The sequence below is a fragment of the Lissotriton vulgaris genome, chromosome 5 (genome assembly GCF_964263255.1).
Source record: "Lissotriton vulgaris chromosome 5, aLisVul1.2, whole genome shotgun sequence".
NCBI lineage: Eukaryota > Metazoa > Chordata > Amphibia > Caudata > Salamandridae > Lissotriton > Lissotriton vulgaris.
Window position 1 is genome coordinate 79,302,986 of NC_141693.1, and position 288,358 is coordinate 79,591,343.

Genomic DNA, 288,358 nt, shown 5'->3' on the forward strand with positions numbered 1-288,358 from the left:
CATGGACAACCACCTCCCCGGGGCTCCATTAACTAAATAGAAGCGGGCTATTCAGACCTCCCGACCACTGGGACCACCACCTCCCCAGGGCAACATACCTGAAAAAGTTAGGATGGGCCACGCAGACTCCCCCATCGGTCCCCCTGGTGACCACCACCTCTCTGGAGTTACATTAAAGGGGCAGCCACGTGGATCCTCGGGCCCCGGGGTCCACCACCTCCCTGGGGCCAAATAATCATTTTTAATAGGAGGGGGCTATGTGGCCCTCTCCTAAGCCAACCTTGGCCCTGAGGACCCCATCTCCCGGGGTCCAGCCATGTTTTTCTGGGTGCCTTGGAGACTACCGAGGTCACCCAGTGTGTAGTCCGACCACAGGAGGAGCCTCAATGCCCCTGCGGTCCCAGCAGGGTCTTCACTCCTGCAAGAGCAAGCTTTGCTCCAGCAATCAGGGAGATGCTTTAAATAGTTCCCTCCTTGCTGGAGCAATGTTTTCATCTGTTTCCCTGCACTCATATTTACATGCAGGGAAACAGATGAAAACTCTGCTTTCTGCAAGCAGAAGCTGTTTAACAGCTCCCACTTGCAGAAAGCAGAGTCATGCTTGCTTTTGCTTGGTGGGATCTGTCAGCAAGCAAACAGCTACCTCCTGAGGGTGGGCACCTTGGGAGTTAGCAAGAGCCAGCCCTGGGGGGTAAGTGAAGAAAACAGGAGTATAACCCATAGACCTAAATGGGACTGGGTACGTAGGATATATAGAAAAACAATGTCCCACTGGGTATCAATAACAGAGACAATTCAAACTATTGCATACATTACGTATTGCAGAAAAGGAACACCAGGGAGTCTCAGTACATTGTGTGAGAAGGTTATTAATCACCAATTACATTAAACATGGGAAGCACAGTTAAAAAGCAGCACTGTACATGAAAAGCAATCATGGAGCAACCCAAATGACACTTGGTGACAATGTGATGACGCAGTGATAGTGACGACGCAAGTGAAGGTGAAAGACAGCGTGGTCGGCGCAAAGTGATAGAAACAATCAATTAAAGGCTTTCACAATGAATATATAAAAATAAACAAGTTCAATTTGGCATGGTGATAAGCCTATTGGTAGTGCGCCGTGAAATCGCGCTGTTGTTGTCGACGGCGTTTCGATCCTCTATGATTCGGGATCCTCTTCAGGACAGGGTTGACGTTGAATTGGGGTGCTGCATGAGAAAATAATTAATTTTAGGAGATCGGGCATGAAACGGAGACTAAAGAAGGAGCACAATTGTGAGCCGAGTGATCGGGCACTTCACAGTTAACTTGAAGTAAAAGGGGAAAGGATCTATCAGTGTGGGCGGTGATGGGTGGCATGCAGCTCCAATGAGTGCTTAGGGAAGGTTAGGCTAGGGTGGTAGGAAGGGGTAGGGAGGGATCGGTGCTTAGCAAACCTGGAGTTTTGGAGCGCTGACTGAATGTAGGGGTCAGTCGTCCACAAGGTAGTAGGTCCGGGTACTCGTGTGCAATTAAGGAGTACTAGTTCAGGTTTCCTCTCGTAGTGTCGGTGGGGTGCCTAGAAGAGGGGAGGTGAAGACATAGATTGGTGTCTAGTCTTGACAAGCAGTTTGGTGAAGTCCGAGTTGTCTATAATGGCGGCGGTTCGGGGGAGTGTAGGCGGGTTACCTGAATCGTTAGGAACTGAAGGTCACCGGTGGCGAGTCAAAAGATTACTGCTGGGGGGTTAAATCTCCTCTGTTCGTGCCGGATGGGCGCCTAAGAGAAGATAGAAAGAGCGGTTCAGGGCGGGTGTTTATGGGCAGTGTCGGCGTGGTTGGACATTGCCGCGTTGTCGGAGGATCAGGGAGTAGTCAGTTACCTGGATTAGTCTGGCGGGGGGCCGATTGAATCCTTGGCGGTAACGTCCCGCGCAGAGTAGCGGGTTGACTGTAATCCTCGAATGGAACCAGGAAGTAACCGGAGGGGAGGGGGCGGGGCTACGAGGAGTAGGGGCGGGAGGGGGTGGGGAACAGCGGTGGGGCAACGCCCATAGGCTGGGTCTCTCGGTGGAGGGAGGGGAACGTAAAGGAAATGTTAAACTTCTGTACCTTACAATGCTGCATACAAAGTTACATTTGGTTATGCTTCACAATGAAAATGGTACAGGTATACATAGGAATAGATATGTGATCTAACTAAAATGCAAGGTTATAAAAAAACATTTTGAGAACCAAATCACGATGTATACATTTATACAATAAGCGCTCAGGGCGCATGGAAGTATAGACCATGACAATAGTTCTAGTCTGGGTGATCTGTAAAGGTATTAGTAGGACCACATGGGTACGAGTGATAATTTCAGAATGGGGATGGAGAAATTGCAGGGTGAAGTTAATGGGACTGCATGGGGATTCAAGTAGTGACCGTGCTACTCCATTCATCAAGGGTATTCAGGCCCCTATTTACGGAGTCTGTGAGTGAGATCCATTTACATTCAGCTCGGTTTAGGAGTAAGTTTATATTGCCACCTCTGGTAGGAAGTCTAAGATGTTCAATTACTTGCCACCTTATATCAATGTCCCGGTGGCCTTTTTCAATGAAGTGTGAGACAAGAGGGGCTGACAGCACTTGGCAGTTGACTCGGCTCTTGTGTTGGATGATGCGCTGTTTCACCATTTGGGTGGTCTGGCCAATGTAGAGTATATCGCAGGGACAGCGGATCGCATAAATCACGTTAGTGGTTTTGCAATTGGTATGACATGTAAGTTCATATCTTTTCTCGTTGTATAAAAACTCTTTGGTGTTATTGGTGAGTTCGCACACACTACATCCTTGGCACTTAAAATGTCCACGGATTGGGGGCAGGCCCCAGGCAGATGTAATACTGTTTTGGTTTTTGGTTGTTTCTGGCCATGTAATGGCACGTACCAAATGATTCGCAATGTTGTTGCCGCGTTGGTATGAAAACAAAGGTGGATCCCGGAATTGTTCTTCGGATCTTAACACCGTCCAGTTTTTCTTGATAATGGAACTCACTTTGTTGCTGTCTGGTCCAAAGGTAGAGACGAAAGGAATCCTTGTCATTGGTTCCCTGATTTTGGGTATTAGTAAATTTTCACGGTGGAAATACCAGGCACGTTTCTTAGCTCTGGCGACCAATCTACGGGGATATCCTCTATGTATAAGTTTGTTCATCAGGATGTCTGCTTCGCGAAAGTAGTCTTTTCTCCATTTACAGCTACGCCTGATACCTATAAAGTGGCCAAAGGGCAATCCATCTTTAAGTCCTGTTTTGTGATGACTTGAATAGTGTAGCAAGGTGTTCCGTTCTGTGGGCTTCCGGTAAAGGATGGTGCCCAGTGTACCCTCCTCGGCATGTATGATCACATCTAGGAAAGGTAGATCGTTCACTTTAAATTCACTGGTGAAATTCAGATGTTCTTGACTGTTATTGAGCCACTCAATGAAAGGTGTTAAATCATCGGGAGAGCCATGCCAGAGGAGTAGAATGTCGTCAATGTAGCGACGCCAAAGCCCCACATGTTGGAGGTGGGGGTTAGCCGGATTGAGGATTAATGATTTCTCCAGGTTGTGTACATAGAGAATCGCAAAGTTGGGCGCAAAGCAAGCGCCCATTGAGACTCCTTTGATTTGTAAATAATATGTCTCGCGATATAGAAAGTAATTGTTTTGTAGGGCAATTCGGAGTAAGTCCATGATAAATTCCGTTGGAATTCTTGCGGGTAGTGGTCTGGTTACCAGTAGGTCATGAATGACTTGGAGGCCTTCTCTGTGAGGAATGTTGGTATATAGTGATTCTATATCCAGACTGACCATGAGTTGAGAGGTAGTGTCAAAATCCTTGTTCTCTATGGTGGTAATGAGATCCATGGTGTTTCGTATGTAGGTATCAGTTAGAGGGACAAATTCTTTTATGATGGCGTCAATGAATTTGCCCAGGGGTTCGAGGATTGAGCCGCAACCGGAAACAATTGGACGACCCGGAGGGTTGGTTGTATTCTTGTGAATTTTCGGCAGGACGTATAGAACTGGTGTCCTGGGGTGAGGATTGTTTAGGAAGGCATGTTCTTTTTTGGTAATAATGCCAAGTTCTCTAGCAGAGGATGTCGTCCTGAGTATTTTAGATTTGATGTCTTGCAAGGGGTCTTTTGTGAGAGGTCGATAGTGTTCCAAGTTGCAAAGTTGGTGTTTGATTTCAGTGTCATATTGGTCAGTGTCCATTATGACGATTCCTCCGCCCTTATCTGCAGGCTTGATGACAATTTGGTTATTGTTTTTTAGTGATTGAAGGGCGTTTTTTTCGGTCAAGGGTAAGTTATAGGGGGTGAATCTTGAGGTGGTTTTGAGATCCAGAACTTCCTGCATGACCAGTTTCTCAAAGGCCAAGATTTTCGTGACATTTGATTGGTAGGAGGATTGAAGGTTGAAGGAGGTCGGAATATAGATTGATTCTGATAATTAGATTCCGTTTTGTCCGCAAAAAAATGTTTGAGCCGTATTCTTCTGAAGAATTTGAGCAAGTCAGCTTGAAGATCTAGGAAGTTGGTACGTTCTGTGGGGACAAAGGACAGTCCCCTCGAAAGTAAATTTGTTTCATCAGATGTCATGGTGTGCTTAGACAGGTTGAATATAGGGATGGTAAGATCCATGTCCTGGGTTGCACTATCATTATTTATTGTTGTTGACCCCATTGGTAGAACCTGTTCCGAGTCCGTCGTTCTCCTGGGACTTGCGGTTGGTATTGTCGGTTTCTTGTTTGACGGTTTTGAGGAGGGGGTTGTCCGCAGCCGCGGCCTAAAAAACCGGGTGGTAGGAGAGGTTGAGGCCTGTTGCTGGAGGTAGATGCTCCAGGGTCTGATTCTTCTGCTGAGGTGTTGGATGAGTCAGAGAAAGTGACTCTTTGGTTGTTCCGGAATCTACCCCAGTTGCGTGTCCTCGGTGGATTGTATGGGGTATTGAAGAACTCCTCGTTTAGGTAAGGGTATGTATTTTCCACTTTGTAAAATTTAATGTCCTTTTCTATTTTGTTGACTTTTTTGTTGGTTTCAAAGGTGCAGAAGGTTTCAATTGTTTTATTGATTTTATCAAGGAGGTTTTTTGCATCGGCCAGTGAGTCGTCGGCTGCGATGAGTTTCTCCAGTTCGTCAATTTCTTGTAGCTCCAAGAGGCTATGTTCTATGGCGGTGACGATTCCCAGAACCATCCAATGGCGTGAGCATGTGGTGGCAAGGTGGCTGTCCCCAGGACCAACTATGGGTCCTCCATGGGGGCTGTGCGGACTCCCTGCAGTGTTTGTTTTAGCCCCAGGGAGGTGGTGGTCCCTGGGGCCCGAAACGGACCCTCTTCATTATTTAATTGTAGCCCGGGGAGGTGGCGGTCCCTGGGCCACGTGGCAGGGGCAATTTAATGATTCCCCAGGGGAGTTGGCAGTCCTTGGGGCTGTGGGGTGGCCTGCAGCATTTGTTTTTACAGTCATTGCTCTGGGAGGTGGGAGTCAACAGGGCTTTGGGGAGCGTGTTTGCGCCCGCCTCCTTTGATCTTTAGGTCCGGGGAGGTGCCGGTCCCTGGAGCTGCAGGGGAGCTGTATGGCCCCCTCACAACTTTACATTCATTACCCCAGGGAGGAGACAGTCCCCAGGGCTGCAGGGGGGCACGCAACCCCTGCATTACTTTACATTCATTGCCCTGGCACGCCCCCTCAAAATATAACAATTGCCAAGGGGAGGTGGCGGTCGACAGGGCTGAAGGGGACCGTGCAGATAACCATGCATTTATTTGAACAGTGCCCCAGGTAGTGGAGGTCCCCGGAGCGGTGGGGGAGCCACGCCCCATATTACTTTACATTAATTTCCCCGGGAGGTGGCGGTCCCCAGCGCCTGGGCTGGCTGCTCTACTCACCTACAATATAATTATTGCCCCGAGGAGGTGGCAGTCCCAGGGCTGCGGAGGGCCGTGTGGGCCCCCCACATTCTTTGTTCTTTAGCCCTGGAGAGGTGGTGGTCTCCAGGGCTGCGGTGGGGGCCGTGTGGGCCACCCGCATTCATTATGTTTATTTAGCTCTGGGGAGGTAGTGGTCCCTGGGGTTGCAGGAGGGCGTGTGGGCCCCCAGCATTTATTTAAATAGTGCCCCACGATTTGGCGGCCCCCATATTAATTTTCTTTATTTAGCTTCAGGGAGGTGGTGGTTCCCGGGGCGGTAGGGGGGCCACGCGGGCACCCCCACATAATTAAGGAGCAGTGCCCCACAGGAGGTGGTGGTCCCTGGAGCTTATATTAAGCCAAGGAGGGGGCTCCATGAAACCCCTCCTAAATTTATAAACAGCAGTAATGCCCCCGGGGTTTGGCCCACCCAGGGGCTTCCTTAAAAAGAAGGGAAGGAGCCCTTGCATTTTTGTTTTGCAATTATGCCCCAAGATCCATGGATCCACCCACGAATTTGCGGCGAAATGTAAAAAAAATAAGAATATCTTTTTAAAGACTTGCATGGTCTCTGTGTGACCCCTCCCACCATATCTGGGGGGTCAGGTTATTCCTTCCCTGCCTCTTTCCTTTACTTTTTACATTTGTTGTGGGACTCGACTTCAAGCGGAGGCTCAAGATGGCTGCAAACACTTTTTGGTTGACGTGTTGGCAGCCAATCAAATTTCAGCACAGGACTGTGGTTCCTTGGGTCCACTGCAAGGATCTGCATCTCTAGATATCTTTATTTTTTAACCTTGCATATCTCTAAAACTACTGAGCGAATTTACACCAAATCACAAAAAATGCTTTTTCAAGCGAAACAAGGTCGTAACTATAACTACCTACTGGCGACCAGCAGTAGGTAATTACCTGATATCTATATATATATGTCACCAGTAGGTAGTTAGGACCTAATTCCCATAGACAAAGCAATTTTTGTTTTGCTAATAACTTTGGCGCCATTGAGAAATCTTTACAAATTTATCAAAACTGAAAATGGAGGTAGGCAAATAAAAGGTTGCAAAAACAACAATTGATGGACAGAAGTCAGAACAATGTCATACATACACCCCAGTACAGAGCTCTGGGCCTAAATCTATCGTTTATTTGCTCACCATGCTATTCCAGTTTGGACACAGCCATATGCAAATCAGTCTTGACCCTGCGCCCAATGGGAACAGTCCAGCCCGAACTTCCAGGCCAGGTCCTCCCTGGAGTGGAAACAAGCATCCTAGGACCGGTTTTGCCAAGTCTCACTGACCTTATTCTTCCAGCACAAAGGAAGTATTTTGACGTGGCAAAGGCAAGGTGCTCTGAAGTGTTACATTTCAGGATCCTTGCAGCCTCCTAGTAGTGAGATGTGCCCAACAACCTATACTTCGGAACTATCCAGCGCTTCCTTGGGGTTGTGTATCCGGGACAGAAGAACAGGAAGTGATCTTCAGTCTCATCAGTTAGTGGACAGAAGGGACAATCAACAGTCGAGTTCAGAGAACCTTCCCATTTTACTGTAAGGAATTTCAATGGAATGTTGACGGTTCTGAACCTGCTGTACAAAGATATAGCAAGAGTGGGCCTGATCCTGTCTAGGGACGGGTCAAAGCTTGGTGGGCACTTATGAAGTACAAATTTTGCTACCATATCCACGTCCCTCTGTTTGACCCAGAACTTGTGTAACATGCACTGCCAGAAACTCTTTTTTACCCTGGCTGCTGTTGCCCTAGATAGTGCTAATAGAGTGTGTCAGACTTCTTCCATTTACTACAATAAAACTACAAAGCGATGTGAACTTGCTGAGCCATGGTGGCTAGGCCCTTCCATCAAGCTTTATGAACTTCGCTAGAGCATCACGATACGTACCTAGTTGAGAAGTTGGCCTTATATATGCTGTCCACTAATTAAAGTGGGCACCTTGCACCAGTACAAACAACCCTTATGGTGATTTAAGAGGTCCAAGATAACCTTAGAAAGCTATCCAAGTGGTATCTGTGGAGAGCAGGCTTCAGGCTTAGTCTTGAAAGAGTGTAAAGCAGCTTGTTTTACCAGTATACAATCTTATAGTATTGGTTAAATGAAAGAGAACCACACTATGTATGTATAAAAAAGATGTATTTATTATAAGACACTAACTAGCACTTAACAGTATCCCCCCCATGGAGATAACACACGATACATATATATGTAAGAAAGAAATATCAGTAAATAGCACCGTGTTTGGGGGAAGCTCCCGCACCCTGCCGTGAGGCTAGGAACTTGGGCGTGTGGCTCGATAGGGACCTCACCTTTGGCCCACATGTCGGTCGGGTGGTGGGGGTATGTTTCAGTGTTCTGAGAACCCTTAGGAAAGTTTTAGATCTGCTTCCTATTTCAGCGCGTCAGACGCTGGTGCATGCCCTGGTCACCTCCCGACTTGATTACGGGAATCTACTTTATCTGGGGGCCATCGGCAGGGTCATTGGTCGTCTGCAGGTTCTCCAAAACGCGGCAGCACGGCTGGTCCTCAGACTCCCTAGGAGGGCATCTGCCAAGCCAGCCCTGCGAGCGCTCCATTGGCTCCCTATTGAGAGGAGAGTGCAGTTTAAGGCCCTTGCCACCTGCCACCGTATTCTGAATGGCAAGGCACCTCTCCCGCTTCAAAGCCTTATAGCTTACTATGAGCCTACACGCAGCCTTCGGTCCTCACAGATCGGGCTGCTAAAAGTACCTAGAATTTCTAAAGCTCGCATGGGAGGCAGATCCTTCAGATACCTTGCCCCCAAATGTTGGAATAATCTGCCGCTGGAACTTCGGCTTGAATCTTCCGAAACCCAGTTTAGGAAAAAACTTAAAACTTATCTGTTTCAGTAGGTAGCTTGGTTGGGAGGAGGGGGGACAGTTACTCCACTTGCCATAGCGCGGGGACACGCCAGTGGCGTAACCAGGCGCTTAATAAATCTCCAATAATAATAATAATAAATACACAGTTAGCCCCAGGGGGGACCACACCAAATATTAAGGAAGTGGTATAAGAACCATGAGTGCAGTCAAGACTATGGCGAGAAGACGTAGAATCGCTGGGACCCCAAGGAACCACCCAAGGTGAGTAACTAGATGCCCCACAGGGGACATGTGCAGTGTGAGAACACGACTGTGGACTCTGTACAATTCTACAGGCAAGTCGTTGTAGGAATATTGAAGTTTAAGGGCCTTCCCAAAGGACTCTGAAGACACCCTGTGGAAGATAGCAAGTTGGAGAGTCTCCCCAGCCGTGGATTTCTGGATGCCTGTGTTATCTGCCCCAGGGAAGCCGGGTGCACAGGGATGAAGAGGGGTCAGAAACTGCTTTCGAACCCAATAGAGGACCTCAGGAAGGAGCAGCTGCTGGAAGAGGAGTAAAGTCTTCATAGGAACCCACTTGTGGATTCTGGAGAAGAGTACCTGAAAGCAGAGGGAACAGAGTCTGGGTCACACAGGGGTGACCAGGAGAAGGCAAAAGGAATGCCCACCATCGTCTAGCGCTTCAGATAGATGGCAATGGACTTGTCTCTGCAGCTGAACTGTCCAGGCGATGTTGTCAAAGCTTGGGAGCCATCCACGAGCTGTCTCACGCCGGATGTCGAGTCTGGAGGGGGGTCGGTGTCCGTCAGGCGCACCAACAAGACTTGGCAGATACAACACGACGTGAAGAGGCAGTAAGGATGCAAAGTCGGGGCTCACATTGTCCAGGTGACTCACCACAACTTAGGTGAGTCGAAGCAAGCCCCCAGCAACAGGGGTGCCAACAGGAATTTGAAAGGAGACCCTCAGGAGGATCCGGAGATTGAGAAGAAGAGAGTCGTTCAGCCTTAGCAATGGTTAACAGACACGGTACACAAGTCAGTGCAGGACCACCTCGATGATGCCCTTGCAGCACAACCTCGTCAGCTTACGATGTGGTGCCTTCCGAATTAGGGGAGTGACTCCTTCACCCCAAGGGAGATTTCTTCTGTTGCTCTTAGAGTCCCACAGGTCTTTGGAGAACCTGTGCGGGACACGGACACTGGCGCTGCAGACGGACTTGGAAATGCAGAGAGCTGGAGTTGACGGAGTCGGTCCGATGGAGCTTCCTATCTTCAGCAAGAAGTTTGTTGCGATCAGTACGACGCGATCAGTGTGATGCCCTTGTTTCGTCCAAGCGGTTGAAGAAGATGCAGTATTTGGTTTGGAATCGAATTCATGTTGAATCTAGGGTTCCACGCTTGGGTGAACCCTAAAGTGCACTGGGACAGGGTTGGGATGATTCAGGGGTCCTTCCCAAGGGAGGGGTCGGACAGAGGGGAGGCTACTCCCATGTCCTTTGTCTGGTTTCACACCAGAGCGGGAGACAGCAGCTCCTGGGACCGGTTTGAACCGGACTATGCACAGGGACATCAAATGTGCCCCTCATGCAGGCGTTCTGCCGCTGGCAAGTGCTCCCACCCAGCCCCAATACACTAAGTCCTGTCTGGGAGGTGGTCACATCTCCCTGTGACAGGATACCTATTGTTCTGCCTTCCTCTGCTTGAGCGTCGCTCATCAGCGGGAGGGCAGAATCGTGTCTCTGGTGGCGGACAACCAAGTTGTGCGGTCCGGGTCGAGCAGACTGGTACTGTTGTATTTCGCTTAGGTGCCCGATTATAGGTTTTCCTAAATCATGCCCTTATATAGGCACAATTTGCATTTGCCCATATATAGGCATAAGATCCCAGTCCTTATTTAGGCATTAGCCATGCTATCCAAATACAGGCATGGTCACCTACATCCGTCCACCCAGACGTCTCAACGAGTTCTTAGAAATAGACCCTTAAACTCTTGGGATTTTCACTAGCACAGGATTATTGATTTCTACAAGAACTCATGTAATATGCATGAACCGCTATTCCCTAAGGGTTAATCCGTGACGTTTTTCTCTGCCTGACTCTACGCAAATACTAATATTCCAAGGTACCTACCAGGTATAAATATACCTTCCCTTGCCCAAGCAAGTTAGAGGAGGAGACCTCGATTAGAGGAACCCGTATCCCGACCGAATGCACTGAAGAGAAACTCTGTCATCCCTGCTCGCAGAGAATCTAGCTTCCAGTGTTCTGACTCCCTTTGCGAGGTGTTAGAGTTCGAGACCCGCAAAAGAGATTCCCACCTCTCTCATTCTAAGGTATGGAGCTTACTAGAACCTAGAGGGACTCTTGGCATATCTAGGCATACCATATCTTGGCATACCATACTAAACCTCCTATAGAATACAGCACCAACTTCTTACTTTGTACTACACTTAGGTTAGGTAGACTGGGGTAGAACTAGTTAGAGAAGCATCATTGAGTACTCGTATTCTTAGCCTGTGTTATTTATGTATATGAATATGTTTTTATAACTAAGAAAGACAATGCTACAGCAATACTATTTCTTTCTACTGCTTACGCTGTACATAATATACCTTGCATATTGTCTTACGATTGTAACAGCACATATCTCTTACACGAGAAACAAGACTGTTCAATAAATCGTTTTTATTGAAACACCCGTCTTATTACTGTATAACTCTGCAGAAACTAAGCATGCACGATTAGCTGAGTGAAACTGTTATCTGTTGTTTCCACGACCCTGAAGAAAGCGTTCCAATTCTAAAGGGACACAAAGTTGTCATGTTTATGCAGTTGCCAGAAACTACTACCTTCTTGTACTATAAGGAGTTTCTAGTATTACAAGGAGTTTCTAGTGGCCTTTGAGCTAGCTGGTACAAGTAATTACGTTTAATATACTCGATAGGGGCATACCGACCTCAGTCCTATGCCAAACCTATAGTGTATATTATTCCAAAGCGCAGAGCCTATTAGGGAAATAGGAACTACACTACAGTACCGGGGGCACCAATAGCCACATGGGGCCCTTTCCAGTGCCAGGAATCATACTTCCCACACCGGCTATGGTGTGGGGGTATGATTCCAACATGTTTGATACCAAACATGATTGGAATCATATTAGCTACTTTTGAGAAGGTCGCTGCGTTATGACGCGGTTACCACTCTACTGTCTTTCATGGCTGTATTGCTGACAACCCGGGAGAATGGGCTCCGTGGGCTGCAGGGGTGCCCTGCTCATGCACCCTGCCTTTAGGATTGAACGAGGCCTACTATAGGGGTGCATTGCAGTGATCTTTACATATAGGAAATCTATATCTCTGGTAAGGGGTGCAAGCACTGACTTACACAGGCTGCAATGGCAGGCATGTTGTTCCATTTTGCATGGTCTCTCATGGGTGGCATAATACATGCTGCAGCCCATGGGAGAACTCTGGGGTACCTATGCTCTGGGTACATTTACTAGGGACTGACAAGGGTCCCCCAGTATCCAATCTAGAGTGTACCAAGGTACTTACCACAACAGTTTAGGGAGAAAGCAGATAGACTGGGGTCCTGATTAACAGGATCCCAGTCAGACTAGTCAAAAACAGTAGTACATCAAGCAAAAAGTAGGGGAAACCATAAAAAGCAGATCCTACTTTCCTACACTGACCAAACTCATAACCAGTATTTCAGCATCTTTAAGGAGGCAATGGGGTCAATCTTTTGCAGTGCTGTGCGAACGGGGACGATGGAGGAGCGAGTCAACATATTAATAATGATTGATCTGATACATGTATTTTTAGCACAGACAAGAGGAGAGGTGTCAGCACTTCCACAGAGCTCTACTCCATAGATAGCCCCATTTAGAGCTGTGGCCCAGTAAACTTAAAGCACTGGAGAGATCGCACCACATGAAGTGGCCTTGAATCTCTTCAGAGTAACAGATGCTCTATGCTCGAGTGTGTTTTCACTTTTCAAAATCAGCGAACCCCAAGAGCCATTCCGAGTCAATCTGACACCCAAGAAATCAAAACATTTGACCTGCTCTATGCTGGTTCTCTCAATAAGCATCTTTTCTCCTAAAGGAGCGATGGGGATTTTGATTTAGCAGTGTTTATCTCAAGCCCTCTGGCCACACAGAAGGAAGCAAATTGATTGAGAAGGTCCTGCAGCCCCACGAGAGTCCTGGAAAGCAAGAGTGTATCATCTGCAAATATGAGCACTGGAGTGCTAATGCCCGCAGATTTCAGGGCGTCATGACTACAGTTTTCTAGTCAGTCAGCCACATCTTTAATGTATGCACTGAAAAGGGTAGGGGCTAGGACACAGCCCTGTCTTATGCCTCATCTGATGGGAATTCTGGGTGTAAGATCTTCATCATTGTGCCATCTCACCTGGGAGTAGGTATGAGCATGGAGTCTGATCAGATTCTTGAAAGGTCCGCCGGTATCCCGTACTCTCTTAAGACCCTCCACAGACTTTACTTGGGTACGAGGTTGATTGCTGCCCTCAGATCGATAAATGCAACATACAGATGTTCCTGCCCCAGGTCAATGTATTTCCAGTTGATTATCTTGAAATGAAGCACCTGATCCAGGGTGCAAACCTTACTTCTGAACCCTGCCTGAACGTTAGAGAGAATGTGGTGTTCAGACTTGCTAGGACCTGCCTGCAAAAGATCTTTTGGTTTACTGATCGGGTGATAGTTTGCAGGGAGGTACCGCTTGCCCTTTTTAGGTTGAGCATCAGTGCGCACACGCTGTCTGCAAGACCTCTTGTAGTCAACAAAACCACTTTCTTCCTGCCTGCTACTTACCATTGGTTCCCTCCACCATCGCTCTTCTTTATTATAATAATTATTATTTCTAGTTTTATATAGCGCGTAGTTACCCTAGAGCATCCCAGCGCTTATTCCAGAGCAACAAAAAGGAGGCAGTTAAGCTGTCTCTTAAGTAGTTGAAACAACAAAAACATTGGCCAGGTAGATTGATTATCATAACAAAGTCTAATACCACTTACCCAATTAATCTAAATTGGCACACTTGTCATTTAGTATTTTTTTATTCATTTTTTCGTTTTTTAAAAAACATCATTCATATATGGCTGGAGAATGATACCATTTCAGTAGCAAAAAATCACATAAAATTACACTTTTCAAAACATAAATTTTACAATCACTGTGAATGAGACATATTTACATTTACACAATAAATACAAAGACACAGACAAAAAATGCCTATTTTCATTGAATGTTTAAGGCACCAGTCCTGATATACAACCTACAAACAAGCAAGGGACATTTCGATATTTTTGCTAGCCCGCTCGCTTGACTATACTGGAACTTGGCAACTACTGGGTCAAAGATCAGGTAGAATTTATATACAAGTGAAGTCCTGACATGCCCTTCCTGAATCTTGTTCCAGTGTCGTGTGAACGCGTTTCAAACCCACGTGTTATTGAGGGGTTCTCCTCAGGACCTGGACTGGAAACTGTCCTGTACTGTGAAGTGTAATAAAGAAAAACATCGTGTAAGAACCACTGATCCCTTCTGCAATTTACATACGCATTCACTCTATTTAAACTACGAATACCTGAAATGTGGCATTTGCGGAGCAACAGTATTCTTTTTCTCAGGGGGACTGTAATTCCGTATATCTATAGGTATACCAAAGATCGTATTAGGACCGCCTAGGTTAGCTACAGTGTTTTCTTGTGAAAGGCTCGGTAAAAACAACATCACTCTGCATGTTCAGCAATCCTACCTCGAGGCAGAATTTTTTGCAGAAGGGATCAGTGGTTCTTACACAATGTTTTTCTTTATTACACTTCACAGTACATGACAGTTTCCAGTCCAGGTCCTGAGGAGAACCCCTCAATAACACGTGGGTTTGAAACGCGTTGACACAACACTGGAACAAGATTCAGGAAGGGCATGTCAGGATTTCAATTGTAGATAAATTCTACCTGATCTTTGACCCCCAGTAGTTGCCAAGTTCCAGTATAGTCAAGCGAGCGGGCTAGCAAAAATATCGAAATGTCCCTTGCTTGTTTGTAGGTTGTATATCAGGACTGGTGCCTTAATCATTCAATGAAAATAGGCATTTTTTGTCTGTGTCTTTGTATTTATTGTGTAAATGTAAATATGTCTCATTCACAGTGATTGTAAAATTTATGTTTTGAAAAGTGTAATTTTATGTGAATTTTTGATACTGAAATGGTATCATTCTCTAGCCATATATGAATGTTTTTTGAAAAATGAAAAAATGAGTAAAACATACTAAATGACAAGTGTGTCCACTTAGATTAATTGGGTAAGTGGTATTAGACTTTGTTATGATAATCAATCTACCTGGCCAATGTTTTTGTTGTTTCAATTTGAGTGGTCTAGGCCAGATAGTATATAGACCCAAGCCTTCCTTGTTTTCCTTCTTAACACCTTAGCAGCTATGGAACGTCCAGCTCCAGTGCTGGACGTTCCATTGCGCAGGTGCAGTTGGAACGTTCAATGGCCGACGGCAGCACTCCCGAGGTAGTGGTGCCGTCGGCCGCCGAACGTTCGAAGCACTTAAGGGGTTAAGTAGTTGAGGTAGCAAATACATCACTTACGGTCAAGGCTAAGGAGCACCGGCCAAGCACAGTCTCCTTACCCTTAGTTTCTTCCTCTGTTGTTTTCAGAACTTTTTTTTTAAAACATTGCATTAGGTCCGTTGCTGCTTCCACCTTTGGCAGAAACATAGCATTTACCAGCATTTGCAACTTAAACGCCACGCTGCTGGACTCCGGATTTTGATTATTTTCACAAATCTGGTACATGTCCATCTTAGGTATTCCGATTTATTTTTCTGCCCCCTCACTTTTTGTGGCAGACAGCAAGCAAAGCAAGTCCATTTTCTATGTTGGCGGCTAGATGAGCAGTGTTGTGTTTCCGCTGCTCTCCTTCCGGGGTGACTTCTCTGAGTGGCTCCACTCCCCCCGCCCGTAACGCCAGAGGCAGCCCTTCTGACCGCGAGCTGAGGAATGGGATCCCCAAGGAGGAACCCTGATGCTGCTTTACTTGGTCAACAGGAGAGCGAGATTGCAGGTGTTTCAACACGGGCATAGAGTGTGATCTAGTTACACTCCTAAGTGCAAGTGCAAATAGACTGCTTGGGTTTATTGTATAAATAAAAGGTACCTTTAACCCCTTCGCCGTGGATTTTGCCACGGCGCGCGGGAGCTAGGGGGTGAGCGCGGCGCTGCTGTGCTCATGACGGAACCACGCGGACATGAGTCACGGGCGGCGTGTGATCATGATGGAGTGGTTCAGCCACGGCCCCGCCTGTTCATTAATGCGCCTACACAGGAGGAGCTGCAGCCGCATGACGGAACCACAGCGTCATGAGCACACGGCGCCCATGACTCATGACCGTGTGGTTCCATCATAAGCAGGCAACGGGTTAATAAGTTTTCTTTGTGGTAATTTTGAAAAGAGTTAATCTGAAGGGCTGTGGGTCTGTGTTATTTGTACTGTGTAAGTATGCTGGCTGTTGACACTGATGAGCTTTCATACTCGTAGTATATTTTTACTGGATATAGATTAACATAAAAATTCTGATTTCAGACACGACGCCCTCTGAATCCTTCGCTTTGTTTGTTACGTGCAAACGATGAAGGAAATCTCTTGGGGTGTTTTGCAGCTTCCGATAAAGCTGCAGCTGCATATAACTTGCTTTTACAAAATAACAGTGAAAAAGGCTAAACAGTTATCATGGCTTCATCTGTGGTTAACAGTTCCATTTCACGTACAAACATTTTACTGCTTCATTACTCTGTGTATTAAGTGCAGCATTTTCTTTTCTGTAACATTAAAATGTGAATATTAGTCGAATTACAGTAATCCAGCATTGGCATAGCCAATAGGTCTCGCCTATTGGCTACTGGCTTTGCCAATGTGCCAATGTCTTTCAGCTGTGTTGTAGATCAGTGTGGATGTTGTGCAGCATGTTGAAAAGTTATAATAAAAATTGTGTTATAAGCATTTTTTTACCTTATATATAACCAAGAAAACATTATGTACAACTGAACAACCCTATTAAAAAAATAATTAACATCAAAAATATCTTCTAGTTTTTTTGTCCTTGCAATTCTGGCAACTTCTTCTTGCCTGTTCTACTGCTGGTTTGTTATAGTTTTTTTCTCTTTTTGAGGGAGTGGGGGAGGGGACATAAATAACGAGAGGGTGGAGGTTGTGAAATAGTACCTGAATTACAACACTAGCATCGGACAGATACTAGGGGAGAATCAACAGATGCCAGATTCTGAAGGGAGACTGAGGTGGTGATGTGCCGGTGCAGAGGTGATGATAAGTGATACTGAGGAGGTGCGGAGTTATGCTGTGGTGTTGAGTGATGCTGAAGTGGTGCTGCACTGGTGCTGAACTGCTGCTGAGGTGGGGTTACAGTGGTAATGGTGCACTAATGTGGAGGTGGTGCTGCACTGATGCCGAGATGGTGCTTTGCAGATGCGGTGCTGCACTGGTGCTCAGGTGGTGTAGAGCTGGTGCTCAGATGGTGCTGATGCTGCAGTGGTGCTATGTTGTGCTGAGTTGCTGCTGCGCTGGTGCTCAGGTGCTGCTGCGTGGGTGCTCAGGTGGTGCTGATGTTGAAGTGGTGCGGCTTTGTGGGGGATGAGGTGGAGCTGTGCTGGTCCTGAGGTGAGGCTGCACTTGTAGTGGTGTGCTGATGCTGAGGTGGAGGTGTGCTGATGCTGAGGTGGAGGTGTGCTGAAGCTGAGGGGGTGCGCTATGCGGATGCTGAGATGGTGCTGCGCTGATGTTGAGGAGGTGCTGAGATGGTGCTATGCTGGTGCTGCACTAGTGCTGAGGTGGTGCTGCACTGGTGCGGAGGAGGTCCAGTGCTGATGCTAAGATGGTGCTGTGCTGACTGAAGGGGTGCCGAGTAATTCTGAGGCAGTGCTGAGTGATGCTGAGGTGATGCGCTGATGCAGAGGCGGTGCTGCAATGATGCTGAAGTGGGGCTGTGTTGGTGCTGAGGTGGGGCTACGCTGGTGGCGGTGCATGGAGGCGGTGCTGTGCTGATGTTGAGATGGTGCTGTGCTGATGTTGAGATGGTGCTGTGCTGGTGCTGAGGTGGTGCTGCACTAGTGGTTGGGTACTGATGAGTAGGTTGTGCTGTGCTGAGATGGTGCTGGGGTGATGCTGAAATGGTTCTGTGCTGATGTTGAGGTGGTGCTGCACTAGTGGTGGTGTACTGATGAGTAGGTTGTGCTGTGCTGAGATGGTGCTGGGGTGATGCTGAAATGGTTCTGTGCTGATGTTGAGGTGGTGCTGCACTAGTGATACACTGGTGCTGCGCTGGTGCTGAGGTTCTGCTGCAGTGGTGCACTGATGAGGAGGTGGTGCTGTGCTGATGCTGAGATGGTGCTGTGGTGGTGCTGTGTTGATGCTGAAGGTGGAGCCGAGCGATGCTGAGGCAGTGCTGAGATATGCTGAGGTGGTGGTGCAGCGCTATGCTCCGGTGGTGCTGAGTGATGCTTTGGTGGTGCTATTCAGCTGATGCTAAGGGATTCTGAGGTGATGCTGAGTGATACTGAGGTGATACTGAGGTGATGCTGAGGTAGTGCTAAGTCATGCTGGTGGTCAAGCTCCCACCAACACTACTATTTTTACAAAATACGAATAAACAAAAACCCACAACACTTTTCATACTGTACAGAAGATTTTACTTTCAAATCCACTTCCTGAGTACAAAGAGTACATGTGCTGAACAGTTGCAAAACATCAGATATTTTCTCACAATGATGAACCTTGATAATGGTACAAATTAAACCAACCTAAAATTACAATATAAAATAGAGAAACATACAATGAGCTATTAATACTATATCCCACTTGGCCATGTGGCCTGTATCACATGCTGTTCCCAACAAGAGGTCCATCACCTCTTATGAGCTAAACATAAGCAAGAAGCTGCTGAATATAAAGACTTCTTTATTCTAATCTCAATTAAAATAAAAGAGCGTCACGGTCTCCTATTAACCCTGGATCCTTTGCCTCAGTTTCTACAATTGTTAGTCAGTATGGTTAAAACAGGGGAAATATTTGTAGATATCGTGAAAGGACTAAAATACTACTCTATTTAGTTTTGAAAAAATAGTCATTTAACCATTTTTCACCTTAACTCGTGGTGTTGGGCGTTTAGACTAATCTTAATTTTGTCCAAATATTTTTTCTCTAATCACCATAAATGTTGTTTCAAATTGTCACGTACCCCTTGATACGGGTCTAGAATAGGAACAGAGACGCAATAAATATATTTTGTCACCCAAATTCAGTGCTCTAACTAACCATGGGCATAGGACTACGCTACGCTCGAGGAGCATAGCGGGCATTTTTTGCTTGCTCGCAGTCCTCAACGTCAAGTTGGCGACCGCGAACGAGCAAAATCTACATCACAACAAGACTTTCTCCTCGTTCACTATCAGCAACATCAAGTTGCCGATCGCGAGCGTGGAAAATAAACCTTCTGGCGAAATTCTCAACGCAGGGAGGTCAGGTTTCTCATTGCTGGGGGTCGCGTATGCTCGCGACTGCTCGCATTGAGAAACTACCAGTCCGTGTTGAGAAAGCTGCTGCTCGAGTACAAATCTACTCGAGTGGCAGAAAACGACCGCTTGCACTGTGCAAGATGCGGTTTTCAATGATTGCACAGTGCGGACAAACATCCGGCACTGTGCAATCAATGCGAACAGCATTTTCCCTACTGCACTATGCAGTTCGCATAGCTCACGTAGTGCGAAGTGCACTTCGCGTAGGTACACATAGCGCTACTACGTCCAGGGTTAACTCTAACTAGACATTTTATAGCAAAATTAGTTTCCTCGCTCCCCTAGCTATAGTTTATTGTATATTGCATACAATTCCGTATATAACGTCTGAGCATTTATGCATTTTATCAGTTTGTAAAACTCTCAAATAGCCTTCAGTAGCTCACCAAAAATAAAATGATGGTTCTGTGTATTGGCACATCAGGATTCGAACTTACGACCTTCCCCTTGGGTGACACCTCACTCATCTCGTACTGCTAACCCTGTTTCTGTAGCCTGCTGGTTAATTACATGGAGGATTTTCCTGTGTTATCTCCCTATACTAAATCCAAAGTAGCCCCCAGTTTCCCTTATTTCAGCTTAATGGTAAACTACTTAAAGGTTTCACTTCTGTAACCTCCCTTCTGCTCCTTCAAACCGTTATCGCCCTCCACCAGAATCAGTTTAGTGTAAGAAATTTTTTTTACTATTGCATCCCCATAACATAAATGCTCGCTGCCCCCGGTCTACCTGTTACTCCCTTCTACTCCTTCAATTGACAGTTGTCACCCCCATAGCAATAATATTCGGTGTATATCCAGTCCAGGGTTTGTTTCCCCACTGTTTCCCCTTTTCTTTAGAGCTCACTATCATAATTAACATCCTGGGCCTGTAATCCCACCAAGCTATTCCTCACCTTGAAAACGGCTCATCGATCACGTTTGCAGAGCGGGTATGGAAGGAGCCCGCTTTCCCAGTTCCTTAAATACTTGCTGTTTACATAATTTTCTTCTGCAAGGCTTTCGGATAAAGGATTTGAATAACGTACGATTCCAAGCGTAAGAGAAATGCAGCTTTGGCTATATGTCTATGTAAAACTTGTACTTAAAGCTCAGCAGCTGAACCGCTGCCGAATCAAACCTGCGAAGCTTTAGTAGCGAGCGTGTTCGAACAAAAGCTGGTGTGTTCATCACTGCCTTTAGGATACCAGCGGTTTCCACAACACACACACATAATGCTTCAGACCAGTATGGTCGAGCCGCTCTTCCGGGCTGAATGGGCTTTACTGTCATTCTAGAAGCTTGAAGCAGAACAAAACATACCCACATACCAGAGAACAGAGTGCACAAATTGATAAGATGGAACGACTTAAAATTGGAAAGGCGTCTGCATTTATCACCGGACAATGGGAGGGAGGGAGGGAGGGAGGTGGCACGGACAACGGGAGTGGCGGCGGCTGGAGAAGGGGGCTGAAAGGAGTGCTCATAGTACACCTACTACAGTGTAACACTTGTAGTAAAGTAGGGGTGGGCGGAATTCACTTAGTCGCGCTACGCAAAGCTCCGCGAAACGGTAAGAAATGTCCGCGAGCATGCAAAAGTTCCACGGACACGTGGAAGTACTTGTTCCACGTTTTCGCAATGCTTTTTTCCTGTTTTTTTGCATGCTCGGGGAGAAATATCTTGCGAACACGCATTTTGATAGCGTGAACAAGCCAGAAATTCCACGAAGCCGCAGATCCCAGAATTTTTGGCAATTACACATTCTCAGCGAAACGTGAAATTACCCAAATTCCCCGAGCAGAACAGAATTTACCATCCAGGCCTATAGCAAAGGGGCCAGTAGCCATGTGAGGTGACAAAGGACAACATAGGCGTCAAAAGGATGGACTAATAAGCCCCAAAATGAATCAGATGTGTAGTACACTTCGACTGTCAGTCATGCCTGAGTAAGGGGATCTGACAGCCAATCGAGTAATTTCACTGCTCACTAATCCATTTAATTTGGCAGCTTAATTTATCACACACTTACAATTACCATCTTGTAGCTTCCAGGTTACAAAAATGGGTTCTAAAGCGTGCTCAGTAATACCAAGTTTAACTCCCTAAGTACTCTCTTGCCGGGTTAGAAAACAAATGGTATTAAATCTTTGAAATTATCGGCGCCTAAAAAAATGCCTTCTATTGTTCCCCATTTATTCTTTGCAATAAACCTTTGCATTTAGTGTAAGAATGAACGTGCACAAGCCAATATACATGTGCTTCTACTCAAATATTTTTGTCAGTAACCTATAACATTTATTTAATACATTGGTTATCACACTCCTGTTAGGTACTTTGTATTGATGACTCACTATAATAATATAATAAAATTAATCTCAGTTTATTCCCATGAAGGCTGCTACCCTTGTACATAAATCATGGAACATTTCTTGGTAAAACTAATCCCTCCGTGGCATAACTGTTCAGCCTAATTACATTTTCAAACAGCTACTTTCATAAAGGTCTATTTCTGCCACAACCTGCCTCAGTCAATTGAGCACAGTAATATATTCCACGAGTGACTTCTAGCCAAGGCCACTGAATTTAAGCAATTCTGCGGCTGTGTCTTTTTCTGCATGATTATGGATTTGCCGCATTTGTCACATAATCCATCATCTGCTGCATAATTTGCAGTTGAAAAAAAACAGTTTCAAACTCAAATGTTACATAAAGTGCTACAAAAAGTTACAAAAAATGCTGTCAGAGATGTCCGCTGGAAGGTGGCAGGCAGGACCGAACTCAATACCATCTAATTACTATCAACATAATCCCACTGCACACCATGCCACATAATTCCACTAAACAAATCCACTCCAAACCACACAATTTCACAACTAACAGTTCCAATCCATCCCACATAATTCCACTACACACAACATACATACAGCCCATAACACATGGGTAAAAAACATTATCATTTACAATGCCAATAGCTCTAAATTAAAGAAATGTGAGACATATTGCATTTCCAATGCTTGTTGAATATGAGGACAATTATTGCTCCCTGCCATGTGAAAGGGATCTCTTCTCTTCTCCAACTTTCATTACTTAGAATATGTTCAGACAGATACAGGTCCCCGGGGATGCCATTCGGACCAGGGGCTTTCCCCCTTTTCCAGCTGGCATGAAGCCCACTCAGTATCTTCCAGAATGACCTCTGCAGGAGTCATTGATCTGGCCCTGTTAGAGCATCCTACCTGAATGATTGTATGCCCGCTAGCAAGCAACGGAGAATTTGGTGCTCTCTCCTTGTATAGCCTGGTGACGTATAACACCCAGAGGCCAGGCTGAACTACAGCCTCAGGCAGGGCGTCTGGAAAACAGCTCCCATTGGCCAAAACCTTCCAAACGGCCCTTGTGTTCTTCTTACGTAGAGGCAGGTAGATCCTCCCACTGCACATCGTCCCATAATTTCTTACTAGTTTGGAGAATTGTTTTATGTGTTCCCCACGCACGTAATCTCACTCATCTCCCCTGACCTTGGGGCTTTAAGGAGCGCCTCCTTAGCCTCTCTACACTGGGGTAACACTCTTGGTTGGGCGTGGACCCGCTGGCCTCTCTGTCTATCTCTGGTGAGCTCTTTTTTCAGTTGATTAACCAGCTCACAATACAGCCTAATGAACCCAGGGACATTTTTGGCCTTAGATGGAGAGAGCTGAAGAACTGTAAAAAGACCACAGATAGGGAGAAGAAGAATACTTTATTGTTTGATTCATAAAAATCATTACAATAGTGGGCGTGCATCAATGATAAAAAAAAGACATATGTCGAACAATTGGTAAACTATTTACACATAGAACAGTAAACAAGTGTGAAATAAATCCAGTGTTTTTGCTTACATTATTTCCTCTTGCTTTTTTAAAATCCGCCTAAATGCGTCCATTTAATGCAGGGAGAAATTGATGAAAACAAACTGCTGCTGCTCCCTGCGGGTCACCGCAATGCAGGCTGATGGCTGATACACTCTCTGCTGCAGTGGTAGCAAAGTGCTCCAGAAAACGGCTGCCGCACCCGCTCCTGTGCACTGCCCCCGCCCATCCCTCCCACATCTCAAGTAAAATAGATCAATGCCTAAATTCTTTCTGACACTTCCCATCAGCTTGGTTGATAGATTTCCTGCTGATACAGGACTCGCCTGGTTTACGCTCCTCTCCCTCGCCGATGCAGTCCATTGCGCTTCTATGTCCAGCTCACAAGCAATGCCTCAAATCCCTTAAATGGCCCTGTTTCTTGTTACTTGTCACCACTGTCTTGCTCTTTTAAACTAATTTTTGCATTTATTATGTGTGTATGACAAGCTAACATAACAGTGGGTTAATGCGTTTGCTGCAGAGAAGATTTGTGTGCAAACTGAGGGACGTGGGTGCAAGTGCCAGAAGGGCCAACCCAGGATTTCATGTGCCTGAGGTCGATAAAATGAAAGCGTATTGCGCCGTAACAGAGGGTGGTTGCAGGGAGAATTAAATGAAAACAAACTGCTGCTGCTCCCTGCGGGTCACCGTAATGCAGGCTGACGTCTGATACACTCTCTGCTGCAGTGGTAGCAAAGTGCTCTGAGCATAAAATGAAACCTAACAAGAGACCCATATTCGAAGTATATTATGCCGTAACTCAGTGCTCTGCTCATTGGTGTGACTATGTCATCATTGCATCTAGCAGCGTGAGACCAGTTAGCCAATGAATCTAGGTCTAGTCAATGCACCAATCTACAAACACAAAGAGTACAGCGGGCCGAGTCTGCCCGGCACGGCATGCCCAACAGCTAGCGGGACTCTGAGGCAGTGACTGCCCGGAAGAGGAGAGGGAGGCAGAGCAAAGTCAGCAGAGTATGGCAGGGCGCGCCCAGCAGCTGCCCGGGAATGGAGGGGCAACAAGCCAACACCTATAGAAATGCAAGGCGCCACCCTCCTCGGGGAGTGGCGTCGTTAGTGGCAACAAAGGGCCGACCCCACAAGCTTTACTTCCGGGTCGGCCGACCCTGAAGTGAGGAGTAAGTAGGGCCAATAGAATTGGGGGTTATTGACGCCCCGGAAGGAATACCAGGGCGCGAGGCTTAAAAGCCTGCGTCCATCTTAGGACTCCCTCTTTCGTCGCTGGCCGCCCAGGAGTCGGACATCGCGTGGAGAAGGCGTCGCGGGACCATCGCGTAGGAGCAAGCGAGCGACGGTCAATCCGACTTGTGGGTTGCAGGTTAGCGGGCCGAGCAGTGTGTGTTCCGTTGTGTGGGGGGGGGGTCGAGTCCGCCAGTAAACGCCTCGCCCTGTGGCAGGGTTCCGGACAAGAATAACACGGGAACTTCTTGTCCAGTGACAGTTTTTACCTCTGAACAGGTTTTCAAAATTCATCATGGACTCCGGGCTGGCGGGAGAGTTGGGGCTGACCTGCTGGTGGCCTTGGCTTCTCCAGCCCTACCCGGGAAGCCGCTGGTTGCCCAAGTGGTGGCATATTATTCACCTGCGGCTCTGTTGACCGGAAGGGGGTTAACGTAAAGAGAGCAGGCTGTCTGGGTTGTGGCCTGCTGGCGCAGCCCTGAAGTTAAACCAAATGCCCATTGGAGAATGGGCGGTGAAGAGTATATATATGTATATAAATGTGAGTTTTAATGCTGTGATTTGAAAATAATTTGGACTATAATAAAGAAAGGGGGTCAATGAAGTAATTGACCCGTGAACTTATTTAATAAACATACACTCTGCAGAAAATCAAGCAAGACTCCCGAGTTTAATTGTTATGGTTGCAAGGAGGGCCTCTCGTTAACGCATGCATTGGGTGGGGGGGAGAGTGCACTTTGTATTCCATCTATGCAAGGCGCCACCCCCCTCGGGGAGTGGCGTCGTTAGTGGCAACAAAGGGCCGACCCCACAAGCTTTACTTCCGGGTCGGCCGACCCTGAAGTGAGGAGTAAGTAGGGCCAATAGAATCGGGGGTTATTGACGCCCCGGAAGGAATACGAGGGCGCGAGGCTTAAAAGCCTGCGTCCATCTTAGGACTCCCTCTTTCGTCGCTGGCCGCCCAGGAGTCGGACATCGCGTGGAGAAGGCGTCGCGGGACCATCGCGTAGGAGCAAGCGAGCGACGGTCAATCCGACTTGTGGGTTGCAGGTTAGCGGGCCGAGCAGTGTGTGTTCCGTTGTTTGGGGGGGGGGTCGAGTCCGCCAGTAAACGCCTCGCCCTGTGGCGGGGTTCCGGACAAGAATAACACGGGAACTTCTTGTCCAGTGACAGTTTTTACCTCTGAACAGGTTTTCAAAATTCATCATGGACTCCGGGCTGGCGGGAGAGTTGGGGCTGACCTGCTGGTGGCCTTGGCTTCTCCAGCCCTACCCCGGAAGCCGCTGGTTGCCCAAGTGGTGGCATATTATTCACCTGCGGCTCTGTTGACCGGAAGGGGGTTAACGTAAAGAGAGCAGGCTGTCTGGGTTGTGGCCTGCTGGCCCAGCCCTGAAGTTAAACCAAATGCCCATTGGAGAATGGGCGGTGAAGAGTATATATATGTATATAAATGTGAGTTTTAATTCTGTGATTTGAAAATAATTTGGACTATAATAAAGAAAGGGGGTCAATGAAGTAATTGACCCGTGAACTTATTTAATAAACATACACTCTGCAGAAAATCAAGCAAGACTCCCGAGTTTAATTGTTATGGTTGCAAGGAGGGCCTCTCGTTAACGCATGCATTGGGTGGGGGGGAGAGTGCACTTTGTATTCCATCTATGCAAGGCGCCACCCCCCTCGGGGAGTGGCGTCGTTAGTGGCAACAAAGGGCCGACCCCACAAGCTTTACTTCCGGGTCGGCCGACCCTGAAGTGAGGAGTAAGTAGGGCCAATAGAATCGGGGGTTATTGACGCCCCGGAAGGAATACGAGGGCGCGAGGCTTAAAAGCCTGCGTCCATCTTAGGACTCCCTCTTTCGTCGCTGGCCGCCCAGGAGTCGGACATCGCGTGGAGAAGGCGTCGCGGGACCATCGCGTAGGAGCAAGCGAGCGACGGTCAATCCGACTTGTGGGTTGCAGGTTAGCGGGCCGAGCAGTGTGTGTTCCGTTGTTTGGGGGGGGGGGGGTCGAGTCCGCCAGTAAACGCCTCGCCCTGTGGCGGGGTTCCGGACAAGAATAACACGGGAACTTCTTGTCCAGTGACAGTTTTTACCTCTGAACAGGTTTTCAAAATTCATCATGGACTCCGGGCTGGCGGGAGAGTTGGGGCTGACCTGCTGGTGGCCTTGGCTTCTCCAGCCCTACCCCGGAAGCCGCTGGTTGCCCAAGTGGTGGCATATTATTCACCTGCGGCTCTGTTGACCGGAAGGGGGTTAACGTAAAGAGAGCAGGCTGTCTGGGTTGTGGCCTGCTGGCCCAGCCCTGAAGTTAAACCAAATGCCCATTGGAGAATGGGCGGTGAAGAGTATATATATGTATATAAATGTGAGTTTTAATTCTGTGATTTGAAAATAATTTGGACTATAATAAAGAAAGGGGGTCAATGAAGTAATTGACCCGTGAACTTATTTAATAAACATACACTCTGCAGAAAATCAAGCAAGACTCCCGAGTTTAATTGTTATGGTTGCAAGGAGGGCCTCTCGTTAACGCATGCATTGGGTGGGGGGGAGAGTGCACTTTGTATTCCATCTATGCAAGGCGCCACCCCCCTCGGGGAGTGGCGTCGTTAGTGGCAACAAAGGGCCGACCCCACAAGCTTTACTTCCGGGTCGGCCGACCCGGAAGTGAGGAGTAAGTAGGGCCAATAGAATCGGGGGTTATTGACGCCCCGGAAGGAATACCAGGGCGCGAGGCTTAAAAGCCTGCGTCCATCTTAGGACTCCCTCTTTCGTCGCTGGCCGCCCAGGAGTCGGACGTCGCGTGGAGAAGGCACCCACCCACCCATCCCTAAAAATGAGGTCGTCTGGCAGGGCAGTAGCGGGGTTCCGGACAAGAATACCACGGGAACTTCTTGTCCAGTGACAGTTTTTACCTCTGAACAGGTTTTCAAAATTCATCATGGACTCCGGGCTGGCGGGAGAGTTGGGGCTGACCTGCTGGTGGCCTTGGCTTCTCCAGCCCTACCCCGGAAGCCGCTGGTTGCCCAAGTGGTGGCATATTATTCACCTGCGGCTCTGTTGACCGGAAGGGGGTTAACGTAAAGAGAGCAGGCTATCCGGGTTGTGGCCTGCTGGCGCAGCCCTGAAGTTAAACCAAATGCCCATTGGAGAATGGGCGGTGAAGAGTATATATATGTATATAAGTGTGAGTTTTAATGCTGTGATTTGAAAATAATTTGGACTATAATAAAGAAAGGGGGTCAATGAAGTAATTGACCCGTGAACTTATTTAATAAACATACACACTGCAGAAAATCAAGCAAGACTCCCGAGTTTAATTGTTATGGTTGCAAGGAGGGCCTCTCGTTAACGCATGCATTGGGTGGGGGGGAGAGTGCACTTTGTATGCCATCTATTAGTTGTAGCACTCAATAACATAAGCACGTCCCGTGATCACTGCTACCGTGCAGATTAAAATGAAAATGCAAAATAAAAACGGGTTCTTCCTCACGTTTCTTTTTTGCAACGAGTGGTGGCAGAAAGTAACAAGGAAGTAGTCCCTAAATAAAAAAGAAAACAGCCCACCAGCGGAACAAAACTGTAGTTAGTCTGTGCTGCTTCCTGCAAAACAGAAGCAAAACAGAAGTGAGGTATCGGACCAACAGCCAATCAATGAGCGAGATAAGAAGAGCAATGCCACATCTCACCAATGGTAAGCGACAAAACAAATAGAACCGCAGTGGGTGGAGTTTCAGCACTAATACTGATTACTTCATGCCTCGGAGAGAGACCTAAAAACTAATGAGCAATTAACAAGCATATGAGCGGATAAAAAGAAAATTGTTTATGTAAGGTTTGGTGTGAGTTGGTGATGATAAATCATCAAAGGGGGGATTGATAGAGCAGAGGTGTAAAATGTAACCCTAATGCAGGGGTCTTCAAACTGTGGGGCGCGACCCCCAGGGGGGCCGTGGAACGATGCAAAGGAGGTCGCGCCTTCACAGTGTCACTTCTGCCTCCAGGGCTCCAGCCCCCTCCTCCCCCATCCTGTGTCTCAGCCCGAGCTGCTGCAGTGCAGCTCGCGCTCCTGGGGCCTCGGCTTGGCCCGAGTTTTCACAGGTCTTTAAAGACCATTAGCATATTTACATGCCTTTGTTAACTGATTACTAAAGATTCGTTTTTTTATGGTTCCAGTACCTCCTGGGCCCCCACTCTGCCTATTCCTTACATTTGTATTTTTACACTTACTGCTGTTGTGTGAGAATGCATTTATTGAAAAGAAATATAAAGTTGGGTTGCCAAAAGAAACATGCCTGCTATGTGTTGTTTAAAGATCCTGCAGAGGCCTACTCTTGACCCTAAATTGAGTTATAAATAAAAAAGTATGTATTAATTAGGTATGTGACTGTTCTGTCTTTATTCTCTTTAATTATTAGTCACGGATCATTAAATGTAAATGTAAATGTAAATGTAAGGTGTTTTGTAGCGCGCTCAATTACTACCGGAGTATCCTGGCGCGAATGACCGCTGGGGAACCCGTCCTGGCTTTCCCTGTGAGATGGTCCCTTGCTGGGTATCTCCAAGGTGAAGCCAGGCATCCCCGGCGTCTGTGGGGGGCCGTTGTAGAGATGAGGCAAGCTTAATGCCCAGAGTTACCGAGTGTGATCACTGCCCAAAGTGGGCACCGAGGCGAGAATTATCAGTCCGCTGACCCTGGTCCGCGACCCTGCCGCGTCGGGAATCGAACCCTGGTCCCGGGCCGTTCTCAGCCTCTGGGTCTGCCGCCTCTAACCAGTGAGCCACACCTCTAAGGCATCCCTAGAACACAATTAAAAGTGCTTTCTATGTATATGTGCTGTTCTAAGTATTCACAGATACGTGCAAAAAATACAGCTGTAGGTGACTGCTTATTTCTGGGCCATCAAAATAATGAGCTGGTAACCCTAATCATTAGACTGGAAGTTTGTTGCAGGATCAGCACATTATTTATTTCCTCCACCCTCTAACCCTGATTAATGCCATTATAGCAATAATGTAACTTATATCTGAAACCCTACGCTTCAGGTTTCTGGGAATGCACCCTGCTTTCAGACTACTCACTTCTCATTCTCGCCTTCACTTTCACATTCACCCTGCACTCCCAACGATCACAATGCACTCATAGCGATCACCATGCACTCATATCGATCACCATGCACTCATATCGATCACCATGCACTCACACTGATCACAATGCACTCACACTGATCACAATGCACTCACACTGATCACCATGCATTCACACTGATCACCATGCACTCACACCAATCACCATGCACTCACACCGATCACCATGCACTCACACTGATCACCATGCACTCACACTGATCACCATGCACGCACCCTTGCTGCTCCCGGCCATGGCCAGGTGAGCTTCTAATGTGGCAGCGCGTATTCCTGCGGATTGGGAGGCCCTTCACAGAGTTTGACTAGACATCTTTCTGATGTTAATTGCTGTATTTTGGTTATAAACTGGTACTGATGGGGTGAAATCTTTCCTCAGTATTACTGTGTTTAAAACATTCTAAATAATAAAGCAATGCTACCCCAAAATATGCAGCATCACAGAACATTATTTACATTTTCTATCACACAATTTAGTCAAGCCTGTTGCATAATTTGGTCCTCACCTTCCTCATAACCTAGAGGTTTAGAAAATTTTCTCAGGAGGGGGTCCTTACGCTTGAAAATGTTGACAGGGGGGTCTCGGCATCCAAAAGTTTGAAGACCTCTGCCCTAATGAAATCAAGAACCCCTAACAGGCTATTATAACAATTGCAGGCAAAACTAATCAACCCTTGCACACACGCAGTTTGAACACGTGGGAAGCTTTTCTGCATGGCTGAGTTGATTAGAACAGTAACATTTATGTGATGAAAATCGATAATACCTTGTATGTGCATTGTAGAGTATACTAATGCATGTAAGTATTCAGGGGCGTAACAAAAGCCCCTGCAGCCCCTGCGGTGCGGGGGGGGGGGCAGTCCTGAGTAGATGAAGGGGGCCCCCTCAGCTCTTCCGCAGAGAGCTGTGTGTCTCTCTCACTCTCTAAATCAGCTGCAGCAGTCTGCAGCCTGCCCTGAGCACCTGCCACCTGCTGACCTAGGACATTGTTTCTCTTCAGTCAGAGCGCGCCAGGCCCGGAAAAAGAATGGGGGTGGGGGCCCTGGTGCTAATGTGCAGCCCAAGATTTGTCCATTTGTTTGAGAGGAAATATGCAAGACGGGTCTTTCTGACTAAATCACACGAGGACTTCGCCACAGAAAGCATGTTTAATTTTAGGCACTTGCTTCCCACAATCCGTGGTAGACCCTTTGCAAAAGTTGATTGATTACCTTTCAATGTCTTTTTGCTGGCATTGAATGTTACTGATGAGATTAAACATTTTACTGGTTAGTGTTAAATAATTAATACTATCATAAAAGATGCTGCATTACGGCGCATAATTAGTTTTTCCTTGCCGCATACTTTGGTGAACCCTGCCACACAATTTGGTCTTCCTCTGCCGTATAATTCCCCTGGACCTGCATATAATGACTCCAATTTGTTTAATTTTTAAAGCTCAATGATTGCCTGAAGGTGTCCTGAGCTGGACTTTTAATCACAGTTTAATGAAGGGAGGACTGCAGGCCAGAAAAGCTGAGTTTTTTGTGAAATCAAAGAAGATTACTAGTGCACCTGCCTTAAGCGATACCTTAAAGTTGGAAGATAAAAGGATGAGTCAACTCTGCCATGATCTGTATTGCTTACTCACCTGCGCTGCGTGATGATCATGCCTTCACGTTGGTAGAAAAAAGGCTGAGTCAGCACTACCCTACTTTGCATCTGTATTGTCCACTCAGCTGCCTTATTTGATGCCTTAAAGTTTGTAGATGAACAGCCGAGTCAGCCCTGACATAATTTGAATCTGTATCATCCACTCATCTGCCTTACATGAAGCCTTAAAGTTGGCAGATGATAGGCTGAGTCAGCCCCGCCATGATCTGTATTACCTTCTCACCTGTGTTACGTGATGCCTCAAAGTTGGTAGATGAAAGTCCGAGTCAGCCCTGTTATACTTTGGATGTGCATTGCCCTCTCACCTGCCTTACGCGATACCTTAAAGTTGGAAGATAAAAGGCTGAGTCAACCCTGCCATGATCTGTATTGCCTTCGCACCTGCTTTACGTGATGCCCTCATGTTAGTAGATGAACTGCAGAGTCAGCCCTACCATACTTTGCATCTGTATTGTCCACTCAGTTGCCTTACACAATACCTTGAAGTTGGTTGATGAAAGGCCGAGTCAGCCCTGCCATACTTTGAATCTGTGTTGCCCACTCACCTACCTTACGTGATGCCTTAAAGTTGGTAGATAGAAGGCCGAGTCAGCCCTGCCATACTTTGAATCTGTGTTGCCCACTCACCTGCCTCAAATGATGCGTTAAAGTTGGTAAATGATGTCACCTCCAGGAAGATTGGCAAATATCGCCCTGCACTGGTTGATAAATCACCTGCAGTAACTGTGCAGTTACCGTGGAGCCATCATTTGGGGTATAATGTGCCAATAACAAGAGCCCCCTCCTCCTTTGCAGGAAAGGGGTCCAGCTGAAGCGATGTCTCATATATTCCGGCAGCCTCACCTTTCAACATCGCCCCCTGTTAGAGCACTGTGTACACCCCTAGGGCTGCGTTCAGTTTTAGCAGCATCGATCCAGAGTACCGTGTCTAGACTAGGGAAACTGGAATTATGCGGCAGGGCAGGACAAAATTATGCGGAAAGTCCAAGGTCAGGATGGGACTGAAAACACGCGGTGGCACCACAACCGAAAAGCCCCCATTTAAATCTAAAACAGTGCCCCCCGTGTTTGTGGTAATCTCAGGGAAATCACCAGTAAACGTCGCTCCACCACATTATCAAACGGGTCCAGAAACTGCCAAAAACACACACATGCACTGACCTGTGGCCAGAATGCCAGTAAGACCCTGGTAAGCATTGACTCAACTATACAGCAAGAAAAGGTAAATTATGGGGTGTAATGCACCATATTTTGTGAGCATATTACTTTGTTATTTTGTGGTTTTTACCCGTGTTAATACTGTTTTAGCAAATGTTTCGCCTTATTAGTACAACCTTAACCTTTAAATACAGCAATAAGCTACTGAAAAGTGACTGTTAACCTCCCTGAATGGCCTTCGGCTGCCCAACAGCGCACATTGCTTCGTTTATGGTAACTTTCGATCTGGTTGAGCTAGATACATAACATTGTTTTCTTAAAATCTGCAAATTATGCAGCAGATGAAGGGTGATATGGCAAATTCGTAATTACGTGAAAAACAGCAGGGAGGCACAATCGTACAAGACCAGTGGCCAGGCATAGTCATAGAGGCCTTGTCTGAAGTATTGTGCCCAGCACTGTGCACCGCATCCAGAGTATTGTGTCCAATTCTCCCAATTTCATTCTTGAGTATTGTGTCTAGTACCACAGGCTTTGTCTGAAGTATTGTGCTCTGGCAGCATCAATCTGGAGTATTTGGCATTATAAATGACAATACCTTTTATTTATTTTTTAAAAATGTAAACAAAAACAAGCATTGGCATAGCCAATAGGTCTCGCTTTTGGGACCTTATTAAGTATTTAGTTATGCAGCACAATATCCTTGGTGCAACAACATCAACCGTTGCATGGCTAAACACTTATGAGGTCCCAAAGGCGAGGCCTATTGGCTATGCCAATGCTTAGTACATGGTAATACTGTCTGGGCAAAGATTTCACCTCTATAGTATCAATTTGGCAAACACAAAACGAAGCGACTGAAACATGATCATTTAACCTTTGAAAAGGTACTTCCGCTGTGTGCAATCATATCGCTACATTTTTTGTAACTTTTGATCCGTTTGAGCTACAACCTTTAATTTTTCTTAATATCTGCACATTATGCAGCAGATGAAGGATTATGCATCAAATCCATAATTTATGCGGAAAAAAAGCAGCTACCGCAGATCTGCATAATTCCACTGGCATACACAGATTTGACATGGAGCCATTTAGCACCACCTTATGAAATATATTGTAATGTGTAGCTTTAATGGCACACCAAGTACTTTTTCATACATTTCCTCTGCCATTTGGCGGGCTTCACTTCAGCTGGAGGGTGTGGAGGTTGTACCATGCAGGTAGAGTGCAACAGGTCTGCAGACGAGGTCTTGTGCAACAACAAACACTTGAAAGATGAATGAAACCAAGGCACAATGACCTTTGGTAAGACACATTTCAAGGGCCAAGGGTTTATTGATTCTTCGAGTTTACAGCTACTTTGGTTTTCAGATTGATAGTTTTCTGAACTAAATTCACTTATATATAGTTACAAAGTATTCCCTGAAAAAGATGTCAAATGCTTTCGGAAAATTAGCTGCACCTCGGGAGGGCTTCAGCTGCAGCCCCTGGTTGGAGTAGATCCTGTCAACCAAAGCACCTCTCAGTTTCAGAGCTGCAGACAAATGTGATAATGGCCGCGTGAAGGGCGTTTCTACAAATAAAGGGACATGTATGTTCCATTCAAGACCGGACTGGAATCAACCGGCGAGGGCAGCGGCCATCACAGGGCTCGAGTCGGGGTACCACGCGGGTGTGGACGGCGTCCCTCCACTTATTTTACCAGGTTTTTACCTGGTGGACGCCGTCCCACCTCCCAAAAGCTGGACTTCACTCTTTGGCCTCTCTGGGGAGAGATCTGAGCTCACTCAGCACACTGCTCACACGCTGGCTTCTCTGATGCAATCGCTCTAAGGGGTGAGCGAGGGGAGACAATAAGTCTGATGGTGCAAGCCACCTTTCGTGACGTCACTTCCTGTTGTGACGTCTCTTCCGGTGACAGCATCCCCCCACTTTTTTTTTTTAGGACTTGTACCCTGGCTATCACATTTTGAAAAAAAGAGGAGTCAGGCCCAGAGGGATGTGGGTCTATGCAGGTCCATATAACAATCAACAACAAGATTGCCTAAACCACACTTTCTTATTTAAGCTTTTCACTTTTTGCTTAACCTCTTGGGTGCTCATGACGAGGTCAGCTCGTCATGAGCCACGGCACTCTGGTGCTCATGACGAGCTGAGCTCGTCATGACCGCGCCCGTTCCGTGGAACCCTTGCACGCTGGGCAGATTCCCCAGCTGTGCTGAACGTTCCATGGGAACGGATGTGGCCATGACGAGCTCAGCTCGTCATGAGCACCGGAGCACCGTGGCTCATGACGAGCTGACCTCGTCATGAGCACCGGGGCGCTGTACGCGCCCACCCGCCCCCCAGCACAGTGGGGGAATGTGCCCCGCACGGAAGGGGTTAATGGCCAAACACAACTATTTCTGGGTTTGTACCGGTATTTTATTTATACCTTCTGTTTTCAAGATAAAAATTGTTTAACCTTGTTATTTCAATACTTGTACGGACGTTAACCAAAACTACAATCCTAGAATTCATAAGGATCTTAAATGAATGTCTAGGGCTCGGAGGTCCATTTCTTAGTGACGTCAGCTGCAGTCATTGGTAACACCATGAAGGTTTATATAAATACTACAATAGAGTACAACCATGTGAAAGTTGGAGAAGCCCCTGCCAGGGGTTTAACCTGTGACCTCCAGATTATGGGTCTTGCAGATGTGCCTCAACCTACTGAGCTACCTTGTAAATGGATGCCATGACACTAAATCTGAGAGAGAAAACATTCAGCCCAAGTCTTACTCAAGCGACAAGAATTACAACCAATCTCGATGAAGCAGAGACTCGGATATTAAGAAGCAGAAACCCCTAAAGGGATGAAGAGCTGATGAGTGTTACACATCATTCCCGCTCTCACAGAAGCAGCATTTAAAACACATAGCAAAATAATTCTGCTTTGTTTACCCTGGTGTCAAAACCTCACTTCAAGTGACCATCTCCCCAACCCATGACTTTTTGTGTCAGTAGCACTTTGCATTTTGGGACATGTGGTTTGTTGCTTTCTATTAAGTATCTTGTCATCTGAGTCCCAGCATGCACGTGGTGTTGGCTTGAAAAGCAGATTTGCTTCGGAGGGTCACACATCAAACTGGTGTTCCCAAAGTTTCATGACAAAGATAGTTTCTGCTTTTAATACAGGACGGTCTGTATATACACAGTAACATTTGGAAAAAATGTGTAGCCACAAGATAATTCTACCTAATATGTCTGCGCAACATGGAAATATTTGTGGAGTCCCGAAAGCACTGCAGGGGCTGATACTGTGTTGTATTCATGCTGGAATATAACATTATTGTACATTGTTCACAGTTATTGCACCATATTTCAAAATGCCAGAGTCTGCATGTCCTTCCACAGTGGACATTTTGTAAATTACAATAGTGGCTTGTGCAGCAGGGCAAATGTTTCACAAGTAAACAACCTATATAAGGTGACCCAGAATTGTGATATTGTGATGGTTTCTTTGCAGTTTAGGCACTGTAATGTGTTAAAAAAAGTTCTGTACTGTGATGCATTTACAAATAGTTAAGCATTTAGTGGTTAATTTGTACAAAGTAAAATCAGAACACCTGGATTAATCGCAGCTTCACCGATTAACCACATTGTGTGATCCTAGACAAATATTTGACTTCACCGATCAATCCTTTTCCTCACTATCACATATGAAAGCACCATCAAACCCGTGACTTCGGAATACCAATGGTACAAAAAACCTATTGTGTTTCATTTAATGGACTATACTGTTGCTTTATGTATAAGAATCTGGGCAGGGCCGACTTTAGAGTTAGAGGCCCCAGATGTGGCAATCGTTTTCGTGCTCCTCCCCCCATGACCACCTTCTACAAAGACCCCCTACTCCCACCTTCCAACAGTGGCACTCATCTCTGCACATTCTCTCCCTCACATCATTGTTTTATAGCGCTACTCATACTAACCCTAGGGTGTCAGAGCACTTTACACCAAACACACATTATCAGAGGCAATGAATCTTATAGGTGTAAATCAGTCAATAGGAAATGTTATACACACCAGTGAGGCTTACCATTTTGTGATCTGCATGTACACGTTGTTTGCAAAAGGCATATTAACCCTCGGTGCTACTTTATGATGAGTCAAAACTGTGATCTCTCTTCAGCAGAAACATTAATCACCTGCTGGACACACAAGAAACAGCAGGCGCGTTTAAAACCCAAAGTTATTTCTGAGCACAGCGCCTCTCCCAGGTCAGCGCAGGTGCAGCAGCACTGGTCGCACTGTCCTAAAGCCGCCCTGAATCTGGTTTGCATACAGGGTTCACATGACAACTGTCTTGCCTCTGAGGTCACTAATAATAGCACTCTTACTGGGCGGGGGCAGGAATGGTTTCGAAGGTCGTTTAAAACAATCACTTTTATTAAATGCTTCCCAGTACAGTGCTTTAATGTGACGTAATAATGTCACAGCTCCGCATGTCAAAGAAATACACATTTTTAGGTCGAGCCTAGCAGCGCATGCGCTGCTCTGCGAGGCACGCTGTATCTTCTCTAGGGACATTAATTACACGCCTCACTCCCCATTAGCTTCTCTGTCTCAATCCCCTTCCTTTCTGTGGCTAGTTTTTAGGTCTTGCCTAGCGTTGCAGCGCGCATGCGATGTTCGCTCTGCAAGGGCTTCCTGTGATCGATTTCATTTTAGAAGTGGAGTGTAGACTCCGGCCCTTCTTTTGATTGGTTTGCATCATCCTCCATGCTACACGCTGGCTTCCCATTATAAAGGAGGCTTTTTAGTCCCTCCTTGTTACCGCCCTGTCTCCTTTTGGCCCCGCCCGCCCACCCGGACTGGATCTTTTACTTGAGGCGTGATTCTGTCTCCTTGAATTAGTGGGTGAGCACTTTCTTTTTGTTATTCCGGCTATGAAGCACGATGCTCTAAATTGTATGTCTTTTTTCCTTACTTTAATGAGCGAGGCGCCCGCTATGGACACCACGCTTACTTTTATTTATTTTTTCGCTGCGTCCACTTCAGGGACACAGCGCTCTGTTTGTTTGTTTTTTTACTGAGGCCGGGGGGCTTCCTCGCACGATGCAGATTCACCCTTCTTGGGCGCCGCTCATTTACCGAGTTTTTACAACTTTGCATTCAAAGGAGACCGGGGGGGGCTTTCACGCACGCTGCGGATTCACCCTTCTTGGGCGCTGCTCATTTCCCGATTTTTCTAAACTTTGTATTCAAAGGAAGCCTGGGGGGCTTCCTCGCACGGTGTGGATTCACCCTTCTTGCACGCTGCTCATTTCCCAAGTTTTTTTATCTTTAGATTCAAAGGGGCCCGGGGGTTTCTTTGCACAGTACAGATTCACCCTTCTTGGGTGCAGCTCATTTCCTAAGTTTTTAAAACTTTGCATTCAAAGGAGGCCGGGGGGCTTCCTAGCACGCTGCAGATTCACCCTTCTTGGGCGCTGCTCATTTCCCAACCTTTCCCATCCATTGAGGGGAAGGAAGGACTGGAGGGCATGCTGTGTTGGCCCCATATGTCATGGCCCCATGTCTCTGTGTAAACACTCTGATCTATGTTTACAATCCTCCCTGGGAAGCGGTGGAACATGAGCCTCTCTAGATTAACTATTCATCTGCTGATCAATACCAGTGTCCAGCTCTACGGGTAGCCATCAATGGCCTGGGCCTGCTTCTACCACAGACTTTACGGCTTACACTGTATTCATGTGTAAAGGTGGATGAAAATGTCAGAGGCAGCTACAAAGCAACCAGTAAACATGGTTGTTTACCGAGGCCCCCAGGTCAGGGGCAGGGCAGGTAAAGGTGGATTACACAGGCTCCCAGCCGCAAGCACACAAAGATATGTGGAAGCACTGTAAGGTTACAAAAGGCCGTTAACAGTGATATGCTGAATTATTAAAGCGTCACGTTTGTCCATTTTCCTGGTCCAGAGATTGGAACATTGTAATCTTTACCTCCCTAAGTGTACTCCGCCCCAATGTTAAGGCGCTGGAAACCGATGACCAGGACCATATATTTGTAAAGGGTGTCCTGGCCGCGCAGGCGTGCATGCCGAGACTAACCGGGTGGCTCGGGGTGAATTTGAAACGCTTGCTATTTGCTTCTTGCAGAACTCAAGAAGACAGGAAGGCAGTGCAGCTTATATGAAGGTTGCCAGGGGCCCTATTGCAAGCAAGGGAACTGCCCCCACCCTCACAGTTAGGTGTAGGCATGGGAAGATTAAGTGATTTGCCCAGAATGACAGGATGTTGAGCTGATGGCTAGACTCGAAAATATGCAGGCTGGCTCAGTGAGGTAATCACTTATTGTCTAAATATGCGATAATTTGAAGAACATAAGTTCACATTTCAACAAAGCAAACTGCCTTCAATTAAGTTCCATGGCCGGTTATTTAAGCATCTTATATTACTTAACATTGACATCTGTTAGTCACAGTGTTTTGACGCAATAGAGGAGCTGAATGAACTATTTAGCAGAATACAAATGCAGTTAACTAACTAACTCCCCGCCCGTCACCCCCTCTCCCTGTTTTTTGATATTATTAAAGATCGAGAGGCAGGAATGGAATCGTATGATAGTATCACTCCAACATCTGTCTCTGCTGCTGGCTCACTCCCATTATAAGCAGCGCCAGAGAACTCAAACTTGGCTGGTGAAAAGGAAGGGGGCAGGGATGTCTCTGACCTCCTATAAAAAGAAGAGGGAGGTGACCAGGGGGGTTTGCTTTCAAAGGGCTCTAACAACAACCCCAGAAATGAAATTGCAACACTTTTATCAGTGCACACATACACTTTACAAAATACTTAAAAGTAAGCTAAATACAAAAAAATAATTAAAGGTGATTCAGTTCACAGTACATATGTTGTATTATTGTGCCGTGCATTCTCTATCAATGGACTTGTTTTTTTTCTCATCCAGCACTTTAACGCAGTAAATGTTGGCATCTTGTGTCTATACCTTGCCCATTGAACTGAAAGCTGCCCAATCTTCTACAAAATACAAATTCTTCTTTATGTAGAGAAGTTAAACTTAAACAATCTTTATTCGGTATATAAAAATACCATAAAAGTAGCAATTTATCCCCCAAAAAGATTGCAAGTACAAGGTTTAGAGAAAAAAAACCTGTTCAACAATCTAAAATCTACATAATACAATTTCAATATTTAAGTAAAAAATATGCACATCACATATGACCTGTCCCTTGCCAATCTAATTCATCTTCAAACTTGAAAAACATTCATAAAACAATATGAAAGGATGGCAAGCAAGAAATCTATGGGCTTCCGCTACCCCTTGTGTTCCTTAATCAAAATGCAGCCCTTAAAAAGTTAATGATACAAAAAAAGTGTAAAAGCATCTGATGCCTATTTGAAAAATAACAAGGCCACCCGTGCTTGTTTAAAGCTGGCTTTCTTTAAAATGCCATTCAGGAAAATACTTCTAGGGCAGTGGTTCCCAAACTTTTTTGACCCGTGGCTCCCTTGACCTAATTGCCAGTTGGCCGTGGCTCCCCGCCATTTTTTTTTACCGTTGTGGGCGGGTGAGGGGGGTCACCGGGGCGCAGCACACACTTTGGGAACCACTGGTCTATATTATCCCATATATACAAAGGCAACTGCTCTAATGATGGACTGAAGGCTACGTCCCGGCAATCAACTGGCATGCTACTATGTTTATCATGTTTTGAGGTAAGAGCAAACAGATGTTCTAATTGAAGCTTTTTTAATGGGCAGGTCCTGTCTGATACCGGCTACCTGCAATTTTTTTGCTTTAGTAGGGAGATTTCTGGCACTTCTCAGCACCTTTGCAACAATAGCATTTCATGATTTCCATGCACTGGTACATATGAGAAAAGTCAGGAAATCATTTCTGCACATTTTATACAAGAATAAGTGACTATTTGCTTTTATGTTTTAGCACTTCCGTCCTTCTGTGACTCGTTTTACTTTCCAAAATATGTTAGCTTTCGGAACTTTAAATACATCTGCACACCATGCCTGAGCTTCTCTGATATTAAAATATAGACCTAACCAGTGTTCCCTCTAATTATTTTTGCCTCTGTGTGGCAGTGATCTGTTTGTGTGCACACATTTCTTGTTTGTATGCGCAACTGAGTGATATTAGCAAAATTGTCTAACAAGGATTGACAAAGTCTGCACCCTGCACTTAATACAAGTATATCCCTCATCCTGCACTCACAATACAGCTAAAAACTTACCCACAGGCACATACTCACCCTGCACTCACACAGCACACTCCTCATCCTAGCCTTATGAAGACTCATTGCTTACCCCGCACTCACACAGACACATTGCTCACCCTACATTCAGGCACTTTGCTTACCCCATAATCAGATACACTCATAAACGCACATAAATTCTGCATTCAAGCACATTATTCACTGTACACACACTGACATACTGCTTATTTCACGCTTACACAGACACGAGTCACAATACATTCAGACAGACAAACCACTCAGTCTACACTCTGCAAGCAATACTTTCACCTTGATCTCCCTATGCACATCACTCACTCTGCCCTCGCATTACTCACACTGCACTCATTTAGGCAAACAACTCATTGTATAGTCATAAAGCCAAACACTGCACTCACAATACACACTATTCAACCTGCACTCAAAATACACGTTGCTCGCCCTGCACAGAATGAACACTTCCTCCTTCTCACACAGGCACACTGTTGACTCTACATTCACACAATTCACCTTGCACTTATCCAATCACTTCACTATGCACTTCTGATCACTCCTTCCAGCATGTACTATGCCCATTTCTAACCCTGCTCTCACTGTAAATTCACAAAGTTGCATCCCTCACCCTACACTCAAACTGGTATACTGCTCATCTTCCCCTCAACATGCACACTGCTCAGTTGTACCAGATGGGGAATCATACATGTATTTGTGAATTACCCTTTTATCCAAGTGTTTGTTGGTGCTATATTACAAATGCTTATTACCCAATTTAGTGGTACACATAATCTGACTACTTCATTTTCCTTAGGGGGTCTTTTTTTAACTACAGCTTAGATTTACTTTTGCTCCCGTTCACCAATCATGGTATTGCTAATTGTCTTTTCAGAATTTGTTTTATGTGATTTGTTTTCACAAATTGCTTGTAGTAACCTCTGCTGTACGCCTGCCACTCCCATACAGGAATCGTATTATTAAGAGCAATTTTGGAGAAATCACACATGTGAAAAAGAAAGGGAAGCAGCTTTCAAATTTGCACACAGGGAAGAATGTAATATCGAAACATTTTCAACGAAGTTGGTTTATTTAATTTACCGTAAAAATATAAGTAGGGGAATGTGCATCCTAGAGGTGGAGAACGGCATGTCTGAGATGCAGATTATTTTATGGCAGTCATTTTCCACCGGCCTCATTTTTTTTCCAGCTCTGCATTTCTTTACCTCCCTAATTAAAGGTTGAACATGACACTATTTTCTCGGAACGGCTGAGGCTTTTGTAGTAGCAACATCTTTTAAATACAAGCATCAAGTAAAAGCTTATGCTTTTATTATAAAAATGGTAGTACCCGCACAAGAATGCCTGCAAAGTGTTTAGATCTTGTCTGCTATTGCCGTCTCAAAAACAGTTTGTCACTTGATTTTCTTCAGAGAATGGCGATGGTGGGGCAGGGGAGTCGCACCTTCAGGAGGAAAAATATCACACTTACTAATTAGCAGGCCATCGAGAGCGCTTCTCCTGTCAGCAGGAGATTCCTTTGTTTTGTGCACTCCTTAAGGCCCCCTGCCCGGTGATAATAGGCCAAGACGCTCGGGGTGCACTATACGCAACACCTCACAGGGGAAGGGATGGAACATTTCTCAGGCGGCAGTTTCCACTACCCACATCCTGCGCCGCGGCGCCCCTGGCTTCTCATCACGGCGCACCAGGGCGCCGCGGCGCACACTTTGGGAACCACTGTTCTAGGGTATGAATAAAACGGGCATAATAAAACGAAATTAAGGGTGTTCTGTGGAGACCTGTGGACACAGCCACAGGGCCCCTTCCTCTCTACAGACGGTGTGAACCCTGCCGGCTCTGCTAATACATGATGCAAAAGATTTAGCCTAAACTGGATCATTGAAAATCTATGGTGGGCACTACTTAAACAAGACAGGTATGGTTTAATGCCCTCGGTAGACTTGGCTACTAGATGTTCTCTCACCGACAGCTTGGCTAACTCTCTGTCTTCCCGGAGAATCAAAGCACACTTGATTTTGGAAGGATTAATAAATAGATCTGCACATCCCATTTTCTCAAAAGACTCCTTCACATATTTTAGCCAAGGGATTTTTAGCCCATGGTCAAGGGAAAGACAGTCTTCTATGACCTGCCTGCTTAAAGCCGCCTCCTCATTTGCCGAGATCTTTACCCAACAAATTAGGGGTTTGGTTGCCATGCTATCCGTTATATAATGGATGCCCAATTCTTAATGAACAATATGAGCTGGCTTGCTCTAGGGGTTTTTTAACAGGCGCCGGAAATACATGTTCTCTTCAATTTGTAGGTGGTTAGCCTCAATGATTCCCCACACCTTACTTCCATATAGCACTTTAGCACAGCACATGGAGCTATATAATCTCAGAATCTGCTCTGGGGACCAGTGTCCTAGCCTTTGTGCAAAATTCATTATAGACCCCGTGCATCTGGTCATAGCTCGGCATTTCTCTTCTAATAAATATTTAAAATGTAATCAGCCAACTAATAAAATCCCCAGATACAAGAAGGACTGTACCTTTCCGCAGCGATGGGATCCAATTGTGTAATTATAGGATTTACCGGGCTTTTCCCCCACTTCCATAACATAGGATTTTGCGGGATATGGGGATAAGTCCAGATTCTGCATAAATGACACAAAACCGTCTATTAAGAGCTGCAGGCTTTTGGGGGTGCGGGCAAGAAGTACTGCGTCGTCTGCGTAAAGAATAACGGGGATCCCACGGGTAAATATCCTGGGGATGTCTGCCAGTAAAGTGCTTAGTGCATCGTCAAGACCATTTATGTATAGCGTAAACAAAAAGAGAGCTAATATGCAACCCTGTCTGACTCGGCTAGAGCAAGTAAAGGGTTCTGTTATTTTTCCCTCCTGACTGTATCTAACCGCAGCCGTGGTATTCAGATGCAAGGTTTTTAAGATGTTAATAAGCCCCGGGTCCACACCGAGCTCGCGCATAATTTCCCTCGATTGACTCTGTCAAAGGCCGAAGTCAGGTCCTTAAATGCCTTATACATCGTCCCTGAGCTAACTACTGTGTATTTGGCCGAAATAAGGTATAAATTAAGGCATTGCTCGGTGGTAGATTTCCCAAGCCTGAAGCCAAATTGGACGTCAGTTGTAACTTGGTGCTCCTCTGCCCAATCAGTCAAACAACCCCCCCAAATACCTTTGCTGACACATCAATGAGAGAAATCGGGCAGTAACATTGTGGGCTATCCTTGCTACCTTTTTTTAAAATGGGGACGATCGTGGCTGTGGACCAAGATGCTGGCATTACTGTGTCCACCGCTGCGTTTATGACCCTAGTCAGGATTTGCACCCAAAGATCCACATTACTTATAAAAAGGTCGGGTGGGATTCCTTCTGGGCCGGGGGCCTTATTCCTGGTTAAACCTTCAAGTCCTATTCTTACCTTGCCCAGTGAAAATCTTAGTTGGGTATGTCCTGCTACCCATGCTGCTCCTGCACCTGATCCGTGCTTGGATGGTGATTATAAAGCCCTTGAAAGTGCTCATGCCATTGCTCCGGCAGAATGTTATTGCTTAGCCCGGGTTTGTTAGCATTTTGCAAACAGGGATTATTTATAACTCCCCAGAAAGCAGTAGGATCCTTTAATACCACTGCCTCTGTCAAGTCTTCCCAAGCTTGTTTTTGAAGTTGATCTTTACGTCCCTTGACAGCTAACTTGTATTTTTTCCGGCAAAGGATCACCCGGTCCCTATCTCTTGGAGAGGTCTTTAAAGCATCTTTCAGCTCTCTTAGAGCATGTGAGCATTGTGGATCAAACCATCTTGGGTTGTCCATCTTAACCTTATAAGCTGGGGCTTTCAGCAAACTGTCAACTATTTGGGTAACACCCTTAAAAGCCTCAACTAATTCTGCCCCTTCCAGGTAATCACTTATTGCTTAAATATGTGATAATTTGAAGAACATAAGCTCAAATTTCAACAAAGCAAACTGCCTTCAATTTAGTTCCATGGCCGGTTATTGAAGCATCTTATATTACTTAACATTGACATCTGTTAGTCACAGTGTTTTGACGCAATAGAGGAGCTGAATGAACTATTTAGTAGAATAAAACATGCAGTTAACTAACTCACTTCCCCGCCCGTCACCTCCTACCTGTTTCTTGATATTATTAAAGATCGAGAGGCAGGAATGGAATTGTATGATAGTATCACTCCAACATCTGTCTCTGCTGCTGGCTCACTCCCATTATAAGCAGCGCCAGAGAACTCAAACCTGGGTGGGGAAAAGGAAGGGGGAAGGGATGTCTCTGACCTCCTATAAAAAGAAGAGGGAGGTGGCCAGGGGGGTTTGCTTTCAAAGGGCTGTAACAACAACCCCAGAAATGAAATTGCAACACTTTTATCAGTGCACACATACACTTTATCAAAATACTTGGAAGTAAGCTAAATACAAAAAAAATAATTAAAGGTGATTCAGTTCACAGTACATATGTTGTATTATTGTGCCGCGCATTCTCTATCAATGGACTTGGTTTTTTTTTCTCATCCAGCACTTTAACGCAGTAAATGTTGGCATCTTGTGTCTATACCTTGCCCAGTGGACTAAAAGCTGCCCAATCTTAAAAAAAAACACAAATTCTTATTTATGTAGAGAAGTCTTTCCCCCATACCCCTCTGACTACTCTCTCTCATACTCTCTCAAACCACTCTCACTCTCTCACGCAATAATTCAACATTTCCCAACATAAACTAAAGCCTTAAATAGAACCAGGATTTGCAATGCAATAGGTCTCTCATTAGGAACGTTTGAGCTATTGGTATTGTAAATGACAATTTTTTTATTTATGCGTTGGTTTTGAAAATAGCGAAATTAATAGCTTTGTCATTTACAATGCCAATACTTTTAACTTTTGCAAATGTGACACATATAGCATTTGCAATGCAACATGTTTTGTATTTACGTGACTTAGATGTATTTAGATTACAAATAACAATGGCTTTTAATTTTTTTAAATAATTAATACTTAAATTAAAGTTATTGTAATTTATAATGGCAATAGCTTAAACGTTTGTAAATAACTTTTGTGAAGATTATGTTCAGTGTATTTTATTGTACGAAAATCCAAGAACAGAAGTGAAATATTAACATCTTTATGTGACATTTGTAATAAAGCTTGAAACATTGAGAGAACATATTTGAACCAGTTGTTATTGAATGGTTGCACAGATTGATACTGTGGTGGCGCTGAGTGATGTTGTGGTGGCGACAAGTGATGCTGTGGCGTTCAGTGATGCTGTGGTAGCGCATAGTGATGTTGTAGTGGCCCTGAGTGATGCTGTGGTGGTGCGATAGACAGATAGAGGGAAGGCGTTAGATAGAGTGAGGGCGATAGACAGATAGAGTGAGGCCGATAGATAGACAGATAGATAAAGTGAGGGCGATAGATAAAGTGAGGGCGATAGATAGATAGATAGATAGATAGATAGATAGATAGATAGATAGATAGATAGATAGAGTAAGGCCGATAGATAGAGTGAGGGCGATAGATAGAGTGAGGCAGATAGATAGATAGATAGATGGAATGAGGGCGATAGATAGAGTGAGGGGGACAGATAGATAGAGTGCGGGCGATAGATAGATAGATAGATAGATAGATAGATAGATAGAGTGAGGGCAATAGATAGACAGAGTGAGGGCGACAGATAGATGGATAGAGTGAGGGCGACAGATAGAGTGAGGGAAATAGATAGATATAGGGAGGGCGATAGATGTGTGTGGTTGTGTGTGTGTGGTGTGTGTGTGTGTGTGTGTGTGTGGTTGTGTGTGTGTGGTTGTATGTGTGTGTGGTTGGGTGTGTGGTTAGGTGTGTAGTTAGGTGTGTGGTTGGGTGTGTAGTGTAGTTCCTAATTTCCCAATAGGCTCTGCGCATTGGAATAACATAAACAGCAGTGTAGACGTAGGACTGAGGTCATCTAGGTCTCTACTGACTATGTTAAACTTAATTTAGGTTTGCGCCAGCTAGCTCAGAGGTCACTGGAAACTTTCTTGAATGAAGAGGGAGGGATAACCTTCCCCTGGCTCGGACAAGAAGGGATTCAGTTTCCGACAACCGCATAAACATGACAACTTTGCTCCCTCAGAATAAGAGTATATCTCTAGAGTTGTGTGAAAACAATAGACAGATATTTCACTCAGTCAGTAGTGCATACTTAGTTTCACCAGAAGGCAGAGAAATAGAGAGACGGGCGTTTTCAATAAAAAGGTCTTATTTATTGAGCAATCTTCTTTCTCATGCAAGAGAAATGAATTGCCACAATTGAAATACTTAAAGTAAAGTAAAGTGCGTACAGTAAAAGTAGTATTATGAAATAATACTGTAAAAGCATTGATACGTTTTCTTAGCCATATGATACTTTAAAATGGTTCAAATATATACATACATATATACATTGGCTAAAAGGCTCAACTGGTGCTTCTAACTAAGCCTACCCCGGTGTACCTGACCTAAGCCTAATACGTGGGAAGGGACAAGTAAGTAGCAGTGTTAAGTTAAGTTGGTTAAGATAATTTTGCCAAGAATCTGCATCAAGAATTCTCCTAAGGGTTTAATCAGCTCCGTACCTTGGTAATAGAATGTGGGAGGTCTGGTATCTCTTTCCTCAGGACTCGATATCCCAGCAACCTGCAAGGGTAGGCTGGAAACACCGGAGCTGGATTTTCTCGGCTGGAGAAAAAGGCAGCGTCTCTCTCAGTGCGTCAAACGGGAGGGCGGCTTCCGCGGGCACTCGCATCAGCTGGGCTCTCGGGCAAGTAGATGGCCACTCTGCTCCAAACCACCGTGTCTTTGCTTAAGGCAACTGTTGGTATTTTATACCTGAAAGGTGCCGGGTTTGACGTAAGGTTGGACATAAGACATCACCAAGAACAAACAGTTCTTGCAGGACTTCAGGAGTTCTTGTTCAAATCAAAACAAAAGCAGGGGGGGTTTTCCCGGGCTGCTGGAGGCTTGGTTTGTTTAAAGAACGCGTTGTGCTTTCTAGGAGTCGATGGGAGTAGCCATGCTGTGCTTTGGATTGCATTGGCTATTACTGAATATGAATCTGATTCTTATGCCTTTGGCAGGACATTATTGATTATAACCTCACAAGGGCATAAATCGGGAATATCGAATTAGGGTCCTAGATAAGAACACGACACCCACTCCACAAATTGATGTCCATCATTACTAAAACTAAGCAATATTAAACATTCAAAGGTGCATGTGTTTTTTCCGACCCACCCCAAAATACATATTTCACATTTGAAATGGTATACGGTAAATATACGGAAATTAGTATTTGTACTGTACGCTTTTCAAGCAGTGTTATCATTCAGATAAATGCATATATATATCAGCTGAATAAATTGCGAAAATGACACATGAAATGGCTCTAAATACAGAAAAGAAGGTCGAGACCATTTCATCACATATTTATACAAATTGCTGTATATCTGCTAGTGGCTGATGTAAAATATTGTCTCTAGTATCCTAAAATAGAAGCTCTGGTCTCTAAGAATAGTTCTACTTTAAGCAGAGTACCATGTGCCAAAAAAAGGTAAATATTTTGAAAGTATGGGCCGAATAATTCCGTTTTCAGGGGAAAAGTTCCAAATATTTTCTGTAGCTTTGTTTAAAAAAAACTGAAAGCCGAATTCAGAGTTCAGGGAAAGCTGTGTGCTCATTGTTCTTATTTAAGAGTTATTCTCGTTGATTGGAGAGAAAATTATTTCAGACAGACCTGCAAAAAATTGGTCTACAGCTTCAGGTGAAAGTTCGACCAAGTTTGAAAATACTGCCACTGTGCAGTTCTCTGTGTGATTGCTATCATCGATGGTTGGATCAGCAATGCTCACAGAAGGCTGTACCTGTTTGGTGCTGCTTTCCTCTCGTACTTCGCCGCCACCTATTCGTAGTGGGGAAGTCTCAACGAATGCCGTCATCAGAATCGGTAGCCGCTGGGGACAACACGATGCATGAGTCGTTACAGGACCTAGCAAAGTATCGATATCCATTGGTACTGCTGATTTTAGTGTAAGACAGATGTCCAACACGCATTCTTCTCCGCATAGCAGACATCGAAGCACAGGTATGATGCAATTTTGCCAGATCGGTCTGAATGAAAGAAACCAGGTTGTACTCAGATCTCTTAGCCGGGCCAATCCGAGGACCTTAGTGATACGGTCTCGGTATCGTATTGCTAGGATCGTTTCTTCCATCGTTGCTTGAGTCTTGCCTGTGGATTGGCTTGCCATATCGGTGCCGAAGAAGCAAAAATAAAATTCCTGCCACGAGTCCCAAGATTAAGGGTAGGCCGCCAAAGAAAGAATGGACAAAATTGGGAAAGATGCCCAGAACTGTTTCAAATGGTGTTAATAGTCCCCAAAAAATTGTCTTAAATACATGTGCGATGCCACTGGTATCAGACATGTTTAAGATTTGGCTCAACATTTCTACGAAATGTATGGGGCAATTTGTTGATAAAAGGGTATGTATCTCTGCTGTCGTCCTTGCAACTTGCAGTTCATATATTTCTTTTGATGACGTTAGAGGCACAGTTGTTTGTAAAAGAATAGACTTCATTCTGCTTAAAGTACCAATTCGAATAGAAGAGATTTTCGACCGAGGCCATAACGTAGCCCCCATATCTGGATTGCTGTGTGGATACAATACTTGCATACAGCAAATGGCCCTGGAAGTTACAGTTGTCAGATAGGCTTTTCCTGGCAGCATGCCACAACAGGTGTGGTCACTTATTAAAATGTAACTACCATTAGAAAGTGGTCTTAAAATGGCTCTATCTGGTTTGAAGGTGTGCCATGCAGGTGACATGAAAGGTTGTTTGAAGACCCCTCGCTGGCTCCATGCAAATTAATACCTTGACACAGAAGTGTACCGCTTAGTGATTTTTTACAATTTTTACCACTAAGAAATACCTCCTTGTTTCCTTCACTATAACATCTGTGTGTATAAGGTAAATCCCAGGTTGATTTGATGTATTCTTTACCCAACCTTTCATACTGGCCTGCTGGTATATACTCTTGACAGTAATTAAACTGGAAAGTTGTTATCGGAATTGTAATCGTTCCATGTATTATCCATTCAATGACAGGTCTTTCTGACATTGTCAATGGTAATCTCTCGAGTTTTTCAATGCTCAGGATTGTATAATCTGCTCCTTTTTGTGCCAAACTGAGTTGTTTATCAGTAAGGTTAAAGATACTGAATAATGACGTTGTGTTGATTAAACGCCATGTTACGTAGCCTGAACGCAGATTTTGCAACGTCCATCCAAGCTGTACAATAGAACGTAATTGAGACTGACCATGCTGTAGCATTAGTAAGTCCTGCTCTATTATGTCAAAATTAAAGTAGAGGGTGTCTATAAATATAAATTTAGAATTTAAAAAGCACATAACAAGTGACGTTTCGGTCTTCCTTGTTGGCATCTATGAGACCATCATCAGGACTAATGTTTTTTCAAAATAAGAAGAAAAAAGAAGAGGGTGTCTACAAAATCCCTTGTAGACACCCTCTACTTTAATCACATATCTTGCCCAAGCCTACAAGGGTTTATTGGGTTTCCCCAAACATATCTTCACTATTATGTCAAAGGCAGACGATACAATACTGTCCAGTGGATATATTCTGGAAGACAGAGTCGTTAACACATTGTCCACAACAGAGAGTGATTTTTCCAAATTAATACGATGAATTTCTCGTATTTTCTCTGCTGTCTCAATTTGCATTATTTTCCATGCTTCGTTGTATGCAGCGTATATACCGGCCGCTATGAAACGTTTTTGACGCTGTTTGCGTGGTCCCATTATGAAATCACGCAAGTCAGCACCATCTTTAAGTCAAGTCAAGTGTTGCTTAATTTCAGCCAGTGTGGATTTCTGTAACCATTCAAGGCATAGTTTCCCTACACTGTATGTTGTAACTATCTCTGGATGTTGTCTCTGGGAATATCTAGGGTCTGGTCTGGTAATTTTGAACCCCTGTGTTTTGTTCAGGAATCTATCTTGACAGTTATTCGTGTCTATTGGCCAGATCAACCACTTTTTCCAATCAGTATGTGTTCTGTTTTGGTATAAAATATTAGAAACGTCTATCTCCACATCAGAAGTACTGTCACTATCATCATGGGTTTTGGAATAGACGGTGTGTTCATGTCTTATATCTTAGCAAGGCCAAGACAAGTAGTTTGTTGAATTGTGTCATTCAAGAAAATAATTTGTTCTGGGATCATGCAGGCCCTAAAAAGTGCTTCTAGGCCTTGTACTTGCCAATCTTTGGAACCCCATATAGTTTTTGTTTCAATAGTGTTTTTCCAGATTTCGAAACCTAATGTAGACATTTTGTCATAACATTTTTCTGAATAAATCAATTTAGTATTTGTCAACATTGTTTTCATTCCTGTTCTATTTGACATTTTAAATTAAAACGTTCTTGGGTCACTGTTATTAAGTCCTGAGAAGTATTGGAATTTATCAGAAAACTTTTTTGAACTGCCTTTTGGTGGAGTAGGACAGTGTTCCCACTGGTTAAAAGATAAAACATTTCTGGGCTGAGCACTTTTATGCAAATAGTGATCACCATAATGGTTATAGCAGTAAAGCTCTTCATAATTGGATGACCCCTGCAAGTAATCTTGTTCTGTAAATTTGACTGACATTACTAAATCTGACATCATATTACTAATGTTTTCAAAGTCCCAATCATCAGAGAAGGTACTAGGTGTCACAAAATCACTTAATGAAATCTTGAGCTAGTGGGGATACTTTAAAAGCTCGACCGGGCCCAAAATGTCATAATCAGTTCTGTCCCATGCTACCCCACCGGGTATTGGAATGGCTGTGATGTTCACTGATGACAGTTCTCTTTTCTCGATGTGAGAAGATGTGTGTGGCTTTAGGACCAAGTTGATGTTCTGACTTGCTGTGTCCATTGTACTATATTTTCCTTCAATGAATCTTCCCAAACATATAACCATGATGAGCCAAAGCAGGAGGAAAAGTACACCTAACACAATCCAAAATTCAATCCATGGTGAAATTAGGTAAGTCTTTTTCAGTTGGTTGAAAAGATCAATTACTTTGTTTTTCAAACTTTGTGTTGGATGCGTTTCTTCATGTTCGCTTGGGTCTTCAGAGAAATTGTCAAAGTTGATGAAGTAGCCTGATGCAGTTCTGTCAATTGTAGGAATTGCTTCCGGATTTTCATTTGCTTTTGCATTTTTCTTTGTTTCATTAGAATAGTCTGAGGCCACATCATTGTAGATTGGTGTTTCTTGACAAATTGGTACTATTTGGGTTTCAAGAGGCACTAGTTCCATGGCATTATTGCACAGTCCTTTTTTATTCATTACTGATTTCTCCAATTTGATTAGTCTCTCAGCATGAGCCTCTGGGATTGTAGCAAACTTTGGTATTCTGCTATTTCTTGGGAGTCCACTGGGCCTACTATTTTTTATTGGCCACATGATTGTGGTTTTACCAGGTCGATGGATACAATTCGGTTCTCCTTTTTACCAGCAAGGGGCGGTAGTACTACTGATCTTGTTCCGTTGATAGCTAAGACAGGTACTGCTTTTCTGTATGAAGGCCCAAATTCCTTCTTTACCGCGATCTTTTCTATGACCAGATCCCCAATCTTTGGAATCCAGACAGGTCTTGCTGGGACAGGTGGTTTTTCTTCAGTGGATGTCGACTGTTGTTTCAACTTTGTGTTACTCAGGTTTTTTCTTTTTTCATTTAGATCATGTAAAACAGCCAAACGATCTTTGATATCAAAGCTTTTTTCTTCTACCACTGAAGTGTGACTAAGTCCTGAATAAGCATTCTAGTTCCGAACAATAGTTCGCATGGAGTGAGACCTTTTAGAGAGTTTCTTGGCAGGTTAAGACTACGTTGGACACTTGTTAAATGTTTGACCCACCCATCACCTGAACCTAATACCCTCGCCGTTATAGATTGCTTTATATCCCATTTTTTTCTTTCCACAACCGCATTTCCCTCAGGATGGAAGGGAGAAGAATACCGCAATGCGATGCTCATACTGTTCATGGCCTCTTTGTAAGCTCGAGAGCTAAACGCGGGACCCTGATCAGAATGTAGCATGCCAATTGCGTATGTGGCGATAAAGACTCGCAAATCTTTTATAACAGTTCTGGCGTCAGCCGAGCGTGGTGGTCTACATTTTTAAGTGAATTCTGTCTTAATTGTTATGGGGACACATTTCTCCTACTGGATTTCTGCATTAAAGATAGCCTGAAGCTTTCTAGTAAAAGGGTCCTGGCATTACTCCGGTCGGTTCACGACTGCGATCTCTGTTGCAGTCCGGACAATCCTATGCAAATTTGAAACATTGCAGGCTCATCCCTGGCCACCAGTACTCTGATTGTAATTCTTTTAGGGATATTGCTATCTCTTGGTGCCTTGGACCCAGTCCCATGTGTGCGTCTTCAATCAGGAAGACTCTCCTGTTCGTGTTTGGAATTACCCTATCCCCCACTCCAGGGATTCGAGCAAACGGAACGGAGTTTGCATCAATTATGTATGTATTACTGAGTGGATAGTTGAGAGGTAATGCTGAATAGTCGCCTTTTAATGAGGCTGTTACCGCTAGCATGGTTTCCCCATCTATGTGTTTTTCTGAACGCTTTTCAGTGGCTACGGAAGCCGGGCGAGCCGCTTCCGCTATGGCTGTGTTAGCCAATGAATTCCCTGCAACGTGAACGCCATCACGTCGATAATTCAATGAGTGTATCACGTGAGTCTTTCGTAGTTCTTTCTATAAAAGAACTACCTGTTCCCAAAGCCTTTTATGCTTTATTGTGGCACCCGTGTCATCTTTGTAACCATTTTTGATCCATGTCTGCGTGTCACTGTTGTAGGATTTGACGCAGGAATACGAATCGCACACTATTAGTGTGGGGAATTTGCGATCAGCATTTTCAAGCACCATCTTTAAGGTTCTTATTTCAGCTCGCTGAGCTGAACATTTCCTGAGTGATTCCGTTTTGGTAATCATTGGTTTGAATCTACCAGAGCGCCAGCGACCTTTAACAATCGCGCACGCTGCATCATAGGATTTGTTTTCTACATCAAAGTGTTGTGCGAATCTGTCCATATAGATTGCGCACAGCGACGGCTCGTGGAGGGAGTTACGGTGGGGCAGGAGGGCGGGGAGGGGGAGGGGCAGGGCGGAGGTTGCTAAAAACCGGCATATGGATAATTGCAGGTAAGTAAACAATTTAATTAATAAAACGAATTTCGTAGCTCGCACTGCATTGCATTTTGCGATGCAAGGCGCACTACGAAATTCATTTTATTAATTAAATTGTTTACTTACCTGCAATTATCCATATGCCGGTTTTTAGCAACCTCCGCCCTGCCCCTCCCCCTCCCCGCCCTCCTGCCCCACCGTAACTCCCTCCACGAGCCGTCGCTGATTGCGCAGGTATATTTATCCAGAGGCAAAATTTCGGCTGGCAGAGGATATTCTCATTCATATACTAGATCATCTAGTTTTTTCAGTTTTGGGTCAAAATAGTATTTAACATCTTCTGTAGCCAAAGAAGTTTCCCATTCTATCCATTCTGGATCTAATACTCCTTTAACCAGGTTACGTGGACTTGTTAACGCCTCAAAGGCTGATTCTGCTGAAAAAACAGTTATTCTCTTGCCTTGGGCTAGGGTTCTTTCCTTAGCTACAGCAGTTCTAACCACAGTTAGAATTTTCTCTGTGGAGCTGAATTTCATTTCAGCTTCAGTGTACAAATGTGATTTGTAAGCTATAGGTACCGTTTTTCCCTCATTAGAGGTCAGGTATGTGAATCCGCATCTTCCTGGGATGACTCGGATTACAAGATTGCGTGTGTTTTCACGTGTTTGCAATTTTGTTTTAATTAAAATGTCTGTTTGTAGTGATCTCTAAATTTCTGTGTGTTTCTGAGTCCAATTGGTTTGTTTGAAATCTGGTTTTATTAATTCATATAGAGGTTTAACCCTCTCAGCATAATTTAGAATGTATGTTCTTCCGAAATTCAGGAAACCTAGTAGTGATTGTAAATTCTTCAGCGTTTTTGGAGCTTGGAGTATAGCACATTTCTCTAAGAAATTGTCTGCCAGGCTTTTGCCTTCACTTGATAATTCAGAACCTAAAAATAGGACACTTAGATGTGCAATTCGTGACTTTTTAAAGTTGAATTTGTAACCCTCTGAGGCGAGTCCAAGTATTATGGTGTTCACCCTTTTTAAGTGAGTCTCCAGGTCATCATCTGTGAGATAGATGTCATCGACATATGATAATGCTTCATCATCATATATTTGTAGTAACTCTATTATCCTTGCTGAGAATAATCCTGGGCTATTCTTGAATCACTGTGGGAGTCGGCAAAATTGTTTTTGCGATCCAAATATTGAAAAAGCGGTCAAATACCTGCTTTCTGGTGCAATGTTTTGACAGAAGAATCCATTAGAGATGTCTAATGTCGTTTTATATTTTTTGCGCACTATGTTATTCATTAGTGCTGCACTATGTGAGTTTTGTACTGCAAATGTATTACAACAGGAGTTAAGGGTCTGTAGTCCAAAACTAGACGATACGAATCGTCTGGCTTGGAGACAGGAAACAAAGGATTGTTCATTTGAGAGGTGCATGTTTCGATCACCCCTTGGTACTCAAGTTGATCTAAGATTTCCCTGACTTGTTTTTTAGCTTCTTGCTTAACTGGGTACTGCCTTTGTGCAGTGGGCTGATTTTTTAACTGGATTTTGTGATGAGGTGAATCCTCATCCCATCCTACATGATTTTATATAAAGCAGGAGCTTGGGCTACTGCCCATTTTCTTGCATAAGTATATTTTTTATGAATCGGGATATGATTCGAGAAGGCAGGCATAATAATTTCCTCGCCATGAGGGCACTCCCTGACAAACTCTGGTGGCCAGTCTTTCTCAGCTAACAGAATGTCATAGCCTTTTGAAAGTTTTTCCCAAAAGAGACTTTTAATTTTCCTGGTTTTATCTCCCTCTATACGTAATGTTATTTCATATAGCTTTGGGGCACACTAACTCGTGTGTCTGCAGTTTCCACTTGAATGTACTCATTCGTGTCCACTGTCTCCAGAAGATTCATCAGGGTCTTGTGAGCTATGGTCACTTCTGCTCCGCTGTCTAGCATTGTCTGTGCCCACTCTCCATTTTTCAGCTGTGTCCTCAGTATCCTCGGCATGTTTAATCTTAATACTTGCTACCTTCTTTCTGGCAAATTGTAATTTTTTACTTTGATGAGCAGGTTCCTTGTCTTTGGACTTGGCGTGCTCTTCTCTGTGTTCTGACCGTCCTCTTCTTTCCGATTTCTGTGAGGACGATCGAGAAGAATTCAGTGAGAATGATCTAGAGGGACGTATATCAACATCTTGATATCTGTCTGTTTTTCTTATTTTATTCCGATCTCTAAGGTTGTATCTTTTTTCAAAGGGTTCCCTTTGGGGAGACTTGTCTTCTCGGCCTGGAGATCTCTCTCTACGCTCAGGAGACCTTCCTCTGGACTGGAAACGTTTTTCCCTGGGAATAGTTGGCGTATTACCTTCCCAACTCTTTTTTGGAGTTTTTAAATTATTTTTAATAAATGTTTTTTCAGGATTTTCAGTTAGTTGGGGTTTTATCGGTTTCCCACCCAAACTATCTCTTCCTAGCTCTTCATAGGTTTTTTTTATGATTTTGGCAAGTTCCAACGGTTGGGCTGCTACATCTGTTTCCTTCAGTTTCTGGCGGACCGCCACAGATGCTGCTTCACCTTTTATGTTGGCTAATAATATAACTGAGACCAGCTTGAAGTCCTTTAGTAATTTCATACCCAGAGTTAAAGCTGGTTCTGGACCGTATTCATTTTGAATCTGTCTTAATATATCTGGTATGACCGCCATAGACGGGACACCGTGTGTTTTTGTGTAGATGGAAGGAACGACTGTGCCCCAAGTGTCACAGTCCTCCACATGTGGTGCGATCCCCATCGGGAGGCAGATAGTCAGAATTCTGTGTTTCTGAGTAGGAGTAGTATCCGGGAATACTGCCTCTATTTGAGTAATTTTTTGTGCTAACCAGAATGGGATTTGTTCCCGTTTTATGGGTACTTTACCAAGACATGATTGTATGTTCTGTGGTGTGATTTTGTTTATGTTCCCCTGGTGAGGGGTCTGCTGTGGAATGCTAAATGTCGGTTGGACTATTGAAATCCGCATGACATATTGGACTAATTGTCTATGTATTTTAATTAAGAGTTTTAGCTGAGCTAAAAGTTCAGGAACTGACATTTTATCAATGTCTGGATGTGGTGTGTAGCTGGCTAGAACCGGCTATGTTGCTCCTGGTCTACCTAGTGGACCGAGCCTGGTGATGTGATTATTATGTTTTAGGGCGCCTTTAAACCAGAGCAGGTGCTCTTGGTATTTTAGTTGAATTTCAATCTCCTCGAAAGGAGTGTATTCATCTGGAGGTTCCTCTATTTTGTAATATAGGAAGTCTTTTGTCGTAGCGTGTGCTGCTGGAAAGTGTATCCATGAATAGAATACCTCTGTCTGCCGATATTCGTGTGCCTCTATCACGAATATGACTGTACCACCTCGCGTTGTCAGCCCATTCTCTATAAGTTTTAGAGTTATAGTTCTTCTTAGATTAACCGGAATGAGTATAGCATTTGGTTCGGTTTCATGAAGACTTGTGTCTTCATCTAAGAGTTGAGCTGCTATTCTTAATCGCTCCCTTTCTTCGTCGCTTTCTGTCATTTTAACCGACTGAAAGTTTTTGTTGCAGATCGAGTTTCAAGAAAACAAAGATTAGGTGCACAATATTTTGGAACACTGTATCCTTCAACGTTGATCAAAACCAGAAACTAATACATAGGATTCTCATCCTACTAAGTTCCGGCGGATATTAACCTTTCACCCACTCCAGACGTCTATTGGAGTTTTTACGGGAAAAAGGGTTCTGTGTGAAAAAGCACGACTGAGTTACTCTATTGTCTTGCGTTAGATTATCACCTCACCAAACGTTGGGCGCCATGTAGTGTAGTTCCTATTTTCCCAATAGGCTCTGCGCATTGGAATAACAAACATCAGTGTAGACGTAGGACTGAGGTAATCTAGGTCTATACTGACTATGTTAAACTTAATTTAGGTTTGCGCCAGCTAGCTCAGAAGTCACTGGAAACTTTCTTGAATGAAGAGGGAGGGATAACCTTCCCCTGGCTCAGAAAAGAAGGGATTCAGTTTCCGACAACCGCATAAACATGACAACTTTGCTCCCTCAGAATAAGAGTATATCTCTAGAGTCGTGTGAAAACAATAGACAGATATTTCAGTCAGTCAGTAGCGCATACTTAGTTTCACCAGAAGGCAGAGAAATAGAGAGATGGGCGTTTTCAACAAAAAGGTCTTATTTATTGAGCAGTTTTCCTTCTCATGCAAGAGAAATGAATTGCCACCATTGCAATACTTAAAGTAAAGTGCGTACAGTAAAAGTAGTATTATGAAATAATACTGTAAAAGCATTGATACGGTTTCTTAGCCATATGATACTTTAAAATGGTTCAAATATATACATACATATATACATTGGCTAAAAGGCTCAACTGGTGCTTCTAACTAAGCCTACCCCGGTGTACCTGACCTAAGCCTCATACGTGGGAAGGGACAAGTAAGTAGTAGTGTTAAGTTAAGTTGGTTAAGATAATTTTGCCAAGAATCTGCATCAAGAATTCTCCTAAGGGTTTAATCAGCTTCGTACCTTGGTAATAGAATGTGGGAGGTCTGGTATCTCTTTCCTCAGGACTCGATATCCCAGCAACCTGCAAGGGTAGGCTGGAAACACCGGAGCTGGATTTTCTCGGCTGGAGAAAAAGACAGTGTCTCTCTCAGTACGTCAAACGGGAGGGGCGGCTTCCGCGGGCACCCGCTATAGCTGGGCTCTCGGGCAAGTAGATGGCCACTCTGCTCCAAACCACCGTGTGTTTTCTTAAGGCAACTGTTGGTATTTTATACCTGAAAGGTGCCGGGTTTGACGTAAGGTTGGACATAAGACGTCACCAAGAACAAACAGTTCTTGCAGGACTTCAGGAGTTCTTGTTCAAATCAAAACAAAAGCAGGGGGTGTTTTACCGGGCTGCTGTAGGCTTGGTTTGTTTAAAGAACGCGTTGTGCTTTCTAGGAGTCGATGGGAGTAGCCATGCTGTGCTTTGGATTGCATGGGCTATTACTGAATATGAATCTGATTCTTATGCCTTTGCCAGGACATTATTGATTATAATCTCACAAGGGCATAAATTGGGAATATCGAATTAGGGTCCTAGATAAGAACACGACAGGTGTGTGGTTGGGTGTGTGGTTGGGTGTGTGTGATTGGGTGGGTGATTGGGTGTGGTTATGTGTGTGTTTGGGTGTGGTTGTGTGTGGTTGTATGTGTGGCTGTGTGTGTGGCTGTGGTTGTGTGTGTGGTTGGGTGTGGTTGTGTGTGTGGTTGTGTGTGTGGTTGTGTGTGTGGTTGTGGTAGAGTGAGGGCGATAGATAGATAGAGTGAGGGCGATAGATAGATAGAGTGAGGGCGATCAATCAAAGCATTTATATAGCGCACTACTCACCCAGAGGGTCTCAAGGCGCTAGGGGAGGGGGGTCTGCTACTGCTCGAACAGCCAGGTCTTGAGCTGCTTCCTGAAGGCGAGGTGGTCCTGGGTCAGGCGGAGGTGGGTCGGGAGGGAGTTCCATGTCTTGGCGGCGAGGTAGGAGAAGGACCGCCCCCTGTGGTGGCTCTTCGGATTCGGGGGACGGTGGTGAAGGCGTGGCCGGTCGATCGAAGCTGGCGTTTGGGAGCGTAGAAGTTGAGGCGGCTGTTGAGGTATCCTGGTCCTTGGTTGTGTAGGGCTTTGTGAGCGTGGGTGAGGAGACGGAAGGTGATTCTCTTGTTGACCGGGAGCCAGTGCAGGTCTCTCAGGTGTTCGGAGATGTGGCTGTGACGGGGGATGCCCAGGATGAGCCGTGTTGAGGCGTTCTGGATCCGCTGAAGTCTCTTCTGGAGTTTGGCGGTGGTTCCTGCGTAGAGGGAGTTGCCGTAGTCCAGACGGCTGGTGACGAGGGCCTGGGTGACCGACTTCCTGGTCTCGGTGGGGATCCACCGGAAGATCTTACGTAGCATGCGCAGGATGTTGAAACACGATGAGGAGACGGCGTTGACTTGTCTGGTCATGGAGAGGGAGGAGTCCAGGATGAAGCCTAGGTTGCGTGCGTGGTCTGTTGGTTTGGGTGCGCTGCCTAGGGCGGGGGCCCCCAGGTGTCATCCCAGGTGGAGGGTGAGGATCCCAGGATGAGGACTTCCGTCTTGTCCGAGTTCAGTTTCAGGCGACTGTTCTTCATCCATTCGGCTACCTCTTTCATCCCTTCGTGGAGGTTGGCTCTGGCGGTGGCGGGGTCGTTGGTGAGGGAGAGGATCAGCTGGGTGTCGTCGGCGTAGGAGATGATGTTGAGGTTGTGCTGGCGTGCGATGTCAGCGAGGGGGCACATGTAGACGTTGAAGAGGGTTGGACTGAGCGAGGAGCCTTGAGGAACGCCGCAGATGACTTCGGTGGCTTCGGATCTGAACGGGGGGAGGCAAACTCTCTGTGTCCTTCCGGCGAGGAAGGAGATGATCCACTCCAGTGCCTTCTCCTGGATTCCGACGTTGCGGAGTCGCTGCACTAGTGTACGGTGGCAGACAGTGTCGAAGGTCGCGGAGAGGTCTAGGAGGATGAGGGCTGCTGTTTCACCGTTGTCAAGCAGGGCTCGGATGTCATCGGTGGCTGCGATCAGGGGGTCTCGGTGCTGTGGTTGGCCCGGAAGCCAGACTGCGAGAGGTCGAGGGATCCGTTCGTCTTGAGGAAGGCGGCCAGCTGCTTGTTGACGGTCTTCTCGATGACTTTTGCAGGGAACGGGAGCAGCGAGATGGGGCGGTAGTTCTTGAGGTCGGTGGGGTCGGCTGATGGCTTCTTTAGTAGAGCGCTGAGTTCGGCGTGCTTCCAGCTCTCCGGGAAGGTAGCGGTGTCGAAGGAGTTGTTGATGATGTCCCGCAGGTGGGGTGCGATGACAGCATCGGCCTTGTTGAAGACGTGGTGAGGGCAGGGGTCAGTCGGAGATCCGGAGTGGATGGAGTTCATCGTGCGGACGGTGTCTTCGGTGCTGATCTGGGTCTAGGCGCGGAGGGTGGTAGTGGGGGGCGATGGTTCGGTCGTGGCGTGCGTCGGTTGTGTGCTGAAGCTGTTGTGTATGTCCGCAATCTTGTTGTGGAAGTAGGAGGCGAGGGAGTTGCAGAGGTCTTGCGAAGGGGTGATGTCGTTGTTTCCGGCGTTGGGGTTGGAGAGCTCTTTAACGATGTTGAAGAGTTCCTTGCTGTTGTGTGCGTTGTTTCCCAGTCGTACCTTGAATGCGGTTTTCTTGGTTGCGTGGATGAGTTGGTGGTGTTTTCGGGTGGCGAGCTTGAGGGCCGTCATGTTGTCCGGTGTTGGGTCTCTGCGCCAGGTTCTCTCGAGGGCTCGGCAGTTCTTCTTGGAGCTCTTGAGTTCTTTGGTGAACCATGGGGCTTTCTTGCTGCCGGATCTGCTAGGCGGGGTCCTCAGGGGGGCGAGGTCGTCAGCGCAGTCGCTGATCCACTTCGTGAGGTTGGTGGTCGCTTGGCTGGGGTTAGAGTGATAGATAGATAGAGTGAGGGCGATAGATAGATAGAGTGAGGGCGATAGATAGATAGAGTGAGGGCGATAGAGTGAGGGCGATAGATAGATAGAGTGAGGGCGATAGATAGATAGAGTGAGGGCGATAGAGTGAGGGCGATAGATAGATAGAGTGAGGGCGATAGATAGATAGAGTGAGGGCGATATAGTGAGGGCGATAGATAGAGTGAGGGCGATAGAGTGAGGGCGATAGATCGATAGAGTGAGGGCGATAGAGTGAGGGCGATAGATAGAGTGAGGGCGATAGAGTGAGGGCGATAGATAGATAGAGTCAGGGCGATAGAGTGAGGGCGATAGATAGATAGAGGGCGATAGATAGATAGAGGGCGATAGATAGATAGAGGGCGTTAGATAGATAGAGGCCGATAGATAGATAGAGGCCGATAGATAGATAGAGGGCGATAGATAGATAGAGGGCGATAGATAGATAGAGGGCGATAGATAGATAGAGGGCGATAGATAGATAGAGGGCGATAGATAGAGGGCGATAGATAGAGTGAGGGCGATAGATAGAGTGAGGGCGATAGATAGAGTGAGGGCGATAGATAGATGATAGATAGATAGATAGATAGATAGATCGATAGATAGATAGATAGATAGATAGATAGATAGATAGATAGATAGATAGAGTGAGGGCGATAGATAGAGTGAGGGCGACAGATGGATAGAGTGAGGGCGACAGATGGATAGAGTGAGGGCGACAGATGAATAGAGTGAGGGCGACAGATGGATAGAGTGAGGACGACAGATGGATAGAGTGAGGGCGACAGATGGATAGAGTGAGGGCGACAGATGGATAGAGTCAGGGCGATAGATGTGTGTGGTTGTGTGTGTGGTTGTGTGTGGTTGGTTGTGGTTGTATGTGTGTGTGGTTGTCTGAGGTTGTGTGTGTGGTTGGGTGGGTGACTGGGTGTGTGGTTGTGTGTGTGTGGTTGGGTGTGGTTATGTGTGTGGTTGGGTGTGGTTGTGTGTGTGGTTGCATGTGGTTGTATGTGTGGCTGTGTGTGTGGTTGCGGTTGTGTTTGGTTGTGTTTGGTTGTGTGTGTGGTTGGGTGTGTGGTTGTGTGCTTGTGGTAGAGTGAGGGCGATAGATAGATAGAGTGAGGGCAATAGATAGATAGAGTGAGGGCGATAGATAGCTAGAGGGCGATAGATAGCTAGAGGGAGATAGATAGAGTGAGGGCGACAGATGGATAGAGTGAGGGTGACAGATGGATAGAGTGAGGGCGACAGATGGATAGAGTGAGGGCGACAGATGGATAGAGTGAGGGCGACAGATGGATAGAGTGAGGGCGACAGATGGATAGAGTCAGGGCGACAGATGGATAGAGTCAGGGTGATAGATGTGTGTGGTTGTGTGTGTGGTTGTGTGTGGTTGGTTGTGGTTGTATGTGTGTGTGGTTGTCTGAGGTTGTGTGTGTGGTTGGGTGGGTGACTGGGTGTGTGGTTGTGTGTGTGTGGTTGGGTGTGGTTGTGTGTGTGGTTGGGTGTGGTTGTGTGTGTGGTTGCATGTGGTTGTATGTGTGGCTGTGTGTGTGGTTGCGGTTGTGTTTGGTTGTGTTTGGTTGTGTGTGTGGTTGGGTGTGTGGTTGTGTGCTTGTGGTAGAGTGAGGGCGATAGATAGATAGAGTGAGGGCAATAGATAGATAGAGTGAGGGCGATAGATAGCTAGAGGGCGATAGATAGCTAGAGGGAGATAGATAGAGTGAGGGCGACAGATGGATAGAGTGAGGGTGACAGATGGATAGAGTGAGGGCGACAGATGGATAGAGTGAGGGCGACAGATGGATAGAGTGAGGGCGACAGATGGATAGAGTGAGGGCGACAGATGGATAGAGTGAGGGCGACAGATGGATAGAGTGAGGGCCACAGATGGATAGAGTGAGGGCGATAGATGTGTCTGGTTGTGTGTGTGTGGTTGTGTGTGTGCGGTTGTGTGTGGTTGGTTGTGTGTGTGGTTGTGTGTGGTTGTGTGTGGTTGTGTGTGTGGTTGTGTGTGGTTGGGCGTGGTTGTATGTGGTTGTATGTGTGGCTGTGTGTGTGTTTGTGGTTGTGTGTGGTTGGATGTGGTTGTGTGTGTGGTTGTGTGTTTGTGGTAGAGTGAGGGCGATAGATAGAGTGAGGGCGATATATAGATAGAGTGAGGGCGATAGATAGCTAGAGGGCGATAGATAGAGTGAGGGCGATAGATAGAGTGAGGGCTATAGATAGAGTGAGGGCTATAGATAGAGTGAGGGTGATAGATGGATAGATAGATAGATAGATAGATAGATAGATAGATAGATAGATAGATAGATAGATAGATAGATAGATAGATAGATAGATAGAGTGAGGGCAATAGATAGATAGAGTGAGGGCGACAGATAGATAGATAGATAGATAGAGTGAGGGCGATAGATAGAGTGAGGGTGACAGATGGATAGAGTGAGGGCAACAGATGGATAGAGTGAGGGCGACAGATAGAGTGAGGGCGATAGATGTGTGTGTGTGTGGTTGGGTGTGGTTGTATGTGTGTGTGGTTGTGTGTGTGGTTGTGTGTGTGATTGGGTGTGTGGTTGTGTGTGTAGTTGGGGGATGTATGACATTACAACGCATGCTTTTACCACGCATGCCTTTACAACGCAGTTTTTACATCGCAAACCATTACAACGCATAGCGCTTTGGGGTGCTGGATAGTGAAAAGTTTAATTTACTATTCCAACACCAGTCCCCGTGGACACTAGGGAAGGTGTTGGATAGTAAATGAAACTTATTCCCTATCCTAGAGCGCCCCCCAGCGCAATGCGTTGTAATGGTTTGCGTTGTAAATACCATGTTGTAAAGGCAGTGCGTGGTAAAAGTTGCGTTGTAAAGGTTGTTCACCGTGGTTGGGTGTGGTTGTGTGTGGTTGTATGTGTGGCTGTGTGTGTGGTTGGGTGTGGTTGTGTGTGTGGTTGTGTGTTTGTGGTAGAGTGAGGGCGATAGATAGATAGAGTGAGGGCGTTTGTGGTAGAGTGAGGGCGATAGATAGATAGAGTGAGGGCGATAGATAGATAGATAGATAGAAAGATAGAGTGAGGGCGATAGATAGAGTGAGGGCGATAGATAGAGTGAGGGGATAGATAGAGTGAGGGGATAGATAGATAGAGTGAGGCAGATAGATAGATAGATGGAATGAGGGCGATAGATAGATATAGTGAGGGCGATAGATGTGTGTGTGTGTGTGTGTGGTTGGGTGTGGTTGTATCTGTGTGTGGTTGTGTTTGTGGTTGTGTGTGTGGTTGGGTGTGTGGTTGGGTGTGTGGTTGGGTGTGTGGTTGGGTGTGTGGTTGGGTGTGTGATTGGGTGTGTGATTGGGTGTGTGATTGGGTGTGTGGTTGTGTGTGGTTGTGTGTGGTTGTGTGTTTGGCTGTGTGTGTGGCTGTGGTTGTGTGTGGTTGTGTGTTTGGTTGGGTGTGTAGTTGTGTGTTTGTGGTAGAGTGAGGGCGATAGATAAATAGAGTGAGGGCGATAGATAGATAGATAGAGTGAGGGCGATAGATAGAGTGAGGGCGATAGATAGAGTGAGAGCGATAGATAGAGTGAGAGCGATAGATAGCTAGAGGGCGATAGATAGAGTGAGGACTATAGATAGATAGATAGAGTGAGGGCGATAGATAGATAGATAGATAGAGGGCGATAGATAGATAGATAGATAGATAGATAGATAGATAGATAGATAGATAGATAGATAGATAGATAGATAGAGTGAGGGCGATAGAGTGAGGGCGACAGATGGATAGAGTGTGGCCAACAGATGGATAGAGTGAGGGCAACAGATGGATAGAGTGAGGGCGACAGATAGATTGAGTGAGGGCGACAGATAGAGTGAGGGCGATAGATGTGTGTGGTTGTGTTTGTGTGGTTGTGTGTGTGTGTGTGTGTGTGGTGTGTGTGGTGTGTGTGTGTGTGGTGTGTGTGTGTGGTTGTGTGTCTGTGGTTGTGTGTGTGGTTGGATGCGTTTGTATGTGTGTGTGGTTGTGTCTGGTTGTGTGTGTGTGATTGGGTGTGTGATTGGGTGTGTGGTTGGGTGTGTGGTTGGGTGTGGTTGTGTGTGTGGCTGTGTGTGTGGTTGTGGTTGTGTGTGTGATTGTGTGTGTGGTTGGGTGTGTGTTTGTGGTAGAGTGAGGGCGATAGATAGAAAGATAGAGTGAGGGCGATAGAGTGAGGGCGATATATAGATAGATAGATAGATAGATAGATAGATAGATAGATAGATAGATAGATAGATAGATAGATAGATAGAGTGGGAGGGATAGATAGCTAGACGGCGATAGATAGAGTGAGGGCTATAGATAGATAGAGTGAGGGCGATAGATAGATAGATAGATAGATAGATAGATAGATAGATAGATAGATAGATAGATAGATAGATAGATAGATAGATAGATAGAGTGAGGGCAATAGATAGATAGAGTGAGGGCAATAGATAGATAGAGTGAGGGCGACAGATAGATAGATAGATAGAGTGAGGGCGATAGATAGAGTGAGGGTGACCGATGGATAGAGTGAGGGCAACAGATGGATAGAGTGAGGGTGACAGATGGATAAAGTGAGGGTGACAGATGGATAGAGTGAGGGCAACAGATGGATAGAGTGAGGGTGACAGATGGATAGCGTGAGGGCGATAGATAGAGTGAGGGCGATAGAGGTCTGTGGTTGTGTGTGTGTGGTTGGGTGTGGTTGTATGTGTGTGTGGTTGTGTGTGTGGTTGGGTGTGGTTGTGTGTGGCTGTGTGTGTGGTTGTGTGTGTGTTTGTGGTAGAGTGAGGGCGATAGAGTGAGGGCGATAGATAAAGTGAGGGCGATAGGTAAAGTGAGGCCGATAGATAGAGGGCGATAGATAGAGTGAGGGCGATAGATATGTGTAAGATTTCTTTTAAGCCACGCCCTTAATTACATTGACCACGCCACTTTGAGAGCCCCCCCAGTTCATCCCACTTAAAGCCTTGCTGAATGGAGCAACCCAACCTGCAGCAGCCTTTATCGTATAAGCTCTGCAATAAATGTGGAAATATGTGCACGTGAGCTCAAGCAAAGCCTGTGGGTTTACAACCACCTTTATAGTTTCAGAACGACCACAAGACCAGCTCTTTCTGTGTCTTTGTGAGTGCGTGTCTTTGCGAGTGTGTGTCTTTGCGAGTGTGTGTCTTTGCGAGTGCGTGTGTCTTTGCGAGTGCGTGTGTAGCTGGAGCCCGTAATTGATTGAAATGGAGGGGGGAGGAAGAGCGGCGGGTGAAAGCAGAACCAGCGCGCCGCTTTGAAGTCCCCATAAAGTCTTTCAACACGGATGCCATCAGCGCTAAAGGATTGTTTGTTGCCTTTGTAGCTCATGAGCTTAGAATCCTCCAGGAATATGATGGATAAATAAAAATCCATCAGAAGAAACATATTGAAAGTGTCTTTCGGTTACCAGTGTATATTAGTGTTTAATAACGAGCGGGGGAAGTGGGAAATGTACCTCTCGTATCGTCCTGTGGTTTGGCCAGACTCTTTAATTAATGGCCAGTTGTGTCAACATTGCAACAGACGTGGCTTCCATCTGGCGCCAAGGGTCGCAAGCGTTGATTCTTGGGAGAAAAAGGAGGCCTAGTCAATTGCTCCCCTCCACGGCCATCCTTGCTGGGCAAAGGGAGGGGCGGAAGGCTGCAGCCAGAGGCCACCATCCTCGCAAACACACAGTCGTGCAAGAAAGAACCGCTATCCCCACTAAAAGCTGAATGAATGTTGTGCCAAATGAATGTTGTGTAATCGTGCCATAGACGTGCAGTCAAATGCGCTCACCACTCTCTTTGAAAGCGTTTATAGAGGAACACTCTATTAAGTAATGAGCTTTGCAAACTAAATAAAGCTTGAAACATTGAGAGAACATATTTGAACCAGGTGTTGTTGAATGGTTGCACAGATTGATGCTGTGGTGGCGCTGAGTGATGTTGTGATGGCGAACGAATGATGCTGTGGCGTTCAGTGATGCTGTAGTAGCACATAGTGATGTTGTAGTGCCCCCGAGTGATGCTGTGGTGGTGCGGAGTGATGCTGTATGCTATGATATGTTTTGTTTTGCTATCCTATGTTTTGTTTTGTTATGCTATGCTATGCTATGTTTCGCTATCCTATGCTTTGATTTCTTATGCTATGCTATGCTTTGTGTTGTTATGCTATGCTGTTTTGTTATGCTATGCTCTGCTTTGTTATGCTATGCTATGTTTTGTTATGCTATGCTATGTTTTGTTGTGCTTTATTATGCTATGCTATGTTTTGTTGTGTTTTGCTATGTTTTGCTATTCTATGTGTTGTTGTGCTTTGTTATGCTATGTTTTGTTAAGTTATGTTATGCTATGCTATGTTTTGCTATCCTATGCTTTGTTTTGTTATGCTATGCTATGTTTAGTTTTGCTATCCTATGCTTTGTTTTGTTATGCTATGCTGTTTTGATGTGTTGTGTTATGCTATGCTATGTTTTGTTGTGTTTTGCTATGCTATGCTTGTGTTTTATTATGCTATGCTTTGTTTTGTTTTGCTATGTTTTGTTTTGTTTTGCTATGCTTTGTTATGCTATGTTTTGTTATGCTATGCTATGTTGTGTTTTGTTATGCTATGCTGTTTTGTTATGCTATGCTACGTTTTGCTATGCTTTGCAGTGCTATGTTTTGTTATGTATGCTATGTGTTGTGTTTTCCTATGCTATGCTTTGTTGTGTTTTGTTATGCTATACTTTGTTCTGCTATGTGTTGTTGTGTTTTGTTATGCTATGTTTTGTTATGTTATGCTATGTTTTGTTATGCTATGCTTTGCTATGTTTTGTTCTGCTATGTGTTGCTGTGTTTTGTTATGCTATGTTTTGTTATGTTATGCTGTTTTGTTATGCTATGCTATGTTTTGTTTTGCTATCCTATGCTATGTTTTGTTATGCTATGCTATGTTTTGTTGTGTTTTGTTATGCTATGCTATGTTTTGTTGTGTTTTGTTATGCTATGCTATGTTTTGTTGTGTTTTGCTGTTTTGTTTTGCTTTATTTTGCTATGCTATGTTTTGTTATGCTATCTTTTGTTATGCTATGATAAGCTTTGTTTTGTTATGCTCTGCTATGTTGTTTGGCCATGCTATGCTATGTTGTGTTTTGTTATGCTATGCTATGTTTTGTTGTGTTTTGTTATACTATGCTATGTTTTGCTATGCTTTGCAATGCTATGTTTTGTTATGTATGCTATGTTTTGTTGTGTTTTGTTATGCTATGCTATGTTTTGTTGTGTTTTGCTGTTTTGTTCTGCTATGTTTTGTTATGCTATGCTTTGTTTTATGTTATGGTATGCTAGGTTTTGTTATGTTATGCTATGTTTTGTTCTGCTATGTTTTGTTGTGTTATGCTATGCTATGCTATGTTTTCCTATCCTATGCTTTGTTATGTATGCTATGTTTTGTTGTGTTTTGTTATGCTATGCTATGTTTTGTTGTGTTTTGCTATGCTATGCTTTGTTATGTTATGCTTTGTTTTGTTATGCTATGCTATGTTTTGCTATCCTATTTTGTTTGTTATGCTATGCTATGTTTTGTTATGCTATCTTTTGTTATGCTATGATAAGCTTTGTTTTGTTATGCTCTGCTATGTTGTTTGGCCATGCTATGCTATGTTGTGTTTTGTTATGCTATGCTATGTTTTGTTGTGTTTTGTTATACTATGCTATGTTTTGCTATGCTTTGCAATGCTATGTTTTGTTATGTATGCTATGTTTTGTTGTGTTTTGTTATGCTATGCTATGTTTTGTTGTGTTTTGCTGTTTTGTTCTGCTATGTTTTGTTATGCTATGCTTTGTTTTATGTTATGGTATGCTAGGTTTTGTTATGTTATGCTATGTTTTGTTCTGCTATGTTTTGTTGTGTTATGCTATGCTATGCTATGTTTTCCTATCCTATGCTTTGTTATGTATGCTATGTTTTGTTGTGTTTTGTTATGCTATGCTATGTTTTGTTGTGTTTTGCTATGCTATGCTTTGTTATGTTATGCTTTGTTTTGTTATGCTATACTATGTTTTGTTATGCTATGCTGGTGAGGGTGTGTGAGTGTGTGTGAGGGTGAGTGAGGGTGAGGGAAGTGAGGGTGAGGGGGTGTGAGGGTAAGGGTGTGTGAGGGTGATGGTGGGTGAGAGGGTGTGAGGGTGAGGGTGTGTGAGGGTGAGGGGGTGTGAAGAAACCCCCATCTGTATTCCCTGCACTCCCCCTCTCTTTTCTTTACTCCCTGTAGGAGCCACCCCACCATCTGTATTCTCTGCACACCCCCTCCTCTTCTCTCTACTCCCAGAAGGACCCCCCACCATCGGTATTCCCTGCACTACCCCCTCTCTTTTCTCTACTCCTTGAAGGAGCCCCCCCACCATCTGTATTCCCTGCACAACCCCCCCTCTTTACTCTACTCCCTGAAGATGCCCCCCCACCACCTGTATTGCCTGCACTAATCCCCTCCCTTTTCTCTACTCCCTGAAGGAGCCCCCCCACCATCGGTATTCCCTGCACAACCCCTCTCTTTTCTATCCTCCCCGAAAGAGCCCCCCACCATCTGAATTCCCAGCAAAACCCCCCCTCTCTTTTCTCTACTCCCCGAAGAAGCCCCCCACCATCTGAATTCCCTGCACGACTCCTCTCTCTTTTCTCTACTCCCTAAAGGAGCCCCCCCACCATCTGTATTCTCTGCACTTCCCCTCTCTCTATTCTCTCCTGCCTGAAGGAGCCCCCCCACTGTCTGTATGTCCTGCTCTACCCCCTCTCTCTTTTCTCTACTCCCTGAAAGAGCCCCCGCACCATCTGTATTCCCTGCACGATCACTCTCTCTTTTCTCTACTCCCTGATGGAGCCCCCCCACCATCTGTATTCCCTGCACGGCCCCTCTCTCTATTACCTACTCCCTGACAGAGCCCCACCACCATTTCTATTCCCTGCACTACCCCCTCTCTTTTCTTTACTCTCTGAAGGAGCCCCCCATCTGTGTTCCCTGCACTACCCCCTCTCTTTTCTTTACTCCCTGAAGGAGCCCCCGCCATCTGTATTCCCTGCACGGCCCCTCTCTCTATTCTCTACTTCCTGAAGGAGCCCCCCAACTGTCTGTATTCTCTGCACTACCCCCTCTCTTTTCTCTATTCTCTGAAAGAGCCCCCCACCATCTGAATTCCCTGCACAAGCCCCTCTCTTTTCTTTACTCCCTGAAGAAACCCCCCATCTGTGTTCCCTGCACTACCCCCTCTCTCTTTTCTCTACTCACTGTAGGAGCCCCCCCACCATCTGCATTTCCTGCTTACCCCTCTCTTTTTGTTACTCCCTGAAGGATCCCCGATCATCTGTATTCCCTGCACTACCCCCTCTCTTTTCTTTACTCCCTGAAGGAGACCCCCACCATCTGTATTCCCTGCACTACCACCTCTCCTTTCGCTACTCCCTGAAGGAGCCTCAACCATCTGTATTCCCTGCACTCCCCCCTCTCTTTTCTCTCCTGCCTGAAGAAGCCCCCCCACTGTCTGTATGTCCTGCTCTACCCCCTCTCTCTTTTCTCTACTCCCTGAAAGTGCCCCCCTCACCATCTGTATTCCCTGCACAAGCACTCTCTTTTCTCTACTCCCTGACGGAGCCCCCCACCATCTGTATTCCCTGCACGACCCCCTCTCTTTTCTTTACTCCCTGAAGGAGCCCCCACCATCTGTATTCCCTGCACTACCCCCTCTCTCTTTTCACTACTCCCTGACGGAGCCCCCCCACCATCTGTATTCCCTGCACTACCCCCTCTCTCTTTTCTCTACTCTGTGAAGGACCCCCCCCCACCATCTGTATTTCCTGCACGACCCCCCTCTCTTTTCTTTACTCCCTGAAGGAGCCCCCACCATCTGTATTCCCTGCACTACCCCCTCTCTCTTTTCTCTACTCTGTGAAGGAGCCCCCCACCATCTGTATTCCCTGCACTACCCCCTCTCTTTTCTCTACTCCCGGAAGGACACCCCCCCACCATCTGTATTTCCCTGCAATACCTATCTTTTCTCTCCTGCCTGAAGGAGCTCCCCCACTGTCTGTATTCCCTGCCCTACCCCCTCTCTTTTCTTTACTCCCTGGAGCCCCCCACATCTATATTTCCCTGCACCCCCCTTCTCTTTCTCTCCTGCCTGAAGGAGCACCCCTCCATCTGTATTCCCTGCACTACCCCCTCTCTTTTCTCTACTCCCTAAAGGAGCCCCCCACCATATGTATTCCCTGCACCCCTCTTTTCTCTACTCCCTGAAGGAGCCCCCACCATCTGTATTCCCTGCACTACCCCCTCTCTCTTTTCTGTACTCCCTGAAGGAGCCCCGCCACCATCTGTATTCCCTGCACAACCCCTCCATCTTTTCTCTACTCCCGGAAGGAACTCCCCCCACCATCTGTATTTCCTGAACTACCCCCTCTCTTTTCTTTACTCCCTGGAGCCCCCCACATCTGTATTCCCTGCTCTACCCCCTCTCTTTTCTTTACTCCCTGAAGGAGCCCCTACTATCCGTATTCCTTGCACTACCCCCTCTCTTTTCTCTCCTGCCTGAAGGAGCCCCCCCCGCCCCACTGTCTGTATTCACTGCTCTACCGCCTCTCTTTTCTCTATTCCCTGAAAGAGCCCCCACCATCTGAATTCCCTGCACGGCCCCCTCTCTTTTCTTACTCCTTGAAGGAGCCCCCACTATCTGTATTCCCTGCACTACCCCATCTCTCTTTTCTCTACTTCCTGAAGGAGCCCCCCCACCATCTGCATTCCCTGCTCGACCCCTCTCTTTTCTCTAGTCTCTGATGGAGCCCCCCCACCATCTGTATTCCCTGCACTACCACCTCTCTCTTTTCTTTCCTCCCTGAAGGAGCCCCCCACCATCTGTATTCCCTGCTCTACCCCCTCTCTTTTCTCTCCTGCCTGAAGGAGCCCCCCACTGTCTGTATGTCCTGCTCTACCCCCTCTCTCTTTTCTCTACTCCCTGACAGAGCCCCCCCCACCATCTGTATTCCCTGCACGACCCCCTCTCTTTTCCTTACTCCCCGAAGGAGCCCCCCACCATCTGTATTCCCTAAACTACCCCCTCTCTTTTTTCTCTATTCCCTGAAGGAGCCCCCCCTACTATCTGTATTCCCTGCACGACCCATCTCTTTTCTCTACTTCCTGATGGAGCCCCCCACCATCTGTATTCCCTGCACTCCCACTCTCTCTTTTCTATCCTTCCTGAAGGAGCCCCCACCATCCGTATTCCCTGCACTACCCCCTCTCTCTTTTCTCTACTCCCTGTAGGAGCCCCCCCCCACTGTCTGTATGTCCTCCTCTACCCCCTCTCTCTTTTCTCTACTCCCTGAAAGAGCCCCCCCACCATCTGTATTCCCTGCACTCCCCCTCTCTCTTTTCTTTACTCCCCGAAGGAGCCCCCCACCATCTGTATTCCCTGTTCTACACCCTCTCTCTATTCTCTCCTCCCTGAAGGAGCCCCCCTACTATCTGTATTCCCTGAACGACCTCTCTCTTTTCTCTACTCCCTGAAAGAGCCCCCCCACCATCTGTATTCCCTGCACTCCCCCTCTTTTCTCTACTCCCTGTAGGAGCCCCCCACCATCTGTATTCCCTGCACTACCCCCTCTCTTTTCTTTACACCCTGAAGGAGCCCCCGCCATCTGTATTCCCTGCACTACTATCTCTCTTTTCACTACTCCCTAAAGGAGCCCGCCACTATCTGTATTCCCTGTCCTCTCTCTTTCCTCTCCTGCCTGAAGGAGCCCCCACCATCTGTATTCCCTGCACTACCCCCTCTCTTTTCTTTACTCCCTGAAGGAGCTCCTACTATCTGTATACCATGCACTACCCCCCCTCTCTTTTCTCTACTCCCTGTAGGAGCCCCCTCCACCATCTGTATTCCCTGCACGACCCGCTCTCGTTTCTTTACTCCCTGAAGGAGCCCCCCACCATCTGTATTCCCTGAACTACCCCCCCTTCTCGTTTCTTTACTCCCTGATGGAGCCCCCCACCATCTGTATTCCCTGCACTACTGTTAGAATTGGGTTTCTCTGGTTGGCGCAGGTATGTACTTGCGACAAGCAGGGACCCTCTCCTCTAAATCAGGGCGAAGGATTACCCTCTAAAAATAACCCCTGCTTACCCTCTAGGTAGTGTGGCGCAAGCAGTCAAGGCTAATCTCTAGAGCACATAGGGTTAAACATTTGCAGTATCACACACAATAACCATTAACCCACCACACAATGACACCAGACTGTATTCTTTTAAAATATATCTCCCTTATATAGATTTAAAGCAGGCTTGTAAATATGGTCTTTGTACAGTTCCAAATGGTTCCAGTTACTTGTTCAGGTTGTACATATACTCTTCAAGCAGTGCCTTGTAAATACAGTCTTTCAGAGTTCAAAAAGCGGTTCCAGTTACTCTTTAAATAGGTCACAGGTTTCAAAGCAATTGAAGTTCTTATTCAGCATTAAAAATAGTTCTTAATGAGCTCGTTATAATTCTTGGACCAATATCACTGGGTGTAAAATGACCTTTCCCAGCTTAACTTAGACCAACAATGGTCCAGGCACCGTGTGCTGCGTGTGGACCCCTTTCGCTGCCTCTGGTACGCTTCACAGAGCTTTAGTTAGTCTCGTACGGGAAATCCAGCGCGGCCCCTCTAAACCTCACGCATCTCGCATGAGAAGTGTACGGCGCTGTGGAAGGGGGTGCGAGGCGTACTGGGCGCTGGAGCGGTGCGACTCGTACCGAAGCCGGGAGACAGGATGGGGACGTCTCGCAGGTACGGCTGCACAGCGTATGGACTTCAGGGGGCTCGAGGGAGTGCGCGCCTCACGGACTTCGGGTCCTGAGCGCCCGCACTTGGCACAGAGTCACAGTACCTTCTTGTGGGTGGATTTGAAGGGCACAGCAGCGGGGTCAGTTCTGGTCACGTTGCGGTGCTTCTTGGGGGCAATGCGAGCTACGGCTCGTCAGACGTAGGCGCAGGGCTCTTCCAGAACGGGGCGTTGTGGGGGCAAAACAGACGTACCCGCAGTGTACGCTTCGACCCTGGAGGTGGAGAGGCTGCAGGCGGGGCTGATGGGGGTACGATTCGCAGAACAAGACGTACCAGCCAGGCTACGCCCCACAGCACTTCACTTCACAGCTGCGGGGAGCGGGTCTCAGCGCACGGGTCACGGAGGGCACAATTCCAGGCAGAGTCCGTCTTTGCTGGGCAGCCTGCGACACAGGGATCAGCAGGCAGCGATGCTCGGACCGGACAGGTCCTCCTTCACGATGTGAGCTATGGCCCAGAACGGGGGCAGTCACGGTGCTCGTACCAGCGAGGGGCTGGTCTTCACTTTGTAGCTGGCGCACGATCAGGCCACAGTCACGGTGCTCAGGGGACACAGATGCACAAATTGGTAGAGAGCGCAGCGTAGAAGCACGACGCGCTCAGCTCTCCTTCACTCGGCGCTGCAGGGACAGACAGCACACACCAGCAAAAGCTTCCTTCAGGGGGGGTAGCGCCCACTGTTCCTGGGGCGCAGTTCAGGGGGCAAGTTCCACAGCAAGCCCTTGGAGATCTTTGTAGAAGTTTGGCACAAGTTGAAAATAAAGTAAAGTCTCTAGTCTTTGTCCTTCTCTCCTTCTGCAGCAAGGCACCCACCACAGGCCAGTCTCAGGATTAGAGACAGGAGTCCTCCTTGTAGTTTTTCCAGGTCCTTCTCGTCGGGCAGAGTTTCTTCTTTGGCACAAACAGGATCTGATTTACAAGGAGCAGGGTTCCTACTTTTATACAGCATTTTCTTTGTTCTCCCAGGCCACGGGGGCCTCCTCATAACTTCTTTCAGTCTCTGAGCACTTGTTGGGTGTACTCTGGTTGCTGCTTTCAGGGTGAGGGGCAGGCACATCAGACGCTCCACAGGAGGTGGAGCCAGCATTGTGTGGACAGGGGCAGCCAGGAGTACCTTGTTGACAGTGCTTCACCTCTCCAGGGCCAGGTGTCGGGCTGAGTCATCAGTCGCTCCCCAGGGGGCGGAGCCAGCATTGTGGTGGCAGAGCACAGCCCTATCAGAGTCCAGGGGCACTCCCACCTCCCACCAAGGTGTAATCCTGGCATTCACCACCTGTCATCCCCCAGCCCTGTCACTCACATAACCCAGACAGTCAGATACACATCCTAGCAGAGGCGGGCTGAAATGGTTAGGCAAGCAAATGCTAACTTTCTAAAAGTAGCATTTGCAAACACAGGATATTAAAATAAACTTTACTAAAAGAAGTATTTTATTCTGAGTTCAGGCATACTAAACTTGACTTTCTACCATGTTCCCTGAGCCTGCTGGGATTATAGAGTGTAATAATTCCAGCAGCCCATCTTGGCCTAAAACAACAGGTAGCCTTACAATAGTGAAAAACTAATTTGGCTGTAATTCACTATTAGGACATGCCACACACATCAGAGCATGTCCTACCTTACACTTGCAATGCACCCTGCCCTTGGACCTACCATAGGGGTGACTAACATGAAGTTAAGGGAAGGTTTAGGGGCTGGTAAGTGTGCACTTGCCCAGCCAGCTTGACAGTACCAGACTGCACGCAGGTTCAGCAATGGCAGACCTCAGACACATTTTACTAGGCCGCTTCTGTGGGTGGCACAACCAGTGCTGCAAGCCCACTAGCGGCATTTGTATTGACCAGCCCTGGCACTCCTGGTGCACTTGACTAGGGACTGACAGTAAACCAAATAGGCCAAACATGGACACCAATCAATGTAACAATTTACAACAGAGAGAGCATATGCACTTTAGCACTGGTCAGCAGTGGTAAAGTGTCCAGAGTCCTAAACCAACAAAAACAGGTCAGAGGAAATATAGGAGGAAAAAGGCAAAAAGTTTAGGGATGACCCAGCAGGAAGGGCCAAGTCCAATAACTACCCGCTCTCTTTTCTCTACTCCCTGAAGGAGCCCCCCCACCATCTGTATTCCCTGCACGACCCCTCTTTCTTTTCTCTACTCCCTGAAGGAGCTCCCCACCTTCTGTATTCCCTGCACTACCACCTCTCTTGTCTTTACTCCCTGAAGGAGCCCCCTGTTGAAATCAACGATCCATAGAAGAATTTTATTTAAAAAATGTGGTTTTATTGAAGTAGTCCAGCACAGCACAACTTGTCAGGTAACAGGCTCCAGGGATCTGACCTTGGAACACAGAACTCCTAACATAACAAAACAACTCAAGGCAGGCAGAATCTTCTGAACAGAATGGTGAAAAGGTAAAAGCATTTAAAGAGATAACATACAAAAGTAAGGAAGATATAACACATCCTTCCCCTTAACAACTTAAACATATTCCTTCTTCCTATTGGGGGGTCTGATACCTCTATTAAAGTTTTGATTCTGAAAGCAACAGAGTCAGGCTATTTGGAGACTTTGGCTTAGTAAGGGTTGAGGTGTGCAAAAGGGAAACGACACTTAGCAACTCTTCTAACATTCCACACTCTCCCATCTCGTTTTAGAACACTATTGAAGTTAACTTTAACAACTTTATTGGGAGGCCCAAACTTGGAAGTGCCTTTTGTGTTGAACTCTGGTTTGCGTATTCTTACCCAGTCTCCAACCACAAAAGAAGGTTCTTTTACATTCATTTTTGCATCATAAGATTCTTTCATCTTTTCTTGTTTTTGTTGGACCTTAAACAACACTTGTTGCAAGTTCTGTTTTAAATCATCACCCACAAAATCCCTTGATATTTTACTTTTGATCCACCAGGGGCACAGTTTAGAAGCTGGTTCGCTCCCTCTAAGAAGGCGGAATGGGATCTGGTTGGTAATAGAATGAGGGGTAATAAGATACACCCACAGTTTCTCCCTCAGGACAGTTTTCCATTCCTTACCAGACTTCCCGGCTATATCAACTCCATCTTTAAGCACACGGTTGAACCTTTCAACCTGACTATTGCCCTGCGGGTCGTAAAGAGCAGTGGTATGGTGCCTGATGTTCTGCAATCTTAAAAAAACTCTCCATCTCACGAGACTTAAGTTGTACTCAGTTATCGGTCACAAGGACCTCTGGAAAACCTTCCACAGCTAAAATTTCCCTGAAAAACTAAATGATGGCTTGGGTGGTGGCATGATGAACAAACTTGACCTCTGGCCACTTAGAATGATAATCAACGATTACCAATGCAAAACGAGAGTCTTGAGGTAATGAGTGAAATGGCCCAGAAACATCAAAGCAACCTTCTGCCAGGGGCATTTGGGCCACAGCACAGGTTTGAGGGCAGCAGCGAAAGCCTTCAGCATATTATCACTGTTAACACATTAAAAACATTACCTTACTGTTTTGTCTACAATCTTGTCCAAACCCGGCCACCAAAAACTAGACATTATTAATCTCTTCATGGAGGACATCCCAGGATGTCCTTCATGCACAACTTTCAGGATGGCATCTCTCATAGTCTTGGGAGGCACACATTTTTGAAAATCAAATCATTTTCCACTGTAAGTTCAGAAGAAACTTGCGAAAACGACTGGAGCTCAACAGGAGCAGTCTTATCTTCAGGCCATCCATTAAGAATAAAAAATTTTAGCACACTCCAAGTCTGGTCAGAAATTATGCTCCTGCTCCACTCCTCCTCAGAAACCGTAGAAAATTCCTGAGAAACAAGATCAGAGACAGAGGCAATCATCTCAATATCTTGCGAGATTCCTGCTTCTTCTGTCTGAGGACCTGGCAGTCGGGAAAGACAATCTGCAGTGGCATTTCGTCTTCCAGGAACATACTCTACAGAAAAGTTGTACGCCTGCAACCGGGACATAAGTCTGCTAATTCTCGCAGTGGTATACTATGCCCCCCACCAGGGGACAAAATAGAGAAGGGGTTTGTGATCTATCCTGAGTATGAATCTATTCCTCCAGATAAAATTCCGAAAATGTTCAACACCACAAACACACCCCAATAGCTCCCTCTCAATCACGGAATACCTCCTTTTGGTGTCATTGAGGATTCGGAAGGCAAACGCGACACACCATTCATCCTTCCAGCCTTCTGTGAAAGAACTCCCCCCTAACCCATACATGCTGGCATCCACTGTGACAACACAGGTCTTATTGATACAGAACGGTTTTAAGGTGGGAGCCTCAACAATTTCCTTTTTGATCAATTAAAAGGCGTCCAGCAACATTCCACCTTGTGTCTTGCAAGCTCCCTTAGAGATTCCTTCTTGGTGGCAAAGTCTTTGATAAACTTACTGTAGCATTTACAAAGTCCCACAAATGACAACAGTTTCTCTTTATTGTCAGGAGCTGGGGCACTTACAATTGCCTCTACCAGGGATTTCTTTGGAACCGTACCATTCCCAGAAAGCGTATGTCCCAAATACTCAACACTCTCACGGAGCATTTTACAATTATCTTGTTTCAAGGTCAACCCATTAAAGTCCAAATAATTGCACACTTCCTTTATATGTTTGGCATGTTTATCGGGGTTAGGGGAGAACGCCAGGATATCGTCCTGGAAACATCTTACAAAACCATCCAAATCTTAAAAAATGTGATACATCGCTGTATGAAAAACTGACATCGCAGAGGCTAACCAAAAGGGCATCTTTTTATATTGGAATAGCCCTGGGGCATCAAGAAAGCGGTAAATTTTTTTGAATCTTCCATTAGAACAATCTGGTAATAAGCGGAGCGCAAATCAAATGTAGAAAAAAATCTTAGCCCCCTCAAGCATAGAAACCCCCTCATTAATATTGGGCATAGGATGAAAGTCGACAATCAACTTCGCATTGAGGGCTCTCAAGTCGACACAGAGCCTCAAACTCTTATCCGATTTCCTTGCGAGAACGATGGGAGAAACCCATTTGGAGGATTCCACTTCCTTTATAATATCCTCATTGATGAGACCCTGCAAAAGTGCTTTCAGATCTTCTCTGACACATATGGACACAGATCTCAGGTTTTGGTTCACAGAACAAGCCCCATTCTTAAGCTTAATCTTGTGAGAAAAGTTATTAAGTTTTCGTAATTTACTCGAGAAAACTTTGGGGAAAAGTTTGATTATGGAGTCACTCTCATTTTGTCTGTCAATTCGGCCTGACATTCGCTATGTTTTCCCTGCACGACCCCCTCTCTCTTTTCTCTACTACCTGAAAGAGCCCCCCACCATCTGCATTCCCTGCACGACCCCTCTTTTCTTTACTCCCTGAAGGAGCCCCCCACCATCTGTATTCCCTGCACTACCCCCACTTTGTTCTCTACTCCATGAAGGAGCCCCCCACCATATGTATTCCCTGCACTCCCCTCTCTCTTTTCTCTACTTCCTGAAGGAGCCCCCCACCATCTGTATTCCCTGCACTCCTCCTCTCTCTTTTCTCTACTCCCTGAAGAAGCCCCCCACCATCTGTATTACCTGCACTCTCCCCTTTTTTCTTTAATCCCTGAAGGAGCCCCCACCACCTGTATTCCCTGCACGACACCCTCTCTCTTTTCTTTACTCCCTGAAAGAGGCCCCCACCATCTGTATTCCCTGCACTCCCCCCTCTCCTTTCTCTACTCCCTGAAGGAGCCCCCCCCACCATCTGTATTCCCTGCACTCCCCCCTCTCCTTTCTCTACTCCCTGAAGGAGCCCCCCACCATCTGTATTCCCTGCACTCCCCCCTCTAATTTCTCTACTCCCTGAAGGAGCCCCCCAACATATGTATTCTCTGCACGACCCCCTCTCTTTTCTCTCCTCCCTAAAGGAGCCCCCACCATCTGTATTCCCTGTTCTACCCGCTCTCTTTTCTCTCATCCCTGAAGCCCCCCCACCATCTGTATTCCCTGCACTCCCCCCTCTCCTGTCTCTACTCCCTGAAGGAGCCCCCCCCCCCACCATCTGTATTCCCTGCACTCCCCCTCTCCTTTCTCTACTCCCTGAAGGAGCCCCCCTCCATCTGTATTCCCTGCACTCCCCCCTCTCCTGTCTCTACTCCCTGAAGGAGCCCCCCCCCCCCACCATATGTATTCCCTGCACTCCCCCCTCTCCTTTCTCTACTCCCTGAAGGAGCCCCCCATCTGTATTCCCTGCACCCCCCCTCTCTCTTTTCTATCCTCTATGAAGGAGCACCCCCCCCCCCCCCCCCATCTGTATCCCCAGCTCTACTCCCTTTGTTTTCTCTACTCACGCCCCCCTCCCATCTGTATTCCCTCTACAAACCTCCTTTTGGTATTTAAGTAGGCATCAGGAAAACAGATTCTGGGAGATCTATGTAATGTGTCCTTTTCTCTACTCTCCTCAGAAGCCCCCCCTGACCCCCCTCACACTTTACATGGTCGTCAGATGGAAAACCAACAGAGGGCAACTTATGGAATGTTTTCATTTCCGAATATTATTTAATAGACTTCCACTGTGTGTTTATATTTGCAATTCAGGTGCTATTAACATTTATTATTTATTTGCTTTCTCATTAGAAAGCGTTTACCTATTTCCGAAATAACTGACTTTGTCCCAACCGTACTAGTGCTTTCTATTTAAATCATGATCCAATTCCTTTTTGTTTAGATTTATTTTATGTCTGGTGCTCAACCAATAACTATTTAAATACTAAATGTTTTCCATACTAAACATGCACGCCTAAGGCATTTATTTGAATATATGTATTTGGGGACTGTGCTAAGCTCACAGGATCCTGTTACACACAGAGTACCACTTTTCACAAAAGGGCTGTATTAAATGCGCTGTTTACATGTGTGCTTGTACCCGTGCACATTTAATTCTATTGTATTATATTGCATAATTTATATTCTACAAGAGCAAGCGCTCAACCAATGCAAAACAAATGCCCTTTTACAACACACGTGCGTTAATTTGTAATGCTATGCTACTGTTTCCTAGGCGCATACATCACAGTACTTCCCAGGCCTTTTAAATGAGAGATGATTTCAATCTCAAACACATGTTCTTTACTGCAGTGATGCTTATCTGACTTCCTTACAACCTATCACTGGACACAGCCTTTAAACCCTCTACCTTTTCACAGCAGGGTGGCTGTCGCCCTCCTGTCGCAGCTCCATATTTTCCAAAGAGGTGAGAAGGGTTGACAGTCACTGTTTCTAACACACAATTGCTCGTGTTTTCTTTCTTTTTTTCGCATTTGGTTTTTATCAGAATTCATTGTAATTTATATTTTATAGCTTTTGAAACAGAACCCACGGCGGAAGGCATTTACACTTCATTGAAATATGCATTTGTAACTCTGCTTAGCTCTCAGGATCCTGTTGGAGGGACGTATTCATTTAGAAAAAGCTACAAAGCAGATTTACCTGCGCGACCTACACTGTCACAGCCCTTCTAAATTTTACACCTTTAAAAATGCCTGACAAAATGAAGAACACACTTGTTTATTTTGAACTTGCTCTAATATATGTCATAGTGCTGAATACCTGGTTTCGCTACCTCAATTAAATGTTTGGGATCCTTTACAACTAACAATCATTGGAAATGGTCCTGTTTTCTAGTAACTCCTGCTTTCACTAGCCTCGCCGAACCCTACCCGTGAGCCTTTTTTCATTCGGTTTCTAAAAAAAACACAGAAACAGCGTTTGCGGCATTGTGCATTTAATTATTTACTTACAAAGATTATTTAATACACTTCCGCTGTGTGTTTATATTTGCAATTCAGGTGCTATTGATATTTACTATTTATTTGCTTTCTCATTTAAAAGCGTTTACCTATTTTCCAAATAACTGACTTTGTCCCAACCGTGTTAGCTCTTTCTATTTAAAACACAATCCATTTAGTTTTTGTTTAGGTTTGGCGCTCAACCGATACAATATTTAGATACCAAATGGCTTTCCAAACTAAACGTGCTCGCCCAAGGCATTTATACCTTATTTAAAATATATATTTGTGACCATGCTCAGCTCACAGGATCCTGCTACAGGGACTTATTCATTTACAAAAAGCTACAGGTCCACTGTCAGTAATCTGCATATTAAGCAGAAGTACCTGTGTGACCCGCATTGTCCCAGCCCTTCCAGCTTTTACATTTATAGTTATTTTATTATGGTATCCCAGTAGTTGACTTAAATGGTAATGCGGCCAACTGTAATGAGCAGCTCACTTTATGCTAATATTTCAGCTTTATAATTACGAAACCCTGTGCTGACTTTGCCAGTAAATGCCAATAAAGGTATATAAACGTAAGAGCTACGACAGGCCGGTACGTTCGTTGTTTTCAATTGAAAGTTTACTATACGCTGTCAGTAAAGGCTTGCTCATCAACGCCACTCTGCTTTACTCCACTCCGCTTTACTCCACTCAACGCCACTCCACTTTACTCCATTCCACTTTACTCCAGTCCACTTTGCTCTCTCCACTCCGCTTTCCACAATTCCTCTCTGTTTTACTCTACGCCACTCTGCTCAATCCGGCTCTGCTTTACTCCACTCTGTTTCACTCAACTCCGCTACACGCCTCTCTACATTACTCCACTCTACTCTGCTCAATGTCACTCTGCTTTACTCCACTCCACTCTGCTATTCAGCACTCCATTCCACTCTGCTTTACTCCACCACTCGGCTTTACTCAACCACTCGGCTTTACTCCACGCCACCGCACCCCAGCCAACATACTCCACGCCACTCTAAAATATGTATTTGTATATGTGCTTAGCAATGCCACTCTCATTTACTACATTCAATGCCACTCTGTTTTACTCTACTCCACTTTGCTTTACTCCACTCCATGACCCTCTGCTTCACCCCACGCCACTCCCCTTAACCCCAGGTCACCGCACCCCACACAAAAGGTATATAAACGTAAGAGTTACTATCAGGCCGGTAGTTTTGTTGTTTTCAAATGAAAGCTTACTATAATAAACATGTTAGATTGGTCGGTGGGGTGATGTATATTACATGTACCCTTATTGCCCTTTTAATAGTTTGCAGACACGCATTATTAATCTAATTACAAATGGTGATTTTTGGTGTAATGATGCATATACAGGCCACATGCACCGCAGCACACTACCCACATGCATCCCACTAACACACACCTTATAACAAAACACCACTACATTCCACGCCATGCCACTGCCCCCACGTCACTGTACTGGACACCAAGTTTGCAGTACAGAGCACAGCAGCCACACTGCTCTACAACATACCTTAAAAGCATTGCCAAAGCCAATAGCGATGGTTAAACACTTATATGGACCCAAAGGCAACATCTATTGGCTATGCCAATGCTTGTTTAATTTTGCAGAGCCTTTACCATATATTATATGATGTTTGGTGTATGATTCACATGACAAACATTGTCTGCCCTTGTTTTAAAATTGTACAAGGAAAGAGCTACATGGTTTCACGTGAGGCTTTCGGTTGTCATGGCAACATGTGGAAGGGTCACTGTGAAGAAGATTCTCTAGAATGTTGGTGTTTGAAGATTCTCTGGAATGTTGGTGTTTGAAGATTCTCTGGAATGTTGGTGTTTGAAGATTCTCTGAAATGTTGGTGTTTGAAGATTCTCTGGAATGTTGGTGTTTAAACTGTAGATGACAGTTGAGGTGTGGGGTCTGACATCTATACGTTAATAAATCTACATGAAAGAAACCTTTTCCAGTCACTGGAATTACTACCCCCACCCCTCCAAGAGACATCCCCAAAGGGAGCGTTTTAATATTTAAAAGAGCCTCTCCTTGTGCTCCTGGTCACATTGGTATCACTGCAGAGGGGGCGGGGGGAAGGATCAGGGGCTGAAGCTCCCTGCAGCTCTCACTGCAGCCTCAGCTCCGATCCTCCCCTGTAGGGAGAGGGAGGGAAGGATGAGGGTCTGAAGCTCCCTGCGGCTCTCACACCAGCCTCAGCTCCGCTCCCCAGAGATAGAAGTACGGGAAGAGCCTCTCTGTGAAGGAGGCCTGCGGGAAGGAGTAGAGAAGCTCCATGGAGTCAGCATTGTACAGGGACAGCCGCCCCCCCTTGTAGTCCAGATACACCCCCAGCTTCAGGGGCTTCTCACGAGGGGACAGAGGGGTCTGAGGGGAGGTGAGAGCCCTGTACTGACCCTTCCACCCCTGCACAGCCCAGACTCCCCCCTCAGGTGACCATGTGATCTCTCCCTTCCTGTTCACAGACTCTGCTGCGACCCCCACATGCCACCCTCCTCCCTCCCGCAGCGGCTGCACCTCCCAGTAATGTCTGCCGGAGGTGAACCCCTCACTCCCCAGCACACAGGGGTGGAAGTAGCTGAATCTCTTGGGGGTGTCCGGCAGGGTCTGTGCTGTGTCTGTCTGTCTCACTCGTCTCCCCCCTTCAGACAGGAGGAGCAAAGGATGAGCCGTCTCAGGATCCAGAGTCACCAACACTGCAGAGAAGAGATTCACAATTAGAGATTTAATGACACAAAAAAAGGCTGTAATCACTGCTTCTGTTTTACATATGATTCATTTACACCACATCTGGAAAGAGCATGCTGTGCTAGAGAGCGCACAGCACTAGACCGCTCACAACACTAAAGCGCACATTCATCTAGAGCACACACTACACCAAACACCACACTGCACTACAGAGGACAGGACATTCTACTACACACTACACTGCACCATGCAGAATACTACACATTACACTACACCACATTACCATACATGACGCATACTACACTGCACCATATATGAAACTAAATTACACCTCACAGTGCTAGACCACACGAGACGGCACAGAGTGACAGTGCTACTGCAAGGCATTCTGTACTAGTCAGAACTCTATAATACATCGTACAGAGTACGACTGCTACTAACAGTTATACTGCACTAGTCAGTGCACTGCAGTAGATGGCACAGAGTGACTGAGCTACTCCAAGGAAAACAGTACTACTCTGTACACTGTATTAGAAGGTGCAGAGTGAGAGAGCTACTAGAAGGTATGCAGTATTAGTTAGTACACTGCATGAGATGATACAGAGTAACAGAGCTACTCCAAGGTATATAATAGTACGCAGTGAACTGCATTGGATGGCGCAGAGTAGGAGAGCTATTACAAGGTATACAGTACTAGTTAGTACACTGAATTTGGTGGTAATGAGTGGCAGAGCTACTACAAGGTACGCTGTACTGGTCAGTGCCCTGCATTAGATGTCAGAGTGACAGAGCTACTCCACGGTATACAGTACTGCTCAGTACACTGCATTAAATAGGACAAAGTGACCCCTACCCTTTCCTCACGGGCACTGCGCTTGTTGAGTGAGTCGCGAGTGCCAAGGGTGGTAGTGCGGAGCTGCATCACACGTGGCACGGCAGGGTTTGCAGGTCGCGCAAGGCGAGCAGTATAGAACTACCGGTACCCCCGCCATCTGCCCTTTCAGCAGAGCAGAGGTAAGCCGTGGGACCACACCTGACACTCCATGTTGTCTTACAGAAAATGAGAAAAGTATTTATTTCCCCTGTAGGCGGCACTGCGAGGCAACAAGCACAACGTGTTCTTATTTGCAGCTGCTGCGTTTTTTCAGAGAAATCTGTTATGTAATATGATGGCCCATTCACCTCCCTTTCCACTTCCCTTTGTATTCATTTGTAATGCCCTTGAACACTTTTGTATGACTCGGAGTGATAATACTTTTATTTGATTTATAAAAGTGATAAAAGGGTGGGTCTTACCACCATACAAACAGCATGTACATCATAAAATCGGCATAAAAACAGCAATAAAATCACAGAAAAGGGAAAAGAAGCATTATCTTAACAATCTTACACAAGTATACAATCGCAGTGTAAAGTTTTAAGGAAATGGCTAGGGGGATATGACTATCTCATAGGAACTGCAAAACGACTGATGATTGTTCTAAGAAAAAGTGCAAATACTTTGGGGAATAAGTGAGTTCGGTGGGAGATACACATTTTGACTCAGATTAAAGAACACAGCCTGAAAAAGTTAGAATAAGGGGATGTCCATTAAGATGAGAAATGGGGGTCCAGGGGCAGCCATGATAAGGCCGGTTGGTCAAGATTGTTTTTAATTACTTCCATGTTTTTCTGCGGCATGAGCCAGAAATGTTATAGTTTTGCAGGCTAGTTGTATCCGGGACCCGCTGAGGCATTCTATCACAGCCGCCCTGCAAGTTCGCACCTGTGCTTCTCTTAGAAGGGGTAGCAAAAGCGGTTTCCTTTGTTTATGCAGTGCCGGGCATATGCATATTAAGTGCAATAAAGACTCTATGGCGTTGCCACAGAGGCGACAAGTGGAAGTTGACCAGGACCGTTGGCACTTGGGGGTGAGGTCCTTACTCGGGAAGCTTCCCAACCTCAGAAGGCTTAATTTCCTCTTATAGTGGTCCCTGAAACAATCTTGCAGGTATGGCTGAGGTTTCAGATACTTGTAAGTTGGTATGATACAGGTAAGAGCCCGGATTCTTCCAGCTTTAGTGAAACGAGCGCTAAAGCGGGAAGAATCCTGGCTCTTACCTGTATCATACAACGCTTTTAAACATCTTACCAATAAAGCCATCAAAGAAGCATCGCTGCTAATGGACAAAGCCGCAGTGGCAGGAAAATGCCATGCCTGGATCGTGCTGTCAACTTACAAACATCTGAAACCTCAGCCATATTTGCAAGACTGCTTTAGGGACTACTATAAGAGGAAACTAAGCCTTCTGAGGTTGGGAAGCTTCCCGAGTAAGGACCTCACCCCCAAGTGGCAACGATCCTGGTCAACTTCCACCTGTCGCCTCTGTGGCAGCGCCATAGAGTCTTTTGTATGACTCGGCACGTTACAGAACAAGGTCAGTTTTAAAGCAAACAATATTTGCGCTGCGGTGATGTTACAAATACGCCCAGTAAAGTAGTAAAGAAGTAAATGAACGTGATAGGTATGTAAATATTTATAGTCGTACTTCAGTAGGGCACGCAAAAAGAAGAGTACATTAGTAATTAGTAGTCATTAATTAAGCCAAGTAATATAAATATAGTGGTGATGAGTTTTAATGCATATTGATTTAATAAACAAGTGTTCTTTTACTTATCTCTAAATTTCACAAACAGTACCACCATGTGGAACCTCTCATAAGTTCTGTGCCAATGCTAAGCCCCAGAAACTACAGTCTCAAAAGCACTGCAAACCTCTCTTTATTTCTGCTCCCTCAGCCCTTTTATAGCTGACAGAGGGGACGGGAGCATGGGATACCTCACTACCTCCATTTGTGCACATTTTAACTTTGTGCAAAGGCCCAGACATGATTCGAAAACAGAACCGTGACACCCATTGATTTGGCAACCATACCATCATGTGCATGTGTGCTCTACCCCAGTTATTGTGCCAGGTGTGGTGCTGAGGGGTCACAGTGCCCATCCAGGTGCTGGGGCAGTGTTTCCATTAATATCAATGGGGTAACCCAGTAATGCACAGAACCTGGGTGTAATTGCAATAAACAAACAATGGTTCTGCTACAGCGTAAGCTCAAAATACCGGTCCTGTGAGTAATGATTGCGACGGTTACTCTGATTAGTCAGCTGGAGCGACTGAGAACGAATTCATACGCTGGTTGTTCTATGTGCATGGATTAATGGAGAATGCACATTGAGGGATTGCATTTAATGCACTTATTATGGAAGAATATTCGGTCCTTTGAGCTTCATAGCCAGAGGCAGTACCTCCTTGAAAGTGTGGTAGGAACCAGGAACGTTATGGGAGTTTGATATACATCATGTATAGATCTGAATCAGTCTGCAATTTATGATTGAAGGCAGCCATATTTTTCCGAAGATCTTTTAAAACGAGGCTACCATGATTTTCTACGCGGTTTCACACACTTGCTTCTATAGTCCTGATGAAGACCCCATAGCGATGGTTTGATTACTTCACATTAATAGAGGGGGTCGAAACGTTGACGTACTTTGAGATCAAACGTCTTAGTCCCTGCTGGTCACTGAATGTTACAGTAATTGGGCATTTCAAGCATAGGACGACCACTAATGAATTTGACGTTGATATTGTGAACATTCATTTTTTGAAGATATTATTGTCTTTTGTGTTATGTGTCAAAAAGGTTTGTATTGTTTATCACATTTCTGTTATTGATTGTGTTGTATTAATTGTTTTTTGGAATAATACTGTGTGTGTTTATATATGTCATGATTGTAAATTTATACATTTAATTATTTTCATTTCACTATTTTGTCACTGTCTATTGTTAATGTTAATTTGAAAAATTGGGAGGAATACTTTTCAACTTTCATTAATGAATAACCTTTTCACCAGATGGGGGGTTAAATGTTAGTCAATAATTGTCGTCCTTTCGAGCTTAAGCTTAATTCTCAAATTGCGATTAGCAAATTGCGAATTCGCAATTTGATAATTATTGCACTTTCATTCCTATGGGCCTTCTGGCCCATAGGAATGCATTGGAAATTATTCTTTATTTGCGAATTCGCTAAATGCGAATTCGCAAATAAAGAATAATAAGGAATCGCTAAAAAATAGCGATTTTGTACATACATTCCGTTTTGCGAATTCTAAATAGCGATTCGCAAAAAATCGCTATTTAGGATTCGCAAAACGTAATCTTGATACATCTGGCCCTTAGTAAGCAATTACAGATGGCAGGCAGGACTTTCCTCCTTCTATGCATGCCGGAGCCATCCTCAAGACAATTATCCAAGATACTCAGGAGGGTTATGAGCATTTGGTTAGCAAGTTTGCAAAGCAATATGAGGAATCAGGAATCCGGTGCTGGAGATAAGGTGTAGAAGAGTCAGGGTCAACAATGAACATTCTTTTTCTAAAGTAAGGGATCTCTTGTGGAAGGAGTTTCATGAAGTGCTTGACAACACAGGACTCGGTGACAAGTTCTTGCAAGGCACTGTCTTTCTTGTACAAGCATTACAAATACTCCTCTCGGGAGGTCCGCTTCAACCGAGGGCAGCCGCTGATGGCTGAGTTTTGTGATGAATCTCTCGATGTACCAGCCACGGAGATGACGTCAATGAAAAGTGCTGACGTTATTGTGTGCAAAAACAAACCTTCTTGTGCAGCATAGAGCCTTGTGAGAACAGTGATGGCCGTTTCTTGCATCATTACCCATCACCAGTGCCAGTGCTGAAGATCATTTCCAAACTTGCATCACTGACGACTGCTCCACGGTGCAGCAAAACAGAACTTTGCCAGGAACAGTAAAGATTCCAGCCGGTATCTCCCACCCACCCACCCACCTCCCCGGCTTTACATGTTAGCAGGCCTAGAATTGGGGACATGATGCAGGTATGATGTTATGTTACGAGTTAAGTTATCTGCCTTTGTATTTATCACGTGATTTACTTTTCTGTGCAACCAATGTTTACCTTTGGAGGAATGAGCCGATTGAAGCATCAATGGAAGTGGGATCATAGAGGGGCCGGTTCAGTAGATGACTCTTGTGGGTGGTTGATGCAAGGCCGCCAGGAGAACAACAGGCGTTTGTGCTGCTTTCTCGTTCCCAAGACATGTCTGTATTACTGGAGTGGCCCCTCCCATGGTAAGCATGTGCAAGGAAAGTTCCTCATTTGTATGAAAGATGGCCATATGTAAACATGGGAGTAACGTTGTACATGCACATGCCACATATTACATGCAGGCCCTGGCCTGTGGTGGGCTTTTGGGACCACACTATCCCTGCATTACGAAGAAGGTGAGCCACAGTTAACGTGACCCTGAGGGTGTCTTTTGGGAACCAGCACAGAGCTCCAGGGTGCATCACAACTGGTGTTTAACAGAGAGTTATTTATTTATTTATTAATTGTGTGATTTAAAAAACCATTGCAAATACAAAACTTTTAAAAAAAGGTATCCAGATTTCATTTAAAATGTCATAATTCTTAAAAACCAGTAAGGGTAGCAATAACATCATAAAACCAGTAAGGGTAGCAATGACATCATAAAACCAGTAAGGGTAGCAATGACATTCATAAAACCAGTAGGGGTAGCAATAACATCATAAAACCAGTAGGGGTAGCAATAACATCATAAAACCAGTAGGGGTAGCAATAACATCATAAAACCAGTAACGGTAGCATTGACATCATAAAACCAGTAAGGGTAGCAATAACATCATAAAACCAGTAAGGGTAGCAATGACATCATAAAACCAGTAAGGGTAGCAATGACATTCATAAAACCAGTAGGGGTAGCAATAACATCATAAAACCAGTAGGGGTAGCAATAACATCATAAAACCAGTAGGGGTAGCAATAACATCATAAAACCAGTAAGGGTAGCAATGACATCATAAAACCAGTAAGGGTAGCAATGACATTCATAAAACCAGTAAGGGTAGCAATGACATTCATAAAACCAGTAGGGGTAGCAATAACATCATAAAACCAGTAGGGGTAGCAATGACATCATAAAACCAGTAAGGGTAGCAATGACATCATAAAACCAGTAGGGGTAGCAATAACATCATAAAACCAGTAACGGTAGCATTGACATCATAAAACCAGTAGGGGTAGCAATAACATCATACAACCAGTAAGGGTAGCAATGACATCATAAAACCAGTAAGGGTAGCAATGACATTCATAAAACCAGTAGGGGTAGCAATAACATCATAAAACCAGTAGGGGTAGCAATAACATCATAAAACCAGTAAGGGTAGCAATGACATCATAAAACCAGTAAGGGTAGCAATGACATTCATAAAACCAGTAAGGGTAGCAATGACATTCATAAAACCAGTAGGGGTAGCAATAACATCATAAAACCAGTAGGGGTAGCAATAACATCATAAAACCAGTAAGGGTAGCAATGACATCATAAAACCAGTAGGGGTAGCAATAACATCATAAAACCAGTAGGGGTAGCAATAACATCATAAAACCAGTAATGGTAGCATTGACATCATAAAACCAGTAAGGGTAGCAATAACATCATAAAACCAGTAAGGGTAGCAATGACATCATAAAACCAGTAGGGGTAGCAATGACATCATAAAACCAGTAAGGGTAGCAATGACATTCATAAAACCAGTAGGGGTAGCAATAACATCATAAAACCAGTAGGGGTAGCAATGACATCATAAAACCAGTAAGGGTAGCAATGACATTCATAAAACCAGTAAGGGTAGCAATGACATTCATAAAACCAGTAGGGGTAGCAATAACATCATAAAACCAGTAGGGGTAGCAATAACATCATAAAACCAGTAGGGGTAGCAATAACACCAAGTGGATTAAAGAAGGGTTTGTTGAGTGTTTCCAAGTAACAGAACATGCTGCACTTCAATGACTATTAATACTTTGTGAAGCATTGCACGAATTGTGGCTTACCTTTGCCACTTACCTTCCTGGAGGTCCATATTACAGTGTAACCCCCAAGGATGCTGCATGGGTGCACACTTTGTTAGTGTGCAACTGCTACAATACCTTCCACAGCACCCTGAATGTGTTGCAGTCTTACCTGGCACTAAGTCAGAGTGCGAAAGCTTCCCATATCACCCCATCAGTAGGAGTTTGAGGGTCTACTACTTTGCACAAAATTAGGCACAGTATTTAACTACACCCACCCTAATCTGTGCCCCAGCCAAGACCAAAGGGCTGCCAAAATGGCTCTCTGATGGAGACTGGGGCTGTGTGGGTCCACTCTGGATACTGCCCCTAGTTTAAGATTAAGATTTTGGAGAGAGTTGTGAGTAAATCTCTCACAAAATATGCGGAAGAAAATAATCTCCTGGACGAGGTCCAATTTGGGTTTTGACCAGGACATGGTACTGAAACTGCTATAGTGACTGTCCTGGATGACCTGCAAATGCGTGCCGACAATGGACAAACAGCCATTTTAGTGCTGCTGGAAATGTCGGCGGCTTTCGACATGGTCAACCATAAGATATTGATCAAGAGGCTTGAGGAATGTGGCATTGTGGGCAGGGCACTGGACTGGCTGTGATCCTATCTCTCAGGCAGACAGCAGGCAGGGATCCCGAGGCCCTTCCACTTTCAGACTAGGTCAGTAAAACACAGGGTTCCGCAGGGCTCAGCGATCAGCCCAATTCTTTTTAATTTATATCTATGCCCACTGATCCCCCTCATAAAATCTTATGGTATTGAGGTTATAAATTATGCAGATGACACCCAACTTGTCTTCTCCCAGGGCAATGGGCAATGATGCAGTTCCTCTGGAGAAATTCCATAGCTGCATGCGAGAAACAGCGTGCTGGTTCAGGGATAATTCATTGCAATTTAATATGGACAAGACAAATACTTTGCTGTACTGCAAGTAAAATTCCTTGACCCCTGCCAGTAGACTTCTGGCCAGTCCCTGCTAATAACCCTCCAGTGCCTGTTACAATGGTCCGCAATTTAGGAGCACTGCTAGACAGTAATCTGCAATCGGACTCACAAGTAGCTAAAACTGTAAACACCTGTTTTTCTCTGCTCAGAGCCCTTAGAAAAAAACTCAATTTTTTACCTGTCTCAGTTAGACCGCAATTGGTAAGGAGTATTATTTTGAGCAGATTAGACTACTGCAATGCCCTTTTCCTAGGAGCTCCAGCTTCTTTCTAAAAAAACTGCAAAGAATACAGACTATTGCAGCTAAACTAGCATTGTACAGACAACGTAGAGCCTCGTCCTCGCTTGCCCCGAAAGAGCTCCACTGGCTGCCTATGGCACAGCGAGTCCAGTTCAAGGCACTCTGCATCGTCGATAGAGCAGTACATAAAATGGGGCCTAAGACCCTACAGAGAAAATGTCTATGGTATTCTAGAGCACGAAGCCTATGTTCCTCCTCAGCCAGTCTGATATGTGTCCCACATGTCAAGAAAGTTCGACTGGGGGGCAGATCATTTAGCTATGCAGTCTGCCGACTCTGGAACACTCTGCCAATAGAGCTTAGACAAATAGATACATTGTCCCGCTTCAGGAAGGAATTGAAAACTAAACTCTTTCCTAGAGATTAATTCCAGTCCTATGCTCGAGCTCAGTTACATACAATGTTTTTGGTAATCTCAGCGCCAGGATACCCGTTGGGCGGCAGCTGCGATGTAGAAGTACTCCCTTACATTACATTTATTGCTAAACTTGTAAATAAAAAGTTAGGAGGCTCTTGCAGCTTGCACCACAAATTGCCCCTGCCAGCGATGCCAGTACCAACACAACTACTTGCCATCACGCGCCAACAAGTGTAACAATTCAGACTATTCCAGACCGCCAAAGCTATAAGAATGGCTTAGGCAGCAGGTTTTGGTCATTTTTAATATATATTGAATTATAAACAACTGTTGCTGTTCTGTTCTCTAAATTAGAGACCAACACAAACACCACAACCACCACAACAACCACCACCACCATCACCATGTGGCAGACTGACATAAGTGCAGGTGCTGACAGTAAAGATCCAGTGCCAAGCACCGGAAATCACTCGCTCAAATTAAGCACATAACCCAGGTCTGTGGTCATGCCAAAGGGGTGGCCAGGGCATTATAAGGTGCTTAAAAAATGTTCCTGTTCATACAAGCCACTCTCTATCCGGATGAGGACAAAAAAATGTAGGTCTCCTCCTTTTGGTCTGCAACAGAATGGGCTCTGAAGGTATTAGGCTTAATGTTCATGAAACTGGGCGTGAGGGTTCTGTTGGAAAAATGCGCAAGTTGCTTGGGTTTAGTAGTTCACAACTATTTTCCAGTGACCAGAAGTAGTTCTCCCTACACAAAAGGTTGGAGACCCCTGATTTAAACTCTGGAAATGCAGCAGCACATATACAAAGTACAAATCTAGAAAAATCTGGAAAAGACCAAGTTTACAGACGCAAATAAAGTAACTGTACTCTGACGTGAGTGCACATTATCATTAAATACGGGAAACATCCTTTACAACACAACTTTTACAACGCACTGCCATTACGACGCAACTAGTACAACGCAAGGCATTACAACGACTTGCGCTGGAGGGCGCTCTAGGATAGGGATTAGTTTAATTACTATCCAACACCTTCCCTACTATCCACGGGGACTGGAGTTGGAATAGTAAATTAAACTATTCACTATCCAGCGCCCCCCAACGCAAGTCGGTGTAACGACTTGCGTTGTAAAAGTTGCGTCGTAATGGCATACGTTGTAAAAGCATGTGTTGTAATGTCATACATCTATTAAATACCATACCATACCATACCATACTATACTATACCATGATACCACCCCATAGCACACCACACCATCCCATACCATACCATTTTCATGAACATTAACATACAGAGCTAATCGTCACATTGATATTTACCTTTGTAACTCTTCACCACCTCTGGGCACGGAATCTTCACCTTATTACACCTGTAATAACACACACATCATCTTTGTATTAAAGAGCAATGACAGCTACAGGAACAAAGGATGAACATCACATAAGACCGGTATTTGAAATGAGATTCAGTATTAAGATCAGCGCCTGCGGACTAGAGCTCAGTGTGAGTTACTGTTTATACACAACAGTCAAAGCTCTAATGATATCCAAAAGTGAATTTAATATCTTAGCCTCAGCGTGGGTCTTCTAGGAGCTGCGGTTAGCCCAGTGAGATGGCCTGACTAACAGGTTACATCTGCTGCTGGTGGAGTCTTGTGTATATACTTTCTTAACTGAGCTCCACGTACATTCCTGCCAGCACCCACAACACCGATACTTCCAATCCCTGCCGGTGTAAACCTTGTCATCATTCCTCTGCAACCAAGATGTTTGGTAGCCTTAGTGGGATATATAAGGAAGATTTAAACTCAGACGCCATAGTAATGAAAGATTAGTTGCAAAACAAAGACTCCCACGTTTTACAGAGCAGCAGATTTTAGGCGTTAGGGGAAGTATCACAGAGGGAGAGATAAGGGATCAGGTTAGGAGGCTCAGTAATGGGAAAGCAGCAGGCCCATGTGAATACTGTAAAAAATTGTTAAATTCTTAGGTCCCTTTCTTGGTATCTTATTTTAATGAGATCTAGCTGGAAAGCTGTTGCCTCATACCTTCCTGGTATGAGGCAACAGTGGTTATGATCCTTAATCCGGGTAAAGATGCTATGTTAGCAGATTCCTATAGACCTATATTGTTGTCGAACTGTGACTACAAAATGACCACAGGAATCTTGGCTAAGAGGTTGTTAGGTGTCTTTCAAACGTTGATCCATTTCAAACAAAAAGGGTTTGTGCCTGGCAAGCAGCTGAATGAATTATCCCATCGACTTTTCGCTGCAAATGATACAGCAGAGGAATTTAATCTCCTGTTGACAATCGCAAGAATTGATGCTGCTAAAGCATTTGATAGGGTTAACTAGGTCTATCTCAGGGAGGTATTGCGGAATTATGGTTTCAGCAGCAATGTTACTGGAGTTGTATAAATGTTATATAAGGTGCCGGCAACCAAGATTTAGGTTAATGGCGAACTTATAGCTTTGTGTCATATATCCAGGAGAATTAAGTAGGGGTGTCCTTTGTCGCTAATTCTGTTTTGTCTATATATTAAGCACTTTTCCCAGATGGTTCAGCAGGATAAGGCCATTCTTCCCTTTGAAGCTGTAGGGTTACCAACAAAAATAGCACTGCATGCTGATGACATAGTTCTGTATACATTGAACCAAGGGCTCTCTGATCCTAAACTTGAGGTGCATCCCAGAGATTTCGGGAGTCTTTCAGGGTATTTAATCTATAAGGGGAAGACAGAGATTATGACATAGGCTGAAGAGAAGGTAGGACTTAAAACCAGAAACCTGATTGGATATCTAGGGATCATGGTAATTCAGAGCTTGGAGGAAATACTGGTTGTAAATCTAACTAAGGTATGCAATTGTTAATATGTAAAAAAACGATACAGATATGACAAACAATACATTCATTCAAGTGAACAAATTTGCGTCGTTATTAACAAATTCACCCGTTGTGAACTCCACATCAACCCAGACTCTCAAATAAGTAGTTAGGCAAGCACTAAGACCTAGGCCTGAGGTTATAAATGGACAGGCCACAGGTGGGGTGGCACGTAGCCACCAGAGAAATGCACGGACATGAAACCTTAGTCTAGAACTATTCTCCTTGCAGTGCTAGAGGATCTTAGAGTGGCTGTGGAAGTCAACAACACGAGACATGAAGAACTTATTTTTGTTGACATGTTTTTCACTATTAAATTTGAGACACTAGTGGTGCATATATGCACAGGGTCGGATATAACACACTCACTGATATCTGCCAGGCAAAGGATGTATTAAAGGCCCAGAAGTATATAAGTGGCGATCAAAGATGGGGCAAAGGGTAAGCCATTTTGGAAGAGTGTCATATTGTGGAAAATTATTATTTTATTAGAATAATAATGCTTAATGTAGGTATGGTTCAGGTAGCACGACTAGACTGCACCTGGCTGCATTACTTAAAGTGCTTGTTTAATTGTTGTCAATGTGCATTGTTTTCCATTCTCTTCCAGAAAACACTCAAAATTCAGCTTCTACCGCTGTATTCCTCTGTATGTGCAAAGGATCTTTTCCCAAGCTTGCTTGGCCGATGGGACGTGTATTGAAACAAGCTAAACCTTATAAAATACTGTTGATCGTTCCACATTGCCTCAACTTTCTTTATAGTGCCTCGTCATTCCGAACAGGAGTTTGATGCACACTTTATCTATGGCTAAGTGGATGGATGCCACTGGTATAGTTAAGAGCCTTTGATATATCATATGTGTTTCATTCAGAGATGGGAGGACCTTATACCCCCTTTGGCTGCATTGATGGAATAATTTCTGTGACGGCGAACAGAGTTGCGACCATCTGAAGAAGGAGATTACACCCTCAGCCCTATTTAGCATGGACAGGTCTCTGCCAGGAGTATCTGGGGGTGAGGGACTGGGAAAAAAACCAATAATGATCATTAAAACTCCCTGGATGTGGGGTACGTTAGTTCTTTGTTTTTTAGAAACACTGTGAGAAGTTGGCCTGGTATATAATGCTCACTAATTCTAGTGATCACTTTGTACCATGCCAAGCAACCCTTATGATGATGGTTGTAATTCAACCTTGTAGACCAGTTATCCTAGTGGTAACGTGGACAAAGCAGTCTTAGGCTAAACTCTGAAAGGCATGTGAAGCCAGCTGTTATACCATACACAACCCCCTTGAATACCAAATGAAAGGGACACCACACAGATATATATTGAAAATATATATTGATTTATTAACTATTAAAATCCCCTGGACTCTTTATGAGCACAGAAGCACAAGCGTTAAATCACAAGACAGTTTAAAATACACAAAAGTTGCACAATATGGATGAGCCCTAGGGGCCACCTAAACCATATACTAAATAAGTGGTATAAGAGATACCAGGAGGAAAGTGAAGAGGCCTAGGGCCTTGGGAATCGCTGGAGCTATTCGAGACTGGAAATAACTAAGTCGGGAAAGGCCCACGGGACTCGGGTGCAGTGTTCAAAGTGCACGCACTTTTCAATACAAAGTCTATGGTGCGTAAAAAGCACAAAGTTAGAAAGTTAGGAACCTTCCGAGTGACCTACGGAGCTGAAACTTAAAACACAGGCCCTTGGGATGTGTACCAGTGCAGGAGCACCGGCGGAGCTGAGTTACCTCACCCACAGGAAGCGGGTGCACAGGGTCGAAGATGTGTCGGGTTTCGTCACGCTGGTCGATGGTGCTTGGAGCTGAAGATGCTGCAGGCGGCTCGATGAGAAGAGTTCCGGTGGATCCAAGGGTGGATCTGTAGATGTGAAGACCTGAAAGCAGAGGGGACAGTGTTCAAAGTCACTAGCCAGTGACTGCCGTGGAACCAGAGTGGAACCAGGTGATGTCGGGTGCAAACAGGCGTTGTCGGGTAGCTTCTTTCTGCAGCCACGTGGATACCCGGGGTCGAGGACGTCCAGGAGTCGGTCACGAGCTGTCCCACGTAGGCTTCTCGCTGTTGGCGGTGTCGGCGACCTGATCGGAGCAAACAGGCCTTGGCAAATGCAAGCCACGCAGAAGTTGAAAGATGCTGTTCACTCGGACCAGCAAGGTCAGAGCGGGTGCTCCTTTTCACAGGAGCTTGGGTAGGTCTGGAGCAACCAGACCTGCTGTTTAAATCTTCGGGTTCGTCGCCAAGATGGCCGCTGGCCGCGTGGCTAGTGGCCGGGATGGCGCGTCGAGTGGCACAGTGCAAAAGGGCCCCACGCAGATCGTGGAGATGCTGGGGGGCTGATCTTCGGTGCAAGGGCTGCTCGGTGGTGGGGGTTCTCAGTCCCCAAAGCACAACGTCGAGGATGCCTCAGAAGCTGCGCAGTCAGCTTTACGAGTGTCTTCCAAGAGGTCCGGTCCCACGTCACTCGGTGCCTCCACGGGTCCCTTCTTTGCAGGGACTGTGGATCGGGCTCTGAGAGGTCTGGGAATCTGGTTCTTGTCGGGCTCTGGGCTCGGGCTCCGGCGGGAGGCGGCGGCAAAGCAGACGTCGAGTTGCTGGTTGGTGCCTGTGTTCACAGGGTGGTCACTCCTTGGCCACAAGGGAGATTCTTCTTCAGTCTTCTGTGCAGCAGAATGTCGAAGTCCAGTCTTCTTCTTAGTTTTAAGTTGATTTCGGGATGATCTGCTGTGCAATGGCACTGCTCCCCCTCTTATTCCAATCTAGGGGGTGGATCACCTACTAGGTCCCTCCTCTGGGAGGAACCAGGAAGGGGGGCGGTTACACCCCCTTTCCTTTGTCCAGCTCCGCGCCAGGACTGGGGCTGGAAGGCCCCAGAACCGGTTTGGGCTGGCCTATGCACGGGGACACCTTGTGTGCCCCGGGCATGTCTGATTCTATTCAGCCCTGTCCTACCCAATACACAAAATCCTGTCTGGGGTGGTGCTCGCACCTCCCAAGGCAGGAAACCCTTTGTCCAGGCCACCATCTGCCGAGTTTCGGTCAGCAGCAGGAGGCCAGACTTGTGTCTGTGGTGGCAGCGTCCATTTTGTGGAGCTGAGGCTCTGTTTAACTTTAACCGGGGTTAGGGTTACACACATGTCGTATCCCTCTAGAAGGGTGGAATGCTATCCCCGTCGCCAGAATTGGCGAGGGGATAGTATTCCAATTCGTATGACACCTTACTCGACATGTTTTGATAAAGCCAAACCAAAGATAGCATTTAACCGCGAGGATTATAATGCACTTAAGAGTATATGGTATGGCAATATCCCGGAACAGCTTAGGGAGTGGTTCCCGACAGCTGCAGACAGGCTCAGCTCATGCCAGAGCACCATCTCACATATTTCCAAGCACTCTGCCTCCAGGATTGATGAGGCCTTCCATAGGAGTGGCTGATAGGAACATATGTGTCCAGTTTAGGGTTAGGCACAGACATACTGTACCTAAGTAAGAGGTGGTTACACCGACTTACCCCAGCTGAGTGATCAGCCAGTTGTGTCAAATATGGAGGCCAGGCCAGGGGTGGCACAATACGTGCTGCAGCCCCTGGTAGGCCTTGGATACACCTATGCCCTGGGCACCTAGGGTGCACTTATACAGGGGCTCATAAGGTGAACCAGTTCCAATTCGTAATGCACCTAGAGTGCATGGAGTCCATTTTAAGGAGAGAGCAATCAGCCTGGGGCCCTGAATAGCAGGATCCCAGGCCAACTAAGTCAAAAACCAGCTAAACACCAGGCAAAAAGTTTGGGGGTAACCATAGTCAGATATCCACCTTCCTACATAACCCCCCCCCAAACGAAAGGAGATAAGGCTATCCTTGACCAGGTAAGCCTATATTGCCTAAGTGGCCATATAAGGAAGTACCAGCTCTGGCTTGGTAACCCCCTGTCTCATGGTCCACTAAGCAATCCCTCACCCTAAGGGTATCTGAGGGTCTCCACCATAGGGAATCTCTACCTGTGGCGTGTCTTTGCAAAGTCAAAGGCTGGTGTTGGGATGGAGTACTGAAGTGAGTTTCCTCTGTAGGGCTCAGCTTCCTCCAATCACTCTCCACCATGTGTGCCTTTCTTTCTCTGACTGAGTTGCACTGTGCTCTCAGGGTCAACCTCTGGCTACCTAAAGCTGGAGGTTGGGTCCCTCTGTTTGGCTTACTGGAGGGACAGGTCAGGTTTGGGGCCTTTTGGTCCCAGGTTTGGCTGTGCCCAACAATATCCATCTGGGGGAGGTCCCTAACTACTTTTAAGGGGGATCCCTCAGGAGTTTTTAAAGTTTGCACCTCACTAGGGCTACTAGTTTCGGTGCCCCTAATCTGTTGATGGGGGTGCGTTATTTGACAGGGGGCCCTTTGGGTCTCACTGTCCTTCTTGTCCTCTGCAGCCCTGGGCTGAGTAAGGCAAGGTAGAGAGGGGCAGGTTACCTGCTCCAGACTGGGTCCCACCTGAGAAGGGTCCACTGCCATCAGAGGCTCTGTTAGGCCAGGCCTAACAACCTCTGGGACAGTTCCTTCATCAGGGGTAAGATCAGTTCCCTGAGGAGGCTGATCCTTTCCTAAAGTCTGGTGGGAGGGAGATTTCTCTTCCTCCTCAATGCTCTCTGTTTGGGTGGAGTGATCCATCATTTCAGGCTTCACTACCCATGTATCAGTTTGAGTTTGGGCTGTGGCCATCACAGCCCCACCAACCTTTTCAGGAGGAGACTCAGTTTGGGTATGGGCTGTTACTAGTACAGCCCTGCTACTCTTTCCAGGAGGGAAGTTATCTAAAGATGGGGCTGAGGTTTGCTCAGCCCTCCCAACCTTTTCAGGAAGGACATCTTGAATTGGGGCTGTAGCCATTACAGCCCCACTAACCTTTCCATGGAGATTTACCATTCTAGAATGGGTTTGCTGTTCAACCTCAGCCCAGGCTGAGATTTCCAAATCATTACCCAGTAGGCAATCTACAGGCAAGTTTGCTGACACTGCCACTCTCTTTGGGCCAGTGACACCTCCCCAGCTAAGATTGACTACTGCCATGGGATGATTGGTTTCTATGCCATCAATGTTTGTCACCTGATATCTGGCATCAGGTAAAAGTTGCCTTGAGGGGACTAGACATTCAGCCACCATGGTGATGCTAGCCCCTGTGTCTCTGAAGGCCTCCACTTTCAAGCCATTGATGAGGGGCTCCTGTCTATACTTGCTCAAAGTGTTTGGGCAAGCTGTGAAATTGGCAAACCCCATGCCAGTCTCATAGACAAGAGTATCTGAGTTAGGGGACCTGGATAGGCCAGAGTCCACCTGTCCTCCAAAAGTAAACCCACCCAAATTCTTGGGGGTGCTCCCACCACCTGGGGGACCACTGCTAACAGTGACAGGAGGTGTTGGAGCCTTACCTGGAGGTATATTCTCCTTATTGCCATTCTTGGGACAACAGCTATCTGTTTTGTAATGCCCCACCTGTTTACAGGTATGACAATAAGGCTTTTTCTGGGATGTGGAAGTGTCTTGGGACCCACCCCCATTCTTGGAGTTTTGGGGCCCTGGGGAAGTCTTTTCCTTACTTTTATCCCCACCCTTCTCTTGAGGCTTGGTAGTCTCTTTCTTTTGGTCACCACCCTGGTTCTTAGGCCTGATCCTGGTTCTGACCCATTTGTCTGCCCTCCTACCCAATTCTTGTGGGGAGGTCAGATCAGAGTCAACCAGGTGCTGATGTAGAAGCTGATTTTGACAATTACTTAAGATTTGCTCTCTCATAATTAAATTATACAATCCTGTATAGTCAGTAACCTTACTTCCCAGCAACCAGCCCTCCAGAGCCTTAGTGGCACACTCAACAAATTCAGACCAGTCCTGAGTCTGTGTCTTCTGGGTATCTCTGAACATTAACCTGTACTGTTCAGTGGTTAAGCCTAACCCATCAATCAGAGCACTCTTCAGGACCAGGTAGTTTCTAGAATCCCCATCACTAACTGTGAGGAGTCTGTCTCGGCCTCTACCTTCAAAGGAGAGCCACAAGATTGCTGCCCACTGCTCCTGAGGGATCTGCTGTACTCTGCAGGCTCTCTCCATTGCAGTAATCCATTTATGGATGTCATCCCCAGCTTTGTAGGGGGGCACAATCTTACTCAGGTTTCTATTATCAAAAGACCTGTCTTTATCCTTGTGGATATTGCTGCCACCAGTGGGTTCTATTACCCCACTCTCTCTAGGCTGTCTTGCTCTAGCAAGTTTCTCTTGGGCCAGGGCAATCTCTAACTCTTGTCTCTGGACTCTCAATTCAGCCTCTCTAATTTGAGATTCTCTCAATTTGGTCTCATGTTCCCTTCTCTGAGGGCTAGTCATCCTCCTTCTGGAGTGACCATGAGAACCTCTAGAAGCATAGGAGTTGTCAGAGTCACCTGAGTGAATCCTTCTCCTCCTAGGCTCCTGGTTAAGTCCACCTGAGGGTCTGAATGGGTTGTTACCTGATTCATTCCCAAGTTGACTTAAGTTAGCCTGGTTCAGTCTACTGACCAGCACCTGACTATCTCTGTCATCATCTGACTCACTGCTTTCCACCTCCTCCCCCTCTTCTTCTTCCTCTTCCTCTACATCTACTTGAGGAGCTCCAGTGATGGAGGCATCCTCATCTACTAGGATGATAGGGGCAGGGGGGTCTACAGTGTCATCCTCTGAAGGATGGCCTCCTTCAGCATCCCCTGTGGGGTTTGCCTTAGAGGGCTTTAGAGTCTCAGACTGGTCTAAGAGCTCTCTTAGGTGGTCTGTAGTAGGGGAAGGCCCTGTCTTCAGACCCCTTAAGACACAAAGCTGTCTTAATTCCTTAAAGGAAAAAATAGCAAATTTGGATGGTGCCCTTGGAGGGTCACTCTCAACAGAGACATTCCCAGTGGAACCCTCTGCTCCAGACATTGCTCTAGTGTGGGTGGATGTGTTGCAATCTACCTACACTGGTGTTTACCTACTAAACCTATCTAGTAGTTGTAGCTAGGGTGTGCTATTCCCTTTGCTCTACAACAACTAAGTTCAGTAGAACTTAAGTATACTAGTCTTGTTTTATATGTACCTAGCAGGTACCTGTGTGATCTTTCAGATGATAATCTCAAAGATTGTAATGGTAAAACAACAGCAAGCTCAGATCCCAATCCGCTGCTCACCAATGTGAGAAGTTGGCCTGGTATATAATGCTCACTAATTCTAGTGATCACTTTGTACCATGCCAAGCAACCCTTATGATGATGGTTGTAATTCAACCTTGTAGACCAGTTATCCTAGTGGTAACGTGGACAAAGCAGTCTTAGGCTAAACTCTGAAAGGCATGTGAAGCCAGCTGTTATACCATACACAACCCCCTTGAATACCAAATGAAAGGGACACCACACAGATATATATTGAAAATATATATTGATTTATTAACTATTAAAATCCCCTGGACTCTTTATGAGCACAGAAGCACAAGCGTTAAATCACAAGACAGTTTAAAATACACAAAAGTTGCACAATATGGATGAGCCCTAGGGGCCACCTAAACCATATACTAAATAAGTGGTATAAGAGATACCAGGAGGAAAGTGAAGAGGCCTAGGGCCTTGGGAATCGCTGGAGCTATTCGAGACTGGAAATAACTAAGTCGGGAAAGGCCCACGGGACTCGGGTGCAGTGTTCAAAGTGCACGCACTTTTCAATACAAAGTCTATGGTGCGTAAAAAGCACAAAGTTAGAAAGTTAGGAACCTTCCGAGTGACCTACGGAGCTGAAACTTAAAACACAGGCCCTTGGGATGTGTACCAGTGCAGGAGCACCGGCGGAGCTGAGTTACCTCACCCACAGGAAGCGGGTGCACAGGGTCGAAGATGTGTCGGGTTTCGTCACGCTGGTCGATGGTGCTTGGAGCTGAAGATGCTGCAGGCGGCTCGATGAGAAGAGTTCCGGTGGATCCAAGGGTGGATCTGTAGATGTGAAGACCTGAAAGCAGAGGGGACAGTGTTCAAAGTCACTAGCCAGTGACTGCCGTGGAACCAGAGTGGAACCAGGTGATGTCGGGTGCAAACAGGCGTTGTCGGGTAGCTTCTTTCTGCAGCCACGTGGATACCCGGGGTCGAGGACGTCCAGGAGTCGGTCACGAGCTGTCCCACGTAGGCTTCTCGCTGTTGGCGGTGTCGGCGACCTGATCGGAGCAAACAGGCCTTGGCAAATGCAAGCCACGCAGAAGTTGAAAGATGCTGTTCACTCGGACCAGCAAGGTCAGAGCGGGTGCTCCTTTTCACAGGAGCTTGGGTAGGTCTGGAGCAACCAGACCTGCTGTTTAAATCTTCGGGTTCGTCGCCAAGATGGCCGCTGGCCGCGTGGCTAGTGGCCGGGATGGCGCGTCGAGTGGCACAGTGCAAAAGGGCCCCACGCAGATCGTGGAGATGCTGGGGGGCTGATCTTCGGTGCAAGGGCTGCTCGGTGGTGGGGGTTCTCAGTCCCCAAAGCACAACGTCGAGGATGCCTCAGAAGCTGCGCAGTCAGCTTTACGAGTGTCTTCCAAGAGGTCCGGTCCCACGTCACTCGGTGCCTCCACGGGTCCCTTCTTTGCAGGGACTGTGGATCGGGCTCTGAGAGGTCTGGGAATCTGGTTCTTGTCGGGCTCTGGGCTCGGGCTCCGGCGGGAGGCGGCGGCAAAGCAGACGTCGAGTTGCTGGTTGGTGCCTGTGTTCACAGGGTGGTCACTCCTTGGCCACAAGGGAGATTCTTCTTCAGTCTTCTGTGCAGCAGAATGTCGAAGTCCAGTCTTCTTCTTAGTTTTAAGTTGATTTCGGGATGATCTGCTGTGCAATGGCACTGCTCCCCCTCTTATTCCAATCTAGGGGGTGGATCACCTACTAGGTCCCTCCTCTGGGAGGAACCAGGAAGGGGGGCGGTTACACCCCCTTTCCTTTGTCCAGCTCCGCGCCAGGACTGGGGCTGGAAGGCCCCAGAACCGGTTTGGGCTGGCCTATGCACGGGGACACCTTGTGTGCCCCGGGCATGTCTGATTCTATTCAGCCCTGTCCTACCCAATACACAAAATCCTGTCTGGGGTGGTGCTCGCACCTCCCAAGGCAGGAAACCCTTTGTCCAGGCCACCATCTGCCGAGTTTCGGTCAGCAGCAGGAGGCCAGACTTGTGTCTGTGGTGGCAGCGTCCATTTTGTGGAGCTGAGGCTCTGTTTAACTTTAACCGGGGTTAGGGTTACACACATGTCGTATCCCTCTAGAAGGGTGGAATGCTATCCCCGTCGCCAGAATTGGCGAGGGGATAGTATTCCAATTCGTATGACACCTTACTCGACATGTTTTGATAAAGCCAAACCAAAGATAGCATTTAACCGCGAGGATTATAATGCACTTAAGAGTATATGGTATGGCAATATCCCGGAACAGCTTAGGGAGTGGTTCCCGACAGCTGCAGACAGGCTCAGCTCATGCCAGAGCACCATCTCACATATTTCCAAGCACTCTGCCTCCAGGATTGATGAGGCCTTCCATAGGAGTGGCTGATAGGAACATATGTGTCCAGTTTAGGGTTAGGCACAGACATACTGTACCTAAGTAAGAGGTGGTTACACCGACTTACCCCAGCTGAGTGATCAGCCAGTTGTGTCAAATATGGAGGCCAGGCCAGGGGTGGCACAATACGTGCTGCAGCCCCTGGTAGGCCTTGGATACACCTATGCCCTGGGCACCTAGGGTGCACTTATACAGGGGCTCATAAGGTGAACCAGTTCCAATTCGTAATGCACCTAGAGTGCATGGAGTCCATTTTAAGGAGAGAGCAATCAGCCTGGGGCCCTGAATAGCAGGATCCCAGGCCAACTAAGTCAAAAACCAGCTAAACACCAGGCAAAAAGTTTGGGGGTAACCATAGTCAGATATCCACCTTCCTACAAACACTTTGGGAGTTTGTTTCTGAAAAATAAAAACTGCAAGCATCTCACTGAACAGCCCTCAAAACAAACACTGGACTTCCAGCAAAATATTAGTACATTGTACGGGGCCACCTTCAGTATAAGGAGATGACACTGGGCTGTCGGTTATCTCTAACTTTGGTAGACAAAGTACTTTCAGGTTGGTGAAGTTTTTACTGCTAGGGCCGACCATCTGGTCTGGGCCTGCCATAAGGTCCACCAGCCACAGACCAGAGGGCCAGAGGCTTCGCAGTGACTACATACTTCAAGCGCATTTGAGCCACTGACCAGAATGCAGGGGTTCACTGGAGCTGCTGGCCAGAAGGCTCAAGACCCTCGAACCACTGACAGGCTTGACTTTGCCAGTACAAATCCAAACATCTGGTTGGCATGCTAACCTGCAAAAAGATGCTTTGAGTGGCACGTCTTGTCTGTTGAGAAGAGCCAGGTTTTCCTCATGGTCTTGGCTCCTTCCCGTCCAGGCTGCCCGGCCATCCCGGGTAGGCTGCGTCTTGGATACTTGAAACCTCTATGGGTCAAGATGGGATGAGCCCAGGCGGCGGATCCTCTCAGGGGCCCTTCCCTTGGAAGCACTGCATTTCAGTTTTTTCTGGATTGTGGTGGATGCAGTTAGCTCTGTTTTGGGAGGGCTTTCAGTCACTTTAGGCCCTCTTTAGCCCGCAGCCCAGTGGCCGGCATCCCCTCACTGCATACCTTGGCCAGTGGACTGTTCAACTGAGTTCACACCCAGCAGCGACTGGAAGGAGAGCCCCAGGCTGCGCACGACACGGGATGCCAGCAAATCACGCCCAGTTAGCAGGTATCGAAGGCAGCCGAAGACCCAAGCCCTTGGGAACTCTGCCCGTATGAGGTGACCGGGCAATTGCACAGGTAGGTAAACAAAATGAAAAACAGATTTCAAAACCCTCTCTCTCCTTATCCGAAAGAAGGCCAATAGCCTTTCTCATCATAGGTACCGACTAGGTCACACAGGAGGAATTTCGAGTGAAAGTAACTGTTAGAACTGGGATTTCTGGATGGCTAAGGCTGACGCCAAAGCCAGGCAGAAACCACCATTCTAGTCAGGGCAAGGGAGTCACACGCCAAGATAACCCCTGCTCACCCCCTTGGTAGCTTGGCACGAGCAGACAGGCTTATCCCGGAGGCAATGTGTAAAGCATTTGCGCATGCACACAACAGCACAACATCCTAGGCACACCACAAAAGGAACTCCACACAAGGTTAAATAAAAATAACTTTTGTATTGTCAAAACACATCAGATAGTAAACACACAATATACATTGTGCCAACTGGCACGGGCAATATTCACAAGGGATTATCTACAGGACAGGGCCACATGGGCCACTGTCAGAATCAACTCTTTTAGAACTAGAAATACTGTTAGAAATAGCACTTTTGAACATATAACAATCAGAAGTTTCACACATGATGCATAGAACATTCAGAGGTGTAGGAAAGACACATTATGTATAAACATACATTCAGCGGTGTAAGAACAAGGCACATGACGCATCAAAACACATTCAGAGGTGCAGCACAGGAAAACACATGATGCATAAACATACATTCAGAGGTGTAAGAACAAGGAAGACACATGATGCATAAAAACATTCAGAGGTGCCAGACCACAACTCAATAGCGCAAAAACACGTGATGCCTAAAAACATTCAGCGGTGTAAGATCAAGGTCCGTAATCATATGAAATGCATTACATTTCCTAGCACCATATCACATTGCGCAAAACTCACATTAGGCAATTACCATCATAAACATAGCAGGTAACCACATTGCGCAAAATCACCTTAGAGCCTTGCGCCCTATTCACCTATCAGCCCCCAGGCCAACTGGCCATACAATAAAGGGACTAAAGAGCCCTGTGTCCTGAATGTCAGGGCGCGCTGCCAAATACAGCGCCAGTCAGGGGTGCGCCGCCGGCGCACAAACCAGCAATTAGTGGGCAGCTGAAGACAATCCCACGCGCCTAAACGGTGCAGCTGCCCAATAATTGCTGGGCAGCTGGGAAATAACAAAACTGCGGCATGGGCTCTCAGTAGCCTTTCAAGTAAATTGCGCCACATGTTGGAGCCACACAGGCTCTGGTATCAACTAGGCCCCTCAGGAGCCATCTGGCTCTGAAACGAATACTGCGGCCAAATGCTGGAGCCACACAGGCTCTTGAGACAATAATGTCCCTGTGGTCGTGGAAGCCTCGAGGCTCTAAACGCAAATGCCCCCAGGGAGCCTTGTGGGCTCTAGCCAACGTTGGGGCGACCCACTGCCATCTGGGCCGCCCTAAATGCACCACAATTAAATATGCCCCTTTACTGGGCCATCACGGGCCTTCCAGCCCAGGAGACACTTCTCCCCACGTTGGAGCGGCCCACTATCACACGGGGCCGCTCTGATGCCATGCCACGCACCGGCACCACCGCTCTGATGCCGTGCCACGCACCGGCACCACTACAATTTCTCTCCTCCCTCGTGGAACAGAACCAGAACTGCGCCGCGTCCCCCCGGCCCAGCGCTGACTCACCGGGCTTCTCGGGGAAGACGGGTCGTTCTCCCCACGCGAACCCGGCTCTCTCTCTTGGGCGGCGGGGCTCTTCTTCTGACAACTGAGCCCCGCCCGCACCTTCCGCCGCCTCTCTTTTCATTGCTGGGCTCTCCTTTGGCCACGAGGGGCTCTCACGATACCGGAGCCCCGCCGGCGCCTGCACCCGCTCTGCTCCTCGCGCCGAGGCCCCGAGGGCGGGCCTTCCGGGCTTCGGGAGGGGCTTCCGGGTCGTCGCAGGCAGCGCGGCGGCCCGGCGGAGGAAAAATGCAGCAAATGCCGGGTGGGCACCGGCTCTTTCTTTAAAGGAAAATAAATCGAGGTGGGCACTCGAAGCGTAATAAGTCAAATAAAGCGCTCCCAAGTGCTAAAGGCAATTCACAGCTCTCCCCAGCACTGAAGGTCCAGAAAAAGCGCCCTCAAGCGCTAGAAGTAAAACAAACAGGGGACATAATAACAGTGAACTTCAGAGACATTGCAGCAGTAAACTTTATTTGCAATGCACCCCCTAGCACTGCTCACTCACAAATCCACCCTGGACATCTATCATACTTTTACCCTTATGCACCCCAAAGACCTGAGCAGAGAAATAAAATCCCGATGAATAGGTTCTATCAGTTGGAACCCCAATATAGACCGGCCCAGTGGCAAATGCCATATTATGCGACCCCAAATTATGATCCCTTTCTAATGCAGCATGCACATTGGAATAGGTTTAGTGCACTCGAAGAGGTTGATTGACATGCACGGGGACACCCTTTTAATACACCCATAAGATCAAGGGAGGAAGGGCCGAAGATTACAGGAATGGGTACTGAGAATAGTATAGGACTCACGGACAGCAAGGGGGGTGGTAATAGGAGTCTAAAAACTCAAAAAGGACGATGCAAATTGTCTGAACACCGAGATCATAAGATAACTACTGAGCAAAGTAGACCGGCTCGTAACATCAGCCCACAACCCCGTACTAACACACCAACTATTGAAGCAGTCCAGGAAGCGTACCCATTAAGAGGCTTAACAGAACAACCCAGAGTGGATACTCACGAAAATCTTCGAATTGTATCCTGGAATATCGCTGGACTAGCAGCTAAATTTGAATCTCTAGATTGGCATGACTATATAAACAAATTTCAAATTGTATGCCTGCAAGAAACATGGGCGGTTGAGCCAAATGACTATAGTCTAGAGGGATACAAATGTTTTTCTGTCCCGGCCACAAAGGTATCATCGGGGAGAGCTAGTGGGGGACTTACAATTTATGTAAACCTACATATCCAGGGAGTATGGTCAAAATTCAATTGGGACTCATATAACTTACAAGTAGTAAGGTTTCGTTTTAAAAGACTAAACCTCTTTGTACTTAATTGGTACAACGCTGTCAGCTCAATGGCAAAGGGAGCCGCTGTCAATGAACTGGACTCCTGTCTAGAAAAATTGATCTCTCTAAATAAGACACCAAATCCTCCAAGTTTAATACTTTTGGGGGATTTTAACTGTCACCTTTGTGACAAATTAAAACCATTTAATAAAGACTGGTCAAGATGCACCATAATGGAAGGGCCACATTTTGCTCATGTAAGAGAGGGATGGGATCTCGAGAAGTTAGCTAAAAGGCATAACTTGGCCCATACCTTGGATCTTGCTAAGTTGGGCGATAATGGAGACCTCAACCCAACATTTAGAGGCAGAGGTTGCCAGTCCTATATCGACTATATTTTAGTCTCGCCCCTATTAAAAAGAAACATCAATAATATGGCCATAGATGCAAGCATCTTCAGTGACCACAACCCTGTGACACTTACACTAAAAGGGTTTAATTTTAAAATAGCCCCAAAGAGAACAGACGTGATAGAAAAGGCAGTGGATCAAGGAAGGAGAATTAAGTGGGCTAGGACTGACGGGGATAGATTCTATAAAAAACTATTAACAGAGGGTCTAGACGCAATAAACACATGCCTTGATCCTAGGGTGGAATGAGCTCTAGTGGTCAGCGCATTCGAAGAAATTGCATGTCATGTAAACAATCTCCTGACGAACTCTAAATCAAGTACAGTGCCCTCCACCCCTCGTTGGTTCGACTCCCTTTGTACCAAGGCGCATAAAAAACTGAAACTTAGCCTCCACGCCATACCCAGGGATAAGCCTATGATTGCACAGAATAGATCTGAATATAAAAAAGCATTGAATACCCGCAAAAAGAGCTTACAAATTCAAGTCTGGGAGGACTTAAGGGATGCGGCAGAAAAGCGAAATATCTCAGGCTTCTGGAAGGTCATTAATTCCCCATGCTTCCAGGATCAAGGAGCACCAAAAATAATGAACACTATTTTACCCGAACAATGGCAGAATCACTTTCAGAGCCTCTACAATCACACAGGACATTTAACCCAGGGGGAAGAACTAAGACCAACACAGCCCTCAAAACTGGACTTTTCCCTGAAAGAAGTTGAATTGGGAATAGCAGGGCTCAGTAAAAATAAAGCACCCGGCCCGGACGGAATACCACCTGATCTCTACCTGAGCAAAATTGATCTGTGGGCCGCGCTACTAACGAGGGTCCTGAACGAGGCAGTGGTGGCAGGATTGCCTCGTTCCTGGTCAACAGCAACCATAGTTCCAATTTACAAAAAGGGGAACCGTGACGACCCTCAATGCTATCGCCCCATTTCTCTTATAGATGTGACAGCGAAAGTACTGGGGCGAGTTATCTTACATCGTCTGCAGGAATGGGCTGAGGAGCATCAGGTTTTTTCAGACGTCCAATACGGTTTTAGGGAGGGCAGATCCACCACTGATCAATGTCTGAACCTGTACCTTTTGGCAGCAAAATATACCATCGCTGGCAATGGGAATATATTTATGGGATTCATGGATCTCTCTGCGGCCTTTGACTGCGTAAACAGAGGAAAACTTTGGTCTCTATTGACAAATTTAGGAGTGGATCAACCCCTTGTGGACACCCTACAAACCCTACACTGGAACACGTCTGCAAGTGTGAGGTATAACCAAGAGGGAAGTAAGACCAACCCCTTTCTCTGTACCAGCGGAGTGAGGCAGGGCTGCATCTTAGCGCCCTTCCTATTCTCTATATATATCAATCTCCTGGAAAAAGAACTTCTTAAGCTAAAGGTGGATTCGCCCCAAATTGGCCAACGTGCAGTGCCGGTATTACTTTATGCCGATGACGCGGTACTGTTGGCCAGAACTCCCTTAGGTTTACAAAAGTTGATTGACGGTTTTGTCGACTTCATGGCTAAACTCGATCTATCGACAAACCTTGAAAAATCTTATATCACGACAACAGGAGCAAAGAAAAAAGGGAACTTCACTTAAAACATCGGATCACACAAGATTGGCCAGGTCAAGACCTTTTCATACCTGGGTGTACTGTTTGATAACCATTTGAACTTTAAACCCCTGGCGGAGAAACATGCAACTAAACTGGCGGCATCATCAGGAGCCATTATGGGGTATGGTCGAAGATTGGGAAGGTGGTCTCCAGAGCAAATACTAAATTTGTATAGATCAATTTGCTGTGTGAAGGTCACCTACGGTGCGGAAGTATGGGGCTTTATAGACAATAAACTACAACAAATACAGGTGGAAGAAAATAAATTCCTGAGAAGAATTTTGAAACAGCCAAAGAGCGTCCCGGCTTACATTATCCACGAGGAAGTTGGAGAGCCCTTTATCGAAGACCGGATTAAAGTTAAACCCCTTCTGGCCTGGGTCAAAATATGGACCAACCACGAGGCGGTTTTAACGAGACAAATCATAACAGACTGCCTTAAACGTGATAAAGGACACCATATCCCCTGGCTGAAGTATATTAAGGACTCGTTAGAAAAGATTGATTGTACACATTTCTTCACATCCCCAGAATCCCTAACTGTTGAGAGTAAAACGATGGTGAAAAAACTTTTTTTAGAATGGTTACGGACGATTAGGGCAGAGAGTGAAAGACACAAGCCCACTGTTTTATCTTATTGTCAACTCACAGCAAAACAAGGAATGGAACCATATCTGAGGGTCATGCATAATGCCCAGGATCGTTATTACATGACCCGCTTCAGACTCAATATGCTTCACCACATATTAGCGGTGCCTTCCAGGTTCACTCTCATAGTGGAGGTGAAGGGTACCTGCGGCTGCGACTCTAGGTCTCCGCAGGACACCCTTCACTTTGTTTTACTATGTCCTTTTTATTCGGTCCCAAGACGTAAGTTTCTAGTAGGGATTCTGAAAGAATCAAAATTCAGACAAGCAAAATTGGCTTTGAAGTTTTTACAGGAAGCTGAAGACGCCTATACATTATTCTGTACTGTAAATTTTATCCGGGTAGCACTGCGGTTAAGGGACACCAGAGAAAATTGACTTTTATATTACTTAATCCCTTAAAATTAACTCCTTCCCCACTAGTCTATATGAAATATGTTTTTAGCTAAATTTAATTTATATCTTCTTTTAAACCAAAATTTGTATGTAACATTTGTGTGTATATTGTATATGTGCTTCTATGGTGTCTTTTTAAGTACCGAATACAGACTATAAATTGAAATTGAAAACAAAGCGCTTCCAAGCGCTAGAAGGGGGAAATAAAGCGCTCCCAGCGCTATAGGCAACCAAAGGTCACCAGTCCAGCAAAAGTACAAGTAAAGGGCTCCTCAGGCGCTAGTGCCCCAAAAGTCTTCCACAAAGTCCTTCAGGGGTCCAGGGGCTGCAGTAGTCCAGGGGCTGGGCAGGGCCCAGGGAGGTAAGCCTTCCCCCAGGCCCCAGCAGCAGCATGCCCCTGGTAAGATTCAAGTTGGGAACAAGAATATTTTGTAAGGGGACACAGCCCCTTTTTATACCATAGCATCCTTTGTCTAGCAGGGTGCAGGCAGTTTGAGAACCAGCTACAACTGGTTATAGGGAACTCCTTTCACTGGCCAGGCTGGGGACATCAGACGCACCACAGGGGGTGGAGCCAGCATTGTGTGGGGAAAAGCCAGCCCTATTCACTCCCAGGTGCTATCTCCTCCCACCACTCTAGTTGCAGATGCAGTCATTCAACCAAGGGCTGACTCGGACAACCTCCTGGGGGCTCCCCAGCCCCTGTCACCCTCAAACCAGACAGTCAATCCACAAGCAGGCCCAGGCACACTCCTGGAGCCAGGCTCCAGCCAGCTTCAGCCAATCACACGCCAGATACAAATTACACAAATATGCCAACTTCTAGAAGTGGCACTTCCACACTAGACACAATCATGCCGCATATATCATTGCGCAGCATTCAATCTCACGAGTGCGCACATACCAAACTCGACCCTGCACTCCCCACACATCAGGAACTACCATGGGCATACATATTCCCCATTCATTCCTATGGGAGGGCAGGTCACTCTCACCACACATACACAGAGAGCTCACGCACTTTACACGCAGAGGCCTAAAATCACCAACACCAGGTTCCAGACACAGGCCAGGAAAAAGCAAAAAGTTTCGGGGTGAACCTGCCAAAAAGGGCCAGGTCCAACAGTAACCAACCTCCTGAAATCCTGGCTGGGGTTGAAGCTTCAAATGAGTGCCCTTCATGATTTCTACGGTACCTTGGCTGTCTAGTCACTTCATGTTTTCCTATTGCATGGGCGTCTAGATGAATGGAATAAGACTCTGGCCATCTGGTCATTCCATGCCTTTCACGAAGAGATGCTGCCATCTATTCTTCAGGAACAGCGGGCACAGAGGAGAGCGACACAGAAGCAGCAGGACCTTAACCTTGGGGTTGGGCCTGGGTCCAGCACAGGGACTGCCAAATCTCTAACTAGGTTCAAAATCACAGCTTCATACCCTGATGGAGAGAGGGAGCCCACCGGGGGCCTCTGGAACCCCTTCCTGGGCACTTTGGGACACCACACCCGGTAATTGGAGCTCAGGCCCCCTGTCAGAACTCAATGTTTATCAAACTGTAGTAGCTTATCAGTTCTTGCACGGGAACAGAGATGCTGGGTCCCAAATCCCTCTTAGCAATGTCAGTTGGTCTTCTCACAGAACCTTCTGATCATTACCTCGGGGGACGGGGGAATTGGATAAAAAAAAAAATAAACAAAGAAGAGACTGGTCCAGAGTCGGCTTCCTCAACCTGCTACTTGCTGACGTTGTCTGTTCTTTTAGTGGAACCTAGAAATAATACACCATTATATTCAATCCTACTCTACTCTAAAGTTAGACAAACTCTACTGTAAATCTCACCCACCCTTTTTCTTCTGGACTGTTGCTTCTCTTCTGTCTTATTAGTTGAGTTCTATCTTCCTCATCGGTTAGTTGTACTATTAAAAAGATAAGAGTGTTAGTTCCTCTGGTCAGTTTACCACAACTACCTCTTCTAATTTATTAATATGCAAGCGCACTTACTTCACTAACTAGATGATTTCTACTCTAGCTGGGTTCTTTAAGTCTGTTTTCTTCCTATTAACTGACTTCTATTTAAGTGTTGAGGAGTTCTCCTCTAGTTGGGCTCTGTACGTCTGTCTTCCTATTAACTGACTTCTATTTAAGTGTTGTTCTTTTAACCTCTGTTGAATGTCTTTACAGGTTTCTTCAAGAAATTTCGACACCGTTTTACAGTTCCAGGTAAATATTTACATTGAAATTACTATTACCAAAAATACTGTTAACTTTTCCTCATAATATACTAATTCCGTTTTCTGTCTCTCACTTATCTCTAGGAGCCCCTGGGATTCAACTGTTTGCTTGACCTGGTAATTATACCTCTCTAGTACATATTTCTATTTTACTTTCACTTAGCTTCGTTTTCTCGTAGCTCTCCTCTGCTCAGATACGTTGAGTACTCTCACAATACAGCTTGACGTAGGTCAGGGAAAACTCTCCTCTCTTCACTCGCGCTTGACTCGATGCGCCGAGTTTCTTCAAAGAAGCTGTTATCGCTGATCTCCGAATTCTACAGGGACGATAATTTTTTTACGTGACTAAAATTCCTACTGGGCAAGAGCACTACTCCCACACGTCGGCTCCTGGCTAGAACTCAGGTGAAGTGCGCGGTTTCTGTGGCGCTCGCGCTGCACCATAATTCCCCTGCAGCTGTGACGCAGAAACTAGACCACCGACCCGCATTTTGGCTTTGGGGGCCATCTTAAGTCTCCATCGTCGGACCCAACTAGTCCACTTGGTTAGCCCAGAGGGTACCAGAACCGTCTGGGGCAATTCTGTACTGCAGATAATTGAACCCGATATAGGGGTCCTGAAACCCCCACAGCCAGACCTGCTGGAGCTCTGACTCCCCGACACCCCAAAGGAGGGGAGCCCAGGTGCAGCTTACAGAAGCCTTTCCTAGGCACTATGTGAGAGCAGCAGGCATGCAAATTGGATTCCAGGCCCAGAGGGCCGTTTCAGAGCCTGCTGAAGCTCTGGCTGGCAGCCCGTCCAGAACTTTGCACTATGCCTAAGCAGGGGAGCACTACTGAGGCCTGTGCAGCCCTAGACTGGGCCCTCTGTGACATACATATTACCACCTCAGACCAGCAAATGTAGCCCTGGTCCAGGGGCCTGCACTCCCAGAAAACCCAGAGCTCTGAGGATGGAACCGGTCAGAGCGTTCAACCCACGCTGAGTAAGAGAAGCCTCCATGGGCCTATGGAAGTGAAACTTGGGAGGCTTAAAACACTTGCCTTCTGGAATCTGACTGGGACCGGTCACATGTTTCAATCCTCTTCAGGCCTGTGGTTCCCTGACCACGGTATGAAAGGATGCCTCTGGTCAGAAGATGAGCCTGGCAGTCCCCATAGAGCCTTGTCACAGCCTCATGGCTGGATGAAGGACCTGGTTAGTGCACCTGTCATTCGGTCTTTCCTTCAACAATATTACCAGTGGGAAAGGTGACTAGGCTTTGTTGTAATATGCGTGCGGTGCGTAGGGTGACGGGAGTAGGGGATGTTAGGTTCACATTCCAAGGCAACTCAGAATTCTGAACACCGATTCATTCATACCCAGAAATCACGTGATATAGGGGTAGATGTATAAAGCCATTTAGTGGTTACAAAGCCTGCAATTCGCTTAGTCACACGGTCTGCTACTGCCAAATGGCTTTTACAAATGCATAGTCAGAACACAATCCTTTTGGGAGCAAGTATATAATCAGCAACACTCTTAGTCACAAACACCCTTAGGAGTTCTCTTTAAAACTTGGTGGACCCACAATAGAAAGCATGCACTAAGAACCAAAGAATCAAATCAGTGCAAAAATTACCAATAACTATTAGTAATTCTTACAGTTTATTGCAAGCATCAATACATATAAAATTTCATTACAAAATTAAAAATCATACATTTCAAAGGCAAATTTGAAATTCAAATATGTAGCTCAAATTTAAAAACAAATGATCACAGTAATCAATGCAAGATAAAAACACAATGACAAAGTGGGACAAAAACAGCAGCAAAAAAATGTATTTCAAATCAAGAAGACATCACGTTGGCCAGACAAATAAGTGAAATAATAAAGTGGATGGCACTCCTATTTTTTGTAAGAAAAATATTATTTTAGTCCTCCTTCTTTAACACATGCATGCTGCAGAGGTGGCACGTTTGTCCACACTCCGTGCCTACAATACTATCAACCTAACTTGAGTGAATGAACCACTCAACCCCTGCGCACTGTTGCTACTAGTGGAAGAATCCCACTAGATATATCATCATTCTAAATTTTAATCCTGGTTACAACAATTTAAATTTTCACATATACCAATTTCACCATTCTTATTCGGAAATGTGATGTTTAATCATCAATTCGTTTTCAATAAATTTCAACATGTATTGAAAAATCAAAACATTTCAAAACATTTCACTGCATCAACAAAATCTTTCTTGGCTGTGTATAGTTGATGTAGCCCTATGCATTTCGAGTCCTATGTGGACTCTTCCTCAGGGGCCTGTAAATATGAACATCTTGTATCAACAATTTCATAATATTGTCTTCTAGTATCAGATTCAAGTTTCAAAAACATACGGATGTACAAAACAACGAACAATCACTTTACATTTCATCTGGAAGTATAATGACAAAATCATGCTCTGATAAAACTCAAAACTCCACCAACCACACCTCAAAAGTGAATATGTTAACCAGTGCGCTATACTCACAACAGAACCAAGAACTTGGTGTTCCTGCAAACACAAAATGCTTAACTATAAACAACTACTGAGTTCATATACCAATATCCTGAGACCAACAAAACGCCAAACGAAGCATTCTCTTACCTCGATTCTTTTAAATGGAAACCACCGCGTTTCCGTATCTATGCGAGTATACCACCTACAAAAATACAAAACCATCCTTAGCTTCGTCTTACTAGGTAGATGAATTCATAACGCTATCTCTCCAAACCGCCACTCCTTACCGTGAGGCTAATCACCAGCACCTTCATCTACTTCCTGCCGATTACGAAGTAAACACCGGACTTTCCGGGTTAAGAAGCGTCATACTCAGGGTTGAGCTCACAACAGTAAAAACGGACTAAACAAAATCAATGGGTAGCGCCATTTTAAAGCAGTCACTGAACGAAACAGAAATAGACCTCCGGACCGGTAAACCACAACGCTCACAAAATAACGAAAAAGAAATGAAGAGTGAAGATCAAATAATGATCAAGTGCTCAAAATTCTCAAAATAAAAATACATAGGATAGGTTTCAATACAAATTCAATAAATGATAACAGTGCATTATTTCATTTCACTCGACTCTCAGAAACACATGTATGGTGTATTTTTCAGATATACTCGTGCTAAAGAGAGGCTTGCCAAAACCTCTACATGCCTCTAGCCTGGATAACAGTGTACAGATTACAGAAAACATGTATAGTCTATTTTTTCATTTAAACCTTTTGGTTCCTGTGTCCCTAGGAACCTGATCCAAAATATCTCTCTTTGTAGGAGGGATCTGGTGAGATCCACTCCTTCTTGGAATTCGGTCCAAAAACTTGAAGGAGTTGCTGAAGACATCCACAATTAAAAAGAGACAAACACATAAAGGGATGAAAAGATGCATGAACTGTGTGCACTGTCATAATGTGATAGTTGGGACTACTTTACATCACCCCCCGACAGGAAAGACTATTGATCTACACCATGACAGTGATTGTAACTCTAAAAGCGTGATTTACTACATCAAATGCCCATGTGGCAAATTGTACGTGGGGAAGACGGAAAGAAAACTAAAAACAAGAATATCTGAACATAAGAGTACTATCAGGAATGTCAATATCAAAAGCAATTTAGCTAGACACTGGTCAGAAAATAGGCATAACATCTCCCAGCTACAGTTTTCGGTTTTGGAGAAAACCGAATTCCAAGAAGGAGTGGATCTCACCAGATCCCTCCTACAAAGAGAGATATTTTGGATCAGGTTCCTAGGGACACAGGAACCAAAAGGTTTAAATGAAAAAATAGACTATACATGTTTTCTGTAATCTGTACACTGTTAGCCAGGCTAGAGGCATGTAGAGGTTTTGGCAAGCCTCTCTTTAGCACGAGTATATCTGAAAAATACACCATACATGTGTTTCTGAGAGTCGAGTGAAATGAAATAATGCACTGTTATCATTTATTGAATTTGTATTGAAACCTATCCTATGTATTTTTATTTTGAGAATTTTGAGCACTTGATCATTATTTGATCTTCACTCTTCATTTCTTTTTCGTTATTTTGTGAGCGTTGTGGTTTACCGGTCCGGAGGTCTATTTCTGTTTCGTTCAGTGACTGCTTTAAAATGGCGCTACCCATTGATTTTGTTTAGTCCGTTTTTACTGTTGTGAGCTCAACCCTGAGTATGACGCTTCTTAACCCGGAAAGTCCGGTGTTTACTTCGTAATCGGCAGGAAGTAGATGAAGGTGCTGGTGATTAGCCTCACGGTAAGGAGTGGCGGTTTAGAGAGATAGCGTTATGAATTCATCTAACTAGTAAGACGAAGCTAAGGATGGTTTTGTATTTTTGTAGGTGGTATACTCGCATAGATATGGAAACGCGGTGGTTTCCATTTAAAAGAATCGAGGTAAGAGAATGCTTCGTTTGGCGTTTTGTTGGTCTCAGGATATTGGTATATGAACTCAGTAGTTGTTGATAGTTAAGCATTTTGTGTTTGCAGGAACACCAAGTTCTTGGTTCTGTTGTGAGTATAGCGCACTGGTTAACATATTCACTTTTGAGGTGTGGTGGTGGAGTTTTGAGTTTCATCAGAGCATGATTTTGTCATTATACTTCCAGATGAAATGTAAAGTGATTGTTCGTTGTTTTGTACATCCGTATGTTTTTGAAACTTGAATCTGATACTAGAAGACAATATTATGAAATTGTTGATACAAGATGTTCATATTTACAGGCCCCTGAGGAAGAGTCCACATAGGAATCGAAATGCATCGGGCTACATCAACTATACACAGCCAAGAAAGATTTTGTTGATGCAGTGAAATGTTTTGAAATGTTTTGATTTTTCAATACATGTTGAAATTTATTGAAAACGAATTGATGATTAAACATCACATTTCCGAATAAGAATGGTGAAATTGGTATATGTGAAAATTTAAATTGTTGTAACCAGGATTAAAATTTAGAATGATGATATATCTAGTGGGATTCTTCCACTAGTAGCAACAGTGCGCAGGGGTTGAGTGGTTCATTCACTCAAGTTAGGTTGACAGACAAATAAGTGAAAATATATATGCACACAACTTGAACAGAAAAAAATTCCTGTTGGATATCAATAAACAAGTGTTGCATTCGTCATTAATCTGTGATGTATTCCAATAAAAAGCATCGACGCGTTTCGGTGGGTCCAACGTAATATCTCCCCACCTTCTTCAGGAAAATATCAAACAAATATATATTTCAAATAAAAAGTCTATTAATATGAATGTACATATTTGTTTTATATGTGAATATCAATATTGATGAGCCAAACTTCTTTGTGGCCCTGCAGGATTTGATCACTGCAGACTTACTCATCCCTCTATTATGGTTAGGAGACTTTAATTGTGTGCTGGACCCCGAGCGGGACAGATGTTCACCCAGAAGGGGCACTAAGCCGCGTATGACCACGCAGTTACAGAAGCTAATCAGTGACCTGGGCCTACGGGATGTTTGGAGAGAACACCACCTGACTCAGAAAATATTTACCTGTTTTACACCCACTCATAATACACATAGTCGGTTAGACAGGGTCCCAGCGTTCATGGCAGCGGAGATTACTCATTTGGCACGTTTTCTGTCCGATCATGCACCAGTGTGCTGCACAGTATGGGGGCGGCGGGGCAGCTTCCTGCCGATATCCTGGAGGACCAGGTTGGTAGAGAGGCAATCTCGAACGCGTTGACAGAGAACATGTCCCTTAATTGGGGCACTGCAAGCAATAGAGCCAATGAGTGGGACACGATGATGGCGGTGATCGGGGGGGAGGCAATGGGGTTGACGTATGACGTCCGGAAGCAATTGCAGTCTGAGCTGCAGGATAGGGAGAAATCATTGGCTGAGCTCCAGTTGGGGCGGCAGGGGCAAGACGATGCCCAGGAGCGAGAGCGTGCACTGCGTGAGCGGGTAGCGGGTATGTGGGATAGGCTAGATAAGTATACTCTTATGAAGTATCGCCAACGGCTGCATGCAGAGGGAGATAAATCTTGTTTCTTACTGGCCTGGATATTGCGTAAGGAACATGCCCCCCACTGGTTACTAGCCTCCGCAGCCAGTCGGGTTAGCTGGTTTATACTCCGGCAGCTATGCTGGAGGTGTTTTGGCAACACATGCAGACAGTGTACGGGGTTGACCCTCTGGTCAGTGCTGACCTTCATGTCCCTTTTTTGAAGGGTCTCCAGCTGAGGCAGCTGTCTGAAGGAATTGGATGTGCAGATTTCTGAGGAGGAGTTGATGGAGGCGATAGTGGACATTCCTAGGGCCAAGGCCCCGGGGGCGACGGGCTGCCCATTGAGTATTACTAGGCATACTCAGCAACGCTGGTCCAGCCATTGTTGCAAACCTTTAATGAGTCCTTTAACAGTGGAATATTGCCTCTCGAGGACGAAATTCGCATGATCCCAAAGCTGGGTGGGGTCGTTAAGGACAGGCGGCATATCGACTTTTGACAATGATCAACACAGACGTTAAAATCTTATGCAAAGTGTTTGCCAACAGCTGGGACAGCACATGGGCTATTTAGTTCAGAAGGACCAGTGCGATTTTATTCCAGGCCGAAGTGCGGCTATGAACATACGACGGTTGGCCCATATACTGCACGAGACGCAGTCGGCCCTTGAGGAGATGGCGCTGGTGTCTACTTACCTCGAAAAGCATTTCACACGGTGGATTGGGGATATTTCTTGGAAATTCTCTGAAGATTGGGGATTGGTCCACACTTTTGTAGAGGAGTTAAAATATTATATACAAACCCTTCGGTACGTGTGCGGTTAGGTCAAACCAGGTCAGTGCAGTGGTTGCTGGGGCGTGGTACGTGGCAGGGGTGCCCGCCGTCGCTGTTTGCTCTAGTCATTGAGCCCATGGCCGTATGGGCAAGACAGGATCTAAGTCATTAGGGCATACAAATCGGGAATAGTACACACCTTATCTCGTTGTATGCAGACGATGCCCTGTTTTATGTTACGTCCCCGTGTGAGCTATACCGAAATTGCTGTGGTTGACGGACCAATTTGCAGTTTACTCTTGATTGTGCATAAATAGAGGTAAATCCCTGGCGTTCTCCCTGGCAGGACTGAGAGAGAGTGGGACGGAGGAGCTGCCTTGCCTGGGTTTGTGATGGGAGGCGGACCACTTTAGATACCTTGGGGTGTAGGTGGCACATGGGGATGTTAAGCTACTTCAGCTGAATATGACCAGGGTAGTTGAGTCGCTGAGGCGCTCCGTGGATTTTTGAAAGAAGCTGCCACTGTCCCTAATGGGTAGAATAGCTGTGGCAAAGATGGTGATGCTGCTGAGATGTTTGTATGTCCTGCAGACTGCGTTGAGCCGGATTCCTGCGAAGGTGTTTTGACTGTTGAACTCTCTCCTGGTGACTTTGTTTTGGGCAGGGAAGTGCTGTAGAGTTGGGCTACAGGTGCTTTTGAAGCGGTATGAGGAGGGAGGGCTAGGGATGCCCAGGTTTGATCTCTACTATTACGGGTGCACCTTCAACATGCTATGCAATGGTTGGATGAGGGTGATAATTGGGAAAAGTGCTTACTTGGTGGTCAAGTGCAACCAGGGGACCTACATGCGATCTTGATAGAGGGTGCTGGGGTGAGGGTGGAACTACCATATGTGGTTAGGTGAGTGGCCTGCCTGTGGCACAAAGTTGTGGAAAGAGTGTTGGGGCGGGCTCCCTTTCACCCGGAATTGCCCATCTGGCAGTTCGTCCCAGTGCGAGGGATGGTGGAAAATATGTCTTTCCAGGCATGGAGAGAGGGTTGCTGCATGGTTTTGGTAGACCTATATGTAAATGACACTTTCCTTACTTTTGAGCAGGCGTGTGAGGGATTTGATCTGGGGAGGGGGCAATATCTTCAATACGCTGGCCTGATGGAGCTGGCTAAGGTTACATGACCCACTTTTTCAGACATGCCCTGGACTGAGACTTTAGACATATTGTTAACATGTGGCGGTGGGCTAAGATTGGTGTCTTTGTTGTATAAGGCCATGAGGGCGGATTTGGGGTCTCTAGCACTTAGTGCATAGGACACTTAGAATGAGGATTTTCAGGTGCCGTTGCCGGAGAAGGACTGGGTGAGAGCATGTACACTAACCCGTACGGTGTGTTGCAATTACCGGCTGAAGATGCTGCACTATAACTTCTTGCAGCGGGTGTATATGACCCCGGCGAGGTTCCACCATATAGACTGATAATTAATTACCTCATAGACATGCTGCCCTTAGTTATTTCCGAAGACTGCCATCAACAAGCATTTGCAATGCAATAGGTCTCACATTTATGCAAGCTTAAGCTATTGGCATTGTAAATGACAATGTCTTTTATTTAGGTTTTGAAAACGAAAACAAAATAAAAGGCATTGTTATTTGCAATGCCAATAGCTCAATCTCGTGTAAATGCGACACCTATTGCATTGCAAATGCTTGTTCTAACTTCGTGTGCTCCTGAGGGAGTTGCGTCCGGGGTCAGAATTTGGCACGGGCTAGCTAGGCTTTCGGCTGCCACACTTTATAAGGGCCCACAGACCTGTCTGCATGAAGGTCGTGCATGCATCAGTCTACTTCTGAATGGGATGGTTATTCTTCATAATTGCTTTTAATCTGTTTTCTTTTAATATGCTGCACGCACCTTTTAACTCCTGCAATCTTCCTTCCAACCCCTTCTAGCCCCCGTCCCCCACATCCCTCATGTTCACACCCCAATACCGCAATGCCTTCTCACTAGTGTGAACGTAAGATGTGAGGTGGGTTAAGGGAGGTGCAGAAGTGTTGGAGTTCAGAGGCACTTACTGCATGAGGTGGCACTATAAAATGTATCCCCCGTTGCTTCTAGCATTAATGACCAGCAGCAGCCTGCGCGCCAAATGTGTTTGCAGCCTGGGCGCTATGTGATTATATGCCGCCTCTGCTTCTTGGGGTGCTGCGCACCAGCACATAGCGAAGCCAGCAGATGGGGAATGTACATTCACCAGGCCTGCTAAACACTTTAATATCACATCATCGAGGCCTTTTATTTTTACAATTACCAAATTGTTTATGTGTGGGGGTGCATATAAAGAGAAACAATACTCATTTTACTTCAAGTCCAACGTCCTACAAGAACTAGACTGTCCAAATCTGCCAGTTAATGCAACATATTCCATCCCGTTACCGTCCAACACTGCCGATTTGAGAAAGGAAACCAACAGACGTTTCTGCCCAAAAAGATCTCATCCAAATTGAAGCCTGAATTATAGGTTTCCTGTATGTGCAGCTAAATGGATCAACCGCAAGATAGACGTGGGAATATTTCTATTAATTTCCTGGGGGGGGGGCGGTCTACACTTCTTTCTTGCTCACCATATCAACCTTGCGTTATCCCATTTGAAGCATTTTTGTCATACAATGGGAGGGACGCCCTCGCTTCTGGGAAGAGCACCGCCCTCTGGCAGAGTCAGGCGCAATTGTGTACGTGTGAGGGCCCGGGTGGGCTGGCACCGGTCACAGTCTGCGCGTCCCGTGTAGGGATAGATTCCTCCACGGGATCTCGCGCGCTGTGTAACCCCAGCCGAAGGAGATAGGAGATGTGCGTGCGCACAGAGTGCACATCTCCTGTCCGTACGCGTGCACATCTCCTCTCCGCGCGTGCCACCTCCCGTCTCCCTTCGGGAGAGAACCCGGCGACTATAGGTCTCGCCAAGACGAGCACCGCATGCGGTGCATCGCTAGGCGAGACCTAAAAACTTGACAAATGAATAACAACATTTTAATGGCAAACAAATAAACCAGCATTTCTATCAAGACACTACGTGCTTGTCCTAACTGGTGTTCCAACTCTTGCTGAGGGCCAGAGAGAGTCATGGTCAGATCTTTGTAACAAATCTGTAGACTGGCTCCGCAAACATAAAAACTTTGACCCCCGCCTGATGTATGAAATAATTATGGTCAGGAGAGTAGGGTGGGTGGGACAATCAAACAAGTGCATAGACGGCGACTGTATTGTTCTCAATTTTTGTAGACCGCATTTAGTCCGACGTTTATTATCTATTAGAGAACAGTCAATCACCGTCACAACAGATATTAGTTCACTTCCCCTGGGCTATTTCTATAGACCTTTAGCAATACCAATAAGAGGTTCTGAAGCACATGCACCACTAACTAACAGGTTCCATGGACTTTCCAACTTGGATACTCAGGACTGACCATCAACCGTGGCATTTAACACACAAGTCCCTGAAAGGCCAATGTCAGGCATGAACCTTATATCTAATAGAAGTATAAATAGGACAACTATACTGAGCGGTAGCAGTGGGGCTAATTTGAGTATCCTAAATTGGATTGTGGCAGGATTGCAACCCAGGCTCGATAACCAAGATTGGCTAAGTATGATAAGGGAACATGACATTGTCGTGTTCCAGAAAACCTGGGCCACAGAAGATTTGTACATCGAAGGGTTTCACTGTTTTAGAGTGACAGCCTTAACACCTAAGATGGGCAGACAGTCGGGAGGCCTATTTATAGGGATTAATGTGGCTGCTGGCGGGAGTTTTAAGGTAATTCCAACCCGCAGCCTAAACTATCAAGTTGTGCTCTTCAAAAGACGAGTCTGTTTCCATTTGGTGAACTTTTACAATAATGACTTTCATTCTGTCCCAAACGAGAATTTTATTAGGCGTTTTGATTTTATCTCAAATTTGGACACACAGTCCAATAAGGGGGACCCAGTAGGTGTTCTGTTGGGGGGCGATTTTAACACTAAAATTCTTAGTAACGGGTTTGACGGAGGTTCGGCTAATCCGGGCATTCTGCACGCAAAGGTTCAGAAGTTGCCGTGCTTTTAAGATCTTACAATCTGGTTAACGTTATGGATCTGGCGGGTGGACTAAATGTAAACGACCATATGCAACCAACATTTAGGGGTAGGGGCTGTTGCTCCACAATATATTTAGTTTTTATATCCCCCCTTACTCGAAGATCAATTCAGGGCAGCAGAAGTCATTGCATCAGACTATGGAGATCATAACCCTATTAAAATACAGTTGAATTCCACCCCGACCTGTCTTCCAGATTGAATGTGGGGCTACAAACCTGACGCCATCAACTGATAACCTAAGATTGTAGTGTAGTTCCTATTTTCCCAATAGGCTCTGCGCATTGGAATAACATAACCAGCAGTGTAGACGTAGGAGTGAGGTCTTCTAGGTCTCTACTGACTATGTTAGACTTAATTTAGGTTTGTGCCAGCTAGCTCAGAGGTCACTGGAAACTTTTTTTTTTTTTTTTTTTTAAACCTTTATTTTGTTAAACGCACAATACACAGCGTCTGCCTACAACCCCTCGGGGCCGGCCGCTATGACATATCAGAAAAGGATAAAAGAAAAAACCAATAGGGCAGAACGCCGTTAAAGCAATCTCTGAGTGAAAAGTATCGTGTAGAACATAGAACAATAATGACAGGATAAGAAAAGGTTTAATTTTATGATTTTGTCGAGTACGATGTAGTAAACTACGAAAAGAGTCGAAGCTTATCACTGACCAGGAGAGACATAACCGTTCACGGAGCACCCAGAAGGAGGCGTTATAGAGGAAGGCATTTGTAAGGAAACAGGTGGCCACCGTCCAGGAACCAAGAGCAAACGCTATACCACAGAATGATGGAACACGATAAACTCCCTACTAACACTGAACCCCGACCCCAAAGAACAAAGAACATAGAAGAGAAAGAAACCGAAGAAGAGGAGAGAAAGAAAGAGAAAGAGGGCCATAGAGACAAAGAAAAGACATAGAACACATCTCATCCCCCCACCCTGCATACCAGCGGAAGGCCATGGCCCACCCCCCCCCCCAATAGGCATGCCTGTCGCCCCAAAAGAACCCCAAGTGGGAAAGAGAGTCTGGAGAGTGGGAAAGAACATCCCAGTCTCCGACTCCCAGAAAAGGCAGGAGGAGGAAAATTTAACATACTCCCGGTCACCACCAGCCCCGTAAGCATCCCCCACCCTACGAATCATCAGCACAACTGAAGTAGCAAGCAAAGCAGCAGGTGGGGAGACTCAATTCCAAATGTGCGAATAAATCAGATAATTAGCAGTCCCATCCTAGTTCCCGCCCGCCAATACGTACAGCACACTAAAGGAAATCGCCCAGCCCCGGCCCGATCCTAGGTGGCCCCACAGTTCCACCCCCGCAATCAACAATAGCAAATTACACGCATGCGGCACATCAAATACATAGACAAGTATTCTAGTCCGGGTCATGCCAGGCGGTCAGGCAGGATCATCAAGGGAGGCAACATCAGCCCTGGCCAGAACGCTGAAACCTCACCAGGCATGGCCACCGCTGGGGGTGTACCTCAGGCAGAACAAAGGAGCAAGATGGCCGCTCCCGGCATAGAAGACGCAGAGGAAGAGGAAGCGAGAGTTCCCAATCATCGACCACCACCACGTCGAAAGTGACCAACACATTTTTCCCCACAGAACGGCACACACTCCGGCGATGTTGAGGAAGCCGTGGCAACACTTGCAGAGGCAGAGTATCAGCTTTTAGAGTGGAAGGGAACTTTGTATCTGCAACTTTGTCATTAATGGAACACTCGACACTGTAGCCAGGGAGAGGACGTTCCACAGTATCCCCCTGTCGCCACATTGTATCCGCCTCGAAGGGAATGAGAGGCATCGGGGGGTCAGACAACCGCAGTAGTTCCCTGGATGGCATAGCGACATCAATCTTCCGCTCCAGTTCTCGAGTGTTTTGCCACCGTGTCGCCCTCAAGTCTTCCAGGGCTAGAAGGATATCACCATAGGTCAGGTCTGCTCCCCGCTTCAGCATGGCGGCAGTATGCAAAGGCACCACCGGGACACCCTCCAGCTCGACAGTAGGCAGGGCAGCTAGCGTCAGGGATATGGAGGCTTCCGTCTTTTCGGCGAGGTAGACCGGCACCGCCACCATCTCTGCAGTCAGCCCACATCGGAGGGGGGAGGGCGACTCCATAGGGCGGAGGAATAGCATTTAAGGCACGAAGAGATGCTGCTCGCTATACGGGGCTCGCAAGATGTGAAAGCCCTCGGCTGTATAGCAATGCGGGTGGTGGGCGCACTAAAATGGATACCGCTCTGACCGCTGGTAGCATGACAAAGGAAATATCGCCAGCCCGGACCCAATCATATGGGTATTCTCTCCGTCGCTAAGAAGGCTCCGCCAAGCCGCCCACTCCACAGCCGGTAAAATTTCCCCAGGCGCCGGTCCTGCCCCAGGTCGTCTCACCGTACGTGATCAGCGGTGTCCGGTGGCGGTGGTCGGGCCAGAGTGCGTGGGCAAAGTCCATAGTCGGCAAACTCTATGAATCCTCGACCAAAAAAGCCGGCGGGGACATCGGAGGAATGCGGAAAGTGTCAGCGCATTCGTGGTTGCATTTGCTCGCACCGTAGGCAGGAATAAAGATCAGGATGTCATGTAAACAGCAGACGGGCTGCGGAGCCGGGAGCTCAGACGTCCTGTCCGTCCGCCATCTTGGCTCCTCCCCACTGGAAACTTTCTTGAATGAATAGGGAGAGATCAGCTTCCCTGGCTCAGACAAGAAGGGATTCAGCTTCCGAAAAGCGCATAAACATGACAACTTTGCTCCCTCAGAATAAGAGTAAATCTCTAGAGTCGTGTGAACACAATAGATAGCTATTTCACTCAGTCACTTGTGCGTTGAGTTTGAGTTTAAGTTTAAATCATTTATAAAGCGCACGTTCACCTGGCGGTTTCATGGCGCTATAGTTTACTGAACCTCAGAGAATAGGAAGGTCAGGAGGGGATAGAGTGGTTTATAGTTGGAAGGCTTGTAGAAAGAGAAAGGTTTTTAACGCCTTTCGGAAGTGAGAGTATTGAGTGGACGATCTGAGGTGGGCCGGTAGAGAGTTCCAGAAGGTAGGGGCGAGTGTGGAGAATTTTGAGCCCCCCCACTTTTTGCGCCTAAAGTGGGGAACTGTCAGCAGATGTTGGGAAGATGAGCACAGTTCCCGGGCGTGGGCATAGGCTTTAATTTCCAAGGAGATAAAGGGAGGGGCGGATCCGACCCGAGCCTGCAACGTGATACAGCCCATCTTGAACTGGGATGGTTCTCGGATGGGGAGCCAGTGCAAGGACTTGAGGAGCGGGGTGACATGATGGAATTTGGCCAGGTTGTAGACTAGGCGGGCAGCCTGGTTTTGGACCAGCTGTAATCGCCGCATACTGTATGCGGGCATGCTGCAGTATAGGCGTTGCCGTAGTCTAAGCGAGAGATAACCATTGCCAGGACAATGAGTTTTAGGGCGGAGAAAGAAAAGAAGCGGGAGACCCTACGGATGGTGCACAGTGAAAGAAAAGAAGAGGACACCGCTGAACTAACCTGGGAGTGCAGGGTGAGTTGATCGTTCAGCTTGATCCCAAGCGTTTTCACAGAGGAAGAAGGAAAGGGAGGGGGACCTAGGGAGGGAGGCCAAAAAAGGGGGGTCCAGGGACTGGAGCAGCCACCTGTTAAAACCAGTTCGGTTTTGTCTGGATTTAATTTCAGGTGGTTGTAATTCATCCAGTCCCGGATGAAGATCATAATAGATTGGAAGTTGGCCATGGACTCAGGGGATGGTGACAAAGAAAAAATAAGTTGGAGGTCGTCCACATAGTTCTAGACGGAGACCTCCATTTGCTGAAGGGAAAAAATGAGGGGGCTATGTACAGATTAAATAGAAGTGGGGAAAGGGAGGAGCCCTGAGGAACTTCGCATTGCACCTTCCGTGGATCCGCCGAGAAGTCACCCAGGCGCACCGCTTGGGTGCGGTCCCTGAGGAAGGAGGACAGCCAGACCAGGGCTGACCCTCCAACCCCGGCCGCCCTGACACGGGAGAGTAAGATGGAATGATCAACCGTGTCAAAGGCGGCGGAGAGGTCGAGGAGGACCAGGGCCTGGGGAAGGTTGGTGTCCATGCCCTCTCTGAGGTTGTCGAGGACCGATAACACCAAGACTCTGTGGGGTGTGCGGGGCGGAAGCCGGCCTGACGGGGGGCTAACACTCCGCTTTCCTCCACGTAGGCGTTGAGCGCTCTGGTCACATGTCGCTCCAATACTTTCCCTAGAAAGGGTAGTAGAGAGATGGGGCGATAGTTGACAAGAGCGGAAGGGTCAGCGCCAAGTTTTTCGAGGATGGGGATGATGATGGCTGATTTTAGGGATGGAGTAACAATGCCCTGAGACAGAGAGCTGTTAAGAAAAGTAAGAGGGGGTTGCACACAGATCGAGTTGATGTGCCTGAGAATGTGAGCAGGACAAGGGTCTAAATGAGAACCTGATTTGACCAAGGGAAGAAGGGAGAGGAAAGTCTCTTCAGTCAGAAGGGGGAACGAGTCAAGGCGTGCCTCGGCTGATGGACACCGGGGGTCAAGAAAAGAAGGGGAGGGGGGGGGATATTGGCTTTGATCTTTGAAATTATATCCAAGAAATAAGTATTCAGGGAGTCGCATAGAGCCTGTGAAGGGGAGGGTTTGAGGGTAGTTCTATCGGAGTAGGCGAGACTGTGGACAATAGAGAAGATTTCTCTGGGCTGGTTTTCGGCAGCCAAGATTTTTGAGAAGAAATAGGCCGTTTTAGTGGTCAGAATAGCTTTTTTATAATGAGACAGAAGGGTGGTGTACTGAGCTTTAAGGTTGGGGCAATAGTCTCGCCTCCAGGCTCGCTCAGCATGACGGACTGTAAGTTTTAAGGCCTTCAATTCCTCGTTGAACCAGCGGTTGGCATCATTCGCCCGTCTGGAGGACTCTTGCCTGAGGGGGGCGACAAAGTCGCAGCCTGATAGAAGCCAGGAATTGATGGAGTCGGCTTGTGCAGAGGTTGACAGACCGAGTAAACCTGGGCTGAAGGAAGAGAGTGTGGCGGACAGTGAGGCCACATCCACCCGGCTCCAAGAGCGTGCCCAGATGTTTTTGGGAAGAGAGGGCTTGGTGGCTGGGCTACGGTGTAGGGAAAAAGAAATCAAGGAGTGGTCGGACCAGGGACAGGGGTAGATGGACAAGGAGACTATAGGACAGTTGAGGGACCAAATCTGATCAAGGATGTGGCCCTGAATGTGAGTAGGGGAGTGAACGTGAGAGTCAAAGTTGAGGGAACAAAGGGTGTCCGAGAATTCTTTGGAGGTAGAAAATTCTGCGGGATCAGAGGGCCAAAAGTTGAAATCACCTAATACCACGATGGAGGAATTGTTGACCGCTAAGGTGGCCACAAGATCTTGAAACCCGGCGAGAAAGAGTTGGGAGGGTTGGGGTGACGATACATGAGCAAGCAGGTAAGTGGAACTTTAAGGGATAGGGAGCGGACGACTAAAAAATCTGATGAGCCAATGGAGGGGAAGGTTAGAGGCTGAAAGAGGAATTCTCTGCGGGCGATCAGGGCGACACCACCGCCCGATTTGCCGGAAGGTCGGTCGGTGCGCAGCGCGTAATAAGTGGCGGGGAGAGCAGCTAACAAGGAAGGGAGGGAGCTGTCACAGAACCAAGTCTCTGTAAGAAATAAGAGATCTGGTTTGTGCGAGTCCAGTAGGACAAAAAGTTCGTGGCAGTGCTTAACTGCTGACCGGGTGTTAAGATAGTGGATGGAGAGGGTAGTAGGCTCAGGGGGAGCAGGGGGATCGGGAGAAGGGCTAAGGGGGGGAGGAAGAGAGCGGGGCGAGAACGAGAGAGAAGGGGAAGGGCATAAGGCAGTCAATCCCAATCTGTTGATGCGCTCAATCACAGGGTCATCCACAGGCCTTGGAGTTTATACAGGTGCGCAGAGGAGTATTGTACAATCTTGGCATGGTGGGTGGGCCCTAGGCCTGGTTGGTCGCGGACAGGCGCAGACGGGCTTGCCTAAGGCGCGCCTTCGGCGCGCAATCGTCGGGCCTGCTGCGCGTTCGAAAGAAGCACATGATTTATAGAGGGTAAGGTGACGGCGGGGGCGTGGCCTCTGAGAAGGGGCGTGGCCTCGGGGCTCGCCAGAATGGCATCAAGAGGTGGTTTCAGAACTCGAGCCACGGCAGCGTTAAATCCGCTGTGCGGGGAACTCGAGGCAAGTGGTGAGTTTAAAAAGTACAATTTATTCAGGTGACAAACAATTTTTAAAAAGATCAAGTCGCGCTCCCGGCTTCCGCCTCAGGAGGTTCGTGCAATCTGGTGTGGCGCTTGTAGTCAGTGTCTATTTATATGCGGCATCGGGGGCGTGGCCTCTGAGAAGGGGCGTGGCCTCGGGGCTCGCCAGAATGGCGTCAAGAGGTGGTTTCAGAACTCGAGCCGCGGCAGCGTTAAATCAGCTGTGCGGGGAAGTCGAGGCAAGTGGTGAGTTTAAAAAGTACAATTTATTCAGGTGACAAACAATTTTTAAAAAGATCAAGTCGCGCTCCCGGCTTCCGCCTCAGGAGGTTCGTGCGTTCTTAGTTTCACCAGAGTGCAGAGAATAGAGAGACGGGCGTTTTCAATAAAAGGTATTATTTATTGAGCAGTCTTCCTTCTCATGCAAGAGAAATGAATTGCCACAATTGCAATACTTAATATAAAGTAAAGTACGTACAGTAAAAGGAGTATTATGAAATAATGCTGTAAAAGCATTGATATGGTTTCTTAGCCATAAGACACTTTAAAATGGATAAAATATATACATACCTATATACATTGGCTAACGTGCTCAACTGGTGCTTCTAAAATACGCCTACCCCGGTGTACCTGACCTAAGGCTAATACGTGGGAAGGAGTAAGTAAGTAGCAGTTTAAGTTAAGTTGGTTTTTGCCAAGAATCTGACTCAAGAATTCTCTCTAAGGGTTTAGTCAGCACCGTACCTTGGGAATAGAATGTAGGAGGTCTGGTATCTCTCTCTCAGGACTCGATATCCCAGTCACCCGCAAGCGTAGGCTGGAAACGCCGGAGCTGGATTTTCTCGGCAGGAGAAAATACAGCGTCTTTCTCAGCGCGTCAAAGAGGAGGGGCAGCGTCCGTGGGCTTTCCGCATCTGCTGGGCTCTCGGCAAGTAGATAGCTGCTCTGCTCCAAAACCACCACCGTGTGTTTGCTTAAGGCAACGTTGGTATATTTATACCTGAAAGGTGCTGCGTTTGACGTAAGGTTTGGACATAAGAGGTCAATAAAGATGTCACTAAGAACTGGCCGTTCTTACAGTGCTCGCAGGAGTTCTATTACAAATCAAAACAAAGCAAGTGGGGATTTCCCAGGTTGCTGGAGGTTTGGTGTGTCGAAAGAACTCGTTGTGCTTTCTAGGAATCTAAGGAAGTAGCTTTTGCCGTGCCTTGGACTGCAAGGCCGATTTACTGAAATATGGATCTGATTCTTATGCCATTATAGGGATATTATTGATTGTAGCCGTACAAGGGCATAAAATAGTAATATTGATTTAGGTTCCTAGATAAAAACACAATACCCACTCCAGGATCTAATGTCCATCATTACTAAATCTAAGCAATATTAAACATGTAAAGGTGCATGTGTATTCCAACCCACCCCAAAATACATTTTGCATTTGAAATGGTGTATGCGAAATACACGAAAGATTATTGGTACTGTACGTTTTTCAAGCAGTGTAATCATTCAGGAAAAAAAAGGATGCATATATATTTAGCTGAACAATTTGCGAAATTACACATGAAATGTCTCTTCATACAGAAAAGAAGGTCGAGACTATTTCATCACATATAAATGCAATTGCTTGTAAGTGTGCTAGAGGCTGAGGTAATATTTTGTCTCTAGAATTACTAAAAATAGAAGCTCTGTTCTTTATGAATAGTTCTACTTTAAGCAGAGTACATGTGCCAAAAAAAGGTAAATATTTTGGAATTTGGAAAAAAAATAATTTCGTTTTCAGGGGAGAAAAATAGTTCCAAATGTTTTCAGTAGCTTTTGTTTATCAAAGCTGAAGGCCGAATTCAGAGTTCAGGGAACGCTGTGTGCCGATTTGCTTAAAAAGTTATTCTTTCTGTTCAGGGGAGAACATTACTTCAGACAGATGTGCAAAAAAACAGTCTACAGCTTCAGGTGAAAGTTCGACCATGGTTAAAAATGCTGTAACCGGGCAGTCGTGAGAATGATTGCTATCATCGATGTCAGGATCAGCAATGCTCACAGAAGGTCGTACCTGGGTGATGTTGCTCTCATTTCTTGCTTCACTCCCACCTAATCGTAGTGGTGAAGTTTCAACGAATGCCGTCATCAGGATTGGTAACCGCTGGGGACAACATGATGCATGAGCCGTTACAGGACTTAGCAAAGTATCGATATCCATTGGTACTGCTGATTGTAGTGTAAGACAGGTGTCCAACACGCATTCTTCTCCGCATAGCATACATCGAAGCACAGGTAAGATGCAGTTCTGCCATATAGGTCTGATTGAAAGAAACCAGGTCATATTCAGATCTCTTAGCCGGGCTAATCCAAGGACTTTAGCTATGCGGTCCCGATAGCGTACAGCTAGGATCGTTTCTTCCATTGTTGCTCTAGTCTTGTCTGCGTTTTGGCTTGCCATATCGGAGCAGAAGGGTCAAAAATAAAATTCCTGCTACGAGTCCCAAAAGTAGTGGTAGGCCGCCAAAGACCGAATGGACAAAATTGGGAAAGATGCCCAGGACTGCTTCGAAGAATGTTAACAGTCCCGAAAAATTGTCTTAAATACATGTGCGTCGCCACTGGCATCTGACATCTTTAGGATTTGGCTTAGCATTTCTACGAAATGCATGGTGCAATTAGTTGATAAAAGTGTATGTATCTCTGCTGTTGTCCTTGCAACTTGAAGATCATACGTTTCTTTTGATGACGTTATAGGCACTGTTGTCTGTAAAAGAACAGACTTCATTCTGCTTAAAGTATCAATTCGTATAGAAGAGATATTCAAGGAAGGCCAAATCGTCGCCTCTGTATCAGGAGGGCCGTTTGGATACAATACTTGCATACAGCAAATGACCATGGAACTAACGCTTACGCGATATGCTTTCCCTGGCACCATGCCACAACAGCTGTGATCCATTATTAGAACGTAACTCCTGTTAGAAAGTTGTCTAAAGAATGGCTCTATCTGTGTTGCAGGTGTGCCGTGCTGGTGGCATGAAAGGTTATTTGAAGTCCCCTCACAGGCCCCATGTAAATTAATACCTTAGCACAGAAGTATACCGCTTAGTGATCGTTTACAATTATTACCACTAAGAAATACATTCTGGTTTTTGTCACTATAACATGTGTGTGTATAAGGTAATTTCCATGATGACCTAATGTACCCTTTACCCAATCTTTCATACTGGTCTGCTGGTATATACTCTTGGCAATTTTTAAATTGGAAAGTTGTTATCGGAATTGTGATTATTCTGTATATTATCCATTCAGGTCTTTCTGACATTGTCAATGGTAATCTCTCAAGTTTTTCAATGCTCGGAATCGTATAGTCTGCTCCTTTTTGTGCCAAACTGATATGTTTATCAGTAAGGTTAAAGATAGAGAACAATGACGTTGTGTTCATTAAACGCCATGGCACATAGCCTGAATGCAGGTTTTGCAACGTCCAGCCTAGCTGTACAATAGAACGTAATTGTGACTGACCATGTTGTAACATTAGCAAGTCCTGATCTATTATATCGATAGCAGATGATACAATACTGTCCAGTGAATATATTCTGGAGGACAGAGTCATTAACCCACTGTCCACAACAGAAAGTGATTTTTCCAAAATAATACGATCAACTTCTCGTATTTTCTCTGCTGTCTCAATTTGAGTCACTTTCCAAGCTTCATTGTACGCAGCGTGTATACTGGCCGCTATGAAACGTTTTTGACGCTGTTTGCGTGGTCCCATTATGAAATCGCGCAAGTCAGCACCGTCTTTAAGTAAAGTCAAGTGTTGCTTAATTTCTGCCAGTGTGGATGTCTGTAGCCATTCAAGGCATAGTTTCCCTACACTGTATGTTGTTACTATCCCTGGATGTTGTCTCTGGGAGTATCTAGGGTCCGGTCTGGTCATTTTTAACCCCTGTATTTTGTTCAGGAAACTATCTTGACAGTTATTTGCGTCTGTTTGCCAGATTAACCACTTTTTCCAATCAAGATGTGTTCTGTTTTAATGTAAAATTTGGGATACGTCTATCTCAATATCTGTGGTTGTATTATCAGGTATTGGCTTTGGAATAGACGGTTTGTTTAAATCTTTAATCTTAGCTAGGCCAAGACAAGTAGTCTGTTGAATGGTGTCACTCAAGAACATGATTTGTTCTGGGATCATGCAGGCTCGAAATAATGCTTCTAAACCTTGGACCTGCCATTCTTTTGTACCCCAGATGGTTTTTGTTTCAATGTTGTTTTTCCAGAAATCAAAACAAAATGTAATAATTTTTTCATAAAATGTTTCCGAATAAATCAATTTAGTATTTGTCAGTATAGTTTTTGTCCCTGTTTTATCTAACAGTTTGTAATAAAATGTTTCTGCATCACTTGTGTTAAACCCTGAAAAGTATGGAAATTTCTCATAAAATGTTTTCGAACTGCTTTTAGGTGGAGTTGCACAATGTTCCCATTGACTATACTTAAAAACATTTCTAGGTTGAGCAGATTTATGCAACTAGTGATGTGCATAGTGGTTATAGCAGTACATCTGTTCATAGTTCGATGAACCCTGTAAATAATCATGTTCTGTACATTTTGCTGACATTACTAGATCTGACATCATATTATTTATGCTTTCAAAGTCCCAATCATCAGAGAATGTACTTGGTTTTACAAAGTCACTTAATGAAACCTTAAACTAGTGAGGATATTTCAAGAGTTCGACCGGGCCATAGATTTCGTAATCCGTTTTGTCCCAAACTACCCCGCCAGGTATCGTAATGGCTGTGACATTCACTGATGATAGTTCTCTTTTCTCGATGTGAGATGACTTGTGGCAAGTTGATGTTCCGACTTGCTGTGTCCATTGTACTGTATTTTCCCTCAATGAATTTTCCCAAACAAAGTACCATGATGAGCCAAAGCAGGAGGAAAAGTACACCTAACACAATCCAAAATTCAATCCATGGAGAAATCAGGTAGGTTTCTTTGAGTTGATGAAAGAGTTCTGTTACTTTGTCTTTAAAAGTTGTTGTTGCTGGCGTTACTTCAGGGTCGCTTTGATCTTCAGAAAAGTTATCGAAATTGATGAAGTAGCCAGATGCAGTTCTGTCAATTGTTGGAATTGCTTTTTCAATTTTTCTTTCATTACCATAGTCTGGCCTACATCGTTGTAGATTGGTGTTTCTTGACGAACTGTTTCAATTTGGGTTTCAAGAGGCACTAGTTCCATGGCATTGTTGCATAGTCCTTTTTTATTCACTGCAGGTTTATCAAATGTGATTAGTCTCTCAGTTTGAACCTCTTGGATTGTAGCAAATTTTGGTATTCTGCTATTTCTTGGGAGTCCACTGGGCCTACTACTTATTATTGGCCACATGATTGTGGTTTTATCAGGTCAATGGATACAACTCGGTTCTCCTTTTTACCAGCAATGGGCGGTAGTACAACTGATCTTGTTCCGCTGACCGCTAAGACAGGTACTGCTTTTCTGTAAGAAGGCCCAAATTCCTTCTTCACCGCGATCTTCTCTCTGACCAGATCCCCAATCTTTGGAATCCAGACAGGTCTTGATTGATGGTTGTTGGCTGTTGTTTTAACTTTATGTTGCTCAGGGCTTTTCTTGTTTCATTTAAGTCCTGTAAAACAGCCAAACGATCTTTTGATGTCAAAGCATTTTTTCTTATCTTCTACCACTGAAGTTTGACTAAATCCTGAATATACATTCTAGTTCCGAACAATAGTTTGTACGGGCTGAAACCTTTTAGAGAATTTCTTGGCAGATTGTTAAGACTACGTTGGACACTTGTTAAATGCTGGACCCACCCATCACCCGAACCTAATACCTTTGCCGTTATAGATTGCTTTATGTCTCGGTTTTTTCTTTCCACAATCCCGTTTCCCTCAGGATGGAAGGGACAAGAGTATCGCAACTCAATGCCCATGCTGGTCATGGCCTCCTTATAAGCTCGAGAGCTAAAAGCAGGACCCTGGTCAGAATGTAGCATGGCAATTGTGTATGTGCCGATAAAGACTCGCAAATCTTTTATAACAGTTCTGGCATCAGCCGAGCGCTGGGGCCACATTTTTAAGTGAATCTAGTCTTAAAAGGAATTAATGGGACGCTGGATTTTACGTATAGATAGCCTTATGCTAACTACAGAAATGGCCATGGCAATACTCCGGTTGGCTTGTTACTGCGATCTCCGTTGCAGTCTGGACAGCTCTTTGCAAATTTATAATGTTGCAAGCTCATCCCCGGCCACCAGTATTCTGATTGTAATTCTGTCAGAGATTCCTTGATCTGTTTGTGCCTCGGACCTTCACCAATGTGTGCGTCTGCTATTAATAAGACTCTCCTGTTCGTGTTTGGAATTACTCTATCCCCCACTCCAGGGATTTGAGCAAAAGGAACGGAGTTTGCGTCAATTACGTATGTATAATTGAGTGGATAGCTCACGGGTAGTGCTGCACAGTTGCCTTTTGAAGACGTTTTTACCGCCAGCATGGTTTCCCCGTCTATGTATTTTTCTGAACGCTTTTTTGTGGCTACGGAAGCCGGTTGAGTTGCTTCCGCTGTGGCTGTATGAGCCAAGGAATTCCCTGCAACGTGAACGCCATCACGTTGATGACTCAGAGTGTGTATCACCTGAGTCTTCTGCAGTTCTTTCTGTAAAACAACTACTTGTTCCCAAAGCATTTTATGCTTGATTGCGGAACCTGTGTCATCTTTGTAATCGTTTTGAACCCAGTTCTGCAAGTCATTATTGTAAGATTTTACGCAGAAATGCGAATCGCACACTATTAGTGTTGGGAATTCACGATCGGCATTTTCAAGCTCCATCTTTGAAGATCTGATTTCAGCTCGCTGAGCCGAACAGTTTCTCAGTGATTCAGTTTTTGTTATTTTTGGTCTGAATTTACCACAGCGCCAGCGACCTTTAACAATCGCGCATGCTGCATTGTAGAATTTACTATCCATATTGTAATGTTGTACAAATCTGTCCGTATAGATTATACAAGAGTACTGTTGGAGAGGCAGAATTTCGATTGGCAGAGCATATTCTTCTTCATATTTCAAATCATTCAGTTTTTTCATGTTCAGGACAAAATAGTATGTCACGTCTTCTTCAGCAAGAGAATTTTCCCACTGTATCCATTTTGGATCTAGTGCCACCGTTTTTAGATCAACTGGGCTGAATAACGCCTCAAAGGCTGATTCTGCTGTAAAAACAGTTATTCTTTTGCCTTGGGCTTGGGCTCTTTCTTTTGCTATAGCCGTCTGAACCGCCTTTACAGTATTTTCTGTAAGACTGAATGTTTTTTCTGCTTGTGTGTACAAATGTGATTTGTAAGCTATTGGTACCGTTTCTCCCTCATTAGAGGTCAGGTACGTGAATCCGCATCATCCTGGGATGACTCGGATTACAAGGTTGTGTGTATTGTCGCGAGTTTCTAATTTTGTTTTAGCTAACATGTATGTTTGCAGTGATCTCAAAATTTCTGTGTGTTAATGAGTCCAATTGATTGGGTTAAAATCAGGTTTTATTAATTCGTAGAGAGGTTTAACCCTCTCTGCATAATTTAGAATGTAAGTTCTTCCGAAATTCAGGAAGCCTAGTATCGATTGTAGGTTCTTCAGCGTTTTTGGTGCTTGGAGTACAGCGCACTTCTCTAAGAAGTTGTCTGCTAGGCTTTTGCCTTCACTTGATAATTCATATCCTAAAAACAGGACAGTTAGATGGGCAATTCGTGACTTTTTAAAGTTGAATTTGTAACCCTCTGCTGCGAACCCAAGTATTATGGTGTTCACTCTTTTCAAGTGAGTATCCAGGTAGTTATCTGTGAGATAGATGTCATCGACATAAGATAATGCCTCATCATCATACATTTGTAGTAACTCTGTTACTCTTGCTGAGAATAATCCTGGGCTATTCTTGAATCCCTGTGGGAGTCGACAGAAATTTTTCTGTGACCCTATTATTGAGAAAGCGGTTAAATACCTGCTTTCCGGTGCAATATTTTGACAAAAGAATCCATTAGAAATATCTAATGTTGTTTTGTATTTTTTGCGAACTATGTTATTCATTAGTGCCGCACTGTGCGAATTTTGTACCGCAAATGTCTTGCAACATGAGTTAAGGTATCTTTAGTCCAAGACTAGACGATATGAATCGTCTGGTTTGGAGACAGGAAACAAAGGATTATTCATTTGAGAGGTGCATGTTTCAATCACCCCTTGGTATTCAAGTTGATCTAAGATCTCCCTGACCTGTCTTTGTGCAGTTGGTTGACTTTTTAACTGGATTTTGTGAGGAGGAGAGTCCTCATCCCATCCTACATGATTTTTATATAATGCAGGTGCTTGAGCTACTGCCCATTTTCTGGCATATATGTATTTTCTATGTATTGGAATATGATCTGAGAAGGCAGGCATAATCATTTCTTCGCCATGAGGGCACTCCCTGACAAACTCTGGTGACCAGTCTTTCTCAGCTAATAGGATGTCATAGCCTTTTGAGAGGTTATCCCAAAACAGACCCCTTACCTTCATAGTCTTATCTCCCTCTATACGCAATGTTAATTTGTATATTTTATGAGGTTCCCTAACTCTGGTATCTGCAGTTTCCACCTGAATGTATTCATTTGTGTCCACTGTCTCCAGATGATTCATCAGGATCTTGCAACCTATGGTCACTTCTGCTGCACTGTCTAGCATTGTCTGTGCCCACTCTCTGTTTTTCAGCTGTGTCCTCAGTATCCTCGGCATGTTCGATTATTTTAATACTGGCTACCTTCTTTCTTGGAAATTGGAATTTTTTACTTTGAGCAGGTTCCTTGTCTTTGGACTGGACGTGCTCTCGCCTGTGTTCTGACCGTCCTCTTCTTTCTGATTTCTGCGAGGAAGTCTGAAAAGATCGAGAGTGACGTGTATCAATATCTTGATATCTATCAGGCTTTTTCAAATTATCCCTATTTCTAAGGTTGTATCTTTTCTCAGAGGACTCCCTTTGGGGAGACTTGTGTTCTCGGTTCGGAGATCTTTCTCTCCGCCGAGGAGACCTTCCTCTGGACTGGAATCTTTTTTCTTTGGGATTGGATTGTTTATTTCCATCCCAGCTCTTTTTTGGAGTGTTTAGATTATTGTTAATAAATATCTTTTCAGGATTTTCAAGTAGTTGGGGTTTTACCGGTTTCCCACCCAAACTATCTCTACCTAGTTCTTCATGGGATTTTTCCATGATTCTGGCAAGTTCAATTGGTTGGTCTGCTATATCTGTTTCTTTCAATTTTTGTCGGATCGCCACAGATGCTGCTTCTCCTTTTATGTTGGCTAGTAATATAGCCGAGACCTGCTTGAAGCCTTTCAGTAATTTCATACCAAGAAGTAAAGCAGGTTCTGGACCGTATTCATTTTGAACCTGTCTTAGCACATCTGGTATTACCGCCAGAGACAGAACACCATGTGTTTTTGTGTAATTGTAAACAAAGACTGTTCCCCAAGTGTCACAATCCTCCACGTGTGGTGCGACACCCATTGGAAGGCAGATAGTCAGATTTCTGTGTTTCTCACCAGGGGTAGTATTCGGGAATACTGCCTCTATTTGAATTATCTTTTGTGCTAGCCAGAATGGAATTTGTTCCCGTTTTGCGGGTGTTTTACCAAGACATGATTGTATGTTCTGTGGTGTCATTTTGTTTGTGTTTCCCTGATGAGGGGTCAGCTGTGGAATGTTAATAGCTGGTTGGACTGTTGCAGTCCGCATTACATAGTGGACTAATTGTCTATGAATTTTAATAAGTAATTTTAGCTGGGCTAAAAGTTCCTTCTCTGACATTTTTCCGATGTCTGGATGTGGTGTGTACCTGCTCCTGGTCTACCTAGTGGACCCAGCCTGGTGATGTGATCATTATGTTTTAGGGCGCCTTTAAACCAGAGCAGGTGTTCTTGGTAATTTAGTGGAATTTCCACATCCTCGTGTGTATTCTTCCGGAGGTTCCTCTATTTTGTAATAGTGGAATTCGTGTGTTGTAGCATTTGCCGCTGGAAAGTTTATCCATGAATAGAATACCTCTGTCTGCCGATATTCGTGTGCCTCTATCACGAAAATTACTGTACCACCTCGTGATGTCAGTCCATTTTCTACAAGTTTTAGAGTTATAGTTTTTCTTATGTTTGCCGGGATGATAATTGCACCCAGTTCATTTTCATTAAACCCTGTAACATCGAAACCCTGTTGATTCGCATCTACTGCGGCTTCACTGGTTTCGTTGTTGTTGCCGTTATTTGACATTGTTTTAATGAAAGTTTGCAGAGCAGGATTCCAAGGAAACAAAAGATTAGGTGCACAATATTTTGGAACACTGTATCCTTCAACGTTGACTAAACCAAAACTCTACATAGGAATCTCTTCCTACTAAGTTCCGGCGGATTTTAACCTTTCACCCACTCCAGACGTCTATTGGAGTATTTACGGGAAAAAGGGTCTGTGTGAAAAAGCACGACTGAGTTACTCTAACGTCTTGCATTAGTTTTATCGCCTTGCCCTACGTTGGGCGCCATGTAGTGTAGTTCCTATTTTCCCAATAGGCTCTGCGCATTGGAATAACATAACCAGCAGTGTAGACGTAGGACTGAGGTCTTCTAGGTCTCTACTGACTATGTTAGATTTAATTTAGGTTTGCGCCAGCAAGCTCAGAGGTCACTGGAAACTTTCTTGAATGAATAGTTAGAGATCAGCTTCCCTGGCTCAGACAAGAAGGGATTCAGCTTCCGATAACCGCATAAACATGACAACTTTGCTCCCTCAGAATAAGAGTAAATCTCTAGAGTTGTGTGAAAACAATAGACAGCTATTTCACTCAGTCACTTGTGCGTTCTTAGTTTCACCAGAGTGCAGAGAATAGAGAGACGGGCGTTTTCAATAAAAGGTATTATTTATTGAGCAGTCTTCCTTCTCATGCAAGAGAAATGAATTGCCACAATTGCAATACTTAATATAAAGTAAAGTACGTACAGTAAAAGGAGTATTATGAAATAATACTGTAAAAGCATTGATATGGTTTCTTAGCCATAAGACACTTTAAAATGGATAAAATATATACATACATATATACAGTCAAGAATCTTTATTCGATTTAGTTAAAAATCATACAAAGAGATAAAAACATTAAAATACAAACGAAGACTATTTACAATATCATACAAATCAGTGCTACAATGGGGTGCAATTCCATGCTATAAATAAAAAGAGCGAATTCATTTTATACAACATTTAAAAATAGAAAAACTCATTTAGAGGGGCCCATTACTGTGTTGCATTTTTTTTTTAATTCTAACTGCCGCCACCAAGAAATTTGCCATGCAAAATGTAATACGGATCTCGTTCAGTGATTGAAGATAGAGCAGAGCTGGTCTCACCTGCGTGAAGCCAACCTCCTGTAAAACAGGCAACAGATATTTTTTTTTAGGCTCTAAAAAGAAACCACAAAACATAACGAAATGCATGGTGTCTTGAACAGAAAAATTATCACAACAACAGGGAGGGGCTAATTCAGGTTTTTCCCAGGTTTTAAAGTTACCCAAATAAAAATGTAACAAATTAAACCTAAATTTTGTCAGGAGAAACCTATGGAATGGCTTCGTAACAACACCAAGGCAAAGTGGATAGTGCGATTGAATTTACAAGCAGATAGTGTTTCCTCACTGCAGGTTTCTGCAGTTCCCTTTCCTCACGCCCCACTCTTGCCCTACTCATGAACGGCTTCTTAATTATTTCTACATCCTGTTTCTTGATGTCCAAAGAGAATGTGAAGAGTTCCGGGCGACCCAGGTCTGAGAAAGACTTCATCAGGAAGGCCAACCATGGCATACATATATATATTGGCTAACGTGCTCAAATGGTGCTTTCTAAAATATGCCTACCCCGGTGTACCTGACCTAAGCCTAATACGTGCGAAGGAGTAAGTAAGTAGCAGTTTAAGTTAAGTTGGTTTTGCCAAGAATCTGACTCAAGAATTCTCTCTAAGGGTTTAGTCAGCACCGTACCTTGGGAATAGAATGTAGGAGGTTTGGTATCTCTCTCTCAGGACTCGATATCCCAGTCACCCGCAAGGGTAGGCTGGAAACGCCGGAGTTGGATTTTCTCGGCAGGAGAAAAGACAGCGTCTTTCTCAGCGCGTCAAAGAGGAGGGGCAGCGTCCGTGGGCTTTCCGCATCTGCTGGGCTCTCGGCAAGTAGATAGCTGCTCTGCTCCAAAAACCACCACCGTGTGTTTGCTTAAGGCAACGTTGGTATATTTATACCTGAAAGGTGCCGCGTTTGACGTAAGGTTTGGACATAAGACGTCAATAAAGATGTCACTAACAACTGGCCGTTCTTACAGTGCTCGCAGGAGTTCTACTACAAATCAAAACAAAGCAAGTGGGGATATCTTAAGTTGCTGGAGGTTTGGTGAGTCGAAAGAACTTGTTGTGCTTTCTAGGAATCTAAGGAAGTAGCTTTTGCCGTGCCTTGGACTGCAAGGGCGATTTACTGAAATTTGGATCTGATTCTTATACCATTATAGGGATATTATTGATTGTAGCCGTACAAGGGCATAAAATAGTAATCTTGATTTAGGTTCCTAGATAAAAACACAATAAGATTGCACTGGAAGGGGGTTGATAGTTGCAAAGTGTTCAGGGAACTGGTTTAGGATAATATGCATCTTATTGATTCTTGCCTGTCACTGCAATCTTTACATACAGTGATAATCCAGGATTTTACCAATTTATGCCAAGTGATTAAAACCCTTTTATCAAAACCCATATCCCAAGAAGAAAGCACCCACAGATGGTTTAACCATGAATGTACGTTGGCAAATAGGAACCTACGTAGGGCCCTATTAGCCAGCCGAGGTGTGCAACGGATGTTCAACTGGCCAGAAAGGAGTATAATGGGGCAGTTGCAAGTAGAAAGAAGGACCTCTTGACTGAATGTTGGGAAACCCTCTCTGAGGCGACCAGTCTAAAAAAAGGCAATATTTTTGGGGCAGCAGTAAGGGAGCTTCGATCAATGGACCAGTTATCAACCCCGATCAGCTGTAATATCTCTAGTGACGCCTGGGTTAAACACTTCTCAGAAATATATGCCACACCACCATCAGGGGCAGAAACGTATGTTCCTGGTAGTTTCGTCCCTATAGAGATAAGCATCTCAGCAGTAGAAGAAGCCATGCAGCAGAGTCTTGGGAACAAAGCCCCGGGGCCAGACAGGTTTCCAATTGATTTAATCAAGTTGATCCCCGATTTCTGGGCCCCAATGCTACTGAATGTTTTTAATAGTCTGACTCTCGCAAACCTACCAGCAACATGGGCCAAGAGTATTATAATACCGATCTTCAAGAAAGGAGGCAGGTCCCAGCCATGTAATTACAGACTATATCCCTAATAGACAAAACCCTAAACATTTTAGGGAGAGCTCTGTATAATAAAATTTTAACCTGGACGGAAGAAAATTATATTTTAGAACCATGTCAGTTGGTCTTCCGGAGCAAGGTGAGAACAGTTGAACAATGCATTAACCTCAATTTGCTTATTGGGAAATACACCATTGCACGGAGGTCCCCGATTTACATGGCATTCATGGATTTATCCACAGCTTTTGACCTTGTTAATAGGGCAAAGCTGTGGACAATCCTCCTGGAAGTTGGGCTGGATGAGCCGTTGGTACACTTTTTAGCATATTTTCATAAAGATCTCCAGGCTCAAGTGAGGATCGGTATGGGAGGTGAGGTTTCGGGGGCAATTGATGTAGGTAGGGAGGGTCAGACAGGGTTGTCTTCTGGCCCCCCTACTTTTCATTATCTATATCAATGGGTCGAACAGCTTTCTGAAAACAGCCACCTAGGATGTCCCCAAAATTAATGGGAAACCCATCCCTGTGCTCTTATACGCAGATGATGCGGTCCTTATAGGCTGCACTCCAAACTCCCTGCGTATTCTGGTCCAAAATTTTAATAAGTACATGAATGGGTTAGACTTAAGGGTCAATTTTAAGAAATCATTTTTAATGTGCAGTGGACTAAGGAAGCGAGAAATAGGCACTATTACAGTAGACAGTCAAAAATTGACTTGCACACAATCCTTTGTTGGGGTTGGTCTTTGCTGCGAACGGCTCCTGGGGTGAACATTTAGCTCACTCCAGGAGCAAGTTCTCAAAGGCCATCAATTCGATCTTCCCCGTTCTAACACCACTGGGGCTATTTCAGCAGTTCAGAAAATGTACAAACTTCAGTGCATCCCGGTGGCTACATATGGTGCCGAGATTTGGGGCATAGCAAAAAGTTTAGGTATTCAACAGGAAGAAAACAGGTTCTGTAGGAAACTGTTGGGTATCCCAATCTCGACCCCACAATATATATGCCACAAGGAACTTAACATCAATTTTATATCTGATTTTATCCGCGCCCGCCCTGCACTTTTTTGGCTCTCAGTGTGGAAGAACCAAGCCACTTCCCTGTCCCGACAGATTATTATTGCTTGTCTAAAGTGTGACAAAGGGTTGGAGATCCCATGGTTAAGAGGCGTGCAACAAAGCTTGCGCAGTATTAATAGAGAGCACATCTTCTTAGATCCCAGCTCAGCTGAAGTAGTTCCAAAAAAGGAACTGCGGGACGCCTTTTACTCCCTATACAATAAAGAGCGGAATGTTCTAGAATCTGCGAAAATGCGCAATTACATGTTTATTGAACAGCATTGTTACCCGCTGCATATATATGTCGCTTTTGCCAATGAGCCGATGAGAGCGGAGCTTATTATGTCGATTAAGAGCTGGAACAATCAGATTTGCACTCTGTTTCCCTCTTGGTTACCACTGTAAATGTAAATGTAAATGTACAGGAATTTATATAGCGCAAATCACTGAGCGGTTTCTAAGCGCTTGCTTAATGAACCCGTCCTGGTATTCCCCTGTGAGATAACCCCGGCAGGGTATCCACAAGGTGAAAGCCAGGCATCCCGCCGCGAGGGGCCGTTGTGGAGATTAAGCAAGCTATTGCCCAGAGTTGCAGAGTGTGAACCCGTGAATCGAGTAGGCACCGGAGCGAGAATTGTCGAGTCCATGGACATTTTTAGGACTCAAGACCCCGCCGAGCCGGGAATTGAACCCTGGTCCCGGGCTGACCTCTGCTTCCAGGTCTGCCTCCTCTAACCAGTGAGCCACACTTCTCCAAATCAAATCTTAACCAAACGCCATGCCCTTGTGATGGGAGGAGTGTACAATCAATTATACACTTTTTATTTTTCTGTAAGTACTATTTTGAATACTCCAAGCTTTTAAATCCTTATTTTAAAAAGAGACGACCGATCAGTTTGGACGAGGCCTATCAGTGTATAATAACCCTAGATGATGTAGATTTGATTTTTCGCACTTGCACTTATCTTAGAATTGCCATTAGAGCACATAAAGCACGTAGGTCTATGTTGGATCTTTGAGCCTTTTTGATAAGATTGAAAACTTTTTCCCCATTTTATCTATACTAATATAATAAAGAGAGAGCCCAAAACTTTGAGGCGGGTAATCTCAGGAACCACAGCACCAATCACAACACCCAATACAGCTTTGGAAAGGGCAGTTGCTTCAGAAGGACATAGGCTATGCAGACGCCCACCATATAAATTTAAAAGGTAAAAGAACGTGCCAGCAAAGTAGTCCCTTATGGGCGTGTCTGCGTTGTGCTGTGGGTGTGTGATGTGGCGTGACAAACGCTGGGGGCGTGTGGTACGTTCCGCCCTTCATGCCAGGTCTCATATCGTGTGGGCGGGGCGCGGGATTACGGAAAAAAAAGCGAGCGTTGTGCCCAATATTTCATTGTTTTTTCTTCCCAGGTTCTGTACATTCCAGCTCCGGGTGTCCACCCTGCTCCCTTTAAATACCCCTGCACCCCATAATCATAACCCACCCGTACTCCTTAAAATACCCCAACACCCTTAAATACTAACCCATCTTAACCCTATAAATATACCCTGTACCCCAAAACCCAAACCTATCCCTAAACCCTAAAAATAACCCTGTATCCCAAAACCCAAACCTAGCCCTGAACCCTATAAATACCCCTGTACCTCAAAACCCAAACCTCCCCTGAACCCTAAAAATACCCCTGTACCCTAAAACCCAAACCTAGCCCTGAACCCTAAAAATACCCCTGTACCCCAAAACACAAACCTAGCCCTGAACCCTTAAAATACCCCTGTACCCCAAAACCCAAACATACCCCTGAACCCTAAAAATACCCCTGTACCCCAAAACCCAAACCTAGCCCTGAACCATAAAAATAACCCTGTACCCCAAAACCCTAACCTACCCCTGAACCCTAAAATACCCCTGTACCCCAAAACCCAAACCTAGCCCTGAACCCTAAAAATACCCCTGCACCCCAAAACCCAAACCTAGCCCTGAACCCTTAAAATACCCCTGTACCCCAAAACCCAAACCTTCCCCATAACCCTAAAAATACCCCTATACCCCAAAGCCCAAACCTAGCCCTGAACCCTAAAAATACCCCTCTACCCCAAAACCCATACCTATCCCTAAACCCTAAAACTACCCCTGTACATCATGACCCAAAACTATATCTGAACCCTTAAAATACCCAAACACCCCAAAACATATACCTCAGTACCCCAAAACATATACCCCTATACCCATACTTACCTTATCCAAACATTTTAAAAAAAACATGCTTTTACCATTCATGCATTTACAACGAATTTCGTTGTAAATGTATGCGGGGGTAACAACATATAAAATGTAATGTCATGCGTTATAATGGCATTGCGGAGTCATGGTACTTTCGTAATGAAAGTATGCGGAGTGATGGTATGCGGAAAGAAAGTTGCGGAATAATGGGTGTTTACCCTCCCCCGGTAAGAACATTAGTGGCACGGCGGACCACATCTCCAGCAACATACTCATATTTTTTCACCACCGATTTGAAAAATGCACAGGTCTCTCTCATTGATGGCCAGCACCGACATACACTTTTAGACACACCTCCCGCCACAAGTTCTAGAATTCCGAACTTTAGAGCTGGGGAGCTACGTACGAATCTCGGCATCAGCTCAACATCCTGTGATTCCAGGTAAATCGTTTTGTCTCCCTGTGCCTACCACAAATGAACGTGTTCTTCTGTAATGTAAATTGTGCTCATGCCATGTTGATCGAGTTCGCGCTATATAATATTGCAAGGAAAAATAAAGTAGGGAAACTCAAGTTCACACACTACTGAACGCGCACTCTTAAGTGCATCAGCAGTGCACTGTGAATCGGAGCGTTTCACAGGCCTGTCACAGATAAGAAATGCTTTCAAAACGAAATCCTACAAAACAATATACTACTAGCCGGCAGCAATTCATACCCAGACAACGTCGGGACGGGCTGCTAGTTCTTCAATATAATGGATGATTATGTACATTTTTTGGCATTTGAATTTTATTTATGTATGGATTGACTGTGTTTTACTATGAATTAGTGCTTTTATGGGTACCAAGGTATCCGTATAAAGTTAATGAACTGAACTGAACTGACTGGAACCTTAAAGTCAGTTCTCCAATCAGTGTTGAAACCTTGTGCAATTATTTTATGTGGTCCACCGCCATCTTGAATTATTTTGTTAGGTGATCTCGAGGTCATGTATCTGTTAAGGCTTTGAGGAGATTGTATTGTTAGCTTCACAACAGAATACCTATTTGACAAGCAGGATGTCTCATTAAGCGCTGTTAATAATGAGCTAACAAGACTAGCCAGTAAACATGCAGCACATATGTGTATGTCACCTCCATGCCATGAGACCCAGGAAGGCTCCCTCGGGAATTGAGACACTCCGCAGGAAACCGAGATGTGGGGGCAGTCTCTGAACATGAGGGAAGGTGGCTGACAGGGCTGGAGTCAGCCTATCCCCCACCAGCCCCCAGGAACTGAGACAATTGAGATCAGGCACCCTAGCCAGTGGTGTGACCATGATGCAGTAGTTGTAAAGAAATGTCTCTTCATCTTATTTCAGAAATGCCATGCCTCCGAACTACACCCCATGTTTTCATTGATCAACGACAGGACGCTGAGCGAGTAATGTTTGTCTGAATCTGTGTTGCTGACAAAAATGATATATAAAGACCTTGATAAAACAAGCATTTTCAATGCAATAGGTCTCGCATTTGTAAGAGTTTAATCTATTGGTATTGTAAATAACAATGCCTATTTATCTGTTTTGCTAATTAAAACATAAATAAAAGGCATTGTGATTTACAATGCCAATAGCTCAAAAATGTGTAAATGCGAGAACTATTCAAAGAAGCGGCACTGTCCAGGGCAGCTTGGAAAGTTAAAGCGCACATGGCGGCCTGAATGTTGCAGGAAAGCATGCTGATATGGAAGTGTTCGTCATCAGGGATGCCATGTACCAGTCCTGAACGTTCACTTAAACACACAATGCATTCTGGGAGCTGTAACTCTGGCTCACCAGTGTACATGTTGGGCAATTGAATTCTTCACTACTTGGCACTCTTATGTAACCTCTTTTACACAGCTAAAAACAATTTTTGAACAAAAATATATTTTATTTACATTCAGCAAAGGTATCAAAATCAATTTTCTCAGAGCTTAAGTGCCGTTCTGTAACATTGATTGGCACACAAGTGTTTATTTCATTCTGTATTACATATGCCACAAAAATAGCAAGGTGGTATCTAAGTTGATTAGCATACGGGAGAATATAACCCATAATATGATGGTCAACAAAGTAGATTAGATTAAAAATGCTGCATTTACTTACAATTACATTTTCAAATATCATCTTTACAAAGTAAAAAAGAAAACATAAATGCAATAGATAAAACCATGCTGCAGGCAGTTCCCGTAAGTGTGACGAGCCCTTGTGTACAGAAGTTAAAAATGTATGTTTTAATGTACTGGTACCTCCCCCAGCAAGTCCGACTGTGATCGTGAGCTCCCGAAATAGGCGCGCGGACGAGCGAGTATCAACTGCAGCTCCTTTATCAGGATTTGCCCCACCCTGAGCTGTGCTATGAAACCGAGTGACTGAAGTTCACGCTACAAAAGACAACTATTAATACATAAATAAAGCCTACTTCTCGAGACTACGGTTGCTACTATAACAGGGAAATATTTCCTGATTGATAACTATTTTAAGGGTGTTTTGTGATAACAGGGGACACCTTCCAGACACAAGTATAACAAGCAAACAAATCCCCCCGGCCCTCACTTACCACATGTAGTCTACCTCCAGCCCCCAAGCCCGCTGGTACCATGCTGCGGTAAATGGGCCACAGAAACGCTGGAGCACGCACACCGCAAGTCGGCCTGGAGCGCGCCTCGAAAGAGACGCGGGAGGACAGGAGCGTGACGCCGTGAGCGTGCACGTTGGTGTTCCCGCACGTTCACAGACCGGTGTCTGCTCGTGCACAGGTCTGTCTCCAGGTCTGACTCCCTTGGAGGCAAACACGGCAGCTATAAGTCTCGTTGGCGGCAGCGCTTCGCGCTGCAACGCCAGCGAGACCTAAAAAGGACTGCAATTAGGCTTTAGAAGACACAGAAGGAGGCATCTGAGGACTTGAAGAAGGATGTGGTGCTTGGAATGAGTGGTCAGTGACCTGGGCAGAGGTTTGAGGGTTGAAATGAGGCTTCTAAAGACTCAAGGGGATGCTACGGACTGGAGGGAGGTCACTGCCAACTGGATAGACATGTATTAGGACTAGGAGCTAATCTGAGGATTACAATGAGGTTTATGAGAACTGGACGAGACCTCTTCTTATTGGAAGGAATTTACTAATGAATGGGGCCTGAATATGGCTTTAATGACATTTCAGTGATGTTGGGAAGCACTGAAGGGATGTTTTGAACACTGGCATACTAGATAGGACATTTTAAATCAGATTCTGCACAACTCTAAATTGAGGAAAACCTGAGGGAACTTTTCCAAGGCGTTATTGCATTTTGTGTGTGTTCAGAGTACTTTTCTTAGGACTTTAGTTAAGTTTTAAAGATACAAATATGTTTTGTGAGGACAGCAGGTCCTTTATGTTGCAGCTATTTCAAGACTCATAGGAGTGTGCTGAATACTCGCAGAAATTTATGAAAATTTAAGAGTTTCCTGATGACACAAGGGAGTTATCCAAGGACTTATGTTTTTAGTTGGAATCAAAGGTATTTTCTGAGGACTTAAGGTTTATTTTGAGGATGCAAAGTGATTTTCAGAGGATCTGAACTTTTCCAAGCTGTTTGTGTGAGCTCAGTGGTGGTATTTACACACAGCAGCAGCAAGGCCTTCTACTTACACACAGAGGAGTATAATAAACCAGCCGTACCTGCTTAGGGTGCTCCTGACATCCTGCAAAACAGAGAAACAAACACAGAGAAATCAGTTTCCACAGGAGATGTGAAAGTTATGGCAGTATTTTTGGGAGTGAAACACTTAACTATCTATGGTTAAAAAACAGTGACTGGGGTCACATGACAACACATTCTGTGGTATCGCATGACTAAGACAGAATATGATATTCTGAATGAGTTGACATGACATAGCAGGCAATAATATTCTGAATGGTAATGACATAGCACAGTGCCATTCTGAATGGAGTCACAAAACACAACACATTCTGATATTCTGAATGGAGTCATTTGACACATAATATGATGTTCTCAACAGGGTCACATGCATGGGCATTGTTAGAGCTGGGGTTCCCTAGTTGACAATGGTATGCACCTTTGACCAAATAGGGACCCTTGCTTCGAAGTCATTTTTGAACACATACAGTAATACAGTGATAACACTACAGATGGACACAACACAGGCTTTATAAGAATAAGTATTGTTTATATAGACTTATTACAAGACCATAAACAACAAAAATCCACAATACTGTAATCGATAATAATTCTTCAAGTTGGTAGAAATAGTTAAAAAAAAGGTTATTCACTTAAAAGCAGTCTTAAGCAAAAGGTAACCACCAACTGGAGTTATCACGACGCCAAGGTCAAATAAATCCTAAAGTACCGTGCCGACCGTGAGGTGTGCAGCGTCGGGCCCGGAGTCAAAACAGACACACAGAGAACAGTACCTTGAAAAAGCGAAAACAAAGACAGCTCACAGCGTCGGGGAGGTGCGGCGTCTGGTTCTTGCTTCGCGGGAGATGATGCGTCGGGACCTGGATGCTTGTGCAGGCAGTTGAGGCTTCAGTTCCTGACTTTTTACAGCTAATTTTAAAATTGTCTTGGTACTGATTGTATTTTAATAGTGTTGCTTCTGCCTTACCTACACGCTGACTCCCCGGTCCACCGCAGCAATTCATGCTGTTTGCTGTGGAGGGAGGTAAAGCGTCCTCAAATTCCTGATCACTCCACGCAGGGCGGCCATCTTTAGGAGGGTGACGCTCTAGTTTCCACTATCCCTCTCATTACTAAAGGGGCTCAGCGCACTCGCGCACGAATTGTTGAAGAAAGAACATCGTTGTGCTAGCGCTTGGCAGGAAACGCCCATTGCTGCTTACAGCTAATTTTAAAATTGTCTTGGTACTGATTGTATTTTAATAGTGTTGCTTCACCTTACCTACACGCTGACTCCCCGGTCCACCGCAGCAATTCATGCTGTTTGCTGTGGAGGGAGGTAAAGCGTCCTCACTTCCTGATCACTCCACGCAGGGCGTCCATCTTTAGGAGGGTGACGCTCTAGTTTCCACTATCCCTTAATTTACAAAAACTTCGGTCCCGTCGCGCAGCGGTGACGCGCAGCGGGAGCGCCTCAGTAGCGCCGAAGAGGCGCCAAAGAGAAGCCAGTCTGCGCCAGTCCGCGTCCAAACGCGCCTGGCGCTCTGCTTCTACCGACTATCATGGTAGGGCCGCGCATTACATATTGCGCTTCTTCTCTGCTGGCTTTGAGATCGAGTATTAACCCTTTATGTCTACATTCGGTCCTTCCGACCAATCCGATGGCTAACTGTAAAATCTGCAACTGAGATCTGTCTGCCCTGAGCACAGCAACACATCCTCCTATACATGATCGGAAAATGTTCCTTCTGAATTGCAGGTCACTACCTAGACACTGTACCGAACTGGCCATGTTGATAGAGGAGCTCAACCCTGATGCCCTCTTTTTAACGGAGACGTGGCTCCAGTTGGAAATGGATCCTACTGTAGTATGGGCTATTCCCCATGGTTACACCCTAAAACGACTAGATCGTAAGCTGGGTAGAGGTGGAGGGCTGGCCATTATACATAGAGACATCTTCCGTTGCCGCATTTCTATCCCAGCTATGCGAGCTTGCGAAAGTTTGTACTTTACTTTGGAGTTCTCCCCAACATCCACCTTTTCTGGTATTTTAGTTTACCGACCACCGGGCCCCTTGAACAACTTTATTACTGAGTTGACAGATGCGGCCGCTAATCAGATGCTCCTGGCAGCAAATTTTACGCTGCTGGGCGACCTGAATCTACATTTGGATGATTCCCAGGATGCAACAGTTACTGGTCTCCGACTTAGTCTCCAAGCCATTGATTTGTTGCAAAAAGGTTTTCACCCAACGCACATTAAAGGCCACCTCCTGGCCAACATTTTTAGTAATATTGACAGCCTAACAGTGAAAATCCCTATACCTCTGCCTTGGACCGACCACTATCTAGTACCTTTTACGTGGCCTACTAACATCCCCTCTATGTCACAAAATAAGAACAAGCACTGGGGTAGGAAATGGGCTTCGTTGCCCCTTTCTGAATGGAAATTGGCCCTCGACGACCATCCACCTTCCAAATCAATGAACCCCAGTATAGCCACTTCTAACTATGATAATTGGATCACTAATACTTTGGACCAGGTCCTCCTGAAAGAATTTCTACACTCCACAAAGCGATCTAAAGTAGCCCCATGGTACTCCCCTGCCCTCAGAACCATGAAACAGTTGTGTCGTAAATTGGAGAGAGCTTGGAGGCGAGAATATTCGCAATCCAAGAAAACCGAGTATAGAGCTGCTATTAAATCATATAAGAGTGAATTGAAAAATGCACAGATCCAATTTTATGACTCTAAAATTAACTCAGCCGCAAACTCGCCCAAAGAAATATTCAAAAAAGCAAAGTCATTAATCTCCCCCCCCTCCTGAGTGCCTATCCCCTGTTGGTGCGCTCGCTCGATGCAATAATCTGGCAACCTTTTTCTCTCAGAAAATTCAGGCCATCTACTCCTCCTTTCCCACTGATGTAGAGGAGCTGGACACTACTGCTGGCTCTAAAGTGGACGCTCCAGCTCATAGTTCGCTTGATGAGTTCCCTCTTCTTAACTCCATCTCATTGAAGAAAATATTCTCCAAAGTCACCTCAGGATCTCCCAATGATCCTGCTCCTCCTCAGACCCTCCTTAAATCAGCGAGGCCATATGTCCTGTTATCCTAGATGTCTTAAATTCGTCTATCATCTCCAGCTTGGTCCCTGCCCAGTGGAAATGTGCGATGGTAAGGGCCCTTCTTAAAAAGCCCACATTAGATCAGAACAACTTGGCAAATTTTCGCCCTATCTCCCTCCTCCCTTGGATGAGTAAGTTGCTGGAGAGACACATCAATAACATCTTGGTAGACTATTTGGAGTCCAATGGTCTGCTGTGTGCCTCCCAGACTGGATTCCGCCCTCAACATGGTACCGAAACCGCCTTACTCGCGGTAACGGAAGAAACAAGATCTGTGCTGGACCGGGGAGGGAAGGCGGCCATTATACTGTTGGATCTCAGTGCCGCGTTCGACACGGTTAACCATGCCACACTATTACATCGTTTGAGTGGCATGGGTGTGTCGGGCGCGGCCCTGGAATGGCTGACCTCCTTCCTGGATGAGCGCTTCTTCCAGGTGTTCGAGGGCGAGGCAGTATCCTTGAAACATCCACTGAGCTGTGGGGTTCCTCAGGGCTCGGCCCTGAGCCCCACGCTCTTTAATGTCTACACGAGTCCTCTAGCAGGAATTGTTCAGCCCTTCGGTGTGCGTATCATCACCTATGCGGATGATACCCAACTGGTGGTCTCTTTGGATCACACAGAGGGTTCATCCAACACCTTGGGGCCCTGTCTAGAGGCAGTAGCCAAGTGGATGCATTCCTCATGTCTTAGACTCAACGGGGAAAAGACAGAGATCATATTATTGGGCAATCTTGCACCGACCACTCTGGTTTCCATCTGGCCCACATGTCTTGGTTCTCCTCCCTCACCGAAACCGCACATCAAGAGCCTTGGAGCCTGGCTTGATAAAGCATTAGATTTTTCTGTGCAGGCCACCAAAACTGCTTCCATCTGTATTGGACTGTTGAGAATGCTCCGGAAGATCCTCCCATTGCTTCCTTTCCAGGTGCGGAGAATCATGGTTCAGGCCTTGATACTCTCCCGCCTGGATTATGGAAATGCGTTATATCTGAGAGCTCCGGCAGCAGTGACCAACAGACTCCAAGTCACACAAAATTGTGCTGCCCGACTTTTGTTCGGTATCCCCCGCTGGCAATCAGCAAGGAAGGCCCTAAAAGAACTCTACTGGCTCCCAATTGCTGCCAGAACACACTTCAAAGCTATGTGCATTGTGCACAAAGCATTTCACCGAAGAGGTCCAGCTATCCTGCGTTCTTTGGTTGTACCCTACATTCCATCGAGAACCCTTCGTTCCAGCATCTTGCATCTTGCCACCACAACCAAAGTCAATAGGGCTCGTTGGGGAGGCCGGGCTTTCTCACACATGGCGGCAAAGATGTGGAACTCGCTCCCGCCGAACATGCGGGAGATTAGCGACCTGATGGTCTTCAGGAAAACATTAAAAACTTACCTGTTCGCTAAAATGTGCTAAATACCCTGCTATCCTGCTCACCATATTATTCAGCTCAAGCGCTGCGAGGCCTCCCGGTATGTATGCGCTATATAAATATAATTTTTCATTTTATTTCATTTCATTTCATTTCATTTCTGACCGGGGAGGAGGTGGCGTCACGAGGGCGTGAAACCACGGTTCCGTACGATGTCACAATGTCGATGGATTCTTGACCACCCACGTCGACAACTGGCTCTTCGATGATGTCGGCTTCTGAGTTGATGCGGCACAGCCGCAGGTGTCGGGACGGCGTCACAAGTCGGAGCAGTGCTCACGGCTATGGCAGGCTTACCATGTAATTCGCTGGCATTGATGTGGCACGGCGGCCTGCGGCAAGTCTACGTTGCAAGTCGGAGCAACGCTCATGGCTGTGATGTAGATGACGGCGCCGCTAGCCACCATTGGTGTTGCAGAATTTCTTCTGCAGCAGCTAGAACAGCAAGTTTCAGATGCAGGCAAACTGAAGAGGTTAAGTCTGGTATCCCTGAGACTTTGGTCAGGAGGCAAGCTCAAATCAAGCCCATAGAGTAATATTCTGCAGGATGATTAAAGTCCTTTAGACGTTCCACCTCCTCTCCTTGGCACTGAAGACACCACTGTAAGCCAAGCCAGCAAAACAGCACACTGGCAGGGGGCAGTACAACTCCTACAGTTTCCTTGGTTCTTCTCCTTGGCAGAGGTTCGTCTTGTTGTTCCAGAACTGACCTAAAGTCTTGGGGTCTGGGTCCCCATATTTATACTACAAATCCTTTGTCCTCTGAAGGCAGAGGTTCCTGTACCCAGTCCAAACCAGTTCTGTGCAGTCCTGGAGCACTTTGTGGACAAGACTCCTTCTTTCCTTTAACAGTGTGGGCCAGGGACATCAGACACACCACAGGAGGTGGAGCAAGCATTGTGGAAGGCAGGGACAGCTCTATTCAGGTCCCAGGTGCAACTTCTCCCACCCATCTACATGCAGGTGGCTCTATTCAGCACTGTGCTGACTCACCCTGACTCCTGTAATCCCAAAGCCCGTCACACAAACACACAAGGAATACACAACCTAGCAGAGGCAGGCTTGGATAGTTAGGCAAGAAAATACCTACTTTCTAAAAGTGGTATTTTCAAACACAGAATGTTAAAACCAACTTTACTAAAATATGTTTTTTATCATTCAGAGTTCAGGCATACTAAATTTGAATGTCTACCTAGTTCCCCGAGTCAGTTAGGATTATAAAATGTTATACTCATGCTGCCCATTCTGGCCTATGGGTAACAGTTAGCCTTGCAATAGTGAAAAACGAAAATGGCTGTAATTCACTATTAGGACATGCCACACACACCAGGGCATGTCCTACATCATACTTACAATGCGCCCTGCAATTGGGTCTACCTTAGCAGTGTCTGATATGAAGAGAAGAGAATGTTTAGGGACTGGCAAGTGGATGCGCTTACCAAGTCGAATTGGCAGTACTAGACTGCACACAGGCTCTGCAGTGGCAGGCTCGAGACACACTTCTACAACCTGCTTCTGTGGGTCGCACAACCAATGCTGCAAGCCTACCAGCAGAATTTGATTTACAAGCCCTGGGCATACATGGTGCACTGTACTAGAGTTTGACAAGTAAATTAAATAACCCAATCACGGAGTCACTAATCAATACATCAATTTAACAAAGGCATGAATTGCACTGTGGCACTGAATAGCAGTGGCACAGTACCCAAAGCATCTAAAAAGCAAAACAGATCAAAACAGAGGAGGCAATCAATAAGAGATGGAAGGGAGACTCACGCCAATGATACCAGGTCTAACATATGTCCCCTCCAGCTGAAATGTAGGGAGAACTACCCTTCCCCTTGGGAGTTCTCATCACTAAGGCGAAAAAATCTGGACAGACCATCAGAATTGGTGTGTTCTGTACCAGGGCGGTGTTCCACCGTAAGGCCCCTCCCCTGTAGGGAAATGGACCACCTCAAATAACTTTGGTTTCCCACCCCTCATCTGCATCAACCATCTGAGGGGCCTGTGGTCTGGCTGAACCCAGAAGTGAGTCCCAAACATGTATGGTCTCAACGTCTTCATTGCCCAGACCACAGCAAATGCCTCATGCTCAACTGCACTCCACCTCTGTTCCCATGGAAGTAACCTCCTACAGATAAAGGCTACAGGTTGGTCTAGGACCACCTCATTTTTCTGTGATAGAACAGCCCCACGCCATACTTTGAAGCATCTGTTTGGACAAACAATTTCATTGAGAAGTTGGGCGCCTGATGCACGGGTGCTGTGCATATGGCAGGCTTCAGGGCGTCAAAAGCCTTCTGACAGGTGTCAGTCCAGTTCACTTTCTTGGGCTGCTTCCTGGAAGTTAGCTCAGTCAAGGGTACAACATTGTCGCCATACCCCTTGACAAACCACCTGTAGTACCCAGTGAGTCCTAAAAAGGCTCTCACCTGCATCTGAGTCTTTGGGGGTTCCTATGCCAGGATGGTATCAATCTTGGGTTCCTCCCCAGAGTGAAGTCCGGGTCCCCGGCGGATGTCTGTCCGGCACGTATCCTGCAGCAAATTTACTCCTGCTGTTTTGAACCCCCCATCGTCTTCCTTAACAGCTCCTTAGCACAGGGCGTAGTGACCCCTGCGCTAAAGGCAGCCACGATAGTACCCATCTTGAAGAAACCTGGCGCGGACCCTTCCATCTCGGCCAACTATCGCCCCATCTCCCTGCTGCCCTTTTTGGGCAAGGTGATGGAACGCCACGTCACCGCGGTACTGAGCGCCCATATTGAGACCAATGGGGGGCTGGCATCGCGCCAGGCCGGTTTCCGTCCCAGACATTCGACCGAATCGGTTGTGGTCTCAGTCCTAGATAACCTCAGAAAGGGCATGGATGATAACAAACACCAGGCACTGGTCCTCCTTGACCTGTCCGCCGCCTTTGACACGGTGGACCATACCATCTTACTGTCCCGTGTCAGGGCGGCTGGAATAGGGGGATCAGCCCTGGTTTGGCTCTCCTCCTTTCTGAGGGACCGCACCCAGGCAGTGCGGCTAGGCAACTTCTCTTCCACTCCCCTCCCTGTCACTTGCGGTGTCCCCCAGGGATCCTCTCTTTCTCCCCTACTTTTCAATCTCTATATCTTTCCTCTTATCTTCGCGCTCCAGCAGCTGGAGGTCACCGTGTATAACTATGCGGATGATCTCCAGCTCATCTTTGATCTATCCTCTTCTCCCCTCTCTATCTCTAACTTCCAGTCTACTATGACATTCATCAGGGACTGGATGAACCACAACCATCTTAAGTTGAACCCGGATAAAACCGAGTTGGTTCTCACCGGTGGTTCATCCAGCCCCTGGAACTCTCTCTTCTGGCCCCCTTCTCTGGGTCCCGCACCTTCCACGGTCAAAACACTGGGTGTCAAAATGAACCACCAGCTCACTCTCCACTCACAAATCAGCTCCGTGGTTTCCTCTTGTTTTCTCACCCTCCGCACCATCCGCTCTGTTTCCCGCTTTTTCTCCCCTCAGGCACTCAAGATCATTATGGCCGCCCTGGTGATATCAAGGCTGGATTATGCCAACGCCCTCTATCATGGCATTCCAGCTTACAGTCTGCGTAGACTTCAGTCGATCCAGAACCAGGCGGCCCGGCTGGTTTACGGCCTCCCACGCTACCACCATTCCACCCCCCTTCTTAGGGAGCTTCACTGGCTTCCCATAAAAGAACGTTCCCTTTTTAAGATTGGCTGCATGGTCTTTCAGGCCCGTCAGGGCACTGCCCCCGCTTTTATCTCTTCCTTAATAAAACCCTATGTTCCCACAAGAGAGCTCCGGTCTTCCTCTAAGTCCCTTCTTCAGACCCCCCGCTTTACACGTAAAAAGTGGGGTGGGGCAAACTTCTCCACTTTGGCCCCAACATTTTGGAACTCCCTCCCTGACCATCTTCGTTCTGCTACCCAGTACCTCTCCTTTCGTAAAGATCTAAAAACCTTCCTCTTCAATCAGGCTTTCCCCGCTTAGATCCTCATTCCTATCACTCTTGTCTTCTCCCTCAGCTGCCGATCCTGCTCACTAGCGCCAAGAAACCGCATGGTGTACGTTGCGCTTTATAAATGTTTTAAATTAGAAATTAGAAATTAGGGGTGCCACCTGGCCATTCCCCATCTGGTGCCCCAAGTACACCATGGAACCCTGCCCGATCTGGCACTAACTCACCTCGATTGTGAGGCCTGCCTTAAGCACTGCCATCAACACTTCCCAGAGGTGGCGCAGATGTTCTTCCCAACTGGTGCTGAACACTGCAATGTCATCCAGGTAGGCAGCACTGAAATCCTCCAGTCCAGCCAACACCTGGTTGACCAACCTCTGAAAGGTGGCATGGGCATTCTTCATCCCAATGGGCATAACCCGGAATTGGTAGTGCCCATCTGGTTTGGCGAATGCTGACCTCTCTTTAGCCCCATCAGTCAAGGCGATGCACCAGTACCCAGACATCAAATCAAACGTGCTGAGGGACTGTGCAGCCTCAAATCAATCAATTAGCTCATCAGCTCTGGGAGTGGGGTGCGCGTCAGTCCTGGTGACTGAATTGAGTCCTCTGTAGTTCAGACAGAACCGAAGTTTTGGTGTGGCACCAGGCGCGGCAGCGTTTGGGACTAAGACCACTGGGCTGGCCCAAGAACTGTTGGAGGACTCATTCACCCATAAGGCAAAAATCTTGGAGACCTCCTCCTTGATGTAGGCTCTGACCCGGTCAGTCACTCTGTAAGCCTTGTGCTTCAAAGGAAGTCTGTCCCCAGTGTCCACATCATGGACGCACCACTCAGTGACACCAGGAACCAGGGAAAACAAGCCAGAGAATTTCCCCAACAGTTGGCGACAATCTTGCTACTGTTCAGGGGTCAGTGTGGCTGAGAGGCTGACCCCCATCCACTGACCCATCTTGCTCTGTTCTAGACAGGAGATCAGGAAGAGGTTCAGTCTCCTCCTCTATTCAATCATCTGTCGCTAGGAGCATGCCCACTTTGGACCTGTCTAAGTGGGGCTTCAGGCGGTTAACATGCAGAACCCGTAAAGGGTTCCTAGGCGACCGCAAGTTCACCAAATAGGTGACATCACTCTTGCGTTCCACCACCTCAAATCGTCCGGTCCACCTGTACTGGAGTGCGCAAGGCTGTACAGGGGCCATGACCCAAACTTTCTGTCCAGGTTGAAGCTCAATCAGAGTGGCGTTCTGATCGTACCATGCTTCATTTCCTCCTGGCTGACTTCCAGATTCACCTGGACGAGTTGTCTGAATCGCTGAGTCTGGTTCCTTAAGGCCAGCATGCAACTGTATAAAGCCTGGGGAGGTTTCCTGGGAGATTGCTCCCAGCCTTCCTTGACCAGACTCAAAGGTCCTCTTACCAAGTGTCCATACAGCAGTTCAAAGGGCTTAACCCCAGGGACTTCTGTGGCACTTCATGGTAAGCAAAAAGAAGGCATGGCAAGAGGACATCCCACTTATGGCTCATAGGTTTCTCAAGACCCATAATCATGTCTTTAAGGGTCTGGTTGAATCTCTCAACCAGTCCATTACCTTGGGGGGTAAGGAGTGATGAAGTTGTAGGTAACACTGCACTCCTGCCACAGGGACTTCATACAATTAGATATGAAGTTTGTACCACGGTCTGACACCACCTCTCTGGGGAACCCCACAAGGGAGACAATCCCAATCAGTGCACGTCCTACCATGGGGCCGTCACTGTCCTGAGCGGGATGGCTTCTGGGTAGCATGGTCCACCAAGACCAGGATAAACCTGTAGCCCATGGCTGTCTTGGGGTCCAGTGCCCCCACAATGTCATGTCAATGCCCACCCGTTCAAAGGGGGTACGGACTACAGGGAAAGGTTTAAGAGTAGCCGTTTGCTTCCTTCTACTTTTCCCACTTGCCTGGCAAGTTTGAAAGGTCCTACAATGAGTGGCTGAACTCGACTGGATCTGGGGCTTATAAATGTGGGTGACAAGCCTTTCAAAAGTCTTGTCCTGCCCCAGATGTCCAGCTACAGGCACATCATGAGCCAAACCCTGTAGGAAGGATCTGAAACACTGGGGTACCACCAGCACATGGGCCGACCCAGGCTCAGCAACCTTAGGTTCGCTATACAGGCAGGCTTTCGACCGAGGCACTCGACAGAATCAGTCGTGGTATCAGTCCTGGACAACCTCAGGAAGGGTATGGATCACAACAAACACCAGGCGCTGGTACTCCTCGACCTCTCCGCCGCATTTGACACGGTTGACCATACCATCCTATTGTCCCGTGTCAAGGCGGCTGGAATCGAGGGATCCGCCCTGGTGTGGCTTTCCTCCTTCCTGAGGGACCGCACCCAGGCGGTCCGGCTAGGAGACTTCACAACCACCCCACTCCCCGTCACGTGCGGTGTCCCCCAGGGCTCTTCCTTGTCTCCCCTACTATTTAATCTTTACATCTTTCCCCTCATCTTCGCTCTTCAGCAGCTGGAGGTCACCGTGTATAACTACGCGGATGACCTCCAGCTCATCTTTGATCTATCCTCTTCCCCCCTCTCTGTCTCCAGTTTTCAGCACACTATGACATTCATCAGGGACTGGATGAACCACAACCATCTCAAGTTGAACCCGGACAAGACCGAGTTGGTTCTTACCGGTGGTTCTTCCAGTCCCTGGAACTCCCTCTTCTGGCCCCAAACCCTCGGTCCCGCCCCCACCCCTTCAACCACGGTGAAAACACTGGGGGTTAAAATGAATAATCAGCTCACCCTTCACTCTCAAATCAGCTCTGTAGTTTCTTCCTGCTTCCTTACCCTCCGAACTATCCGCACTGTCGCCCGTTTCTTCACCCCCCAGGCACTCAAAATGATCATGGCCGGGCTCGTGATATCACGGCAGGACTATGCCAACGCCGTCTATAATGGCATACCAGCATACAGCGTAAGGAGGCTACAGTTGGTTCAAAACCAAGCTGCCCGGCTGGTTTTTGGTCTCCCACGCTTTCACCACTCCACACCCCTCCTCAGGGAGCTTCATTGGCTACCTGTTAAGGAACGTTCTCTGTTCAAAACCGCCTGTATGGTTTTCCAGGCCCGTCAAGGCACCACCCCTGCCTTCATTTCTTCACTTATAAAAGAATACGTTCCCCCAAGAGAACTTCGATCCTCCACCAAGTCCCTTCTTCAAATCCCACGCTTCAGACGCAAAAAGTGGGGTGGGTCCAATTTTTCCACCTTGGCCCCCACTTTCTGGAACTCCCTCCCTGACCACCTTCGTGCTTCCACCCATTATGTATCCTTCCGCAAGGAATTGAAAACGTTTCTTTTTAAACAGGCTTTCCCTGCGTAACCCTCTCTTCCCGGCTCTATTACCGGTTCTCACTTTTGTCTCTGTAGCCAATACCCTCCACTAGCGCCAAGAAACCGTCAGGTGCACGCCACGCTTTACAAATGTTTTAAATTAGAAATTATACAGGAGCTGTTCTCCCAGTAGATCCAGTGTGATCCAGACAAATCACCTGCTGCCTGGTTTGTGGCCTGTCGCCACAAACCCTAAAGAGAAGACCACTTCCTCTGCTCTGCACAAAAACCCTCGCTGGAGGGTCCTCTTTCTTGCTGCCAATGGGTCAGCTCAGGCAGGTCCCCCAGTTCAGCAACTTGCTCCCCTGTAGGTTCCAGGACATCCCCCTTAACACCGGTCTCCTCCTGGACCGTGGGAACAATGGGAGCTGCATTCCTGTGCCCTCTACCTCTTCTCTTTAAGGCAGGTACCTGGGCCATACTTTTAGGCTCCAGGATCTCTTGCACACCCTTACTGGCTGCCGTAGTCCGAGTGGTCACACACGCCCACTCAGGCAGACCCAACATCTAGAAATGAGCCTACTTCTTCACCTTATCCCAACGGGAACTTTTTAAATCATTGTCGAACAGACAATCAACAGGCATGGCTGACCTCACAGCTACTTGACGGTTACCAGAGACCCCCCTCCCCCCACTCAAAGGGAACCTGAGCCACCTTGCAGTGGCTCTTTGTGTTGTCAGCGACAACAAATGGGAAGAATGCATTGGGGACCACCTGCTCTTCAGACACCAAGTGACACCTGACAGCTGTCACACTGGCTCTGGTGTCTCTAAGAGCCTCCACTCTATGGCCATTGATTGTCACCCACTGCCTGTATTTTTTAGTGTTATCAGGCAGTTGAGCGTTAGGGACCATCTCAAAGTCTTATAAAGAGACCAGGGTCATTTCTGCGGGACCCCACCCACCTCGGACACCCATATCCTCCCCTCCCAGGGCTACACTCACCATCTGACGGGGTGGTGCACGTGGTGGTGCTTTGGAATCCTTCAGGGGAGACTGTGTATCATACCAACGGTGGCCCATTTGACCACACCTAAAGCACTTTTCTAGGGGGCCCTCTGAACAGGTTTACCTGTCGGGCCTCTTGCTTCTTCTCAGGGGGAGGCTGGGAACCCTTCCCTTGGGAATTACTTTGGACCCCTTTCTAGAACTCCCTCGGTTTACTTTTGTCCCCCCCCACTCTTCGGCTGGGGACCCTGCCCACCTTTAGGGGAGTCTCCCACATGACCCTTGGGGACCCTGGTACTGACCCAGCGGTTCGCCTCCTCAGCAAGCTTCCTAGGGTTAGTCAACTTGCTATCAATATGGTGCTGGCGTAGCTCTGGAAAACAGTTAGCAGACAAGTGCTCCCTTGCAACCAAATCATAGAGAGCTTTAAAAGTATCCATTTTGCTACCCTTCACCCAACCATCCATAGCTCTGCAAAAGAAGGACACATATTCAACCCAAGTGCTTCCCTCCAGCTTCTTACAATTCCTGAATCTCTGTCTATAGAGTTCTGGGGTCAAAACATACCTTGTCATCAGGGTTTCCTTCATGTGGGCATAAGACATCCTATTCTCACTGGGTAGGTCTAACAAAGTATCCCTCCCCTTTCTCACAAAGAGGCCCCACAACTCAGCTCCCCAATCCTTCTCAGGGACCCGGTGGGCCAACATTGCTTTCTCATGGACTGCAAACAACTGCCCAATATCCTCAAGCTTGTGGAAATCTTTGATGACATCTTTGGGGATATATACCCTGCCTTCTGAAGGCACAGATGGTGTGCTGCCACCAGAGGAATTGATCTCTAAGCCCTTTGCCTTTATCCTCAACTCCCTAAATATCCTCTCATGCTCAATTCTCATTCTCTCTCTCTCCAAGGACAACCTGTTCTTCTCTATTTCCCTCTGACCATCCATCTTAAGCTTAGCCATCGCCAGCTTGTGTGCCCTATTTCTCTCCCTGTCTTCCAGCTCTCTGGGGAATAGGTCTTTGGGAGTGATGCTACTGCCAGGTGGGAATGGTACCCCTTCCCTAGCTGGGGGAGGCTAGCCAATCCAGTTGCCCATCTGCATCCCCAGCTGGACCCACCACCAGATCAGGGGCATTTCTTGCTTCTACCCCGGCCGTCAACGCCTTTTGGTAGTCATCCTTTTAAGAAATGCCTGGTGTAGCAACTTTCAATTTCTTGCAGAGATGCTTCAGTTTTCCAACCTCTCTTCCTCAAAATCTAGATCCATAGATGCAACTGATGTTGGTTTACTCATGGCAGTAAGAATTGGCAAGTCTCAGGAAAAAATAACAGACCAAGGAAAAAAAATGGCCAAAAAGTATGTGGTAGCTTTTGGTCTGCACTCATTAGTAGTGTACTCCAATCACTGTATATGAGTCACAAATGCAAGTCCAAATCCCACCACTGCCACCAATGTTAGAAGTTGGGGTCTCTCGTTGGCAATGGTATACACCTTTGACCAAATAGGGACCCGTGCCTCTAAGTCAGGGAAAGGGGATTACACTACTGGCTAACCCCAGGCTTATCTCAGAGGCAGTGTGCTAAGCATTTGTGAAGACATACAGTAATACAGTGAAAACACTACAGATGGACATACACAGGTTTTATAAACAAGCATTTGCAATGCAATGGTCTCGGCATCATTAATGGTAGAGCTATTGGCATTGCTCATGACATTTTTTTTTTCTTTAAATCACAAATAAATGGCATTGTCATTAACATTGCCAATACACAGCACTCTGCACTCAACAGCACACAATGCTCTGCACACTCACCCTGCACTCACTCCTCTGCACTCACTCCTCTGCACTCACTACTCTGCACTCACTACTCTGCACTCACTACTCTGCACTCACTACTCACTATTATGCACTCACTACTCTGCACTCACTACTCTGCACTCACTACTCTGCACTCACTACTCTGCACTCACTACTCTGCACTCTGCACTCACTACTCTGCACTCACTACTCTGCACTCAGCACTCACTACTCTGCATTCACTACTCTGCACTCAGCACTCACTACTCACTACTCTGCATTCACTACTCTGCACTCAGCACTCACTACTCACTACTCTGCACTCAGCACTCACTACTCACTACTCTGCATTCACTACTGACAGACAGAGAATGATCAGCCATGAATAGAGAGTATGACAGTAGGTTTGAAATCAGTGTGAGGTTTAATGGGTTGTCCTGATTACATGTGGATGTTGTGCAAGTATTAAGCAGTGAGTGGTTAGAGGACAACTGTAAGTACAGATGAAGCTGATTGCTAATGTACAGTTAATAGTCTCCAACAATGATGACAGAAATGTTGGGTACTATTGATTCAAGGACACTGTCAATGTTTGTAGCACCTGAAGAGAATTAGAGAAGCAGGACATTAGCCATGAACTAGGTGATTATCATTGCTAAATGGTATTTGAAGAAGAAAGATCGATAGGTGCCTCATTAGGAATACCTACACCGGCACCTTTGTTTATCAGCTGTGGGAAGTCAGAAATGTTTGCATTGGTAACATGGAGAGCTGTATGTCAAACAACCTCGGTCGACGAGGGCTGGGCACCGAGCGGATGGTTGAACCCTGCCCGAGCAGAGCCAAGATGGCGTCGGTGGAACCTGCGATGTGTCGGTGACGACACGGAGAGCGGGCCGGTACGGCGGAATTGAAGTGCTGTGGTCCTTCAGAGAGCAGCGGTGCGGATTCCAGAGCGGACCGAACAGAACAGCTAAGGAGGCGATCGCAGGGCGGCGAGTATTGAGAAAGCCGCTTTGCCCCCGGGAACGCCTGGTGACGCCGTGGCTGTAGAGGAAGAGGCAGACAGCAGTGCGGTGGTCGGCGGCGCTTAATGCTGTCGGAGACCTGCTGGGATATAGCTGGAGTCACCCCTGCCTGGAGCCCACGACTGAGAGGCTTACTAAAGGGCTGACCAGAGGCTCTAGCCGCCATCGTGGGAGACGTGCTGAGCAGGGGAGCGGTGGAGACCCCAGCACTCATTCATGCCGGCCCCGGATCGGACGCTCCGCCTCAACAATTCCACAGGTGTCTATGCTGAAGTGGGTGGATTGGGGATGCCAAAGACGCTGGGAGGTGCCTCTGCGAGAGCGGGTCTTGTACTCACGACGGTATTGGATGGCGGAGGTCAGGGCAGCGGTGTAGCCAGTGGGGGTGCTGCAGAGCGGGGAAGGGACCCTCCGACTTCAGAGATTGGATCCGCGGTGTAGGCTGGAGGTATGGCGGGGCATCCTGTTTACTGCCATGGTTGTGCTGCGGCCGGAAGTCAGGCACGGTCGCCTGTGACGGGGGCGGGGCCACGTCCAGACCAGAAAAAGGAGGCAGGCGGAGTCAAATGCGTCTCGCGCCCGGGGCTCCTGTGAGCGGTGTGGAGCCCCGGGCAGGAGGTTGGGCGCCGCGTGCTGAGCAGAGTCCCCGACATTGGCCAGGTAAGTTCCAAAAGGCTGGGGGGGGCTTGGTGCACTTGTGTGTGTGCGTGTATGCTCGTGTGTGTATGTAAGAGTGCGACGGTGACGGCGGGGGGGGGAGGGGGGGCCTCGGTGCACTTGTGTGTGTGCGCGCGTGTGTGTATGTGTCAGGGGTGGTGTCTCTGTATGTATGTATGTGCGTGCGTGCGTGCATGGGCGCTTGTGTGTGTGTGTATGCGCATGCGTGTTGTGCTTGCGCTTCCCAGGAGACAGCGCCTGGCCACAGCGCGCGTTTATTTATTTAAAAAATTTATAAAGCGCAGCATATACCTGTGCGTGTCTTGGCGCTATGACTTAGCTGACGATCTCTGATTGAGCATGTGTCTACCTTAGAAAAGATTGTCCTGAGCAGTTTATTGGTCAAATAACCAGGTTTTTACCAATTTTCTGAATTGGAGTAGCGAGGGTGCCAATTTTAATTCCTTTGGAAGCGTGTTTCAAAGTCTGGCTGCAGAATTGGTGAAACATCTGTCGCCCCATGTAACCGTCCTGGTACATGGCACAACCAGTAGATGTCTGTTCCAGTTACAAATCGCCTGGAAGGATGCGCGCGGCCGGGACTGTCTCCTGGGAAGCATAGTCGCTAACAAAAGATCTCGGCGGAGACGCGCTTCCGCGCGTTGACGCCGAGACCTAAAAAAGCAGCCCTCTCAATCCAACCATAAGGTCAAAGCAAAAAGCCTTGAAGCATGAAGCATGATCCGTGACAATAAAATTAAAGGCAAGTAATTCGAAATTTACTGTACAACGCCAGGCTGTCAAAGTCTAATTATGAACAAGTTATTTAGGATATAGCCAAACAAATCAACCTGTAAACATGCAGTTACTGGAAAAATAGGAGCAATTGCTGCTTACTTCGAAAGAAAAAAAAAATACTATCACTGATAACCCCAGCAGTCTGGACAACTACAACACAATATGATGTGGGTTATTAACAGAAGACCAGAGTTTCAGATTGGAACAGATCACGTCAGAAGTATGTTCTTTTTTATAACGAATCTACAGTGGGCAATGCCGATAAGCATTGGAAAAACTAAAAAGGTTCTAGTTTGTTACCCAGTTAAACACTAGCTGCTGACATCTGTTGTGATCTGCAGGTCTGTGTTGGGCCTGGCAAGCAAATACTACCAAGTACAAATAACTGAGTTAATAGTACATTTGGGGCCCTTTCCGGGTTTCTGCTACAGCACACCTTTAAATAGGTGCTCCATGCACTAACAGGGAAAGTGACCCTATTTTGCAGAAGGTGCTGCCCCCACGGCAGCACATTCAAGTGAAATACTGAGCGGATGAATCAAAGTCTCTCTGGTTTAGTAGGCAAACAGCAACTGCCCCCGCCCCCCCCCCCAGCACTTTTAAGAGGGGTTAGAGATCCCCTTGCATGTGGGTGCAGACTGCATCCACCTGAAAGGTATGTCTGGGGCCTCCGGAGACCCGGTATGGGGTGTGGAGAGAGACTGACAATGCACCTCCCAACAGCTTCTTTGCCTTTGCGTCCACAATACAGAGCAAGCACAGAGGTAAAGAGATTCCTCATTTGCAACTGTCCATGCCCCCTTGCACATGAAAGAACATCCTCTTGAGAGAGTACTGGCACTACATGTGACAGCACTATCTTTGATCATAGATGGGGATGGACAGTCACCTGCAGCCCCTTCTCTAACTAAAAGTGCCCCAGGGCCACATGCTCATTGGACGCCCTGGGAACTTTCTATAATACAACCCCCAGTATTTATAGTGCGGTTATTAGGGCATGCCATGGAATCAGGGCACTGATCAGCTGCTACGTTTTTTTCTAACTTCGTATGCTCCTGATGGAGTTGCCTTCGGGGTCGGATTTTGGCACGGGCGAGCTGGGCCCAGGCTGCCAAACTTTAGAAGGGCCCACCGACCTGTCGGCATGAAGGTTGTGCAAGTAGCAGTTAACCTCTGAATGGGATGGTTATCTTCATAACTGCCTTTAATCGGTTTTCTTTTTATATGCTGCAGGCACCCTGTTTAGCACCTATTAACTCCTGCAATCTTCCTCCCAACCCCCTCTAGCTCTCCCCCCCCACGTTCCCACCCCTTTAGCGCGCCTCCTTCTCACTACTGTGAACGTAAGATGGTGGGGTGGGTTAAGGGACACGCAGAAATGTTTGCGTTCAGAGGCACTCACTGCGAGAGGTGGCACTATAAACTGTATCCCTATTCCCCCGTTGCTTCTCGCATTAATGACCAGCAGCAGCCTGGGCGCCAAATGTGTTACCAGCCTGGGCGCTGTGCGATTAAAGGCCGGCTCTGGCTGCTTCCTGGAGTGCTGCGCAACAGCACGTAGCGACGCCAGCAGATGGGGAATGTGCATTCGCCAGGCCGGCTATACACTTCAATATCACGTCAGAGGCATTTTATTTTAAATTTCACCATTACTACAGTGCGTGTGTGGGTGCATAAAGTGAAACGATACTCACTTTACTTCGAGGCCAACGTACTACAAGAACTAGACTGTCCAAATCAGCCAGTTAATGACGTGGGCATATTTCTATTCATTTCCTGAAGGGGCCGGTCTACACTTCTTTCTTGCTCACCATATCAACCTTGCGTTATCCCTGCCATGGTTGTGCTGCGGCCGGAAGTCAGGCACGGTCGCCTGTGACGGGGGCGGGGCCACGTCCAGACCGGAAGAGGAGGCAGGCGGAGTGAAATGCGTCTCGCGCCCGGGGCTCCTGTGAGCGGTGTGGAGCCCCGGGCTGGAGGTTGGGCGCCGCGTGCTGAGCAGAGTCCCCGACATTGGCCAGGTAAGTTCCAAAAGGCTGGGGGGGGCTTGGTGCACTTGTGTGTGTGCGTGTATGCTCGTGTGTGTATGTAAGAGTGCGACGGTGACGGCAGGGGGGTGGAGGGGGGGCCTCGGTGCACTTGTGTGTGTGCGCGCGTGTGTGTATGTGTCAGGGGTGGTGTCTCTGTATGTATGTATGTGCGTGCGTGCATGGGCGCTTGTGTGTGTGTGTGTGTGTATGCGCATGCGTGTGTGGTGCTTGCGCTTCCCAGGAGACAGCGCCTGGCCACAGCGCGCGTTCCAGTTACAAATCGCCTGGAAGGATGCGCGCGGCCGGGACTGTCTCCTGGGAAGCATAGTCGCTAACAAAAGATCTCGGCGGAGACGCGCTTCCGCGCGTTGACGCCGAGACCTAAAAATAAGTATACTTTACATAGACTTATCACAAGACCATAAATGACAAAAATCCACAATACTGTAATCGTTAAGAATTCTCAAGATGGTAGAACTAGTTCAAAAATAGGTTATTCACTTAAAAGCAGTATTTAGCCACAGGTAACCCCGAACTGGAGTTATCGCGACGTTAGCGTCAAAGAAATCCCAAAGTAGGGTGCAGACCGCGAGGTGCGCGGCATCGGGCCCGGAGTCAAAACAGACCCACAGAGAACAGTACCTTGGAAAAGCAAAAACAAAGAGAGCTCACAGCGTCGGCGAGGTGCGGCGTCGTTGACGCATTGCGGTGTTGGTTCCTTGCTTCGGGGGAGATGATGAGTTGGGACCTGGATGCTTGCGCAGGCAGGGGAGGCGTTGTTTCCTGATCAGGGGGGAGGTGACATCACAATGGTGCCGAAACCACGGTTCCGTACTATGTCACAATGTCGATGGATTCTTGACCACCCACGTCGATGATCGGCTACGCGATAATGTCGCCTTCGGAGTCGATGCGGCACAGCCGCAGACATCAGACCGGCATCGCAAGTCAAAGCAGCGCTCACAGCTATGGCAGGCTTACGATGTCGTTCGCTGGCGTTGATGTGGGAAGGACGGCCAGCGTCGGGTCTACATTACAAGTTGGAGCAGCGCTCACGGCTTTGATGCAGATGATGGTGTCGCTCGCCCGCGTCGGTGTAGCAGAATTTCTTCTGTAGCAGCTAGAACAGCAAGTTCTAGAAGCAGACAAACAGAAGAGGTGAAGTCTGGTATCCCTGAGACTTCAGTCAGGAGGCAAGCTCAAATCAAGACCATAGAGTAATATTCTGCAAGATGATGAAAGTCCTTTAGAAGTTCCTCTTTCTCTCCTTGGCACTGAAGACAACACTGTAGGCCACCCAGCAACACAGCACACTGGCAGGGGGCAGTACAGCTTCTACAGCTTCCTTGGTTCCTCTCCTTGGCAGAGGTTTGTCTTGTTGTTCCAGAACTGATCTAAAGTATTGGGGTCTGGGTCCCCATATTTATACTAGCAAATCCTTTGTCCTCTGAAGGCAGAGGGTCCTGTACCCAGTCCAAACCAGTTTTGTGCAGTCCTGGAGCACTTTGTTGACAAGACTCATTCTTTCCTTTGACAGTGTGGGCCAGGGACATCAGACGCACCATAGGAGGTGGAGCAAGCATTGTGAAAGGCAGGCACAGCTCTATTCAGGACCCAGGTGCAACTCCTCCCACCCACCTACATGCAGGTGGCTCTATTCAGCACTGTGCTGACTTACCCTGTCTCCTGTAATCCCAAAGCCCCTGTCACTGAAACTCCAGACAAGAAATACACAACCTAGCAGAGGCAGGCTTGGATAGTTAGGCAAGAAAATTCCTACTTTCTAAAAGTGGTATTTTCAAACACAGAATGTTAAAACCAACTTTACTAAAATATGTATTTTATCATTCAGAGTTCAGGCATACTAAATTTGAATGCCTACCTCGTTCCTGAGTCAGTTAGGATTATAAAATGTTATACTCAAACTGCCCATTCTGGCTTATGGGGAACAGTTAGCCTTGCATCTCCGCAAGGCCATCAATATCTTCTTCAAGACCACGACCTTCCCGGAGAGCTGGAAGCACGCTGAGATCAACGCCCTACTCTAGAAACCCACGGCGGACCCAAGGGACCTCAAGAACTTCCGGCCCATCTCCCTGCTCTCGTTCCCGGCGAAGGTCATCGATAAAACCGTCAACAGGCAGCTGACATGCTACTTCGAGGAGAACAACATCCTGGACCCGTCCCAGTCCGGGGTCTGCAGCAACCACAGCACCGAAACTGCCCTCATCACCGCTACCGATGACATCAGGGCCTTGATGAACAACAGCAAAACAGCAGCCCTCATCCTCCTGGACCTATCAGCCGCCTTTGACAATGTCTGCCACCACACCCTGCGCACACGCCTCCACAACGCAGGGATCCATAACAAGGCTCTGAAATGGACCACCTCCTTCCTCTTCGGCAGAACCCAGAACGTTCGCCTCCCCCCTTTCCCCTCCACAGCCTCCGCATCATATGCGGCATACCCCAAGGATCATCCCTCAGCCCAACATTGTTCAACGTTTACATGGTACCGCTCGCCCACTTTGCCCGACTGCACGACCTCAACATTATCTGTTACGCCGACGACACCCAGCTGATCCTCTCCCTCACCAAGGACCCCCTCACCGCCAAAACTAACCTCCACGAAGGAATGAAAGCCATCGCTGAGTGAATGAAGAACAGCCGCCTGAAACTGAACTCGGACAAAACGGAGGTCCTCATCCTCGGCCCCACCCCCTCAGCCTGGGACGACTCCTGGTGGCCGACCGCACTTGGAGCAGCACCAGTACCCACCGACCACGCACGCAACCTGGGGTTTATCCTCGACGCAACACTCTCCGTGGCCTAGCAAGTCAACGCCGTCTCATCCTCCTGCTTCAATACCCTCCATATGCTCCGCAAGATCTAGAGGTGGATCCCCACCGAAACAAGAAGAATGGTTACCCAGGCCCTCGTCAGCAGCAGGCTGGACTACGGAAACGCCCTCTATGCAGGAGCCTCAGCCAAACTCCTGAAACATCTACAACACATACAGAACGCCTGTGCACGCCTGATCCTCGACATCCCTCACCACATCCACATCACACCCCACCTGAGAGACCTGCACTGGCTTCCCATCAACAAGAGGATCACCTTCAAGCTCCTCATCCACACACACACGGCGCTCCGCAACACCAGACCAACATACCTCAACAGACGACTCACCTGGGGGCCGCGAATAGGAGGAATTCTGTTTTGAGGGTGTTCAGTTTCAAATGGTTTTTGGTGTACCATATTTGAGTTTTTTGTAGCGTTGAGTTGAGAGATTTGATTACCTCAAGTAAGAGATCTTGATGTATAGTTGGATGTGAAAGTGGACATTGGAGAGACTGAGAAGTTCGGTGAGTGGCTCCATAAATAGGTTGAAAAGTGTGGGTGAGAGGGAACAGCCTTGCGGTACTCCTAACGAGACTTGCACGGGTTGGACAAGGATTGATTGAATGACTGTAATTCACTATTAGGATATGCCACACACACCAGGGCATGTCTTACCTTATACTTACAATGCACCATGCCCCTGGGCCTACCTTAGCGGTGTTTGATATGAAGAGAAGGGAAGGGTTAGGGACTGGCAAGTGGGTGCACTTACCAAGTCGAATTGTCAGAACTAGACTGCACACAGGCTCTGCAGTGGCAGGCCTGAGACACGCTTTTACAAGCTGCTTCTTTGAGTGGCACAACCAGTGCTGCAAGCCCATCAGCAGCTTTTGATTTACAAGCCCTGGGCACACATGGTGCACCATACATGGGTCTGACAAGTAAATCAAATAACCCAATCATGGAGTCACTAATCAAAACATCAATTTAACATAGGAAGCACTTGCACTGTGGCACTGAATGGCAGTGGCACAGTGCCCAAAGCATCTAGCCATCAAAACAGAGGAGGCAATCAGTAAAAAATGGAAGGGAGACTCATGCCAATGATACCAGGTCTAACAGGCATCATTTGGGGATTGCCAGGGCTGCAATTCCTGGCCTGCCCCTTCAGACTCCTGGCCTCAGAGGTAGCAAAATGAGTACCAAGAAGACAGAGGCCCTTAGTCGTGCTCCATCTTTGTTTCCTGCCAATTCTTTATTACACTAGTAGTAAATAATACCTTATTATTCACTATTAGTGTAATAATAAAAATGAGGCACCAGGATCTAGAACGAGAACTTCAGTGGCAGATGTCTTAAGTAAAAACTTGTTTTAAATGTCCTGGTGGATGAGTGTGTCTTTGTGAAAGAGAGTGTGTTTGTGAGCGTATGTCTGTATGTGGGAGCATGAGAGTGTGTGAGTAAAAGTGAGTGTCAGTGAGGGGTAGTGAGTGAGAGCCACTAAAAGGTAGTGAGTGAGAATAAGTGAGATTGAGTGTCAGTGAGTATGAGTGTGTCAGAATTAGCGACAATAGGAGCGAGTGCACCTGATTGAAAAAGCACGAGTGAGTAAGAGAGGGTATGAGTGTGAGTGTGTGTAAATGAAGGAGAGAGAATGAGTGAGTGTGTGGGAGAATGATGAAGTTAGAGCAAGTGAGTATGAGTAAGTGTGTTGGAGCCAGAGTAAGAATGAGTTAGAGTGAGTTAGAATATATATATGAGTGCAAGTGAGATTTGATGATGGAGTGTGAGTGAGAATGAGTGTGAGTGAGAATGTGATGTTATGCTTGCTAGTCTGCCATTGACTAAGGAGAAGTAGAGATAAAATCACAAGGGGAAGCCAGATGAGTGAGCCACAAAAATATACATTTTCTTATTGAGGACTGCCAGCAAGTGGTAAAATGTAAACTTCATCATTTAAGTGTAACCATGCAACCTTGAAGACGATCGAAGAAGGTCAAGCGGCGCTAAAACGGTAATACAGTACGACTTCAGGATTGTAAAATGTTAGAATAATAGGCAAGTGGCCCATGGCCTTATGGTGTTTCACTACAGTAGGACTTCAGGATGGTAATTATTTAAAAATATTAAGCAAGTGTCCAGTGGTTGTATGTTTTTTTTTCCGTTATTTTTTGGGAAAACCTTTATTTGTAAATCAAAGTACACTGCTATTCAGCCGTACATCCCGGAGGCTAGGCAGTATTATCAAAGCAGCATAGAAGTGTACAAAAAACAGTAAAAGGAGCAATCAGGTTTAATTTTATATATTATAAAAGTGAACTTAATAAACAAGATAAGAACCGAAAAGGAACAAGAGTAAAGAAAGGAAAGGGGGGAAAGAGGGGGAGAAAGGGAGAAAGATGGCAAGGCAGAGGAGCATGGAACAGCGGTAAGGCACATATCCAGGGGGAGAGGCGGGAACTTCCGCATCATGAAATAGGCATACCAAAAAGCACACATATGTGAGGGGAGCTAGAAACAGGATTACAGCACGTGAAAACCTGGGTGGAGGGATCAGCTATGGTGAGAGACGAATCTCCGGTTGGACTACCTCCGGGGGCACACAAATGTCACCTCTATACGCATTCCAGGCCCCCCAGACCAGCCCCCACATCTTGGGCTTACCCCGGGCTAAGTAAACGGTCTTCTCCCGGAGCATGCACCAATCCATGTTGGTTTTCCAAAGACTAACAGTGGGGGGGGGGTCGGAGCGCCCCATCTCTGGGCAATGTCCCTCTTGGCCACCATATTCCCCAGTGTGACCCAGCGGGTTTGAGCGTTATTGTAGTCAGTCGGACCCCAGACATTCAGCAAGCAGCGTCTAGCTTCCGCGGGCAAATCCACACCAGTCACAACACGCATAACCGCATGCACTCGTTCCCAATAAGAGGCTATGACATGGCACTCCCAAATAGTGTGCATAAAAGTGGCCAGCACACCACATCCCCTCCTACAAAGGCCGTCCTGGGAGAGCCCCATACGAATCAAACTGGGGCCAGTGAGATACACTCTGTGAAGTACTTTCAGCTGTACCAAGCGCAGTCTGGCCGAAATTGCTACTTCCTTAGGGGAGGATACCGCAGACTGCCAGTCCTCATCATCCATCTCAATCCCATCATTCATCCAGTGGTCCCGTACTTGCACCAGCAGGTCCGTCCAAACATTGATAAGTTTTTTGTAGGTCAGGGAGATGGCGCTGTCCGGCATATGGCCGTCCAGCACCCTGTCCTCCAGCGGGGACGACTCGGGAACTTTTTCTCACACAGGCAGGGTGGACGTAAGGGCATGCCTTAACTGCGCATATCGGAAGTATTCCGTGGCCCCCAGTTGAAATTCAGCCTGTAGAACGGCAAACGATTTAATCTCCCCTCTGGCCATCACATCCGCCACTTTGGAAATACCGAAGAGATCCCACCGATCAAACCCTTTTGAGGGCCACAACCTCCCCAGCAAGTCAGAGTCGTAAAGGGGAGTAACCATGGTGAGCCTACCTTTCCACCCCAGTGCCTTCGTAACCGCCCTCCATAAATGCACCGCGGTCCTGGTGGGACCAGTCAATTTCCGGTCCAGAGATCTAGAATACAGAGCTCTGTAGTACATCCTGTCGTTCATGAGCCAGCGATCCATGGCATACCCCGGATTAATTGCCGGTCCATAGAAGCCATGATTGATAGCCGCCAATTGAGAAGCCCAGTAGTACCGGCGTACATCGGGCAGGGCAATACCTCCGTCGTACCACGGAATGGTCAACTTAACCACGGCAATGCGCGGCCTTCCTTCCCACAAGAGGGTACGCTGCAAGCCTTCAATCTCCCTGAAGTATTTGGAAGGGACTGGGTCCTGCGTGTTTTGGAGCGCATACAGAAATCTCGGCAGGGACATCATTTTGAACAACGCCGCTCGGCCCAACAAGGACAGCGGCAATCTTTTCCAACCCTCCACGTCACGCCGAAGGCGCGCTAGAGGAGGGAGCAAGTTGTTGGCGTACCGTGCCCTGGCATCTGTTGAAATATAGATGCCCAGGTACTTGAAGCCCTGCTGCGAGACCTGTACTGCACAGCCCCTAGGGAGACGTGGAGTGTCTCCGCGGAGCACATAAAGGTAGGACTTGGACCAGTTGATAACCAGGCCCGAGTATCCCCCAAAGGTACCCAGTACATCAAACATCACAATCAAAGACCGACAGGGGGAGGTAAGGTATAGCAGAATGTCGTCCGCATATAGCGAAACGCGATCTTCGAATCCCGGTGACCACTTGATCCCGCTGATGTCAGGGTGGGTGCGGATCCAGGCAGCAAGCGGCTCTAGCGCAAGGGCAAAAAGGAGCGGTGACAACGGGCAGCCCTGTCTGGTACCCCTGCGCAAGGCAAAGGAAGCCGACAGGCGCCCATTGACCGTTACATTGGCCAACGGGGAGGAATAGAGAAGCCGGACCCAACTAATGAAGTCAGGGCCGAACCCAAACTTAGACAGCACCGCCCAGAGGTAGTTCCATTCAAGAGAATCAAACGCCATCGTCGCGTCCAGCGAAGCCAGGACGGTTGGCTAGCAGAGCATGTGCGCCCGCCCCATGACAGCGTGAAGTCTCCTAAGATTAAGGGCAGTGTTGTGGTGAGGTATGAAACCGGACTGGTCTGGATGGACCAAGTCCGCGATTACACCTACAAGCCGATTGGCCAGCAACTTAGCCAGGATTTTGGGCTCGGCATTCAGCAATGAGATAGGGCGATACAACCTACAAAGGTCTCTAGGCTTCCCCTCCTTATGGATGACCACAATGGTGGCCAGGCGTTGATCCAGTGGAAGTTCACCAGCCTCTCGAGCTTCCAAGAACATACTCCTCAGGGGCGCCGCAATAGTATCTGCTTTGATTTTATACAGCTCCACCGGGAGACCATTGGGACCTGGAGCTTTCCCGGAGCGCAAGGACCGTATTGCTAACGCCACCTCGTCCGCCGTAATGCCCCGGTCGATGTCTTCGCACTCGGTATCAGACAGGCAAGGGAGCTCAACCCCCTCTAAAAAGGAAGCCGAGTCCGATTCAGTCAGGGCGGAGACTGACGTATAAACCATCTCAAAATAGTCGGCAAAAGCTGAGGCGATAGCATTGGGGTCAGTAAGAACCAGACCGTCATCGCCCAGAATCTCAGGCACCACACGGGAAGCCAACTCTTTCTTGTCTAACCAAGCAAGGAGTTTGCCCGCCTTGTCTCCGGCATCATAAATCCTCCCTTGCTGTTCCCTGCCCATCGCCTTGGCAGCGTCAGTGGCAGTGGCTCTATATTCCGACTGCTTCAGGGAGAGAGCATGTAACAGTTCGGGTGTCGGTCCCAGCGCCAACTGGGAGTCCAGTCCTGCAATATCCGACTCCAACCGTATCATGTCCTCATCCCTTAGTCTGCGCACCTCGGCTATTAAGGAGAAAGCCTCTCCCCTAAGGACAGTCTTAAAGGCCTCCCAGAGGGAAAGGGCCGACGTTACTGTACCTGTGTTTTCAGTGAAGTACAGATCGATAGCTCTAGCAAGGAGGTCTCGAGTCCTGGGGTTGCGGAAATACCAGGGATTGACCGGCGCCACCCTGGTCGCCGCCGCGATGCCAAAGCAAAGGATACCCAAACTGGAGAGTGATCCGATATACCCCTGGCCATAAGGCGAGCCCCAGAGACGGTCTGTGCCTGAACCGCGGGTGTCAAAATGTAATCAATTCTAGAAAGACTGCCGTGAGCCCCCGAATGGAAAGTGTACTGTCGCTGAGCGGGATGTAAAAGCCGCCAACAATCGATAAGGCCCATAGTGCTCATGAAGTCCGGGAGCCATGCTTGTGCGCTGCGCAGATCTCTGGACGGAAAACGATCCAAGGTGCCCGAAATCACAGAGGTAAAGTCCCCGCCCAGTATCAACAGTCCCTCCGGGAGGCCCAAAATGGCGCTTCCGAGATCTTGAAAGGAAGCCGTTTGCAAACCCGGGGGGACATAAACAGAAACCAAAACCAGGGTACGTCCCTCCCATCTGCTCACCATGGCAACATAGCGGCCCCTATCATCAACCACTGTGGACTCCACCTCCAGGGGAAGAGACACACGCACCATTATCCCCACCGCTCGGGACCCAGATGAGAACCCGGAGTGGGCCACCATTTTGAACCCCTTTCTGTTCAGAGCCCTACAAGTATTGCCAACGAGATGGGTTTCTTGCAGGAGGATAACATCGGGAACACAACGTTTAAACATTTGCAATACAACACCACGTTCAGTGGTTGTATGTTGGCTAATTTTTTATTAAACTACTTTCTAGATTTATGTGGGAGGAAATCCAGAAACATTTAATGTCTCGATTGGCAAAGCTTTTTCTGCGGCTTAATGCAATTGGTGCATGAAGACGGTTGTAAATTGTGTCACTTGTCATAGTGTAGTCTAGGAATAGAGGAGGTTATGCAAAGATTCCATACGGTCCGAAGGCACAAGTGGCACTAGCACCCGATTATAATTGGCTGAGCCATAAAGTATGATAACACCACAAACAGGCCCTTGTTACGAGAGGTGTCTGGGTGAGTGATGTGTCTTTGTAAATGCAAGGTGAGCTGTGTGAGTGCAGGGAAAGCAGTGTTGCTGAGTGAGAGCAGTGAAAGCTTAGCACTTCAGTGAGGGCAGAGAGAGTGTCTGTTTGAGAGTACGGTGAATTTTGGATCTGTGTGTGCTTCGTGTTGAGTTCAGGAGGGTACCATTTGCACCCTTTAAAAAGAAATGTAATACGTTTTCTTAAAACGTATTCGGTAAAATACACTGTTTGAGCTGGAGTGAGGGAACACCTTTTGCACCTACTCTTTCAACTCAGCTTTCTTGTTGCGTTAGCTTGGGTTATAATCAAGTCGAAGTGTTTCGCCCCACCACTTTTGAAAATCCACCAGCCTAAGGTATGTGATGGCATTAGTTGCACATTTCTGACACTTGTATATTGTAGGTAATACGCTGCATAAAGGGGCACACATTGCATATGAGGGGCACTCCTGATAAAATGCAGGCCCTGTCACAATGGAGGTGAATATTGACCTAAGGGGGCATCCATAGCACATGCTGAAAACAATGGGGTGAACTCCTTAAAAGGGTCAGGTTTCATTGGCTTGACACACCTTGAAAATCCTTGAATATAAACAAGTGCCCTTTAAGAAACGCTGGCTTTTAAATACATTAGAAGCTTCCATTTTTAAAAAGGAATTTTGGGTGGGAGAACGCCTGAACAGTGAGTAAGGAGCGGTGCAAGGGACTTGGGTCCTAACCCTGCTGAAGGAGCTGGATAGACCTAGGTGGAAGAGGCCAACTCACTGAGCAGAAGAGAGGCACTGGAAGTGTGCCCAGGAGAAGGAGGTACGAGCAGAAGAGGTATTAGAAGAGTACCTGAAGGTGGAAGCCATCTAGGAAATTAGGTCACAGCTGCCCAGGAAGAACAAAGAACTGTGACCACCTCTTGTGCAGTTATGGACTTTTAAAGAGTCTGCTGTTGTGAAGCTCCCTCCAATTATGGAATTATTTCATCCCAGAATGAGAGTACTGTACCCTTTATCAGTTGCATAACAAAACCTGAGGGGACCCCCCTGCAAAGCACAATGAGGGGGGCCCCCCCAGCAGCGCAGACCACCGTCTACCACTTTGCCCCACCGACAAAAATAAGCAGTCACCTAAAGCTGTATTTTCAGCACTTATCTGTGCATACTTCGAACAGCAAATATAAATAAAATGCACTTTAATTGTGTTCTAGGGCTGCCTGAATGATGAGATCCAGGACTGATAATTAAAGGGAACAAAGACAGAAAAGTCACATTACAAATGAATACATACTTTTTTTATTTATAACCTTATTTAGTGCCAAGACAAGGTCTTTCCAGGCTCTTTAAACACATGGCAGGCATTGTTCTTTTGGCAACCCTACTTTATATTCCTTTTCATGAAATGCATTCTCACACTACAGCAGTAAATGTAAATTTCAAATGCAAGGAATAGGCAGAGTGGGGGCCCAGGGGGTACTGGAACCAGAAAAAACCTAAGCCTCTGTAACCAGTTAACAAAGGTATGTTGACTGTGCACCTCAGATAGAGCATACAGCGGACTGTTGTGGTGCACTGAAGCACCCAACAACACTTTTCAATAATGTACATCACACACAGACATATAATAGCGCTCACTACGTAGAGCTTATATAGCACATAGCTCAGAAATACCATATAGCTGGATGGCACACAGCTCCGAAGAGCATTGTAAGTAGTTTAAAACACACATAAGCATTGAACAGAACGCTCTGGACAGACCTTGCATACACCCCACATAGCGCAGATATACTATACAGCTGGCTGCAATGTGGCCCGAAGAGCACTTTTCAATAGCATGGAACACACACAAACTTCCAACACAACACATTAAATAGAACATTTTGCTTACATCTAAGCACAGACATGGCATTTGGGCCATATTTTCCATAGAATACAATATATAAACATAAATAACTTACCATAACATGTAATTGCTGCCCCTATAGTTGTGTAGCTCTATCTATAACTTGGTCATCAGAATGTACTAAAACAAAGACGATGATGCTGGGCTGGTAAATAGTAGAGAGGCGGGGTATGATATTGATTAGCATAACTGTATCTCCTTCCAGTCATTTTTCAGCCCAAGCTACCTTTTCTAAAGGTAATGCTCATCTCTTGTGTTTCAAGCCTCCTCCTGACATCTCGGCTCCTGAGACGAAAAAGGGTTGATTACTTTGCTCAGTGGAAATGCTTACATACTCGTATAATTCTAAAGATAGTGTTCTCCCTTTCTCATGATCTGAGTCTTCAGACACTTGTACGCTCCTATGCATCAATGCCTTTATTTCAGACCTGTGTGTCCTTTCTCTAAACTGCTGCAGAGCTTGCTCCAACACACATTGCAAGCGAATTCACTGGCTGAATAAATCTGTGGTTCACATACTGTTCATTTTTATTTTGTTAATAACCCCTTTAAGATTTCAATTGCTGTGCGCGTAGGATTTCTTTAACAGCGGCTTAATGGAGGTGGGATGACTGTGCCCAGGCTGAGAGAGCGGACGGCCAGGCACATTGATGAGTGCCTCTGAACACTGCCTGAGTATTTCCTGGGTGAGCAGTCAGAGGCAGGAAGGCTAAGCAGGAGGGAAAGGACACCTGTAGCAAGGGGAGTGATCTGCACCCCTAGGGCACCAGGACTTGTGTGGAAGTTCACCCCAGGATAGGGAAGGACATGAAGACTTCAAGAATTGGACAGGAGGACTCTAGGCCAGTAACAGGTGATATCTTGAGGCGGCTCAGTCTCAGAGCCCTTCTCCATTCCAGACATGGGTAGGTCAGACCACTCCAAGGACCCCGAGATGCACACTTTACATGGGTGTGACATGGAGGTCACCATTTGAGCCTCCAAACCAGTGCTTAGTTTGAGCCGGTGATTTCCAGTGCTCGGTGCCGGCACTTTATAGTCAGCACCGGGCTATGTGACAGTCTGCCACAAGGTGGCGCTGTCTAGCTAATTTAGAGATGACCCCAACTACTGTTAATTATTAACTCAATATACATTAGAATTGAATATTTCCTGCCACCCAAGAAATTCTTAAAGTTTTGGGGCCTGAAACAGTCCGAACTGTCACACTTGTAAGAGTATGAATGTTAGTACTTGTGCTGTCTCTATCATTGGCGGTGCTGGCAGGGGCAATGTGTGGTGTAAGTTGCAGTGTTCTCCTGACGACAGCCCTGGCGCTTATTTTTCTGCAAATTAAGCACTGCTCCAAACCTAGTAGTGGGCAAAGCACTGGGTCAATGCCGTGCCCTTCTCCGGGGTGGTTGCAATAGGCCCCAGGAGCACCGGAACTGGTATCCTAGAAGTAGGCATAACAGGTGGCCCATTGCCTAGATCCGCCATCTTGAAAAGGCACAGAAGGCAGAGCTTCCGTCATCATGATACACATGCTTGCACTGGCTGCCAATGTGAGGATTCTCCGTTCTCCTTGCGGGTAGCCCCCTAGTAGTAAGGACCCCACAGGGACTCGCATACGGAGTGGCCTAGATATCTGGGGAGAGAAACCACCAGGGGAGTTCAGGTTATGGGCTGATCCAACTAATCCGAAGGCAGGGTATTTAGAAGACCTTTTAGGGTTTTGTGGGAGCGTTAGTGTCTCTATGTGATTGAATGTGTGACCCCCAACCATATCCGGAGCTCTGGGTGATCGCCCCAATGTGTTTGTCCCTGTGGGAGCGCACTGTACCTCCCTTAATACATGAGTATTTAGCACTTTTCTTTAGCATCCATAGTGGGGGAGAAGGGGGAGACATGGGCGCAGTGGCAGGGTTCTTCAGTTCCCGGATGGCTAAAACTCCAAGTCCTAGTTTCGGTGTACGGAGGTACTGTACAAGGGAAGACTCGCACTGCACACACCCTTGCTTTGGACTTTTACCCACCTCCTACTCATTCACTACCAAAGTATCTAGTTCCTAGGCATGTGGTGACAGTGCGCTACACCCTGATCTAAGGCCATCATTGTATGAGGTGGGTGTGAGGCTGGCTGCAGACACTACCGAGGGAATGCAGGACTTAAGGGGGTGAATTTGTTTTTTAAGCGGGTGGGCCTACAAAGATAAAGGGTTTAAGGAGAGGGGGTTTAAAGTGGTAGAAAGAATATGCATCCATGGGCTTAGGAGGAAGACGTTGCGGATGGCTTCATTAACACCCCACCCACCCACAGAGACTCCTCGCCCTCACGGACCACTCCTGCCTTTATTATTATTAATAAATTAGATTTATAAGGTGCTCAGCTACCCGGAGGTTTCCCGGCGCCCAAGACACATTGCAAACCGAAAAGACAAAACTTATTGGTTGAATAGCCAGGTCTTAAGGCCTTTGAAGAAGCTTTTGTGGCTTACTTCGTGACGAAGTAAAAAGGGTAAAGAGTTCCACTGCATTGGGGCCAGATATGAGAATGAACGTCCGACCATACGTGAAAGTTTAAATCTGGGAACTAGGAAGTTGGCTTGGGATGAGGAACGAAGTAGATGAGTGGGAAGATATGTCTGGGCTAGGGCGCATAAGTAATGTGGTGCTGTGTCTAGTTTAATCTTATGCGTGCAGAATAAGGCCTTAAATTTCGTTCGATGCTAAATCCTGAGCCGGTGAAGGTCCCGCAAAGTGCCTGAGATGGAGGATGTTTTGGGTACATGATAAAGTAACCTGGCCGCAGAATTCTGTACTACCTGCAACTTCCGTACTAACTCCCTATTCGCTCCTAGGTATAGGATGTTGCCATAATCCAGCCTTGACATGATTAAGGCCTGGATAACGATTCTTTGAGTGGATTCAGGCAGCATCCATAATATCTTACGGAGCCATTTGAGAATAGTGAAGCAAATGGATATGGTCTTAGCTACTTGCTGTTTCATAGTCAGCTGAGCATCAATCACTACGCCCAAATTACGTGTAGTTTGCACAGGTTTAGGAAGTTCACCCATTTCTGGTGGCCAATGGTGCCGGCCCCAGAGATCTTTATCTTTCCCCATGATCAAGACCTCTGTCTTCCCTCTGTTAAGTTTTAGCCAGTTAGTATGCATTCAACTGGCAATTTTATGCAGCCCTACCTCTAGGGATGAAACTCTGGAGTTTTCATTGGCGGATAGTGAAAAGAGAAGCTGGTTGTCGTCCGCATAAGAGAAGATTGACAACCCAGCCTCTTCCGCAATGGTGGCTAACGGGCTGGCATATAGATTAAATAACATAGGACTGAGTATCGAGCCCTGTGGTAATCCATAAGGAGATGCATAGGTCTTGGAGAATGCCGATGGGGAGAAGACCTGAAAAGTCCTGTCAGTAAGAAAGTTTTTGATCCACTCCCGAGCTAAGCCAACAATTCCCAGGGACTGGAGTGCTTTTAAAAGGGTAAGATGAGACACTGTGTCAAAGGCCGCACTTAGATCTAACAGGATGAGTGCCACAGTTACCCCTTTATCCAGATGCTGGCGTATTGTTTCTGTAACTCCTAAGAGAGTAGACTTTGTGGAATATCCGTCTCTAAAGCCTGATTGGGACCCGTGTAAGATGTTATTGGATTCCACAAACCATGGAAGCTGTTGATTCACGTGTTTTTCCTGGATCTTAGATAAAAAAGGTAGTAAGGAAATCGGATGGAAGTTGGATGGCTCAGCTGGATCCGCATTTGGTTTCTTCAAAAGAGGAAGAACCATTGCGTGTTTCCATTCTGCTGGTAAAATGGCTTCCCTCAGTGAGGCATTAAGTAGTTCCATGACAATCTTTAATGAAGAGGAATCTAGTTTTAAAAAAATATTAACTGGAAGAGTGTCTTTAGGGGAGCCAGATTTAAGACTATTTAAAATAGCATTAAAAGACGGAGGGTCTAAGAGTTGCCAGTTTGTTATTTCCATAGTAGCAGCCAAGTCAGAAGGCCCGACTGGGCTGTTACTGTCAAGAATGGGGGATGGATTCATTATGTGCTGTTCCTTATTAATAGTTGCCGTCTCAAGTTCTGCACAGATCTTTTCTACTTTTTTGATAAAGAACTTTGCCACAACTTCGCAGTGTGCTTCATCAAGTATCGGAGGTGTAGGTTGACAAGTTGCCTCGCCTTGGACAGACTCACCTGAGGCCTGGCATGCAGCTTCAGTGGCAGGCGCGAGCGGGCAGCAGAAGAGGGCAAAGACGAGGCTAGCCAGGCAGGGGCTAGTAATTAAATTATGGCCGGGGGCACCGCACGGTGACGGTCTTTTTCTGTAATCTGTCTGGCTCCCGTATGCTTTTCCTCACTCGTCACACGCACTTTTAATTGCGCTTCTGTGCAATGTGCATGACTGTATGGCATTGGTCACCAGCCCCACCCTATGCCCCACCCTAAAGACGCTCAAACGTGGAGACATATGTATAGCTGCCAAGGTGACGGTCTTTCTCAGTAGTCTGTCTGGGTCCCAGGATGCCTCGCCTCACTCGTCACACGTACTTTTAATTGCGCTGCTGTGCAATGCGCATGACTGTATGGCATTGGTCACCAGCTCCACCCTATGCCCCACCCTGAAGACGCTCAAACGTGGAGACATCTGTATAGCTGCCAAGGTTTCAGTTTCCCATGTGTGACATTTTCATAATTTCAGTGTAATTATGAGTGACATTCAACAACTATGAGTGACACTTTCTCGCGAGCAAAATCAAGCAATGAAGGCAAGGAAAACAAATATCAGAGCCCACCCACTCCTATAAAAATAAATTAAATGAGTGGCACAACTTTGCAGACGGACTAGTGACTGCTGAGTGTGGTGTAGGACTCGGAGCACTGCACGCATCAGGTCTCGCCCCGTGTGCAAAAGACCTCAATCTGTCCAGCAATTATTGCACTGTCCCTTTTGGCTGCAGGCCTTACTTTCTATGTATAATAGATTGTAGGCTCATTCTGTGTGTAGCAGTGGGCACCACAGAGTGTGCAGCTGTGTGATGCTGTTTGCGTGCAGGTGGCTTGCATCTGTGTGCAGTGAGTAGCTGTGCACGATGCTACGTGCATGCAGGAGGCTTGCAACTGTGTGCCCAGTGTAGCTGTGCTGTTTGGATGCAGTAGGCTAGCGTATGTGTGCACAGTTTAGCTGTGCATGTTGCTCTGTGCATGCAGGACACTTGCGTCTGTGTGCACATTGAACTGTCTGCTATGTCGTATGAGTGCAGGAGGCTTGCATCTTTGTGTACGATATAATTGGGCGCAGCAGACCTTAGGGAGCATGCCTAAGGCCGCATCTCCCTGACTCTGCCTACATGCGGCTGGATGTCTGTGTGCAGCAAGCTTCAGACTTGTCATCCAGCCCCATGGCTCAGACTCTGTGCGCACAAGACCTCTGTCTTTGACTGTTAGCTCCAGTTTAAGGCTTTTGCTGCTCAGCCAGCCTCTGGATATCTAGTGAAGCAGGCCTCATGTTGCTTAAGTTTAGCATTCTGAGGTTTAGTCTCCAAGTACCTGTTTATTTTACTTTGCCATTTTCTATAGTGCGAACAATACCCTATGGGGTATCAGAGTGCTTTATAATTAAGCCTAGACACACAGTTATTTGAAATTAACATGCAGCTGTATTTCCATACATGAGACGCCAGCAGCCTCAGTACCTTTAATCTGTTCGAAAAGCACCTGGCTGCCAATAAATACAGGTAATATTGTTGCCGCATTCAGTATTGCTGAAATAAAATGTCTTTAAATGTCCACGGTCCGAATCGCATTTCATTCCAACTCAATCCATGAAAGCAAGCAACTTAACACTATATATTCAGCAGGATGAACCCAAAAGACCCACCAACCACCCTTCACTTCGGAACCCAAGAGCATCATCTGCAACGTTCCTCAAGGCAGATCAATCAGCCAAACACTGTTGAACACATATATTGGCTGACATTGTCAGAACCTAAGGCCTCAACAACATATCCTATGCAAACGACACCCAGCTCATCCTCTCACTCAAAGACTCCACCCCCACCAGGACCAACTTCCAAAACTGCATGAAGAGCTGCTGCATAAAGCTCAACACGGACAAGACAGAAGTGCTAACTTTAGGGAACAGCTGCTTCGCGTGGAACCACAACTGATGGCCCTCTGAACTCAGACCCACAACGACAGACCATGTCTGCAACCTCAGGATCATACAGGAGAACTAACTCACCATGAAACGCAAGATCAAAGCAGTCTCCTCTGCCTGATTCCTCACCCTTCACATGCTCTGAAATATCTTCAGATGGCTCCAAGTCAACACCAGGAAAGCCGTCACTCAATCCCTGGTCACCAGCTAGCTGCACTACGGCAACACACTCTAGGCAGGACTCACCTCCCACCTCCTGAAGAGAATCTAGAGGATACAAAACTCAGCTGCCAGACTTATCCTGGACCTCTCCGGAAGGTACAACATCACCCCCGACCTCAGGAACCTCCACTGGTACTCCATACAGAGAAGATGCCAATTCAAGATGTTGGCCGACGCCTACAAGGCAATCCACGACCAAGGTTTAGCATACATCAACCACCACCTGCACTTCCACCAGCCCCCCAGACACCTACCCTTTACCTCCCTCGCCCTCGCTCACACTCTGCATCCACCGAAGCAACAGTGGAGGATGCTCCTTCTTCTACCTCACTGCAAAGTCCTGGAACGACCTCCCCCTGCACCTCCAAGCATCATCCTCTCTCCCTGAATTCAGAAAAGGACTCAAGACTGATCCCAGCAAGAACCCAGCACCTGGATACCCTCAAGGATGATTAGCCGTGCTCTACAAATCCAAGTTGATTGATAGCTCACCTTCAGGAGTTCCCACGCTGGCGCCTCACACTTCTTTTCTATCTCTGTTATCAGGGCGTGGAGAGAGGTGATTTGATTGGACAGTCTGGTGATATTTGCATTTTCTACCATGGTGATTTTCTTCTCCATCTCCTTCAGTCTTCTGTTCAGTGTTTGCTCATTTTCTTTCAGGAGCTGCTGCAGTTTTTCAAACTCAGATTCAATTTTCTTCTTCTCAGTTCTTAACTTGTCCTGTCATAAACAAAAAACAAAAGTTGTTTAGATATTAAAAAGCTTCCTACAAGCCATCCCTGGAGAAGGAGTTCAGGGGGAGGGTGGATGGATTGATAGCTTCTTAAAAATGAGCGTGCTTCTCCCAATTTCTGAACTGCAATCTCTTACTACCTTCCCTTTTACCGTCTTCTGTCCTACTACCACTCCTGCCCTCCCCCTTTCCTCAGGCCCCTCACGAACTGTGGAGAGGTCAGAATTTGAGAAGCTGCAGAGAAGCTTGATCATTGGAGAGAGGGCAAGGAAGAAAATCACCCATAGGCAGAGACAGGCAAAGACCTAGAGACGGGCTGAAGTCAATTGTGAGTTAATGACACAGACATAAGACCTTCCTGGTTTTGGTTAAGGGCACGTTTTTTTGCCTTTTCAGTTATCTTTTTTTGGGTATCCAAGAGAAGGGTTGTGCTCCCCAGTGCAGTGTTTAATTTGTAAATAATATATTGGTCAGGGCACTTGGCTGGAGGCCACTGCAGCTTGCACTACCTGTTGTGTCAGCCAGTTCTGCTAGTGACAACACCAACACACTACTGATCATCGCACTCTTAAAAGTGTGACAATTCCATGCCTGCAAAGCTGTAAACTTATCTGGGTGGTAGGTATTTGTCATTTATTATTGTGAATTGAATTAATAAACCTCTGTTGTCCTTATCTCTAAATTCGACTTACAGTGCCACCATGTGCAGACTGTCATAAGTGCTGGTGGTGCTGAAAATGAAGGGCTGGTGCTGAGCACTGGAAACCACAGGCTCAAATTAAGCACTGAATATGTGTCATTAGTGTGTAGGTAAAGGTTTGTGCAACTGTGGTGTCTCACTAGTAAACACGTAGATGCTTGAACTCCTGTAATGTATCACTAGTATACAGGTATTAAAGGTTTGTGCTCCTGTGGTGGGGTATTAGTATAAATGAAGCAGGTTTTTTCTCCTGTGGTGTGTCACTAGTATAAAGGTCGAGGGTTGTGCTCCTGTTCTGCATTAATAGTATACAGGTAGAGGGTTGTGTCTCACATGTGTCGATAGAATACAGGTTGAGGGTTGTACTCCTGTATGTGTAACTAGTATACAGGTAGAGTTTTGTGCTCGTAGAGGTTTGTGCTCCTGTATGTGCCACTAGTATCCAGTTGTGCTCATGTGCTGTGTCATGCTCCTGTGATGTGTTAATATTATACAGGTAGACGCTTGTGCTACTATGGTGTGTCACTAATATACAGGCAGAAGGTTGTGCTCCTGTGAGGTTTCATTAGAATACAGTTAAAGGGTTGTGCTCCTGTGATGTGCAATTAGGATAGAGGTAGAGGTGTGTGCTCCAGTGTTGTGCAACTAGTATACAGGTGGTGGGTTGTGGTTCTGTCCTGTATCACTAGTAAACAGGTAAAAGGTTGTGTTCTTATGCAGTGTCATGCTCCTGTGATGTGTCAATACTATACAGGTAGAGGGCTTTGCTCCTATGGTATGCCACTAGTATACAAGCAGAGTGTTGTGTTCCTGTATATGTCACTAGTATACAAGTAGAGTGTCATGCTTCATTGATATGTCACTAGCATAGAGAAAGGAAGTTATTTTCTATGCTGTGCCACTAGTATACAGGTTGAGCGTTGTGCTACTGTGATGTGTCACCAGCATACAGGTAGAGGGTTGTGCTCCTGTATATGTCACTAGTATACAGGTGGAGGATTGTGATTCTGTGCTGTGTCACTAGTATAGAGATAGAAGGTTGTTTTCCCTTGCTGTCGCTAGTATATAGGTAGAGGGTTATGCTCCTCTGCTGTGTCACGACTATACGGGTAGAAGAGTGTGCTCCTATGCTGTGTCACTAATCTACAGGTAGAGCATTGCGCTACTGTATGTGTCACTTGTATAAAGGTAGAGGTTTATGCTCCTGTGCTGTGTCAATAATATACAGGCAGAATGTTGTTCTCCTATATGTGTCACTAGTATACAGGTAGTGGTTTGTACTCTGATATGTGTCACTAGTATACAGGTAGAGGTTTATGCTCCTGTGCTCTGTCACTAGTATACAGGAAGAGGGTTGTCCTCTTGTGCTGTGTCACTAATATATAGGTAGAGTGTTGAGCTTGTAGAGGTTTGTGCTTTGTGCTGTGTCACTAGTATACAGGTAGAGGGTTGTGCTCTTGTGCTGCTCCTGTGCTGTGCTTCTAGTATGAAGGTAGACGGTTGTGCTCCTGAGCAGTGTCACTAGTATACAGTTATAGGGGTGTGCTCCTGTGGTGTGCCACTAGTATACAGGTAGAGTGTTGTGCTTCTGTGCTGTCACTAGGATATAGAAAGAGGGTGTACTCTTGTATGTCCCTAGTATACAGGTGGAGCGTTGTGCTGCTGTGCCGTGTCACTAGTAAACTGGTTGAGGGATGTGCTTTTGTACTGTCGCTAGTATATTGATAGAGGGCTGTGTCCTGCATGTGTCACTAGTATACAGGTAGAGGGCTGTGCTCAAGTCAAGTCAGTCAAGTCAAAAGATTTGTATAGCGCGCTACATACCCAGAGGGTCTCAAGGCGCTTGTAGAAGGGTGGGGAGTTACTTGTCGAATATCCACGTTTTGAGTTGCTTTCTGAATGCTAGGTGGTTCTGAGTAAGGCGAAGGTGAGTGGGAAGTGAGTTCCAAGTTTTAGCTGCTAGGTAGGAGAAGGATCTACCTCCCATGGTGGTTTTGTTGATGCGAGGTACATTAGCAAGGGCTTGGTTGGAGGATCGTAGCTGGCGGGAGGGGGTGTAGAAGGATAGTCGTGTGTTGAGGCATTCGGGTCCGATTTCGTAGAGTGCTTTGTGTGCGTGGGTTAAGAGCCGGAAAGTGATCCTCTTATTGACAGGGAGCCAGTGGAGGTTTTTCAGGTGATCAGAGATGTGTTCTTTACGCGGGATGTCTAGTATGAGCCTGGCTGAGGCGTTCTGGATGCGTTGTAGTTTTTTCTGGAGTTTTGCGGTGGTGCCGGCGTAGAGGGTGTTTCCGTAGTCCAGTCGGCTCGTGACCAGAGCGTGGGTGACTGTTTTTCTAGTTTCGGTAGGGATCCAGCGAAATGTTTTTTTGAGCATGCGAAGAATGTTGAAGCAAGATGAAGAAACGGCGTTGACTTGTCTGTTCATCGAGAGTGAGGAATCCAGGATGACGCCCAGATTCCGTGCGTGGTCCGTCGGGATGGGTGCTTTTCCAAGGGCCTCTGGCCACCAAGAGTCGTCCCAGGCGGAGGGGGAGGTGCCTAAGATGAGGACTTCTGTTTTGTCTGAGTTCAGTTTCAGACGGCTGTGCTTCATCCATTCGGCTACTTCTTTCATTCCTTCGTGTAGGTTGGTTTTGGCCGTGTTAGGGTCTCTTGTGAGTGATAGGATCAGTTGAGTGTCGTCGGCGTAGGAGATGATGTTGAGGTTGTGTTGGCGTGCGATGGCCGCGAGGGGGCTCATGTAAACGTTGAAGAGGGTGGGACTGAGTGAGGACCCTTGAGGTACGCCGCAGATGACTTCAGTGGCCTCTGACTTGAATGGTGGGAGGCGGACTCTCTGGGTGCTTCCGGAGAGGAACGAGGTGATCCATTCCAGTGCTTTTCCTTGGATTCCGATGTTTTTGAGGCGCTGTAGAAGGGTGCTATGGCAGACTGTGTCGAAGGCTGCGGAGAGGTCGAGGAGGATGAGAGCGACTGTGTCTCCATTGTCCAGTAGAGTTCGAATGTCGTCTGTTGCTGCGATGAGGGCGGTTTCGGTGCTGTGCTTGGCTCGGAAGCCGGACTGTGAAGAGTCGAGGGATTTGTTGGTTTCGAGGAATGCGGCGAGCTGGTTGTTGACAGCTTTCTCGATGACTTTGGCCGGGAATGGAAGGAGTGAGATAGGGCGATAGTTTTTGAGTTCGGTGGGGTCAGCTGTGGGTTTCTTCAGGAGGGCGCTGAGTTCGGCATGTTTCCAGCTTTCCGGGAAGGTTGCGGAGTTGAGGGAGCAGTTGATGACGTCTCGGAGGTGCGGTGCAATAATGGAGTCTGCTTTGTTAAAGATGTGGTGAGGGCAGGGGTCTGTGGGGGATCCTGAGTGGATAGAGTTCATCAGACGGATGGTGTCCTCAGTGGAAATTGGCTTCCAGTCATTGAGGATGTTCAGGGTGGGTGGGGGACCTGCAGGGGATTGGGAGGCTTGGTCTTCTGGTTGGTTGTCGAAGCTGTTGTGGATGTCTGCAATTCTATGCAATGTGTGACTATTCTACAGGTAGAGGGTTGAGTTCCTGTATGTGTCACTAGTAAAAAGATAGGAGGTTGTGCACTTGTGCAGTGTCCCTAGTACAAAGATAGGGGGCTGTGCACACATGCAGTGTCACTAGTATATAGGTGGATGGTTGATCTCCTGCGCTGTCACTACAATACAGGTAGAGGATTGTTCTTCTGTGATGTGCCACTAGTATACCTGTGAAGGATTGGTCTTCTGTGATGTACCACTAGTATACCTGTGGAGGGTTGTACTCTTGTGCAGGGTCACTGGTTTGAAGGTAGAGGGTTGTGTGCCTTTTCTGTGGCTGTGTAATCCTGCTAATATAACAAGTGCGCAGGATCCTAGGCCTATCCTTGCTAACGCGAGTTTCAGAACATGTTTGGTGACTGGGAGAAGCACGCCAAGCGCGTACTCATAACCGAGAAGATGCTACTTCCAATGTCCTGAGTTAGCCATCTAATGTGGTGGTGGCAGCGTACCAAATATTGTGGATCATTAGTTATGTCAAATCAGAAGGGGTGGAGAAAGAAGGAACTGCGATCCATTCAGCTTCCTTATTTATATAACAGAAATATCAAAAGGGGAATGGATCACTTGTCCCAAGTAACCAGGTTTTTTTTTTAATTTTCGTGTAATATACTGATAAAAAACCCTCATTTAGCTGGGCCGGGTCGTGGCCAAAACGAGATCTGGCGAGAGCCTGGAAAAGCGACCGTGCCCCCCCACTTAGTGCCTGGAAAGCGGGTTTAGACTTTCTTATGGGGCTCAAATTGCCTGTGTTTGAGGCCAGGGGATGCCCCCGGAAACACTACAAGATCTGGAAGCGATGGGCGGACTACAGGGGACTGACCTTGGAGCCCCCAGTTGACTTAGATGATATACAATCAGCTGATGGAGACCTCGGGCCTTGGAGGGTACTGTGCCTTACCTGTATATTGTGGTGGAAAGTGAACACGTGCACTGCGTTAGGGTGGGATTAAGAGTGGGTAGCGGGGAGGGGGGGAGTTTATCTGTTGGGGTAGTTAGCGGGGCATGGGGATGTGGGAAGGGGGCGATTTTAGAGTTTAGGCTGTCTCTACATCCTGCTACATGTATGCCGTTGACATCCTGTGTGAGGAGAATTGTACCTATGCTATGCCTAAACTTTAATAAAAGCAGTTGTGAAAAAAACAAAACCCTCATTCACGTACAAAGGTTGGGGTGGCGGTATATCTTGATTCTCCGCCTAACTCTTAAAAACGTGACAGCATCATCATAGGGTTAGTTCTTATGCTTCCTCCACCCGGTGGTGTACCCCTGGTTAGTGCAGTAGTGATCAGCGATAAAGGGGTTTTCATGCAGTGAATCTCAAAAGAAAAAATTGTGAAAAGACTTGTATAGCCAGATTAGAAATTTTAATAAGTCTGGATTTGAGATGTTCTCAAAATGGTTCAGTGCGTAGGGGGATTTCTTAGGAATCTCCAGCACTTAGTATGTCCGTAAAAAGGGTCGACATGTTTCAGCCCTCGTGTTTGCTGATGCGGGTCAGGTTAGCTTTCTTCAGGACCTAGAGTGAAAAAATAGTGATGAGACCGTGTGTGCCTCTGTGGATTTAGACCGTGTTTTTTGTCAGGGTCTTAGTGAATCAAGGTATATTAATCTGATTCTGATGAGGACAAAAAGTACCTGTGGATATAAAGGAGGAAACAAGACAAACATACATAACAAGCATTTGCAATGCAACAGGTCTCGCATTAGGAACGTTTGAGCTATTGGTCTTGTAAATGACACATTTTTTATTTATATGTTGGTTTTGAAAATAGCGAAATTAATAGCTTTGTCATTTAAAATGCCAATACTTTTATCTTTTGCAAATGTGACACCTATAGCATTTGTAATGCAACATGTTTTGTATTTACGTGACTTAGATGTATTGATATTACAAATATTTAATTTTTAAAAATAATTAATACTTAAATAAAAGTTGTGGTAATTTATAATGGCAATAGCTTAAACTTTTGTAAATAACTTTTGTGAAGATTATGTTCAGTGTATTTTATTGTGCTGAAAATCCAAGAACAGAAGTGAAATAATAACCTCTTTTTGTGACATTTGTAATAAAGCTTGAAACATTGAGAGAAAATATTTGAACCAGTTATTGTTGAATGGTTGCACAGATTGATACTGTGGTGGCGCTGAGTGATGTTGTGGTGGCGACGAGTGATGCTGTAGCGTTCAGTGATGCTGTGGTAGCGCATAGTGATGTTGTGGTGCCCCTGAGTGATGCCGTGGTGGTGCGATAGATAGAGTGAGGGCGAAAGAATGCTAGAGGGAGGGCGAAAGAATGCTAGAGGGAGGGCGAAAGATAGCTAGAGGGAGGGCGAAAGATAGCTAGAGGGAGGGCGATAGATAGATAGAGTGAGGGCGAAAGATAGATAGATAGAGTGAGGGCGAAAGATAGATAGAGTGAGGGCGAAAGATAGATAGATAGAGTGAGGGCGAAAGATAGATAGATAAAGTGAGGGCGAAAGATAGATCGATAAAGTGAGGGCGAAAGATAGATAGATAGAGTGAGGGCGAAAGATAGACAGCGTGAGGGCGAAAGAAAGATAGATAGCGTGAGGGCGATAGATAGATTTGTGTGTGTGTGTGTGTGGTTGTGTGTGTGTGTGGTTGTGTGTGTGTGTGGTTGTGTGTGTATGTGGTTGTGTGTGTATGTGGTTGTGTGTGTGTGTGGTTGTGTGTGTGTGTGGTTGTGTATGTGTGTGGTTGTGTGTGTGTGTGGTTGTGTGTGTGTGGTTGTGTGTGGTTGTGTGTGTGTGGTTGTGTGTGGTTGTGTGTGTGTGTGGTTGTGTGTGTGTGTGGTTGTGTGTGTGTGGTTGTGTGTGTGTGGTTGTGTGTGGTTGTGTATGTGTGTGGTTGTGTATGTGTGTGGTTGTGTATGTGTGTGGTTGTGTGGGTGTGGTTGTGTGGGTGTGGTTGTGTGGGTGTGGTTGTATGTGTGGTTTGTGTGGATGCGTGGGGTGATGCGTGGGGTGATGCGTGGGGTGATGCGTGGGGTGATGCGTGGGGTGATGCGTGGGGTGATGCGTGGGGTGATGCATGTTTGTGTGTGGGGTGATGTTTGTGTGTGTGTGTGTGGTTGTGTGCGTTTGTGTGGTTATGTGTGTGTGGTTGTATGTATGTCTGTGTGCTGTTACAGAAGGATGTATGTGGAAGAGAGCAGCAGATAAGCACAGTAGAAGAGAACAGATGCTGCTTAAAACACGTAATAAAAATGCCTGTGCTTAGTATAGCATGCCACATGACCAGCTTTTTGGTCCCTCTCTGAGCTTACAGCTATTGCATCCAAATGTATGACACAGTAACGGGCATGCACCTAAAACAAACCAGACCTATAAGCCTCCCCAATAGGTCTCTCCTGTTTTGAATATCAGGTAAATGAGAAAAAGTTGATTTCCTAGTGAATAATTCGAATTCTGAGACTATATCGATATATTAAATGAATTACCTTAACGGCGTGTACACTGTTCAGAAATCAAAAAACGTTTTGCCTGTAAATGTAAAGTAACAATAACTTTACAGGCAAAATGTAAAGGAATATAGAGCGGAATAAGGACCAATTTCACGATAATTTTTTTTTTTATCACTGCAGGGTCTGTATCCCTGAGACCCTACCAACCTAAAGCCCTGCTTTTGGAGGAATTTAGTCCAAATATAAATTATAGCATATCGGAAGGTATCAGAGATGATATACACTGCTGACCCGCCAAAGAGGATTCTGTGATCAAATACCCAACACAACTGTTATTTTAATTATGATAGTGCCAAAATTGTTATGGGATATTCATTTTAAATAGGATTGTAGTAAACATTTTTCCTCTTTCACATCTGCTTACTTGATGATGGTCACTACGTTTTCAGTAACATTTTACACAAGGGGAGTTAATTCTCCTGGGACAGGATTTATTTTTCACAGCTCTATTCATATCAAATTCTTTCAGATAGCTACCATTACACCGGTGACACTCACTGTTGTGCCCAATTTATTATATGTAATGGAAACAACCAAATGTACCTTGCAGGTGTCTCAATTTGTGTAATATGCTATTCTCCTGTGTACAATTGATGTATGTCGGATACCTACTGGTAAGGTACGTTGAAAATACCACAAAATGTTTTAAAAAATAATAATAATGCATATGTTGTGGCCCATATTTTGCGTCGGGATTATGCCACTCTCTTGGAACACCCCTGATGCAAAATGTAATTTGTTAAATATCATAATGCGCCCAAATGTACTCATGATCGACCTGATATACATGTGTGAGGTCCTAATATCTGATGTCTTCTTGTGATGTCACTTCCTGTGGGGTGATGGGTTGTGATGCCACTTCCTGTGATGCCACATATGTCATGCTCTGTTATGTCACTTGCAAACCACCTAACTTGGTTAGTCACCCCACTTCTCTTTTTAGCACATATGCCCTAATGGTCTGCTGTGGTGGGGAGGTAGGGTCTGTTTTTGAATTAATTTGGGGGCAGGGGTAGTGTTGCCATGCTGTACAGTAAGGGTAGTGTTAGACGGGGACCCGGAGGGTCGGCCGAGTAAGGGGGAGAGGCCTCCTGGCGAGAGCCCTCTCCTTCAATCGTACGGACGAGCAACTCCCCCCCCCCCCCCCCCCCCCCCCCCCCACAGATAGACACCACACAGAGATGAGTTCTGCACACTTTTATATATATCTTTAGGTAAGGTAGTTGACGGTACAGTGGGAGCAGGATACAAGGATCCCGTCAATTCTAGTCTCTTTGGGGAAAGGGTAGCGGGACAGTCTCAGTGCCGGACGGGTACGGGGTAGCGGGTGTGGAGCTCACAATCCTCGAGCTGGCGGGTTCACAAGTAGGGGCCGCGGCAGCGCCAGCAGGCCTTCGAGATGGTTCACGGAAGGATGAGCCGCGGCAGCGCCAGCAGGCCTTCAAGATGGTTCCTGAAGAGGATGAGCCGCGGCAGCGCCAGCAGGCCTTCAAGATGGTTCACGAAGAGGATGAGTCGCGGCAGCGCCAGCAGGCCTTCAAGATGGTTCACGAAGAGGATGAGCCGCGGCAGCGCCAGCAGGCCTTCAAGATGGTTCACGAAGAGGGGCCGCGGCAGCGCCAGCAGGCCTCCAAGGATGAGTTCGTCTCGGGTCTCTCGACTCCAGGATACAACTCCTTCCTGCTCTGGAGCTACCCCAGTTATAGGTCTGGCGCCCTTTGATGTCCGGACCCTCGCACTTGGAGGTCGGGAGGTCAGGGATGAGGGAGTCCAGACACCCAGCAGGGGGGTGGAGCCAGAATCCAGGGAGGCCGAGGGTGATCGAAACCGGGCGGAGGGGAGCCATCGACACTCCTTCACCCATTGACTTGCCAAGTGGTCTCTTTACCCCCTGGGTGGATGGTGGTGCCTCGATGTCGGGGCCTGGCTGGGCCCGAGGCCGAGGTCGACCCGAGGCCACGAGGCCTGGTCGTGGAGTGTCCAAAATGGCGGCTGGGCCGGAGACCGTGGTTCGGGAAGGGACCCGGGCCAGCCGAGACTGTTGTGTTCATGAGCCAATGTTCCGTCGGGGACGGGCCGTGGGTTGACCCGACGGGTTGCAGGAGTTGTTCTTGCCCGGGAAACAGGGGTAGCAGGGGTCCGCGACCCGCCATGCGGGGAGGGGTCGGGCATGCCACGAGGCCTGTCCAACAGGCGTCCCCCCCAGCTGAAGGCAGGGAGAGTCACCCATCCTCCTAGGTAATCTCCTCGCCGAGGCGGAAGAAGCGGGACAAGCCGTCTGCGTTGGTGTGGTCTTGGCCTGGGCGATGCTCCACAGTGAAGTCCTTCCCTTGCAGGGAGATGGACCAACGTAACAGCTTCGGATTCTCTCCCCGCATCTGCATCAGCCATTGCAGGGGTCGGTGGTCTGTTTGCACCCGGAAGTGGGTACCGAAGAGATAGGGCCTGAGCTTCTTGAGGGCCCACACCACGGCGAAGGCCTCTCGCTCTATGGTGCTCCAGCGCTGTTCTCGGGCCAGCAGGCGTCGGCTGATGAAGGCCACTGGCTGATCAACCCCCTCGGTGTTGAGTTGGGAGAGGACGGCCCCAACGCCATGATCGGAGGCATCCGTCTGTACTATGAATTCCCGGCTGTAGTCGGGGGCTTGGAGCACGGGGCGGTGCACATGGCGGACTTGAGTTTCTCGAAGGCTGCTTGACATTCGGGAGTCCAGTGGACTTTCTGGGGGTTCTTTTTGGACGTGAGTTCTGTGAGGGGCCCCACAATGCTACCATAGTCTTTTACGAAGCGCCGGTAGTACCCGGTGAGCCCCAGGAAGGCTCGGACCTCTGTTTGGGTGACCGGGGGTTCCCACGCATGAATGGCAGCGATCTTGAGTTGGAGGGGGGCCACCAGGCCACTTCCCACCTTGTGCCCCAGGTAGGTCACGGACCCTTGGCCGATCTGACATTTGCTGGCCTTGATGGTTAGCCCGGCCTGCCGGAGGGCGTTCAGGACCTCCCGGAGGTGGTGGAGGTGTTCTGCCCAGTGTCGGCTGTACACGGCAATATCGTCCAGATAGGCGGCGCTGAATTCCTCCAGACCCGTCAAGACTTTGTTCACGAGTCTCTGGAAGGTGGCGGGTGCGTTTTTCATTCCGAAGGGCATCACCTTGAAGTGGTAGTGACCATCCGGGGTGGAGAAGGCGGATCGCTCCTGGGCATCGGGAGTGAGGCCGATCTGCCAATAGCCTGCTGTCAAATCAAAGATGCTCAGGTAGCGGGCAGCCCCCATGCGGTCGACTAGCTCATCTGCCCGGGGAATGGGGTGAGCGTCGGTCCTGGTGACGGCGTTCAGACCCAGATAGTCTACACAGAACCTGAGCTCGGGGGCGACGCCCGGGGCGGCGGCCTTGGGGACCAGTACGACCGGGCTGGCCCAGGGGCTGTCAGAAGGCTCGATCACTCCTAGAGCCAGTATCTTGGAGACTTCCGACTGGATGCAGGCGCGTACTCGATCAGGTACCCTGTACGCCCTGTGTCGGATGGGGGGGCTATCCCCGGTGTCAACATCGTGGAGGCACCAGGGGGTGACCCCCGGGATGAGGGAGAATAGGTCGGCAAATTGTAGAAGCAGGTCTTGGCAGTCTTTGCGTTGGGCGGGGGTCAGGGCCTCGGAGAGGTGAACTCCTTCCACGGAGCCGTCTTTCTCGAGTGTCTTCAGGAGATCGGGGAGGGGCTCGGAGTCCTCTTCAGCCCCACTGTCGGTAGCCATCAGGAGGCTGAGTTCAGAGCGTACAAAGTGGGGCTTAAGTCTGTTGGCGTGGAGGACCCGTAGAGGGTTCCGGGGTGACTCCAGGTCTACCAGGTAGGTGACGGGGCCCTTGCGCTCCACCACTTTGAAGGGTCCCGTCCATTTGTCCTGGAGGGCGCAAGGTTCAACCGGGGACATCACCCAGACCTGTTGTCCAGGCTCGAACTCGATGGACGAGGCATTCTGATCATACCAGCGCTTCATGTCCTCTTGGCTGGCTTCGAGGTTGGCCTTGGCAAGTTCCCTGAACCGCCGGGTCTGGTTCCGGAGGGCCAAGAGGTACTTGTACACATCAGGGGGAGCCTTCTGAGGAGCTACCTCCCACCCTTTTTTGATCAGGCTGAGGGGGCCCCGGACGGGGTGTCCATACAAGAGTTCGAACGGACTGAAGCCCAGGGATTTCTGGGGGACCTCCCTGTAAGCGAACAGGAGGCACGGGAGCAGCACGTCCCATTGGCGACGTAGGGGCTCTTCCAGGCCCATGATCATCCCCTTGAGGGTGCGGTTGAATCGTTCTTCTAGTCCGTTCCCTTGCGGGTGATAAGGGGTCATGAATTTGTAGGTGACCCCGCACTGTTGCCACAGGGACTTCATGTACTTAGAGATGAAGTTCGTGCCCCGGTCACTGATGACTTCTCGGGGGAAGCCCACCCGCAAGAAGATCCCCATCAAGGCTCGGCCCACCACGGGCGCTGTCACGGTCCGGAGCGGTATGGCTTCGGGGTAGCGGGTGGCATGGTCCACCAGGACAAGTATGAACCGGTGACCCTGCACTGTTCGGAGCTCCAGGGGCCCCACAATGTCTATCCCCACCCGCTCAAAGGGAGTGGTGACGATGGGAAAAGGTTGCAGGGGGACTTTAAGTTTTCGGCCGCTCTTCCCGCTGGCCAGGCAGGTGGGGCAGGCCCGGCAGTGGTTCGTTACATCGTTCCGCATCTTCGGCCAGTAGAAGTGGGTCACCAGGCGGCTGTACGTCTTGTCCTGCCCCAGGTGCCCGGCAAGAGGCACATCGTGTGCCAGGTTCAAGAGGAAGTCTCTGAATCGGAGGGGGACCACCAGCACCCGGCTGGCTCCCAGTTCGGCAATCTTTTGCTCACTGTAGAGCAGCCCGTTGTCCCAGTAGATCCAGTGGGCCCCCGAGGCATCCCCTGCGCTCTGGGCTATGGCTTGTTGTCGGAGGCCCTCGAGGGAGGGACACGCGCTTTGTTCCTGGCGGAACTGCTCCTGAGTGGGGCCACCCTCTTGGCGCCACTGGGCCAGCTCGGGGAGGTCTTGGAGTTGGTCCTGTTCTTCGTTGCTGAGCCCCGGAGGACCAGGCTCAGGGGTAGTTTCTTCTGCGACGATCGGCGGAGGAAGTTCGGGACACTCCTGCTCCTCTGGGCTGGAGATGGCGCGGGCGGCCATGGATCGGGTCGTCACACAGACCCATTCCGGGAGACCAAGCATCCCCAGGTGCTCTCTTCGCTCAACGGCTGACCAGGGCGAGCTCTCGAGGTCGTTCCCCAGAAGGCAGTCCACCGGGGCATCGTCGCGGACAGTCACTTTTAGCATGCCAGACACCCTCCCCCCCCACTCGAAGGGGACGCGGGCCATCTGGCACAGGCTTTCGGAGTTGTCTGCCGACCGTACTGGACAAAGTACATTGGGTAGGATTTGGTCGGGGGTCACCAGATGGCAGCGGACTGCGGTCACACTGGCCCCTGTGTCACGGAGGGCTTCAGCCCGGCGTCCATTGATGGTGACCCACTGGCTGCATTTCTGCGTGTTAGCGGGAATGGGCGCCCGCGGGACCATGTCCCTCTCCCCTAGACAGACCAGGGACATGGCGGCTGGCTCCCACTCGGGCTGGTATTGCTCGCACTCTTCGGCTTCTTCGTGGCCTGGCTCTTCTCCCAGGGCGACGGCGGTGATCTGGCGGTTCATGGGACTCTGATTTTTCGGGCAGTTGGGATCATTGGCGTAGTGGCCGGGTCGCTGGCATTTGTGGCAGGTGACGTTGGAGCGGAACCCGGGCCGCGTTGGAGGGCTTCCTCTTCCGGCCGGGGGCGGGGGATTGCTAGTGGGGGGCACCGTGACGGTGTCCCGGCCCGACCCTGGCCTCCTCCTCCTTCTCCTCCTCCTCCTCCTCCTCCTCCTCCTCCTCCTCCTCCTCCTCCTCCTTGGGGCCCCTGGGAGGCTCTGTTCTGTTCGCTGGACCAGTTCCGAGGGACCCGAGTGCTCTCCCATCGGTCTGCTTCGATGGCAAGTTTCCGAGGTTCGGTCAGCTTACTATCGAGGAGGTGCTGCCTCAGTTCTACGAAACAATTATTGGAGAGGTGCTCCCACACAATGAGGTTGAATAATTGCTCGTAGGTGGTGACCTGGCTGCCCTTGATCCATCCCTCGAAGGCTCGGCTAAAAAAGTTTACGTACTCCACCCAGGTGGTACCAGGGATTCTCTTACAGTTTCGAAATCGCTGCCGGTACATCTCGGGCGTGAGCCCATAGCGAGTGAGGAGGGCGGCCTTCATGTGGTCGTAGGATGTCATCTCGTGGTCAGGGAGTTGCAGCAGGGCATCTCTTCCTTCGTTGACGAACTTTCCCCATAACCCGGCTCCCCAGTCGCTCCGCGGAATTCGGTGGGAGGTCATGGCCACCTCGTAGGCCTTAAACTATTGCTGGATATCATCGTTCCGGTAGTATTCCCGGACGACGTCCTTGGGGATGTGGACCTTGGGGTCCGCAGGGGAAGCGGGACTCTGGTTCCCGGGGACGCCGAGGGCTTTGTTTTGCCGTCGAATTTCGAGTTCTTTTAAATTTCGTTCATGCTCGTATGCTAGTCTCTTTTCTTCCAGCTCCCTCTGGCTCTTTTTCTCTTCTCGTTCTTCCCTGAGCTGTAAGTGTTCGAGGGTTATCTTCTGTTCTGCCAGTTTGAGTTCTCCATCTGAGGGGAGTCGAGCCAGCTCCAACTTGTGGAGCCGGCTTTTCTCCCGTTCTTGGGCCTCTTCGGACGAGAGGCCCGCTCTTCTTCCATCCACGGGGGTGGTACTTGTTTCTGCGGTCTCGAGGCTTTGATTTTGGGGTGGGGACGCTTCCGTCTCCACCCAAGATTCCAAGGCATGCTTGAGGTCATCTTTTGTGCTCAGTCCTGTGGTAGCAATGCCCAAGTCGATGCAGAATTGCTTTAGTTCTTTGTGGCTGTATTCTTCCAGCCGTTCCATCTGAAATTTTTCGGTTGTTCCGCTCTCTTTTGTCGTCATGGCTGCTGTGTGTCGTGGGGTTAGTTACTCTCTGTACGATTATGCGTCAGCTCGGATCGCGCCGCTGGCCACCAATGTTAGACGGGGACCGGGAGGGTCGGCCGAGTAAGGGGAAGAGGCCTCCTGGCGAGGGCCCCCTCCTTCAATCGTACGGACGAGCAACTTCCCCCCCCCCACAGATAGACACCACACAGAGATGAGTTCTGCACACTTTTATATATATCTTTAGGTAAGGTAGTTGACGGTACAGTGGGAGCAGGATACAAGGATCCCGTCAATTCTAGTCTCTTTGGGGAAAGGGTAGCGGGACAGTCTCAGTACCGGACGGGTACGGGGGTAGCGGGTGTGGAGCTCACAATCCTCGAGCTGGCGGGTTCGCAAGTAGGGGCCGCGGCAGCGCCAGCAGGCCTTCGAGATGGTTCACGGAAGGATGAGCCGCGACAGCGCCAGCAGGCCTTCAAGATGGTTCACGAAGAGGATGAGCCGCGGCAGCGCCAGCAGGCCTTCAAGATGGTTCACGAAGAGGATGAGCCGCGGCAGCGCCAGCAGGCCTTCAAGATGGTTCACGAAGAGGGGCCGCGGCAGCGCCAGCAAGCCTCCAAGGATGAGTTTGTCTCGGGTCTCTCGACTCCAGGATACAACTCCTTCCTGCTCTGGAGCTACCCCAGTTATAGGTCTGGAGCCCTTTGATGTCCGGACCCTCGCACTTGGAGGTCGGGAGGTCCGGGATGAGGGAGTCCAGACACCCAGCAGGGGGGTGGAGCCAGCGCCCAGGGAGGCCGAGGGTGATCGAAACCGGGCGGAGGGGAGCCATCGACACTCCTTCGCCCATTCACTTGCCAAGTGGTCTCTTTACCCCCTGGGTGGATGGTGGTGCCTCGATGTCGGGGCCTGGCTGGGCCCGAGGCTGAGGTCGACCCAAGGCCACGAGGCCTGGTCGTGGAGTGTCCAAAATGGCTGCTGGGCCGGAGACCGTGGTTCGGGAAATGACCCGGGCCAGCCGAGACTGTTGTGTTCATGAGCCAATGTTCCGTCGGGGACGGGCCGTGGGTTGACCCGACGGGTTGCAGGAGTTGTTCTTGCCCGGGAAACAGGGGTAGCAGGGGTCCGCGACCCGCCATGCGGGGAGGGGTCGGGCATGCCACGAGGCCTGTCCAACAGGTAGCAAGAAAGAAACCCAGCGCCTAAGCTTAACTCTCGTGGAAGTTCCTGTGTCTAAATAATATCACCAGCATCAACAAGTGGGACTTTATTATCAAGAAACGAGACAAGACTATGCTATTTATATGCATTTATGTTACGTCATTGTCCAATGGGTTCCTGTCAGGAAGATCAACACCACACCCAGCAACCGCAGCTCTCTTTTTGCACGCCCGGTCATATCCTCGTATTGTGCTGCAAGAGTAAGCAGCCTTCAAAAGAGTCAAAAGAATTCGAAGTATTTACAGAGGTCAAGCCATCAGATGCCTCGAGCTGACAAGCCGCAGTCTGTGACGTATGAAATGAATGTCTCTTTCAGCCCAGAGACGGAAGCCAATCCCGGGAGCAGGGGAAGACATAGCGGACATTGTACGAGGGGGCGGGGGTGCGCGTCTGTGTTCTATGATGGTTTGCGTCAGAAACAGGGTTAGAAATGTCCTGATTGTGGTCAGAGATGCCAACTTCAACATTTCTTGGGGTGCTTGTGAGTGCCTGTATCTGAACCATATGACATTATTGTAAATGTCATCACCCACAGTGACGTCACCAGAAATGGCAGGGCGTATGTGCCATTGAGAAAGCCACAACATATAGAAAAGCATGGCAGTCAAAAGCAAAACATTTCTCTTTGATGAGTTAAGTGCTTAATTTGTGTGATGCAGTCGGAATGTTGGATACAAGAACTGTATGAACACAATATGTACAAATATATTAACAAGTTATGTCTACTATGGCGGCGATGGCGATTAGAAAGGAAACGTGAAAGATGAAGTCATGTGCACAGGGAAGATGAGCAGCAAAGAGGGCCCTTTGGTATAATTAATTGGCGATGCCAGGGTACAGGCAGCATGACACGTTTCAGAGAAAGTTGAAGCTTCACCGTAGGAGAGGCTGTGATTGCTGAGACGTGTAACTTTAGAACAGATAGTTGAAAGCAATATCCCTTCTTCCCCAACTCACCCTCTTCGGGCAGGCGGGGCATAGTGGGGAAGCTTCCTCTGCCGCACTCGGGCTGTGGAGGCATTGCTGCGGGGCAGGATCTCGCGCTCTGCCCGGGTTCCGCTGTCTCGCGCCGTTGCCCTCACCAGGTGCAGGCTGGCGCGCTCGCTTGCGGTCAGAGCGAGGGAAGGAGGCGGCGGGAGCACGCCATCTCTAGGACGCAACTGCAACTTTCTCTGTAACGGGTCAGGAGTGGAGTCGCGAGTGTGCGCCTGCCGGATGCACTACTGCACAGGTGGGGGGTGGAGCGCGTTCGCTCGAATGCTCAGGGATAGAGGACCCTCTAGTCCGCTTGGATGGATGAGACCCTGTAGCAGGTATGGCCATACCTGGCCACCGAGGAAAGCTAAAATCACCGAAAATGGGTAGAGGCTGTCCAGGGACCAGGAGGCGCGCTGCTCTGTGGGGCTCGCAGGTCGGACCTGGTTGTGGAAGGAGAGTACGGGGAGAGGTGCCAGAGCGAGGACGAGAAGGGCACGGTAAGCGTTAACGGGCGAGGGTGATCTATACTGCTGAGGAGGGGTACTTAGAGGGACATGACGGCTGAATACAAAAAGACAGCGCTTCCCGGGCTTGTAGCGTGCGTGCGCATTACAAAAGTGAAGCTTGCGACGATGAAGGGAGCTGTGCACATGCACGTGTTCACGGGCGCGTCCACAGACCACAATCTGCGTGTGTGTGTGCGCTGTCTGTGTGTGCGGTGTGGGGCTTAGTTGTAGGGGGGAGGGGGTGTGTGTCTCTGTGCGTGTGTGTGTGTGTGTGTGTGTGTGTGTGTGTGTGTGTGTGTGTGTGGGTGTGTGTGGGTGTGTGTGGGTGTGTGTGGGTGTGTGTGGGTGGGTGTGGGTGGGTGTGCGTGGGTGGGTGTGGGTGTGGGTGTGTGTGTGTGGGTGTGGGTGTGTGGGTGTGCACGTGCGCGATTGAAAGGCTGACTGGCTGTGCACAGTTGGAGCAAGAGATGTGCACGGCTCCGGGGGGCTGGGCGTGCGCGTTCACAATGTGCAATCGGCGCTCGTGCACCAGTCGATCTCCCTTGAAAGCCGACTCCATAGCAATAGGTCTCGAGCGAGACCTAAAAATGAGAATGTCAGGTATGCATTCTCCAAGTGGTCATGCTGTCTATATGCAAGGACAGAGAAGTAACTACAAAATGGCAATTCTTTAAATCTAGACAAATTCCCTGTGCAGACCGTTTAGGCATAAGATCTCTCTCTGTTCTCTCTTAGTCTCTAAATTCATATCATTCATTAAAAAAGGGAAATAAAAGGAAAATAGGCGTGATGTCATGCGACTTCTGTTTAACGTGGTTCATTTGGTTATTCATGTAATAGATTTAACTCGAGACTATTCAAAATGTCAGCGTTTGTATGCATGGCAGTATTCAGAGAATTCTATTGCAGCGCTTATCTGTCGCAATATGTATTCATCGTGGTGAAGTCTTATCGAACATGCCGGGATTGAGTCACATGTGGGGTAGATGAAATCATGTGTTGGCAATGATTCTTCGCTATATGTCATTGCACAAAAGATCTCTCTCTGTTCTCTTTTAGGCCCAGATGCATCAAACAAAAATCCGCTCACAAAGGGGCAGATTCTCAGAATCTGCCCCTTTGCGACCGGTATTTTTGGATTTGGGTTGCATCATCCCAAATGCAAAAATCGCAAATTGAGAATTCGCTAAATTGCGATTATTTGCATTTAAGGAATCTCAAATTGAGATTCCTTAAATGCAATGCATGAAAGTTTCAAAAATAGCAAATTCGCTAATAGGGCACGCAAATTACCATGAAGTACAACTTCATGGTAATTTGCAAAAACTTTGAAAAATGCACTAAAGTGCATTTTTCAAAGTTTCATGTTGCGCACACACATGCCCTAAGGGTATGTGTGTGCGCAACATATGTGCACAGGTCAATTTCAGGGGTGCAACAGTGTATCCTTTGGACACCCCTGCACCCTTGAAATCGCAATCTCAATTTGCGAATCGCTAATTGCGATTCGCAAATTGAGATTGCCTTCCCATTCATTCCTTTGGGCCTCTAGGCCCATAGGAATGAATGGGGAGGTATTCCTTAATTGCGACTCGCAATTTGCGAGTCGCAATTAAGGAATTCGAAGAAATCGCTATTTTTTCAGTGATTTCTTGATGCATTACATTTTGCTATTCCTAAATAGCGATTCGGTATTTTTCGCTATTAAGGAATCGCAAAATGGGTTCTTGATGCATCTGGGGGTTAGTCACTAAATTTGCATTACATTCGTATTTATTAGGAAGGGAAAATAAGCGTGATGTCACGCGCCCTCTGTTTTACGTGGTTCACTTGGCTATTCACGTTCCCGCTTTTACGCTAGTCTATTCAAAATATCAGAGTTTGTATGCGTGGCAATATTCTATTGCTGCGCTTATCTGTCGCAATATGTATTCATCGTGGTGAAGTCTTATCGAGCAAGCCGGGATTGAGTCACATGTGAGGTAGATGGAATCATGTGATGGAAATGATTCTTCGCTATGTCTTTGCGCTACTGTATACAAATAAAATATGATAAATACTATTACGTAAGGGCATTATATGTTGCGCTTTTATATTTTGCGATCCGGTGTGGGAATAAAGTATGTTAAAAATTCGTACATTTTGTACGGTGCTTAAACCAACCTCCCAACCTCCCTCGAGCCCTCGTGTCAGCGTACCTTATGTCCTATTGTCTGGACATCAGCGGGCGGCCAGGAGGTTAGTGCCTCCTTTATAACCCCCCGCACGCTTTAAGAAAATGCTTTTGCACATTTTATTTTATTTTTGATCACTGTTCCAACATGGATTGGTAACTTAAAATAACAAGCATTTGCAATGCAATAGGTCTCGCATTATTAAAGTTTGAGCATTATTTAGCAATGCCAATAGCTCAAACTTTAATAATACGAGACCTATTGCATTGCAAATGCTTGTTTCTTTTGAGATTCACTGCACGAAAACCTGTTTATCACTGATCACTACTGCACTAACCAGGGGTACACCTCTGGGCGAAGGAAGAACTAACCCTATGATGATGCTGACACGTTTTAAGAGTTAGGCGGAGAATCAAGCTATTTTCTCAGGTAGGAATACCTGAGAAAATCCCTTCTTCAATTAAGAAGGCAAATGACTGCATGTAATGAAGGATCATGCAATGTAAGGAAATAAGAATAGAGTAAAGGTTTACGTGGTAAAAGGAATCTAGACCACCATAGACCCTATATACATGTGTGAGATTTAAGTTTACCTCATAGCTTTCTGTTTGGGAGACAATACAAGGCCCAAACTATAGACTAGAAAAGTAGAAAAAGGAATCAAAGGTAAAACGAACTTCTATATACACTTGCCAATTGTATATCTCTTTTAGTCAAAATAAGGTCAAAAATAAAACAAAAAATATATGGAACATTAATAATTTTGTGTGTACTTAACTCTGTTTTACAAACAGGTATTATTATGTTTCTTACTTTTGTCCTTAGAATTACCACCATGTGCCAGAACGGCAGACTCCTGAGGGTAAGTGCTGGGATCAGATAAGTGTAGTTTCATGCATAAATTATCATCAATTAAACGCAGAGCGCATTTCGACCAAAGAGCCTAAATAATGCAATCCTTTGAATGTCCTAGTTTGCCTTTCTTGTCTCTGCAGGAAAGTTCAGGAGCTGAGCAGGAGCAGCCACGCAGGATACCATGAAGCAAGGGAGAAAGGCGACTAAAACACAGCTGAAGACGTCGAACATGGTGTGTAGTGACCCAGAAGCAGAATGTAAGTCAACCGACGGCTGCTAGGCGCATGCGTGAACACTAGAATGCCAAGCACAACTTTCTGCCTCGTGAGGCCAGCTTTATTTCTGAAGTGCTCTGTCTCTGATGCATCCGGTATGCGGATCGCGGCAGGTGTGACAATCTCCTTGAGTTCTGATGTGATAAAGCCTCTTCATAAGGTTGTGGTGGGATACGGTGTTGAATGCTGCTGAGAGGTTGAGGAGGATCAGGACTGTTGTTTCTCCCCAGTCGAGGAGGGATCTGATGTCGTTAATGGCAGCGATCAGGGTGATTTCAGTGCTGTGGTTGGTGCGGAATCCAGATTGGAAGGGGTCCAGAAGATTGTTGAACTCCTTCTATGGTGGTTGATGGCCTGTTAGAGGACTTTGGTGGGAAAGGGGAGCAGAGAGATGGGACGGTAGTGCCTGAGTTTGCTGGGGTCGGAAGAAGGTTTCTTGAAAAGGGGCTTGACTTCTTGACATACCAGGGGTCATAGACATTTGAACTCCTACAGAGGGTAAAGGGCACCAGAGGGGGTGCTGCGCTTTTCTGGGGATTGCTATGTAAGAAACAAGGACCCGCTGATATGGATCAAGATCCTGGGACAGGGTAAACAATGTATGCAAAGTAACACTCCCAGGCACACAAATAAGGTACTGGCACAATATAGTTGGCAAACAAACTATAGTCAATAATAATAGATAACTAGTTCAAATTAAGAAATACATTTTAATTCAATACAATAGAGAAAATTGATAAAAATCATTAGTTCATTGATAAGACTCGATAAAATAACATTGTAATTATACATATGTTTTCACATTTAAAAAGAATTATATTCTAAAAAGTGGATGGTTTCCTGTCCCCTTTTCTGGGGATTGTACATTGCAACCCTGCAAATGTACATTTATTGAACTGTGTAGATTCTGTTTTGTTGGGAGCTTAAAGGACTTTCTTTCTTACTAAAAATAAGAGCAGGGCTAGACATAACATTATTGTGTCTATTGGTTGACTGTTGAGTTTTTATCTCTTGCCCCACCCTCTACTTCCGCGAGAAGCCTTTGACTGCTCAATATGACAGAAAGAGATGTTCTTGGCTCAGTTTCGAGCCATAGTCGGACAGACCCCAGGACACCAGAGGCAAACAACCTCAACCTCTCCTACCCATGGTATGACGGGAGCCTCAATGAGGATAGACGGGCCATGTGAATGGCAGAGCGCACTTGGAGGTCAGCCCCCTCTGCACTGCACCTAAAAAGCCTGAAGAAACAGAGAAACGCCTACTTCAGGAAAATTAAACGCTCAAAAAGAGATTTCTTCAGCCTACAGCTCGCCCAAGCAAAAAAACGCCCAAGAAAACTGTTCGAGCTAATCAGAACACAATCCAAAGAACAACCCCAGACACTCAGCGCCATGGGCGCCACACCTTCCTGTGAAGACTTCTCTGCTTTCTTTAACCAAAAAACTGACAACATAAGAAGCGATCTCCTCAATGATGCAATCCTTCACTCCAACCCCCAACACACAGCAGTGCCTGAACCAAAGAACAATGCTACATGGTCATCCTTTGGCACCTACTCCGAAGAAGAAATTGGCAGATTGCTCAGCATTCTGAAACCATCTAATCACCTCATTGACCCCCTTCCTGCTAACGCTGTAAAAGACTTTACCCCCTTGCTCCTCCCACTCTGGACTAAGATTATCAATAGCTCTCTTCAACAAGGATCCATCCCTAATGCCCTCAAAGTCGGGCAAGTCACACCGCTACTAAAAAAAACAACAGCAGACCCCACTGACCTGAACAATTACCGCCCTATTACAAATATTCCCACCCTCGCTAAACTGTTGGAAAAATGCGTACAGCTACAACTGACTAAACACATAGATAAGTTTGATCTCCTCAATGCTCATCAATCAGGCTTCCGAGCAGGGCACAGTACTGAAACTGCCATGACTCACATAGTGGACGACGCCCTCCAAATCCTAGACCAAAACGATACCTGCCTCCTCATCCTTCTGGATCTCTCCTCAGCATTCGATACAGTTAAACATGAGAACTTACTCGATCTGTTAAACACAAGAATGGGCATATCTGGGACTGTTCTCAAGTGGTTCACCTCCTTTCTACACAACCGATCACAAAGATTCTAAAGTAACAACCTGATGTCCTCTCCGGTACCTGTATCGCTAGGCGTCCCTCAAGGATCCTCCCTCTCCCCAACACTGTTCAACCTAGTTATGGAACCTCTCACTACCTTGCTACAGACATCCAATGTTCACTTTCACATGTATGCCAACGACACCCAACTTTATCTCAAAATACAATCTCCCAAGGACATCATGCTTCTGAACACCACGATCAGAAACACCCAATCCTGGCTTGCAGAGAATCACCTCAAACTCAATGCACTGAAGACTGAGTTCCTCCTGATCTCACCTCCCGTAAAAATCTCTATGGCCCAAACATGGCTTAAGCACTTAACGGCTCTAAATGTACAACCTACCGTCGTAGACTCAGCAAAATCTTTAGGCATAACACTTGACGCCAATCTCACCATGCAGCAGCACATCAGCAAGGCAACCAAAGGAGCGAACTTCCAAATCAATACCTTGAGAAAACTTAAACCCTTCCAGCCTGCCAAAGACTTCCAAACTGCAGTACAATCTATAGTCATCCCGCACATAGAATACAGTAGCAACGCCCTCTGCGGACTTCCCCTAACTACAACGGCACCCCTAAGAGCGTCCCTTAACGCTGCAGCAAGACTCATCACTGGTTCAAAAAAACACTCGCATATTTCCCCTGACTTTAAATCCCTGAACTGGCTGCCATTTGAAGCCAGAATACATCTGAAAATCGCCTGCATGACTCACAAGGCTGTACACATGAACTCACCCGCCTACCTCAATCAAAAGCTGACAATCTCGGGTGGCTCTAGAACTACTAGAAGCACAAACAATCTTCTGCTGAAGCCTCGAAGATTTCGGAAGGAAAAAACCTATAAACGCTCCTTTTCAGGAATGGCACCCAGGATCTGGAACTCACTCCCACCTGAAACCAGGCTCATCTCCTCCAACAAACTTTTTAAGAAAGAAGTAAAAGCGATCCTCATGGCTAAATACACATGATCTATTATTCTGTATCCCTCATGAATCTGCTCTGTAAGACCTGCTTGACCCCTTGGACTATTTGTATTACTTGTATTATCGACTTACTTGATTGTGTACGTTCCCTTGTTGTATATTGATTGTATACGCTCCCTCTTTGTATATTTTTATATTGTTGACGCACCTTTCTGACTTTGCAGACTGTATATTATCGGCGCAACTGCTTGAATATGCACCTTGTATCGACACTACCTCACCTAAGACCTACCTCATGTTTTTGACCTACCTATGTATCTACGCACCTTGTACCTAACTACCTCAACTATTACATTGTATTACTCTATCACCCCCGTGTCCTGTAAAGCGCTCTGATATCTGCAAAGATCTTGTTCGCGCTATATAAAACTTTCAAAATAAATAAAATAAATAAATAAATAAAATAAACCAACAGGATCATTAGCCTTGACCGTTCGTGGTCTGGCAGTGCATAAACCCTGAGCCTTGTGCGCAGGGCTCTGATCTAGTGCACAGTGTTTTACAGCAATGAGCGCGTCACTCAGCTGTCAGTACTATCAGGCAGCATAGTGACGAGTGAGGTAACAATCACTCTAGAATAAAGAGCCGGTCCTTTGCGTATCTGGCTCCCCCACTCTGGAACTCCCTACCTATTAATTTACGTCTAGAAAAGCACTATCTCAATTTTTGCAAGGGCGTAAAGACATGGTTGTTTAACCAATAGTATCTTTTTCCTCAACTTGTATCGCTTATCTCATGCGTTCCTAGGCGCCGGGAAACCTTCGGATAGCTGCGCGCCATACAAATTTAAAATAACATAACTTAACATAACAGAGTGTATTTTAGGAAAAACTCTACACAAAAACTGCGGGAGAGTTTATCACTTATCATGAAATGTTCAGGGCAATGAAACCCTTGTTAACTTTATCACTCCAGACACCCTGGTCCAACACTTACATATTGCGAGCAGTGGCAGTGTCAGAGTGGTGATAAATGTGCACTAATGCTGATGGTGCTCCCAAACTATAGGCCTGCCCTTTCTTCCAGCGCGTGGCAGGGTTAAGTACACTAGTTATCCTGGGACATTCCAATCAGATGTGGCCAATCCCTGTAGGAGAACTTGAAGGCATAAAATATGACATTACATTACTAAAAGCTTGGTTTAGGAATGGTCTTACACCGGGCTTGCTCAATGGATCGATAGATAACTCTGGATCCATGCATACACATACGAACAGAGGTGCACAATCATACAGATGAATGTGCCCACTCACATACAAATGCTTGTACACACGACAGAGGGAAATCTTCACTCCATGCATACACAGGCTCACAGAGGCACAGACACACCCATGCATGCCTGTACTTACACGCAGAAGCATTTAAAATCTCATAGGTCTGTAACTACAGATCCATGCAAAACAAACTCACACAGGCATAGACTCATACAAATGCACACACTGATGTGCACACACACACACATATCCATAGACAGTTGTACAAATTCACAGATCAATATTTCCAAACCGTGTATACACAAACCCCGCAAACTCACACTCTCACATAGGCACACCCATGTATACACAGAGATACCTACATCATTTCACTGATGTATAACTCCAGACCTATGAACGCAAGCTCACAGAAGCACACATGCATTTGCACACTCACAAACACCACCAGACTTTGCAATATGCACATTTTTAGACAGGCGATTACAAACCCACAGCCAGTATATGCAAACTAAAGCATACACAACCCTCAAACACACATGTACTCATATATACATGCCTTGAATACTCCATGGATCAAAATATATACATGCATACGCAGACACACAAACACTCGTCCATGCCCACAAAAACACACAAAGATAGAGATGCGAAGACATGCATGCACTACCAACCCCATGATCATTCATACATGAACACAGACTTAGACAAGTACATGTAAGCATGAATATGCATCAACGCACAAATGCGCACGCACATACACACACTAGTACATACTCACAGCCAGATGCCATAGTTGTGCTCACATACACTTCACACACCATGTAAGTTTATATAAGTACTATCTTAAGGTCAGAAAAGTAATTCTTGTTTTTACTTATATTAGGACGAGCCCTTGGATGATTTCAGCCATAATGTCCAAGCCCAGTGACTCCAGTCAGTATATTTATCTGGTGGGGACCATGATCCAGGCTGTAGGGTGACGAATCAGACTCTGTGTGTCCACACAAAGACATGGACACAGAGACAGCACTCACTGCAGCCACTCACCCTCAAGGTTTTATATTGTTCCTCCTCCTTGACTTTAGAGTCCAGAATATATTCCTCCTCTTTCTTCAGAAGACGCAGCCACTCTTGAAGTTTTACCTGCAGGGATAAGAGTGCAAGAAGTAAGTGAAGATCTGTAGAGTGTTGTCTTTCTTACAAAACAGAGTCACTACAGAACCTGCCCCATGTGCGCAGAATGAACGTACCAGTCATACATTAATAGTGTAAGTACCACCCAAACATATCCAGATTGAAAGTACCAGTTGAACATATAAGGATTGCGAGCACCAGCCCCAAGTATCACAGGCAAGAATACAGACAACAGTGTCACTTCTTCAGTTCTGTTATTGCCTAGAAGGACCTGAAATCCTGTTCCACACAAACTAGCTGGATGTACGTTGTTACAACGCATGCTTTTACCACACATGCTTTTACAACGCAGGCTTTTCAACGCAAGTCGTTACAACGACTTGCGTTGGGGGGTGCTGGATAGTGAATAGTTTAATTTACTATTCCAACTCCAGTCCCCGTGGATAGTAGGGAAGGTGTTGGATAGTAAATTAAACTATGGCCTATCCGAGAGCGCCCCCCAGCGCAATTCGTTGTAATGACGCGTTGAAAAGGCACTGCGTGGTAAAAGTTGCGTCGTAAAGGATGTTTCCCAAACTAGCTTCATCACTGGCACTAACGCCTTCTAGATAAAGACACTGGGCTCGATTCACATAGAAAAACTTAGACGTTTGGTCCAAACTTAGACCAAACGTCTACGACCTTGGTAATTCACAAAGGGCTTTTACGAGTACTGTCTTTATGGTCGCGCTTGGGGTCAATGACAGGAGTCAGGCCATTGTCTGCAGAGAGTCTGCAACAGAGCAGTTACAGCCCTTTACGGGATCTGCAACAGAGAAAACAGGCAACACACTCATAAAGGGTCTGTGACGAGAAACTTGCCAGAACGAGACAGAAGACACCAGCCCTTTACAGGGTCTGCAGCAGGGATCAGGCACCAACCTCAAACAGGGCTGCAGCTGGGAACAGGCAGGATTAGTGAGAGAGCAGGCAGCGACCCCAAGCATGGAGTTTGGCAGGAGGGCAGCAGTCAGATTGGGAGCGTAAACAGTAGAGTCAAAGGTTTTGGCGCAGTGTCCATGTGACAAACTGCTTCAGTTTTACTATCCTGGCCCGGGATATCCTCTTGTGTCCAAGTCCCCTGATAAGAGACTTATATCTTACATGTTGCTCTCCAGAAGAGTACGAGGTTGAGGTCCGCCCAGAGAGGTCCTGCTTATACCCGGGTGGATCCCACTCCCATGACCAGTTCATGACACTACTAAAGGCTTGTGTCAGACGAGTACAATAGTGCGGTAGACGTCGCCTCAAACTCAAACTGGAGAGTGACTGATTCTACCTTCTGACTCTGTGTAGTTTGTCATCTCTGGGCTCCACTTGACTGTATGACATGTGCAGCATACATGTTGTGACACAGATATGTATAGCGCTGTATTACCATGAGCAGGGCCTCACAGTGCTGTAAGGCTCAGGTACCTTAACCCCTTACCTGCGGCCGCGATTTTGCGGCAGTGCTGCACTTCCGCAAAAGCGAGGTAGTGCTGCCGTCGGCCAACGGCCAACAGAGAAGGCAAGGGTTTAAGGCCCAGGTCTCTAGGATGCAGTGCTTGTGGACATGTGAGATGAGGTTCACATGTGCAGCGATGGGGGCCTCGGTGTGTATGAAACGCTTTCTGTTGTAGGGTGAATCAGAGTCTTGGTTGTAGTCAGCGCCTACAGTCCCCCCTTCCCTTTGTAGCCTCCCTGCCATCCCCTGCTCCTCACAACCCCCACTGGCCCCGCCCTCCATTAGAATGTTTTTAAGGCCAAGTACAACATTTGTCTTGAATAACTATCCTGATGGAAGGAGGGATTGTGTCTGGTTCACTATCAAGTTCACTGGTTCCCTCCAAATGTCTGGGGCTAATTATGAATCTGGTTGGACAGTTGGATTGGAGCGAACTATCCAAGGACAGGATATAAATGTCCCCTTTTAACTTTAAGAAGCTCTGGACAGCACTAAAGAGAACGCTGAAGACCAGAGGCGGGAATGATGGCCGTCTCCCTTCTACAGGAGGCGCTAGACCCCAGGACCGAGGAAGGACCTCTACTGAAGAGAACGCTGGGGACCAGAGGCGGGAATGATGGACGCCTCCCTTCTACAGGAGGCGCTAGACCCCAGGACCGAGGAAGGACCTCTACTGAAGAGAACGCTGAAGACCTGAGCCGGGAATGATGGCCGTCTCCCTTCTACAGGAAGCGCTGGACCCCCAGAACCGAGGAAGGACCTCGACTGAAGAGAACGCTGAAGACCAGAGACGGGAATGATGGCCGCCTCCCTTCTACAGTAGGCGCTGGAGCCCCGGGACCGAGGAAGGACCTCTACTGAAGAGAGCGCTGAAGACCAGAGACGGGAATGATGGCTGCCTCCCTTCTACAGTAGGCGCTGAAGAGAGCGCTGAAGACCAGAGATGGGAATGATGGCCGCCTCCCTTCTACAGTAGGCGCTGGACCGCCAGGACCGAGGAAGAAGGTCTGTTGCTGCTGAGGAAGGACCCTGGAGGTGGACTTCCTGCGAGGGGGTTGTCCTGATCACCAAGAGCCCAGTCCAGTGCTCAGCACCTTAAAGTGAGGAGGTCGAAGACTCTGAGCCTCTCAAGATCAGGCACCTGTGATCGCAGCCCGGCCCGACGGTCATTCCTCCTGTGAGGGGTTCCCAAAGCCAGCGAGCTTCAAGCAGCCAAAGCTACAGGAAATCTTCACTCTGTGCCCAATGATGATGGAAGTCTAGCGCCTGGACCCTGCTCTCCACTTGGTGACTGATAAACCCTGCACTGCTGGGGAGTCATCTGCACCAAAGCCCTTGTGACCCTGTGTGCTTCACAATGGATTGCTGCAGCTCTTCTGCACCTCTGCTGAGTTTGTGCCCATGTGAACCTGTGTGCTACACCCTGCATTACTGTCTCTCATCTTCTGCATACCATCACCATGTGATCGTGTGTGCCACAACCCAAAATAAACATTCTATCCTCTTAAGGATTTAACATGTACATTGACTAGTGAATCTTGAACACCCACACACATACCATGTGCTCCTCTGCAGCTTCTTCCTCTGCGGAACTCTCACTTGTGAATCGTTAACACCCACACACACTCCTTGCACAGACTTCTCCTTGGGGTCCACGGGTTCAGTATGAGCCATAAGCATCCACACACATACCTAGCTAGAGCTCTTTAGCAGCCTCCTGTATGGACTCTCGAAGTGCCTTGTGATTCCCTGAACACCCAGACATACCCTGTTCTGCAGGCTCCTCTATGGCATAACACAGGTAGGGTGACCAGATGACTCCCTGCCACGGGGACACAACATTTCTGGGCTTTAGATTTAACAGAGCAGGGCATTCTGGGACTCGTAGTCTTGGTACATTTTAATGGACCCTATTGCTTCAACACACCAGATAAAAACGATTTGTAAAAGCTAAATCCAGGAATGGACATGTGTTGTCCCAGTTACATGGAGCCATCTGGCCACCCTACAAAAAGGGTTACTTATGATCTCTGAACACTCTCACACACAGCTTTTGCTCTTCGACTGCCGCTTGGTGCGGCTCACCAAGCGACTCAGCGATCCTTGAACAGCCACAGACGTACCCTGTAGTCTTTACTTGTCGTTCAATTACATCCACACGCACCGTGTGCTCCTCTGCAGGGTCTTCAATGGGGCTTAAAGAGTGACTCTGAGATCCCTTAAGGCCCACAGACGTACCTTGTGCTCCTCTGCAGCCTCCTCTATTGGACTTGCTGAGTGACTTTTATGCTCCTTGGATTCCCGGCAGACCCAGCACATCATGGTCTGATCCTCTGCACAAAACAGCAGCTGTGCCTGGTTATGTTTCTCACACAGATTCTCCTCTGGGGCCAGCTTAATCTGTTTTAACATTTCCACCACGTTCCCCAGCTGCCTGTTGGGTCGGAGGTTTTTCCCAGAAGATATTTCCCTGCACTGTGGACAGGGGAAGTTTCCATCTCTCCCCTCCCAGCTCTGGGTGATGCAGGAGCGGCAGAAGTTGTGACCACAATCTATAATCATCACCGGATCAGTGAAATATTCCAAACAGATGGAACAAGTGGCCTCTTCCTTGAGGTTCCCGAGCTGAGCTGCTGCCGCCATGATGCAGAAATGCAGGAAGTGTAGGTAAGTTTCATTTCTCTCCCTGTGTGCAGTGGGTGTGTCTGTGCGTCTGCCCCGCTCTGTGTGCAGTGGGTGTGTCTGTGCGTCTGTCCCTCTCTGTGTGCAGTGGGTGTGTCTGTGCGTCTGTCCCTCTCTGTGTGCAGTGTCTGTGCGTCTGCCCCTCTCTGTGTGCAGTGGGTGTGCCTGTGCGTCTGTCCCTCTCTGTGTGCAGTGGGTGTGTCTGTGCGTCTGCCCCTCTCTGGCTGCGCTGGGACTTCCGGGTTCCTGTTACAGCCCCAGAGCAGAGAACTGACTCCTCTGCTCTGACTCGAGGTTCCCCTCTTTTCTCAGCTAAAAATACCAGCAATTCGGTTTGTTCTCAGATTCTGTAAGTGTCAGGAGCGGTCACATAAATATGGACTTCTATAAAATCCTCAGAGTTATTTTTAACGGAGCAATTCTGCTCCTGTTTGTTATAATATTTGTTTTAGAACTGTGATGACATCTGGAAAATAATTGTGAAACAATTTCTTACTGCATTTGCTGCTTGAAAGGCTGAAAAATAACAGCTTTTCTCACTTTTTCACATGTAATAAATCATAACAGGGTACACTGGCATTACCTGCAATTGGAAGACCAAATTATAGTGCAGGATTGAATACATTATTCAGTGAGATAAGTATGCGGCTTAACATCAATCTGTGACAGTATTATTTCAATATCGTGCACTTTTATCTCATACAATCATGGTTTGAGCAGAGGCTTCATCTCATTAGTGCAGTTAAACACCCCACTGCAACATTCATCAGAGACCTGGTGACAGTGAAGCCTTGGAAAGGGGCTGCCACTGTGGGCCACACATGGGGCTTGTTAGTCATTGTTCATCTGTTTGAGGTAGATACAGTTTTATGCGGTACATGTGGCATAGCCGTAATTACATGCACAATTCAACGTGTGCAAAATCCATTATCCCCGAGTGTCTGCAAGCCGCGCCGCCCCCTTAGTGGCGCTCCAGTACCGTCGTACTGGGGGTCGAGGGCCGCGCCTGCTTGTGTGCCTGCACCCGCTGACGTCAGGATCCGAAGGCATCCCTGAACGGGCTGAGTCGCACTGCCGTGCACGACTCGTCCCAACCGTGAAGGAATCGAAGCATTCTTGAAATCTACCCGGGTGTTGTATCCTCGTGCTTCCTGCTGAGCTCGCCTCGCCGCATGCTCTGGAATGTGGAATCCTGTGCCTAGGTATTCCAGTGATTCCAGTGCAGCGGTTGGCGTGGGCTCTTCATGTCTCTATCTCGCTTCTTTAATAAATCCTCATTTTCCACTAAATCCTGAGCAGTCTGCCTCTCTCCTTGACGGATACATCACTGGCGACTTGGTGTGAACTAACCTACGCGACTTCAGAGCCTGCAGCCCCGGTATCCCCGGACCAAGATTACCGTTGCCATCATGAGATGCTGAATTCCCTCTTCTGTGTCTGCTGAGCCTTCGCTATCGAATCGATGTCAATTTGGTGAAAATCCCGCTTTCTTCACGTTAAGCGGTGAGATTATTTTCATTTTAATCCTTTTCGCTTTGTTTTCCTCTGCGCGAGTTGACGCGTGCGCTCTATCACGCGCCTGGAAACTTCAGCGCGAGCAAACGCATGCGCTCAACATTCTCTGCATTCCAATCAGCCAGCGTCAGCACAAGCAACCAGGCAGCGTCAGCACAAGCAAGTGCAAGCAACGTCTGTTCTATCTGCTATTGTGACATCACAAAGCCTTTCTTCAAGGAAATTCTTATATTATTCTTCAAGGAATAATTCCTCTCAAGAACTTTTTAACACTGTGTTTATGACATCACAATGCCTAAGTAAGATATTTTCTGCACACTGTTAAAGTTACATTCTTCAGCTTTTCCATTCATTCTCCTGCATCTCAATGGAAAGTTTTAATGCCCCTCCGCCATTTTTGGCGAGTCCCGGTGAACCACCATTAGAGTGGAAACAATGGCGTGAAGGATTTGAAGCCTATCTCGAAGCCATTGGTGGTGAGAACTACACGGACAAACGCAAACTTGCAATACTTAAGCATTCACTTGGCGCAGAAGGAAGACAAATTCTTTCTCATTTACCTCCAATGACATTAGATAATTCATCTGAAGAAGAAGTTGATGTCTATGAAAATGCAATTATGCAGCTCGATAAACAGTTCATAAAAAAAGTCAATGAAGTGGTGGCACGTCACAAGTTTCTTAGCAGAAAACAACTTCCCGTTGAACCAATTGATTCTTTTATCAAAGATTTAAGGATCCTGGCTGCAAAGTGCAACTATCAACAATTCCAGGATCAAATGCTAAGAGACCAACTTGTGCACAACGTCTCTGATGTAAAGCTTCAAGAAAAATTGCTCGATGCAAAAGACTTATCTCTTTCAAAAGCACTTGACATCGCTCACCGATTTGAAGATATGAAGCTTGGCATAAAAGAACTATCTGATAAAAAACCTAAAGAATCTTCTTCCCAAAATTCTAGTGTATCAGTGGTCCAAAATATCAAGAAGAACCCATCTACTTTTTCTTCCAACAAACCCATGTTGACCTCTACTTCACATCAAAATTTCAGAAAGGATGTTGTTTGTTTCAAATGTGGCTTTCCTGGCCATGTTGCAACGGATAAGAGATGTCCCGCTATAGGACAATTTTGCAACTATTGTAAGTCTAGGGGTCATTTCTCCAGGATGTGTAAGAGTCGCAACAGATCGAAGTATTCTAATTCTGACCCTAGACGCCCCAGATTCTCTGAAGTTCAACCTGTGGACATCGATGACAATGAGTACGACGACATCTGCAACGTCTATGAAGTTGGAGAGGAAAAAAAAGATTCACCCTTCTGTATGCTTCAAATTGGGTCCAAATCTATAAAAGTCATGGCAGACTCTGGTGCAAAATACACTTTAATAGGTGATGATGTATTACTGAAAGAATTTCCTGATGTCATATCATTATTTCCCTCTGACATAAAATTAAGGGGGTATGGGAAAAAACCCATTGATGTATTTGGTTACTTTCCCTCCACTTTATCATTTAAGGGCAAGTCAATACATGCTAAGGTTTATGTTGCTAAGGATGGATCATGCTTACTGGGTTGGCCACAACAGAGAGAATTGATGATGAAACTTGATCCCAATCACCCCGATCAGGTTTTAGGTTACTCTGACTTCATCAATTCTGTTGAGGTATCCCCCGACAACAAATGGGAAACTATTTTTCCACAAGTTTTCTCCCCTACTTTGGGTCTACTCAAAAATTTTAAACACAAAATTATTCCCAAACATAATGCTGTTCCCAAAGTACATAAAGTACGCAACATACCCTTAGCCTTACGTGAATCTGTAAAAAAAGAACTTCAGAGGTTATGCGATTTAGACGTAATCGAGGAAATTGAATCCTCCGAGTGGCTCTCGCCAGTAGTTGTAGCCCACAAACCTAATGGGAAAATTCATTTGTGTGTGGATATGCGCGATTTAAATTCAAATGTGTGGGTGGATAGACATCCTTTACCCAATATTGGAGAAATGTTCGCTAAGCTCAAGGATGCATCTATCTTCACCACATTGGATTTATCTAACGCATATCACCAGATAGCACTTCATGATGATAGTAAGCATCTGACTTCGTTTATAACCACTGAGGGTGCATACAGATATAAAAGAATGCCTTTTGGGTTAGTGTCCGCATCCTCAGTGTTTCAGCGTGTAATGCACAACATGTTTAAGAATGTATCTAATGTGTTATATTTTCAGGATGACATTTTAGTTTTTGGTAAGGACGAATGTGAACATTCTGAAGTTTTGTTTAAAGTCCTGTCCATCCTACAAGACAACGGTCTCACCCTCACTAAAGAAAAGTGCAAATTTGGAAAAAATTCAGTGGACTATTCAGGTCATTCCATTAGTAAACAGGGCATTTCTCCCAAATTGAGTTTAGTTAAGGCAATCGAAAATGCACCTGAACCTGTCAACAAAGATCAACTTAGATCCTTTCTCGGCTTAGCCGAGTATTATGCCAAATTCATTCCATCTTTCTCTGATAAAACTTCTCACTTACGCAATTTAATGAAGAACCATCAAGAATTTACTTGGGATGATAACTGCAAATGCCAATTTAATTTTATCAAAAAATGTATCATTTCTGCTCCTGCTTTGTCACCATTTGACACCAATTGTAAATCTTTTATTGTCACAGATGCTAGCAACGTTGGCATTGGTGCGGTTCTGATGCAAAGGCAACACAACGGTTTTGTCACCATTGCTTTTGCATCAAGGCCTTTACGGGGTGCTGAAACAAAATATTCCACTCTTGAAAAAGAAACATTAGCTTGCTGGTGGGGTATTGAATACTTTCGTAGGTATGTATATGGCACAAACTTTGTTGTACGCTCGGACCATCGTCCCCTTGTAGATCTTTTTACGACCAAAGGTTGTGGAAAAGCCACTTCTAGAATTGCAAGGTGGCAGTATAAACTACAAGATTTTCATTTTTCTGTTGAGTACATTCCCGGTGCTAAGAATGTCCTTGCTGACTTCCTTTCCAGACTTCCCATCGAAGACGACAATCATGTTGCACCTGACGATGACCCTGACAAAGTAGTGTCAATTTGTGAAGTGTCCAATGGATGCATTCGTGAAGATGATTGGAATTTGGCCTGTAATAGTGACCGTGACTACTTGGATGTTGTATCCTATGTCAAAAATGGTTGGCCTCCCAAAAATAGTCTTTCCCCTAATGTTTTGCCTTATTTCCATGTGGCTCAAGAACTTTCCATCCAGGGGGAAACTCTCTTGAGAGGTTTACTGTTAGTAGTTCCGGTTAACTTAAGAGACACTGTTTTGGACATGGCTCATGAGGGTCACCCAGGTATGTCCAGTATGAAAAAAAGAATAAGGAGCGAGTTTTGGTGGCCTGGTGTCGACAAATTAATCGAGAAAAAAGTAAGGTTATGTGTCGAATGTTGTGTGAGTGACAAATCACAGAAGCCCGTTAAATATCACCACGATTCTATCTCAAGACCGTCAAAGCCATGGGAGTGCGTTTCTGTAGACATAGCCGGTCCAATGTCCTTTGGTCAGAGTCCAGTGTACGCCATTGTCCTGATAGACCAGTTCTCTAGTTGGCCGGAAGTGAAATTTGTTCCCCATGTATCTTCTAGGGTGGTTATGGATTTCCTCAATTCAATTTTTGAAAAGGAAGGTTTTCCTTCTTCTATTCTTTCCGATAATGGCACACAATTCACCTCTGCTGAGATGAAATCCTTTTGTTGCAATCATGGCATCTCACACAAGCGCTCTTCTGTTTACTATCCTCAAGGCAACGGCATGGTTGAAAGGTGGATTAGGGTACTTAAGGAGGGTCTGCAACTTGCTGTGTGCAACGGTGAGAATTGTTACGAGGCTGTTAGAAAACTTTTATGGAGTTATCGGAATACTCCTAAGGCTTATGGTGAACTGTCTCCTTTTGAAATAATGCGGGGGAGGAAAGGTGTATGTAATTTAAGCCAACCCTGGATGCGAGACCTTGTAGATGGTAAACGTGCTAGTTGTCGTTCTCCTGTGGTGTCTTCCAATTCCAGCAATCCCTGTAAAGTTGGTGATTGGGTACGTGTGAGAAAGTCTGGTTTTCTTAGGTCTGGTGTATCACGTTTTTCTGACCCGTTGTTAGTTGTTAGGGTGGGTAGGCAGGTTGTTGAGCTGTCAGACGGCAATGTGTGGAGTCTCTCTAAGGTTGTCAAAGTTCCACCTTTTCTTAGCAGTTCCTTTGCTCCCAACCATTCAGGAACCTCTCCTTCTAGTTCCAATTCACTTCACCCTCCTGCTTTCCCTCGTTCCCTTCAGCCCGTTCCCGTCCACACCCCTCATTCAAGTTTTTCCCGTCTGAGGAAATCTCCTGTGTGGCATAAAGATTACATTGTTGGTGAATAACCTTTTCTTTCCAAATTGTTCTCAATGTGATGTGACTGCATTCATTACTTTGCTTGTATGCATTTATTGTTAAGATTAATTCTTTTCTTTTCTAGAAAGGAGGATGTGTTGTATCCTCGTGCTTCCTGCTGAGCTCGCCTCGCCGCATGCTCTGGAATGTGGAATCCTGTGCCTAGGTATTCCAGTGATTCCAGTGCAGCGGTTGGCGTGGGCTCTTCATGTCTCTATCTCGCTTCTTTAATAAATCCTCATTTTCCACTAAATCCTGAGCAGTCTGCCTCTCTCCTTGACGGATACATCACCGGGCTAGGGGCCCGCAACATTTTATTTCCCCTTTGCGCTCCAGCCGCTCCGGCAATCGTAAGTACATTGTCTGTTTCAGCCTAGTACGCCTCGCCTCCCAGTTACCCGCCTCCCTACCTGCCGATCTCTGAGGAGGTACGGGTCGACCCGCTGAGAGCCGACCGCGAGGGGTGTACTGCCGTGAGAAGCCCGGCGCGCACCCTGTACGAGTCGCACGCATGCTCACGCTAGATGCGTGAGACGCGGTAGGGTGTCGCCGTTTGAACCGGGGAAACGTACGAGAGCGCTGCCCAGAGCGGGACCACGATCCTAAGGTCCCCACGGAGTGGCAAGGGACATAATCTGCTCAAGAAGTGCTCAGTAGTACAAAGAGAATACGAGAACTGTTTTGGAAGTGAATTGAGAAAGAAATCCTTTTTGAACAGGAAAACCGTACAATGAGGACTGAGCAGAACAGAAAATGCCTAAGGCCAGTGGCTGAAGCTGAGATGTGCTGTGTCATTTCTAGAATTAGAAATGCATATGTCCTGAAGAAGGGAAGGTACAAGTCCCAAAACGTGCTAAGATTAGAGGGCGTTTGGCTTAATGAACTATTTGTGGGTTAACACTCATCTACACAATGTTGGAGTTTCCATGCTCGCTTTAATACTTAGATGAACTCTGTTGGATGTTCTGTGGTTTGATGATATATATACAATACTGTAGCATAATTACATCGCTAAAACCTTTGTTTAGGAAGGAGCTTACACTAGGCTTGCTCAGTCTGATGGATGGATAGATAACTCCAGATCCATACATACACACACCCACAGAGGGACACACTCATAAGGATGCACAGAATAATTTTCAGACTCACACACAGTACAGACTCATAGAAACACACATCCATACATATATATACTTCCACACAGATGCATATAAAATATCACAGATGTATAACATCCAGACTTATGCATACACAAACTTACAGTTGCACTTCTGTATCTGCACACTCACAAATGCCACCAGACCTTGTGTTATACAAACCCATAGCAGGCATTCACATATGTAGGTATAAGCTCACAGCCAATAGATCCAGACTAAAGAATAGACAACCCTCAAACACGCATGCACATAGATACGGACATGTATTTGCATAATCTGTGGCTCAAAATCTATATATGCGAATGCAGACATGCACAAGCAGTAGTCCAAGCCCACAAAATAGACAGATATAGAGATGCGTAGACATGCATGCACTCCCAAAGATAACTCCAGGGCCATCCATACATGAACACATACTTAGACATGTGCACCTAAGCATTAACGTGCACACATGCACATATATGCACACATACACACTGGTACATAATCAAAGCCAGATAGTGCCACAACACTGCACACATACTCTAACACACACCGTGTGAGTATGTAAGTACAACCTTAATGTCTGAAGAGTAATTCTTGATTTTATGTTTTTTTAGGATGACTCCTTGGCTGATTTCAGTCCCAATATCCAGGTGCAGTGACTCCGGTCAGTATGTTTATTTGGTGGGGACCATGACCCCGTCGTGAACTTTAAGAGGCCACACAAAGACATGGGCACAGACATATGCAAACACACAGATACACAGCACTGACTGCAGACACTCACCCTCATGGTTTCATATTGTTCCTCTTCCTTGACTTTAGACTTCAGAATATATTCCTCCTCTTTCTTCAGAAGCCGCAGCCACTCTTGAAGTTTTACCTGCAGGGATGAAAGTGCAAGAAATAAGTGTAGATCTGTAAAGTGTAGTCTTAATTACACAACATAGCCACTACAGTACCTGACACACGTGCCTAGACTGTACCAATCATGCATTATTATTGTAAGTACCACCACGCGAAAAGGGGCAAGATGGCTGCAGCGTGAGTTGCCGGATCGAGGACCTCCCGTAACTCTCTTGAGTCCTGACACCGACACCAATAGCCCACGGGAGCGGAGCTAACCAAATCCATGAGTCTCGCTAGAGAGAGCAGCGAGTGGTAGTAGGACACTTGATGCTTGTCATCCGGCTGGAAATCAGGGAATCTGCCGGTCTGAGAGGGACAGTATGGGAAGGAACCGATGCTGCTCTCCTGGGGCAGTTGCACTGCGTGTGGTCGAAGTCCAGAGAGTGCTGCGCCCTCCGACAGCAGCCGAGGCGGAGGTGGAGTGGCTGTGAAGTATGGTGCTGCACTCCTGCTCTATTGAAAGATTTTAATTAATCATGCAATAAGTAATTACATTTTTTTTAATCCTGCTCGGTGCACCCAAGGCGGTTTGGGACGCCAAAGCCAGAGTAGAGGATGCTCCCCCCCCAGCGAGAAGTCGGCTGCAAGACAGAATGGCGCGGGAGGGAGAGAGACTGGGGCGTGGGGGGGGGGGGGGGGGGGCACCTCAGTAAGCTTGGTAAGCCACAAATCGGCTGTGTCAAAGAAGAAACCAGAACCGCCTGCAGAATTTTTCATAAAGAAAAAAGCAGCAATTACGGTGCAGGCTGAGCATAACCTGCCTACAAAAGGAAACCCGCTGGAAAAAATAGTACACGAAGTGACCAAGGAGCCACTTGGGGTTTCTGAGGCACTAGAGGGCCAACATGGGAACCCAGACTTACTTCAGTCAGAACAATCTGGAGCAGCTGAGGACACCCCGGCCACTGTGAGTATAAAGAGAATGGGAGAGCAGAGGAGGACTGATCAGGGCGGGCTTACAGCACTAGAGAAAGTTGAGGAGAACACCGCTACAACCGCTTGGTCACACCTGGACCTCTCTAAGGGGGGATCTCTATACCGGTTTCCACGCGTGCGCAGAAATCTGTCAACCAGGAATGCAGTAACAGTACTGGGGGACGCTAGGATGCTGATACCGGAGACCTGTTTTTTTTTCACTTTCCGATCACTCTGATGGAAATGTAGAAGATCTTGATCTGCTGGATCATTGAAGTAGAAGAGACTCTCATGAGAGTACCCTTAGTGATAAAAGCGCACCCCCGGAAACCAGTAAAACACAAGGAGAGCCCTGACCATAAGAAGGAAAATACCCCAAGAGCTTCAATGGGATTATTCAGGCACTCCAAACCTAGAAGGGACAAACTCCTCAGGCAGGATATCGGGGGAACCAGGACAGTTGGACACTGCCCCCTGGATATAATATACCAAAGCATCAAGGCACTTCAGGATGAGACGCGCTCAGAGAGCAAGAGAGTCCATCTTGCAAATAGAAAGATACAGGCAGCAATGAGATTGGTGTCGAAGGGAGGACAATCGCTCACAGTTAATTTTCAAAGGCATGGAATAAACTTCCTCCACAACTTCACCAGATTACATCAGAGTCCCTGTTTAGGAAGGCAATAAAAACATGGATTTTTAGTGCACCGGATACTCTTTGCAAAACTCTGATCTGATCTCCAATTTTTACCGTTAGCAGTAAACCAGCTTTGCTGCCATCTTTGGTTTCCGTCTCAGCGCCAAGATGCTCCTCGGAGAGACAGTTGCGCTCTATAAATATACCATTACATTACATTTCATTACAATCAGGAGAGTTAAAAAATCATGTACGGAATTCACGGAACGCATAATAGAAGTGGAAACAAGATTAAGCATCTTGGAGGAGGAAGCACAGAAGGATAAAAAAGTGGGATGTCCGGCCTGACCAGAATCATATATGTAATAATTGCACGTTCTTTGTACGTGTGGACTAATGCCACACTACAGTAAAATGAAGATGGTGACTGAGGAAGAAAATTCAAATCTTCCAAAAGAAGGGAGCTCAAGTCTTCTTACTGAGCCCGGCAACACTGTAGGTGACAATACAAGACAAAACCTATTTCTTCACATCAGAGACCAAGGCTAAAGAATGTCCAGACTCCTTGGAAGGAAGGGGGATGAACAAGAGTAGGGGGTAGAAGCATAACTGGAGCTCGAAGAAGGAGCAGGGGAAACAACAATAACAGGGGTGTTGGGAAGGAGAAAAGGAAATTAAGGGAAGAAAATAAAATGCCCTGGGTACCTGTGGGGTTTACTCTGCATGAATTTTGTAATTCGAAATTTTGTCTTGTGTTTTAGGAATAGAGGGTGGGCACTGATATTGCTGTTCCCTTTGGAGGTGCTGGGAGATTGGGTGGAAGGATGGGGAGGGCCGACGGCTTTCATCAATGATGGACTAGGCTGGTAAGAGGCAGACGGCTCTTACTGGGTGGTGGGAGCGGGGGAGGCAGAGGAAGGGCATGGAGATGGGGAAAGGGTGTGGTGGGGTTGCGGGGGTAGAAGAGGGGCTGTGCATTCAGAATTCAGCAGGCAGGAAACTATACGGCTTAACAATCTGCTATCAGCGATCACTTCTAAAAGGAGAAGAGTTCTGGCAAAGAGAGAAAGTTTGGGGGCTAGCCCAGATGGGAACGGGACAGAGGACAAGGAGAATGCAAGTAAAAATCATTTCAGCAGGAATATAGAATTACCAAATGGGAGATGACAGAGTATCTATAGCTACACTTAATGTGTGTGGGATAAACGATGGAGCCAAAAGGCAGAAAGTGACATCAGTGCTGAAATTTTGGAAGATTGATATTATCTGCCTTCAGGAGACCCACATTCCCTGCAGGAGTCAGGAGCCAATAAAAAGGATTGCGAACAAATCACCAAATGACCTGAATAAATGGAATATACAGACTGATAAGTCTAAGGATATAAAAGGAATGCAGTCCGTAAAAAAAAAACTGAACCCTTTAATGGAAGGACATCCGCAACAAAATACCTTGATGTACTGCGGCGGTCCTGTGACAGGGAACAGTGGCTGTTTTTCATGCGAATGTGATCCTCGGGGGGAGCAGAGCGAAGCGGTCTCCCCCCGCGTATTTTCGCCCGGGTGGTCGGACCCGGAGCAATGACGCATTAGGACAGGGCGCGCGCGTTAGATTACTGCGTAGGAGTTTGAGTTTTAGTCAGGGGAGAGGCGCCATGGGAGTTTACAGGCGTAGGAGGCAGGAGTTTTTAGGTGAGGCGAGGTTTAGGCAAGGAAGGTGCGCCGCGGAGGTGGAGTCGGAGCCTGCGCTACGAGGAGCCGTTTTTCATGACATAAGAGCGAGTTGGTGGTAGGCGGTGAGAGCGCTTCTGCAGCGAGGGCGGTGTGTCGCTAAATATTAATTTAATTGTGGGTTTTTTGTACGGCGCCGACTTTGTCAGGGGAAGTCGGAGTACTTCACAGGGGGAACATTGAATTATTATTTATTTATTGGTGCGATTTTTTGTGGCGCAGACTTGGCTCAGAGGTGTCGGAGCGCTTTGCATTGGGAGCCGGTTGAGAAGTTTGGGGACTTTGGATTGCATGCGTTACGGCCTATTTTTAAATTTTTTGACGCGGACACCAGGCAGATCATAGTCCAAGCTCTGGTGCTGACCAGACTGGACTACGCCAGTTCCCTGTTTCTGGGTGTTAATCAAGCTGAGCTTGCCCGTCTTCAGCGGGTACAAAATTCGGCGGCTAGGATGCTGGTCGGCCTCCCCAAATTTGTTTCTGCTCGCAGCACTATCCGTGACCTTCACTGGCTTCCAGTAGGCCAAAGAATTAAGTTCAAGGCTTTGTGCCTTACTTTTAAAATTCTCAATTTGGCCTCCCCTCCCATTCTCACCCAGACCATCCTCCACTATGTCCCCGCAAGAGCTCTTCGGTCTGCAGGATCTAATTTGGCCATTGTTCCCCGTTTTAAAAAGTCCAGAATGGGTGGACGCTCTTTTTCAGTGATGGCGGCTACTCTATGGAATTCTCTGCCTGCTTCACTTCGTTCCATCCACGATTTGTTTCAGTTCAGGAAACAATTAAAAACCCATTTATTCTCCGCTGTATAGCTATGTGTTTTGGTCATCATTGTTGTGTTGTGTCTTCTATCTCCAAAAGCGCCGGGACGCCTCTTGGCTGCGGCATCTGCGCGCTATACAAAATTTAATAACATAACATAATAACATAACATACAAGATTTAAAAAAAAATAATAATTATTACTGCAGATGTACAGGATGTAGGGTCACATAAGGAGGAGATACACATGGTTATACTCTAAGAGCCTCATGGGCAGGGTGGATTGTACGTGGGTCTGTTGCATATACTAGTGATTAGAGTCAGCTCTATATACATAGAGAAGCATATAGCTGGAGATGTGGGGGAGCATTGCAGCTGACCAACTGGCATAAGCGAGGGTGGCATTGATTGGGGCCGGGGCGGTCGTGATAGAATGGGGTACGGGGGTGGCAAGCAGTGCATTACATGAGGAACAGACAGTCTCATGAGCAGGTTACGAAGCGTACTACGTACAAGTGGAGGTATACTGCTGCAGCAGGTGGGAGGTGCGCAAACATGGGAATGCTCATGACATAGGCAGTGGCGGCAATTGTGCAGGTATCGACAGCAAACAAAAGCAGGAGGCAGACAACGGCGTTACAAGAAGGGCAGTGGTATGTGCAGGTTACCAAAGAGTGCAGAACACAGGTTAAGGGTAGTACTACAATAATGACAGTCTAGCAAACATCAAGGACACACGGGGAAGGCATTTCCATCGTCATTGACTTGCTTCGGACGGGCTCGGTTATGGATGAAGACGGTGGAGCTATGTGGCCACGGAGTGCAGCGTCAAGAGGGAACCCCGTCATCCACCTGCCACCATCAAGTGGACTTTGACTCTGATTCAATGGGGGTGGTTTGTAACAACTGCAGAGACGGAAGGTATCAGCAGGGCTCCTGCGAGGAAGTAAGTATATGGCGGTTTTGACCGGAGCGGTTAAAATTTGGTGGTGGACCTGTTCCTCGGGCAGGTCCTAGTTTTTTTTCTTTATCAACATTTGCGAAGCAGGAGCGGCTTTGCGTAGGTCACAGTATTCACGAGACTTTACTAGTGCGGTGGCCTCTGCTGTTAATCTTCAATGTGGCTGCTCGGGGTGTGGGGTTACACACTCAGACGTGTGAACTGCGGTGATGAAAGGTATTTCGCAGGGTTACTGCGAAGGGTAAGTATATGGCAGTTTCTAAGTGGAGCGGTTAGAAATTGGTGGAGGACTTTGCTCCTAGGGCGGGTCATAAGGTGTACTTTTAACAGTTGCGATGCAAGCTGTGACCTCTGGATGGTGTATGATGGTGATGGTGAATTGCCAAATACTACGATAATATTGACACTTTTCTGGTTGATCAAACGGAGTAAAATTTTGGCTATGAATGGACAGTGGTGTAAATAATATGGGATTTATATTGAAAATGCGGTTCCGGTAGTAGTCACTCCGGAATTGGGGTCGGGGGTCAGGGTAAATTCACGTCTGCCAGTATTTTTTCAGAGATCACGAGCGGATTTCACGACGGATCAGGGTCAGCGAGAGGGACATCGTGGGCGTGATGATACCCAAGATTTTCAGCAGCGGGCTGCGCAGCTAACGTCAGATAGGCAATAGCTATGTGGGCATGACATGTAGCGTGCAAAGGTTTGTCAATATACCACGTTTTGCTGGCAAGTTTTCAAGGATTTCTTTTAAAGGGCAGTGGTTGGGTAGAGAGTTGAAGGGTGTGGTTTTCTTGAAGCGAAGGTTCCAAGTTTCAGTAAGGAGAGGGCTCATTCATTTTGCTTTAGCGGGAGCCAATTTCTTTTGATTGGTTACAACCGCTTCTACGGTACTTGCTTGTTTGCTGTTTTGCTGGGTGGGAGCTTAGTCGTGTTCGGCTGCGTATGATATTGATTCTTTGGGGCATTTCGGTTTTCAGATTTGATGGGCTTAAGGGGTCCATTTGGGCAGGAACTCTACAACTGTATAAGTTCCGGTAGGTAAATTGTGATTTTGGTTGTTACAGTACAAACAGATCAAAGGGGCAGGTGGGTATGTTTTCACTGAGTGGGAGTGGTATTGGGGTTTGTTGTCCACGGCAAGAATGGTAATTTTTTTTAATACCCCCTCATTTCAGACAAGGGAGGGATTTTGCCCTGCACACTGGGACAATATCATCTTTTTCTTGTGCTGATGGTGTTTCTGTAAAGTTGTGGACGTTAGTGGGCCAGAATCCCTTATAGTATGGAACCCATTCTGTTAGAATTGGAGATGTGAGCAGATGCGTCATGGTTGGGATATCAAAAAAAAAAAAAACTCGGTTCTGGAAGTTTGATGGTTGTTCCAGTTCTATTCGCCGGTAGTTTGCATGACATGAATTTCTAAGTGACATTTGGGGCTTGAGTTTGGCCAACAAAACAAATGTGGATCGTGGGACACTCAATTGTGAATTGGGCGGCGTTTTTTGCTGACCACCAAAGCTAGAGAAGGAATTTGGGTATCCTCGGTGCTGGACATGAACGTTACTGGTGCGGTAAAGGGGTAATGTACTGGGAGATTTTGTTCCCTCTATTAGCAAAGATCGGGTATGACAGAGGTGGCCCTGATATGCTAATCCTCCATCGTGGGGAGAATGACCTGGTGGCATTATCGGTTTTAAGTTTAATCAAAGCCATGCAATTAGGTTTAGCTGTGATATCCGAGAATTAGCTAGGGACCAGTCTAGTGTGGAACAAATTTGTGTTTAGACAACAGTGGAGGAATGCAAGGTGCCATTGCGCCATGGCAAAAGCAAGAAAAGTTAAACAAGGCTATGCAGATTTTATGTGTGGGTTTGGGCATCCAGACAATTGCACATGACAGCATCGCTGGGAAGGAAGGCCATTTGTTTAGGGAAGACGGGGTCCTCCTCACACAATTGGGGATGGCGTATTACATAATTGAAATTGGAAACATGTTCTACAAACTTTTGAAAGTGGATTTGTGGGTGTTTTTCAAATAAATAAATAAATAAATAAATAATGAGAAAAGCGGGATGAACTGAGTAACAACAAAATAAGATCAGAATGGTTTTTGTTTTCGGGTGGGGTCAAGAAAAATCCAAGGTTTTTCCTAGGTGGCGGAATAGGGGGAGGTCAAGATCTAGAGCGGACATGACCGTACTTCATGAGAGAGGGTGGTGGGAGGTACAGGATGGGGGAAAAGGAAAGAAAAGATGGAAAAGTGAAAGATTTTGAAACATGGTGGTGAATTCAAGAAAAAGGAAGTTATATTGGTTTTGGAACAATACAGTTATAAACAAACAAGTGCAGAAATAAATGTTATGGTACAATATGCAAATTCAATGGTTCTGAAGATAAGTGTAAAATTACAACTGTTTGAAGATTTACGGATATTTATTAAATTGCCTGATCTATTGAATAAAAGTGCCTTTTATGCTCCCAGTGATGTTTGTCTCATTTCTTTGGGTCTGGATTATTTCGGGCGATGCTCACTCAGAACGAGCGCCAGGCAGATCACTGGTAAATGCTTTCAGCATGCACGTTGCGTGCACGTACGTACGCCGGCTCGGTGCTGGAAAGCCGTAGGCTGTCACGGCCACAGCCGCTCCTGAAGTATGCAAACAGTTTTGATGGAAAACAGACTGCAGGGTACCTGAAGTATGCAGTAATCGTTATGGAAGCAATCCTGTTGTTTTGAGTGCAGGAAGAGACTAGTGGATGCCATCTATTGATCTGAGTGCTGGTTTAATTAATATTGGAACAATTAGCGAGTATATTGCTCTGCCAAAACCGTTCAAATATAGAATTATGTAATATTACTCATAATGTACAAAACAGAACATAAATCAAAACAGATGGTTCTTGAAAAGGAAAACAACACAGTGAATCGCTGAATGTCCATGGATTTACCATAATACTATATATATTATTGCACATGACACAACAAATGATATTATTAACATATATAATGATCAATATAAATAAATATATTATTATACACTATGTACAACAATTATCTGATAAGTGAATCAGAGTGTAACAAATATATATATGGTGGTGGTGGGAGCGGAAGTCCCTTGAGAAGTGCAAAGAAGCAGGTAGAGTACCACGGCAGAGTACCAACAGGGCTTTGCATTCTTATTGCACCATCATTTAAAAAAAACCTAACCCCCTAATGCTTAAAGAATGGGCCACAAATAACCTAGAGGCATCCATGAATATGGTTTCTATACTGATAAAATACGCTGAGATTGACAGATTGGACATTTTAAAAGAAATTGAAACAGTAAATCAGCAATTATATGCATTGGAACAGGAGGAAGCGGTTAAAAAGGGAAGAGAAGAAATCAACAAGCGTCTTGATAAACATGAGGAAGTTATAAAAGCACGGAAAGGATATAAGTTTGCATGTGATAAAAAGTACTATGAGACGGGCAGAGTTTTTACGTTTTCAATGAAATTTGAATCAGTGAAAGGGCAAGCATTAGCTCCAAATGACTCTGCCAGTTTTACACGTAATCAGATTACTGTAGAAGTATCTGACACAGATCTAAGTTCCTTGGCAAGCAGCAGTGATTCTGATGAAGACAGTTCTGCAATACAACAGCTTCCACCAACTTTCACTCCCTCTGAGGAATTGTTTTTTTTAAGAGGATCGTCGCCACACGCCAGACCGAGACCGCCCCAGAAGAAAAACGGCGGAGGAACAACAAACGCCGCAAACAGAGGCGCAAGAGGAGGAGGCAGCAACAGAGGCAAACGAGGGAGGGGAAAACAATGGCCCCAACAGTAAACAATCCAACCTGTACCGCGAACACTGTGGTCAACTTAACAGAGATTGAAGTGAGTACCGCTGAGACACAATTACTGTCATTAGGATTATCTTTTTGCCCAAAAAATGGTTTCAAATATGTGCAATCTCGCATAGATGTATTTAAGTTCATACGCAAATTGAAACTGATCAAGCATTTTAAATTAAGTAAAGTCAATGAAACGGCTGCTACAATCATTCCTGCAAATCAATCAAGCAAAACTCTCCAAACATCAGATATCACCACATTAAGATCTATGTATGCATTGGCTGGGCATACTAAACACACAGAAAGAGCTCCAACAAATGGGTATTGAAAGTGGTAGGGCAGGTAAGAGTCCATTCCGCCCTCCATCCACTTTTAGTCCCCTCATGCCCAAGGATGCAATAGACACCTTCAGTGATTGCGTAATTGAGGATTTGAAGAAGCTCAATCAGAATGTCCTACGCAAGCACAATCAAAGAAGTTATTCAGAGATACAATACTCTAAGTTAATGCGTAAAATCAACGAGAATGGTAACATAATTGTAAATAAAGCGGACAAAGGGGGTAATATAGTGTTGTGGCCTTGGGATGCATATATAAAAGAAGCAGAACGGCATCTGAACGACCCATTGTGCTATAGAAAAGCCTCATTTCAGGAACTTAAATTAATCAAGGATCATGTTTTTAAGGAACTGGCCCAGTGGAAAAGAGAAGGACTGATAAGCAAGAATAAATACAACTTTCTTAGGAATGATCATCCGATTACTCCGACTTTACACTTTATCCCAAAGGTACATAAGCGAGTAACTTCTATGCCTGGAAGACCGATCATTTCCGCTCAAAAAAGCCTTCTTGAAGCTATGTCCAAGTATGTGGACTTTTATCTACATGAATACATAGAAAATCTTCCATCTTTTATTGAAGACACTGGCCATTTCCAAAGCAAACTTAATGAAGTCACCTGGAATGAAGGCTATTACTTCATAGTCATGGATATATGTTACTTGTACAGCAGCATCCACTACAATAATGGATTGAATGCGGTGAAACAGTGTTTCTCTAACAGGAGCATGCAATTCTCTAAGCACAACAATATGTTACTAAGAATGATTGAACTGTGTTTACTGAATAACTTCTTTTTATTTAACAGGCAGGTGCTTAAGCAGCTACGTGGGGTGGCTTAGGGGGCATGTTTCTCCCCAGCTACGCGTGTTTGCACGTCAGCTGGTGGGAGGAACATGTCCTCAAACACACCCAAGGGGAGCAATTCGCCAATCATGTTATAAAATGGTGGCGATTCCTTGACGACGTGTGTATAATCTGGCATGGATCAAAGGAATCAGCACAGGATTTTGTCAATGCCATCAATGTCAACTATCTAACTTTTGAGTTTACTGCCACTGAAAGCAATGAGAGGGTCGAGTTTCTAGATGTTGAGGTTTATATCGATAACAACACCATTCAAACTAAACTTTACAGAAAGTCAACAGCAGGGAACTCGACATTGCATGCTAACAGCTCTCACCCCAGACACCTCATTAAAGGTATCCCGTATGGGGAGTTTTTACGAATCAAAAGAATTTGCAGCCACAACACAGATCTCACATAATGTCTAGCAGAATCAGTACAAAGATTTCAGGCTCGGGGCTATAAAGCTAAGGGCCTGCAAACAGCTCTGACAAAAGTAAATAACATCAATAGAGAAGCAGTCTTGCCCAGTAATACCCATGATTCTGATATTGAGAGAGATAAGAATCCACAGAATGAGGATAGTGCGGTTATATTAATAACTACGTATATCCGCCAAGGGAAACAAGTTAGGAATATTATCCATAAGAATTGGTCTATACTTAAAACTGACATTACTCTTTCCTCAATTCTGAAAGAAAAAACAGCTATTATCTTTAGAAGGGCACCCTCTTTGAGGGATGCACTGGTCAGAACTAGTTCGCAAGTGTGTACTACTAGACATTGGATCTCTAACAGGACAGGGTTTTATAAGTGTAGCTCCTGTAGGGCTTGCAAGTATGGGGCCAACAAACAGGAAAACACCGATGCATTTGCAATCATCCCATCTAAAACCAATGGAATGTTTACCTGCAAAACCAAGTTAGCGGTGTACATACTTGAATGTTCATGTCATCTTCAGTACGTAGGCAGCACTAAGCTGCAAGTATTCAATCGCATCCTGCAACACCTGCGTGCGATTGTAAATTCCGACCCCAGCAATCCGGTTGCTCTGCATTTTAAGCTTGTCAATCAGAATAATCTAAATGACCTGTGCTATTTTGTGATAGATGCAGTACCAAAGTCATTAAGAGGTGGTAACAAGGAAAGGAAGTTACGGCAGTTGGAAATGCAATACATTTTACAACTCAACACCAAGATGCCGAATGGCCTCAATACTGGAGAGGATTTGCATAATTTTTTATAACAATTTTTCATAACATTTGTTTTAAAGTTATGCATATATGATGTGTGTTTAGATCCCTCCATTGCAATACTGCATCTACATCCTTCTGCTGTGTAGAGAATCTGTGGCTTTTAATAGTTTACAACTTTTTAGCTCGATGCATTTTAGCTAGGTTTTAGCCCTATTTTTACCTTGTTTTACCTGTTTTTACTCGTTTTACTCAGTGTTTTGGGGGTTTTATCTGGCGATTTTAAGTCAATGATTTACTTAAATCACTAGCACTTTTTTAAGCACTGCCATTTGTTTTTGCACAGAACCTGCACTTTATTTGATCAACAGATATTTCTGCCATCAGGGTTACATTGGGTTTGGCCCTGTGTGTCACGTTGGATGGATAACTGATACTACCACATTATTGGGCACATGCCCTGTATTTGAAATGCAATTTTTTGTATTCTTATTGTTGGTGGTATTTATATGTAATTATGTCTACTCAAAAATGTTATTATTTATATTTAACTATATATATGTATTTACATGTGTAGGGTTATAATGTTACCATGTAATCCAAGTTATACTGACGTGGCAGATCAGAAGTATTTTGTTTAGCTTCATTGTGCGAGTGGGAGGGACTACTCTCAAGGTGTTTGCTATATAATGATGTCATGGGTCCTGGCATGTCATGTGATCAAGATCCCGAAACGCGTCATGCTGCTGAATTCACAATAAAGCACTGAATAATTGAAGTACTTTGTGGTCCGTACCTGATTTTCCGCAAAAAGAGGATTTTTCATCAGGATTGTGGTTACGTTTTATAAATATATATATAAAATATGTGAGGTATTGTCTAGAGTCTCATGGTGCTAAGCTGAGCTGCGGCCGGACTCCTGGGTTGAAAACGTGAGCCCAAACTGTATGTCATATGCTGTAAAGTCATGTGCTCTGGCCACTGTGCCAAATCTGTCCAGGTAGTGTCAGCATGTAGTTATACCTACTCGGAGGTACTTTTGTTTCAAACATTGTAAATTGTGTATGGTGCTTAGGGTGTGTTATACAGGGAGTGCAAGGGTAAATTTGCGTGTATCAAATTAATTTGGTATTTGTAAAGTGCAAACTACTCACTCCTACGGGTCTGATGGCGCTGGGGGCGTAAGCTGAGCTGCTGACAGACTCGAGGTAAAGCTGCTGAGCTACTGACCCCTACCGATCTGAAAGTGCGGGTACCGAACTTAAGTGAGGTATTGCCTAGAGTGTCATGCTGCTAAATTGAGCTGCTGCTGGACTCGGGGATGAAACCGTGAGCCCAAACTGTACGTCCTATGCTGTGAAATCATGTGCTCTGGGCGCTGTGCCACACCTGTCCAACTTGTATATGGTGCTTAGGTGGTGTTGTACAGGGAGTGCGAAGGTAAATCAATACGGTATTTGTAAAGCACAAACTACTCACCCCTATGGGTGAGTAGAGCCGGTGATCAAAGCGAGAGCTCTGTGCTGCAAAGTCAGATGGTCTGGCGGCTGCGCCACAGCTGTGGGGAGAATGCATTTTGGCCAGGGTCCTGGAGTTGCCATTACCTAGCCCTAAAATAACGGGCCTAAATTGTCAGTGATAAGCTGGCTCTAAAAAGAGCCCTTGTGTTCATTAGTTGGAGCTACATATAAGTGCGGATGCACAGCTTCAAGTTATTCCGAAAAACTCGATTTCCCTGATCTGTGAAGTGTACTCCATCACTTCTGTATATATCAGCCATATCAAAATGTATGTTGTTGTTGTAGATGGACCCCATTCTATGGTCTCTGAGGTATGCAGACACAGCTTTGTTGACATTCTTCCTAGATTTTTCAATCTGAGGACAACATTGTTTTGACCATTTCCACTTCTATCCTTGGCATATATTGGAGTATATAAAGAAGGTTTGAGGCAAAAGTAACAACATTTGTCCAAAGGTGTCCTTCATAAGCATTTCCAAACCAACCCCAGTCAATGAGCCTAGGCCATTTCCACCACAATGCACAATCATGAGGTCAGGGTGTAGAAGATGCAAAGAGGTTTTAACCAAAGGTAGCAATTGGTGCAACTTCCATCCTCTCTGTGCAAACCATTTAATGTTCACATTTTGTATACCTAGGTTTAAATCAATACCTCTCTGTTCTGCATACCTCTTGCACCTGAAAACATAGCTATGTCCTACGATCCACACTTGCATTTTGAAGGTATGGCTGCAAGGTATGGAAAGATGTCTGTAGCTCATTCAGTTCCTTCGTAGAGTTTAAAGATGGGGAAAAATCTTTTTTTTTCAATGAAAACGATAATTGATTTGAAGATAAGAAGTGTTGGGTACTAAAAACTAGGGTGCATGTTAGTTGCGTGAAAAAGCATGTTTGTCATTGGTTAATAAAGAGCAGTCTAAACTTGGAGTACATACAATAGGATAAAATGTGCTCAGCTCAACCACACGTGCTACTTGCATTTGGAAGGTACATTTGTTACTTAAAACAATGGTGAACTTTTAACCCGCAGGTGCTGTTAAATGTTCGAGAATGTGCTGAAAATAAAAATGTTACGTTTTTTAACAAATATGAACTTTTAACCTGCAGGTGTCGTAGAATGTGCCAGAAAGTGTGGTAATAAAATAGGTTGAACTTCGGACCTGTATGTGGCGCGGAATATTAAGTAACTTTGCAATTGGAAAATTCAAAAATAACCAATGGAAATAAGTTTTGGAATTTCATTGAAGGAATGAAGTATTCTGATTTGTTCTTTGCATGTATTTATATGTGGAGCGACCGAGAAATTGTGCCATTACTGGTTCCATTCTTGGTGAAAGCGGTGCATTACGTGTAGTGTGAGACAAAGAAAGAATTGCCTGAGTGTGTGACATTTGCAATCTGCATACCAACTACAAAGGTGAAGTAGAGAGGAACAAGGTGTGTTATGTGTTCTGTAGTAGTGATTAAGTATTTGAGGTGATATTTTTAATTTTGAAAGTATTTTTTATTTCAACAAATATACTGTTAGTAAAGTGTGGTGTTTCATATTTGTTATAAAATATGCATAAAGTTTGACCTGTTGTTAAATGAGTACTTTATATATGTTTACAAATTCTTCAGAAAAAATGAGTGTAGTTTGTCATTTTTAAAGGACTGTATGGTTTTGAAAAGGAGGTACAGCGTTAATTTGGGTTTGCTAATGTATTCATTTGAGATAAACAAAATGTTCCACGTTTGCAAATGAGACTTTTGGTGGAAATAGTGAGGAAGGGGTGGGGGTAGGAGATGTTGTGTTATTAAGTTAAAATCAATAAAACCAAACCCAGAAATGTTATGTGGACTCATTGTTGACACTGAGAGGTACATGTGAATATAAGTCGAGGTAGGTTGTTGTACTGTGAGGCCGTCTACAGTGTTTGGAGATTACATGGAGAGGAGATGGATATAGTAAAAGTGATATGTTCCTTTTATATGTAGGCATAGTTTGAAGCATTTGATCATAGGTTGAGATATAATATGAACATGGTTTCTCGTTTGCCTTTAGCTATAGTTAATAGTTTTAGTAGTTTCTGACTAGTGAATAATAAAAAGGAAGATATGCTAAAATACCTGGTAGTAAACATATTAATGATTGTCTGTTCTTATGAAATAGAAGTGGTTGGGGAGTGTTTGTTTAGAAGAGATGTTTTTATAAATGTGTGAGAGATAAAAAAGAAATTAAAATGTTCTGTATATTTTCTGTAGGACTTTCTTGACATTAGTAAATTACATGTGATTATAAGTGATAGTTATTGTCAGGCTGTGTCCCTGTGCTGAATATACGTAGGTGTTTAAGTGGTCCGGGTTTTACCGCTGCTCAGCTTCACTATCCCTTTTGAGACACTTGTCAATTTTTTCATTCCATTTAATGTCCTTAATACACATAGAGTAAAGGGATGCTATATCAAAAGTTTGGGAATTACAACTTTGATTACTCTCCCCATCCCCTGCTATACACTCTAAAGAGTGTTTAAACGACTTTAGTAACATAACATACAGATATCTAGCTAGTAAAGGTGGTGTAGTGCCACTGGGCCCATGTATAAACCGTGCTATGGGATGGTTTATGTTTTACCCGCCAATTTGCATGTTGGAATACTTTTTGCTGTGTATGGGTATAGTGGTGCTACTAGGAATGGTGGGGGTTTCGGTTTGATTTCGTACGGTTAAGTAAGGGCGAGTGTGGAGGTGGTGTAGTGGTACTGGAACTATTTATAAACCGCCTTATGGTATGGTGTATGTTTTACTTACAAAATTGCAGGTTTTAATACATTTTGCTGATGAGCTTTCCGGCAGACACCTGTTGAAATTAAGTCTATGTATGGCTATAGTAGCGCTAAGGGGAGTGTTGGGGCTCAATGTTTGATTTCGTATGGTTATGGAAGGGCAGGGGTGGGGGTGGGGGAGGTGGGTATGTTGCTGAATATAACACAGACATTTGGTAAGTGGACATTTGTGGCAAGAAAAAGGTGATGTAGTGCCACTGGGCCCATTTATAAACCATGCTATGGGATGGTTCATGTTTTATCCGCCAATTTGCATGCTTGAATACTTTTTGCTGATAAGCGTTCTGGCAGACACCTGTTAAAATGAACTTCGTGTATGGGTATAGTGGCGGTACTAGGAATGGTGGGGGTTTCTGCTTGATTTGGTATGGTTAAGCAAGGGCAGGGGTGGGGGAGGTGGGTATGTTGGTGATTTAAACACAGACTATAGTAACGTACAGATGTCTACCTACTAAAGGTGATGTAGTACCACTGGGACCATTTATAAATCGCCCTATGGCATGGTATGTTTTTTACCCGCAAATTTGCATGTTTTAATACGTTTTGCTGATGAGCGTTCAGGGAGACATCTGTTTAAATTAAGCCTCTGTATGGCTATAGTGGCACTTCCAGGTTTGCTATCAGCCCACAAAAGGGCGGGTGTGGAGGTGGTGTAGTGGTACTGGGACTATTTATAAACCGCCTTATGGTATGGTGTATGTTTTACATGCAAAATTGCAGGTTTTAATACCTTTTGATGATGAGCGTTCCGGCAGACACCTGTTGAAATTAAGTCTATGTATGGCTATAACGGGAGTGCTGAGGTTCGTTGTTTGATTTCGTAAGGTTAAGCAAGGGTAAGAGTGGGGTGGGGGAGGTGGGTATGTGCTGAATATAACACTGACATTTGTAACATGGACATGTGTAGCTAATAAAGGTGATGTAGTGCCACTGGATCCGTTTATAAAGCACTCTATGGCATGGTATATGTTTTATCCGGAAATTTGCATGTTTTAATACCTTTTGTTACTGTGCGTTCCGGCAGGCACTTGTTGAAATTAAGTCCCTGTATTGCTATAGTGGCTCGACCAGGTTTGCTGGGACTCTTTTTCTTTTATTTCGTAAGGTTAAGTAAGGATGGGGATCAGGGTGGTATAGTGACAGTGGACCTATTTATGAACCGCTTTATGGTATGGTATATGTTTTACTCGCAAATCTGCATGTTTTAATACCTTTTGGTGATGAGTGTTCAGCAGACAGCTACGCAAATCACAGAACATTTCTGTAGATAACAAATCTTCGTGCTGATAGACACCCTTGCACTGTGGTAGAAGGCTGTCAGCGTTGATGGCAAATTATGAAACGTGGGGCCATTGTAGATTTAAATGGAAGCTTTGACCATTTCTTTGTTACTATGGCGTAGTCGGGGCTTTAAGTGGGAGAAAAAAAAACTGGGGGAGGTCTAAAAGGTGCGGGCCAAATCTCTTAAAGGAGTGTTGGCTATCCAAGTAGGGGCGTGGTCTAAATCAAGATAACTAGCATTGCGTGCCTAAGAAAATCTCCTCCAATTATCCTACCTTCAGAAAACACACTCTTTAAAGGATTTACCTTCCTCTTACAACGTGGCTCCCCAAGCATGATGTTTCCACTTCTCAGTAGTGAGCAAAATAAGCATGCGTACATCAATGTGGATGCTCTCACTGCAGCCTAATAAAAAAAAACTGACTACCTTTGCGAGGGTCTAAAATAGAGCCCGATAGAGACCCGTTTTGAGGCTCCCTGAAAATAACTGACAGTGCTGAGACCCAGCCCACCTAAAGCCCTGCATCCATTCATCCTAAGCACTGCGCCATCCAATCATTTATCAATTCATCCATACATTCCTACCTACATACATACATCTGCCCTGCACTTATGCTAAGTATCTATCAGCCCACTCACCTATGGTAAGCACTGTGCCATCCATCCAGCCATACGCCCATATATCCATACATACATCTGTTCCAGAACCAATTCTAATAATCTTTCAGCCCACCCGTCTATCCTAAGCACTGGGCCATGCATCCATTCATCCTTCCTCCCATCCATCCATTCATCTAGCTATCCATTCATCCATCTGGCCATCCACCCACGCGTCCTTTACTCAACTATACGTCCCTATTTCCGTGTATCCTCCACCCGATCCTAAATATCGCGTATTATACTCATCCACCCAGCCTCTTAAGGGGCAGAAAAGGCTGGTGATAAGAATTGCCAGGCAGATATTTCTGATAAAGAACAAGAAAGCTTTCAGTTGCTCTTTGTGGACCATAGTTCACCACCCTTCTTTGGTGGTGCTTTGAACAAAGGTTGATCCAGCGAAAGAAATGTAAAGCAGCTTTTCAGTGTAAGACATTAATTTAGAAACATAACGTTTTGTCCATTTCTATATAGAAACACTGCTTTAAACTGGCCATAACTGACAGATACTGAATACCTGTGGGGAGAGTATACCAGACAGATAATTTGGGGTGGTGAGAACCTGCACTTCTATATTTCCATGTGAAGCACAGTATAGGGATATAAAGGTAATTCCAAAGCTACTATCTTCATATTAAAGAGGGGGTTTGAGAACTAAGTGAGCCAGGCAAAGCGTGTGTTTTCTTAGCACTAAAACAAGACCCTGGGAAAGGTCAGAGCAGGTCGTGCTAGAGTTGGCTGCCTGTGGTCATCTCCAGAGGTGCAACCAGAGCGAAATTTAGGGGGAGGCTAATTCTTTCAGCAATAGGCAGAGTGGGGATGTAGGAGCTCTAAAAAGTGGGGGGAAGAACAGAGCCTCATTTACAAGCAAATGGTCTTTTGAAGACCTGTAAAGTACTTGGGTGCGGCTCTGTGTGTGTGCACGGGAAGCTGTCTCAGGGAGTTCGGGGCAAAGGGTGTTGCGCGCCTGGTGGTCTCTCTGCTAATCACCCCACAATGATGTTGCTCCTGCGCTGCAAAAAGAGAAGGTAAACCTGAGAGAAAATGGCTCTCTTTAAAGGATTTCCCTTCTCGTACAACGCAACTCACCTGGCATGATGTCTCCACTTCTCAGTAGTAAGCAATGTGCATGCTCTCATAGTCTCATCGCAGTCCAATAAAAAATTTTTTACTACTTTTGCGAGGCCCAAAAATAGAGCCCCATAGACACCCGTTTCGAGGCCCCCAAAAATAAACTGCAGGTGCTCAGACCCCCACACACCCCCCCATTTAAAGCTTTGGGTGAAGTGTTATGTTTGCAAAGTTGTAGATAAAATTGTTGAGCTGAGAATTGTAATTTTAGTGTGTGCCGTTTGGTTGATAATATCATCCTAAGTACATAGATTACAATTTTTTAAAATACTATCTATAAAGTTGTCTGCGGTGGGTTGCAAGGGGAGTGCTGTGGGGTGGTGGGATGCGGCGGAGAGGTGAAAAGTATGAGGTGGTGCAGTTACATATAAATTGTAAAGGTGTATGTAAATATTTAAATAAATACTTGCTGTATGTTGTATGGCACTACACGTCATCCTACTGCTCCCCTGCCCTGCTCCATCACGTTGCAGCACTGCCTCTGAAAGCCGTAGGTAGAAGTTATGTAATTGTATGTTAATATTTTAACATATTGAACAGATGTAAAAAATAATTTAATCTATTTTTTCTTTTTCAGAAAATTATTTCATTTGGATTAAAATTTGAAAATGCCTACAAAAACTGAAACAAAAGGAAGAGAGAAAAAATATATATTTAAACAAAAGGAAAGATTTTCAATTAGAAAAAAATGAGAGTACTACACAAACAGTTTTTTGCTAGTAAAAACACTAGACAGTTCCTGAAAAAAATATTACAAACATTTAATGAAAATAACATCACACAAAGCAAAAAGAAGACTTTTTCAAGTAAGGACAAGCAGACATCAATTTCAAATACCATGAAAAGAAAACATGATAAAGAAACTGTATGTGTTACCCGGAGACAAAAACAATTTCTAGAAATTCGTCAGAGACTTTTTCGAACTAGAGTGATTCAGAATTTAATGAAAACATGCTGCAAATATAAAAAGAAAGTGCTGCATTTTAAACAGTGGCAGCGTATTGAAATTATAGTGGATACTGCTTTCAATTTAAAACATAAGTTATTCATTGTGATTTTGAAGAGGATCAAAGTGTTGGATAAAATAATGAAAGTGTTAAAAGAGAAAAGTAGAAGAAAAAGACTTGTGAACAGAACCAACTTTTGCTAAATCTTTAGTGGGCATTGGAAACATAATTCTACTAGTGAGCCTTTTTTTTAATGCAGTAAGTTACTTCCAGGAAAATAGTTTACCATTTGTAGTTGATACTGGAGGTCATTGCTACGAAGTTCAGGATGGTTGTCCCCTTCCAAAAGAGGAAATGGTTGGTAAAAGTGCAGATGAGGTAAAAGCTGAAGAAGTGAAAGGGAAACGTACACAAACTCCTGTGTATAAGTGGGGTTGTAGCAGTATTTGTAGTATTCAACAGGAATCTATTGATATAAAGGGAAATTTGCTACAAGAATATACACAGAAAAGTATTAAACAAAATATTACGTTTTTACAAGCTCTAGATCCATGTAATGTAAGAAAATATACTGAGAAGCATGGACATTCTCTGGCTTATCTTTCAAGAAAAGTGTGTAAAAGTGTTTTTCATCACTTTAAGATGTGAGCAGTACATCATTCAGAAATGTAGAAGTTTGTAAGGAAACTGTAAAAAGTCCTGCATTTTGTTTGAGTGAGCTGAATACATGTCTTTTACATGGTTTTTTATCAGATGTTCAAGAAAAGTGTGATGATATTGAAATGCGATATTTTGGTTCAGAAGAGCAGTCCAAAGAAAGTGAAAGTTTGACAATTACAGATGTTGGAGGAGATGGGAAAGTGATTTGCACTGATTAGTTTGACGAAAAAATTGGAAAGTTTAATGTTGTGTGCTCTGAAGTACCAAACTATGTTTGTGTTTGTTGTCGATGTACTCATTGTAAATGTCAAACTAGGAATGTTGATTTGTATTTAAAAAGTGAAAAGGAGAACAATGGTAAGCGGGAAGAATTTGCAACTTACTTGTTGGTGGAAGGTCGATTAACGTATATGTAAATATTGTTACAACAAATTAGAAAAGAACAAAATGCCTGCTAGAGCAGTACATAATAACTTAGAATTAGTAGCTATTCCGGAGGAACTGGCAGAATTGAATACATATGAGTCGGTTCTAATTCAATCTGTTCATCCTTTTCAAACTATAATTCGGATGGAGCCTAAAACAGGTAAACTGCCACCAACAGAGTTGTAAAGAGGGTTGAAAGGAAGAGTGCTGTACTTACCTTTGGATTTTATGAAAACTATTGAAACTATTGCTGGAGAGAAAGAGGAAAATGAGGCAGTAGTCACTCTAGTGAATGGTGTACCAACAAAGAGTCGGAAAATATGGCAAGCATTTGTGGATGTTAATAAAGTTGAAAAGGTTACCTTATATCTTATAGAGAACAATATTTATTACAAAAATGTAAATGTGGATGAAAATGTTATAAGTTTAGAAGATGAATCTGAAATTTCAAGTGGTCAAATAGAGAAAGTGGACAAGTCAAGGACTGAAGAGGTTTATGAACATTATGTCCTTTGCATTCAAAAGAAGTAATATGAAGCAGCATTCAGTAATTTCAAGTGAAAAAAGCACAGGGAACTCTAATGAGTGTATGGGAGAAAAGCTTGGAAGCTCGTTTTCCACAGCTGTTTCCTACTGGAGAAGGTGGACGATATGATGACCGACCTGTATGGATTCCAGCTTCAGAATATCGGTCAACAAGATTATATTCTGAAGATCCTAGATTTCGAGAGTGCATTCCATACATATTTCACCTTTTGTTTCAAAGTGATCTATCCGTTGTATGCAGTGAACCACATACTTAAAACTGGAGTTCATTAATCAATTCTTACTGCAAAAGAATTTGTGGAGAAAGTTCAAGAAACAGATGAAAATTTAGAAGCACAGGTAATCAATTTGATGGCATGTCAATGTGGAACAAATGAGTATTGGTATCGTCGTCATGGAAACTCAAGTGTATGTTACGGAACATAGATACACCAACATGGTTTGTCACACTTAGCTGTGCAGAGTATGCATGGGAAGATTTTCTTGAGTTTCTAAGAGAAGTAAATTCCAATATAAAACATTTTGAAATAAAGACTCCTACTGTGTTCATTGGATCCTGTAAATGTGTGCAGATATTTTATTCATAGGTTTCAAGCTATAATGTCTTTTATCTGCAATAAAAAGAATCCACCTCTTGGAGAAGTTACCGATTTCTTTTGGAGAAAGGAGTATCAAGCAAGAGGTGGATCTCATATACATATGCTACTATGGATCAAGGGTGCACCTAAATTTGGAAATGATTCTGATGAAACAGTATTGTCTTTCATCGAACAGTATGTGACATGTGAGATTCCAAGATTAGAAGGAAATAGAAGCTTGAGACAGCAAGTTTTACGTTTCCAAAGTCACCGTTGTGGAAAGTACTGCAGAAGAAAATACAAGTCTAAAGGAACATTTTACACCAAATGTCAGTTTGGTTTTCCACGTCCAGTCATTTGTAAAGGAAGAGTATTTTTTTTTCTTCTATAAGGCACACAATAACTCAGAAATCTCCAAAGAATACCTACAACTTAAAAAGAGCAGAAGTGTCAAAGTATATCAATGACTACAATCCAGTCATTTTAAAAATGTGGATTGAGAACATGGACATCCAGTATGTTGCAGATAACTCAATTGCTGTTGCACATTATGTTACATCGTACATAACAAAATCAGAAAAAATAGAGGTGAAACAAATGTGGGAAGAAATTGCACAAGAGAAAAGCCTTAGCAAAAAATTGTACAGCTTTACTTTGAAAATGCTTTCCCACTGAGAAATTGGATCCTATGAATGTTCAGACCGCTTGTGCTCTTCAAGTTTATATTCAAAGTCACGAGGAATCCTTTGGGTAAGTTTAGGTCCTGCCTGCAAACGAAAGAGAGTGTTGAAATCGTTTGAAGAAATTGAACAATTAGCAGCAAATGAACCAGACAGCACAGACATTCTTAAGACTAATATGTTGGACACATACTATCCGAAAAGGAGTTGACATCTGGAACAAGAAATGTTAAACAGAATTTAAAAGAAGGAAAATATGCAGTAGTTGGATGTCATGGTTGTTTAGTAAAACATGCAAAGGGTAATCTTATAAACCACAAGGAACTCAGTTGTGAAACTCCAGATAAGCGAGAATTTTACTATTAGCACTTCTCCAACTGTTTAAACCGTGGCATTGCGAAAGTGAATTACTTGGAGACTTTGACGGCTACAAAGATTCTTTTAATGCATGTAAAGATAGCATTGCATGTACAATTTCCCCTACATATTTAAAAATGTTGAATGATGAAGTTGAACAGGAAAAGACTATTACAGCTGAAATAGCTAATGAAAGTTCTCAAGATAGTCAAACTAGTGGTCCATGTAGTCAAGATCCTCTTGGACAACCATTACTGGAAAATGAAGCTGCGATTGCTATGCATGAAGTTGAAATTGCAATGCAACAAGCACACGAGGAGAATATTACATTGGAAAACTTAGAAGAACATGTAAATGTTGAACAGAAAGAAATATATGTACAAGTGAGAGAACAGATAGCACATGGTTTGTTGCATGAAAAAAAGAATGTGTGTGTTCATCTTTTAAACCTCTTCTGATGTACATCAGTGGTCAAGCTGGGACAGGTAAATGTTTTTTAATTAAAGTTTTGACCAGTTATCTTAAAAAACTACTGGTTCACATTTATGTTGTGTGGTAACAGCTCCAAGTGGATTAGCTGCACACAATGTTAAAGGAGTTACTTTGCATAGATTACTGATGTTACCAGTTGAGCATGATAATACATTTGAATATCAGAAGTTGTCTGGAGAAGCTTCTTATGAAGTGTCAAGAGTGCTGAAGAAAATTAAACTTTTAATTATTGATGAGGTGAGCATGGTCTCAAACTTAATGCTTACTTTCTTACCCTTAAGAATGCAACAGGTATTAAAAACAGATTACGACATTCTCTTTGGAGGAAAACATTTAATTGTATTTTGAGATCTGCTAGAGCTAACCCTTGGAGAACCAGTGTTTAAAACTCTTCTACATGAAGACACTAAGAAATCTTTGGGAAGTATTGGAAATGTGAATCTGTGGTTACATTGTGAATATAAAGAACTCACTCAGAATATGCCACAAGCAAGAGATGAAGATTATGCAAATATTCCAAAAGATGTAAGAATTGGTGTTCTAAGCAAACATGGTAAGACGCTTTTCAAAGTCGTCAACTAAAGAACTTGTTTACAAATGAAAACACACCAGCAAAAGTAATGTACAGTAAAATGAAAGAAAAAAAAGTCTATAGTTTGTTTAATGCCTACAGTGGAAGAGTGTTATACATTTAATAGAGTGCTTATGAAATTGGAAAATCGAGAAATAGTTCACGTTAAAGCTATTGATAAAATCGAGCATCAAGGAATAACAATTCTTCTATCAAAAAAACTACAGACTAAATTGGATTCTTTGTAAAAGTCTGTACCAAAAACTGCTGGCTTAGAAAAAAAAATAGATGTATGTTTAAACTGTCGGGTAATTTTGGAGCGTAATCTGAATGTAGAAGAAGGTTTAGTGAATGGAGCAATGGGGAAAGTTGTTGATTTTGTGAAATATCAAAATAGAAATGGAATTGTATTCTTAAAAGTAAAATTTGATCAGATTACAGGGTAAGACAGATTATGCGTTCTGCTGCACGTTTTTTGCTTGTAAAAGACTTGTATGTTCGTAAAAACAGTTTCCCTTCTGTTTAGCATATGCAATAACTATTCAGAAATCTCAAGGTTTAAGTGTAGATAATGCTTTGGTAAATGTAGGAAGAACTGTGTTTAAAGAGGGAATGGTATATTTTGCATTATCTAGAGTTAGAACGATGTCTGGTTGGTATTTAATTTATTTTGATGAGAACAAGGTTAGTGCTGATGTTAATTGTGTAAGAGAATATAATCGTTTGAGAAGGCTTTACGCTCCAAGTTTAGGTGAATATCCTATTTATGAGAACGTGTTGTGTGTTCAAAACGGAAACATGTTGAAGAAACAAATACGGTTGAAAAGCAGAAAGAAAATCAAGAGAAAAGGAAAGATGTAAAGAAGCAGAAAATACAAACAAGTGATGTTGTTGTCGGATACCAATTAGAAAATGCTTCTGGTGTCAACTGCTACGGTTATGTTATTCTAAACATTATATTTTATCTTGAAGATGTTTATAGTGAAATTATGGAAAGTCAGGAAAAAAGATTATGTTCGGTACTTTATATTTTTTTTCCCACCCTTTGTCTATCTGAAAAAATCTCGATTTATATTCAACTAGCAGCCCGTCCCGACGTTGTCCGGGAGCAATCATGGCTCAGGGCCCCCGCCTGCCCTGACGTTGTGTAACCTGCCCACGTCACTGCTCACGTCACTTTTTCCTGCTGTAATGCCCCGTTTGGTACCTGCCCACGTCACTGGCCACGTCACTTTTTCGTCCTGTAATGCCCCGTTTGCTACCCGCTCCACTTTGTACGCTTTTGTCACCTGCACACGTTTCTTTTTCCTCCTGTTAACCTGCCCCCATCACTACCCACGTCACTTTTTCCTCCCTGTAATGCCCCGTTTCACTTTTTCGTCTTGTAATGGTCCGTTTGCTCCCCGCTCCACTTTGTACGCTTTTGTCACCTGCACATTTTTCTTTTTCCGCCTGTTATCCTGCCCACGTTACTTTTTCCTGCACACGTTTGTTTTTCCTCTGGTACCAGTGGCTCGCTCACCGCTCCTGCCCGCCGCCTTTCCTCCCTCACGTTTGCTTTGCTGACTGGTAACTTGGCGCCCTACCTCATCCGCCGCTGACCGCTCCTCCCCGCCGCCGCTCCTCACTATCTGCCCGCCGATCCCCACTGCCTGTCCGCCGGTCATGTCCGATGCATCCCCTGATCTCCGCCGCTCCTCGTCACTGCTCCTCCCGCGCTGATCTCCGCCGCTCCTCCCCACGCTGTTCTCCGTCGCTCCTCGCGTGTACACCGCTCCTGATGTCAGCACGCACGTCGCAGCCGGCGCTACTTTGAAGGGACTACTTTTTTTTTTACTTGTATTTTTTAATAACGTATTTATTTTTAATTTATATAGCCTATGTCCATCTGCACACTCTGAGGATTACAACAATGTATTGGGTGTGTGGATTGGCGCTGTGGTTCCCGAGTTTACCCGTCTCAAAGCCTCAAAGTTCTTCCTTTATAATAGTAGTATAGATATAGATATAGATATAGATTGTGAAAGCAAAGAAAAGTGTAATGATAGTGCAGCTAAGTTTAATGTTTAATTGCAGTGCTGTTTATGCACTTTAATGTTTATGTTGTCCCGTGTTTCTGAATTGGTGATGTATGTTTTGGTAAATGTTTTGCAATTGTAATGAAAGATTTGAATGTGTGAAAGGTATTACTGTGTCTGTTCGCAGTACAGTATTGTGAAAGGGTCTCCTTTCCCAAAAAATGTTTTGTTTTAAACTCGTGCCCCTTTATTACTTCCGTAGTTGTTCTGCCACCATGTGGATGTTTTTTTTGCACAGCCGAGTTAATGGTCCTTAAATGTGTGAATATTTGAGTGAATAAAGGCAAGAGAAGTGTGCGATAGGCAAAGTTTTCTTAATTAGTATACAGTTTATTTGCACAGCCGACTTAAAGGTCCTTAAATGTGTGAATATTTGAGTGGATAAAGGGAAGAGAAGTGTGTGCTAGACAAAGCTTTGTTAATTAGTATACAGCAGCCCTGACTGTGAAAGGTAAATTAGCCTTACTGAAATGGCTATTTGGTTTAGAGGTCACCCCCTATTTGGGAAGTAGTAAACAGTGTCAAACTCTGTTTGAGTTATGGCAGGTATTGTTTTAGTGTTCTCTGGTACTTTAAAAGGGCAATACTGTAGATGAAAGTTCAAGATTGTGTTGATAAAAGAGTGCGATAGCTGAAAGCGGCGTGAATTGGCATACAGCACTGTCTGAGTCAAAGTATAAATAGAGTTAAAGAATGCGTGATGTCTTTTCTTCTAGCAGCCCTGTGTGAATGTTTTATGTATTTCAAAGGCTGAAAGTCCGTTTTATCTTGCGCAGCAATTGTAGACAGTGGCACTGTGAGCAAGCCTTTCTTTGTAATGTTGAAGCAAAGTAATGTTTGAGCCTCCGTTTTGTATTGCCAAGCAATTTTAGAGAGTGGCACTGCGAGCAAGGCTTTGTTTGTAATCGTAAATTAATGCCGGCACTCATTAATTATCGTGTTGTTCTTGAAGTGCTGGTAATGCAAATGCGAGTAGAGTGGCTGATAGATAAAGCATTTTGTTGTATTTCTGAACTAATGGCCGTAGTCGTTATTGTTCGTGTTTTTGGCGAAGTGTTGTCAATGAGAATGAGAGAAGACACTGGCCCTGCGAGTAAGGCATTCTTTGTAATTAGTAGGTAATGTGCGCACTCAGTAAGTAAGTCTAGTGAATGACAATGCGATTAGAGAGTGGCACAGCGCGAAATAAATGCAATGCGAGTGTTTTCCTAGCGTTCGAAGGATGTGTGTCTCGTTTCCCTCTGCTAGCCCCCTATTACGAAGGTGCTCGTTAAACAAATCGGAGAAGGTTTTGCATATTTATTATTGCAAGTACTGTGTGAAATGTGTGCAAAGTAGCGTGATTGGTTTATTTTGTAAGCCGTGCCCCTTTTTTTACATTCACCCCACTGACAAGGAACGCGTAGGGAAGAGGTGTTCCCCGCCCCTTAAGTGTGACCAATGGTTCCGCGCCTGTTTTAGTTGTTGCCGCGCCCTTTGCCACGCCCCTTTCATTATGTCAATTATGGGCCCTGTGGTAATGAATGTATCGGCGAGCGAAATGACAGCGCATGTAAGTGGCATGGCATTTATTGTATTGTGAAAACTCCGAGTGCTCTTTGTGCGTGAAGGCGAAGTGCTTTTAAGTTGCAGCCCTCTTTGAGTTTACATGCCCCTTATGACAGCGTGCATGTGCCGCGCCTCTTGTACTATTTGCCGCGCCCCTTTGTTTATGGCATTCACAGACTCTTTAATAACGCGGCATGAATGTATCCTCGACTTAAGTCACTGTCCATGAAGTGGCATGCCTTTCTTTGTATTGATAAACCGCCGAGTGCTTTTGCGATGTGAGTGCTTTTGCAATCTTTGTGCCTGAAGTCGGATGAATGTATCGTCGACTTAAGTCACTGTCCATGTAAGTGACATGCCTTTTTTGTATTGATAAACCGCAGAGTGCTTAATGTGAGTGCTTTTGCAATGTTTGTGCCTGAAGTCATAGTGCTTTTGTGTGTGCTTGTAGCTGCAGCCCATGAGTTGTTTCTGCAGCCCATGAGTTGTTTCCGCCCACAAGTTTACTTTGACACGCCCAAGCAGAACAACGCCCACAGGGAACTACTTTACCCCTAATGTTGTTTGCACTTTGTAATGTATATGGTGTCCAGATGTATAGCCTATGACCATCTACTGGAACTCCCCTTTCCAACGCTGTATTGGGTGTCGTGATTGGTGGTGTAGTTCTAGAGTTTACCCACCGGAAAGGTTCCCTGTTCTCTCTTTATAATAGTAGTATAGATGTGCAACAGGTGACACTCATTGCGTATCATGTTGAGGGTCTTATTCATAGCCAACACTCTGATCCTGTTACTTAAAACTATGAAAAACAATGCCCAACCCCCTCCCCCACCCACTTTAGCAACCCAATTTTGCCAAAGACAAATCCCATTGTTGTAACCAAAACTAAGAGCAAAACAGTACTGATTTTTTTTTAGTGAGGGGTACACCCACCAGGGGACGTAGCAGCTTCAACCACTCCCTGATATAACGGAAAGGGGCCGCCATTTGAATTACAATGCTCCCAACTGCTAGCCAATTGTATAAAAGGAAAAGCATACACATAGCAAGCAGTATGACAACCAAAGCATAAAGGTCCATGCAGAGTTGCATATGAGGCATACATTACTCTATGCCCATACATATGAGCCAAAATGATCATCCTCTACATGATATCAATCGTACAAATAATCCTGCAGAGAAATCTTTAAAAAATATGTATGGGTAAATGGAGCATATATACATGAGACATTGTGGAGACATGATGGCAGGCCGTTGTTAAATCCAGTCCTTGTATCAAGCAATGGAGAAACGCTAATATTGATTACTCACTAATGATATTTCACCAATTACAACAAAGGATACACATTGACAGAAGAGGATCGATAATCAGTCATCAACATCAGAGGTGCGGGTAGGAGACAACTTTTTACGTCGTAGTGATTTGCCGTGGTCCATGGCCAGCTTCAGATTCACGAATATCTTTGCAGTGCTGTCAGTACCTATACGCAGGTGGGCGGGATATAACATGGCATATGGTACCTGTTCTTTCATGAGTAGTTTTTTGACCCCCTGGAACTCCTTCCTCGCGCTTGAACTGTGGCCGTAAAATCTGGGAAGAAGGAGAGAACATTACCTTGATAATTTATGGTACCTTTTTGTCGAGTGACGCGCAGTACTGTATCCCGGTCTCAAAATTTCAATAATCTTGCGATAATGGGTCAAGGGATAGCGCCAGGCGGCGGGTGCTTCGCCAAGGACCTGTGCTTGCGTTCAATGGCGAACATATTGGAGAGGTTCTCAGCCTCGCAGATATCCTGTATCATAGCTTCGACACAATCTTTCCAGTCACCCTACATTTGTGTACTCCAGTGGGCCCAAAATGCACACATTGTTGTACCTAGAGCACGCTTTGATATCCTCATTTTTAGCCTGTATTACTGCCAGAAGCTGCGTGATGTCTGTGGTCTTGGCGGCAACTTGTTGCAGGCCATGTTCGGCGTCAGAGATGTGTTACTCAGCCTCTCCAATCCGCACTGCCTGTTTATCTAGCTTTGATGACATGTGGTCCATACGGCCATTAAGAGCCTCAAATTTACCATCAATACCATAGATTGCAGACTGGCCTGAATGGCGGACAGGGTTTTCTCTAAGGAGGTTGGAGTCTGGGCGGCAGAGTCCAGTTCTGAGTCTGATGCGGCGTTTTGTGTGGATTTACATCCTTTACGCAATTCGAAAGTGAGTCTCAGTTGATTCCTTTGCCCATGTTGATGAAAGGAAAGAGACACCTCCCTACAAATCAATTGCCAAAGCAAGAGGCTGGAAAGTCGAGGAGTGGTCGAATCCTTGACGCCCAGCAGCCAGTTCTCCATTGATATGTCCTGACCACACTCTTTTGTTCTGCAATGGATCGGCCATTGAGAACGGGTAGGAGTCGCCCAGTTGTATATGAATAGCAGAGGGTAAAATCAAAGCCTGCCAAGTGTTCTCTAAACCAACAATGTAAAGGGTGGTGCTCCCCGTTCGCTTCGCACACGTAAGTGACTTCTGCCCTCCTCAGTGTGCGCAATCTGGTGGGCCCTGTATTCCACCACCCGTAAGTGTCTCAGTCACCCACAGCGCCGGAGTGGAGAATTGACTGCAACGTGCACTAACTCAGTCACATCACACACATTGAAGCAGGAGTAGGCTGCAGAAATCACGCAGTCGACACCCCTAGCGGTATCCCAACCCAAGCCCAGAGTCACTTATCCAGCCGTTTTCATGTAAAACAAGCCGAGGTGGAGAGCACGCTAACCGCGATGGCAGAATAATTCCAGCGTAGCCACCCCCACAGGCCTCAGCAGCTTTCCTTCCCGCAGCTGATCGTTTTAGTTCAATATGGTGCAGGACACAGCTCCAAGCGGGTAAAATGCTCAGCCCATGTTTTCAGGTCCAGCAGCCTCTGTTTCCACCGCTACTTACAGCCTCCGATAGCTCTCGGCTGCAGCAGTCACACCAGTTCAGAAAGTAGCAGCAATGGGCATATTAGGAGCAGGATACATGAAGGATTGTAAAGGGGGCCGGCAGAGCAACACTACTGTGCGGCCATCTTGCTGTGCGCCAAGTAACTCCCCACCCCCTCCCACACTTTATACTTTATTTCAAGAATGGAGAACTGATAGAAGCAAGATCCATTCTGCTTCTGGTATTCGCAAACTGTTGGATACATGTAATGGATCTTTAACGTTCAGCCCTTATATACAAGATGCACAAGAATTTCTGATTGTTATGCTTGGAGTACTAGAAGATGAAGGAAATCAGATTGAGAGTTTATTTGGACTCAGTTACAAATGGGAACATAAAATTGAACAGTGGTCATTAACTTCAAGCACTATAGTTGACAGAGAACGATTTCTATATTTAACAATACCTGACCGCAAATCTGTATTTTCCAAATTAGTAAAAGAATCTGATCACCAGATGATTTGTTCTTGTTGTAAATCAACAATGCTATCTACATTATGCCTACAAAGATATGGAAAATATTTGATTATAGTGCTGCAACGCTGTAGACCAAATAGAATAAAAGTGGAAACCAAAATTAAAAATGTTGTTGCTAGTCAAGTATCTATTTCTGGAAAAACTTTTGCAATAGTTCCTATTGTTTTCCATGCTGGAAGTACTACCACAAGTGGACATTATACAGTTTATTTAAAGTGTAATAATAGTTGGAGTCACTGCAACAATACACACTTGGAAATGAAACCGAGATTACCTTATGAATTACCCAACTCATACTTGATATTTCTGAAACAAAGATTTTAGATACACCATTCGGCCTAGTGGGAAGGTGTACGGATACTTTAAGGAATTCATACTGGATGCTTTTAAAGCAAAATATTTATACATTATTTGGCGTATTGGTAAAATGTGAGGAGAAACTACAAAGTAAATGTAAGATTTGAAGATTGGAAATAGTATTGGATGTGTTATTTGTATTGATTTTGTATTACATTTGCGAGAATTAGGGATTTTTTTTAACAATCTAGTTGAGTGTTTTTTTTCCTGCTGTTTATGATGAAACTACTCTGTCATCACTGTGAATAGTGAAGTTAAGTAGTAGCTGATGACAGCAAAAAAAAGGGAGAAAAATTGTTTACTGAATGTGAAATTATTTTGTATTATTTGAAAACTCACTGTAATTTGTGAAATATATTACATTACATAGCAGTTTTGCAGTTTATTTTATGTAGTTGAAAAGTTAGAAAAAACAGTACTAATGAGAAGTAGCACAATAGTAGTTCGATATTTAAAAAACTTTTCAAATTCACTGAAAAAACCATAGGTCTTACAGACAGTTTAGTTGGAAATTTGCATTTAAAAAAACTTCGAAATTCGCTGAAAAAAACATAGGTTTCAGGAACATTATAGTTAGAAATGAGCATTTAAAAAACCTTAGAAATTCACTGAAAAAAACATAGGTTTCAGAGAAGTTAGAGTTAGTTGGATATTTGACTCATTTCAAACCAGAGAAATTCGCCTTTTATAGTTAGTTGAGCTAACTATAACTCGCGCGCCCGCAATGCACTGCTGATGACGTCACATATTACATCACTCATGACATGGTCAGTAACATCACTCATGACATCACTGATGAAATCTCAAATGACATCACTGATGACATCATCCACGTGAAAGTCTGACACACCTCCTCACACTCTAATATAACCTTTGATACATGCACTCTAAAATACAGACTACCATTTTCGAAACCATAGACGCACCAATACCAGATACTAGATACCCATCCACTGATTCCTACCTATATATTGTGAGCTAGACATACACTGATACAGTCACTCATACATGCTGTCACTCATCATTACATCAGTATTATATCCACTCATACACCTATACATATATTCACACAGTGCTACTGATCCATAGAGTTACTCACACACCTATTCAGTCATGCCAAAAACCAATCACACGCCCATGTACTCACCTATGCAGATATATACACACCACCTGACTTATTTATACGCACACCACTTCCCATATTTATATAGATACTATCACATACTTATTCTCTTACACAATCACTAATACAAGTACACATTCATGTATGTAGACACTCTTGCATTCACTCTCTCTCATGTATAGTCAATTATACACCCCAACACTCACATATACTGTCTAAAAACATATATAGTTACTCACATATATACAACTGAGACATCAATCCACTAATCAACACACCTGTACACACAGTCAGCTACCCATACAGCCCTTCTGAGATGTACTTTTGAATTTATACAACCAGTGAATCAGCCATTCAGACATGTATGCACAGAGTCAGACTCCACCCACCCACATAGACACAAAGACACCCATACAGATACTCATTCAATCAATCAATAACCCATATAGACACTGATGTAGCTAGTCACCAACCCATGCACCTGCTTACACACCAACTGAGAGACTAAGCAACATTCACACAGTTTAGTCTCCATGCATTCAGTAACATACGTTCAATGAGTGACTTAGAGTCCAACCCCAGGCAGGGTCTGTGACAGAGAATTGACAGGCACAGCAAGAGAGCAAAACACACAAATGTTTAGATAGGGTCGGAGGCCAGGTTTATAGAAGACAGACCGGGATATGCGGCCCCAAATGAACATATAAATACAACATATATCCAGTGACTACGGAAAGGGAAGAGAGAACAGAAAGGACTCAAAAAAACTTGATTCCAACAACAAACATATGATTTACATGTATGGATTCCCATCACTCACCACACCTGGTGATTCGCTTCATCATTTGGGTATCCTTTTGTAAAGGTTAACATTCTTACTCCATAGATATCGGAGCTCTTGGATGTCAAAAGGTTTTAATTACCAAGATGAGTGGTGTATTTTTATGGTAGAGTGCATGGGAACTAAATAATAAGTGCAGTGCAAACCTAGTGAAATGAAAACTAAAATTGATGCGTAGACATACTATGAATTTTATTGGTGTATGCTACGATCAATAGTTAAAACCAGTGTTTAGGACCAGTTTTAACAAATAGCTGTCCTCAAAAGAATGGTCAACATGTTTCAGCACTATACGGAAGATGTAACCCGTGTGCTTTCATCAGGACCTCTTCAAATAATCAGGCTACTGCTATAAAACGTGAATAGAACATACATCTTTAAACCAGCAAAGGATACAAAGTGAGACAAAGTTCTCACAGTCCAGAGTTCTCCATAGGTTCACAACAGATCTGAAAAAATAATAAATGGAGTCTTAGAATGTACAGTAGAATCCTAGGGTAGAGTCCTCCCATCCAAACTTTCTGTAAAGTGTGGTGCCCCAAGTCTACCATCACACTTGCGCTCAACAAGAAATGAGCATATAACCCCCATCGTACCTCGTGAATATGGAGGACAAAGCCTCACCCCACCTGGCAAAGGCTCAGGATAAAGGAGGCACCGCTCTAGAAGGAAAAAGTACACCAGACTAAAATTTATGTAGTGTAACTAATAACCTTCAATGTTAAAAACAACCCAAAAAATACCCAGTGTATAAAACCAACAGGTATCAATCTCATAAAACTACACACACTATCATGTTCAACAATACTTTCCTCCATCTTATAATTACTGGGAGGAATGACCTAGAGGAAGATAGAATGAATGACAATGTGAAACTGATTTTTTATGCGATACTACTGGCACGAAGAGAACTTTGTAAGTTGTGGGTCTCTCCCCTTCCTCCAAATATTTTGGACTGGATAAAGTCAATGAGATATACAGCTAAACTAGATATGTTGAATTACACCAGTAAAAAACTAGCATTCTGGGCACCGTGTCTTCTACATTTTGGGTGATTGGTATGTGGGAAATTTTGAATTGTTTATTGAACTAAGTAACATCAATCCTATGATTAAGCCTTACGCCTATCTCGCTAGTATTTGGGTTGATACTCAGGCTCCAGGAATGAGGATTAGTTGAGCACACCGGATGGGTCAAATGGCATCTAGGGCCTGGATAATACGCTGACCGGACTCTGTGGAGGTGAGCCTGATGTCCCTTCCTCGATATACTAGCGTATGAGATATTAAAAAACCCAGCAGGTGGAACAGTTAGTAAACTGGGTGGCGAGTTGGCAAATGAGGATAAAAAAAAAAAAAAAAAGAAAACCAAACAATACTTTCCTTCATTGGATGTCATCTCAATAGTGTATATACATAAAACTTAAACCCATCATGGTAGGCTGTGGTCACAAATCTAAACCTTTCATTTTAGGCTGTGGTCACAAGTATCGTAATAGTGACCATCACAACTCTTTAAAGTATTCAGAGTTTTACACTGTCGCTAGCGGATTCAAAAGAATTAGTAATGTCATGATTGAAGACAGTCATAACAGAATCCCTTATAGTGAAATACGGTGAACAAGCAAGTGACCAGAAACAATTTCGATATTAAACACTGTAACTTGAAAATTCCCAATTGGTCGTTAGTAAGGTTATATCAAATGGTTAACCCCCTTTATGATTGCCCCGTGCTTTTGGGCCGAAAAATAACTTAACTTTCACAAGCACGTCACACACCCGTCATGGATTTGTAGAGGTCCTGATGAAAGCACACGGGTTACATCTTCCGTATAGTGCTGAAACATGTTGACCATTCTTTTGAGGACAGCTATTTGTTAAAACTGGTCCTAAACACTGTTTTTAACTATTGATCGTAGCATACACCAATAAAATTCATAGTATGTCTACGCATCAATTTTAGTTTTCACTTCACTAGGTTTGCACTGCACTTATTATTTAGTTCCCAATCACTCTACCATAAAAATACACCACTCATCTTGGTGATTAAAACCTTTTGACATACAAGAGCTCCGATATCTATGGAGCAAGAATGTCAACCTTTACAAAAGGATACCCAAATGATGAAGTGAATCACCAGGTGTGGTGAGTGATGGGAATCCATACATATAAATCATATGTTTGATGTTGGAATCAAGTTTTTTTTAGTCCTTTCTGTTCTCTCTTCCCTTTCCGTAGACACTGGGATATATGTTGTATTTATACAGCAAGAGAGCAACCTGCCTCATAAAGTGTCTGTGACAGAGAAAACAAACAGCCGAAGTGAGAGAGCTGACATGAGCCCATACATGGTTTTCCACAGTGAACAGTCACATCAAGACAGCAGCTACCAGCCTCATACAGGGTCTGTGAACAGACAGCAGACACCATTGGAGTATAAGACATGAAACAGGAAGAAAGAGAGAGAGTGCAGACATCAAGTGCTTTCATGGATTATGACAGGAGTCAGACTGTTGCAACAGAGCAGGTTCCAGACATTTACAAGGTCTGAAGCAGGAATCAGGCACCAGCCTTACGGATCAGCAACAGAAAACAGGCAACACACTCATAAATGGTCTGTGACAAGAAACCAACCTGGACGAAACAGAAGACACCAGCCCTTTACAGGGTCTGCAGCAGGGATCAGGCACCAACCTCATACAGGGCTGCAGCTGGGAACAGGCAGGATTAGTGAGAGAGCAGGCAACATGCTGATGCAGAGTCTGCAGCCAGGAACAGGCAACTAGAAGAGCCGGCACCGACCCCAAGCAAGGATTATGGCAGCAATCACATTGAGACCGTGAACAGTAGGGTCAAAGGTTTTGGAGCAGTGTCCATGTGACAAACTGCTTCCGTTTTTACTATCCTGGCCCGGGATATCTTCTAGTGCAGGAGACCCGGACAACAAGACCCCTGACAAGTGCCTTACATCTGGTGTGTTTTTCTCCAGCAGGGTACGGGATTGAGGTTCACCCAGAGAGGTTCGGCTTTTAACTTGATTGAGTCCCCCTTCATGACCAGCCATGACACTACTACAGGATTGTGGCAGACGAGTATAGTAGGGGGTAAGATGTTGCCTCAAACTCAGATCAGAGAGTGACTGATTCTACCTTCTGACACAGATCTGTACAGCGCTGTATTACAATTAACAGGACCTCAAAGCGCTGTCACCCGCAGGTACCTTCAGGCCTAGATCCATAGGTTGCAGTGCTTGTGGACATGTGAGGTAAGGTACCCATGTGCAGCGATGGGGGCCTTGGTGTGTGTGAAACGCTTTCTATTGTAGGGTGAATCATAGTTGTAGTCAGTGCCTACAGGCCCCCTTCTCTTTGTAGCCTCCCCACCACTCCCCCCACTGCCCCCACCCTCCATTAGAATGTTTGTAAGGCCAAGTATAACGTTTGCCTTTAATAACTATCCCGATGGAAGGAGGGATTGTGTGTGATTCACTCTCAAGTTCACTGGTTCCCTCCAAAGGTCAGAAGCTAACTATGAATCTTGACAGTTGGATTGGAGTGAACTATCCTAGGACAGGCTGTAAACTGCCCCCTTTGAACTTTACGGAGCTCTGCACAGCTCACACAGGTTCCATGACCATGTGAGCCTGTGTGCCACACCCAGCACTGGCACATCAAGTCTTCTGACACCTACAACTCACACTACAGAGCCACACGGATCTTTTGAGTATAGCGCAAGGTCCCAAACACCCACACATGCGTTCTTCTGCAGCTGCCTCTGTGTATCTTGTGATTCCCTGTACACCCACAGACATACCTTCTTCTCTACTCTCATTGGCACACACGAGTAGGATGACCCGGTGGACTCCGTGCCACCAGGACAAAACATTTCCATTTACAGGCTTTTTGACGACATCTTACTGCATTCTGGGAGTTGTAGTCTTGGTTCACTTTACTGAATCCTATTCCTTCAACACACCAGATAATAAAAATTATATGTAAAAACAAAATCCAGGAAGGGGAAAGTGGTGCCCCAGTGACATGGAGCAATCTGGCCACCTTATAAAAAGGGTGACTTGTGATCTCTGAACACTCTCACACACAGCGTGTGCTGTCCGGCTGCCCCTTGGTGTGACTCACATAGCGAATTTGTGATCCCTGAACACCCACAGACGTACCTTGTGCTCCTCTGCAGCCTCCTCTATAGGACTTGCTGAGTGAGTTTTATGCTCCTTCGACTCCCGGCAGACCCAGCATATCATCCTCTGATCCTCTGCACAGAACAGGAGCTGTGCCTGGTGATGTCTCTCACACAGATTCTCCTCTGGGGGCTTCACGGGGGGCAGATGAAGCTCTTTTGCAATTTCCACCATGTTCCCCAGTTGTCTGTTGGGTCGGAGGTTTTTCCCAGGAGAAACATTTCTGCACTGTGGACAGGGGAAGTTTTCATCTCTTCCCTCCCAGGTCAGAGTGATGCAGGAGCGGCAGAAGTTGTGTCCACAATCAATAATCATCACCGGGTCAATAAAATATTCTAAACAGATGGAACACGTGGCCTCTTCATGGAGACTCCCGAGCTGAGCTGCTGCCGCCATGATGCAGAAATTCAGGAAGGAAGTAAAAGTGCTCTTCAGTTTCCCTCTCTGTGTGCAGTGGGTGTGTCTGTGCGTCTGTCCCTCTGTGTGCAGTGGGTGTGTCTGTGCGACTGTCCCTCTCTGTGTGCAGTGGGTGTGTCCGTGCGTCTGTCCCTCTGTGTGCAGTGGGTGTGTCTGTGCGACTGTCCCTCTCTGTGTGCAGTTGGCGTGTCTGTGCGTCTGTCCCTCTCTGTGTGCAGTGGGTGTGTCTGTTCGTCTGTCCCTCTCTGTGTGCAGTGGGTGTGTCTGTGCGTCTGCCCCTCTCTGTATGCAGTGGGTGACTGTCCCTCTCTGTGTGCAGTGGGTGTGTCTGTTCTTCTGTCCCTCTCTGTGTGCAGTGGGTGTGTCTGTGCGTCTGTCCCTCTGTGTGCAGTGGGTGTGTCTGTGCGTCTGCCCCTCTCTGTATGCAGTGGGTGTGTCTGTGCGTCTGTCTCTCTGTGTGCAGTGGGTGTGTCTGTGCGACTGTCCCTCTCTGTGTGCAGTGGGTGTGTCTGTGCGTCTGTCCCTCTCTGTGTGCAGTGGGTGTGTCTGTTCGCCTGTCCCTCTCTGTGTGCAGTGGGTGTGTCTGTGAGTCTGCCCCTCTCTGTATGCAGTGGGTGTGTCTGTGCGTCTGTCTCTCTGTGTTCAGTGGGTGTGTCTGTGCGACTGTCCCTCTCTGTGTGCAGTGGGTGTGTCTGTGCGTCTGTCCCTCTCTGTGTGCAGTGGGTGTGTCTGTTCGTCTGTCCCTCTCTGTGTGCAGTGGGTGTGTCTGTTCGTCTGTCCCTCTCTGTGTGCAGTGGGTGTGTCTGTGCGTCTGCCCCTCTCTGGCTGCGCTGGGACTTCTGGTTCGTGTTGCAGTGACAAAGCACAGAACTGACTCCTCCTGTAAGTGCCAGGAGCCGTCTCCTAAATATGGATTTGTATAAAATCCTCCGACTTATTATTAACGTGGCAATAATTATATTTGTTTTAGAACTGCACTGACATCTGGAAAATAATTATGAAACAATTTCTTCACGCATTTACTGTTTTACTTGATGTTTGAAAGGATGAAAAATAACTACTTTTCTCAATTCTTCACATGTAATATTTCATAATCAGGGCACTGGCATTACGCGGAATCGGAGGAGAAAGTTATGAAACAAAACAGACTAAATTATATATACACAGCGAGATACGGCAAATAATGCGGCGTAACAACTATCTCTGACATCATTATTTCAATATCGTGCACTTTTATCTCACACAATCATTGTCTGAGCAGAGGTTTCATCTCATTGTTCAGTTAAACTCCTCAGTACAACATTCATCCGATAAACGGTGACCAGTGAAGCATTGGAACGGGGCTGCCACAGTGGGCCACATTGGTGCTTTTTAGTCATTGTTCATCTGTCTGAGGTAGGCAGTTTTATGCGGTACATGTGGCATAGCCGTAATTACATGCATAATTCACCTCGTGCAACATCTATTATTTCCATTGTCTCTGATCATAAAACATTTGTGCAAAACATGCTTTATATTTAGTTCGGAAAAATATTTGTAAAGATTGTCCTGGTTATAACCACCTATTATTTTACTACGAACACCATAGAATGTCACGTGTATTCAGTATTTACACTGCTCATATTAGTTCAGTTCAAACAGGTCTTTATTCGATTTGCATCATAAAAGACAATATACATAAAAATGCAGTTCATACAATTTAGTAAATAAGATAATAAATACTTTACAGTTTAAAACCGAATTAAAAAAAGTATTAAATTTAAACAATGATGTAAAAAGACCCATAATGACCTATAAGCAATACTATGTTACAATTAAAAACACATAAAAGCATGTAACATAGGACCTTAATTTTTCAAAATTGCGACTAAGTAATGACCAGGCCCAGCTCAGGAATTTTGCTACACCAATAACGATATTAGTTACTTTTGTGCTCAAACAGGAGCTGTTCATTGAAGGTCAGAGGTCAGAACCTACCAGTGATTACAATAAAAAGCTGAGTTAGCTTTCTCGTGGTAGACCTACTGGAAAAGTGAATACAACATAAAAGACTCTTTTACTCTCCTCACCTTGCATAGTTAGTGGTCCCTATGAACTATTTCCAAATCCGATGTAAACATATGAAATATATACACTTATGCGAATATTAGGTGTGCACCTTTAATTGTTTGTATGTGTTTATTTAGCAGACGTCTTGGTGCTGTAAGTGTATTGTTTACTCATTTCTTTCTTCGTGGTCTCTCCTGTGTTTGTCGTTTTTTACCGCTTATGACGTTTCAGGCAGATGCTGAAAGAAGAGAGTGGGGCTTCTCCAGGGTTCTGTGCATAGTGTAAGGATGGAAAGTCCTTCAGGGTCAGTGTAAAGCATGAGAATGAACTATCTACACAACATGTCTGTAGCTTGCACCCCTCCTGTGTGTGATTAGAACAATTCACTGTCTGTAACAGGGTTCCCCTGAGAATCTGTCATCATTTACCATATTATGCAGTAACCACAGGTGTTTGTGCGATATCCCAGCGAGTACATACATATCCGGCTGTTCTTATGCCATTTTTAACTTTGCCCAAACAGGCTGCACCAAGAAGGGCCAATCCCTGTGTGTACATTTACTGACACATATGTGAATGATTTAATTATGTAAAAATATGCATGCAGGTTTTTATCCATACATTTCAGTCATTCATTAAAAATATCCTGATGTGAGGTTTCTAGTGTATTGTATTTTTAGGTCTGGCGTCAGCCAAGACATTTTGATTGTACTAAAATATGTCTAATCTACTAACCAGCCACCTCTTTGCAGATGTATAACGTTAGCACGCATACCTTTACAACGCAGTATTTACAACGAATACCGTTACAACGCATAGCGCTTTGAGGTGCTGGATAGTGGTAAGTATAATTTTATATTCTGACTCCAGTCCCCGTGGACACTAGGGAAGGTGTTGGATATAAAATTAAACTTATTCCCTATCCTAGAGCGCCCCCCAGCGCAATGCGTTGTAATGGTATGCGTGGTAATGCCTGCGTTGTAATGGTAGTGCGTGGTAAAAAATGCGTGCTAAACGTTGTATACCCCTCTTTGCATCCATTGGTCTGTTGTTGTGTCACTCACATTTTGTCTCCACCCACTACAGCATGTAGCATGTGGCAGAGGGTCAGCCCTCTAAAGCCACTGGTTAACTTCACTTTGAGTGACTGCATTTGGCTCACATCCACACATACGCCAGTTGCCTTCAGTGCCAGTGTTTTTTGTTTTTACTTTATAATTACTTTAGTCTTGCCTTTGTGTTTGGAGGGTTCTGCTGTGAACACAGGACATATAACATCTTTAGCAGATCCCATCTCTTGCCAATGCTGTTGTAAATTCATTTTGGAATGTTATGCTTTTCTGGTGGCTGCTATTTCACATGATTGGGTCAGTTTGAAACTGTTCTGTATTAATTTATTTTCTTTTTACTTTATTTCTCTTTCTCTTTTTTCTTTCTTTCTTTGTTTCTTTCTTACTTTCTTTCTCCTTTCTTTCACCTTCTTTCCTTCTATCCTTCTCTCTTTCCTTCTCCCTGTTTCTTTCTTTCTCTTTTTTTCTCGTTCTTTCTTTTTTTCTCTTTCTTCTTCTATCCTTCTTTCTTTTACTTTCCATGTTTCATTCTTTCTTTCCTTTTCACCCTTGCTTTCGTTCATCTCTTCTTTCAATACTTCCTTCTGTCTTCCTTTATCTTTCCTTTCCTCTTTTCATTCTCTCTTTTATTCTTTTACTTTCCATCTTTATTTCCTTCTTTCTTTCCTTCTCTTTCTTTCATCCTGTCATTGTCTTCTCTTCCTTCCTATCTTCTTTCTTTCTTTCTTTCTTTCTCTGTTCCTTTTCTTTTTTTCCTTCTCTCATTCTGTCTTTCCTTTTTTTCTTGCCTTTTGTCAGAACCCTTTTTAGAGGGCCACTGGGCATGTAGGGGCTACTGGACTCCACCGTGGTGGTTAAGGCCTTCTACTTCTGGTGTCCCCGGGCCCGGCCTACTATGGATCCTGAGCAACTGGCCAGGTACCCCTTCTGCACTTGACTGCCAGGGGTAGCTGTGGTTGAGCAAACACGGTTCCATTGGGAGATGTAGTTGCAGGTCAGTGAACATGACTCATAACTCAAAGTGCAAACAGTACGATTAATAAATCAATCTCCAGTCCAATACTCATTTCTATAGAAAAACGAAGCATTTTATTTCTGACACTACATATACAAAGGTATATGACATTTGGAAGCAATGATGCAATCTCCCTTCAGCTCTGGGCTCTAGTAGTTGTCTGGCAGATCCCTGTACTCACCCACCTTCTTGTAATTAGTTTGAGGTTATTCCCCATTTACTTTTGGCTGCATCCAGGTAATGCGGACTATTAGGCCACACTCAACAGGTTTCAGTTCCAGTCTTACCCGTTCTGGCGGTATGGCAATGTTCAATGGTGCAGCGAGTGCCCTCGCCTTGGGCTCTCATGAGTCGGGACCGTGTAGGGTGAAAACGTGCTGCTCGCGGCGCACGCAGCAGCACCCAGTGGCCCAGTCTCTCTCTGTCAAGCAGCGCTGCCAGTTCTTTCCAGTTACTGGAGCTGCTCCTGCTCTGCAGATACAAAGCTAAGCTGCTCTTCTTCCTTTATGGAGGGTGGGAGGGGGAGCTGGTGTGGTCCTCTGGCTCCCAACCGTAGCTCCAATGAGGCTATGATGTCCACGGCGGTGTCTTGATGATTCACGGGGAATCCATCAGGTTAGATCTAAGCGTGTGGGCTAGACCCACTGATCACAGCAGTATTGCTTAGGCCTGAACCCTTGGCCGAAATGATACCGGCAGCCCCATGTTACTTGTGATCTTGGTGCAGACTCTCCTTATGCGATCGCCCTCACTACGTCGGCCACTCCTAGAATAAGGAGTTCCTTGATTTCGGAAGTGACAAGTCTGGCACTCCAGGCCATAAATCAGTTCACCTGTGACACCTACTGGAATAAGATGTCTCCGAAGCGGATTGACCTGGTCCACAGTGCTTCCAATACGGCACAGAACAAGGCACCCCTCTCTTGGCATTCTGGCGTTGCACAGGCGATATTGCACACGGACCACTGCCTGATTGGTGCACAGCCTCACACCTCATGTGAGGTGTGAAGCTGTGCACAAATCACATGCAGGGCTCCCCACTGGACCTCGCTCCCTCCAAAGCTCTCCTCACCCTCACACAGCACACTGGTCTTGGCAAGCAGGCAGACAATGGTGCTCCAGGGAAGGTGATCTTGGTGTCCTGGGTGATGTCCCCTCACCCAGCATGGAGACCAGCAGGTCTTTGCACCTAGGCAGAAGTATTGTATAACTTCCCCTTCCCACACAGCTTGTCTGGCTGATTGGCAGATGACCAGTATTTGAGGACTCAAACCTCCCCTTCTTGTAGTCATTTTCCAGACACCAAATGTGATTTAGAGTCTGAGTCTTTGAAGTTTTATTTTGGGGTTTGGCTTCTTTTAAAGTGGACACCTCTTTTTTTTCTTTCCTCACGACACATGTCTGTCACAGCAGGCAAGAATTTGAAGTTGATTGTCCCACAACACCACTCATGGGAGTGACCAGAGTTCACACCGGGATGTCAGCCACAGTGATATGTGCATCTAAAGGTTAATCCCAGACCTCAGTCCTCCTCTTTATGATTCCCTTCCCAGCCCCAACTCTCTTCCTGAGATGTGTCCAGGCCCCTTCCTTCCGATCTCTCACCGAATCAAAGAGCATCTTTTGAAGTGTAAGGGAGTCGCTTCCTTTTTCTTCCAGCGCATGTCTCACCCAACTCACAGGAATGCAGCAATACACAATTTAAAAAAAAATTGTTATCCTATGATTAAGTCTCAAGGAAGCTCTCAGGCAGTGTCTAAGTTTGTGACGACCAGTGACACTAGCCCCCGGTTTAGCCCTGAAGAGAGCACAACCACCCTCCTCTGCAACAATGGGAGGGCAGCAACTAGGATGAAGTGGGTATGTTGCTGGTAGTGCTGAGGGGCAAGGTCGAATTGTTGGGCCTACCTCTCCTTCTGGAGTAATAGCGGCAGCCTATGGATTTCATATTAGTTGTGGTTGGAGGCAAATGAGGAAAGAAAAAAAAGATATATATATATATCTGGGGGATCATTCTCCCAAACAAATACACATGCTGACAGCACACCCACTCACCATCTGCAAGCTGCGCAGCACTTCATGTATTATACTCCAACCAAGCACACATGCAACCAGGGCCAGCTTTCATAGCGCACACACGTGCAGCATTACATCTTTCATGTCATGTATTGCCCAGGGCATTAAAAGTCACAGGAGAAACCCGTAACCCCAGTTGAGACCTAGAGGGGCACAGTATCATACAACAATGTCTCAATGGGAGTCTATGAGGGAATACAATTTGGAAAGTAAATTAATTATACAAAACACCTAGTCCCAATTTTTTGTTTCAACATAATTACATTAACAAAGCACCATAGATTTATACTTTACACGGGCTATGAAGCAGCATCAACCATCCTTATTTAGTTGTGTACTAGGTGCAAGGTGAACACCTTGTGCTCGTGAAAAAGTGTTTGAACGGCGCAAGTAAAGCACGTGAAAAACGTAAACCAGCGTTTTTTGGGAATATTTGAAACTATTATTATGCAAAAACATTAACTTTATAATACAAGCAGTGGAAAATCATGGCATGATTAGCAATCCCAATTAGGCTGATACAAGTCGACGACGTTTCGACCTTCATGACTTGAGGTCATCATCAGGACAAGGGAACACAAGGAAGGTAATCGCTGCTTAATGGGAAACAAGATGAGAGTTACGCCTAATAAAGAATAAACTTAGATCAACACAAATAAATATGGGGTACATGCTTTAAGGTACCTGAAGGGAATCCAAGGCACCTGGGAAGGATGGAAAAAGAGAATAGCATTTGCAATGCAGTCGGTCTGACATTTGAGAAATTTTGAGTTTTTGGCACTGTAACTTATTTTGTTTTCTATTTATGCTTCGTTTTATACAGTGGGGTGGATGTATGTTGTTTGTAGTGGAATTATGTGCTTTGAATTGGAATTGTTAGTTTTGGAATTGTGTGTAGTGTATTTGTGTATTGTAAATATGTGGTATGGTGAATAGCTAGGGGTGAGAGGTGTATAAATTAGATAGACAGTAAGAATGAGAAGGACAGGTAGTTTGTGTATGACGTGATGAACTAACTGAAGACAACATAGTGAGTGAGAAAGAGAGATAGAAGGGGAGAGAATGTTATAGATGTATAAAGAGGCTGTAGTTGTGTATGTAGAAGATAGTGAAAGAAGAGGAGAGAATATTTGATGTTATTATTTGAAAGGGATGGCATTGAAAAGTGTGCAGAAAGATATGAAGTGAATTAATATTATAAATGCTTAATTAGTGTGTGAGAGAATGAGATAGTAGTGTGGGTGACTATGAGTATGGGAGAGGAGAGAGAGAGGAAGCTGTGTGCAATATATGAGTCACATGAACTTTTCTAAAAGCAAAGAAACAAAGAAAATGAGAGATGGAAGGCTAACAATATAGAAAAACAGTGTTTTTGGTTCCAGCTTTCCCACTAGACTGCTGGTCTATTTCTTTAAAAAAAACATATCGGGCGTGGCCAAGATGGCGACCAAGTAGGACGTGCATGCTTGTTGCTCCATCTCACCGACAGGGCCCACTGCCCAAGACTTGTCACACCGGACCAGAGGACTGGTGGTCCGGAGGTCCTGGGGTAATCTCAGGCAACAGAGACGCAGGAGTGGTGACTGCTGAATCGCGATATGTGAAAGGCTTGCGGGGGCCTGCGACCCGGTACTGGGCGCGGCATTGACACAGCTCTAGATCAGCAGACACAGTAGCAGCAGTCGAACGGGGATGCCTGCACTCCCCAGCGATGGAGAGCAATAGCTGGGCATAGCCCCCAAAGCTGTTGGCCTGAGACGCAGATCCTAAGTCCTTGAGGGGGATAGTAAGAGAGATATATATAAAGAAAAAGACACTAAAAAGAGTTTTTGTTTAAATATTCTTTATTTGTTTGCACTTAGTCACTCCTTAGTTGTTGTTAATCTAAGTACTCATTCCAAAACCAGATAGGAGTCTTCGGTTTTGTATCAATTTCCACCTACTAAATACTAATTCCGAGTTTGATACATATCCCATGCTGTGGGTAGACAAGCTAGTAGAGAGAGTGGGAAGAGCAAAGGTTATGTTGACCAGAGACCCAGCAAAAGGATACTGTCAAATACCCCTCAGGCTTACTGCCAGAGAGAAAACTGCTTCATCCACTCACTTGGGTTGATAACACTTTGACCTTCATGGCACTTCCTCCACATTTCAGAGGCCCATGGACATACTACCACGGACACACCCCCAATATGCGGTCATGTATTTAGAGGACATACAGCCAGATTCATGAAGCAAAATTGCGATCGCAAAAGCTGCGAAAAAGCTATTGCGAGCGCAATTGTCTAAAATGGTATTCTTAAAAAAAAAGTGAATTCGCAAACACAGAATAGCGAATTCGCAAAATTATTCGCAGAATCCCGGCAGTAGCCCAATAGCGATTCTGAAATTGCGAGAAACCACGGATTCTGCTAATAAAATTGCGAAATCGCAATAAAATCGCAATTGCTGTTCAAGAAGAATCGCAATTAGCGAAAAGTCGGTAAATCGCATTTTGCGAGGCGCAATTTAAGGACAACCCAAAGCAGGTGGTAACCATCAAAGCAAAGGAAAAAAAATTTGAAAAACCGTTTCCCAATCAGTAACAGGTGCTGGCCTGACCAAACACACTTAAGGAGATACAGCAGCAGCATCAGGAGTCTCACAATGCCAGGACTCTACATGGTGGTCAGGCGGCGAAGGCTACAGCGAGCAGCACGGATCAGACGTAGGATCCAGGAGAGGATATTCCGCCAGCGGGTCACCCTGCTGGGCCAAACCAGAGAGCAAATATACGCAAAGTACCGCCTGAATGGGCCAATGATCATCAAGCTAATTCAGGACCTTGACCCCCTGATGCAGCACCCAACAAGGCGGATCAATGCCGTGCCCACACATGTCCAGGTATTGTGCAGCCTGCACCTTCTGGCCTCCGGGAGCTTCCAGGGGATAGTTGCCGCTGCTGGGGGGATATCCCAGCCCACCATGTCCCGCTGCCTAAGGAGTTTCCTAGATGCAATGCTGACCCAGCTACACCACCACATCAAATTTCCCACCAGCCAACAGGACTTGGATGAGACCAAGCATCAATTCTACAGGATGCATTGACTGTACCCACATCCACATCTGCCCACCAGCACAAACAGAATACATGTACCGCAACCGCAAGTCCTACCAATCCCTCAACATCCAGATGGTGTGCAATGCTAAGACATACATCACGGACATAGTGGCACAGTACCCAGGGAGCACACATGACTCCTTCATATTCCGGCACTGCGGCCTCCACACACGACTGGTCAGGGGAGACTTTGGTGAAGGACACCTACTTGGTAAGTACACTTGGCCCACAATGTTACACTGTGATGAAGTAGCTGCGCTGCACAGGCACTCACCCTCTGCTCCTCTCATTCAGGTGACAGTGGCTACGCCCTCCGTGAATACCTCCTCACCCCATACCTCAACCCTGCTACACCACAGCAACGGCGCTACAATGTAGCTCACATACGCACAAGGAATTGCATTGAGAGGACTTTTGGGCTACTGAAGAGCAGATTCCGCATACTGCACAAGACTGGTGGGGCCATGTACTACAGTCCTGATGTGTGCTGCTGCATTGTGCCTGTGTGTGCAATACTACACAACATTGCTACCAAGCGCCGGATACCTGTAGAGATCTCTGGCAGTGAGTCGGAAGGGGACGACCGGCCACCTGCACATGTGCGTCATACTCGCGGGGAACATCCTGCTGAAGGACACAGATGCCGCAACCACATCACAATGAACTGTTTCTAGAGCACCCACTCCCCTCACCCAACAATTCACAAATGCATGGCAATGGAAATAATGACAGGAGGCCGATGTACGATGGTTGAATAAATATTATTGTTGAAGGCACAATAATAATGACATTTTTAAATTATTAACATGTGAGTAGTATTGCGCCATACTGCTCTAAGTCATAAGCACGACATGCTTCTGTCATCAGCATGTCCCTGCCAATGGATAGTAATGTCAAGTGCGCCGCCGGCTCGCGGCACCCAATCGCCTCTCAGGCTCATCCTCAGGGAGGGCAAGTGAACCCGCAGTGGGCCTGCTGCTGTGGCGTAGGACACTGACCTGTGAGGCAGACAGGCTGCTGACCTCGAGGTCCCCTCACTAGTGTCGTCCCCACCACCATTGGCTGGGCCAGTTGGATGTAGTGCCAGTACAGCACTGGTGACCTGCTCCAGTACACGCGCCACATCCTCGCAGCATTGCACCATCTGCTGCTGCATTGCCAGGGACCGACGTGACAGCTGGGAGGTGGCATTACCAATCACGTAGTTCAAACGCGTGTAGGCAGATAGGCGCGTGAGTAGCTGGCGGTGGCGGCGGCGGGCGATATTGCGCGGATGATGGCCGCAGTGTTAGCCTCCATGGCAGTTGTCATCCGCTCTATCCTATCCGACACATTTGCTACATTTCTGCCAATGTTGTGGAGCTGGAGTTGGATTGCCCCTTGGCGTCGTGCCTGCAATTGATGGATGCGTAGCATGCGGCGCTCTATGCTGAGCCCTGGCACACGCACAGCCATCCCCCTCCTGCCGCTGCGTGCTGTTCTGTCCTGCCGCTCCCTGCCATGCCTGCTGTGCTGGCTGGCCACAGTGGGTGTGCGCAGTGTCGCCGGTCTAGCAGCACCAGATGTTGAGTGTGCCGCTGGTGGTGGTGTTGCGGTTGCCAATGGTGCAGCGCCTGAAGGAGCTGGCGCTGATGGTGGTGGTCGAGCAGCTGCCAATGGAGCAGCGCCTGATGGAGCTGGCGCTGATGGTGTTGGTCGAGTAGCTGCCAATGAAGCAGCGCCTGATGGAGCTGGCGCAGATGGTGGTGGTCTAGCAGCAGGCGATGGAGCAGTGCCTGATGGAGCTGGTTGTGTGGCTGTTATCACTCACCTCCTCTGCATCCTCTGCTGCCTCGTCTATCAGCAGCCTATCGCTGTCGCTGCTGTTGTTGTCTGCGCCACCTGTGATGGAAAGTGGACATAGATTAATTGCATGTATCTTTCACATGTGCAGTTGCTACATGCATGCTGGCTGACATTCCCTGACTGGCTGTGGCATTGCGTAACTTGGGACATGTCTGGCTGCATTGGAGTTTTTGTACATTGTGGGCAGACTACATGTCCCACAATACATTTGGGCATATCCTAATGTGCATGGGTTGCATGACTGGGGTTGATTATGGGAGGCTAGAGGGTCATGGCCCATTGTTAGGGGACAGGGTCGCAGTCGCATGCCACTTACCTTGGCTGTCTTGGGTGGGTCTGGACGAGTCCAGACGGATGACCCTTATACATGCCTCAGGCTGCAGAGTGTCCTCCACACGATCCTCCATGGAGGTGTTGGGAGGGACTGTTGGTTCTCCACCTCCAGTTGCCTGGCTCTCGCCCAGCCTCTCTGCCACCCTCTCCTTGGCACGACCTCGGAGGTCGTACCACCTCTTTTTTAGGTCGTCTATGGACCTCTGTGTCACCCCCACAGCGTTGACTCTGGCGCAGATCCCCAGCCACAGTCGCCTTTTCTCCGCCTCTGGCACCCTCCTGGAGTCCTTGCCGAATAGTTTTGTGTGGTTTTGGCACACTCCATCTATTAGGTGCTCCAGCTCCTGCTCGGAAAATTTCAGCTTGCGCTTGCGCCTGGTGTCACTGGGCCCTGCTGCTGCATCCTCTGCCATTGCTGCAGTCTCAAATGTGCAAGATTCCCAACACTGGAGGTGTTCTGAGAGGTGCTCTGTGTGATGCAGCTTCGATCTGTCTTTTTGAAGCATTATTAATCCAGGGGTATTCAAACTGGGGGGCCTCATGTGATCTCGGGGGGGGGGCTTCAGGCGCTGGCTAAAAGAAGCATTATGCTCTGTAATGGTTTAAAGACCACTGCCTTAATCCCTTCTCATCCCATCTTCTACCGGTAGGGGCAGGATGGGTGCCGTAAAACCTGGTGCAATCAAGCCCCACCCACTTCGTTCGTGGTCAAATAAAATACAGCCATAGTTATGCAGAATTAAATAGAGCGGGCATTACAAACGGATTACAGCTGTTTCAGTGAGCCTGGTACCACTGCATCTGCTGCGGTACTGCTAACACCCCGCCTCCTTTGATCTCTTCCTTTACGTATGCTCTTCCGTTTCCCTTCCCTGTGATGCACTGTTTTCCTACCTGCATCCGAAACTCTCTCCCGCTGCAACCGAGGCTAACTGACCTTCTCTCACCGCCCACTCGCCCGCCTGACCTTGTTAGGCCCCCCAGCATCCCCCTCCTTGTCTCCTGCTATTTGCACACAAGAGAATGAGGACTCGTCATTGTGAGCAAACAGCACGCTGCTGCTCCTCTCACAGTGCATGAGATCATCTTCCAGAGAAGAAATAAAAGGCACAGCCGCCTTCCTGCGCAGTTCACTGGAACTGCTCCTCTTCCAAGAAATTCACATAAGAAGTGGGCGGGCCAGGACGCTGTCACTTGACGTCCAACCAATCAGCAGGAGAGCTAGTTAATCCGCAGTGGCAGCCGTAGATGGTGTCACGCTGTGCCCGCATAAATAAGACACTGGAGTCGGAGCTGTACTGGTTCACGTCTTACTTTATTCCCTACCAGCACGTTACTGGCTTACAGACCTTTTCCTGTTCCTGTTTCCTGTTTCCTGTATGGCTGCCTGTCCTGTCTGAACACAGGGTCAGGCGTTACGACATTACATCTCCCCCTTTTGTACAGAGTCTTGTCGTACCTCAGATTTCTTCAACCAGACGTCTGGGTCTTCTTATCTGACGCTTTGGACGGTTCTCTCGTTCTGGTATTCGGATGTGAATGTTATCTCTGTCATTGACAATCCGCGGAGGGCTATACCTGTCCTGATCAGCGTTGTCACTGTGACTCGCCGAGTCACTTGAGGTCTGACTCGAGGAGACCCTTTGATGGTCGCGTGAGTGATACTTTTTGAAGTATGACACGTTCCTCGTTATTTGCTTGTTGTCAGCTTTTGCGGTGATCATTGTTCCTTTCTTTTTGCTGACCTGTAAAGGGGTGTCGTGATATCGACTGTCTGCCTTCGTTCGACGGTCCTTTCGAACTATCACCCAGTCTCCTTCTTGTATGTGAGAGTCCTTGGCATGCCTGCGCCGATCGGCATACGTCTTCATTTTAAGCTTCCTCTCTTGGTCTATGTTGACCAGTGTGTCATAGTCGACAGTGATGGTCCGAGATTGTGAGGCAGTAGTCGCCATGGGTAGGCGAGTGCGAGGTGCTCTCCCTAGCATGAGGGTAGCTGGGCACTGATTTGTGGTATTGTGTGGTGTGGTCCGGTATGCCCTCAATACCTCATTCAGGGTCTGTTGGATGTCTCGATGCATTAGTTCGGCTTGTTGAATGGCCTTTTTGAGAGTTCCCATAAATCGCTCCACCATGCCATTGGCCTGGGGCCATAACGGTGTGATCTTTTGGTGCTTGAAATTGAGGTGTGTTGCAAATTCTGTGAAGTCATGACTGTTGAATGGGGGTCCATTATCCGATTTTACTCGGAGGGGAATGCCCCATGCTGCAAAGATTTCATCCAGGATTGGGATAACTGCTGCGGCCCTGGTTGACGATATCAGGTGTGCAAATGGGAATCGCGAGTATTCATCCATGACAACTATGATGTATTGTTCTGACTGTAGTGGTCCAAAGAAGTCGACTGCGACTTGTTGCCATACCCCGTCAGGTAGTTCAGACATTTGAAGAGGGCCTGGCGGTTCGTCTCGACTGACAAGTTGGCATGTTGTGCAGTCTCTTAGTGTTGCCTCTACCATTTGGTCCAAGGTGGGGAACCAGACACGTTCTCTCAAAGCCTTCTTGGTGGCATTTATCCCTCTGTGGCCTTCGTGTGCCAAGTTGATGACTCCTTGCTGTAGCTTGTGTGGGATGACAATCCTCCCCCCTCTCAGAAGGAGACCCGAGTCACTGATGGACAGTTCCTCATGAACCCGTTGGAATGCGGTCAAGTCTCGAAGAAGTTGGTCTGACTCCTGTGATGTGCTTTTCATGTGGCGCCAGGAGTTCGAGCGGACACGGGTTATGGCAGCTTGTATCAGAGGGTCACTAGCAGATGCGTCTTGTATGGCTTCCAGAGGAACGGTGGGGGGACACGCCGCGTCAATGACGAAATGAATGTAGTCGTCAGCCAGAGAGTGAGCAGGTCTCGTGGTGTCTAGGGAGTGGCGAGACATATAATCGGCCGGGTTTTCAGCCTTTCCAGGTTTGTGAATGATCGTATATACATAGTCTTGGAGACGCAGTCCCCATCTCTCAATGTGAGGAGGCATCTTGGCTTTGGGATTGCCGAAGATCGTAAGGAGTGCCTGGTGGTCGGTGATGATCGTGAAATGTTTGCCATACACAAACAGATGGAAATGTTCACATGCCCAAACCACAGCCAGGCTTTCTTTCTCCGGCTGGGAGTAGGCCTTTTCAGTGTCCGTGAGGCTACGACTCGCATAGGCGATGATGTGGCGTTGATCTGAGTTTTCACGATACTGTGCGAGAATGGCTCCCAGGCCTACAGGACTGGCGTCAACGGTGATTTCAGTCTTTTTGTTCGTGTCGAAGTAGGCAAGGTTTATGGCAGAGCTAACAGCTCGTTTGATGATGGTGAATGCCTGTTCGCAGGCGTCTGTCCAGTTGAAAGGCTGACCCTGGCGTGTGTGCTCCCGTAGTGGATAGCTGATTGTGGCGTAGTCGCGGATATAACGCGCGCAATAGCTTGCAATGCCGAGAAAGGAGCGAAGATCGCTGACATCTCGGGGGGTTGGTGTGTCAACAAGTGCGACTACCTTTTCAGGGTCAGGCTTCATCCCTTCTCTGGAGAATATGTGCCCATAGAACTTCAAGGTGTCTTTGTGGAACTCGCATTTGGCTGCGTTAAGTGTTAGATTTACGTTCAGCAGGGCATGACATACTCTGTCCAAGGCTGTGTCGTGTTCGGTTTGATCTTTTCCAAAGACAAGTAAATCATCACTGTAATTGAAGGCGTTTGGAATGCCTTGTATGACTCTCCGAATGGCTTCTTGAAAGATCTCGGGGGCCGACGAGATGCCAAAGTTTAAGCGCTTATACCGGAAGAGGCCCTGATGTGTAGTGAATGTTGTGATGTACCTGGACTGTTCATGGAGTTCCAATTGATGATAGCCCTTATTAAGGTCAAGTTTGGAAAAGACAGTGGCACCATTGAGTTTTGTAATCATGTCACTTATATGCGGCCCAGGATGGCATTCTCGCTCGATGGCGGTGTTGGGAGCACGCATGTTGACACACATTCTAACTTTGTTATCTTGTCCCTTTTTGGGGACTACTACCACCGGGGAGACCCATGCAGTGGGTCCTGAGGTGCGTTCGATGATGTCAGTTTGTAAGAGTTCTTGTAATTCGTCATCGACAGCCTGCTGTAGGTGAAAAGGCACTTTCCGGTGGTGTTGAGCGATGGGTGTCACTCGTTCATCTATGTGTAATTTTACCTTGAAGTGGTTCAGCTTTCCGAGACCTTTAAAGAGTTTTGGAAATGTTGCCACGATGTCTGGGGCATCTTCGGTCATGTAGAGGAGTTCTACTAATTTCAGCCTTTCCGCTGTAGGTAGACTGAGTAAACAGTTAGCTATGTCCGGTCCTTCCACAACATGAATGTATGCTTGGAATTTTCTGTCCTTGAAAGTCAGAGTGTGTGGAAACGACCGAGACACGTGAGGGGTTTCCGCGCCATCCATGTGAAGATGCGGACGGCCGCTGGCTTCAGTTTAGGACGTTGCTTCATGCTGTTATACTCTAGCACGCATATGTAATTTAGTGACGCCCCTGAAACCAGAACGAACTTTGCTGGGTGTTCTCCTATCATGATGTCCAGTTTTGGATATTGTTTCAGACGGTCTGGATCGGAGACCATGCAGATGAATTCATCACTGTCTTGTGATGCCGGAGTGTGTGATGAGGAATCACTGGACATGTTTCTGTGTGATCTGTAGGAATTCACCGTCTGATGTCGGAAGCGATGAGAGCTTACGGAGCGGCCTCTGAGATGGTATGGGCTCACTGATTGACAACTGGACCTTGAGGAGCTAGAAGATCGGTCTTATCTTCCTCTGACAGCACGTGCATGATGTCGTGTGCTGCGGCGTGCAGGTGATGACTTGCGTGTAGATCGCTTGGCTTGACACGCCACGAAGTGATTATCTCTTCCGCAGCGATGGCATCGCTGGCCAATGGCTGGGCATTGTCCTGAGTGTGGGTAATCTTGTCCACACCGGTAGCATGTGGGTGATATCTTGGTTGACTTGTCCTGCCTCGAGTCTCGTCTGGGCGGAGAGGTGCGAGACGAGTGCTTTGACTTGTGGGATTTGTGCGAGCTCGTTGTATGTCTTGTTGTTTGATGTGCTTGCATACGAAAAGCGTGGTCTTTCCGTTCGGATTTGTGAGTTCCCATTCGTTTGGCATAGTTTTCGGCTTGGTCGTTAATCCTTGTTAGTTCCTCGATTTCTTCCAGGGTGTATGATTTCTTTAAGAGTCTTCGACGCAGAGATTCGGACAAACAGCCATCAATGATACGGAGGCGTAGAGCGTCTTCCGTTTTGAAATTTTCGAATTCGCAATATCGCGCCATTTTCTTGATGCGTATAATAAAGTCACTCATGCATTCGTCCTTCTCCTGAGTTACCTGATTGAAGGTGTATCGTTCATAATCGACATTGCGCTTGTGGAGGAATCGTCTGTCAAGGGCTCCTTTGACCTCTTCATAAGTTGCAGTCGCTGCATTCGGTAGGTCTTTGATGAATTGCGCTATTTCTTGACCTATTAGATTCCTCAGAGCTACTAGCTTTTGTTTAGGGTCTTGTACTGACGAGACAATCTTGTAGTCTTCGAAATCCTCGATCCAATTTTTCCAGGCAGGTCCCATGGTGTTGCCCGGTGTCAGTACCAGAGGTTGCGGTTGTCTCATGAAGGGTGCCCCCAGGGACACGTGAGGCGCCATGGTTGTGCCAGCTTGGGATGCTGGACCTGCTGTCGCGTCTCCGTCCGTCGTGCTGCTAGCAGGGGTGAGAGACATTTTCCGTGCTGTATGTTACTTCTCTTCTTTTGTTGCTGAGATGTTTCTTTGGAGCTTTCCCGCTCTTTTCCACACTCTTCGTTGTGTTCTTGGGGTTTGCCTGGTTTCAAAATGGCCGCTGCTCTTGTAACGCGGGTTAGCCAATGGCCAGTGCCTGACTTTACAATGGCCGCTGTGCGGGACGCTATGTCTTGGGCCTTGGTCGTACCACGTTTCCCATTCACTCTTTGCTTTCATGCGGTCTCCACGGGACTCACCCCGACTTCTTCGCTATCTCGATCGGGTTTTCGGCGTCTCTCGTGGCACTGCCGCTCAGGTATGTTCTCCACCACGTGTGCACACACGTCATATGTTTCCCGTTGCTTTCTCCTGTCGTCTGCTTCGGTGTCGTGCTCTGTATGTTTCGACATGGCTTGTATGTTGGCTCCGGCAGTCTCGGCGTCGGTTTCTGTTTCGCGCCTTTCACACGCTGGTGGACGACGACGACTGCGGACTCGCTGGTCAGGCCTGCTGTATCCGGCTGGGTTGTGTGACTGTGTGGGGATGTAGGTATCCCATCCTCGTCGCCAATGTCACGCTGTGCCCGCATAAATAAGACACTGGAGTCGGAGCTGTACTGGTTCACGTCTTACTTTATTCCCTACCAGCACGTTAATGGCTTACAGACTAAAACCTTTTCCTGTTCCTGTTTCCTGTTTCCTGTATGGCTGCCTGTCCTGTCTGAACACAGGGTCAGGCGTTACGACATTACAGATGGCTTGGCAGGGCACCGGGGAAAGTGGTTTTACAACCAGCTGTTAGACGAAGGGGGAGGGGTGCGATGCCTGACACTTCAGAGGCACCTATATAATGCGAATTCCTTGGGGCTTTCAGCTACATAATTGGCAGCTGATACCACCATCAGCAATTTTGGGTGGTAAGAGAAGGTATTTAGCCTGTAGTACAGCTAGATTCATAAGAAAAGACATACATACATGTTACTGAAAAGCAAATTCAAGAGAGTGCATTCAGGGACAGGCTTTGAGACGCGCGCGCCTGCGCGCGCGTTCTCACACACTCGATTGCTCTTTCTCAATGGCTCTCTCCTTGAAGTTTTTCCCTCTCTCAAATTGCTTCAAATGTATTGGTATTGTAAATGACACATATTTTATTTATATTTTGTTTTTGAAAATAGCTAAATTAATAGCTTTGTCATTTACAATGCCAATAGTTATAACTTTCGCAAATGTGACACCTATAGCATTTGTAATGCAACATGATTTGTATTTACGTGACTTGGATGTCTTGGTATTACAAATAACAATGGCTTTAAAAATGTTTAAATAATTTATACTTAATTAATTTATCTAATTTGTAATGGCAATTGCTTAAACTTTTGTAAATAACTTTTGTGAAGATTATGTTCAGTGTTTTTTATAAGCAAGGGCGGAAAATCCGTTCCGCTCGCGGATTTTGCGGATTTTCGGTAAATTCTCGATCCGCAAACGCTCGCGAATTTACCGAAAATCCGCAAATTCGCACGCAGTGGATTTTTTTTTCTTGGTGATACAATTTTGCGGCGTGGGGCGTAAGTTCGCAATTGCGAACATGTAGGTGCGGCGGGCAGCAACAATCTCGCACTCACGAAATGACAAAATTTGCAATTCTGCACAAGAAATCCACTAGCAAGCAGCATAGACCTTCTGAAAATGATGATTTTTATCAGAATAACTCCTCAGGTTGACATTTTCCTGCCCTTTTATGATTTGAGGCCTTTTGACTTTCTTTGGATCACTTTTGGATTAGAAATCAACTTTCACAAGTAAGTTTGTTTGGGGCATTACATTTGCTGTTCTGCAAAAAACGAGTTTTGCTAAACTGAAAGCACTCAGCAGGTACAAAAGTTCAAATTCATCATTAGTAACCATTCCCTGTAGTGCTTCCTGACAAGGGCCCCTCCAGAGTTCAGTTGCTAGTTGCAACAATTGTATGACCCTGCTCTGACCCTCACAGCCGGATCATAGAATAGCTACAAGTAGGCCACAAAGGTCCTGGAAAAAAAAATTGCACTGCAACAGAAAGCAAATTACAGATAAGGAAGCAGGTGCCAGACTGGAATTTTAAAACAGTGACACATTAATAAATCAACCCCAAATTAATTAATGTCAGTTGAAGCAGGGCAGGTGTGCTTGCTTTTTCCCCACATAATCTACAGTGATGATGATGATCCAGAGGGTGGCATTGATGTACCAGAGGGTGGCATGGGTGAAACAGAGGGTGGCAGTGTTGAAACAGAGGGTGCTGTGAACCTGTGATGATGAACCAGACATAGAAACAACATAGTCGCGACCGTTGCGTGCCGACAAGTAAGTTCGCAATTGCGAACTGGTACAAAATCCTCGCGAACTGGCAGAAACCCTTGCGAACACTATAAAAACAAAAAAATCCACGAATTCGCGAGAATTCGCGGATTTTGCGGATTGCGAGTTCGCAAATACGCAAATTTGCGAACACCAGATTTGCAAAATTCGCCCATGCTTAGTTTTTTATTGTGACGAAAATCCAAGAGCAGAAGTGAAATATTAACATCTTTTTGTGATTTGTAATAAAGCATGAACGCTTGAAAACAGCTTGAAACATTGAAAGAACATATTTGAACCAGTGATGCTGTGGTGGTGCTGAGTGATGCTGTGGTTGCGCTGAGTGATGCTGTGGTTGCGCTGAGTGGTACTGTGGTGATGCTGAGTGGTGCTGTGGTGGTGCTGAGTGATGCTGAGTTGGTGCTGAGTGGTGCTGTGGTGATGCTGAGTGATAATGTGGTGGTGCTGAGTGATAATGTGGTGGTGCTGAGTGATGCTGGGGTAGCGCTGAGTGATGATGGGGTAGCGCTGAGTGATGCTAGGGTAGCGCTGAGTGATGATGGGGTGGCGCTGAGTGATGCTGTGGTGGTGCTGAGTGATGCTGTGGTGGTGCTGAGTGATGATGTGGTGGCGCTGAGTGATGCTGTGGTGGCACTGAGTGGTGCTGTGGTGGTGCTGAGTGATGTGGTGGTTCCCCTGAGTGGTGCCCCTGAGTGGTGCCCCTGAGTGATGTGGTGGTGTCCCTGAGTGATGTGGTGGTGTCCCTGAGTGATGTGGCGGTGTTCCTGAGTGATGTGGTGGTGTCCCTGAGTGATGTGGTGGTGTCCCTGAGTGATGTGGTGGTGCCCCTGAGTGATGTGGTGGTGTCCCTGAGTGATGTGGTGGTGTCCCTGAGTGATGTGGCGGAGTTCCTGAGTGATGTGGTGGTGTCCCTGAGTGATGTGGTGGTGTCCCTGAGTGATGTGGCGGTGTCCCTGAGTGATGTTCCTGAGTGATGTGGTTGTGTCCCTGAGTGATGTGGTGGTTTCCCTGAGTGGTGTCCCTGAGTGATGTGGTGGTGTCCCTGAGTGATGTGGTGATGTCCCTGAGTGATGTGGTGGTGTCCCTGAGTGATGTGGCGGTGTCCCTGAGTGATGTGGCAGTGTTCCTGAGTGATGTGGTGGTGTCCCTGAGTGATGTGGTGGTGTCCCTGAGTGATGTGGTGGTGTCCCTGAGTGATGTGGTGGTGCCCCTGAGTGATGTGGTGGTGCCCCTGAGTGATGTGGTGGTGTCCCTGAGTGATGTGGCGGTGTTCCTGAGTGATGTGGTGGTGTCCCTGAGTGATGTGGTGGTGTCCCTGAGTGATGTGGCGGTGCCCCTGAGTGATGTGGTGGTGTCCCTGAGTGATGTGGTGGTGTCCCTGAGTGATGTGGCGGTGTTCCTGAGTGATGTGGTGGTGTCCCTGAGTGATGTGGTGGTGTCCCTGAGTGATGTGGCGGTGTCCATGAGTGATGTGGTGGTGTCCCTGAGTGATGTAGTGGTGACCCCAAGTGATGTGGTGGTGTCCCTGAGTGATGTAGTGGTGTCCCAAAGTGATGTGGTGATGCTGTGGAAAACAACGTAAACAAACAAAACACTAATAACCTGGAAAAAGTCGTAAATGTAACCAACTGATTTTGGCCTCAGAAGTTCACGTGCCCACAATTCCAGATTTCACTCACTGGATCAGGCTGAAATCCTGAGCCAACTGAAACACCCACCCAGTAAGCTGTAACAGAAAGACAAAAGACACACAGGCATTTGAAGTTCCACAACATGTTTTCAGGAGTCAGCAGCCAATTGAAAACACATTTATGCAAATACGCAAAGAAAACTTCCAATCCTGCGTCTGAACTTCAGTAGCATGAACAGGAAGGAGAAGCCTGACAGGAGTATTTA

The 288,358-nt window shown here is 46.1% G+C and overlaps 1 protein-coding gene across 1 annotated transcript; it reads right to left on the reverse strand.

Moving 5' to 3' along the window:
- Window positions 1-84,175: 84,175 nt before the first annotated feature.
- Window positions 84,176-221,140, reverse strand: LOC147710244 (E3 ubiquitin-protein ligase TRIM39-like). The gene is made up of 6 exons (XM_086920918.1): window positions 220,474-221,140; window positions 216,663-216,758; window positions 190,264-190,494; window positions 152,924-152,946; window positions 94,704-94,753; window positions 84,176-84,832 (listed from the first exon to the last, which is right to left on the reverse strand). Exons 1-6 carry the CDS (start codon window positions 220,876-220,878, stop codon window positions 84,321-84,323), a joined length of 1,317 nt encoding a protein of 438 aa, XP_086777044.1. The 5' UTR covers window positions 220,879-221,140; the 3' UTR covers window positions 84,176-84,320.
- Window positions 221,141-288,358: the final 67,218 nt, after the last annotated feature.

Bases quoted from the DNA above. Each gene is read 5' to 3' on its own strand.
- LOC147710244 (XM_086920918.1), bottom strand. From the start codon at position 220,878: ATGGCGGCAGCAGCTCAGCTCGGGAACCTCAAGGAAGAGGCCACTTGT. The intron at 94,754-152,923 runs GTACGGCTGGTT...GTGTTATTACAG, and splicing joins GTCAGGAGCACCCTAAGCAG to GTGTAATAAGGTGAAGATTC. The intron at 84,833-94,703 runs GTAAATATCAAT...TCTTCTCTGCAG, and splicing joins GGTGGTGAAGAGTTACAAAG to TGTTGGTGACTCTGGATCCT.